The sequence below is a fragment of the Tachyglossus aculeatus genome, chromosome 8, assembly GCF_015852505.1.
Source record: "Tachyglossus aculeatus isolate mTacAcu1 chromosome 8, mTacAcu1.pri, whole genome shotgun sequence".
In the NCBI taxonomy this organism is placed as follows: Eukaryota; Metazoa; Chordata; class Mammalia; order Monotremata; family Tachyglossidae; genus Tachyglossus; species Tachyglossus aculeatus.
Window position 1 is genome coordinate 21,475,953 of NC_052073.1, and position 288,358 is coordinate 21,764,310.

At 42.6% G+C, this 288,358-nt stretch overlaps 1 protein-coding gene, 3 non-coding genes and 1 pseudogene across 6 annotated transcripts; 3 read left to right on the forward strand and 2 right to left on the reverse strand.

The window, feature by feature from the left end:
• Positions 1–23,458: 23,458 nt before the first annotated feature.
• Positions 23,459–153,678, reverse strand: MYT1 (myelin transcription factor 1). Of its 3 annotated transcripts, none has more exons than XM_038750427.1 (23): positions 153,422–153,678; positions 108,281–108,381; positions 87,392–87,446; positions 85,873–85,903; positions 77,115–77,177; positions 74,718–74,965; positions 72,136–73,065; positions 70,370–70,504; positions 69,195–69,285; positions 65,931–66,044; positions 62,882–63,096; positions 60,568–60,692; positions 59,167–59,436; positions 57,440–57,594; positions 54,373–54,435; positions 54,160–54,228; positions 45,402–45,464; positions 44,766–44,849; positions 35,007–35,228; positions 31,595–31,686; positions 30,598–30,701; positions 25,853–25,996; positions 23,459–24,918 (listed from the first exon to the last, which is right to left on the reverse strand). In XM_038750427.1, exons 3-23 carry the CDS (start codon positions 87,444–87,446, stop codon positions 24,778–24,780), a joined length of 3,414 nt encoding a protein of 1,137 aa, XP_038606355.1. In that variant the 5' UTR covers positions 108,281–108,381; positions 153,422–153,678; the 3' UTR covers positions 23,459–24,777. The 3 variants fall into 3 exon arrangements, with proteins under 3 accessions (XP_038606355.1, XP_038606354.1, XP_038606356.1); XM_038750426.1 differs by having other exon boundaries at positions 60,568–60,773; XM_038750428.1 differs by lacking the exon at positions 35,007–35,228 and having other exon boundaries at positions 60,568–60,773.
• Positions 42,165–42,302, forward strand: LOC119931954. The gene has a single exon (XR_005452248.1). It is a non-coding gene; the product is annotated as a small nucleolar RNA SNORA7 (small nucleolar RNA).
• LOC119931972 lies at positions 117,121–117,258 on the forward strand. Its single transcript, XR_005452264.1, has one exon. It is a non-coding gene; the product is annotated as a small nucleolar RNA SNORA7 (small nucleolar RNA).
• A 47,932-nt stretch (positions 153,679–201,610) lies between the features above and the next one.
• Positions 201,611–201,847, reverse strand: LOC119931892 (annotated as a pseudogene).
• A 57,830-nt stretch (positions 201,848–259,677) lies between these two features.
• Positions 259,678–259,815, forward strand: LOC119931885. Its single transcript, XR_005452189.1, has one exon. It is a non-coding gene; the product is annotated as a small nucleolar RNA SNORA7 (small nucleolar RNA).
• The last annotated feature ends 28,543 nt before the right edge of the window (positions 259,816–288,358 follow it).

The following is a 288,358-nucleotide window of genomic DNA, read 5'->3' on the forward strand; positions in this document are numbered from 1 at the left end:
GTGTTGGGTAGAACACTCTACTAAGCACTTGGAAGAGCACAATAGAGTTAGTAGACACAATTCCTGCCCTCAAGGAGCCAGATATCTAGTGCAGGAGACAGAAATTAAAATAGACTACAGGTAGGAGAAGGAACCATTTATAAAACTCTGTACATAAGTGCTGTGGAGCTGGGGAGATTGGTTAGCTAAGAGTGTAGGGGCAAAGATTCAAGTCATAGGTGCTATAGTAAGAGGGGGAGGGGATAGGGTACGATATTCAATAGGACTTCTGTAGTTATTTCAAAATTCAACCAGAATGGTCAGTGAGAGGGTTTATACTGTTGTACTTCCCAAGCGCTTAGTACAGTGCTCTGCACACAGTAAGTGCTCAATAAATACGATTGAATGAATGAATGAATGAATGAATACTGGGCTTCAGGCTGGGCTTAATTGGTTCTTCAAGAGATGCCAGGACACTGAATCCCTGCATCTCTTCCAGGTCCCTCCGAACTGTTAGTCAATCAGCTAACCAGTGGTATCTATCTAAAAATTCTGAGAAGTAGCATGGCATGGTTTAGTGGATAGAGCACAGGCTTGGGAGTCAGAAAGACCTGGGTGGTTCTAATCCTGTCCCTGTCACCTATCTGCTGAGTGTGCTTGGGAAAGTCACTTAACTTCTCAGTTTCCTCATCTGTAAAATAGGGATTAAGACTGCGAGCCCTATGTGTGGCATGGGCTGTGTCCAACATGATTACATCGTAGCTACCCCAGTGCTTAGTACAGTGGCTGGCACATAGTAAGTGCTTAACAGATACCACAAAAAAGTGCTTACTGTGTACAGAGCACGGTACTAAGTGCTTGTGACTGTCCCTCTGAAAATCTGGGCCTGGTTGGAGAAGGGTGAGGTGTCTAAACTCTGACTTCCAGGGGCAAACGTTGGTTTTGTTCTGTCGACTTGACACCAGTCCACCTGTTTTGTTTTGTTGTCTGTCTCCCCCTTCTAGACTGTGAGCCCGTTGTTGGGTAGGGACTGTCTCTATATGTTGCCAGCTTGTACTTCCCAAGCGCTTAGTACAGTGCTCTGCTCACAGTAAGCGCTCCATCAATACGATTGAATGAATGAATAGATGATTTCCAGGTCTGGTGTTGGTCCCTCTAAACTGGAATGAAGCCAGGTCATGCAAAGTAAGATAAATTTCTAATCGTTTCTGTAGAAGGTAAATTGAAATTGTTTTGTCACCTTTTAATAATTATTGAAGTATTTGTTAAGTGCTTTCTATGTGCTAACCACTGGGTTAGATATCATGTAAACAGATTAGGCTCAGTGTCTGTCTCAAATGGGGCTCACTCTCTAAGGGGGAGAGATAATAGGTATTGTAACAAACAGGAAACTGAGGTATAGGCAAGTTAAGGGACTGGCCCAAGGGCACACAGAAAGCTAATTAGAAACCTAGGTCTTATGACTCCCACTCCCATGTCTTTACACTAGACCACATTGCTTCATAACATTTGTGACTTGGAGGTTTCAGGCCTCTGCTCACTGTGTCCGGGGTTCAACCCAGGACGTCCTGGCACGGGTTAAGTTAGGGACTCAGGAACTCTGAACTTTTAAGATTATACTGCCATTAGGCCAAAAAACAATCTGTAAGGGCTGGTCAATAAAGTACAAAGTAGAGATGAAGGGGTTGGTCAAGGAACTGGGAAATTCTAACTGGAAAGCTGCTTTCTTAACCCTTTATAGGCTGTGTAGATCGTGGCTCATCTAGCATTTTTATAAATGCTCAAAAGGCTATTAGCTTGGAATTCTGGCATTCCCTGGGCCTGTGCAGAAACCATCACACCTGACACGAGGGCTGTGTCCTGATGAAATTTTGTACTGTAGTACTCATCCCCTCCACACTACATACATAAGTCTGAGGATTTGTATCATGCCAAACCCAAACAGGCAGCAGAGTTGGAAAACCAGCGCCTAATTCCTCAATTGCGATCTAGCCACAAAGTGAATTTAAAACGTGTGTTTATTGCAAATCCGAGGGCATCATCTCTGAAGATTTTGCCAAAGAAAATACTTCACTTTACCAGTGTTATTCAGGTTCTTTGCAAATCTACCTTTTTTCAGTCTCTAAATTATCACAGTTTAAAGTGTGACTGAGTTCAAAAATAGGTTCCTCTGAAGACCAGGCTGGTGGTTTGGAGTAGAGGTAGTTTAGTAGGTTGAACCAGAACGTTTATTGTGAATGAGGTTTGCCACAAGATGTCACCATCAGCTCAGGCATAAGTATATTTGGTATATGTGAGGTTGAGAGAAAACACACCACAAAACAACTACAGATAGAAGGGAAATACTCATTTCTTCTAGAAAATACAACAAGGGAAATACACATTTCCTTCTAGAGAATAGAATTTATCTCATTACTTTTTCTGACATGTCAAGCAGCTCTGTCAACCGTGCCATGCGTGGGAATGTGAGAGCTCCTAACTGATAAAAATAGGAAAGTGTCATAACGTCATGAAGTCCAACAATTTTTTAATCAACCCCCAGGAACATCCTGTTATAAATAAGAGGATTTAAAAAGTCACAGTATTGGGCTAACTTTTTTGTGGCTTGTAGAGAAGTTATTTAGCAGCTGAACCCTTTGTCATTTGCTCAGTTTGGGTTAAAGCATAAACTAGATAATAAAAATGATCCTTTCAGCCTGAGCCTAGTATTCTCTCTCTCACCAGGGAGACAAATGATGCTTGCAATATAAGTAGCAGTAGAATAGTCCTTTTTTGGGGGGGAAGTGAAACATAAAAGCATGCTGGAATGATGTAAGCCCAGTTTTATCCCCTTATTGGGGTTTCCCCTGGAGTTTCCTCCAAATTCAGAAAAAAGAATAATAGTAGTAGTACACACAGTATCTATTGATTGCTTGGTGTGTACAGTAGTTTAATCCTTTATTCTGGATTTCATTTTAATTTTCAATTTTGAATGTTGAGGTATCCTGGTTCAGTGAATTGAGACGAAGTGGTAGAGGAGCGGGTAAGAGCTGTGGGGGAGATGCCATTGCTAATCAGGGTGGTGATACAGGTTTTTGGGGTTTTTTTTCAAAAAAAGGAGAAAACGACAGTGATTGCTCTCAGTGGGTGCCATGGAGTTTTTTGGTGGATACTGTTCAGCTACACCCTGGACAGAACTGGCGGGCAGAGACCAGCTATGTTCCTCTCACTTGAATTGGGAAATGAGCGTTTCTGAAGGCAAATAGTAAGCACAATGATTTCCCCTCAACATTTAGATTGCATGGTAGGAAAAAAGAGACTATTTTCAGAAGCAGGGCCCATGTTACAGGAGGCTGGATCTATTGTGAGAGTCCAAAAGTCTTTTTGGCATTATTTAAAACTCGGCTTGCTACATGAATTACATTTTTGACTTAAATTTTAATTACTTTTTCTTTTGGTGTTTTGTTCAGGGACATCAGCCACTCTTCATTAACAGTCTTTTAGGTGGTTCTGATAAGAAGGAAGCAACTGCCATTCAGCCCAGTACCCTGGTGAGCAGTTTGTAATCGGAGGACTAATTCTATTAATGCTTGTCATTGTCAGGGTTTAACTCGGAATTAAAAGGTAGGTTGGGAAGGGGAGAAGGTCCTTGACATCCATGGCACAGCATCTGACTTTTCTACAGGCAGAGACAGCCTGGATGTCATTCTAGCTGATAGTATCAGAATCTGGTCACTTCTTTCTTTGACAACAGATTCCCCAGTATTTGCTTTAAGCGAAGGTGTTTGCTCATCCAGGTGATAATTAGCACAAATAACTATCTGTTCTCAGGCTCGATCAAACCCCAAGACCAGCATCTGATTGGATTAATTAGCAGTCTGGACTAGTGGAAAGAGAAGGGGCCTGGGAATCAGGGGAATTGGGTTCTTTCCCGTCTCCACCACGTAACTGCTGTGCAACTGTGGGCAAGTTAATCAGTGGCATTCATTGAGTGCTTACAATGTGCACAGCACTGTACTAAGCCCTTGGCTGAGTACAATACAGAAGAGTTGGCAAGCACATTCCCTGCCCATAATGAACTTACAGTCTAGAGGCTAGGGGGAATCCCTTAACTACTCTGTGCTTCAGTTTTCTCATCTGTAAAATGGGAATTCAAAACCTATTTTTTCCCCCCGCCTCAGACTGTGAGTGCCATGTGGGACAGAGACTGGGTCTGTCCTGATTATCTCGTATCTGCCCCAGTGCTTAGTGCAGTGCTCGGCTCAAAGTAAACACTTTACAAAGATTGCAATTATTAATATCTTGGATTTCTTTCAGCAACATAATAAGAGATTAATAAATAACCCAAATATTATATATTCTGTAAATCGGAGAGACATCAAGACACACACACAACAAAAGTGATGGAGAGGAAGGAGGTTGGACCTGTGCTACAGAGTTGAGGAAAGAGTAGGACAACTGAACCAATTTCAGGAGCTGAGCTTAGGGATCTAAAGAGGTGGTAGGAAAGCTGGTTGATTTTAGCAAAGAGCCTTCAAGGATTCCTTAGCTTCTGGCCCTTCTGTGAGAGTGCCCTGCAGGTTGAAAAACTGGCGTACCTTCACTTCCAGGTTATAGCTACAGTAAGGCAGTGGGACCTCTGTGTAATAATAATAATAATAATAATAATAATAATGTTGATATTTGTTAAGCGCTTACTATGTGCAAAGCACTGTTCTAAGCGCTGGGGTAGGTACAAGGTAATCAGGTTGTCCCATGAGGGGCTCACAGTCTTCATCCCCATTTTACAGATGAGGGAACTGAGGCCCAGAGAAGTGAAGTGACTTGCCCAACGTCACACAGCTGACAAGTGGCGGAGCCGGGATTTGAACCCACGACCTCTGACTCCAAAGCCTGTGCTCTTTTCACTGAGCCACGCTCAAGTGTAAACTTGATGCATGCAGAGAACATGTCTACTGACTCTGATGACTCTTCCAAGCGCTAAGTACAGTGCTCTGCACACAGTAAGCACTCAATAAATACCATTGATTGAATGACCTCAGAATCCTTTATTCTTCTCTGAATTCTTTATTCTTCCTTTGTCAGTCAATTGTATTTATTGAGCGCTTACTTATAGTCTAGATGGGAAGATGGACATTAATCATTTCACTCTCTCTTCTGGAAACAGGACATCCTTCATGCTCTTGCCATGAACTACAGTTTAAGGCCCTACCCCCACCCTCCTTTGCAGATTGTGAGGCTGTTTGAATGTCACCTTTATGTACTGGATTTGTAGTTAGGTCTTTTAATCGAATATAATTTCTTGAATCCCTAAGCCCGGGTTTGGGAGGCAGAGGTCGTGTGTTCTAATCCCGGCTCTGCCACTTCTCAGCTGTGTGACTTTGGTCAAGTCACTTAACTTCTCTGTGCCTCAGTTCCCTCATCTGTAAAATGGGAATTAAGATTGTGAGCCCCACGTGGGACAACCGTGATTACCTTGTACCCCCCCCCAGTGCTTAGAACAATGCTTGGCACATAGTAAGCGCTTAGCAAATACCAACATTATTATTATTATTATTATTATTATTATTATTATTATTATTATTATTATTACAGAGCACTAAGTTCAGGAGAAGTAGTATGTCTTAAAGGAAAGAGCAGGGGCTTAGGAGTCAGGGGACTCCAACCCCAGCTCTACCACTTGCCTGCTGTGCTGGGTGACCTTGGGTAAGTCACTTAACCTCTCTGTCACTCAATTTTTCCATATGTAAAATGGGGGTGCTGGGTGACCTTGCGTGAGTCACTTAACCTCTCTGTGACTCAGTTTTCTCATATGTAAAATGGGATTAAATCCTATTCGGATATGAACTCTGTGTGAGATCCATCCTGATTACCTTGAATCTACCCCAGTGCATGACACATAGCACTACACAAATATTACCATCATCATCATCTTCAGCATCTGCTTACACAGGGACTGAATTATAGAGAAACTGAGTTTTCTGAATTCTGCCTCTTGCCGGTAGAACCTACAAGGGATACCGAAAGAAAACGCTTTCAGGGTAACAGATCGACAGAGGCCAGGTTAAGTGAATCAAAGTTACCACACAATTAAAGAGACATTAAAGGACAGGAATCTGGAAGCGGGGATGACAGATCCACTCTTCTTGGTTCTGTTCAGCAATAAAGTGGAGTGAAGAAGCCACTGGCCAAGAAAATTTATCACTGACTTTGGGGATGAGGTCATTCGCTTCATGATGAGAGTCTTTCTTGCGTTCGTACTTGCAGCATTGGAAAGGTTATAGAAACGTCCTGCCTCCCCCACAGCCCCCCGCTGTGCTGAACCTTTCTCATAAAAGCAGTTGCTCAGTTCCCATCTGTCACTCCCTTTACTCTCTCCTTAACAGATGAATATATTAACACATCACATATCCAACCAAAACAAAAATTACGGCTGCCCACATGGTGGAAGTCTGAGACAGACAATGAGGACACAGTCCTTTGTATGTAGAACATTTTCAAACAGCTGTATGTGAATGTACAATCTTTGTTAATGCAATCTGCCTTCCCCTACTTTGGAAATAAAAGCGGAGTCAATAATTATCTCCAGATCAAGTAGAACATAAACACTTTCTCTTTGTGGCTGTTTTGCAAGCTGCACTTTCACTACAAATTATTCATCAAGTGCAAACCAGAGCTTTGTCAGAGTGGCTTCTCTCTGGGAATATCTCAAGGGAGCAAAGCAGGTCAAGAAAGAAATGGAGGGAGGATGGGGGCCGTGGGGGCTTTGTTCTGCCCCTTTGGGCTTTGTTTGGGCGACTCTAGGCCACCAGCATAGGGAAAACCCATCCTCACTGTAACACTTAGGTCTTGAAGTGAGGGGCTGCATCTTCTGTCAAGTGGCAAAACTCCATCTAGTGAAAGTCATTTACTATTCTCTCTATCTCTCAGGGTATCACATAAACAGCAGGTATCCTGGTCCTGACCCAACTCACCCAGCACTGGGTCCCTTTGAGGTGTTGGGAGGATCTGAATTTTTCAAAGCTGGCTGTCTCCTGCCCCCAAATGAGGTCTACACTGGGTAACTGGAGATGCAAATTCTCTATTGGCATATGCCAATTGATATTTGCATGAAAATTAGGCCCATTTGTTCATGGGATCTCTAATTTGCATGTGCAAATTATGTTTTACATGTGCAAATGGGTGTGACCAATGATTTTTATGGGCTCAAGTCCTTCTGCAGCAGCGCAGCTTAGTTGGCCCCTCTTATAGAGGGTGTGTGCCTCTTAAGGCGATAAAGTTTCTCTTAGCTATTGTGACAATTTCACCGGGGAGAGCTGTGACAAAATTAAAGATATAGAAAACACTTTTGACAGTGTGTGAAAGAAACAGCCAGAAGTGCATCTAATTCAGTGAAAATTGCTCCCTTCTATGAGAGACTGAGTAAATGTTGACAAGTCGCACATACCACTAGCAGAAGGATTGGGGGAGGGAAGGGTAGTTTTGCTGCCTCGAACCATTTGCGTTTATCCACCCCTCCCCACCAACCCATTTAATATGTGAATGTTTACAAATGCACCTTGGAGTTTGGAATATTTAGTTAGTCATTCCTGCCACAGAGCTGAAGTGAGAAAGACGTGCATCAGGGCTACTATGAGGTCTTTCCCTAAGAATGTTTGAGGATCTATTAGAGCACTCCTAAGCACACCTATAAACTTCCAGTATACCCTCTTAAACCAATTCCAATTCCCTTGCCTGTGATAATACCAGACAGTTCTGAGTAGATAACATCACACACTGATGACTCCCAAAGCTACAATTTAACACAAATCTAGCCATTCTATTATACAACACACTCAATTCGTTAAGAAACGACAAGCTAGGACGCCTATTAACTCTATTGCCATAATCAGATACTGGAAAAATAAGCCACTTGGCAGTGTGGAGTCTCTAGAACAATTATACTTCCATCTAAAAACAGCCAATTTATAGGACCCATTACATCCTCTATTTTTTTATGGGCAAATCATAGGCAAGTGAAGCATCAAAATGAGAAACCAAGGTATTCATATTCTCGTATGTGTCTAAAAGCATAGGGACAATTTCCGTTTAGGTTCTTCAGGTCTGTAAGGTAAAATGAGCTCTGTCGTCTCGAATTTTTCCTTTCAAAAACCAGCATCTTTTTTGCAGAATCAAGGGCTCTGGACCTAACACACCCCTGGAGGTGGAGCAGGCAGACCTAAAGGAGAAGAGTGGCTTGGGAAACCAACTTCCTGGCTTACTAGGATTTCCCAGAAGACTTGGCCTAGTGCAGATATTGGTCTCCGTTCCTTGCCACACTTTGCTAATGGGGACTTTAACCAATGTACTATCGCCTCATATCAGTTCACAGCTCAGTCCTTTAAGAAGACCAGCACATAAGCAACCAGAAACAGAATCAGGATTTTTCAGAACTGAATGTGCCCACTTTCAGTCCTTCCCAGAACTCTGTTTGCCCACTCCCAGTCATCCACGGAACATGCATGTGCAGGCACCCTTCTCTCCCCAGCACTGCTGGTGCCATTTTTAAGAAGGGCAAGGGGAGACCAAGAACGGAGGAGGAGGAGGAGAGGGAAAATGTTGCTGAGGTTCCACTGGATTGCAAACTCTTTGAGGGCAAGGATTATGTCTACCAAATCTGTTATATTGTAGGAGCTCTATAACTGGGGCCTGATGGTCATGGGGTTTTGCTGATTGCCCTGGTATGCCTTCCATGGATATTGGGCACTGAACTATTGACTAGTTTGGCCTTTGATAAAGAGGCCCTGGGATTAGGGCAGTATTAGGAAAGGCTTGAGAAAGGAAAGCCCAAAGGTCCAAGAAAGTTGTTTTCAAACTGGCAGTTCTGCAGACGTAGGAATGAACCACACTGATGCATGTAAGAAAGTGCACATAAGAAAGACAGGAAGGGCAAATAGATGGCAAGTTGACGAAAATGGTACAGAGTCTTGGAGGGTAAACAGAAAGCTACAGAAAGTGGATAGCAGAGCAGATCAATACAGGCATCTAAAGAAACTGTTCAGCTGTAAAGGAACAAGATTAGCAAAGCTGGAAAGGAGTTCCAGCTAGCCTGAGACAGAAAAGATAACACGATTTCTCAATTACATTAGGCAAAAGAGGGTGACCTATGAAAACGAAAAAGGTTGACCTCCTGGTAGATGCGAATAGAATGTTGATGACAGATACTATGATAAGGTAGAGGCTTTCAACATGTTTCATTTCTTTCTTTACAAGAAAAATCAAATAAGAACAGTTAACCAAGACAAGAACCACTTACGTTGGAAGGTTGGATACTCCAACTAGAACAGGGGAAGAGTTTGCTTTTGAAAAAAATGTGTATGTTTGTGCCTGGTATCTCTTAGTAGTAGTCCAGCATGCAAGTGATGGAAAAAAAAATATATTTGGCATTGGTGTGGCACTTTTTACAGTACCAAGTCCAGTTTAGATTGGCACATTTTACAAATTATGTGGGGAGACTGGGGAGAGTCCAGAGACCAGCAATAAAGATTGCGAAGGTGGGAAAGAAGTCCCAGAAGGAAAGATTAAGAGAATTGCCATCATTTAGCCTGCAGAAAAGAAGACCAGGAGATGACCGAACAACTGTTTCCAAGTTTATGAAGGGTTTTTATAAGGCAGATGCCTACAGGTTGCTCGGCATGCCCACAGAGGATTGAATAAAATAAAGAGGATTGAGTATTGAATTAAAGTGAAGGAGAGTGCAGTTGGACATAAGAAAGTATTTCTTGAGTGTGAGGGTTATAAAACATTGGATTAGGCTACTGAACAAGTTTATGGAATCTTCGTCCTTGGAGATTCCTGTTAAGAAGCGAATAGACAACAGTATGTCCTAAAAATTCACCTGCCTGGAGCCAAGGAGCTGGACTAGATGATCTTTGTCGGTCCATTCAGGCTTTATCATTCAGTGGTAAAGTTGCCACTGAGAGATCGGGGTGGGGGTGGAGGGTGACTGTTTAGACATTGATACAGAAATCACCTATCATGTTTAGAATAACCAAAAACCCTCGGAACAGACTTGTACAGGGACACGCATTTAAAGGTGACTCAATTTCATCAGATTCCCCGAACAGATCTGTTGCAGGTAATGTGTATCTTTAGGATCTGTTTAAATCGCCTAGTTTGACAATAATGAAGGACAGTTAATACAGTTTAGTAGCATTGGTGAGAACTATAATATTGATGCTTTGCCCAATTCTAATTTCAGCCCATAACGGCTGTTAGGATATCTGGTAAAACTTTGCAAGGAAAGCAAATCAAGATGTCAATTTATAACTTGCCTAAGACATAATAGACAACACTCTTCCTCACGGACATGGCACAGAGTGGCGTAGCTGGGGGAGCTGGACAGAAGTTCTCAGGGTAAGGAGCTTGGGGGTGGGAACCTCAGCCAGGACCCAGAGGAAGGAAACAGAGGCAGCTGGAGGCATCTGTAGAGCACATCTTTTCATGCACAAACTCAAAAATACCATCACCCACAAACACATGAACAGACATTCACACAATGTTTCCAAAAATTTTCAGAGGCGCAGAAACTCTCTCCTGGCACACACACACTCTGGGGATGACCCAGAGAAGTTCCCGTGGATAAACTGAAACTGAGTTAGGCAGGTCCCATGCTCACAGATCTGAACTTTCTCAAGCGAACGGTAAGTGTTCAATAGATACCACTGACTTATTGATTGTTTGGTAAGTGAAGACCAGAATGACAGATGTCACAGCAAGATTGCAAGCAAGGGTTTGTAAATTTTGATTGTAAATCATTTTATGGCTGTCTCCCTCCATTAGTCTGTAAGCAGCTTGAGGGTAGGGGACGTTTCATTTGCTTGCTTTGAACTTCCCAAGCACTTAGTTCAGTACATTGCACCCAGTGGCTTCTCATTAAATATTACTACTACTACAACAATGATGACAACAATGATTACGATAACAATGACTAGTATCTTTACAACTACTACTACAATGCACGTCTTGGCTTTATCCAGCTGGTTAATACTACTCCATGTCTTCAAGTGCCCCATGCAATAGGTGACTCTGTGTTTATAACAATAATGGCATTTATTAAGCGTTTACTATGTGCAAAAACACTGTTCTAAGTGCTGGGGAGGTTACAAGGTGATCAGGTTGTCCCACCTGGGGCTCACATTCTTAATCCCCATTTTACAGATGAGGTAACTGAGGCACAGAGAAGGTAAGTGACTTGCCCAAAGTCACAAAGATGACAATTGGTGAAGTCGAGATTTGAACCCATGACCTCTGACTCCAAAGCCCGTTCTCTTTCCATGGAGCCACACTGCTTCTCTAAGAAGTATGCTTTGTTTATCTGTATATGAGAAGTAGCGTGGTTTAGTGGAAAGAGCCCGGGCTTGGGAGACAGAGGTCATCGGTTCCAATCCCGGCTCCGCCACTCGTCAGCTGTGTGACTTTGGGTAAGTTACTCAACTTCTCTGTGCCTGAGTTACCTCATCTGTAAAATGGGGATAAAGACTGTGAGCCCCACGTGGGACAACCTGATGACCTTGTATCTACCCCAGCACTTAGAACAGTGCTTGGCACATAATAAGTGCTTAACAAATGCCATCATTATTATTGTTATGTGCCGGGGAAGAGAGAGGAGTGTATAGATTGTAAGGGTGGGAAAGTGAGAATTTATTATTATTAAGTGCTGTCGAGTCATTTCCAATTCATATCAACTCCATGGATATACTTTCTCCAGAATGTCCTATCCTCTGCCACAATCCACAACCTTTCCAATAGTTCTTCCAGTATTGCATTTATGGTCTCTATCCATCGAGCTGCTGGTCTGCCTCTTCCATGTTTTCCCTGGACTTTTCTTAGCATTAGTGTCTTCTCCACAGAATTAGTCCTCCTGATTATGTGTCCAAAATATGCTAATCCAAGTCGAGTCATTTGGCCTTCCAAAGACCCTTTGAGAGTGAGAATAGGATGGTAAAAAAAGTGAAAATGGAATAATGGCGATAGCAAGAAGGAATGGGAGAACAGCAGTTTCTGATGATGTGTGTGTGTGGGGGGGGGGTATGTGCGTTTGTTTATGATTGTAGATGACTATAAATGATTCCCCCACCTTCAAATCTCTACTGAAGGCTCGCCTCCTCCAAGAGGCCTTTTCAGACTAAGCCCCCTTCTTCCTCAGCGTTGCCCCGACTCACTCCCTGTGCTCTAACCCCCTCTCCCTGCTCCACGGCAATTTTGTATATAAGAGAAGCAGCGTGGCTCAGTGGAAAGAGCCTGGGCTTTGGAGTCGGTGGTCGTGGGTTCAAATCCTGACTCTGCCAACTGTCAGCCGTGTGATTTTAGGCAAGTCATTTAACTTCTCTGTGCCACTGTTACCTCATCTGTAAAATGGGGATGAAGACTGTGTGCACCACTTGGGACAATCTGATCACCTTGTATCCTCCCCAGTGCTTAGAACAGTGCTTTGCACATAGTAAGTGCTTAACAAATGCTATTATTATTATTATTAAAGATGACCAGAGGCCCTTTGGAACTTTTGCTCTCCCTTTTCTCCAAGGAAGGTGGAGATATTGAAGAGGGAGCCTCTCATGCCTGATGCAGCCAGCAGATGGCTCGCCTACTCCGGCCAAAGGGGATGAAGCAGGAATTCATAGGAAAAGGAAGGGGACCCTTGGAAAGTTACTAGAGCCAGAAGAGGATGATGCTGGAGTTCCTAACTTCCCTACAGAGTGGAGCCCCTATTATCCAAGGGCTCTCATATACGGAATGTGTGGAGTCAAACCTACTAGGAGGTGGGGGAATGGGAGCTCTCCTTTATGTAAATACATGCCAGGTTAACACAAAGCTAATCTGGCATTATCAAAGCAAAAATGCTTTTTATCTGAAGATTTTGGATGAATGACATAAGGAAATACTTTACCCACTGTTGAAATGCAAATGAAGAGATGTATGTGTGCCTGCGCATGTGTACAGTAAGCCCTTACCAAATAACACAGTTATTATGATTATGGTGAAGGGAATATCTCCTGGTTTTTAGCTGCTGGTTTTAGGCAGGGAATGTGTCTACCGACTCTGTAATACTGTTCTCTCCCAAGAGCTTAGTCCAGTGCTTGCACACAGTAAACATTCAATTAATATCATTGATTAATTGATTGATTGATCGCCAAACACCCCCAGTCATCCATGGTTTATAGAGCAGAAGGTCTTCGCCCCTTATGAGACTTTCAGGGTATTCTCTCTAGTGGAGTCTCCTGACCTCTCCACTTCATACTGTCTCTGGCCTGGAATGCCAGACAGACAATTACTCTCCCCATCTTCAAAACCTCCCAAAGATCTTCCCTGACAAAGCCCTCCTTTCCTCTTCTCCCACTCCCTTCAGCATTGCCTTGACTTTCTATCTTTATTCATCCCCCCTACCAGTCCCACAGAACTCATGTACATATCTGTACTTTTATTTGTTTATATTAATGTCTGTCTCAGCCTCCAGACTGTAAGTTCATTGTGGGCAGGGAATGTGTCTGTTATATTATGTTGAACTCTCCCCAGAGCTTAGCACAGTGCTCTGCACACAGTAAGTACTCAATAAATACGATTAACTGACTGATCCCACCCGAGATTGCATCCACAGCCACTGTTGGACCCAGGGACCTACCTGAATGCCGATCTCTCCCTTCCCTCCTTCTCTCACGCATCATTGCATTGAGTGGCCCTGAATAGCCATAAAGCCCACAAGCAGTCCAGACTAAGACTTTCTTTGAGCCTTTTCTGACCCATCCTCTCTCAGTCAGAGAGCACACAAATTTCTTCGCGTAGCTTCTAAACTACCAGCTGAAGGGGGTTGGGATGGAGGCTGGCAGACAGGCTGTTTCCTATATGTCTGACAGTTGCTGCTGTCTCCTGTAATGGCTCTAGGTAATGTTCCATTTTGTGCTCTCATTCTCAGTGGCTGGAAGCCTTGGGCTGCACATTCCAGTCTTCTTATCAACCCCTGGCCTTTCACTTTTAAATACATCTGACATCTCCAGAGCATACCGCCTCTGAGGGGAGGGGCGAGGGGGGACGGACAAGGGGGCAAATAAACCCTCAGCCCAGAGACAGGCCTAGGCCCCCCTATTCCAAGAACATTAAGCCTGACAATGTTTGGATCAAGGCTGCCGGAGTCCCCGGGGAATAACCAAAACTAAGGAGTGGGATCTGACATAAACCAGGAGGTTAATAATTCCACCAAGAACAAGGCTTGAATGGTGCGTGACAGTCCTGCTGTCCTTTCCTGAAAGATTTGCTGTTCTTGAGGTTGGCCTAAGTTTCACCAGCTGCAGCTAATCCCGCACAATGAACAGAGTTTAATGTAGCCCTGGTGGGGAAAATGTCAGGTGGATGACCAATGGAGACAGGGGCCAGGTGAAATGGATGGAGTTTTACCTTCCACTCATGGTGAGAGGGCTCATAAATGGTCCCCTGTCACCCATATTTTCAATGTGCAGTGTGGTGTGAGGTTTTCCAGGTGGGAAAATAGGAGGAGGAGGGACTGAATTCTAAGCCCCTTTTAGCACCCATTACTGTAAATCTCATTATTCTCCAAGGTCCATTGTATTATTTAGTCATTACTCAGCAAGTGACTGAAAATGGCTTTAGAAACTGTGCTGAGACCTTTACTAGCATTTAAAGAATGTGTCTTTCCCCTGCCTAAGAATTTTCTTATACTAATAGTGTTATTTATGAAATGCTTACCAAGTGCCAAGCACGTACGAGATAATCAGAGTGGATCCATTCCCTGTCCCACACGGGATTTACGGTCTAAGGATGAGGGTAGCGGGGTGGAGAATAGGTATTTAACTCCCATTCTACAGATAAGGAAACTAGGGCACAGAAAAGCAAAGTGACTTGACCAAGGTTACACAGTAGAGAAGTGGCAAATCTGGGTTCAGAAACCAGGCCCCCTTACTTCCAGTCCTGTGCTCTTTCCAATAGACTGCTCCCCTTTCCTTCATTGCAAAGGGTTCTTGTTGTCACCATGTCACACTTCTACTCATCCCTGCTTGATGTCCCAGAACTTATGCCTCTGGACAAGAAGGAGGAGACTTGTTGAGTGGAATTAGAGCCCCAAATTGGAAACAGCAACATTTCACCCACACAAACACAAGCATGCACATATATACATGCATGTGCCCCCCCCCCCCCACACACACACAGCTACTACCTGCAATCTGATAAACAGCAATAACCCAGAGCAATACATGTCTCCTTTGCTTTTCCCTGGCCAATCGTAGGGATTTGCATTTCGGTAGCATCTCCAAGAATACGGTTCAATTGACCTCTGAGTATTCACTGTGTCAGTGTGAGAGATTTTTATTTTGAGGGTGGTCCCTGAAACACGCTACCATATGACAACCTAAGGTACGGCCGTGTTTCTCAAACTTTTTCAAACTGTACTCTCTTTAAGAGCCCTACATCGCCTCCTTAGAAAAACAAAACCAAACAAAGAGGTCAGCTGCCTGTCACCCTCTCGGAAATTCAGTCGACGTTAACGGCTGGAAGAGAATGAGAGGGAAGGCCCAGAAGGCGGAGGAGGCCAGCTCAGTCCCTTAATACAGTTTACACTTTGATGCTGCCAGCCAGAAAACAGTTCAAAGCTCTGCATCTCCAGTCTCTATGACCCTCTTGGAACTCTCCTACAATCCCCTGGGAGTTCTGACCCCCTGAATGAGAAACCAAGATGAAGAGTAACAGTCTATTGTGCCCCGTGGAACCTTTTGAAGCAGTTCCTGGTGAGTGCGATATGTCTTTCAACTGGGCTCAGTCTACGTTATATAACGGGGAGCATTACAAGGGAATTCTGCTGACCTAAGGTAAGTTGTTTCCTTTAAGTGTTAGTACTGACCCAGACAATGATCTTGTGACTTCCCCTGCTTCCCCAGTTCCTGGGCGGGCTGGTGGGGTATGGCTGCTTCTCCCCGCTTCTCCTTCCTTTGCTCTCAGCATGGCTCTTTCTAGGGCAAGTCCACCATATCAAACATGCATTTATTATGCAATGTCAGCATGAATGCACGTGCAGTGAAGCTTTCAACATTCCCCTTAATGAGATGCATTTTCAAATGTCTTTGTCCCTTTCAACCTCCAAGCCCCCTTTTTTTTTACTAGTGAGTTGTTTGTGTGGTTAGAAACGGACAATTAGAAACAGGATGGCATGAAATGCTTCTCCCCCTTCATATATTGAGCTGGATATTTTTCAGAATTGCTAGTTAAGAAATGGTTTAAGTTTCCTCACAGAAGAATTGCTATTTTATGTACTATCGGAAAAGAGCTCTGATCAAGAATTGGCCATGATTGTCTAGGCAGGATGAAGTCCCTTTGTAGTTGAATTCCGGTTGTCAAATACCTGGTGAAGATCGTTTTCTGTAATGGAAGAAAAATAAGCTCTGTGGGCCATGATCTGTGGCAGGAAAACATAGGTGTTGCTCTTGGAATGCCAATGCTGAATGCTTCAGAACCGAGTCTGTTCAATAGTATTTTGGGTTTCTTTTCATCTAAAGAAAAATAAATATACCATATTGTTCAAATTATTATTAAAAATTTTTTATCATCAATCATCATTATCTTCAAGATCTATTCATTGAGTGAGGACAGGGCAGTGAGCTGGTTGTTCGATTAGCATAAGAATGACAAGGTCTCTCTGATCGTTGGCCTTTTTTACTGATAATCCAAAGGAAATTTCAGAGCACAGTTGGGCTCCCTCCTGAAATAGTAGGAGCATACATTTTTCAGTGGCCAGATATTTTGGAGGGGGCTGAAGTTCTAGACACTGGTCTCAATCTACTGGGCTTTTAGTTTTTAAGTCAATCTGCAGCAGCATTTGGGAAATAGCAGTGCTGGCAAAAATGCCTCCAAATCAACCAGCCACAGAAATCCTATTCAATCTGCAAAATTAGATTTTTTTTCCCCACCTCCCCCATTTACCAATGTCACCTCCTTCCCTTTCTAACACTTGCACTTCTGTTACTATTCCCAGCTCATATGTCTAAGAGCCAGAAACATCTGACTGCAGCAAATGCCCTCAGGGTCCCTCTGTCCTCCAAGCACAGAAACCCATAAGGACCTAATACAGAGGTGAGAGAAAGTAGAAGCAGAGTATATTAAAGATAGGACCCCTGACTGATTTCTTTTAGGCTCTGGGCATGTGGGTGCGTGCTTATTTTTGTAGCTGGTTTTAACTAGTCGAATATCAACAGTGAATAGGACTTCCATGCAGAGTTGCCAGAAATCCAGGGAGTAGTGCTCCCAAATATTTGTCTTTAGGTTGTTGTTTCCCCAAAGAGGACTCGAAGATAGGATCGGGAAGAGTGACCAGTGGCTGCCTCCTGCAAATTTGGCCTTGAGTGGTCCCATTGGGATTTCAATGGGAAAGAACAGAGAGCTTTGGAAATAACATTTTTCATCCCATCGTTTCCATCCAGTCACTTGTCACGTTGAATTACTAGAAGCTTTACTGTGAAGGCTGAGAACCCGCTGTACTCTGCTAATCAGTCCCCTGTACCAGCAGACAGTACAGTCCCGATCCAGTCCCTCAGATGCAGTGTGGCTTAGTGGAAAGAGCATGGACTTGGGACTCAGAGGACGTGGGTTCTAATCCCGCCTCGGCCACTTGCCTGCTGTGTGACCTTGGGCAAGCCACTTAACTTCTCTGTGCCTCAGTTACCTCATCTGGAAAATGGGAGTTAAGACTGCGAGCCCTATGTGAGACAACCTGACTAGCCTGTATCTACCCCAGCGCTTAGAACAGTGCTTGGCGTATAGTAAGCACTTAACAAATACCATAATTACTATTATTATTAATGAGTAATTTACAATAAATGATTTACAATAAATAATTTTAAGATATGTACATAAGTGCTGTGCAGTTGGGACAAATATCAAATATCCAAAAGTCACGGATCCAAGTGCACAGACGATGCAGAAGGGACCCTCAGATGGGCTAAAACAGATGTCAGCATTGCACATCTCTGCTAGGCCCCTAATGCTCCCAACCAATGCTCAGTGACTTGTAGCTCAGGACTGGAAGAGACTTTGCGGGATCATTCAATCTGGCTCCAGACTCCCAGGTATAATGCAATCTGCTCTTGCCTAGACTGCAATAATAATAATAATCATAATAATAGTATTTGCTTAAGCACTTACTATGTGCCAAGCACTGTTCTAAGCCCTGGTATAGATAATAATAATTATAATGGTATTTAAGTGCTTATGTGCCAAGTACTGTTCTAAGCGCTGGGGTAGATACAAGGTAATCAGGTTGTCTCCCATAGGGAGTCTTAACCCCCATTTGCCAGATGAGGTAATTGAGGCACAGAGAAGTTAAGTGGCTTGCCCAAGGTCACACAGCAGGCAAGTGGCCGAGGTGGGATTAGAACCCACGTCCTCTAACTCCCAGGCCTGTGTTCTTTCCACTAAGCCAATGCTGCCTCTGATTAGGTTGCACCCAGTCCCTGTCCCACATAAGGCTTACCGTCTCAATCCCCATTTTACAAATGAGGGAACTTAGGCCCAGAGAAGTTAAGTGATTTGCCCAAGGTCACACAGCAGACAAGTGGCACTCTTTGTGGGAGGGGAATGCATCTGTTATATTGTTATATTGCAACTCTCCCAAGCACTTAGTAGAGTGTTCTGCACACAGTGAGCACTCAATAAATATGATTGACTGACTGACCACTGTGAGGGGGCAAGGGACAGGGGACAGAGGACAGGGAGGGAAAGGCCAGCAGTCTGAGGGAAGCTCAGGAGGGAATGCATAAAGCAGCTTGGAGAGAAAGGAATAGGGAAGACATAGAGGAAGTTGCATAGAGTCAAGAGACCTAGATGCTGCTGGAGGAAGCTTGTCTTGGACACAGAAATATCTGGCCAGGTCTAACAGAATATAAATCATCCTAAGCAGCAAATTCTATCCTGTTTTTAAAAACCTCCCATGAGACCAAGGCCCAGTTCCCTCAGAAACTTTAATGGACAGGAAGTTCTTCTACATAATATACCCTAAATCCTTCCTGATGAAGGTTTAGTCCATTTCATTTTGTTCCATTCTCACTGAAAATGGAGTGTTATCTAGTACCCATTTTCTGTTTTTTTCTCATAGGCCCCAAGACCTCAGTTCATTCATTCATTAATTTGATCATGTTCATTGAGTACTTACTGTGTTCAGAGCACTGTACTAAGGGTTTGGAAAGTACAATAAAGAGAGACAACCCCTGCGCACACCAGGCTTACAGTTTAGAAGGGGGGAGACAGACATCAAAACAAGTAACCAGGCATCACTATAAATAAATAGAATTATAGATATGCACATATATACACAAGTGCTGTGGGACTGGGAGTTGGGGGGTAGAGAAAAGGGAGTAAGTCGAGGCGATGTGGAGAGGAGGGGAAGCTGAGGAAAAGGAGGGCTTAGTCTGGGAAGACCTCTTGGAGGAGGTGAGCTTTCAGTGGGGCTTTGAAGGGGGGGAGGAGTGATTGGTGGATTTGAGGAGGGAGGGAGTTCCAGGCCAGAGGTAGAACGTGGGCCAGGGGTTGACGGCACAACAGGCAAGAATGAGGCACAGTAAGAAGGTTAGCACCAGAGGAGCAGAGTGTGTGGGCTGGGCTGTAGAAGGAGAGAAGGGAGGTGAAGTAAGAAGGGTCAAGGTGATGGAAAGCTTTGAAGCCAATAGTGAAGAGTTTTTGTTTGATACGGAGGTTGACAGGCTGCCACTGGAGATTTTTGAGGAGGGGGTGGTGACATGCCCAGAAAGTTTCTGTAGAAAAATCATCTGGGAAGCAGAGTGAAATATGGACTGAATTTGGGAGAGACAGGAGGTTGGAAGGTTAGAAAGGAGGCTGATGCGGTAATCCAGTTGGGATAGCATGAGTGATTGTATTAAGGTGGTAGAGGTTTGGTTGGAGAGGAAAGGGCAGATCTTGGCAATGTTGTGAAGGTGAGACTGTCAGGCTTTGTTAATGGATTGGATATGTGGGGTGAATTAGAGAGTGGAGTCAAGGATGACATCAAGGTTGCAGGCCTGTGAGAAAAGAAGAACGACCGTGTCGTCCACAGTGATGGGAAAGTCAGGGAGAGGACAGGGTGTGGGAGGGAAGATAAGGAGCTCTGTTTCGGACATGTTGAGTTTTAGGTGGTGGGAGCACATCCAAGTAGAGATGTCCTGAAAACAGGTGGAGATATGAGCCTGGAGGGAGGGAGAGAGAATGGAGGAGGAGATACAGATTTGGGTGTCATCCACATGGAGATGATAGTTGAAGCCTTGGGAGTAAATGAGTTCTCCAAGGGAGTGAGTGTAGATGGAGAATAGAAGGGGACCAAGTACTGACCCTTGAGGGATCTCCACAGTTAGGGGATGGGAGGGAGATGAGGAGCTTGCAAAGGAGACTGAGAATGAACTGCTAGAAAGATAAGAGGAGAACCAAGAGGAGACAGAGTCAGTGAAGCCGAGGTTGGATAACGTGTTGAGGAGAAAGGGATGGTCCACAGTGTCAAAGGCAGCTGAGATGTTGAGGAAGATTAGGATGGAGTAGGAGCAGTTGGATTTGGCAAAAAGGAGGTCATTGTTGACCTTTGAGAGGGTGGTTTCAGTGGAGTGGAGGATGCAGAAGCCAGATTGGAGGGGATCCAGAAGAAAGTTAGAGGAGAGGAATTTGAGTCAGCAAGTGTAGACAACTCACTCCAAAAGTTTGCCACCTGGCTTCTAGGCTGCATGGTTTTTGTTCCTTTTTAGCATTTGGCTAAAATTGTAAATTTTCCAGCCCTGTGATCCTTTGGAGGAGAGAGACTCAGTGGTTTCAGTTGGAGAGAGGGTATAAAGGTGAGTCAATACAAGTTTGGGTCGCTTTAGCCTTACTCACTCATCCACAATCAAGATTCCAGAGAAGAAGATTCCAGTTCACGTCTTCCCACTCCTCAAGAACCTCCAATGGCCACCCATCCACCTCCACATCAAACAGAAACTTCTTACCATCAGCTTTAAAACAATCAGCTCACCCCATCCTACTTCACCTCACTAATCTACAAAGCTCAGCCCACATACTGGGTAGGGACCATCTCTAAGCGTTGCTGACTTGTACTTCCTGAGTTCAGAGTACAGTGCTCTGCACACAGTAAGCGCTCAATAAATATGATTGAATGAATGAATGAATGAATGAATACTCTGCTCCTCTGGTGCCAGCTTACTTACTGTGACTCGATCTCATCTATCTTACCATTGACTCCTTTCCCACATCCTGCTCCTGGCTTGGAACTCCCTTCCACTTCGTATATGCCAGACCACCACTCTCTCTACCTTCAGACACAATTAAGGTCATGTTTTCTCCATGATGCCTTCCCTGATTAAGTCCTCCTTTCCTTAGCTTGCTCTCCCTTCGTGTCACCTGTGCACCCGGATCTGTTACTTTGGGACATTTGATATTTGCCCCAACTCCATAGCACTTATGTACATATCTTTAAATTCATTTCTGTCTACACTTCTAGACTGCAAGCTCATTCTGGGCAGGGAATGTATCTGCTAATTCTGTTGTATTGTACTCTCCCAAATGGTTAGAACAGTGCTCTGCACATACTAAGTGCTCATAAATACCACTAATTGATAGATTGAAGAAGCCAGGAGGGGTTCCTGCTGCCCCAGAGAATTGATTTAGCCAACCAGGGTGCCCACCTGCAGGAGTAAGGGCTAGGTTTTTCTGTCTTTAGCAGATTTGATATTGGACTTTGGAGTCTGTGCTTGAGATCTTTGGAGGACGAATACTCTCATTAGTCTAACAGAAAAAATTACCCAACAAATTCTGAAGCAAACTGGCAATGGTAGGAGAGAGTAAGATGAGACAGAGCCATGTTTTAGGAGTGAAAAGAATAGGAAAAATCAGCTGCTTTTCCCAAACATCAAAGTAGGTCCTTGCTTGTGTGGATCATAGGCACCGATGCTCCAGACCTGGTACGGCTCTTCAAAGGTTTGCTTCTCGGCAAAAGATCTTTTTTGCAGCTAAAGAAAAGAAATAAGGTGGTCAGCATCAGGGATGTTAATTTACCTATAAAAAAGACCATGGGGACTAAAATCACAAACAGAACTGGGCTTTTATTAGGAAATAACCCTGCAAATACATCATGAAGTCCTGTCTGCTTAATACATTTCCTGAGGAAAGAGGATCACAGTATTAATTTTCACAGAATAACAGGTAGCCTGCCATAACTTTCAATGTGACTGTTTATTATTTAAATATTAACAGTATTCCTTCACATAAACAATTACTCAGTCATCACATAACCGACACACAAACATGACAAAATAAATATACAACCAGAGCACAGTTCATCTGACTTAAATATTAAATAAATAATAAATACAGAATTCTCATTTACTATTGTCAGTGCCTGAAACAATATGAACAAAAAGGGAAAGGAAAACTAAAAAAAGTCTCTCTCTCTCTCCCTCCCCCCACCCTCTCAAAAAAACAAACAAAAAATTATCAAAACTCCTCAGGTACAAAATATCTTTAAAAAAATCCCCATCGTTAAAAGAATAAATAACAAAATATATAAAAAATAACTTGGTTTCATCAAAATTACAAGTAAGAGTCATATCTAGATTTCTTTATTTTTTTATTTTTTGTGAACTTTCGTGGTCAAAAGGTTTTCTTTTTGCTTTGTTTCCATTTATTCCCTTTTCATGGTACCCTTGTGTGGTGTCCAGTTTAAAACAAGTATAAAATTAATAAATAAAAAGGTGAAATAAATAGCAACGGTAAACATAAGGGGTTGTGAATATAAATTACATACATCTTGCCAAAATTAAATAATTTACAGGATAATTAAACTACCTACTTTTTTTTCTTCCAGGAAGTGCAATTTCTCTACTTTTAAATACTAACTCTGAATTGCAGTCACAATCAATTTGGACTCTATTTACAGGGTAAAAAGGTTGTGTTTTTAACACACTGAATTAAAATGCTTTCTTTTTTCTTTTTTGCACTTTGAATGGGTTCTGAAAGAGGTGAAGTCTTAATGATGCCATACTCTGAAATGAATTATTCAAGTCTCATCTCTCCCCCATCCACCGCCATCGCTTCCAGTGACGTAATGGCAATAATCCCAGACAATTCCGGTCTCATCTCCTGCGTTTGCTGGCAATTGTGGTTGGTAGACTCCACTTGAAAGGCAGGGCATGGGCCTTGCCAAGTTGGACAGGGGTACTTTAGGGCTCTATATTGTTCCCCACCAAGAGGGTCTGAGCAGATGGACATTGGTTTCTTAAAATAGAGGTAAGGCTTGTGAAAATAGAATTGATCATGTAAGCCTTCAGGTTCTGTAGCATGGTGAGCTCTGGACCAGTATCCATTGGATTTTTTTACAGACTCAAAGTTCCACAACTCCTCCCATCCATCCACACTTTGAGGGACAGAGTTATACTATATATAGTATACATATATATAGTATAGTGTGTGTGTGTGTGTGTGTGTGTGTGTATATAACATATGTATACACATAGACACACACACACATATATATATTATATATATATAATGGAACTAGAGATGAATGCATTAGGGGCATTTTTGTGTGGTTTTAATTCTTTAAGTGCACAGCGGGCTATAGACATGTAGTAGTCAACAAAAATGATTCTTTGGAAAATCCACACCCAAACCTTTCTCTGTGGAATGGTGCTTTGTTCAGTCCTGATAATCTTGATTAAAATAATAAAAACAAAGGAGGAAACTCCCCCAAACCCCTATACACAAATTGTTACCAATAGACCCAGGTCCACCAGAGTTCTCTGTTGGACTTCATGCCTTCACTGATTTTGTTGTATCTTAAACCATTTTTAAAATGTTTCTCTGGCACAGAAACTCGATTTTCCCACCAGTGTTATGCCCCATGGAAGTACTAATGGCTGTGATAACAGAAAAGAACCAGAACTCTCAGGAAGTAGACTCCCAAAGAGCATAGACACCAGACCCTGACACATTTAGGGTTCTGTATGAAATATCTGGGATCGGTCTATTCATAATAGCTATTCTCATATTTAAGACAGACAAAGGAATACTGTAGTTGCAAACTCCAATAGCTTCCCTGAGAACCTTTTTCCTTTGAGCTTTCCACTGGAGAGTCAGAACTGCTCTTCAGATTTCATTCAGAAAATAAAAATAAACAACTTCTTAATACTTAAAAGTTCCCCACCCAGTGGCTATCTGAACACCTTAGGGTAAGAGACCTAGTATATAGGTTCAGATTTAAAGGTAGCCTGCAGCCGCAGCTTCTTGCTTACAGTAATACACAGCAGACCATGTGTGAGTAACTGATGTGGATGGACAGTCGGAGACATCGTGAGTCTGTCAGCCATATCCTTTAGGAAGGTTCAACCCAGTTCTTCTAGGCCTCCATCCCTTTGACGAATTTGGCCACATTCCCTTGTCTCCTTTGCCCTTCCCTTACCAAGGTGCCTCCCCTCATTTCCTCCTACCAGGCCCTGAAAACCTGGCCACCATAAGGATCCTCAACTTCTACAGCCACCCTTGATTGCTAGCTAGTAGTGGCTAGTGTGACACCGTGAACGAGAAACCACCATCATCACCACCACCACCATTTACAAGAAGATCAAGGTAGGTAAACGCTAAAATTGAGTTTGATTCAGTCCCGCTTCTTGTAAATGGCCTCTCGGTTACAATTTGGTCCTTTTTCATTCATTTAACAAGTTGCGCAACTTGTCCCCCTGAATACTCGGAGTGAAGGTTTCCATCTTCTAACAGTTTGTAAAATTTTGCTTTGTATCTAGTTTTCCTGCCGCACTAAACCTGGATTCCCTTGACAGCTTGCTTGATACTCTCCAGCAGGTCTTTGTTCTCAGGATTCTGGTAGCACTCCTGGTTGGTGTACATGTCAGTAAGGGTATTAACGTAAGCGTCGAAATTCTGTTCGCTGATTGGCTCCTGAACCCAAGACAAAAGAAAACCACAGTTATTAGGAGGTTTTTGTTGGGGTTTTTTCTTTCATCTCCGCAATACTGCAGGACGCAGTGGCATTTTGAATACCATTTAAATACAGATGAATAGAATAAGAATGATGGAAGGGAAATCAAAGACTCAATCACACGGAATGTTTTGGAAGCAAACAGGATCTGGCTAAAGACAATACCCTGTTCTCTCTTCCGCCCACCTCCATGGATCTGAGACAATAATAATTAATTTCCTGGAACTGAAGAGAAGGAAGTTAACAGCCTCTTCAGTTTACCTATTCTAATGCCGTCTTTTCATTTTGTGGAAACACTATGGCAACATGCTCTTGGCTGTTGGGCTTGTTAAATTAAGCAAAGTACACTCTGTTTATAAAGACGGCTATTCTTTGGCTGCAACCTATTCAGGATTGAATTGTCACTCCCTGCATTATATTGCTACTTTAGGACCTTCCTGATGTTGAAATCTGAATCCCTCTTCATCGCAACTTGGGTTGCCTCAGCCTAAAAGGAACCATGTGCTCTTGACTAAGTTATGTTTTTCAGATTTCAACCACTTGCTATATTGAGAGACAACCTTGGATAACAAGGAAAATATTAGCAGAGATGACAGAAGATGGAAGATATGCTCCAGAGGAACATGGGTCGCCATGAAGGAAAAATATGAGTCTCAGGAGGAGACATTCAATTGTATTTATTGAGCGCTTACTATGTGCAGAGCACTGTACTAAGTGCTTGGGACGTACAAGTTAGCAACATATAGAGATGTTCCCTACCCAACAGTGGGCTCACAGTCTAGAAGATGGCAGTCAGTGGCTACTTTTCCTGTGTTTACATTATATGGAAAACACTTTGTGAATATTGTTTGCATCGATCACGAAACCTCTCCATGATTCTGTTGCATCTCCTACCATATGTGGAAGGCGAATATTGGCAAGACTTTGGATTAACGCCTGGCTCAAACCCGAGAGTTCCAAGAACAGAGCTTCATTCTGCTCCTCTATGATTTTGTTTTCTTCTTCAATGTTCTTCAGATTCTTTTCCATGGTGGATATCTGGATCAGCAAGAGAAAAAAGGGAAAGATTCATCTCCCTGTTTCATTCATTTTCTCAGCACTTTCTAAAATGTTTCTCAAAAACTCGCCTTCACAGTCATCCATACCCATTAATCCTGTCCCATTAGAGCTGATAGAGATCCCTGTAAACCTTGGTATAAAGAAACCTTAATAAAATTTCTATTGGACCAACCCTTATGCAACCTGAGCACCTAGGAAGCCATTTATTTACAAGGGTAAGTAGAGATGAAAAGAAGGAACAAGATCACTTGGAACCTAACTATTGCTGGGAAAGAGAGTTACTTATTTTCAAACATCCCAGATATAGCTTTTTTTAGAAGATATATCTACTCTGTCAGCCTCCAATCCATGCCCTCCATCCTCCCTAGGACTCCCTCCCTCTCCAAATCTGGCAGGACACTTGCTCTCCCCCATCTTCAAAGCCCTTTCAAAATCACACTTCTCCAAGAAGCTCTGCCTGATTAATCTTCCATCTCCACACTCTAATCCACCCAACTACTGCCACATCAGCATTTCCATGTAACCTGAGCATATGGATACTTGCCCACCAAGCCCTGAGCCTACAGCATTTATGTATATATCTTTATAGTCTGTAAGTTCCCCTATCTTTAAGTAGTGTCTATCTACCCTACTACACTGTAACCTTCTTGAGGGGCAGGAATCATCTCTGCTAACTCTATTGTGCTCTCTAAACATTTAGTACAGTGCTCTGAACAAAGTACTCAACAAATACCACTGATTAGTGGATTGATTTCCAAACATTTTTGTGTCAGGGTTCTGAAGGAGTTAAAATACAGTCTGGTAGCTGAAATTACAACAGGATATTATCTACCCTCCACTCATCCAGCTACTGGGCTTGAGGATTTAAAAGTGGCAGCCTATCTTTAGAAGAGGAGTTAAGGTTAATCATGAAAATTATAGATTGGGCCAGCCTCATGTTAGTCCTGGAAAACTACTTAAGAAAATCATTAAGGACAGAGCAATCTACCACTATGGTGGCTATAATTTGATGGGGGAAAGCCCAGGGGAACATGGATAAGGATGTCTTTAACTTGTTATTCTTCTCTGAAAGAATAATAGAAATAGGTGAAGGAATACTGGTAGTATAATTTATTTAGACAGTCAAAAACTTTTGATAAAAGGCCTTTCAAAAATCTATTAATAAAAATTGGTGACTGCAGGGTAAGAGGTAGAGTGCCTGTCTTGAGTTAGAAATAAACTAGGAGATAAGCATCAAAATAAATGGCCCATCTCTGGGATGAAAAGAAGTAAATGACAGTGCTCCTAGAACCAGGATCCCCTTCTGAAATTGTTCAATATGACACAGAGGATGAGGTGAATAGGGAGGTGGCAAAGGTACTGATTACATGTAATTACTGAACTTAGTTTGAGTCACAGAAGATCGTGTGGGTCTCTGCAAGAATTTAAGTGAGGCGCAGATAGCCGCAAATTCCCACAAATTGTTCTCTCTTTTAGTTGTGCTATTTCCAGAAAGTTGGTGGGAAATCTGCCCAATAAAAGAGAGAATGATCATTTGAAATCTTCACTGTGATGTTCATTAGTTTACTGTTTTCTGAGAAAACAGTATGTGCATTACATTTTTAATATCCAACCTTAAGTAGTAAAATACTGAAAGTACATAGAAGAATAAGAGCTCAATAAATATGACTGACTGAATAAATGAATATGTGCTATGTGGTAGTGTGCTGTCAAAAGTCTTTTCACCAGCACGCCAGAGTGATATTGAGCCCTTCCATATTGATGAAGTCGTGTCTAGTCACAACTCTGGGTCCCTACCATTCCTATTTCACTACGTTTAGAGAACAAAGACATTTGCTCAAAACAAGCACACCCTTTTCCCCCAAGAAACAGTTTAATAAAAACCTAAGGCAAGGGCTAGAAAGTCAAAATCAAGTTTATTATATTCTGTTCAGCTCACTTCTCATTTTCTATTAGCTAACTCTGATTTATGTGACTGTATTACAGGATGCCTCAACTTGTGAAGCATCTGGAAACTTACACAAGCCAGCTTCACACATCCACAAATTCTGGACTTAATATCTAAACACCTTATACAAGTCTTTATCACTTTCCATGGGACTAAATGATTCAGGCCTATACAACATCTGTGTGTGTGTGCGTGTGTGTGTGCACGCGCACACATGCCTATACACAAGTATATTGTATATACAAATTAATACACCCGTATCTGTGTAAGATAGTTTTGATGTTAATAACATTTGTTAAGTGCTTACTAGGTGCAAAGCACTCTACTAAGCACTGGCTTACTAGGTGCAAAGCACTCTACTAAGCACTGAAGTAGATACAAGATAATCATATAGAACACAGTTCCTATCCTACATGAGGATTACAATTTAAGAGAGGAGGGATAAACAGGTATTTTATCCCCATTTTATAGTTGAGAATACTGAGGTATAGAGAAATTAAGTGCCCTATCGAAGGTCACACAGTAGGAAAGTGGCCGAGCCAGGACCATAACTCAAGTCTCCTAACTTCCAGTCCCCTGTGCTTTCCAGTAAGTGTGTGTGCATGTTTATACAAACATACTAAAAGTTCACTTTGTACAGGGATCGTTTGAGGATACCCGGTTTGGGATTTGAGTGAAGAGTCACTGCTGTGCTTGGACTCAGATAGCTAGACTGAGCTCCTTATCTTCCCTTCCAACCCCTGTCCTCTCCCTGACTTTCCTGTCACTGTGGACAGCACTACCATCCTTCCTGTCTCACAAGCCCACAACCTTGGTGTCATCCTTGACTCCACTCTCTCATTCACCCCACACATCCAATCTGTTACCAAAACATGCCTGTCTCACCTTCACAACATCGCCAAGATATGCCCTTTCCTTTCCATCCAAACCGCTACCTTGGTTCAATCTCTCATCCCATCCCGACTGGATTACTGCCTCCTTTCTGCTCTCCCATCCTCCTGTCTCTCCCCACTTCAGTCTATTCTTCACTCTGCTGCCCGGATTATCTTTGTACAGAAACATTCTGGGCATGTCACTCCCCTCCTCAAAAATCTCCAGTGGTTGCCTATCAACCTTCGCATGAAGGAAAAACTTCTCACTATTGGATTCAAAGCTGTCCATCACCTTGCCCCCTCCTACCTCACCTCCCTTCTCTCCTTCTAAAGCCCAGCCTGCACACTCCACTCCTCTGCCGCTAACCTCCTCGCTGTGCCTCGTTCTTGCCTGTCCCACCATCGACCCCTGGCCCACATCCTGCCTCTGGCCTGGAATGCCCTCTCTCCATCTATCCACCAAACTAGGTCTCTTCCTCCCTTCAAAGCCCTACTGAGAGCCTACCTCCTCCAGGAGGCCTTCCCTGACTGAGCACCTCCTTTTCTTCTCCTCCTCCTCCCCATTGCGCCCCTTCCTCCCTCTGCCCTACCCACTTCCCTTCTCCACAACACTTCTGTATATGTGTACATAGTTATTACTCTATTTTATTAACGATGTGCTTATAGCTATGATTCTATTTATTCTGATGGTATTGATGCCCGTCTACTTGTTCTGTTCTGTTGTCTGTCTTTCCCCTTCTAGACTGTGAGCCCGTTGTTGGGTATGGACCATCTCTATATGTTGCCAATTGTACTTCCCGAGCACTTAGTACAGTGCTCTGCACACAGTAAGCGCTCAATAAATTTGATTAAATGAAATAATGAATAGACAGACTGACAGGGAGATTCAGAAAGCCTTGGTTCCGTTTTCAGGGTACTCAGCAATTCTGGGTTCTTTCTAGTCACAGTGAGGAATAGGCAAGGGCTGGCATGCCACCTGACATTTGAGAGTCCTGAGTTAGTTCGGCTCTAACTGCTGACCAAGGGCAACAGAGCACATGATCATGAGACCTGGACTGAGCCTTGTCCCCTAGCACTATTCCCAATCATAATGTGCACGGGTATGACTGCTGTGTCTCTTGACTCTATATTTGGTTTTTAGGAGGATTCATAGAGCTGTATGTTCCACTGTAGCTCTGAGAATTTGGGGGAGCTCCTCTGAACCAAGCCTTCTTGGATCTCCCAGAGCTGTGATCAATAAGAAAGAACAGCTGCAGCTCTATGGAGCCCAAGATGGAAGGGGCAAGTGCTGCTTGGCTCAGGCTTCCAATTGTTTAACTGCAGCTTCAGGGGTCTAACGTGAGGTTGGGCAGTTTCACAGGTCTGGGGCCTGATCTCTTCTCGATAGGAATTTTTTTCTCCCCACTGATTGTCTGTCCAAAGCCACAAACTCAGAGTCAACTTTGGAGGATGAAGCAGTGTGGCTTAGTGGAAAGAGTATGGGCTTGGGAGTCAGAAGTCGTGGGTTCTAAACCCACCTCCGCCATTTGTCAGCTGTGTGACTTCGGGCAAGTCACTTAGCTTCTCTGTGTCTCAGTTACCTCATCTGTAAAATGGGGATTAAGACTGTGAGCCCCACGTGGGACAACCTGATTACCTTGTGTTTACCCCAGTGCTTAGTACAGTGCTTGGCACATAGTAAGCACTTAACAAATACCATTATTATTATTATTATTATTATTATTATTAGAACAAGGGCAATCCAAGTAGCAAAGTCCTACCTGGGACTGCAGCTTCACCATGGCGGCCTCCATCTCAGAGTTGGATTCATTCAGCTCAGTAATCTCCTTATTTAGCTGTTTAATCTCTTCATCATTCTCTAGCACTGCACGAGAGAAAAACCACAAGCCATGGGCTTCTTGCTTGGATCCCGAGAAGAGGAAACAGCCCTGGCAAACCCGAAATTGTTTGGCATTCGTGGAAATTAACTTAGAGACTGTTGGACCAGGCTTGACTTCAAATACATTTTAAACTGGATCATTAAAGCTTCTGAACTTTGATCCATTCATGTCTAACACTACGGCCAAAACAGTAGGATACATTCAGCAGCAATACATGGAAAAGCCTATTTTGGAAACCATGACCTACTTTAAATTGCTGCTAAATGGATCCCATTCTATATCTTTGTCAGAGGAGAGCAACCAGAAGAACATAGAAGCAGCGGTTTTAGGTAGGGCCTTTTTGTGTGGGCAATTCACAATCCCAGAAAGGTTAGGTATTGTTGAAAAAACAGTTTCAGATGGGCAAATTTTGGTTATGCAGTTCACTGCACGCACTTATCCTTAATGATGAATGTGTTGGGAAATAGAACCTCACCTCCTTGCAAAATCAAATCAGGTGGCTGGATTTAAGAGCTCCAAGATTTTCATCATTAATTCCCTACACAAAAATCGGAGGCCTCGAAGAGGTTCAGGTAAAAACCCCTATGAAACCGTGGCTTATCTGGCTATAATTGCATAAGATCAAGCCATCGCTTCTACCAGTGCTCTGAATTTAAGCAGAAGTTCCACCTCCTCCCAAGTCAGTTAGCACCCCTGATAGAGATCTTGAGCCTAAAACAATCCGCTTTTACTTATTAAATACCCCAAATTTTCCCCTAGCTATGACACTGCCCTGATGATACCAATTTCTTCCTTCAGTTCTGAAGGACTGACAGGTAATGAAACAATTCAATCTTGTAAGGTCTGCAAAATAAATAGTTCAAGCTTATGTCTTTACCATCACTGGTCTTGAATTTAGTGCTGAGAATTTCATCCCCTGAGAGTTTTCCCTTCTTTCCAGCAAAAGTTGCTCTTGGACAGCCAGATAAACTGAAAATAAACAAAAAAGCCCGTTTTTACTATGTTTTTGAGCAATCTGGATCTCAGTTTTTACTTAGTTACACAACTCAAATTAGACTGCATGGTCATTTGTCTGGGTTTGGCATGGGTCAGCAGAGGTATAGGACTCAGGGCTACGTTCTTGGTGAGTTCCTTCTCTCTCAGAACTAAACCAAGTAGAACAATTCCTTGGGAGAGATGGGAAGCCTTTTTAAACTGACTGAAGCCAAATGCGAGGAATGAAGTGAGATAGGGCTGTTTGGCACACAGTGCAAAGTACAGAAAGCTGCTTCTTGGGGCAGACTTTCAACAGGCAACCAGTAACGTGCATGAGAGCAATCCTAGCAGTGTGGCTGGACACCCCAAAACAGAGGAGGTATCGAGGAAGAAGTGGAGGTAGAGATGAAGGAAGGATAGAAGGGAAAAATAAGCGCCTAGTAGAGTGCTCTGCTCAATAAATATGATGGAATGAAAGAACAAAGGGGGTGAGAAGAGAGAGAGAAGATGGAGTGAGTGGAGAGAGAAGAAGGAGGGGGAAAGAAAAAAGGGAGCAAGAGGAAAAGAGGAAAATTGGGCGGGGGGGGGGAAGGAGGCAGGGTTTACATTCTTGAAATTTTTATGCCCTATATCCTGTCCATGCAGCTGGAGATGAGTCACTTGTGGGTAAGTCTAACCTCTATGGGCTCACAACTGAGCTGTATTATAGTAAGCATTAGAGAAGAATCTAATAACTCTACGAAAAGCCTAAAACAGATCTTTGGACAATGAGTAATGATTAACAAATAATGTTAATAAAGAACAGTTTTGTTTTTTGGTTTTATGGTTATTATGGTATTTATTAATCACTTACTACATGCAAGGCACTGTATTAAGCGCTAGGGTAGATAATCAGTGTAGACACAGTTCATATCCCACATGGGGCTCACAGTCTTTATCCCCATTTTACAGATGAGGTAATTGAGGCAGAGAAAAGTGAAATGACTTGTCAAAAGTCTCACAGCAGACAAGCAGCAGAGCCAGGATTAGAAACCAGGTACTTCTGACCCCCAAGCCCATGCTCTATCCACTAGGCCCTGCTGCTTCTCAAGTCCATATAAAAGACAGGCATGGAAGCCATCATTACTGGATTGTTTTCATAGGATTAGAGAAATTATCAGTGGCGTAGTCCATACCGACTTACAACATATCACCAGTATATCACTTTGTTAGTCAAGGCATTTAATATTTCAAACACTGGAATCAAATTTGCATTTCATTTAAATAAAATCTGTGAGGAGAACCCACATGTATTCTTCTCAAGTATATTCCTGGGTTTCAATCTTTTAGAAATAAAGGAAATTAACTAGCAAAAGGGGAGAAAAAGAAACTCGCAGAGTGAATCCTGCCTCCCTGCAATAAATGTCAGCACTTGAAATAATTACTTTAAGTACATAAGAATGCATAAGTATAAGCATCTGAGCAGGTATTGTGTGTTACTTAATGGCTATTATAATTCCAATCTCATTTTCAAGTCAGTGAAAGGAGGATTGGAGTGAGTATTTTTTGTTGCAATTCAGAGGTCACTTTGAGGAGATAAGGCAGCAGGTCATCACTACATCTTTCCTGGGAGTGCCAACTCGTTAGCCCAAGATTCTGCACAATGGACAGCAGATGCCCAGGTATGCTAGGAGCTTGCTCACCTCCTGGACCCTTGCCACCAGCCTAGCTAGACACTGAACACTTCCCTGAGGCCATCCAGTCTGGAGGTTGGATGGAGGAACTAAGAAAAACTCTGAAACAGTATCTGTCAATATGGGCAAAGTGGAGGCCTGAGGACTGTGGGGTGGACTGAAGGCAGGATTATTAGTGCACCCCTCTCTAGAGCAGAGTAACAGCTGAACAATCCAAGGACCTCCAAAGTTAGGTTGGCACTGGGCATCAGGTCTACCTTTCATTCAATTGTGGCCAACATGAAAATTTCTCAAGGAAAATTCATATTAGAATAATATCACTTCTTAGTATAGGCAAGATAAACAAGTAAACCGGGAGCCATCTAGGTATGTGTCATCTTGCTTTTCCAAAGGCAAGCAAGCATAATTCATAATTATGATTCATAAGCACCAAATTACTTGAGAATGTAAAGTCATGCCATGCATAATTCAGTATTTTATATAGCACAGTAGGTTCCTCCTAAAGACTTCAAAGTCCTTGACTGTACTAACTCACTAGGTTCATTGTTAATGGTCATTTTTCCGGTGAATAAATAGAGGCAACGAAAGGTTGCCCAGAAAGGCAAGTGACATCTCCAAAACTAAGCTCAGGTCCCTTCACTGCACGAGCCATAGAACCACACAGTTTGTGAAAGAACCAGAGACAGTTAGTCTAATGACGGAGAAAAATGTTACAGTTGGTCCAGAGAATTCGCTGCGCATTGCAATGTCACAAGGTCAAAGTAACCTAAGGGAATTGCTTCCCTGGAATATACATCTCAGGAGCCAAAGAATCAGATATTCTCTCTATTGGAGAATCCAAGGATGTGAGCCTTCATTCTAATGAGTAATGTACAAAGACAGGCTTTCTGATGCAGGTATCTTTTGGAAGAAGTACCTCTGGTACCCTTCGAGTTATAAAATCTTCTTTGCCAAATAAGTAAATGATCTCTATTTCCTGTCCTTACAACAAAATTGTTGTTCCCTTGTCCTTGAGGAGGTTTCAAGCTCAAAGAAGAGTCTAAATAGTGAGAGGTTGTTGTATTGCCTAGCAATTGTTCAAGAGAGTGATCTATAGACTTTGTTTAAGCTTATGAACTTCTCCTGTTGAAAACCAAAGTTTTCACAAGAACACGAGAATCCAATGAAGGGCCAAATTTCTCATTAATGATGATTTATCCCAGTGAACATGATGTATGGTGAAAATGATTAAACTCCTATCCAATACCAATCAGACTTTTCAATGATTTCCTCCAGGTCAATTCTGAATATTGGCATTAGAACAGTTATCATTTGTGCAGCACAGTAGCTGTTTTCCATTGAGAAGCTGTTGATCATGTCTGCAGAGAAGACGAAAGGAGTTGAGACCCCAAATGAGGAGGTTTTTTTTTTCTAAATGGGTCTTGGGTGGTGTGAATTGGTAGTGACCCAACTCTAGGGCTGCACAGTTAAGAAAAGATGGTGACCCTCTGCCCTTGCCACTGGATGACTTGCTTTCCCCACTTCTATCCTTCGCCCCGATGGTGCCCTGTCGGTTAGATGGTGACCAAAAACCAGGATGGCGGTGTGTTGTGCACATTAGATGGTTAGAGGAGACAGGATGATGGTGGTTCTCATGTTTACCTTCTGTGGGTGAGGAAGCTTCCATTGGCGTGACCTGAGCCATCGCAACCTGGGGTTGGGCAGGTAGGCCCCTCATTCTTCAGAGACTTCCAGGAAAATGATGAGCCGTTGAGTGACCCTTCTTTCTGTCTACGGGCTGCCAGAGGGCACCCTGAAGCACTGCGGTGGGAGGCATACTTGCCACTGATATGCCCAAGCCCAACACAGCCAGGAACTGGACACCTAGGCAAAAAAAAGGGTTATAAAATATTAGAGGAAAAAAAGGGGGGGGTGGGAGATTAATATGGTCATTAGGCTGTTTAGATCTAAAAATAATAACCCAGAAACCCTCCCTGGCAACGAAGAGAGTGATGGGTCAACGTGAAGAGTTACAAGGGTTCAGCTCACAGAAAGAGCCCAAGTTCATTCAGGCCGCTCAGCTGATTGGCCACTTGGCTGGATGGGTGTTGGGAAAGGGCTCTTCCCTTGGGAGTGATGTGACCCTAATTGGAGAAGTTTCCCTGGATTTTGGAGACAAACGACAGGCTGGCTCTGGCTCTTTGCCCTGCTCTTTCATCTGGAGTTTGGGGAATTCACAGGAACCAGAAAACTGCCATATAAAAGTCTGCATGAAGCCTGGATGACTGTGGGTGAACTTCTCCTTCACCCCACCCTCAATCCAGCCTCCTCTCCTACATCCCTCTCTCACTCATTTGGTCACCCACATGCTACCTTATTTCCAGGTGTTAGGAAGATGCCAAGACAATTTGGAGAGCTAGCTGGGATCTTCATGGGGCAGCCGGCTGGTCCTCTCTCCCCATCCTCTGTGGGAGTCTTGTCCTTGTCAAAGAGGCATCCAACATCTTCTGAAGGGCTGAGGGATGTGCCCAGCTCTATCCCCCTGATGCAGCAACTGGCCTAAGAGTTGTTTCCTCGATTCTGCTGCAGTTTCTCAAGAAGGATGCCCCCATTCACAAAGCCCACCAGGCACAGTGGCTCAGCAGTTCAGACACAGGGGTCACTGTGTTAGATGTTTTTGCCATCTCCAGCCAAGTAAGGTCAGTTTCTGGCAAGGTGCAGCCCTGCAGATTCCCACAATTCTAGCAGTTTGGTGCAGGAGTGTTTCCAAACCCCGAAACCAGGAGTGCCATCTCTGGTGTCTGATAGTCCTAGGCATAGTAGGTTCAAGAGAGCACTGGGGAAATAAGTGAATACTCTGTGCCCCATGGGCTGTGTTCCATGAGAAATACAGCGGCTGAGAAGGTTGAACGGTAGAGACTCAAGCAGCACAGTGGGGAGATGTGAGCTAATGACAGCTACTTTTGACCCAAAGCCTCAGTTTTCCACAGCTAGGAAACCCTTGCTCCAGGATGTCAATCCCAGTCCAGCAAAAGTAGAGATCTCAGGATGAACCTGCTCCCTTTAGAGACTAGGCTCAAGACTATAAGTGCTCAATAAATTCCATTGATTGACTGACTGAAAATTAAACATGGAAATCAAATTGATTCTAAAGCTCTTGGTTCTATTCAAGATCTAAATCATCTTGAAAAAGTGCAAAACAAGCCAATGGATTTAAGATATTATTTTCATCATCACAACGACCACATTCTAAGGCTATTACAACTGCGTTTTTCTTGTGTTGGGACTACTTTTTAGAGAAACAGCAAAATACTGATTTAAAAAACTGTCCATTTGGGATAATGTTATAAAGTTGTCTTTCAAAATATTCGTTATGTGCCTCACCAATAGTCCTTGTCTTCAACAGAAGCAATAAGGAGTTCTTTGAACTAACACCACAACAAACTAGAAATTATCATCTGCGGTCAATGTTTCCATTTAAAAAAGACAACGATGTGGACAGACTGTGCAAAGCCAGTGGAAGCTACAAAGTGACACAAAAGGACCTCTAAAGCTCTAATGCATGACTCGAAATAAGCAAATACAGGAATGAAAATAATCTGAAATGCACATATTTAATGGGAAGAAGAAACAAGAGGCAGCACTCCTCAGAGATGAGCATTCAGCAGTGCAGTCAGGATGGGAGTTCTAATATTGGTTGAATCCCTGAAGAAGACAGTATAGGTTACTGGAAAGAGACTGGACCTAGGAATCAGAAAACCTGGATTCTCATTCCTATATTCTAAACCCGGCTCTGCCACAACCTAGCTGTAAGATCTCGGACCTTGGTTTCTTCATCTGTAAAATGAACCCACGGATACTTGCTTCTTTCTCCCTCATAGGGATGTTGTGAGGATAAAACAGAGTAACTGATGTGAAAGCACCTTGAAAAAAAATGATAAAAAGCTGCTCTAAAATCCAAGGTGTTGTTAATTGAACTTTCTCTGTCTCAGAGAAAAAAAAAAGGATGAGCATGACACTTGATCCACTGAATGGATCTATGGGTTATTGTAAAAGAATTGGCAAGTGAGAATGCTTCAGAAATCTTAAACTATTCCAGAAGGCATTAATGAACAAGAAGATGAGAAGGAGGAGAAGGAATAAGAAAAGAAAAAAGAAGTAAATAAAAAGCGTAAGCTAGCTGAGCAAAAGAGAAGCTTGTTGTTATTCTGAGTGATAGAAACATATCATCAGGGTATCTCTTCAGATCGATGTGAGACCATGTCTTGATTTCCTGGTTACAATTCATTCATCTGATGCAGGACCCATGATCTAAGTTCAAGTAGTGCCTTCACTGCATTGGTGAAGATGAGTCAAGGATATTGCTATTCCTAGGCATGTTAGGGGAAAAGGATTTTTATCCAGGACCTAGGCTAGACATTTGTTTTTACTAAAATATATTTTGCAGACACTGCTTTCAAAAAAAAAGTGTGGTCTAGTAGAAAATGCAAGTGTCTGGGAGTCAGAGGTCACACTTGCCTGCTCTGTGATCTTGGCCAAGTCAATGAACTTCTCTGTGTCTCAGTTTCCTTGCCTGTAAAATGGGGAGTCAATATCTATTCTCCCTCCCCCTTAGACTGTGACTCCCATGCTGGACAGGGACTGTGTCCAACCTTATTATCTTGAATCTATCCCAGGACTAAACACTGTGCTTGGCACATAGTAAGTGCTTTACAAAGGAAAAGATGAAGAATTTCACTCTCACTGGTTTTCATTTATGGAACCCAGCTCACATTTTTCACTCCTTCCAACAAATCTCCAAACTGTCCCTCTCTTTTAACTTCCCCACCGCTGATCCACTGCTCCTGCCTACTTGTCTGATATGTCCTCCCTCCTCAGCTTTGCCAAACCATGTCCCTTGTCGTCTTCCATCAATCAATTAATCAATGGTATTTTTTAAGCCCTTACTGTGTGCAGATCATTGTACTAAGCACTTGTGAGAGTATAATGTAACAGAGCTGGTAGACCCATTCCCTACCCACAGAGACATTACAGTCTTATATGGGATCAAGAATTTTTCTCCTTCTTTCTTAGATTGTTAGCCCCATGTAGACTGTGTTCTATCTCCTAATCTTTATCTACCCCAGTGCTTACCTATGGTGTTTGGCACATAAATAGCCCTTAACAACTATTATTATTATTATTGTTATAATTGCTACTGGGCCAGTGTTTTTTATTCTTATGATATTATATGATGCATCATAATCATAATAAACACTGGCCCCCTAGGGGCTATTACTATTATTTTAATAATTATGAAACCCACACTGTGTATCATATAGCTATGATAATTATATTACATAATTATTATATTATATATAATAATCATAATAATAAACACTGGCCCACTGGGGATTTTCTTGTATCCTGGGAGATGAGTCTATCCTGGCTACTCATTTCCATCCAGTTCTTGCTCCTAGCTCCTGATGGTCAGACGGTTCTTACGCTGGGACCAAGCTTAGAGTGGAAACTATCAGCTTGTTATCAGATAACGCTGTCTTCACATCTACATGCTACGAAACGCCAGTGTCCCTAGGGCCAGTACTGGCCATGTTAGCGATCCAACACAATTTTCTCCAACCTCTAAAGGAAGACCAAAGTTTTCTACAAAATGGATTTGCTTTTAGAGATCCCTTGGGTTGTGACATACAGCACCTCTCAGTGTTCCAATGGAGGCTCATTCATTCTCACTTCGCAAATCTGCGAAGTCAGTCATTCTCACCTAAAGTCCTGGCAGTCACTGATTGCAGAGAGACTGCATTCACCATGCCTCTCTCCCTGCCATGGTCGGTCTGATTTACCCTGAAGAACGAACGTACAAAAGGGCCCAGAACATGGTACTAAATTTAGGACTCAAGTTGAGAAAATGCCCTCTTGTTGCTTAGAATGACAATGGTTTGCCATTGACTTGTCACATTTCAGAGCACAGGCCTGGGCATCAGGAGGACATGAATTGTAATCCCGGCTCACCATGTGTCTGCTGTGTGATCTTGGGCAAGTCACAACTTCTCTGGGCCTCAGTTACCTCACCTGTAAAATGGGGATTAAGAGTTTGAGCCCCGTGTGGGACAAGGACTGTGTCCAACTGATTAACCTCAATCTATCCCAGAACTTAGAACAGTGCTTGGCACATAGTAAGTGTTTAACAAGTGCCATTATTATTACTATTACTATTTATGATAAAAAATAATGAAGTGCCATGAATGAATAAAACGAAATAGCAAAATTGATGAACGAAGCACTCTGGGGTGATGCAGTTTCAGTGAACTAGAAATGTTTTTACTCATTTGCTTGCCAAGCTCTGTGATTTTTTTTCCCTCTATCATAAAGAAGAATTACTAAAATTTAACTGAAACTGCGGTTAGAATTAGTTTTTCCAATGTTCATTACACTCTTTTCCCTGAAGACCAGAATATCAGAATCTTTAGAGCTATCAGGTAAATAGTTCAATTAAAACATACACACCACATTCTTCTGAGTCCATTAAGCCTTTATGGTTCATTATGTAAATCTATATTTACATACTGCAGTGATCTATAGTTGGGAGCGCCTGATATTAGTGTAGGTTATGCAGCACGTACATCATCATGAGACAGTAATGTTGTGTGCGTACGACAATTTGTCAAACACAACAACACAGCTAACGAAACAACAGTCATCTTTATAGGAGAGAGGATGACATTTTTCCAAGGGCCAGAGAGTGCCGCTAGTTTGAAGAACTGAGTTCCGGGTGCGTCACTGGCAGAGGGCAGAAAGGACTAGTGACAGGATAACCGCTGCCAGTTGTCACAGCGTGGCTTGGCAGAAACTGGCAATTGCTGGAACAGCCTAGGAATTCTGGGAGAAAGGATTTTCCTGTTCAGCTACTGCCTGGGCCAACATTCAAATTTAATAATTAATAATAATTGAGGCATTTGTTAAGCACTTAGTATGTGCCAAGTGGTGGGGTAGATTAAAGATAATCAGATTGGACACAATCCCTTTCCTACATGGGCCCCGAACCCAGTCCTCACTGTAACCTGAGAGCCTTTCTGATTCTCTCGCTAATCAAGCTACAGTGAACCTGTACTGAGGTAAAGCTAAGTGACCTCTAAACCCAGATATTTTCAGGGAGGAAAGAGGGTTCTTATTTTCTTCCACTGATGATCCTAAGGCCCCAAGTGGATTTTTAAAACTGTAATACGAGCAATAATAATAACGGCGATGATGAGCCTCAGCTTATGACCTTGTAAACCAAGTTTCTGCAGATTTTTATAGCCAGTTAGAAGCTTGTGGAAGAAAGAATTTATACTGAAGTGCTGACGCATCTTACTCTAATAGCAGTGCGGACAAGTGACACTATAAAAAGGAAACGGTTTCCCCTTTATCCTTCATCCAAAATCACTAGCTAATGGCATGCTAACTAAATTCAGTCATTCTAGAAAACCTGGTGTGTCTATTAAAGTTTCTGCTGCGGTTTGCATTTGTTTAAAGATGCTAGTCAATTATAAATACAGTTAAAAGTTTATGGCTCTGGGGAGGAGGCCCTATAAAATGGAGGTATTAAATGGGAGTGCCATCCCCAATCCCTGCCATGAAAGTCATTAGGAACTCCATCCATCCCTAGAAAACGTCTAAAGAAGTGTTCCGGGAAGTCCCCATCTCCTCTTTGCCACAGAAATCTTATTTTTCTAAAAGCAAAGTTGACAGCAGAGTGGGGCTGGGCACCCATTTCTCCAAGTTAATTTGAAAAAGGCTGATCTTGATTTTAATCATCTGCAAATGCAGCACAATTCACTTATAATATCCCTGCCAGCAGGATCCTAGCTAAATTCATAACAGCATTGCTTTTATATGATCACAAGCAAATTACTGAAACCTCAGGAGGAAAAAAAAAACTCAGAAAAAAACCCTGGCATTTACTATGTAGCCTTTATGATACAACCGTTACATATTTTACACTGTTAATTTAACTTGCATTACTGTTTTATTGTAAAAAATAAAGTAGAACCTTATTGTGCAAAACAGCTGGCTTGGACTGTTTCTCTCCTCCCCCCAGTTTTTTCTGAAGCGTTAGTAATGGCTGATCAATTAAGCCTTCGTCCTTTTGTGGTTTCCTTTTATGCCCAGGCCAAACGGAAGGTTGAGGTGCTCTGTTCAGTCACAGCTGTAGTAAATTACTTGAAGGATGAGCAACAAAACAACAGGGACTAAATTGCTTTCTCCTCAGTGGCAATGTGCAAAACTCGGACCTGTTCCAAGTAGCTCTTCATACCCAGATGGAGTAACGGAATTACTGTTAAGCTGCTTTAATAAAAACCTGCTGGGACCTGCACGGGAGCATACCTTGTTACAGAAGACAAAATACAGAGTTCCCAGGGACCTGAGTAGTCTGGCAGCAGAGGGATCTTTTTTTTTTTGTTCTCTAATCGCAAATTTGCTGCCATCTTGTCCAGGTGGACAATAACCTGAGTCCGTTTCTCCACTGAGAGCTGAGACCTGAGCTCCAAGGGGAGCTTTGTCTCTTCCCCAGGCACTTCTTTGGGGATGTACGTGTTCTCCGTCTTCTTCTAAATTCATCTCTGGACCAATCCAGTCTGTGTGTGATTTACTTTTCTGCCTTATGAATGTCATATCTATCAATTTCTGTAAGCACCCTGCAATTTTCTTATCGATCAATCATTGGTATTTATTTAGCACTTACTGTGTGCACAGCACTGTACTAAGCGCTTGGGAGAGTACACTACAATAGAGTTGGGTAGACAGGGACTCTCAGCTTAGACCTGGTTTATAATGCATGGTCCCCTCCCAGGGTCGTACCTGGAGAGTTTCCAGTATTCTACCAGTCCCGCCTACCGGGGGGAGAGTCAAGCAGAGGCATACCCATTCCATTCCTAGCTTGGATGGTGGCTAGCGAGTGGAAGGCAATCTGCTACAAGTCAAAACTCACCTGTGTCAGGCAGCAGCGGCCTGGGAGAGAGTCGAGGGCAGACTCAAATTTACTGCGTGGAAGGAGGCAATGTTAAACCACTTCCATATTTTCACCAAGAAAACTCTATGGATACACTACCAGAACAATTGCAGATGGAGGTGGGGCACTCTGGGAGAGATGTGACCATGACGTCGTTATGAGACAGACATGACTTGACAGCATAAGACAAAAACAACAATAGTGTATGATGGATTCAAACTCATTCTTGTCTAATGGGTTGCATCACTGCTTTCAGAGAGACTCACTGTTTCCATTTGGGGTAAGTCAAAGCATGTAAAGAAGCCAGATGTGAGACTGATGACAGCCACCTATTCAGCCCAAATTGAGAAACCTGACAGGTGAGAAGCCCCCTTTCCTCATAACTTTAATCACTGTGCTGCTATTGAGCATTGAAAAGACATCAAAAATAACTCTTTTTTTCCTTCTAGAAATTTAGAACAGTTGAAGCAAAAATATGGTCCCTTTCCACCTCTGCTCTGTCCATCATTCCAAAGATTAATTTCACTCCAATTTGAGAGTATAGAAGACTCAGAGTAGATGGCTCGAGGCGATCAGCTGTCCAAGGGCCAGACATTTCAAAGGTAACCTTCTTCCCTGCCTGAGTCATTTCTACCGTCTCCATTTTGAGGACAAGTTATTTTTGAGTCGGTCTTTTTAATGCTCACACTGCCACCCGTAAATACTGCAAATGAACTAGCCTGCTTGTTGCTCTCTGGAGATGAGGAGGGCATTCTCTCACAGAACACAAGTATGTATCTTAGACATGTTCACTTGTGGAGGAGAGAAGACGGTTTAAACACCAGATGGAAAATCTCTCTCTTACTGTTCCTCTCTTGTCACTATGGCTTACATGGGGCACCACATCTCCGCTCCCAAGATGATCAAGTCCAAATTTTCCCTGATGATTCGGTTCTATAGATTCCAAATTTTCAAGCATCTCTGACAAGCAAGCAGCAGCAGCATACTTATTGCACATAAAACTTATTTGGCTGTTTTTAAATGGCAAAGCCTGGAGACTACTGCCTCAAACGTAACATGTCCAAAATAAAACTTCTCATCTCCCCATCCAAACCCTGTCCTCCCCATGATTTTGTTATTACTGGAGAGAGCACCTTCATCCTCCCTGTCTCTCTAGACTGCTACTTTGGCATTATCCTCCACTCATCTCATTCAACCCACACATTCAATCTGTCACAAAATCCTGTTGGTACTGCATTCACAATATATCTAGACTCTGCCCTTTCCTCCAAACTGCTACCATGATGATCCAAGCATTCATCATTTTTGACCACTGCATCAGCTTCCTCACTGTGTGCTGTCTCCTCTCCAGTCCAAACTTGCTCAGATCTCACCTGTCTCACCACCAACTCTTTTCCCATATCCTCCTCCTGGCCTGGCCTGGCCTTCCCCCTGGCCTCCCCCTCACCATTCATATACAAGAGTCCACCACTCTCCCCACCTTCAAAACCCTTTCAAATATCACATCTCCTCCAAGAGGCTTTCCCAGACTAAGCCCTTTATTTCCCCATCTGACCTCTCCTCTGTGTCAACTCTGCATTTGGCTGTGTACCATTTGAAGCACTGATACTTATCCCAGCTCCACTGTAATTACGTCAATATTCCAATGCTCTGCTATTTCCCATATCCTTAATCTATTTTAATGTCTGTTCCCCCTTGTAGAATATGTTTTTTTGTGAGCAGGGATTGCAATTACCAACTCTGTTGGATTGCACTTTCCCAAGCACTTAGGATGGTGCGGTGCTCACAGTAAGTGTTTATCAAACACCACTAGTCAGTTGATTATAGACTCTGCTCTTTGTCCATTCCTAGAAGTCCTCTGAAAAATATAGGCAGAACCTGAAGGTATATTTCTTGGAAGAACCACCTTTCCAGGTGGAGGGCACCTGCCTAGAGATCACCAGAATGAACACTTGGTTTCAGTCTCATCCTTTCTGGAGACTCAAATGGGTCAAGACAGATTCTCAACCTTTGAATGTTCTTACAAGGCTTGAAGTCCCTCACTTTCAGAGGCAAGAAAATGAATGCCAGGGCCCGGGTCTGAATTCTTGGACAGAGTTTAAGAAACTACCTATATAGTATGTAATAATAATTATGATTATAATAATAATTGTTAAGTGCTTACTATGTGCCAGGTACTGTACTAAGCACTGGGATGAGTATAGGCAAATTGGGTTGGTCACAGTCCCTGTCCCACATGGAACTCACAGTCTCAATCCCCATTTTACAGATGAAGTAACTGAGTCCCAGAGAACTGAAGTGATTGTCCCAAGGTCATACACAGCAGACAAGTGGCAGAGCAGGGATTAGAACCCATGACCTTCTATCAGGCCCATACTCTACCCACTCTGCCATGCTGCTTCTCTACATGTCTCTAAAACTACGTGACTTACTTCATCAGTTCTGGGTCTTCTTTGTCATCTTTTGTGGGAGTTATCTTGATTCCGCTTTTCTTGGCACGTGGGCAGCCTGACAAACTATGTTGAAAAAGAGAAAAAAATCACCAGTCTTATTTCCAGAATTACAGTGAGCTTCTATGTGCCTCTGGCTCATGCCATTTTTCCCTTGAGCTTAGGATCATGTTTGATCTTCTTTGGAGACTACACATCTTGAGAAGTGAAAAAGGATATTTTGGGGTGAGGGGCGAGCAGAGAGACGGATTGTAATTAATGGTGCCTAGATAAGAAGATGTCTGTAAAAGAACTGCAGTGTTTAATGGAATGGTTGAAAAGGGGGTGCTTAGATCTTCTCTATTAATGTTCTAAAGTGATAATAGAAGTCACAAATAGGCAGCATTATTACCAAGGATATTGCATCAACTAAAATCTGACCCTTTATCTTTTTATTTTGTTGAAAAGAGCTCCTAATCAGATGCTGAAAACATCAAAAAAGGCAGATTAAAGAGATGAAAATGGGCTTCGGTTGTCAGAAACATTAATGTTTTATTCAGAACTTCATAACTTTGCCCATTAGATGAGGAGAAACAATCCCACAAGCTACAGACCAAAGTGTTTCCATGAAGACCTCACCTTCTATGCGATGCATAATTTCCTGTTATGTGACCAGAGCCATCACATCCAGGGGTCGGGCACCTGAGGAAGAATGGCAAATTGGGATTAGAAAGATTTTCATTGGTGGTCAGAATTTTTTATTGAAAAGAACAAATCTGACCTAATAATAGTAATAATAATGGTACTTGTTGAGCACTTACTATGTGTCAAGTACTGTTCTAAGAGCTGGGGTAGATACAAGTTAATCAGGTTGGGCACTGCCCCTGTCCCACAGCAGGCTCACACTCTTAATCCCCATTTTACAGATGAGGTAACTGAGGCCCAGAGAAGTTAAGTGACTTGCCCGAGGTCACACAGCAGACAGGAAAGTGGAAAGAGCACAGGCTTGGGAGTCAGAGGATGAGGGTTCAAATCCTGGCTCTGTCACTGGTCTGCTGTGTGATCTTGGGCAAGACTTAACTTCTCTGTGCCTCACTTACCTCATCTGTAAAATAGGGATTAAGACTGTGAGCCTCACATGGGATTACCTTGTATCTACCCCAGGGTTTAGAACAGTGCTTGGCACATAGTAAGTGCTTAACAAATACCACAGTTATTAGGGAGCAGGGATGGGATTAAAGCCCAGGTTCTTCTGACTTCCAAGCCCATGCTCTCTGTACCAACTAAGCCATGCTGCTGCTCTGGGATCATGGCCAGCCAATGGAAGGTGGGATTATAACCCAGTGGACACATTTAAAATGGATCCCATTCAACTTCCCACTAGACATTGGAATTGGGTTGGTGGCTTTTCCAAAATGAGCAGACACACATCCCTAACAGGGGCCTGTTGTATCAAAACCTCAGTGACACATGAAGCTGAGGAAGTTTGAAAGAGGAAATCTGGTGGTGATACACCTCTCGGGCCTTCATACCCCTCCCCAATTCACTGAATTATCTCATAGATTCCAGTAATTCTTCCAGCATGATGGAGCTTTGCTGCTACAGCCATTGCTGTGTTGGTTTGATTGTAAACTTCTTAGGGGCAAGGACAGTGTCTACTAGCTCTATTGTACTACATTGTATTCTCCCAAACTCTGCACACAGTAAGTGCTCAATAAATATAATTCATTCATTGATTGAAAGACATCAAGGCAAAGGATGCCTTGATCATAAGCTTCTAACAATAATAATAATAATAGCATTTGTTGAGTGCCAAGCACTGAACTTAGTGATTGGGTAGATACCATATCATATTCCTGTTGTTTTCCCATCCTCAAGGGAGGTGGTTTTCTGGTTAGATTCGATTTAGTCTTATTTCTCCAGTCTATCTACCACACATAGATCTCAAGTTCAGTGCCATTTTTGGACAAAATCTTAGATCCTAGAGGGCCAGAGTCCATGTCTTCAACTTCCATTGTATGCTTCCAAGCACCTCAAACAGTGCTTTGCAGATAGCAGGTGCTCAGTAAATACAACTGAATGTATGAATGAGTCCTCAAAGCACCACTAAATGATTAACGTTTAACCAGTATGATTTTTTTTTTAGAGTGAAGTGAACTTAATCTTATAGGTAGATTTAGTTTGATTACCTGGTAGGCAAGTTCTTTTTATTTGAAGTATCAGTGCCTCCCTCTCCCGATGATCTCAAAAAGGATCTCATCCTTTATTTTATTTATGCTATATTATTCCTTAGAAACAATGTGGTAATGGAAAGGGCACAGAACTGAAAGCCAGGAGAGCTGGATGCTTCACTTGCCTGCCTTGGGCAAGTCCCTTATCTGCTCTGTGCCTCAGTGATCTGAAAAATGGAGATTAAATATTGTTCTCCCACCTCTTTAATTGTGGACCTTATTTGGGTCTGGGACTGTATCCTATGTGATTGTACTGTGTTTGGCACAGTCTGGATGCAGAGTAAGCACTCAACAAATGCCACAATTATTATTACTGTCCCTAAACTAAGTTGGGAACAGGTTACTATTACTATCATAATTAGGAGGGGAAGGCACAGAGACTTGGTTCACACTGGTGGTTACTGGTAGGGCAGGGGATACTTTGCTCCTGGATTCATGGCATTTGTGTTCTCAAATAATAATAATAATGATAATAATAACTATATCATTTATTAAGTGCTTATTATGTGCAAAGCACTGTTCTAAGAGCTGGGGAGGTTACAAGGTGATCAGGTTGTCCCATGAGGGGCGCACAGTCTTAATCCCCATTTTACAGATGAGGTAACTGAGGCCCAGAGAAGTTAAGTGACTTGCCCAAAGTCACCCAGCTGACAATTGGCAGACCTAGAATTTGAACCCATGACCTCAAATGCATTCGATCGATAGCTGCATAGGATTTGGGGGAGTCTGGGCCTGTCAGAACTGTGCCTCATACAAGCTATATTTTCACAATCCCCCTCAGGTCTTTGCATCCACACATGCAGTTACCTACTCCAGGTGTGAGATAGAAAAGCTATGCTCTATCCAGGGTTTATTAGCATGAGCATATGACAACAGAAATAAACATTGTACCCATTTAAAAAAATTGGGCCCAGGAAAAACACATCTTTTTTATGCCCTATGGAAATGAATTTCTGTTGTCAAATACAAATTGATGGATGTGGCTGTTGTGGACTTGTTTCTCTAAAATTTTCAATAAACACATTAGAAAATGAGTATCCAAATAACAGATGTGTGCTCTTTGGGCTGCACGCATAATGGCCAGAAACATTGTCACACCCCTTCCAATTGCATTTTGTGCTTGCACCTGCTACTGTGCCACACACCTGTGGCTTATTTGCAACGCTTGCTCGTCACTGGGAAGAGGAGGAAATCCAATGTTGAAAGCAAAGCCTGAACCCCTGAATGTAAGCTTGGCAAACAGATTCCTGTTTTTATCAAGTGCATTAGATCCTCTTAGTGTTTTTGAGCACATACAGACTGAGATCTGGAGAGAGGACTCAGTTGGGGTCCCCCTCCCACCCTTACCCCTCCACCAGAATGTTTAATCCAAGGGTTATAGTGCACCTGCAGCTGCTTATGCCCTCAGTTAGCGAACTGAACTATGCTGTTTCCAGGTGCTTCCAAATACATGTCATTAATTGCAGGTGCAATTAATCATCCATTCCAAAATGTATTTGCATAAACAGATGCCCTGAGGACAGTAGGTTTTTCAAACAGAGTGCAATAAAGAGGCAGCCTCTCTGCCACAATACCTATATGAAACTCCATCGCCCATGCACATGAATGTGGCCAAGTTTGAAGCCACTTAAACCTTGTCATTCTGGAGTCCTGAGACAAAACTCCAGTCTTTAAATGTTGGAGTTAATTTAATCTTGGTAAAAGGAAGATTCCTATTTCTGAAGAGGAAAAAGAGACTTTAAAGACTTCTTGGACATCACACAATCCAGAAGGAATCACAGTTTGATAAGCTATGAGTGAATGATTCTGAAGAATGTAGATTAAAGTCCTTTCAGAGCTGATTCTTTCTCATGATTCAGCCTCCAAAGTAGTAATGAGCATTTCAATTTTCATAACTACATGGAACATGAAATTCAAATTTTCCAAGACTTTAACCTGGGCTCTTGGGTTTTGATATGGTGGTCCTTTTAATATGAAAATGGATCGAAAAGCACCTTAGCCTAGTGAATTGAGCACAGGCCTGGGAGTCTAAGAGACTTGGGTCCTAATCCCAGCTCGGCTATTTGTCTGTTGTATGACCTTGGGCAAGATGCTTAATTTCTCTGTGCCTAAATTACCACACCTCTCAAATGGGGATTAAGACTGTCAGTCCTAGGTAGGAAAAGGAATGTGTCTGACCTGATTATATCTACCCCAGTGCTTAGTATGGTGCCTGGCACACAGGAAGAGTTAAATACCATAAAAAAGAGAACCAGATAGAATACACAAATCTCATGAAAAGACATCTTTTTCTCAATCTCAAATCAAAAGCTTTTTAGACTGTAAAGGGCCTGGAGAGATTATCCAGCCCATCAGGTGTAGGTAGAAAAGTGAAGATCTGATGCTTTTAGGCTACAGTTCCCCCAACATTTTCCCTCCAACCATGTCCTCAACTGTAATGTGGGCAATTGGAATGATTCTTCCCTCCCAGAAGATCTTTCATTGTTTCCTGGAGGACCAGGAATATTTCCCTCTCTGAGAGTGAGAGGGGAAAATCTGAGAGTCTGGGAAATCTGGGAAAATCTGAGAGTGAGAGGGGCAAAGAATAACTGGGAGTACTTTGCGGGAGTTGCAGAGATAATGCATTAAATGGCTGGCTGATCTCCCTCTGCTTGCCCTGCTCAATTTGGTCTATTATATTAGGAAGTACTGGGATACACAGTCTTTACATTTTGGTTGTTGGAGACTATAAAAATTGGGTAAGAGAGAGACAACTTTTTATAGTATATAACACTGAACCATTCTCTTGCTCCTGAATTGAAGCAAGTGGCCCCTAAGTGAAAGATGTTTATGGACTTTTAAAAATAGAATATTAACCCCAACCCAGAAAGCTATAGATGCAGAAACAATAGTTGGTCTGTGTGGACAGCTGTTTTTTTGTTGTTAATTCTTTTTTGGCAAAGCTAAAAAGCATTAGTCTTTCTTCTTTACTAGTGTGGGTAGAACATCACCCAAACACATTTTCATTTCAGTGAAGACCCAGTGTCTGTGGTCAAAGAAAATGCCAAAATCCTTCTGAAAATAAACTTTTTTTCCACAGTTTCAAAATATTCATAACCATAGTTCACTATTTTCCCTCATTATAAAAATTGGGCATTTTTTTCTTCTGATCATCAAATCCATGTTCATGTTGAATGGGAGAAGTGAAAGGGGTGGATGGGGGAGAAAGAGCAAGATGGAGGCATGGGGGTGGAGAGAGAGAGAGAGAAAGAGAGAGAGAGAGGGAGAGAGAGAGAGAGAGAGAAAGAGAGAGAGAGAGAGAGAGAGAGAGAGAGAGAGAGAGAGAGAGAGAGAGAGAGAGAAAGAGAGAGAGAGAGAGAGAGAGAGAGAGAGAGAGAGAGAGAGAGAGAGAGAGAGAGAGAGAGAGAGAGAGAGAGAGAGAGAGAGAGAGACACCCAGTGGTGGGAAGTTCTAGCCTCCAGCAAGTGTTTATGGTTGAGTTATTAACCCCTGAAAATAGAATTTATAATGAAAATGCTGATGAAGCCTTATCTGTGGTGGCAGAAAGGGTTCACTATAATGTTGGTAATATCATTAAATGACATTTTCTTCTTTAACGTGTTGAATATAAATGAAAACAGAAGGACACTTGCTGCATGAAGAAATAAGTAAGCCTAAGGCCTTATTTGCTCCCAGACTCCTTCCTGTCTTTCCCCGGCCAGGGTGTGAACACTTCTCATGGCATTCATCATTGGACATCAGAAAGTCAGATGGGGGAGCAGCAATTTCCAGGAAATTCTCATTTACAGAGGCTCCGTTCAGAACCTCCTTGTTGAGTCACAGGGAGGAGAGTCAGTGTTAAGAGCTTTTTACATTGAAATGATGCAAACAGGGTGTAAGGAGGCCATTTAGAGCTATGAAAGATCTTTTTAACATTAACTTGGAGGCACATCTGTTTCTCTCCACTTGTACACTCTGGCTTTTACATTCATACTTCTCCCAGCTGAAGGGGTGTTGCCATGACTGTCAGTGCCTAAATGAATTGTCTTTCTCCTCTGCTAGAATAATTCACCTCATATAAGCGCTTAGTACAGCACTCTGCACACAGGAAGTGCTCAATAAATGCAATTGAATGAATATCTCACTTTCCTCAGGACAAGACCGCAGTCCTCTTCCGAGCAAAAATCCAGTCAGCATGAACTGCTCGTCCAGTTACCTTTCTTTAGGAGTCAGAAGTATGAGATGAGAAACTTGCAAAGTGGATTGGCTAGGGGTAAGAGGGCTGTTGATTAAAAGGAGAGTTTCTCTGATCATTTGCTTCACAAGCTGGGATCTTTGTGAGATCTTGGGGAGGCAGCATAGACTGGTGGAAAGAGCTTGGGACTGGGTATGAGGAGACTCAGAGTTTAATCCCAGCTCTGCCATTTGTCTGTTGGGTGATCTTGGGCAAGGCAAATAAGCCTCCCTGGAATTCCATTTTCTAATGAGAATAAAATACCTGCTCTTCTCCCCTCCTTGACTGTGAGTGACAGGTGGGACAGGGACTGCATCTGATCATGCTATCTTGTATCTTCCCTCTGCATTTAGCAAAATGCGTGGCTCAGTGGAAAGAGCACAGGCTTAGGAGTCAGAGGTCATGGGTTTGAATCCTGGCTTCACCACTTGTCAGCTGTGTGACCTTGGGCAAGCCACTTAATGTCTCTGTGCCTCAGTTACCTCATCTGTAAAATAGGGATTAAGACTGTGAGCCCCATGTGGGATAGCCTGATCACCCTGTATCCCCCCAGTGCTTAGAACAGTACTTTGCACATAGTAAGTGCTTAACAAATACCATTATTATTATTATTTAATAAGAGCCTAATAAATTCCATTAGGAAATACCATAACTAGCTCTCCGAAGGATGGGCATGTGCTTTTCAGTGTCCTTTTGCTCTCCCCAAGGGAATTTCATAGGCCTTGGATAACTTTTCTAGACTGTGAGCCCACTGTTGGGTAGGGACTGTCTCTATATGTTGCCAACTTGTACTTCCCAAGCACTTAGTACAGTGCTGTGCACACAGTAAGCGCTCAATAAATATGATTGATTGATTGATTAAGACATCAACCGACTTTTTTTAAAGACAAGTTTTTTTATGATATTTGTTAACCTCTTACTATGTGCCAGGCACTGTACTAAGTGCTGGGGTACATACGAGCAAATCAGATTGTATTATGGTCCCATAGGGGCTCACAGTCTTAATCAACATTTTACAAATGAGGTAACTGAGGCACAGAGAAGTCATGTGCCTTGCCCAAGGTCACACAGCAGACATGTGGCAGAACCAGGATTAGAACCCAGGTCCTCTGACTCCTGGACCCATGTTCTTTCCACTAGGGCACACTTACTTCTTTTCATCTAAAATAAGATTTGTGGTCTAGTTGGTTTAGTTTACATTTTAAGCCTTACGCATCGTTAGTCATCCACATTTACCTGCTTTGAAAGGAATGAAAATATCCTAAGCAATCAAAGTCATTTTACATTCCGTCTTCTCCCACATTGTTACACAGCAAGTGATCCGTCCACCTAGTAGAATGTACCCGGATGGCGACCACAGGGATGAACTGTGAAATAGCTGCTGCTATTAAGTAGTGGAACGGCAGACTGAATCATTTTTGTGAAATAACTCTCTGTGAAATAACCCATACTATGGGCTTAATGGAGCTGATTTCTTTTCCCTTCTATATCTCTCTAGAAAAGGGTGTTCAAGTGTTTTGACCTCACCCACTAAAGAAGAGGGGAAGACATATCCTTAGCTCACAATGGGCAAGTTGAGTGGTGGCTATTACTAATAAATTCCAAAAGAAATGGATTTGATCATCTGTTCTAACCCAGTAGAACTTTTTTAAGTCTCATTGCTATAATTTGCCAGCAATCCTTATTGCCCAAAAGAAGAAATCACTAACGAAGTCTGACTGCCTTCAAAGTTGGAAGGTCCCTATGCTATATTCAAGTCTCCAGTCATAGCCCTAGCCAAAATGAGAAGATGAAAATTATGTAATTTTGAAGAGTGTAATAACAATTCTGAGAGTCTAATGAACTCACCTAAATATACACTGGGCACCTGGTGACCCTCTGGATATGTTTTGACTAGTTTGCTTAGCTATATTTGAACAGGTGAGCTTATACCGCCCACACACACACCATATGTTAAAAGAACTCTGTTAGGAAACGGGTAAGGGGAGGGAAGAGCAGGAAAGGAAGGCATAACCTGTACAGAAAAGATGAGGGTTTGGGAGCATATAAACCAGTGCTTCTGTGGAATTGGAAATTTTGCTTTCATTCAGAAAAGGCTCAGGGCAGTGTAAGGAAAATGGAAAAGAGTAAAGCTTTTTTCTTTCTTGTCATAGGCTTTCAATTCAAATTTAGCAAAAGCTGAAAAATTGCCATCCATCAACCGGTTCTGATAAATAGTAGGAATGCTTTTCCTAAATTTCAAGTGTCAGCGATGAGCAAGAAAGCAGAATGCAGAGGCTGTCCTGTCCACGGGTCTAAAAAAAAACCAGCCATAACCCATGTCCCTTTTATGCGTTTTGATTCAAGGAGAGGCTTTTTGGAGAGTTGGGGTCAACAGAGTCCATAGGGCCCAGGTAAGGACCAACACACATGGATTGGAACCATCCTCAACTGGAGCTGTTCTTCCCAGATGAGGATGGCATATCTATGCTTCAATCTCCTCTTTGAGTCAAATCCCCCATTGAATTAAGTAGATCTCTTAGTCCTTGTGTATTAGGTTTTCAGATTTTTTGCCTCATATTGGGGTTCCAATGCCAGTAAGAGGAGTCTTTCACTGGCAGCTTTTTTCCAATCAGTCCACCTCCAGGACTGATTAGGGACATGTCATGGAAGTCAGCAGCTCAGAGACAGGAGGGAACAGAAAAAGAAGCACCATCAAAACCAGCAAAAATCTGCCCCTTTGATAAAATCCAAAACCTTCTCCAGCTCAGCCACTTCTTTCCAGCCGACAGTTTTCTCAAAACAGAAGGTTTGTCCCCAGGTGCCCCACCATGGATAGAGCAGGCCAATGTGAGGTTTGGTTCAGAGTCTGCAGGCCAAAGGGGCAGATTTTGATTGATTCAACCAAGGAGGAAAGAGGAAAAGCAAAGGTGCAACATAGGAAAAGGGAGATTCAAGTTGAGCGCAAACATACTTGAGGTCAGCAGAGTGTGCAGCCATGAGGTTTCTGAGGCTCTTGTCAGCAAGAGGACAACCAGAAAGGCTGAAAGAGAAGAGATGGAATATCTGGGTAAGCAAAAAAAGGGGGGATGAGGAAGGGAAGGGAAAGGGAGGGAAAAGAGGCACCAAACCATCCACGTGGAAAAACAGGCTTAGGGTCAGAACCTGAAATAACAACGACACAAACCTGCGATGGGAGGCATAGTTTCCAGTGATGTGTCCACTGCCATCACAGCCAGGGGTCGGACAACTGTGTAAAGGAAACAGAAAGGGTCAAGACCAGCGAGAAGTGGACATTACCCCCAGGCTCCTCTGTGCAGTGCAATGCAGAAAAAGCCCACTGAATCAGTGAACAGCAAGGTTAGGATCCTCAGAGCAGGTCACCCAACTAAAGCCACATTTCACAGGCTACATTCACAGGGAGTTTTATTTATTTTGCCCTTGTTTGGTCTCCTGTTCTCTTGCAACTTCTAAAAGGCCATTGCTATACTTACTTGAAGAAGTATCACGGTCCCAGGTGGAATTAGCACAGGAAGCTTGCGCACAGCAGCAAGGCAAGGGATTTGGTTTCCATGATTGAGGTTGGTTGAGTGCTTTTGAGTTTGTGTGCGGGCAGGTGGAATAAGAAATAGTTTCTTCCTGCACCTCCTATAGGCTAAGAATTGCTCCTTTGCTTGGTCTAGCAAGAACAAGAGCTGACCTACAATGGACCTGATCCTTCATGGACCAGATGGAAAAGAACAAGAAAGGAAGCAATTGGAGAGATGGTTATTAAAAGCACATCTCCTCCAAGAGGCCTTCCCTGCTTAAGCCTTCACTTCTTCTTCTCTCATTCCCTTTGGTATCACCCTTGCACTTGGATTCACACCCTTTATTCACCCCACTCTTGGCCTACAGCACTTATTCATATATCCTTAATCCCTGTAGACTGTAAGCTCCTTAGGTGTCTTTCAGCTCTGTTATACTATACTCTTCCAAGTGCTTAGTAGAGTTCTCTGCATACAGTAAATGCTCAATAAATATGATTGATTGGTGGGTGGCACTTTTTTGCTGGATACTGTTGAGAAACAGGGTGGTCTAGTGCAAGGAGCACAGAACTAAACTCAGGATACTTAGCTCCACCACTTGCCTACTGAGTGTACCGTGGGCAAGTCGTTTAATTTTTCTGAGTGAATTTCCTCACCTGTAAATGGAACACTGTTCCCCATTTGACCTCTCCCTTAGACTTTGAAACTCGTTTGGGACAGGGACTATGTCAGATCTGATCATAGCATATCTACCTAGTGCTTACTGCAGAGAACGGCACGTAGGAAGCACTTAACAGATACCACAAAATCAGATCCTAACTCTGCTCCCAGTACCAAAAGCCACATCCTGAAATTTAAGTTTCAAACCCAGCTCTTGTGCCCCAGGCTGGTACACCCAGGTCTCCTGTAACCTGGGGGTTATTTTCTTGAAGAAGCAGCGTGGCTCAGTGGAAAGAGCACGGGCTTGGGAGTCAGAGGTCATGGGTTCTAATCCCGTCTCCACCTCTTGTCAGCTGTGTGACCTTGGGCAAGTCACTTAACTTCTCTGGGCCTCAGTTACCTTATCTGGAAAATGGGGATTAAGACTGTGAGCCCCACGTGAGGCAACCTGATCATCTTGTATTCTCCCCCAGCACTTAGAACAGTGCTTTGCACACAGTGAGCATCTAACAAATACCATCATTATTATTATTCTTGAAGAACTCGGCATTAAGGAAAACATGTGTTATAGAATGCGCTTGTCCAATACTCCAGAATGCACACCTTGTCCAATACCCCTGGCTGTTTCATAATGACATCACATATCCTATCAAGAGATGTGTGTTGTTGGAAGAATGTTCCCTAGTTCCCCAGCAGCATTCTATCTTAAAACCAAAGTGAAGATACAAGGAATGGAAGAAACGATTGTACTCGTTCAACCCTGAGTGAAGGAAAAAGTGCATCATTTTTTTCTCTTCCAGTTGGTTCACTCAGAGGGCTCAAGGCAACCAATCCCCTCAAGAGTCAGTCTACAAAGCAAAACTTTCTATATATACTGGTTCTTTTAAAAAATGCTATCCACCTTCCCTTCTCCTGGCATCCTGATTTATACTGGGCCCAAACTGCTACTCCATGCTCTGGACCTTGAAGAGCAACATGGCTTAATGGAAGGAGCAAGAGCCTGGAAAGCAGAGGGTGTGGGTTCTGATCCTGGCTTCACCAATTGCCTGCTGTGTGACTTTGGACAAGTCACTTACCTTCTTTGTGCTTCAGTTGCTTGGACAAGTCATTTCACTTCTCTGTGCCTCACTTGCCTCATCTGTAAAATTGGGATTCTTTTCTCCATCTTACTTAGACTGTGAGACCCAAGTAGGACAGGGACTCTGTCCATCCTGATTAACTTACCTCTACTCCAGCATTTAGAATAGTGCATTACACTAAGTGCTTAGCAAGTACTATTTTTTCAAATCTGCAGTGGTGGGTCTCCAATAGTTCAAATGAGTTATCCGACTTTATAATAGCCACCACACAGTCTTACTTGTATTACTTACTTGTATTGAGAAATCCTATTCCACTCCTTTTTTTCATGGTATTTGCTAAGTTTTTACTACTTGTCAAGCACTGTTCTAAATACAGGGGAAGATACAAATGAATCAAGTCAGTTGGAGTCCCTATCCCACATGGGACTCACAGTCTAACTAGGAAGGAGAACAGGTACTGAATTCCCATTTTGCAGCTGAGGAAACTGAGGCACAGAGAAGTTAAGTGACTGCCCCAGGTTACAAAGTAGACAAATGGTGGAGCCAGGATTTGAACCCAGGTCCTCTGACTTCCAAGCCCGAGTTTTGTCCACTAGGCCATGCTGCACTCTAAAATTGGTCTGGCTTTAGATAGTCAGAAAAATTACCAGCTCTCTAGTTTTCTCCCCCAGCCGCTTGACCAAGAAATTATGCCCTCCCCTTATGCCAATGGTACAGATATTTTCCTCTGCCACAGCAAAGGCTTCTGGAGTAATATGAACAGAATAAGTAAGGAAAGTAGTTCCAGAAGGGATTCTTGGAGGGTGGTACTTTGGAGTTGGAAATTGTCAGAGTGCCAGATCTCTCACTCTGCATCAGGGGTTGAATACTATCATTGCAGGCAGAAACAAAACCAGGTCTTTGGTTCTCTTGAAATGATGGGATTTTTCTTTCCCAAACTTGGGTAATTTCTTCCTTTGGCACCCATCGGCGAGGAGAGGGGACTTACGTCAGTAGCTCCTTTTTGATATCCTTTGAGAGAAACTTTAGCTTGAAGTTGGTTAAGGTAACTTCTCCCGGATACTTCCGCTCTTCAAAGTTCTCCTCTGATGCTTCCTGGTCGTCTGCTTCAGAGGAAGCAAAAGAATGTGCTGCTGGCTCTGACTGAAAAAAAGCAGCAGGGAGAGTTTTACTGAAACAGCTGGGGTCTCAGACACTGGCACCTGTCCAGGTTCCAGGCCCAGAAGCAGAAACCCTAAAAAAGCAGAAAAACCAGGTCCACAGAGCTGGTTTAGACTGATCAGGGCACTTCCCAATTGTTCATTTATTCATTCAATCATATTTATTGAGTGCTTACTGTGTGCAGAGCACTGTCCTAAGTCCTTGGAGGAATACAATTGTTCCATTTATTCTCCTATTGGCTAAGAAATGCAGAATTTCTGGTGGATTTCAATTTCTTTAATGGATAGAGGTAATGAGGAATTACATAAAAACAACAGGGCATAGTTTCAAGATGAAAAAAAGTATCTGACCTGAGAACCTGTTTTATCACCCCACTTTGGACCTTGATGTTTATTAGACTCTCTCTGGACTAATACTGTTCTCCTTCTCCTGCTATCCCTGGGGTTCAAACTCCCAACCTCCCCTGCCAAAGTCTTTCAAACCCCAGTTCGTCTCACCTTCCAAGTTTTCCTAAAACTCCACCTCCTCCAGTAAGCCTTTTCTGATTAATTCCCATCACCTTGAGTTCTAATAAACAGCCACCTTCAAAAATACAAATTTATTCTTACCCATCCTGAGCCCGTGTATGTATATGCTCAGTAGAGATGTTCCATAGAGTAAGAATTACTTATGGAGCAAACTCAAAGCCTGGGGCCTCTTTATGAAGGGGAACCTTTGAGACTACCCAGAGACCGAAGGGCCATAACCTAAAACCAGGTTGGATGTTCAGCCTAGTATTATTATTATTATTATTGTTATCAAGTTCTGTCAAGTCATTTCCGATTCATAGTGACTCTGTGGATATATTTTCTCCAGAACGTTCTGTCTTCTGCCATAACCTGTCACCTTTCTAATGGTTCTTCCTTTATGGTTATTATGGTCTCTATCCATCTAGCTACTGGTTCGCCTCTTCTACCTTTTTCCCTGGACTTTTCCTAGCATTAGTGTCTTCTCCAGATAATTAATCCTCCTGATTATGTTTCCAAAATGTGCTAATCTAAGTGCAGTCATTTGGCCTTCCAATGACCACTTTGGCTTAATTTGCTCCAAAATCCATTTGTTTGTTTTTCTGACAATCTATGGTATTCGCAAAAGCCTTGTCCAGCACCACATTTCAAAAGAATAGGTGCTCTTTCTATCCTGTTTCTTCACTGTCCAGCTTTCGGATCCATACATTGTCACTGGAAACACCACAGAATTGTCAATTTGTATTTTTGTGGCAAGTGCTACATCAGCACATTTCATGACTTTTTCCAGGCTCTTCATAGCAAGTCTGGGAGGCACATATTTCCTGGCATTGACACAGACCTCAAATCTTCCCAGAGCATCCTGAGAAATATATCTACCTGCCAACATTCTTTTCAGAAAGTCAGAAGAAATAAAATCTGAATCTGAGTAATATCAGCTTCTTTGATCTCTTGGGAAGGCAGAACCAATTTCTATCTCAGCTCCTCCTTCCCCATCCCCAGGTTCCAATGAAACGTGACTTTACCCAGACGTCTGGCAGCTACCCACCTCTTCTGGCTCTTCCTCTCGCTGACGGTTTGGTTTGGTATAGTCAATAGGGCCATCCCATTCATCCTGACGTGAGGTCTGGCTGGACTGCGGTGAGGTCATGGTGCTGCTAGTGGCACTGGTGCTGTTTTGGCGTTGGGACACATCGGGGGACTTTACACTGGGACTGCTGCTGCAGCTGCTGCTGCTGGGAAAGGTATTTTCCCGTTTGCGGTGCTTGTTCATGCTCAAGTCCAGAGTCCCATTCTCATCCACCTCAATGTCCATGGACTAAAATTTCAGAGATGAAATGTTTCATTAGCATTCCACTCCATTTCCCAAAGGGGTCTTGCAAGGTATACGTAAGAAGCTGCCTAATGCAGATGAAGCCACTACAGAATAATGTCCTCTGGGGACAAGCACTGTTGGCAATATCACCAAAGGTCTAAAGATGGAGAAACTTTCCAGAGAGTCATTGGTGGACTTCTGAGTGCTCCAATTAGAATTTTCAACTGAACCAAATGCATCATTTTCAGTCAGATACTGCATCCCATGGGGGGACTTGTTTGCTTGGGCCCAGCCTAGCCAAATATCTTCCAAAAGACAATGGAAGTCAACAAAGAATAAATCCTCAATATGGGAAAACCTTCAGTGAAATACATTGTTAAGGTTGACCCGCACCGTGAAGGATGAAGAGCTCACTCTGGGGACCCATACCAAGTTGTTCAGGACACTTTGGTGGTCATTTAGTAGATGACACTAAATGGCACATTTTTAGCCCAGTTATCACAACCGTCTCCTATCCCATGAATACAAAGCTTGGGTCACAGTTTCCCCTGGACAGTCTTGGAAACCTGAGGCTTCTTTGTACTGAAAGTTGATTTCTAGAATTTGTCAGAGTCAATCGATATTTCCAGTCACATCTTCTTGGACAACCTGAGCTAAATGTGGAAGTTCATTCCACTGTCTAGATACAAGCAACTCTTAAGTAGCCATGGTAGCCACAGGGAGAGGGATCACTCAGTCAAATGACATCTGCAGAGAATGCAAAAGTTTCATTTTACTCTGTTCTCTAACCCTATGCAGAGCTGCAAAGTATGTGCTGAACTGCCTTACTTCCGCTCTTTCTCTTTTTATTCTCCTCTCCTTCCTTCAGGTGAAGAGGCTTTGAGGGGCAGGGAAACGCCTAGGAGACAGATGATAGAAGGGAGGAAGACCAAATCATTCAACCTCTGAAGAACTGAAAGTGAACTGTTTTAAAATCAGTATACCATGCTTGCATGTTTGTCAAGTCTTAGTTTCTTAATTCAAGAGCTCAGAGTATAGTGCATGAGCTCAGTAAGAACAACCTACAAGGAAGGAACTCTTTGTTCACAAAGGCATGTTCTTCAACTTTTTCTGTCTTTCCAGCCCTAGACTTACCTTACTTGGTAGATCCTGCTGCTTAGTACTGAGATTTTCAGGCATTTCCCAGCAGCGGGTGGAGAGATTTAAGATGGCGGTGGCAGCCATGTGAGCAGCCTCGGCATCATGGGAGTAGTCGAAGCCTGCAGAAGAAGATGAAGTGCTCTTCACATAACTACTGGAGGGGCTGTGCCTGGGGGAAGAGGCCTTTGGAAAAGGTTTGGCTGCAAAAAGGGAACAACACCGGGCTGATATACAACTTAATAATCAGAAACAGTGGCATATAAATCAGAAGCACCTGACTTTGGGTTGGGATAGTTTGCTTATTTGGTGAGATGGTTAAACATACTGGACCAGAAGCTGTTCTGGTGGAGCATGTTTGAGAGTTGACTCAGCTCTCTTGAAAGCAAAGTGTCTCTAAGCATTCTGCTAAACAAACTGTTCTCATTGCCCTGATCCCAGAATGTTTGAGTCAGTCACCTTTAAATCCTTCATGGAGAATGATGAAGAACATGGTATGTTGGACACTATAGAAAAATCCTTGTGAGGCCATGCTTAAGAGGCCACCTACTAAGAAGTATTTGAATAGGGGAACCCTTCTAGCCATCTGTAGGAAAATCTGGAACAAACAGACAGAACCTGGAAATTAGACTGTATCATACAGGTACATTTAAAGCAAAAGTTTCTCAAGAGGGTTTTATTCTATTCAATTTTTTTGTTGCTGTTACATTAAGTGATAGTCAGTGCCATGATGCATTTGCATCATTATTGCTTTAAAAGTGTGCTGTATGAACAATGTAAAAATTAAATTGTTATATTTTTGTGGTAATGACACTGTAGGCATGAAATTGCTTTCAAATAGAAGAGATGGACTATTTCTTTGTAATTATATCCTATGTTGAAATTAAGAAATAAGTCTAAGTGTCTAAAAACTCACCACATCTAGAATTCCCTTTTTTCTCCCTTGATTAGGGCCCCCTTATTATTTTAATGGGAATTAAGTGTGTGTTTGCCTAGAAGCTAACACCCCAGAGGAGATGCTTCCTTGAAAATAAGTTCTCTCAATGAATGGGAGGGATTTCCTCCCAGCCAGCCACCCTCATATTAATTTGGTATTTGTAATTAACATGTCAGAGCCCCCCCACCCCCCACCCGCTTATTCCTATACATTTCTGTCCAGCCTAATCCATGTTTGTGAGGATCAGAGGGTCCATGAGCAAAACCTGACAATATGCACGGGAGTGAGATGCCAATTTCAATTTCACACTGTACCCTCAATGATGCTTTTCCATTTCATAAGTATTTCCAGTGCTAATGGACTTGCAATCAGCAAATTAGTAAAATAAGTGACGAGAAAAGATAGAAGGGATTATCCTACTGGGTTTGAGGGAATTATTTTTGTCAGTACAATTACCCTGAAAATTCTTTGCTAATATTGCAAATAACACAATCTATTCAGCAAGAGAATCGCTTGTGCAGGGAAACAAATTACTTTTCCATCAGCGCTAACCCAGGATGACAGTGGCAGTTGCGTTCTCTGGCCTCCATCCAATTTCATTGTCTGATCTTTTACAGATTTAGTGCTGTAATAAAAGGGAGCTTCCATTGTAGTGTACCAACCGGGATGCTTTCAAGCATGAGCACTTTTTTAGAGAGCAGCTGCATCAGGATTAAACAGGACTCTGAAAGTGGGATTAGCCAGGAAGAGAAAGCCCTCTTGGGGCCACCGTCTTCAGCGAACCATTTTCCTAAATCTTTATATATGTATGATTTTGATGATGCTTTGAAAAATGGAGGCAGCATAAGCTTACCCCCTGCTAATGAACTAGAAGGTTGGAACTACATGGAAAACTCACTCCCTCCATCCCCCCCAGCCCACCATGCTGGTCCACAGTTGGGTTCAACCAGAATTTCTGAAATTCAATCTGCCGGCACAGCATAATCCTTCTACCTGCATGTCCATAATCTGAAGGTGTACGGGGTGATTTCATTTTATCCCTGCATCTTACTCCAGTGCTCTTGTCAGCTCAACCAAATGGCTGGGCCGATATGGAGATTAGCAATTTGAACCACGGGCCCTATGGGACCTAATGGGTTCTTCAGTAGACATCAGTCTAACAAGGAAATGGAACAGATTCATTTATCCCAGAGACAGAAAGATTTCTTCTCATAGCTGGAGCCAAATAGGCAATCTGGAGATAGAGGCTTTGGCTTCTCCCCATCTCACCCAGCCCCAACCAAGCCAACACTCTTGAGACCCATCATCCCATGACAACTTGAAGAGAAATGAGAAGGAATTATTGAGAATGATCCCACTCTCTCCCCAACTTACATTTAAAGGCTTTAGGTGAGGTTTCGCTAGTCTGAATCTTTGGGGCAAGCATGCGTTTGCCAAAAACCTGAGCATCAAAACTTGCATAATCGAAGGTGACCTTGGAGTACTTCTCCAGCTCCTTGGCCAGGTTGGCCCTTGGTGTGGCTGGGACCATGTTGGGCCTGTAGCTCCCATACTGAGGAATCTCCAGCTGCTTCACGAAGCACATAGGCCTGTAAGATGGACAATAACACAGAGATCAATGGCTTGGCACATGAAGTTCCCCCTGGGTGGCGGTAAGCCTCTTGAAGGCTTAGTATAGTGCTCTGCACATAGTAAGCACTCAATAAATACGATTGAATGAATGAATGAAGGCAAGGGGAAGAAGAATCTGTGACTAACAAAATTTTGCAAGTCCATCATGCTTAGAGAAGTGACTTGCATTTTGCTTTAATAACCAAGCCTGCTTGGTTTTAAACTTTTTACAGATTTAGTGCTGTAATAAAAGGGAGCTTCCATTGTAGTATACATATATTGTATGTATACATTGTAGTATATATATATATAATATATATATAATATATATATACACATAGATAAAGATTAATAACCAATCTATATAATATATAATATAACCAATCTCTATATATGTATATTTACATATATAAAGATTAATAATCAATAGCCTTCTTGGTTACTGGTGGGAAAAATAGATAGGTACCCTGACTCACCATAGGAAGAGCAGCAGAGGCCTAGTGGAAAGACAGCAGGCCTGGGAATCAGGGCACCAGGGTTCTAATCCCAGCTCTGCCACTTGTTGGCTGTGTGACCTTGGGCAAGTCCCTTAACTCCTCTGGGCCTCAGTTTCCTTATCTATAAAATGGGATGTCAAAACCTAGTTTCCCTCCTACTTAGACTGAGTTCCATGGGACAGGTACTGTATATGACCTGATGATCTTAAATCTAATCAATGGAATTTATTGAGTGCTTACAGTGTGTAGAGCACTATACTGAGCACTTGGTGAAGTAAAGCACAGCAGAGTTAGTACATGGGTTATGGGCCCATATGGAGTTTACAGTCTACTCCAGCACTTAGTACAGTGCTTGGTACATAATTCACACTTAGCAAATGTTATTATTATCATTATGATTATTACCATTATCCCAACTAGGCAGTAGAGAGACTTCCAGTTTGGACTCACAAACTCTTCCTCCCTGAAGGCCAGTTTAAAAGAAGTACTCAAAGTTCTGGGAGGGGTGAGGGCAACTCCAGAGCTAGAAGCGTGCACATATACTCTGGGTGAGGGTGAACTTTGGACTAGGGGATGCTTGTTCAAACTGATTAAGGCCCACCTAGGACCCATATAATTTCTGATAATGAGGGAGGATTTGCAGGTGTCAGATACTTCTAAACCAACAAAGACGCAATTTCTGATGGGTGTTTCCTTAATCCTGATTTTAGAGGTCTTGCGCTTCCTCAAATCTTTGAAGAGTTATGGGGTCCAGAGCCCCAGCTAGCATTTTGATGGAACTCTTCTTGCTCTTTACTACAGAAATAGAATGTTAGGGCCATATCTTCAAACTAGGTGAATTCTTAAATAGGAAACCTTTTCAATTCCTAGTTTCCCCTCAAAATGAACTCAGAAGGAGACTCCCTGCAATGCTTTGCTGGACAGAAAGTTCTACCATGCTAACAGTTTACACCATTTGGAGACATCTGCCACGATGTTTCCATTGTAGCACCAAGTGTCCACATTAAAAAGAACTTGTGGCACAAAGGAATCCAGAACCTTCTTGGTAGGGGCTCATCCAAATTGAACTTCGAGTTGATTCTACCCCAAGCAAGACATCATCGTAGCTGCCAATATTGGGTTGGGGTGTGGGGTGGGGTTTGTCAAAGAACAAGCGAGATTTATTAGAATGAATCACTCATCCATTAAAAGATCTTCCTTAGGAATTTACTTTCAATAATGTCTATACCCTGAAAACTTTTTGTAATAACACTGTGAATCTGCTCCCTAAAAACAAAAGCTGGACCTCACCAGGGTTAGAAAATTGGGCAGAGGTGGCAATGGGCAAGTATCCACAAGCCACTAATAAATGTTCTTTCTCTGGGCTGGATTTACTGCAAGTTCTTCAGTAGAGCTGACTAGGGGATGAGATGAATTAAAACAGACTGAAGTTCTGAGGACCACCTACCATTTCTCTCTTGAAATGACTGACATTCTGGCTTCTCTTTTATGGGACCAAGGCTCTCCTATGCTATTTGGCTCCGGTTGTTAGTTGTAGCCCTGCCCCTCTGCAGAAAGATCCCGGTCCCCACAGGAACGAGAAAAGCAAATCCCCAACCACCTAATGAACTTCTAAAATCATTTCCAACTGGCCAGACCTCAACACATCAGATGCAAATTCAGGGTGGAAGAAGGGAAATGGCAGTGAAATGATTTCTTGGCTGTCTTTAACGAAAGGGAAGGAAAAGAGATCCCTCTTGCCACGCCAATGTACTAGCAATAATTCTCAGGCAGTTTGCATTGTGGTGTAATCAGCATGAATGCCTTTTGCTGCACTGATGAAACCTTTTGGCCCATGGCCTCAGCATTAATTGATGCTACAGAAGCAATTCATTGTCCTGTCTACTCTCCCTGGGATCATCAATTAAGTCTCTACCCACCTCCGAGAGACCTATGGTTGTACTAACAGGCAACAGCGTAGACTGGCATTGTTTGCCAGCAACATACAGATGGATCGATCACAAGGTAAGTATAGACAACTCTAAAGTCACAATATTTGAAGATGATGCTCTTCCCTGAGCCATTTCTGCCCCCTCTCAGTGGAAAGAGCGCAGATTTGGGAGTCAGAGGTCATGGGTTCTAATCCCAGCTCTGCTACTTGTCAGCTGTATGACTTTGGGCAAATCACTTAACATCTCTGTGCCTCAGTTACCTCATCTGTAAAATGGGGATTAAGACTGTGAGCTCCACGGGACAACCCCAGTGCTTAGAGCAGTGCTTGGTACATAGTAAGCACTTAAAAATACCATCACTATTATTATTCTCAGTGAACTTACCTGAGTATCCGGTCAGAATTTGAGCTGCTCTTGGGTGGATCGCTGGGCTGTGGCTGTTGTTTCTCATGAGATTTGGCTAGTTTTTCAGCAGCGGCAATGGGACAACCAGACAAACTATGGAGAAGGGAGAAGGAAAAAGTTGGAGCAGGAACCAAAGGGAGAACAGCCCCATCAGCTGAGACATACTCAGAGCCAGTCCCAAATCTGATTTTTGGTGAGCTGTTAAGTAGTCAGGCATCCTGAGTGATTTTACTCTGAAACAAAAGTTCATAAACTCATGGCAAGCTCAACAGCATGTCAAAAATACTGATAAACTAGGCCAGAACTGCTGCAAAGAATAAGCAGGAGAGATTTTGTTTGCAGAAATGCTGAACAATTAAGAACATCCTAGTTGAGGAGCAGAGTGGGCTACTGGAAAGATGACTAGCCTGGGAATCAAGAGGCCTGGATTCTAACCCGGTTCCACCACTTGCCCAACCTGCTGTATGACCTTGGGCCAGGCACTTAACTTTTCTGTGCCTGAAGTTTTCTCATCTGTAAAATGGAGAATAAATATCTGTTCCCTTTCCTGTTTAGATTTTGAGCCCCATGTGGGACAGGGACTGGGTCCAATCTGATTATCCAGTGTCTAAACCAACTTAAATAGGAAGTGCTTAACAAATGCCACAATTAATCATTTCTTCCACCTTTCTAATTTTAACATTCATTCATTGATTCATTCATTCTATCATATTTATTGAGCCCTTACTGTGTGCAGAGCACTGTACTAAGCACCTGGAAAGTACAATTCAATGACAGAGACAATCCCTGCCCACAACAGGCTCACGGTCTAGAAGTGGGGAGACAGACATCAAAACAAGTAAACAGGCATCAGTAGCATTAATATAAATAGAATTAGAGATATATATTCACATCAGAACAAGTAAAACAGGTATTAATATAAATAAATAGAATTATAGATATGGACATATATACACAAGTGCTGTTGGGGGGGAAGGGTGTAAAGCAAAGGGAGCGAGTTGGGGTGATGGGGAGGGGATGGGGAGCTGAGGAAAAGGGGGGCTCAATTTGGGAAGGCCTCCTGGAGGAGGTGAGCCTTCAGTAGGGCTTTGAACAGGCGAAGTGAGATGGACGGACAGATGGATGGACGGGCATTTGGACAAATGGACATTTGGATTTGGATTAAAATACTTGTTTTCTCTAATCCTTATACTGTGCGCCCCATGTAAGGCAGGAATTGTGTTTGGTTTGCTTATGTTCTATCAACCCCAGCACTAGTACAGTGCCTGGCCCATAGTAAGTATTTAACATATACTACAATTATCATCATTATTATTATCTGGCTAAGATTCCCCAGATTCCCATTACATCACAAGCTGCACACATGCATGCTCTCTTGCTGATGGTTTGTAGGAGGAACTGAGCTTACAAGGCTCACTCTAGAAGAATCTAGATGATTCATCAATCAGAACAATTACCTATTATCACTGTACCAGGGAAAAATGTAACTTACTATTGAATGCCAACTCACTTTCTCTCACGATGCATACTTTTAGTATCTATTTTGTCTAGAATGCTGTTATGGAATGAGGGAATACATCATTCAGGATAAAAAACGATGGTGATATAAAAAAAAAAAACCTTTTTGGTTGGTCCTGGCCAAGGTTTGTCTTATAAGTGAGTTTTTCTTAATAGAGGATTTGTCAGGAACATATTCCCTGTGTTATAGGAAAACTGAGGGCAGCTAACTGAGAACTAGTGTAGCTCACATAGCCAAAGGTTTGGACAAGCAAATCCTCTTGAGTTGGGCTATCTGAGACTGGCATGCCCTATATTTGATTCAACTGTCCAAACTTTAAAAAGTAGCTGAATGAGCCAGAATTCTGGATATTTGACTTTCCAGTCAACCTCCACCAAATAGGTTTCAGTTGGCCTGGGTTTTGTTTAGTGCCCAGAGGTGTGGGTGTAGGGCTAGGGGCCAGGGTGGAAATTCTGAATTATAATGGGCCCCAGGTCCTGCCTGAGAAGTTAGTCCTGGATCTGAGTTCAGAAGAAACTGACAATACAAGAACCATCTTATAGATTTAGATTTATGTGAGGGTGGAGGTTAAAATGAATCCAAACCATGGTGTCCATCCTGCTATACATCTTCCACCCCCTGCCAATCCCAACACGTAGCCACAGATTCCTTCTAAAATCCCAGGGGAAACATGATACAGATTAGGTGAAGGGTCTCATTCATTTTTGGAAACCACCCTCCTTGACACAGAGTCCCTCTCCCTTCTGGGTCACCTATGTACTTGGATCTGTACTATTATTATTATTATTAATATTATTATTGAATCTGTATCCTTCAGGCACTTGATATTTACCCTACCCTCAGCCCCTCAGCACTTATGTACATATTTGTCATTGATTCGAATGTCTGTCTTCCCCTCTAGAATATAAGCTCCTCATGGATAGGGAACATATCTACCAACTCTGTTGTACTTTCCCAAGCACAATAGTACAGTGCTGTGCACATAGTAATTGATTGATTGATTATTTATGATTTACACTGAGTTTCCAAAAATCATAAGGTGGAAACAATTTCAACTGTGGGTGAAGTTTGCATTGTCCCTGCCCCAACCCTCCACTACATCCCACAATGCTACTCAATAAATCATATTTATTGGACACTTACTGTGTCTAATATGGCACTGTACTAAGCTCTTGGGAGAGTACAATATAACAATATAGCAGAGTTGGTATACACGGTCCCTGCCCACAGACTTTAATATAAATACATTATGGATATGTACATAATTGCTGTGGGACTGAGGGAAGAGTGAAGAAAGGGAGCAAATCCAAGTGCAGGAGCAAATCCAAGCCCTGACACACCACAACATTGCTCTCTCTTTCTGCTTCTCCTCATCTTATTAGGCTAAGGGAACAGAAGCATCTGCCTGCAGCAAACACACACCAGACCCAGAATCCTATGAAAAGGAGAACACAACTCATTAGACCAGCAGACTGGTTTCTTTTAAGTCACGAGCAAAGGGAGTAGCCCTGATTTCCACAGTACTTCCTGATTTCTTCGTTCTGTTTCAATCAATCAATCAATCAATCGTATTTATTGAGCGCTTACTATGTGCAGAGCACTGTACTAAGCACTTGGGAAGTACAAATTGGCAACACATAGAGACAGTCCCTGCCCAACAGTGGGCTCACAGTCTAAAAGGGGGAGACAGACCTGGGGCCTTTGACTTGCAGCAGCAAAAATACCTTCTGTGAGTGTTGCGGTTGCTGTTGACGTGGCCTTGACCTGTGCAACCTGGAGTGGGGCATTTCAAGACGTTCTCATGCATCGCCAGGACTGGAAGTGTAATGGGAAAGGGAGACAAAGAGGAGAGAACGTGAGCCTGATTTTACCGGTGGAGGCAGGCAATCAAGTCTGTTTCCTGATCAGTTTACGGGAAGGGAACCAAAGAAGAAAGGATATCATTCTGATTTGTCCACAGAAGGGTACGAATTACAAGCCAGGGCTGCTTGGGAGAGCGGTAAATTAGCATCTTTGGGGGGAACAGTCACCTGCCTTTCCTGCCAGCTGATTGCAATCCAGTTTCCCCAGTCATTTGGAATCATGCCTCCTCATGCCAGGTATCTAGTAGTGACTGGAATCATAGCTGCCTCGCTCTTGTCCTCATGACTCATCTTTGTTTCATTCCTTCCCACCCCCTAACGTCAATCTTCAGGATTAAGGTTTCCTGCTACAGTGACCTTAAATGTGAAGAAAATAATTTTCTTTGCCAGGCTTCCTTTGAAAAGCACACAGCTTGCTTTGGGTTGGGGGCCAGGGAGAAGGAGAGAGCAGGGGAATCAAGCTTGAGGAAAGATTACTGTCCTTTCCTTCCCTATGTGGTCCTTTGGCCACCCCGGTCCTCCATTTTCTCTATCTCGGAGTTTATTGCAGGCTTGCAATCTTAGAAATTACAGATAAGGCCGTTTTTGCCATTATTATCCCATTATCATAAATGTACAATATTGGATTGTATTTATATTCATGGTGCATTCTATTTGGGCCTTAGGTCCAAATAGAAATTTGATCTATATTAAAAAGCAGTGTCCAAGCTAATTCCCTGGATATTTGAGGACTCACAGGCAGGTTATAATTGTGCGGATGATGTCTAAAGTACATTAGATGGAACAAGTCCCTTGCCAGTTTGGACACTGTTTGATTTGGACCTCAAGGCTAGTTCTAGGGTCTAGGAAATCATACCTTCTTTTCCTTCCTTCCCCCATCATTAGGGCCTGTTGTACCTACAAAAACTCTGGTCTACGCATTGTCTACTCAGCTTCAGGGAATTCTGATTCTGGCTGAACCAAGCACCTTAATGGTAGAAGTCGGGAGCCTTGGGTCATGGCAACTCCTAGCTGAAACTTGCTGAAGGGTTACTCACTCTCTGGGGGGATTCTGTCCTTGTGGGGACAGCCAGATAAACTCCGGTGGTGAGGATACAATCCCGTTACGTGGCCGGTACCATCGCAACCCGGGGTCGGGCATTTGATCTCCCGTTTTTCAGGCCTTGAAGGATCTAGAAAACACAAAGCAAGAAATAACGAGACTCTGAAGAATGTATTCCTTTGTGTGAAAGCAAGGAGCAGCAGACAAAACATTCCAAGTTTGGAAAGTGGGTAAGCAGGACAGAATCAGAAACTGCTACTAACACAGAGTTACCAGGAAGAGCAGATACAGCATCGCTCAGATGGGAGCACATCTGATTTGGGAAGGGAACAAGGGCAGGGCATTGTTTTCCAGAGGCCAGTTCAATCAAACTTCTTTTCCAACCTCGGTGGAAATCAGCTGGCAAGACACTTCTGTGACTCAGTCAGCATACATGGCAAGGCAGGGAGGGCAGAAACTGAGCCAATAAACAATCTGAGCCAGAGGGCTGGAATTCTACCTCCTGAGGGGAAGAGCTGCAGAGAGCACTCTCTCTGGTCATTGAGACCCAGGAAAATTATGCCAGGCTGGAATACCTGGCATACACTTTCTGTGACTTATCCTGCCTTCTGAGGCAAGCCAAAACCAATCAGTTGAAGTATGGCCTGACTGTTCCTCTTCTAAACCAACTCATTAACATCCTGCAAAGCTCAGCCTCATGGCTAGGTGGAACCACTTCTGCCTGCAACGTCAGACCCTTTGAGCTGAAAAGTTTTTGACTGGAAACATTTGGGGTCCCACATTCTGTGGGAAACTAAGAGGACCAAGGGTGCACTGACTCAGCAGAAAGGAACATGATGCTGTTCTTCCCTCTTGTAGGATTCCTCTCCTGCTGCTGAAGGGAAGAGGGAAGAAAGGCAGTAGCGTATCCTGGGACCTCCCTTAACCTAGGTGCAGCTCCTCCCAGATTTCACTCTGAGGATTAAAATGGCAGTTCCTAAAGGTCTGTACAAAGTGTCAGGGGAAGACAAATGAGTTACTCTGAATTATTACAGCTCAACCAAGGTCTGCATAACAGAGATTATCTTCTGAACTAGTGCTCTTCTCGTCTACTTTTCAATAAGCAATACCATAGATAGGGCGGCAGAAAAACAGGATTCCTTCCCCTTTTACCCTCCCTCCTGGATTAGAACACACACACACACACACACACAAAAAGCAACAAAACCAGAAACACAATGCACTGGCCTCTTCAGTGAATTAACTTCCAGTGATTGACAGCAATGATAACTATCACAATCTAGGAACATGCTGGCCTGCACCCGGACAGATTATGGCCTAAATGCTGCCCACTCATGGCAGCAACATTGACTTGCTACCAGCTGGGGTTGTAGCCAAATGGCTGAATTAGCCCAGTCTCCCATTACTAATCCTCTGACCACCCACCACCCTGAGCTCATTTCAATCCTCCGGATGGCTTCTTTTGGAAGCATAAGAAAGAAGTGGCCTTGGTCTTTCAGCGTTATGATGCATGTGTTTGGAGCATGGCTTATGCTGGAGCTCTAGCTAGATGCTTTGCTTACCAACCTAGATAAGGTTTTTTCTTAATCTCCTGCACCAGATTGCTCCAGTGGGAAAGAATCTCCTCCTCCTATCACAAAGGCAGGTTCATCTATTTTTCATGGGACAATTAGCAGTAAAATTGAGATACTTTTACAATGAAAAATCTACACAAGGAAAGGAAGGGGGTGAGGAGGCAGGGGGACAACTTCTCTGCGCTACCTTTGCTGTAGTAGTTTTTCCGGATGGTCTCCAAAGGTTTGCTTTGCTTCTCGTCCGCCTGAAACTGCTTAACATGCTCCCCAGGGAGGCGGCCGGGCTCCCGGACAATCTTAACCTGTTCAGCTTTCAGCGCGATGGCCTGTTCCAGCAGGCCCAGGTTCCCCCTGGTCATCATGTCATACATTTCGGACTCGTCCGTCACCGCGGATTTCTGGGAGTGCGCATCGTCATCCTTGTCATCATCAGACCGGACCTCCACAATGACCGAATACTCGGGCTTGGGACTGAAACGTCCCGTGCAGTGACTCTTTTGAGTGTCCTGGGAAGCAGAGGGTGCTTCTTCACAGATCACCTCGGGAGCTGGCTCCTCTTCTTCTTCCTCCTCTTCCTCTTCCTCCTCCTCCTCATCTTCGTCCTCATCCTCCTCCTCTTCTTCTTCATCCTCCTCCTCCTCCTCTTCCTCCTCTTCCTCTTCCTCCTCCTCCTCCTCCTCCTCCTCCTCCTCTTCCTCTTCCTCCTCCTCCTCCTCCTCCTCTTCGGCCTGCAAGGCTTTCTGCAGCTTGCAGGACTCCCCACAGTTCAAGCCTTCCCTGTGTTCCAGGCACACCTCTCCACTCCTCTCACTGGTGACCTCGATGACCTCCTCTGCATCTTCTGTCTGGATGAAGATCTCCTTGTCACACTCCTCATCCATGCTGGCTTCCCCTGCCTCCTCATGGACCAGGTGCACAATGCTCGTATTGGATTTATGGGCCGGTCCTTTGCTCTCTGGCAACTGGCTCTCGACAGCAAGGGTTTCTTCCGCTATTTGGCCCAGGTTTAAGAGAGAGTTGGCAATGATTTCTTGATAGCTGCTATAACTGCCCTTGGAGGAACCAGTGGTACTGGTGGCTGCATTCTGTCCATAGTGGGATTTTTCTGGGCTTCTTCCTGTGAAGAAGCAAGAGATATGAAATTAGTAACAGTCTCTATCTCCTCAGCACGGCAGGACTTTGAACATGTTCCTGTAGACTGTAAACTCCCTCTAGGCTGTAAGCTCGTTGTAGGCAGGGAATGTTTATTGTTGTATTTTACTTTCCCAAGTGCTTAGTATAGTGCTCTGCACACAATAAGCGGTCAGTAAATACTATTGAATGAATTCAACAGGCTGGATTTCTGGGCCTGGATAATTGAATGCAAATAAATCAGTCTTGAGAAGAATTTTCAAAAACCATTGAGTTCACAGACATTCGACCTGATCCACATCTTGTTTGCATCAACCCCATTCACGTTGCCCAGCGTTTCCCCCCTTTCACTTTCCAGTTTTCTGGTGGAACCAAACTGATGACCAAGGAGTCATAAACAATGGATGGGCCTCAGTCTAGTCAGGAAGATTTAGGACCCAAAGCCTGGGCGGAGGAATGGGTTACAGTACTATACAGCTTGCACAGTGTCCCTTGCACCCTTTCATCTCTAAGAACTGTGTTCCCACTGAGGCAATGGGTGCAACAAATAGGCAGCTGGGGCACTGTGATGTTAACATAATAAGTTATATTTGGTTTAAGAAAACCAATCCCAAAAGGCAAAAAGGGTTAGAAATAATAACTTTTTTAGGCTCCTTGCCTGACTTTCATTAGGCTGGCTGCCAAACAGCACCTAGGATTTGGGGAAGTGGGTCAGGGGCTGGTTCTATCCCTGTTTCATATCATTCCTTTGGATTGATTCGATCTCACAATAAAGCATTTTCCTTTTGTTAACATGCTTCACATAAGATGTGTAAATGCACCTTTTTCCCTCTGGGTGGGTTGTGGAGGTGGGCAGGGTATTTCAATACTTTATTTCGGAACCATCTCCCTTTTGCATCACCTATGCATTTGGATCCTCACCCTTTAATAGTCACCCTACTCTCAGCCCCACCGCATTAAATCCATAATTTATTTTAATGTCTGTCTCCCCCTCTAAACTGTAAGCTCAATGTCTGTCTCTCCCTCTAGATTGTAAACTCATTGTGGGCAGGGAAGGCATCTACAAACACCGTTATATTCTCTCAAGTGCTTCAAACGGCACTCTACACACAAATAAGCATTTAATAAATTCCACTGGTTGATTGTTTATGGTTTGCATTGAGTTTTGAGTTACTGATTGATCACAGTCTATAGTGACTCGCAAAAATGGAATGTAAATGTACAAAGGAGGTCGTCAATTGCGATTCTACAAGTGGAGAATCAAGGCAGGCCATACTCAGCTAAAGCAGCAGACCTGCAGAGAGGGTCTTTGACCTTGCAGCCTCAGTCTGTCTGTCTCTCTCCCTCTCTTCCTCTCTCTCCCACTCCCTCTCCCTTTCTCTTCCCTAGGGTGCCTCACTGAATTCTCAGTGAAAGAAAGCTCTTGTCTTTCAAGATGGGATGTTTGTTCCCTGGCATTGGAGAGCTAGCAAATCATCCCAGAGAAGAGCAGCCTCTCTCCTTTCCAAAAGGACTTTTCTGTTGCCCTTTCATTGGGTTACACATTATTCACAGTGGCTCTGATTCTTCCCTATTAACACTAAGTGCCCTTTATTCAAAATGTTTAACCAAAGTTTTCAGGAAAGAACAACAAAGCACCTTCAGCTGGCTCAGGGCTATGAATCTCCTCCTGTTCTATCGTTTCAGCCTCTTCCTCTTCCAAAGTTCCTTCCGACTCCTCCGAGACAGAATCCTCCTTCACCTCGGTCTCCTCACTGCCGTCACTGTCCACATTGTAGCCTTCATCGAGGGCCAGCTTCAGGGGGTGGGATTTCCTCTTGGACACCAGGTTTTCAGCCTCAGCATCCTGAAGTTTCCGCTTCTTAGCTAGCGGGCAGCTCTGTAAACTGGAAGGGGAAAAAAGACTGAGTTCATCACGGTAAAATCAACTAGAATCCTAGGATGGAATTAACCCTCAGAGATTATCTAGTCCATCCCACTGGCTCCAGGAGGGAATACACCTAAACCAGCCAAGACAGAAGATAATTTCTCCTACTTGTTTGACACTCCCAAGGAATAGGGTTGTACAACCTCTTGCAGTCACCCATCCCTCTTTGTTGTCAGGAAGTAATAATACTAATAATAACGACTGTGGTTGTTAATAAGACCTTACTTACTCAAGTGCTGGGGTACATACAGTATATGCAGAGCAGATACAGTCCCTGCTTCACATGGGGCTTGCAGTCTAGGTCGGAGGGGAACAGATATTTTCTCATTTTACAAATGAGGAAACTAAGGCACAGAGCAGTTAAGAGGACACCCAGCAGGCAAGTGGCAGAACCAGGATTAGAACCCAGATGCCCTGTTTCTGAGCCCCATATTCTTTCTGCTAGGCCACTTCCTATTCTATTCCTTTAAATCCCATGTGCTACAAAATCAGCCTAGTTCCCCTAATTTTGCCCTTAACAGAGCTCGTGCTATAACACTGAGTCAGCCAAACTCTCTAATTTTATTCTATGCTTCTCCTCATTGTCCCCCTCCCACACCAAGCCCTTCCTTATGTCTATTTGTCTTTCTGGGGCTTCTTGGAGAGCATATTTTCCTTCAGCATTGGTTTCTGGGCTACTGTCCTGGGGAAAAGAAACCCACTGGGAGCTCCAATACACCACGGGTACACCCCTCACGAGACTCCTCTTTCAAATGCGACATGTTTCCCCCTGCCTCAGTTCTTGTTTCAATATGATGCCCCCTATAAGTACAATGCCTTGCTGCTCCTGCAGTGGAAAGAGCTTGGGCCTAGGAGTCAGATGACCTAGGATCTAATCCCAGCTCTGCCATTTCCCTGCTGTGTGACCTTGGGCAAGTCACTTAACTTCTCTATGCCTCAGTTAATTCATCTGCAAAAAGGGGATCCAATACCTGTTCTCCCTCTGTTTGGACTGTGTGCCCCATATGGGACTTGATTAAATTGAATTTACCCCAGCATTTAGTACAGTGCTTGGCACATAGTAAGCACTTAACGAATATTATTATTATTATTAATAACAGTAATGAACAATTCATACAAAAGAAGACTGGGAGACCCCTTTGATCTAGGTCTGAGACCTGGAGAAGAAATAAAAGCTTTATCTGCTAATCAGAAAGAGACCAACTGCAGGCAAGATTTTAAGACCCTGTCCCATGTTCTTTATTAGTAAACTGGTAATAATAATAGTAGTAATGATGGCATTTGTTAAGTGCTTACTATGTGTCAAGTGCTGTTCTAAGCGTTGGAGGGGTACAAGGTAGTCAGATTGTCCCATATGGGGCTCAAACCTTTAATACCCATTTTACAGATGAGGTAACTGAGGCCCAGAGAAGTTAAGTGACTTGCCCAAAGTCACACAGCTCACAAGTGGTGGAGCAGCTCACAAGTGGTGGAGCCGGGATTGGAACACATGACCTCTGACTCCCAAGCCTGGGCTCTTGTCACTGAGCCATGCTGCTTCTCTTCTAGACACCACAGGGCATTAAAATCACAAAGTCCTTAAAGTGATTCTGATGCAAGGAGGTAAGCCCATCCCAAACCTGTTCTCTATGGTCAATCCTATCTGCACTTGCCAGTACTCCCATAAATCAAAAAGGGAGTGGGCTTTCATTTTTTAAACATAAAAAATGCCTCACAAAGTAGAGCAATTTCCCAGCCTAGAGGGATTAGAGAAAAGTTAGTTATCCAATTACAGACCATCAAAAATTTCTTCTTCCTGCACTGGCAGTGAGGAGGAAGTTGGGGAAAGGGAAAAGGAAGAGGAAGAGGTAGAAAAAGGAGAGATGGAGGAAGAGGAAGGGGAGGAGAAAGAGGATGAATGGGGAGGAGGAGGAAGAAGATGAGAAGTATGGGGGGGCAGGGGAAGGAGGAGGAGAAAGAGGAAAAAGAGGAAAGAGGAGGAGAAAAAGGAGAAGGAAGAGGTGGTAGTGTTCTGCCCAGGGTCCTTCTGGATTGTTTCACAGGGGGACCAGGCCATCAATAGCCTTCTCAGTCTCTGGAAATCTTTGGGCCCCAAAGCAAAGTCCTACCTTCTGTGCCGTGCATACTTTCCACGGATATGCCCTGAGCCGTTGCATCCTGGTGTTGGGCAGCTTGTGGGAGAAACAAATAACAACCATCAGGGAATTGTGATGACTTAAAGTCTCCATTTTAGTTGGAGAACCAAACTGTCGGAGAGTGTAGAAGAGTCGGCATTTAAGGAACCACCACCAATGGAGAAAAAAAAAAAAGGGAACAGATGATTTTCTTTAAATAGTTCATCTTGTTCCTTTAAATTCCAACCAAGAAGGGCAGAACGACTGCTTGCAGTTTGCTAAAAATTAATGAAATGACTCACCCCATTTAATGAAATGAACAGTTCATTATAGTTTTATGAGTATGTTTAATTAAAGATCTGTATGTGTAAAAGCAAGTCTTTTGAAACGAGGCTTGGTGATTTCCTTAGCTTGGGCTTTGGTGTTACCACAGCAAAAATGAATGCTTCCATTCTTCCTATGTCATTTACATAGGGCTTGGCAAAGTGTGGGAAAGATGGTCTGTTGAGGCAGAAATCACTAGTATCCTATTCTAATTCAACTGTTGGGTGCACAGAGTGTTCTCAGTCACATTTTGCAGAGGAGAACCTAAGACCTCGAGAGGATGTTTCCACCACTACCTCTGACTTCCGTTTTCAACATCAGGATTGAATGTGGTTTTTGGACTTGAAGACCTCAAGCCTCCCCTTGCTGCCTCTGAAAAATACTGAATGACCCACCTGGCAATCCCGTCTCTTATGATGCTCAACCAAGGGCCCACCCAGAAGTAAAAAAGAAAAAAAAAAACAAAACCAAGGACTTTTTCAGCCCACTCCAGATGCGGTAAGGCAATCACAGCTGGGTGATGTATTAGAGTACATTTAGCAGTCACCATCTGCTTCATTTCCAGCCTGAGAAAAAGACAGAGGAATGGGTGACAACAGTAGAAATTAGGCCTAGAGATGGCACAGGAGGGTAACAATTAGGAAATAAGAAGGGGAAGAAAGCTAATAAAAGCCTCTTGTTTCCAGATCCTTGTCTCACTTCCTCGTTTATGAGACTAGCTGGAACGAGTCAGTGGAGATGTGTAAGGGAGGGTGGTCATTGAGTATTTGATTTCCTCCTGCCTTCATCTCTCTTCAGTCATTGGCCAATGCTGAAATTGGCATCCTGGGCTGACTTGCCCTTTAAAAACATAAGTAGCCATTCATGGCAGCTGAATTGATTAATCAAGTGCCAGGGAGAGGAAGCTTGAACTATCTTGAATTCTGTGTTACCTGTGACAGTCTGTCCCTCCAAGTCTGAACACGAAACTGCAATTGAATCATCATAAAAGCTTCCCATTTCCCTAATCAGGTTCTTTTAAAAGGTTTTGACGCTGGAGCGGACCAGGTCACCCTGCACTCTATTTCCCTGAAATGGAATGACAATTCTAAAGTTCTCCCAACAGGCAGCATTAACTCCTAAACGTTCCAAGGAAGGGGCAGCAAAATACACTGTGTCCAGTAGAGAACCTAATGGAATTTCATTTGATCTCAAACCCACTTGGTCCCAAGGTTAGTCCTGGCCTGAAGTTCTTTCTCCTGTGCATAAATCCCCATTCCCTGAAGCAGGGTTTCAAATGTCCAGATGCCTTCCTCAACTTCCAGGCGTGCAGAGCAAAATAGATGCTAAGAAGCTAAACCAAGCTGGAACATAAATTCAGGATTTCAATTTCTCAAGAAATGGAAATAAGTTTGAAATGTAGAAGGAATTGGCTGGTGGGAAGCTCTTAAAAGATTGCCTCCTGGATTTCCTTGCACACAGAACTGTACTTTCTGACCAAGGGGCTCCAGGTTAATCCACCTGATTGAAATGTTGCCACATATACAATGAAGAACACAAAGAAAACAAGAACCAAGGAGGACTCTTAGGACGTTGATCTCCTCTTATACTTATTAATGTTATCCGGAAAGATGCCAGATCTGCTTTTCCAATTGCAAGGCATCTCCCTCAAAGGCTCTTGGGAGAAAGAACATGTTATACCAGAAACCTATTGCCCATTCCCAAATACACCTCAGCAAGAAAGCCCAGGGTGCTACTGCACTCTCCGACCTAATGGTGAGCTTCATTCTTCTCGCTTTGTGCAAATGATCCTAAAGTCTATTTCAGTTAAATTGCCCACAATCACGACTGAAAGGGATTGCTATACTCAAGTGGTCTAGACATCCTTGAAGTGACTACAGAACAGAGCAAGGGAGCAGTGTTTGGGGTAGCAAAGACTCACTGGGAAAAAAAAAAAAGGTTATTCAGTGTGTGGAACAAGGAAGCCTCTGATGAAGATGTTACTGGCATTTATATGTTCCTCGCCTCATTTCAGGGTGATGCCACAGGAGATAGCTCAGCAACTGAGACAGATTTCAGTTGCTGGTTGTCTTTTTTTCCCATCAGTCTTGTAATATTTCATTTCTCATTTATTCCATCCAGAGCAGAGGGGAGATTTTTGCTCAAGTCCTCTCTGTCCCTCTCTCTATTCTTTGTTCTAATGATTATACCACAAACTGTTTTCTTTCTTTTGCTCTCTCAAGAACCAGCTTTGAGACTTTTTTTTTTAACAAAAAGCTTCTTATTCTCAGGCAGACGATGCCGAGGTTCCAATTAGACGATTAATCGTCCAGTTAATCAGGCAATTAGGTGACAGCTGCAATGATGGCTTTGTGGTGCACTGCACGCTGCCCCTTAAATATGTCACCTGCTTCAATTACCACCTCCACTCATGTGTTCAGCAATAAAACTTAGGGACCTGGAATGCCCAGGGTTTTGTCACTCAATCGCAAAAGCATAAGAGTGTTGGGTGGTTGTGGTTACTTGTACTTGAATCTGGGAGGTGGAAGAGAAGAATTCACTTTGACTACTGGAGGGTTTCCACGTGATATCAAGTGGGTTCTTACTAGCCCCCTCAGGAAAACCCTAGTTTACATGGCAATCAGGTGATTCCAAACTTTGTGAAACTTCAGAGGCCGGCCTGGCCAATAGGTACATCTCCTTTGACATGGCCTTGGTCCCTGGAGGACTCTAAAAGTGCTATGTGGGGTTTTTCATTTGTTGCTACCTGTACCTGAAACTTTCAGAACAAGAGGCTTAGAGCAGTGCTTTGCACATAGTAAGTGCTTAACAAATGCCAATAAAAAAAAAGAGGCAAGACCATCCCCTCCAGCCTCCATCCCAGGCCCTGTCACCCTCACCCCAACCACAGGAACTGAGATAACCTCACCACTGAGATACTGGAGTCAGTGAGGGACAGCACGAGGACTGAAAATGCCACCATTCCCTGCCCACCTCCCTGACGACAGTAGAAGGGAGATGGAAAGATACTTTCCCATCAGTGATCACTGGGGAGACCGTAGCAGTTTCTGAACTAGGTTGGCTGTCTGAAATGGGGAGGTGTCCAGTTATTGCCCCTTCCAGTTAGTGATGACTCTAATACGTTTTACTACTGATATATTTTTCTTCTTCACTAGATTATATTCTCATTGCTCTAGGTGTCTCTCCTTCCTCATTTAAATTATGAGCCCCTTGTGCCCATGTTTTAATTGATTTCATGGAATTGCTCCCAGCATTTAGTACAGGGCTTTGCATACTATAGGCTACTGATAAATGCTAGTAGTAGTAGTAATAACAGTAAGTTGTGGCAACAAATTCAATAGTAAGCTGTGGCCAATGCTAGATGGCCATAAAAGCCAGTCTCTAAAGCTGTTACTTTTTTCCTTCTAAACAGAACCTACGACCCCTTGTACTTTAAGCGGGGAGGGATGGGCAGGGTGTTCTAGAAAGCTGTGTCCATGCTAGTTTCAGTCCTAATCACCAGGACTGGAAAATGAGGTTGGGTCAAGTCTAGAGGATGAAGGGACTGGCACTTTCCAAATCTAGCCCAGTAGGAAACATTTCAAGGCCATAAAGAAGAGTGGAGCAAGGGAGCAGCTATCCAGATAATTCAGAACCAAAATCCCCTCCCTCACCTTAATTATCCCATTTTGTCTATGGAGAGCTGCCCTTGGGCTAGGAAGGATTAGGAACACAGAGGTATAGACTGAAAGAACAAGAAGGGGGTGGTAGAGGAATCAAACAAGTATGGAATTGTAGTAACAAGTAACAGGCCACAGATTAAGGTGAGGTCACTTAATCATGATGAGAATTAAAGGAGAAACCTCTCCCTCATATACACAGATTAAGACTCTAATTCTGTCTCATTTTATGATTTGCATGTTGTTGTCAACATGCATTATGTCGCTGGAGTCACTTTATGAAATTATAGCCACTTTATGTACATTTTGGGGTAAATAATTATGTATGTTACAAAGCTCAGGGAGAAAACTGTTTTGCAAAGCCAAGTCATTTAAGAGTTCTTTCTGGTCTCATAGTTGGGAGAGAATTATTGGGTTCCTGATGTCTTCATATCAAGCCATATTGTCATATCAATCATGTCAAACCATGTCTTCATATCAGACCCTCTAGACTGTAAGCTCATTGTGGGCAGGGAATATGTCTGTTTATTGTTATATTGTGCTCTCCGAAGTGCTTAGTACAGTGCTCTGCACACTGTAAGTGCTCAGTAAATATGTTCGAATGAATGAATGAAACCAGGTACCTAATATTTGTGGTGTGCTATACATCAAGTATCATTTTACGTTCTCGGACTATAAGCTCCTCGCTAAAGTGAAAGCTCCTTTTGGGCAGGGGATATGTCACTTCATTATTATGTACTCCCAAGCACCAATACAGTGCAGTACGCTAAGAAAAAACACTTCTAAATTGGTCTTCACAATAGGAAAAAATGCAAGAGAATAGTTTTGAGATATAAGATTTAGTACTAAGAGATGCAGGATGGTCAAGGTGTTAGAGCTTGGATTTGAGACAACAGGCCTGGAATCTAGTCCTGATTCTACCACTGGGCTTATGTCTGACCTTGGGTAAATCACAACCTTTCTATGCTTCAGCTTCCTTATCTGTAAAATGAGGATCTTGGAAGGGGGAAGACAAATCATTAAACTAAGCGAGCACTAAGTGTGCAGAGAACTGTACTAAGTGATCAGGATAGTTCAAGAGAGAAAAAGGGACAATTCCAGTTTATTATTGTGGTCTTTTTATACTCAGAATGATACAACAAACCCAAAGAAGATAACAATAATAAGGAAACAGAAAGAACATTTAAGATTTTATATTAAAAAAAATTCCAGAAAGAATTGGTTTATATTTGACCAGTCCCCCAATTATCTTCCCTTACACTTATCCTTGCCCTCTAGACTGTAATCAATCAATCAATCGTATTTATTGAGCACTTACTGTGTGCAGAGCACTGTACTAAGCGCTTGGGAAGTACAAGTTGGCAACATATAGAGACAGTCCCAACCCAACAGTGGGCTCACAGTCTAAAAGGGGGAGACAGAGAACAAAACCAAACATACTAACAAAATAAAATAAATAGAATAGATATGTACAAGTAAAATAAATAAATAAATAAGTAGAGTAATAAATATGTACAAACATATATACGTATATACAGGTGCTGTGGGGAAGGGAGGGAGGTAAGATGGGGGGGGTGGAGATGTAAGCATGCAGGGAGCTTGCCTACCAACTCTGTTGCTCTGTACTCTCCCAAGTGCTTAGTACAGTGCTCTGTTCACAGTAAATGATCAGTAAATACCACTGATTAACAGTCAGTCATTTGTATTAGGCGCTTCCTATGAGCTGAGCACTGTACTAAGCATTTGGGAGAGTACACTATAACAGAGTTAGTAGACATGTTCCCAGCCCACAACGAGCTAACAGTCTTGAAGATGAAACCCAATGCAGGTATCGACAAGGTATTTTCCCAGCCTGTACTCTCTTCCTAGGTGACACCGTGGGGTTAAGTGGACGGTGACACCTTTACTACTTAGACTGGCATGCACTTTGCCACCTTCAGAGAATAGCTACTCAAGGTTTTCTGGAGTCTAGAATTTCGTAGTTACTAAATCGTGGCTCAGTGGAAAGAGCCCGGACTTTGGAGTCAGAGGTCATGGGTTCAAATCCCGGCCCCGCCACTTGTCAGCTGTGTGACTTTGGGCAAGTCACTTCACTTCCCTGTGCCTCAGTTACCTCATCTGGAGAATGGGGATTAAGACTGTGAGCCCCCTGTGGGACAACCTGATCACCTTGTAACCTCCCCAGCGCTTAGAACAGTGCTTTGCACATAGTATGCACTTAACAAATGCCATTATTATTATTAATAAATGATTTCTAAATCATAACTGTTGCATGTAAAGATAAAATTTGAAAACACATGGGAGCAAGGATCCCTTTAGGACACCAATTTTAGAAGCCTATACGGACTTGGCTTGGCTCACCAGCTGGGATAGGCTGGTCCCGCCAAAAAAACTTGGCCAGTTTTGGGCCAGATTCCTATCTCCCTTCTCTGTGTAGAGATGAGTTTGGGCCAGAGATAATAATAATAATAATGATGGCATTTATTAAGCACTTACTATGTGCAAAGCACTGTTCTAAGTGCTGGGGAGATTACAAGGTGATCAGGTTGTCCCATGGGGGGCTCACAGTCTTAATCCCCATTTTACAGATGAAGTAACTGAGGCACGGAGAAGTTAAGTGACTTGCTCAAAGTCACACAGCTGACAATTGGCGGAGCAGGGATTTGAACCCATGATCTCTGACTCCGAAACCAAGGCTCTATCCACTGAGCCACGCTGCTTCTCACAGATGTCAAAGAACAGTAACTGGAGAGCTGTTGAGCATGGGTTGAACATTCTCACATGGTCAGTGGACTTCACGGGCTGCTGGGACTTCAATTCCCAGCAACCCTCAGGGACTACCACCCAGGCATGAAAACACCACATAAGTGTGGTGATCACCTAGGATTCAAAGACCCAGCTGAAGCATTGGCCTGGACTGGGGCTGGAACCATAAACCATCATTTGGACCAGAAAAATTCATCCCATTTTTTATGGCATTTGTTAAGAGCTTCCTATGTGTCAGGCACTGTTCTAATACTGGGGTAGATACAAGATAATCAAGTTGGACACAGTCCCTGTTCCATGTGGGGCTCACACTCTTAATCCCCATTTCAGAGATGAGGTAACTGAGGCCCAGAGAAGTTAAGTGACTTGCTCAAGGTCACGAAGCAGACAAGTGGCAGAGCTGGGACTAGAACCCAGGTCCTTCTGATTTCCAGGCCTGTGCCATAGCCCATGGAGGACTCCACCCAGATATGCCTTCCTTTCCTTTTCTCTGCCTTCAGAGGCTTCCACATGGGTGCCCTGTAGTATTTAGTTATCATCAAAATCATTGTCAATTGTATTTACTGGGTGCTTACTGTGTGCAGATCACTGTACTAAGCACTTGGAAGAGTACAACAGAATTGATAGACACATTCCCTGCACAACGAGCTTACAGTCTAGAGAGGAAGAGAGACATTAATATCAATAATTTAGAATATATAATTTATAGATATGCTTATAAGCGCTGTGGAGTTGAGGGTGAGGCGAATATCAAATGCCTGCTCAAGTACCACAGAAGTAACACCACGTGTGCAGATGTGAACTTACTTTGTCCAGCATGATGTTTGTTGAGGTGAGGAATAAATAAAGACCACCTGGGGATTTGAGCTACTTACAGCCCATCTTGTCGCATTTTGTGATTTGAGGTGTAATCCCTTGTGAAAATTAACAAATCCCATGTCAGAGCTGCTTTTCCCTCCCACACAAAAAAACTGCTGTGTGGAAAGGAACACCATCATCCCGCTCCTGCCAAGGAAAATCCCCACCCTAATAATAATAATTATCGTACTTGTTAAGTGCTTACTATGTGCCAAGCAGCACTCTAAGCGCTAGGGTAGATACAAGTTAGTCAGGTTGGACACAATCTCCAGCCCACATAGGGCTCACAGTCTTAATCCCCATTTTACAGATGAGGTAACTGAGGCCCAGAGAAGTGAAGTGACTTACCCAAGGTCACAGAACATACAAGCGGGAGAGCTGGATTAGAACCCATGACCTTCCAACTCCTAGGCCCGTGCTCTATCCTCTAAGCCATGCTGCACCCTATAGCTCAGGAAAGTTGTGTGTTCTATTGTGCCGAAGATTATGCTGGGGTTTGTATAAAGAATTACCAAACCAGAGTACCTGTGCTTAACTAGAGCTTAACTCTCCAGTGAATAAAATTATAGTTTTTATTTTAAATGAACAGAGGACACTCCATTTGGAAAAAAAAAACCTAGATTTTTCTCTCTTTGGCTTTCAGACCTTGTCATACAAATCCATTTATATGATTAAGATTAATAAACCATCTTGTTATTGAGAATGATGATTGATGATGACATTGTTAATAATCATAATACCAAATTCTTCTAGCATATGGGAGTTGAGAGAAAGAATTTGTCCTTGTGGTTATTGGAATTGTGCATTATTGGTTGGGAGGCTTTGCCTTAGCATGGGTTCTTTAAGTTTTAGCATGGTGGGATTGGAATTTAATCTCAGTATTCCCATCTGGGAAAAATGACCCTCAAATTTAGAAGGTGTAAACCTAAGTGAGATCATGTAGGAAATCTTGAAAGGAAGGAGCATTATACATTCAAGGTATTCTATGCTCTGTTTCTATCCTCCGTGAAAGAAAAGTTAGTTCACATTTTTTTTTACATAAATGGCTTCTATAATGATAGATCTATACATCATGAGAACAATCTTGGGTGATTTAGGACTTGTCAGCCTCAAAATACCTGGTGATGACAAGAAATTTCTCTTACCTCACCTCCTGTCCTATGAGCTCCGTGGGTACTGAGTAATGCAAAAGGGAAAAAATGGAGAGAAACACAAGGGCATTAATAAGCAAATAAACAAGGCCCTGTAATATCTATAAGGCATACAACACAACAGGTGATACTTTAAAAGTTTGCTAAATCCCTGCATAGAATATATCCTCATTCAGAATCTTCATCATCAAGGCCTATCACCTCCAAAGAATAGCAAATGGTGTAACTACCCCGACACTAAATATATCAGGAACTTCCACCCACAGAATGGAGTCTTTAAAGCTACAGATATATATTTATTGAAATTTCTGATGATTTGGGGATATTTGTCTGTTTCCCCCCGGGGCTGCTTGTTTGACTTTTGTGGGATTTTGTTAAACTCAGTAAACCAGTTATATTCAGTAAGGTTTGACCATCCAAGATATGAAAATAACACCACAAATATAGCTCTCAGGTTTCTCAGTTAACTGGCACTTTAAGGTGAACTTTGACTTGCCTAAGTAGTGCTAGAGTCTGCAAAGGCAGGCATACCGAGACTCAGTTTGTAGGGCGCATCCCAAAGGAATGGATTTAAAGTCTGATGGTTAGTCAAATAAAGTCCAGGAAAAGGCAAGGAAACAAAGTCTGGGAGCTCAGCTAACTGTCTGAGATAACTGGGCTCCTGGGTGTGCGAAGCTTGAAGGAAAGATGAATTGGAGGCTATTTTCTAGGGAGCATTGAACGAATTTCACCCATTTAAAAGATGGGTTCAAATTTGGCCACCATGGATTGAACATAAAGAAAAATGGTCAAGGAACCTGGCTATGGGAAGCATATTTGCTGGTGCCCTCAGAGATAACACAGGTAACCAATACTGAGGAAGAAATTTGTCTTATAAACAAAACCATCGACACCACTAAATGTCTTCCAAACTGAGCCAATGAGAGGGTGCCGGAGAGTGCTTTCGAAGCTTCTGGAGCCAGCTGGTGTGGTCAGGGCAGGGCTAGGATCAGAAGATAGCAATAGGGAGTAGAGCTAGAACATTCTTCTCATTTTTGTGAGCTCTGAAATTTAACTCAAGAAGGGAAAATAGCTGAAAAATAAAATGCATATCTTCTGTGGCACTTCCAAACCAGGAAATAAACTGCAATTAAGATTCAAATGAATAAATCCTTGAGCCTAGAATCTCCACCCAGAGATAGTCTCGTTTGCTTCTTCAACATGCCCCCTCTGAGCTGGCCTCTCTCAGATGTGTTCTTTCAAAGCCCGTTGCAGCAAGCTTAGGATGAAAGCCCCTGAAACCAATCTAAGTTATCCAGGTTCCTGAGCAACTAAGTACTCAAGTTTAAAGGAGAAAAAAAATAGCATGCAAGGAACCTACGTGTTGCTTATGGGTTTCTTGTACTTGTGAGGAGAGCTCTCGGAGAAAGTGGCATTTCAAGCTTTAGAGAAAGCAGGCCTGAGCTCTAGGCCTGACAGATCTGGTGATTGCGGACTTCCCTCGTGCCCAGCTCCGTTGACTCAAACTACTCACCTCTGATTGCCTTTGATCTTGTGCGTGCTCTCTTGTCATCATTTTCTAAGCTCATCTGGAATCAAATACATTAAGAAGAAAATTCAGCCAAATTCAAATACAGTGAAGGAATAGGAACAGTTAGCAATTCCCTCCCTCGGGGATGGCAGCATTTCTGTTCACTTAGAGGGGATAATTGGATTTAATAATAATGATGATAATAATAATAATAATATTTATTCAGTGCTTACTATGAGCCAAGCACTGTGCTAAGTGTTGGAGTGGATTCACTATCGTCAGGGTGAACACAATCCTTGTGTCACATGGGGATCGCAGTTCTAAGTTGTGATTTGAAGTCATTCTTGCAGTGTGAAGAGTTCAGGTGCAGAATGGTTACAGCTGCTAAGACAGATTCCAAATCTAAGATTCCTTTTAGTGTCTGTCATTTGTTCCCACCTTTTTATAACAAGGGGCCAAGCATCTAATTACACCTACAAGTGCCTGAATGTATGTGCAATTGACTACTTGTTCGGCAGAATTACTACAGGTGCATTTCTGCTCGCATGAAAATTGCCATCACCAAATAGAATCCTTAAAAAAAAATTGCCCCCTAACTAGAAACATTACTTGGAATTCAATCTTTTATAGCCATCATTTTGTAAGGCCATGTTCCAAAAATTAGGCTGCTGTCTCATTTCAAGGGCAATTGCTGTGCCTGCAATTTCCTGCATCTGCCCTTTTTTTCCCATGGGTGAAGCATGAAAACACACACACACACACACACACACACACACACATATACAGACAAATGTGCATATGAGAAACAAGCCAAATAGTAAGATAGAATGTGGGCACAAAGACGCATGCAGAGCAAATGGGCTGTAAGAAGAGGCTCTGAAATGAGGCACATATTTTGTCCCTTGGGTTACTGAGCTTAATTCTCCAAGCATCAAAGATTGCTTCCTAATAGTAAATTAGTCCCTTTATGAAAAGCATTAACTCTTTAAGTGCATAGTACAGTGCTCTGCACATAGTAAACACTCAACTGTTATCATTGATTGATTGGATTCAGACAAGTTAAGGAATGTTTAGTGCCTTACTATGAGGCTGTACATAATGTTGGTAGTAGCACAATAAACCATCCCATAGTATTCTGAAAGAGTTAATGTGTCTCCCAGTTCTGACTTATGAGGAGTAACTATAGAAGCTGGGACAATTGAGCTCATTATATTTGTGAATCAGCTTCCTTTTCAAATCAGAGTGAAAACTTTCATTCATTGCTGGTGCAATTTAAGCCTTTCTCAAGTCTGAAAAACACCTACCTTTTTTTGACAAAAATGGGGAGAGATCCAACCCCAGTCTTTGGGTACTTAGCAATTTCAAAGGCACATCTCTTTCTAATAATGAAACAGAACTTAAAAGACCATCAGAATGGACAAAAGGGAGAGGATATCTGGTCAAATTCCAAATGCATCCTTAACCTATAGATTTGCTGGGGTGAAGTAATAATCAGCCGCCTTGTAATGAATGATCCACTTGCAAAATTGACCAAAACTTGCTTTTCTGAGTTTTGAAACTGTTCACTGAGATCAATCTGACAACTTCAGTAGTAGCACCTGGATTACAAATGACTAAAAGAGTTGTTAGAGCTGGCGGTTTTAAGCATCTGAAGCAGAGGTCTGCTTCTCCTGTGGACAATAAGCATGAAATCACTTCTATGAGCTGTCAGCTCTTACTGTCATGGATCCTGGGTGAATTCCTGTCTCTTTATCTGCATTGATTGATTTATTCAAAATCCTTTCATTTCAAGAAAATAATTAACCAGAGGGAAAAGAATGGAAGTCTGTCTGGTTACTTGTTGGAAACGCAACTACCCAGTGTAGTTTTGTATTGGTTCTCCTCTGGATGTCTTGAGCTAAAGCAGTTTATCCTTGTTATACAATGGTGGCGTGGGGGAGTTTACTGTGTGGGAGACATTTGTGTGTGTCTGCTCTTAGCACAGATTACAACTTGAACCTTCAGGAGGAGGAGTGAGAGTCCCGTGAGAATGTCTGCTAGCTAATGTGTCCCATCTAAGCAACAGCAATATTAATAACAATAACAAATAATAATTAAATGTTTACTAAGTGCTGGGATGGATACCATGGAATCAGATGAAACACAGTTCCTGTCCCATATGGGATTCATAGAGAACATATACTGAATACCCATGTTACGGATGAGGAAACCAAACCACCAAAAAAATAAGCTATTTGCCCAAGGTCTCACAGAACCCAAATGGCAGAACCAGGATTAGAATCCAGGTCTCCTATTAGAACCCAAATCTCCTACCACATCCATTAAGAAGTTAGTGGGATTTCTCTCCTTCATTTCTCTCCCTCTCTCATATGCTCTCCCTCAGGGAGCTCGGAAAATTTGGGGACAATTCTCAAGCAAAAATACCAGTTTAATGCTTTCTCTAAAGTGGGAGCAAGAGTTGATTCTGCAGAATTCACTTTCACTCCACATGGGGCTCACAGTCCTCAGCAAAGGTGGTTGGGGAAAGGCAGGGGCACTACTTTTCCAGCTTCCCAACCTCAAATGCTCTGCCACAAATGAGAATTGGTGAATGTGGCAAAGCTACTTCCCTGGATCACTTCACAAAGAGACAGGTTTGCCAGCCCTTTCCTTCATCAAATCCTGGCTCTGCCACATGTCTGCTGTGTGACCTTGGGCAAGTCACTTAACTTCTCTGAGCCTCAGTTACCTCATCTGTAAAATGGGGATTAAGACTGTGAGCCCCATGTGGGACAACCGGATCACCTTGTATCCCCCCAAGTGCTTAGAACAGTGCTTTGCACATAGTAAGCACTTAACAAATGCCATCATTATTACTATTATTATTATCTGGGTCTGAGGGCCCTGATCATGATGCCCCACTCAGTGAACTCTGTTTCCTCAGGCCTAGCCTTTTCCTTAGGTAAAGTCAGGAATCTGGGACTGGAGTTTTGTTAACACTGCTAGCTAACCTACCTCTTCATTGGACTGAGTAGCAAGTGCCCTGGCCCAAAAGTAGAAAGAGCCAGAGGGAGTCAGAGGACCTGAATTCTAATCCCAGCCCCAAGACTTGCTTGCTGTGTGACCTTGGGCAAATTACTTAACTTTTCTGTGCTGGTTTCCTCATCTGTAAAGTGGGGATTCAATACCTATTCCCTCTCCTGTTTAGACTGTTCCCCATATTCATTCAATCAATCGTATTTATTGAGCGCTTAGTTTGTGCAGAGCACTGTACTAAGCGCTTGGGAAGTACAAGTTGGCAACATAGAGAGACGGTCCCTACCCAACAACTGGCTCACAGTCTAGAACAAAACAAAACATGTAGACAGGTGTCAAAATCGTCAGAACAGATAGAATTAAAGCTATATGCACATCATTAACAAAATAAATAGAATAGTAAATATGTACAAGTAAATGGGATAGAGATTATGTCTGAAATGATCTTGAATCTACTCTGATCAATCAATTAATCATTTTTGAGTGCTTACTGTGTGTAGAGCACTGTACTAAGCGCTTGGGAGAGTACAGTATAACAGAGTTTGTAGACATGTTCCCTTCCCACAATGAGTTTACGGTCTAGAGACTGAGATAACAGTCTCCATTCATTATTTGTTTCCTTTCAAGAGTTAATTGATCCCACCTTTGCCACATCTGATCAGAAACTAGCACTAAAAAACACCTGGTCTCTTCCCTGGAAGAACACTCCAGTACTTGGGTCCAAGAACAATGTTTGGATCAGAGTAAGCTCTTAACAAATAATACAGTTAGTATTATTATTATTATTAACACTGGTTTTCAGGATATCTACCTCCTCACCAGGTAGTAATTGAAGCAGCAGGGCCAGGAGAAAAGAATATGGGCCTGGGAATCAGGGGATTTGCCTGCTATGTGATCTTGCACAAGTCACTTAACTTCTCAGTGCCTCATTTTCATCATCTACAGGAAATTACGCAGGAATGAGATAGGAATTAGACAGCAAATTAGATTCCTATTCTTCCTCCACCTTAGACTGTGAGCCCCACGTATGACGAGGAATTAAGCGGTTAGTACAGTGTTCTGCACACAGTAAGCGCTCAATAAATATGATTGAATGAAAGACAAAGACTGTCTGATCTGTTCTATCTTGTATCTACCCCAAAGCTTGTCAACTGTGTAGCCTTGGGCAAGTCACTTAACTTCTCTGTGCCTCGGTTCCCTCGTTTGTAAAATGGGGATTAAGACTATGAGTCCCACGTGAGGCATGGACTGTATCCATCCTGATTAACTTGTATCTACCCCAATGCTTAGTACAGTGGTGGGCACATAGTAAGAGCTTAACAAATACCATTTAAAAAATCTTAGTACAGTGTTCTGCACATAGTAAAGTCCCAACACTACAATTATTATTATTAATTGAATCTGGGGAAGGAGCAGCCTCAACAAGAACTGAATGTGCTCAACAGAGATGAGACTTGGTCAAAAAATACTCCGACCTCTGGTTTCTTGGATGTGAGGTCAAGGAAATGCAGTGTAATTTTGCCTTTCAACAAGGGGATAAAGAACCGGGGAAGAAGTCCAACAGTTTGAATGTTAGTGGGGTGGCCTGTATGGGAAAATGGAAGCCTAGTGGAAGCAAAATGAGATCCAGCATGGGCATAATTCCCCTACCCATATCACACGGATGCTCACAGCTCTGCTTCCCCTATCTGCTTCGTCAGTGTGGGGCGAAAAACCAAAACAAAGGCTCCGATTGCTCACTGGAATAAAGCCCCACATAAATGGCCAGGACCACATGGCTAGTTTTTCAGTGGGAAAAGGAGTGGTTGTATTTAAATAATGGCGATCACTCCATCCATCATCCTTCTGCCCGTATGCTGGATCACGCCCTTTCTAATCACCTTTATCCGCTGACGCTACCAGGCATGTGGGCTTGATTTGGGCTTTTCTAAAAAAATGAAAGAAACAGCACGACTATTGCTTACAAGGCTCTTGTTCCAAATTTTTTTTTTTTAGTTAGTCTTTCAAAGGCCGCAATTGACAAGTTCTCTAAGGCACCACCTAGGAAGAGGGAAAAAGGAATTCCTTAAATCAGTAAGAAGAAATGGGCAAAGTGAACTTCTTCCCCCTTGGCAGCACTAACATCCAATGATTAATGTGATTTGTTAAGGGAAAAAAAAAATCAAAACCCAGAGTAATTTATGCACCCTGTCAACTCTAGTCTGAGGTGCCCCAGTGTTATGAGCTATACGTTTATTACAACCTTCCCAATAACACAGAAGACAATTACTATAATTTCTATTTTTAAAGCCATGGTTCCCTATGGGCCAATGGCTCATATTTAAAGTGTAGAGAGGAGCAGGTGTCAAAGGGACTTCATTACATTTATGAGTCTTTCAAAAGTGCCGTGCTCTGCACTAGATCGCTAATGCCTTCCGATGCATGCTGCACAAGAGAGCTAATATGTTTGATTGCCAGGCGCCTGTGTTCAGCTGAAATGCAATCTATAGCTCTTTTTTTTTGTCAGTTTTCCCAGGGAAATTGGCAAGAATTCTGCTGGTTTCAAGCGGGCCTTGGCAATTTGGATTTCCTGCAGATAAATTATTCAAAAAGCAGAGAATAGAGAGGGTTGCAGAGAAGCGTAATAGGCGCTGCTTGCAAACTGCTAGCTTCTATTGATGAAGCTAACAGCTGTGGCATTCATTTGCCAGAGCACCTTTCCATTTGCAATTTATCTGCATCAAATGGTCAATAAGCAAGCACTTCTTCTCTTCGGGGCCTGCAGCTTTGATTTAAAGAAGAAAAAACCCCAACTGCAGGATGAAAACTCAGTCTTTTGACTATCTGGGGGGATTTTTGAAGAACTAGATGACTTGGGACATCAACAATAGAGTGTGGAAACTTTTGATTTCTAAGTTGTTTGAAACTGCTCTCTGCTACAAAAGTAGCTAGCATCAACTGACGGTGGGTGGTGCAGAAGAGAGAAAATTAATAGCCGCCTTCCTCGAAGAGGCCCAGATAACTTCACATATATTCTCTCTCGTCTCTCCATCACTCTGCGAGGTTGGCAGGGGTAAGCATCATTCTGTGCGTGGTTACATATAGAGAGACTAAGGCCCAGACAGGTTAAGTGACTGGCCCAGGCTCACTCAGCAAGTTGGTGCTCAGTTGGAACAGAAACTGGATTCCCCAAGGTTCAAGTCGACGGACTGATTTTCTGGGTGCAATGGGCACTGTTTCCCCCTCCATGACACATTTCACCAGCACGATTTTCAGAAAGTTATCTACTGGGTAGACCAGATGGACTCAGCCAAGATCTTGAATCCCATGCTCTCTATGGTAAGGCGGGGTTTTACGGCACGGGAGTGTAATATCAGTGGTCCAGCTTCCAACTCTGACTTAGATAGCCCAAAGAACAGGAACTTTGACCATCCAACATCACCTTCTAGCCTCAAGTGGAAATGGAGACTGGCAGTATCTTTCAAGACCAGTGATTGCGTTTTCTCTATTCAAAAGCACAGGATATGCCCGTCAATGGAATTCTGCCATCTAGGTCATGTATTACACACTTTCTATCTTCTTTAAATCATGTCTTTACTCTAATTAATATTTCAAGAGTTCTGTCTTCAAGAGAAGCCACTTAAAAGTCTGGCGGGGGAGGTGGGTAGAGGAGGCAGTCGGTGATAATTTACTAATGCAAATACATCATGTTTTGCAACACAGTTTAACAGCAGATAATTGTTTCTTTATCCAGACATTTAACATGTTTCATTAGTCCCATTCAAAAGTGCTCTCTCTCTCTCTCTCTCTCTCTCTCTCTCTCTCTCTCTCTCTCTCTGTCTCTTTTTTTTTAAAAAAAAAACAAGCCAGAGTTAATCATATAAGACTTTTAAGAAATGCCCGCCTTTCTCTGGCTCCCTGCCGGTCTACAAAGGCTAACCTATATTTTAAAACCCATCTGCATATCACATTTGCCAGTACTGATTTCACTGACGCTGACTAATTTACGAACTCAGGGACCAACAAAGCAAATGAAATAAGCTGCCATCCTTCTGCTCCCAGAAGGACCCCATACTAGTCTGTTAGCAGGGAAGTATTACCATGATGTGAACTCTGAATCAGAAGCCAGAACACAAAAAGAAATGAACAAAGAAAAACAGCTAAATTTGCTTTAGCTTGCTTTCTTTAAAGGAGAAAGGTGGCATCCTTCTATCTGAGTCTCTTGGGGTTGGAGGTATCTGTAAACTTGTCTCTGTTGCAAGAGGCCTTACCAGCTCTCAGGCAGAGGATCTCCATTTGCCTTAAAATCAGCTTTTCCTCTAAAATCTGCACCAACTGCATTTTCCCTACTCCTGAGAGTTACACAATGGGAGGGTTTATCTGGGACTTTGTTCAGCTTCCCACTTAACCTTGTCCCTGTCATCTTTCTGAAAGGAAAGCTTTCCTTTACCTCTGTGGTTGACAAACATGGGTATGCTAAGGAAGAGGAAACTAATTACTACTGAGAGCCAACACGCTTTGTGGCTATTTAACAGTGCCTGGAGTTTTATTCCTGCAGTGGCTAATATGGGAAGCGTAATGTAAGGGGATGCAATATCCCCTGTCCTTGAATTTTGCCAGAACCTGAGCTAGAAGAGCTACAACAGCTAGCCTCAATCAATCAGTGGTATTTATTGAGCGCTAACTGTGTGCAGACCACTGGATAATTGCTTGGTTGACACATTCCCTGCCCATAATAAGCTTATGATCTAGAGATGCTTGTTCAACAAAGTGCATGGCATTGTACCTTCTCTCTTTTCCACCAGGAGTCAATGGCAGGCCTTGCCTTTAGCTGAAAAGACATCTGATACAGGTGAATTCATCAGTTTAAGCAATTTGCTTACAGTTTCTTCCCTCCCAGACTTCTAGATAGGGGATTCTTCTCAACCTCACCGGTCTTATTCACCTTGCCTCGTTATCATCTCTCTTGCTGCTGACCTCTAGCTCATGCCTTTCCTTTTCCCTGAAATTTTCTCCCTTTCACATCCAGCAGACCACTGCTCCAGTTCCTCGTGGACAGGGAACATGTCACTCTGTTATTCAGTATTTCCAAGGCACACCAAGTGGGTGCTCGATTAATGCTACCTCTACTAGTGCCCTTCTGAAATCACAGGATGCTCTGGATGATTTCCCATATAAATCTCATTTCCCCCCATAGTAACCCCCCAACTCCCCCCAACTGACACTTAAGCATTTCTGTATCACCTAAGCATTTAGATTCTCGACCCTCTTCCCTTGTTACATGTATGCCTAAACATTTATACTCTATTACTTCCCCTACTAGTAATTTATTTTGGTGTCTAACTCTCCCATCAGACTGAAAGTTCCTTGAGGGCAGGGAGCAGATCTACTAACTCTACTGGATTCTCTCAAGTACTTAGTACGATGATCTGCAGAAAAGAAGTTCTCAGTAAATACTATTGATTGGTTAAATGAACCTCAGAGTCTTCCCTCCCAAACCCTGCCCTCTCCCTGACTTTCCCATCTCTGTTGACGGCACTACCATCCTTCCCGTCTCACAAACCCACAACCTTGGTGTCATCCTCGACTCCGCTCTCTCATTCACCCCTCACATCCAAGCCGTCACCAAAACCTGCTGGTCTCAGCTCCGCAACATTGTCAAGATCCGCCCTTTCCTCTCCATCCAAACCGCCACCCTGCTCGTTCAAGCTCTCATCCTATCCGGTCTGGACTACTGCATCAGCCTTTTCTCTGATCTCCCATCCTCGTGTCTCTCCCCACTTCAATCCATACTTCATGCTGCTGCCCGGATTGTCTTTGTCCAGAAACGCTCTGGACATATTACTCCCCTCCTCAAAAATCTCCAGTGGCTACCAATCAATTTGTACATCAGGCAGAAACTCCTCACCCTCGGCTTCAAGGCTCTCCATCACCTCGCCCCCTCCTACCTCACCTCCCTTCTCTCCTTCTACAGCCCACCCGGCACCCTCCACTCCTCTGCCACTAATCTCCTCACCGTGCCTCGTTCTCGCCTGTCCCACCGTCGACCCCTGGCCCACGTCATCCCCCTGGCCTGGAATGCCCTCCCTCTGCCCATCTGCCAAGCTAACTCTCTTCCTCCCTTCAAGGCCCTACTGAGAGCTCACCTCCTCCAGGAGGCCTTCCCAGACTGAGCCCCCTCCTTCCTCTCCCCCTGATCCCCCTCGCCATCCCCCCATCTTTTACCTCCTTCCCTTCCCCACAGCACCTGTATATATGTATATATGTTTGTACATATTTATTACTCTATTTATTTATTTATTTTACTTGTACATATCTATTCTATTTATTTTATTTTGTTAATATGTTTGGTTTTGTTCTCTGTCTCCCCCTTCTAGACTGTGAGCCCACTGTTGGTTAGGGACTGTCTCTATATGTTGCCAACTTGTACTTCCCAAGTGCTTAGTACAGTGCTCTGCACACAGTAAGCGCTCAATAAATATGATTGATTGATTGAGAGAAGGACTCTGCTAGGATGACTCTCTCCCTTCTTCCAAAATACCACCAGGCTCTCACCCTCCCCCCTCTGAACACTTGTCAAGTTAAAGCCAGGATCATTGTATTGCGCTACTATCAACTCTCACCTATTCAGGGATTGATGATAAATCAATTATATTTACTGGGTGCTTACTATTTGCAGAGCACTGTACTATGCACTTGGGAGAGTACAATCCAGCAGAGTTGTTAAACCTGTTCCCTGACCACAATGAATATACAGTCTAGAGGGGGAGATACATATTTAGATAAACAACCTATGATATATAATTCATAGATAGGTAAATAAATGGTGCAGAGCTAAGGGTGGGGCAAATATCAAATGCCCACGTTCATGAAGAATTAAGCTTTCAGCTTCTCCAGAGTAACTCCTGCGTCCCACATTTTGTCCACTTTACTGTTCATTAGCCCCTCCGCCAGAGGGTAGGCAGGGAAAGAAAGGATGCGTAATTCAACGTGGACAATTTTGATCCTTTTTAGTGCCCCTGGGAAAAAGGTTTAATGGGGAAGGAGATTAAACTATCTTGCTGAAATGAAGGTTCAGTATCTTCTGTGGATTTCAATTATCCATGCTATCCCTGACTCCCATTTCAATGGATAATTGAGAATTGGTTGTAATTATAAACTAATACTAAATAGTTCTAACAGCATCAGCATTCTAGTTCTACCCAGCCATAACTCCTTAAGGTCCCTTTTTGGGAAGAACCACGTGCAACCAATTCCCAGGACAGTAAAGGCGGCGTAGAACAAAGACAACTGAAGGCACTTGTCTTCCAACCAATTCTAGTTATTGTCAAAATGAATCACACAGTTTTCAAAACTACTGTCCAACACATTCCCTAAGCATTCTGTAAACATCTGAATGTTACTTGTTCCCTCTAGCTCTTGTGCTTGTGCTCTATCTCTCTGTCTCTCTCTGTCTCTCTCTCCCTCTCTTTCTCTTCATATAATCGTTTTCCTTCAAATTCCAAGAAGACAGCACTGATGGTGAAGTTCATGTATGGTGGAAAGGCCAATGTGGGACCCACAATCCTAGACACAATGGGTACACAAAAAGGCTGTCCCTTGTTGTGTTGTAGTACTCAATGTTTGGAGCATTGAGAGTTGTTTCGTTTCTAAACACACACAAACACATACACAAAATGAAACTTACAGGGAATTAGAATGTCCTCTACACTGCCCACATATAAGATTCTGAATCTCGAGCAAAATGTTTCTACTGCAGGCATTTTCAAGGGGAAAACTATATTTCTTGCTTTTTAGGGAAGTACATAATAATAATAATAATAACAATAATAATAATGATAACAATAACAACAAGAGTATTTGTTAAATGCTTACCATGTGCCAAGCACTATAATAACCACACTGGGGTAGATAAAAGATAATTGGCTTGGATACAGTCCCATCCTACAAGGGGCTTAAAGTCTTAACCCCCATTATACGTATGAGGAAACTGAGGCACAGAGAGTTAAGTGACTTGCCCAAAGTCACACAGCAGCCAAGTGACAGGGTTGGGATTAGAACCCAGGTCCTCTGACTTCCAGGCTTGAACGGTGCTCTTTCTACTAGGCCAAACTATTTGTTAATTCCCTTCAATTCTTTTCTGGAAGGGTTACTCCTGGATGAGTGCTTAGTACAGTGTTCTGCACACAGCAAGTGTTCAATAAATACCACTGACTGATGAACGTGGATGAACCCATCAAAGGAGCTACCTGAATTGAAACTATAAGGCAGTGTGACCCTAGCTAACCTAGTATTATAAAGTAAAACTTTTTAAAATTATATTAAGGAAATCTCACCAACAACCAAACCACTGAAAAAAGGTTTATGAAGTACTTGTGCTTGCTTATGTTGAGATAATATAGTATTTGTTAAGATGCCTAAGCTCGCTTTTTGGCTTGGAGTTTCAATGGCTTATCTGTAAGTCCCTTTCCTCTCACCTCTCCAACCTATCGGCACAAAAAAGGCTTCAAAATACAAAATGCATATTAAACAGGAAGGTTTGAACCTGTTTAAAATTGTGCCTACCCTGCCTTATTTACAAACATTAAAATCTGAGGTTCTGTATACACCAGTCATCCACTCAAGCAGGGGGAATCCAAGATGTGATTTTGACGGCTCTATGCAAATATATCATCAAGGCCATGCTGAAATTCCCCAAGGTCAGCGTTAATACTCTATGTATATTCAATAGCCCCAGCGCTCTGAGGAAACAAACATATTTAGAGACAGTTGTCTGGTCTAGAATCCATGTGAGGCACTGGAAGAATAGGGACAATAGTTTCCATTCCAGAGCTCTTTCTCAAGGCTTGGGAGGAAAGGGAGGTCAAGGATAGAGTATTGGGGAGGAGGATGAATTATGTGAGCTACTAGAATTCATATGTGATGCAGTATTCATGAAAAAGAGACACAAGCAAAACATTCGATAAAATAAATGGTGTGATTTCTCTCCTGGGTTGTAAAAAAAAACCCACTTGGGCCAGCAGAAACCAAAGCAGAGGAGGAAGGAGCAGATTGTTCAGCTGTCTGTTGCACCACTACAAGCATCTAAGCACCACTTTGGGTGGCTTTTTGTTTAGCTTTTGGTATTTCTCCCTTGATGGCCATTTTGCAGTAGAGAAGAGGGCCCTTTGAAGAGCCGTGAACCACTCACTTTACTGGGTAGGAAGTACAGAAGAGCCAGTTCTCATCCGTTAGAAAAGTCTTGGTCAAACATTGGACACCAGGACTGAGAATGCTTTCACTGGGTTTGCAGGATGCAGCAAAGTCCTCAGGAGAGTCAGCTCAGTTTGGGGTCAAAGGCCATGACCAGAAGGGTTTGCATCTTTTCACTGAGGCCAATGTCAGACAGCTAATAATGCTTCTTGGGACTCTCAGAATTCAACATGCAAGGATCGATCTGCATGTGTGTGACACACACACGCGTCCACACATGCACACAAATCCTAGCATTGTAGCTACATTGGTAGGAAAGTCTGACAGTTAAATTATTGTAAAACCCAGAACAGAAGAATAAAGTAATGTAGGAGGTCCCATTCAGGCTCTTTTCATCTCTGCAGACCTGGGATCAAAAGACATTTTACGTCAGTCAGTTCTGGAAAGGACGCATGGTGTCCACACCTGAATCTCAAGGGGACATTTGTCTGTATTACTGAGTCACGATGCAATTTGTGGTGATTGACAGGCCCTGCTCAGGAGGGGTCTGGGACAGGTATTGCAGGGGGAGCTGGAGGTCAAGATTGAGGTGCATTAGCAGAACCCATGTAGAGGAATTGTACCTGGCCTCTGCCTCTAATCACAGCTACTAGGCCAGTGTTTTCATGATTAGTGCATTCAACCAGCACCTTGCCCCGAGGAAAAAAAAAGAAAAAGCGGGGGAAAATCCCAACCATAGTCCCTTAGTTTACCTTTATTATTACATATTAATATTTACAGAAGCGACCTCTGCAGTCCGGAATGCAGTGGGAAACATTGTGTTAAGCTCACTAGACTGTGAGCCCGTCATTGGGTAGGGACTGTCTCTATATGTCGCCAACTTGTACTTCCCAAGTGCATAGTACAGTGCTCTGCACACAGTAAGTGCTCAATAAATATGATTGAATGAATAAATAAACAATAATAATAGTAATGCTAATAACAGTAATGATTGTGATATTTGTTAAGCATTTTATATGCGTCAAGCACCTTAGTAAGAACTGGGGTAGACACCATACAATCAGATGAGATACAGTCCCTGTCCCACATGGGGCTCACAGTCTAAGGGGGAAGGACAGCAGGTAACATCCCCATTTTACAGCTATCAATACTGAGGCACAGAGAAGTAAAATGCTTTGCCCAAGGTCACATGACAGGAAATTGGATGAGCCAGGGTTAGAACGAGATCTCCTGGTTCTCAGGCCTATGCTTTTGTCATGTGGCTATGCCTCTCCCCAAATAAATGGCTTTTCCACTCTATTTTCTCCTAAAATTCACCTCCTCTGGAGGCTCCCAGAGACTCTGGATGCCTCTCCCCAAATAAATGGCTTTTCCACTCTATTTTTTCCTAAAATTCACCTCCTCTAGAGGCTCCCAGAGACTCTGGACACCCCCTAAGCTGTCCAGTTTACAGCTTTCCAGAACTCTTAGTTGAGCTGTTTGTGTCCTGGTTTATCAATCCATATTTCATGCTGCTGCCCGGATTATCTTTGTCCAGAAACGCTCTGGGCATATTACTCCCCTCCTCAAAAATCTCCAGTGGCTACCAATCAATCTGTGCATCAGGCAGAAACTCCTCACCTTGGGCTTCAAGGCTCTCCATCACCTCGCCCCCTCCTACCTCACCTCCCTTCTCTCCTTCTACAGCCCGCCCTGCACCCTCCGCTCCTCCGCCGCTAATCTCCTCACCATACCTCGTTCTCGCCTGTCCCGCCATCGACCCCCGGCCCACGTCATCCCCCGGGCCTGGAATGCCCTCCCTCTGCCCAATCGCCAAGCTAGCTCTCTTCCTCCCTTCAAGGCCCTGCTGAGAGCTCACCTCCTCCAGGAGGCCTTCCCAGACTGAGCCCCTTCCTTCCTCTCCCCCTCGCCCCCCTCGCCATCCCCCCCATCTTACCTCCTTCCCTTCCCCACAGCACCTGTATATATGTATATATGTTTGTACATATTTATTACTCTATTTATTTTACTTGTACATATCTATTCTATTTATTTTATTTTGTTAGTATGTTTGGTTTTGTTCTCTGTCTCCCCCTTTTAGACTGTGAGCCCACTGTTGGGTAGGAACTGTCTCTATATGTTGCCAATTTGTACTTCCCAAGCGCTTAGTACAGTGCTCTGCACATAGTAAGCACTCAATAAATATGATTGATGGTGATGATGATGATCATCTTTTCTCCCTTCTTTGCTAGCTGCACTGTGGTTCCGTTATCTGGGTGAGAAATATCTGAGTTGTCTATCACAAAATCAAATATATTTTTAAATCCAACATTACCTGCGACATAAAATCTGCAGGCTTCTAGATCCCCTGAAAACATTTTTGCTACCACCTCGAACCCCATCTACTATCAAAAAGGCAAGTCTATCTTGAAAACTTTGAGGTGGTTCTGCAGCTCTTAGCTGTTACTGTGGTCCCACCTTGTGGCTTCACCCTCTCCCCGAAGGGCCCTTCCCACTGTTTGATGTAAATCCCCCTGGCATTTCATCCATGAATCGGGCTGTTGGCAGCCGAATAAACTAGCAGTTGCAGTTGGCTTCCTCGCTGCTTTATAGCAAGGATGCCCTGTGCGGTGAGCTTTACCTCACGCCTTGGGAGGCTTTCCCTTGACATCTTTAAATGTGAGATCACAGCTCATCCAAAATCCAAATTAAAAATTACAGCTTTATAATAAGCAGCCTAATGAAGCTGCACTGTCAGTTTTCATTTGATAAAACTTACAGTGCAAATATGATATTTACCCATCCCTAACATTATGGAGCAACAGTACAGCAGTCTTCAGTACAAGGGACCGGCAAAGCTGCTCTTTGGGATCCCGTCTCACTTGCCACAGCTAGAACATCTGCATTTACACATTCCCCAGGCAGGTCTTACCAGTGGTCCAGGGGGCCACTGGGCACATGGAGTGCCAACTGCAGAATAATGGCAGCAAGATACCCTCACTGAGCCTGCATCAGTCCAGGGAACACAATCTGATCAGCACTGGAACTGCTCAAGAAGGTTTACACATACTAGCGTCAAAGCGTGCTGGGAAGCAGCATGACCTAATGGATAGAACACAGGCCCGGGAGTCAGAAGGACCTGGGTTCTGATCCCAGTTTCACTACTTGTTTGCTGTCTGACCTAGGGCAAGTCACTTCACTTCTCTGTGCCTCAGTTTCCTCATCTGTAAAATGGGAATGAAGACTGTGAGCCCCATGTGGGAAAGGGACTGTGTCCAACCCAATTTGCTTGTATCCACCCCGGCACTTAGGACAGTGACTGGCACATAGGTAAGTGCTTACCGAATGCCGCAGCAATCATTATTAAAACAAGGATCTCTCAAGGACAGGGTTCCTACGTACAGTAAACAAATGGCAGAGGAATTAGAACCGTTTACATCATCAGAAGAGGAATCTCCTTGAGAAGAGTATCCCGCACAGGATCATCAAAAGAAAGGAGGACCTGGCTCATCCCGAAGTCCTCTTTGATGGACTGGGAACTATGGCAGGAGTTTGGGAAGCATTTGGGAATTTGGATTTCTTTGGTTGTAAAAGACACAAGCTTTTGCTGCAGAGGTGTCTGTCTAGCAGGTTATGTTAGGATGGGGCACCCTGGCATCTGGGGCCCATGGGGGAGTTTTAATAAAGATAATAAATAATAAGCCCTGATCCTGGCGTGTGGTCCCTTCAGTAATGATGACCTAGCAGGACAGCCCTGTTACCCTAGCGTGTCAGTGGTAATAACAGGAATTTGACTTTCCCGGGCCAGACGCATTCTTCTCTGGAGATGTCATAAAAATGTAGGCAGTTAACCTTTTTGGACAGTTTGGCAGGAGTCCTGCCTGGAAACAGGGAGATCACCTCACTGAAGTCTTTTCTTTCGCTCTGACTTCATGATTCTACTTTGGACTACTGAAAAGTCCAGGAACTCTCAGCCCAGGAATTTCATTCAAACAAAGATTTATGGCAAATGCTGTCTCTCCTCCATTTTTCCCAAGAAGCTCTTCAGCCCCATTTCTTTTTATCTGGTAAAGAAAAAAAGAACTTGCACCCACTCTTCTTAACTATCTGACTACCATCTGCAACTCTCTAATGGTTCCTTCTGCTCTACCTTCAAATTTGTCCCTGTCTCCTCTAGCCTAAGGAAATCACCTCTGGATCCCACTACACCCTCCAGCTATCGTCCCACCTCACTCCTTCCATCCTTCTCTAAACCCTTTAGTGGATCCTGTATACCTACTGCCTGAATTCCCTTTCCTAAATTTTCATCTGAACCCTCTACAATCCAACTTCTGCCTTCACTCCACTGATCCAACTTCTGTCTTCACTCCACTGAGACTGCTCTCTTCAAGGTCACCAGTGGCTTCCTCCTTCAGCTCTGTCTTAATCCTCCTCAATCTCTCATCTGCCTTTGTAACTATGGATCACTTCCTTCTCTTGGTAACATTATCTAACATTTGTTTAGTAGAACATTTCTCTCCTGGATCTATTCTTACCACTCTGTCTGCGCTTTCTGCACTTATTATTTTTTAACTGTGTGTGCCCCTGAAGGTTTTTGTCTATGTCTCATTCTCTTCTCATTCTATGCTCTTTCAATACTGTCAAATCCACTTCCACGCCTTCTCCATCCAAAAGGCCATCAGGCTGGTCCGAGCACTTGCTATATACTGGCTTGATTACTGCATCAGCCTCCTCACTCGTGTTCCTGACTCTAGTCCCTTTCCTCTTCAGGCCATACTTCATTTTGTTGTCTGAATCACTTTTCTAAAATGTTATTATAGGCATGTCTTCCCACTCCTCAAAAACCTCCAAGACTTCCCATTCCTTTCTGCATCAGATAGAAATTCAAAGCCATTGGCTTTAAGGAATTCAATCAACTATCTCCTTCCAACTTACCCACTCTCTTGTCCTACTACACCCCAGCTCGCTCTTCACTCTTCCCGAGCTAACTTGTTCACTATGTCAAGTTCTTTTCTCTCCTGCTGCCGACCACTTGCCTGCATCCTTCCCCCCACCTAGAATCCCTCCCCATTCAAATCCAACAGACCACCATCAGATTTTATAGCCCTTGTCATCTCAGTATTTTTATGACCCTGAGCACTCATAACCTCATAACTGCCCATAGCACTTTTATACATATTTTACAAACCCATTACCTAATCATTAACTCCTGTACGTATCACACTTCTTCTCTTTCTTCTGATCAGAAAATTATTTTTGAGTCTGTCTCCCTCACTAGAATGTAAGCTTCTTGAGGAGAGGGACCAGGTCTACCCACTCCAATGTACTCTCCCATCCATCCCTTAGCACAGTACTCTGCCCATTGTAAACCTTTAATAAATTCAGTGAATTGACAAACTGCAACAAGGAGCTGGCATCCTCCTTGTGCCTTACAAAATGGATAAGCTTGCTACAGCTTTGCCTCAGGGCTACCCTGTGAGCAAGTCCCATAAAACACTCCCAAGCTTTTCATGGACACTCTATTCGCTATGTCATTAAAATGCCATTCAATAACCTGTTCAGCAATTTAACAGCCCCCAGTGGCTTACACTGAAAGGGACCAGGGCTTCAAACTCAGCCTGAATACAAAAGCATTGTCAGTAGAGGCCTCCAGAGTCTAGGATTGCGATTTCACTTGTATTTATGAAAAGAGCAACCTTACCCATCACTCTTTTCATCCCATTTGAGACCTGCAAGGAGAAATTCTACCTGGAGTTCTAATTTCTTTAGTTTCAACTGCACACCTTCGTCTTCTCTACTCATCAGATGCATGATCAGAGCATTCCCAAGAGGCATCAAGAATGTTGGTCTTCCTCTGCCATTGTCCCTTGGTTCATTCCCTTTCTGCAATCTGGTTCAGCATATTCTATTTAAGCCTTCCATCCTCAGCCCATGCTACCTTTCTCATTACTCTTTGTTTCTATTGACAAATCCTTTCCTGTATCCCCAGATCAATTTGGGTAACACTTCCAAAATGCCTAAAATACAGCTGTTGGGAGGGACTAATGCTCAAATAAATAGAATCATTATGTGACTTTGAAAACCTGGAGTATCCCAAACATTTCAAATATGGCAAGGTTGGATTTTTTTTGATTAAGCACTTTGTGCAAAGCACTGTTCTAAACTTGTTCAACATGCTCTTTGAGAAAGATCTCATATGGCCTCAGTGTCAGTCTGACTGGAACCTCACAAGTCACCACCGCAATCTCAATTCTACCAAATATTTCAGTTCTCGAATACAAATTTGAACAATGTGTAATAAAAAAAATTCTCTTAGCCAAAGGACCTTTTGAGCCTTCTCATTCTGCTTGTAGCTTGGACCTAGATTTCTAACATCTTATTCAAAAGAAGTGCCTTCTAAAGAGAACCCTGAAGCCTACTCTGCCTTCAAATCCCCTGTACCTAGGTGAGCCCAGAAAGTTCACTCATTCATTCACTCAGTCATATTTATTGAACACTTACTGTGTGCACAGCACTGTAGTAAGCAGTTGGGAGAGTACAATACAAAAATTAAGAGATACATTCCTTGCCACAGTGAACTTAGAGTCTAGAGGAGGGGAGACAGGCATCAGTACAAATAAATAAATTACAGGACTAAACCTTCTTTTCTCCATCTCGCTCTCCTTTCTGTGTCATCTACACATCTCAATTTGTGACCCCTGGACACTTGATATTCTCCCCACCCAGATCCCCACAGCACTTATGTACATATCTTTAAATTATATATTACAAAATTTTTATACGTATTAATGTCTGTCACCCCTTACAAGCTTCTTATGAGCAGGGAACATGTCTGCTAATTCCGTTGTACTCTCCCAAGTGCTTAGTATAGTGTTCTGCACATAGTAAGTGCTCAATAAATATGACTGATTTACTGATTGGTGGGGGTTACCCCATTTCCAAAATCCCTCGGGCAGCTCTCATGAATCTTCAAGCTCCATTCAGCTAAAATAAAGAAGGAAATGCTAGTGACATAAAAAGAGGCCCAGCTTCATGTTTTCTGAAACCTTCTAATCTAGCAGTCGGTTGGGTATGAATTGTCAAGTTGCTGGGCTTGATCTTTCATTGATGATAAGGGCAAAACAAGCAGAAATGGCTCTGACTGTACCCTGAGGGCCTTAGGTTGGAAAACCTGACAGCAGTAGTTGGGAAACACTGGAATGAGTAGCCAAGAGAGGTTATACAGTCTCCTGTAATAGAGGCTGTTAAAAATCAGATCCTCATTTCACTATGATGAATTAGTATAGTCATGATGTCCGGAGGCAGGGGGTTGGACTTGGTGACCTTTCAAAGTCATTTTCATTTGAAGCATTCTGGGATTGGATGGCAGCTGCTTTTTATGACTGCCAGGCTTCTCCGCTCTGACTGGTTAAATACATTTTGCATTTTTCCTCTGCTATTCTGAGGTACTTCCCTCTCTGCCTGAGATTTTTCTCAAGCATTTCTTAAAGAAAGGGGTCTCCTTGGAAGCAGTGTGGCTTAGTGGAAAGGCCATGGGACTGGGAGCCAGGATATTGGCTTCTAGTTCCCGCTCAGCCACTTGCCTACAGTGTGACTTTGGACAAGTCACTTAACCTCTCTGTGCCCCCGCTTCCTCATCTGGAAAATGCGGTAAAGATACCTGCTTTTCTTCCCTCTTAGGTTGTGTGCCCTGAGTGGGACAGTGACTGTGTCAGATCTGATGATCTGGTCCTACCCCAGCCCATAGCACAATGCGTGGCACATAGTAAGCTCCTAATAAACACTATCATTAGTAGTGTAGTAGAAGAATCAATTATGGCTCAGTGGAAAGAACAAGGACTTGGGAGTCAGAGGATGTGGGTTCTAATCCCAGCTCCACCAATTGTTAGCTGTGTGACTTTGGGCAAGTCACTTAACTTCTCTGTGCCTCAGTTCCCTCATCTGTAAAATGGGGATTAAGACTGTGAGCCCCCCGTGGGATAACCTGATCACCTTGTAACCTCCCCAGTGCTTAGAACCGTGCTTTGCACACAGTAAGTGCTTAATAAATGCCATCATCATTATTATTATTACTACTGAGACTGCGAGCCCAATGTGGGACAACCTGAATACCTTGTATCTACCCCAGTGCTTAGAACAGTGCTCAGCACATAGTAAGCACTTAACAAATGCCATAATTATTATTAATTTTTAATTAATGATATTTATTGAGTGTTTACTGTGTGCCGAGCATGGTAATAAGCATTTGGGAGAGTATGAAACTGCCCACAAGGAACTTATAGTCTAGAGGAGGTGCTTGCAGTCTTAGTAGTAATAGTCATAGCAGTTGTAGTAATTCTCACAGGGAATCTGTGACTGTAAGAAATAATAATGGTATTTGTTAAGGGCTTGCTCTCTGCCAAGTACTGGGGTAGATACAAGATAATCAGGTTGAACACAGTACATAACGCAAATGGGGCTCACAATCTAAGTGGGCGAGAGAACAGGTATTGAAATCCCATTCTACAGATGACAAAACTGAGGCACGGAGAAGTGAAGTGACTTGTCCAATGTCACACAGCAGGCAAGTGGCAAAGTCAGGTTTCAGAACCCGGGTCTTCTGACCCCCAGGCTTGTGTTCTTTCTGCTAGGCCATGCTGCAGTTTAGTGTCAAGAGGGCAAATGAATATGACTCAGTGACCAGACAGTCCTTCCCTGGCCTCCACCAAATCTGCCCAGGCCTCTCACCTTGATGTGTCTGCTGTGTAGGCTGTTTGTAGTCTCACAGCTGCTGATCTTTTCTCCACGTGTCCACCTCTGACTCAACAGCTCACCCCGGAACTCATTTTCTGAGGGTTAAGAAAAATGCAATGTCAGGAAAGGAAAATAAACCATAGAACCCTCTGTTTCATTACTCAACAGGTTTGGAAAGTAGAAATCTGTTCTTTGTTCCCTTCCCCTCCCAATTTGGGCTGGAATTCCTGAAATGAGACAGGTACAGAGAAGAAAGAAGAACTGGACCCAAGCATGAAGCCCTGATAGGGACCGTCTCTATAATGTTGTCGACTTGTACTTCCCAAGCGCTTAGTACAGTGCTCTGCACACAGTAAGCGCTCAATAAATATGATTGAATGAATAAATGAATGGCCAACTGATGTGCTCCTCAGAGACTGGGGTGAGAATATCAGTCAAATCATCCTTCCAGCCAACAAACCCTTCTGAATGCAGTTCTGAACTTTTAGCCATTTTGGGCTGGCTCTTAGAAACTAGCCTTCTGCAGGTGGAGGCAGGTATCTGAGAAGGAGAAACAAGCCAGCCAAGTATGTGAGCCTGTGTCCACATATCTGGCCATTTTGGAATCAGGAAGGGCAAGTTCTCTGCCACGTGGTAAGAACGATGTCATCCACTAAAACACAATGCAGAAAAAGGGACCTGTTCCAAGTTTTACTATTTTGGGTTTGACAGTGTGTTCCCTGCCTTACACAGGGGCTTCTGAATGCCTTTATACTCTGTCTTTCATCTCCTTCTCCCTTCCCATCTTTGCTATGTATGCTTCCGCCTCTCTCCATGGCAAAGCATCCAGTTAATATTTAATTCTTCACATAAATTCACACATCTAAGCAGAGGATGAGCCCGTCAGCTGGACATGACAAAGAAATGCATTGTATACCTATTCCCTGCACGTCACTCCACGTTTCCATGACAACTGTCTTTTTACAACAGCAGCATTTCAAAAGAAGGTCATTAAGTAACCCACAATAAAAATAGGAAATGAATACTCCTGGATTGTATTCCTTATTCTTCAAATATCTTACTCTCTATTTGGAACTGGATTTGGTCCCCAGAGAGTACAGAGGTAGGATTATTGTAGTTCTTTCCAGTTTTTCCCTTGCACATTATTTTTGTATCATATTTGAGATGCAATGTTTCCTTCCCCGCCATCTCCCTCACTTGTCCCCTATTCAGCCCAGGGCAAGGTCCTTCACTACCTTCAGTCATGACATTTTGTTACAAACCTATGCGTAAGAAAAATTCTCTAGCTTTACTGAAAATGTACAAACTGAATGCTGAGACGATGCAAATTTGGTGGGCAAGAAAATTAATTAGGAATGCAGGTGATTATTAAATCTTGAGGATAAGGGAAGGCATGTAGTCTTCTTGAAGCCAAATAAGCAATGGCATGTTCCTGATCTGGTATGAGTTGTCCAACTTGATTCTTTAGATACGTAAGTTGAAGATCAGAGACTACATCTTAAGTTTATACTAAAGTGTGATTGTTGAAATATCCAAATCAAGAACACAGGCAACATTAGAAAAATCTCCTAACTTCCCACAGCATTTATATATGTATCTTTACATATTATAAATTACTTATTTATTTACATTAATATCTGTCTATCCCTCTAGACTGTAAACTCATTATGGTCAGGGAAGGTGTCTGCTAATTCTGTTGTACTATACTCTTCCAAGCACTTAGTACAGTGCTCTACATGTAGTAAGTGCTCAGTAAATACAATTGATTGATCGATTCCCAATGCTTTACTTTTGGCATCTGAAAGATGGAATAATAAATAAGAAGATAGAATTATCTTGAGGGTGGGGGCTTGGGGTGGGGGAATACTGTACCCTCATTGGTATGAAGTCCGAGATGAGTGACTACTGGTTTGAAGCCAGAGAGAAATGATTCTCTAGGTAGACCGAGGAAGTTTTGGAAAGCGGGGAGGGAGGGAGAGAGAGAGAGAGAGACTGTGACAGAATAAGAGGGTGGGAAATATTCCTATTCCCTTCTCTGGATAGAGTGAGAGTCAATTTAATACATGAACTGATCAGTGAATTTTATTGAGCGGTTATACTATGCAGGGTACTGTAGTAAGTGCTTGGGAGGAGTAATAGAGTTGGTAGGCACAATCCTTACCCCACAAGGAACCTTTCCAATCCTCAATAAAATCACCATACAAATGCCCACCCACATTTAAATAGTTTTAAATAATTATAATAACAATAACAATAATAATGGTATTTATTAAGCATGTATTATGTGTCAAGCACTATTCTAAGCACTGGGGTAGAAACAAATTAATCTGGTTGGACACAGTCCCTGTCCCACATGGGGCTCGCAGTTTTAATTCCCATTTTAGAAATGAGGGAACTGAGACATAGAGAAGTTAAGCATCTTGCCCAAAGTCACACAGCAGACAAGAGGTGGAGTCAGCTTTACAACCCAGCTCCTTCTGATTCCCAGGCCCATGTTCTATCCACTAGGCCATGGCAAATATGTGTGTATTTTTTGGGGAAAAAAAATGGATTGAGTGCAGCTCAGACTACAGCAAGGGAAGAAGGAGATACTGGCTCACTTTTCTGATTCGGCCTTCAGAATTCCACAACCAATCAGCCCCTCTAGCCAGGGATTTGGATTGTTGTCCCTCTTCTACCTTGGCTCCCACATCACTTCCCATCCCCATGGACAGCCTTCCTAAGGCTACCGCAATTCTTTGAAATTCACTGTTCCTTCTCATGCCATCCCCCTCCCCCAATCCTGTTTGCTCCCTGGCTCTCCCTGCCTCTCCTTTCCCAGCTGGGTTCACTCGGTTCCGTCAGCACTGGCGAACGCTTCAATTCCCATCCTGGGACCTTGTACATCTGCTCAAGCAATGCCTTCCAGCTCTGACCAAACACTCTAAGCGCCAACCTCTCGCACCATGTGGCATTGTTGCGGCCTAAGCAGATCTGAGCAGGGATAACAGGGGGCAGGCCGTCAGACGCATGCTATTACAAGCACCAAATCACTTGGGAAATAGGACTGTGCAATTAATCAAAGCAAACAATACCCAAGATCTGAATAGCATCAAACGACGTATAGAAAGGGCACTATACCGTAACGTAACGGGAGTGTAATTTCCTCATAAATTTCTTGGCAGCAACATTCGGAAATGCCGTTAGAAGCTACTGAGGCAATTGTCAGTCTCCCTCTTTCATTAAGGAATAGCCAAAGTACCTTAGTTTGGTTTTATTGCATGGTTCTTCTCACTGCCCCCATATTCCAAATCTAGGGGTCCAGAAACACATTTACTTGGGTTCCACCGGGCTACAGTTACGGTACTGAACCAAGTTCCTGCATTTCTCCTTTCTCCATGCTGGAGGTCGTGGGTTCTAAACCCGGCTCTGCGACGCATCAGCTGTGTGACTTTGGGTAAGTCACTTAATTTCTCTGTGCCTCAGTTACCTCATCTGTAAAATGTGGAGTAAGAGTGTGAGCCTCATGTGGGACAGAGATTGTGCTCAACTTGATTACCTTGTATCTACCCCAGAGATTAGAAAAATGCTTGGCATATAGTAAGTGCTTAATAAGTACCATAATTATTATGACTCCCAAGTCCCCAGTGCTGATTTTTTCAATCAGGAGCCTAATTACCCTGCTATACAGTGATGATAGTAATAACTGTGGTATTTTATTAAGTGCTTACTATGTCCCAAGCATTGTGCTAAGTGCTGGGGCAGATATAATATATTCAGGTCCAGCACAGTCCCTGCCCCAATCAGGGTTCACAGTCTAGGTATGAGGGAGAACAGATTTTGAATCCCCAGTTTACAGATGATGAAACCGGGACACAGAGAATATAAGTGATTTGTCCAGGGTCACCGAGCAGGTAAGTGGCAGAGCAGAGGTTAGACTCCAGATCCTCTGATTCCCAGACCTGTGTTCTTTCCACTAGGCCATGCTGCTTCTTAGTAGTAGTACCAGTAGTAGTAGTGATAGAAGTCATGGTACTTATTTATTTAGTGCCTGCTGAGTGAAAAGCATTGTATTAAGTGCTTGGAAATGCTTGGCGGAGGAACAAGACACTCAAGATAATATAAGTTATTTCTTTAAATTACTTCCAAGTGCTTAGTACAATGCTCTGCACACAATAAATGCTGAATAAACACCATTGATTGACACCCTACTTGTTTTCCACAAGGTTGTCCCTACCCCAGTTCTCCTTTTAACTCCATCTGGGGGATTTCTGCAGTGGAAACAGTTAAGAGCAAGGATCTATTAGATCTATTAGAGCAAGGAACAAGGATCTATTTGGCAAGCAGCCCTCCATCGGTAATCTGGACAACAGCACAAAGAGTGAGCTCTGTTTCTCTATTTGTTCTGTGTCTGTGTGTTTGAGTAGTGTCCCTTGCTGACCATCCTGTTCCACTCTACCATTTCTCTAACTGAAAATCCACTCAATATAGGGACCCCATTTTCCAGGGAAAAACTAAATGGGAAAAAAAAACAACAGAACTGAAATCAAGGTTTCCAAAATCCATCCCTCCATCCCATTCCAGATACATAGAATGATCTCCCACTCACACTACATATGCAGGAAGAAGAAAAGCATCCCTCACAAGCTATATATCATTCTTTCAATCAACCAATCAATAGTATTTATTGAGCACTTACTATGGGCAGAGCACTGTTCTGACCACTTGGGAGAGTACAATGCAAGAGAATGAGCAGAAATGTTTCCTGCCCATAATGAGCTTACAGTCTAGAGATTTCACACAGCTTCCCTTGTGGAAAGGAGAGGGTTAGCTAGCTGACTTCTTTAGAAATGGGGAAACAATGTCACAGGCAGTTATGAGTGGATTCCTTGTGGATAAGGACCAATGACCATGAGGAAAGACTTACTTCATCACCCAGAGGGAGATTCCTGAGAGCTTTTATTCATGAGATTTTCTGATTTTCTTGCCTCCCTTAGGCCTCCATACTGTAGGAGAAGCCGCTGCCCTCTCTCTTTCCTGCTGGAGAATGGCTCTTCCCCACGGAGATTGCCTTCCTACCATTCTATGTTCAGCCTTGAAATAGAATACATGGATGCGGGTGTCCCTTTCATCTATCTGTATGAATTTCAATGCCTGTCTCCTCCTCTAGACTGTAAACTCCATGTGGGAAGGGATTGTATCTACGATGCTCTATTGTACTGTACTCTCCTAGGCACTTAGTATGGTGCTCTGCACCTGGTAAGTGCTCAATGAATACCATTAACGGATTGGTCGTCTTGAAGAGGAAGAAGAGGAGGACCTGAGGGTTTGCCTCACGTTGGATCTGTCTGTGCTAACTCTGACTCCTTACGCCTAGATCTTCTTGAAGTCTTTGCTCTCGGAGAGCAACCATCTCCTGATTTCTGTCCCATAGGTTGTTCCATCTGCTGCAGTGTTCTTCAAATGGGCGATGTTTGAGGCCAAGTTTCACCCTGTATTTTAATCTGTCTTTCAACCTTGAAGGCTCCCTTTTTCAGTTCCTCATCCAACAGCTGCTTGGATAGCTTGCGGTCTTCCATTCTCATCACTTGTCCAACTCAGAGGAACCGTTTCATTCTGAGCATCGTTTCAGTGCTGATGAGCTGACAGTGTTCCAAGATCATCATTGTTGGTAACCTTGTCCTTCCGTTTAGTGTTGTATATGGTTTGTAGATGATACTGCTCCAGGAGTTGAGGGTGTCTTCATTAGTAGATCCAGGTTTCACAGCAATATGGAAGGTTGGGCATGATAAACTGTCTTGGGAGAGTTTCAGTTCAGTATGGAGCTTGATACCCCATTGTTGCCACACTCAGACTTTCAGTCTTGCAAAGAGCATGCTGTTAGTCTTATAGCTCTCAATCTGGGCATCAGTGAATGGAAACCTGACTAAATAGCAGAGTCTGGTGCTACAATCTGCACTGCAGATTAAAATCTTTGGTTGTATGTAGGGTTTCTATGTTGCAAACTGGTACATGACTTCTGTTTCCTTCAGACGTGTTAGACCACAGTGTTATGTTCCATTGTTAAAGTGATTCTTAATCACCTGTATGTCTTCTTGTGTGTGTACCTCAGAGCACAGACATTTGCATAGGGTAGTTTTTAAGCCATTCATTCATTCACTCAATCGTATTTATTGAGCGCTTACTGTGTGCAGAGCACTGTACTAAGCACTTGGGAAGAACAAGTTGGCAACATATAGAGATGGTTCCTACCCAACAATGGGCTCACAGTCTAGAAGGGGGAGACAGACAACAAAACAAAACATGAAGACAGGTGTCAAAAACGTCAGAACAAATAGAATTAAAGCTATAGATCAATGCCTAAAGAATTTGGATAAAGTTTGCAACTGCTGGGCTGGAAAAATTTCCCACTGGATCGGAATGAATACTGGCTCCAGTTTCCAGATTTCTCTTGGCATCCTCAAGAGTGGCAGCATAGAATAGGTCGAAGATGACTTGACCTGACCTACCAGAGCCCTGTTCCACTCTGACAGCAACAGGGAAAGGGCTAGATGGGGTCCTTCAACTCAACCATTCCATATTGGAGTAACCTAAAAACTTGGATAATTTCTCAAATCAGTCATATCTATTTGGAAATTTCCAGAGACCTGATCTGCAGATGGTGTGAAAACACACACACACACACACACACACACACACACACACACACACACACACACACACAGCACTCCCCATGCCCTTCTCCTCAAATAAGTATTTGAGGAACTGATAGGAGGACATTTGTGTGTAAATGACTTGTTTAAGCTAAACCCTGAGGGATTCTGTCATTCTGGCATGATTCCCATTAAAGATAAGACATTGGTGAGACCATGCATTCAAAAATTGATTTTCTAGCTCTTGGAGGTTCAGTGTGAGGAAGCTGGAAATCCTGGATCTCATTCCCAAATCTGGATCTCACGACATCTGGACCCAGGGCCTTCATCTCCACCTGTGATTTTATAGGGGCAGGAAATGTCCAGTGATCACCCTTGGCAATCTCTTTCATTCTGATATTTTCCATTTCTGTCAGCAGGGTTTCCCAGCCATCAGGGGAGCAGTCCTCACTTTCTTATTTTTTCAGTTTCATCCAGAGAGTAAAAGATGTTGAAAGTGTCAAGTAGAAGTGATACATCTTTTTTTCCCAAAGGGACTTGCTCCTAGCTCTTTCACCTACCTTCTTCTCCTTCTTTCCAGTGTTTTGACATGGGAGGTCAGTATAACCCAGTAATTACAGGTTATTCACCTGTATTACAGATTCCCTGAAGGTAACATCCATGCCAGATTATATCACACATGATCTGACATGAAACTCTGTTCCCTTCCTTATTGCTACCGTTTCTATTCACCCCAAGGACTATTAAAACTTTGTCTTCGCTGCATCATTTCTGCTCGAAGGATCCCCTCCCCCACACTCCAAAAGAAAGGCAAATATCATTCATAATACAACAGAAACAAGGCATGAAGGGACAAAGGAAACCTCCTCTTCCACTGGTCAGCTCTCCCTTCTTCCCTGCCTCATAGGGAAATCCAGCCCAATAAAGCAGTAGCAGCAGCCCTCATCCCCCTTAAGAATACTGGGTGGTCAGCCAGAACCCAAAATGAAGTTACACAGGCTGAGACTAAAGAATCAAGAAGACCCGGGTTCTAATCTTGGCTTTGCCACTGGATTGCTGCGTGGCCTTGGGCAAACCACTCACTTCTCTGTGCCCTCGGTTTCCTTATATGCAAAATGGGGATTCAGTACTTACGTAGGCTGTGTGCCCCATGTGTGACAGGGATTACATCCAACCAGATTATCTTGTATCTAACTTGGGACTTAATTCAGTGCTAGGCGCATAGAAAGTGCTTCCCAAATACTAGTATTATTATAATTATTAAGAAGAAGATGTACAGGTGACGCAGCAGCTCTTTGGATTCAGGTTTGTTATTCACAAATCCAGAGAGGTTATACTGTTTTCAAAATCATATCTCTTCTGGTAAACCCTTGCTGATCAGTATCTACTCTTTCCATCCCATTTTCCCCCTCCACTTCCACTTCAACCTTTTTTAAAAATCATATTTGTTAAGTGCTTACTATGTGCCAGGCACTGTGCTAAGGGGTAGATACACGCCAATCAGGTAGGAAACAGTGCATGTTCCCAGTGAGGTTCATATTATTAATCCCCATTTTACAGTTGAGGTAACAAGCACAGAGAAGTTAATTGACTTGCCCAAGGACACACAGCAGACCAGTGGCAGAGCCAGGATTAGAACCCAGGTCTTTCTAACTTCCAGGCCTGTGATCTCTCCACCAGGCCATCACCGTTTGTCTTCCACATCTCTTAAATCCTTAAGCCCTAAGCACTTGGATATTCATCCAGTCCCCCATATCTTCCTCCTAGTAGAACCTGAACATGTCTTTAAACTCTTTTGCTTTCCCTACCTGGCATAGGATAAGGTAGGAATTGTGTCTATTTAGTATAGTGTACTGTTCAGAGTAATAATAATAACAGGAGTAATAATTATGGTATTTGTTAAGCAATTACTATGCACCAAGCACTGTTCTAAGTGCTGGGGTAGATACCAGGTATGATGATGATGATGGCATTTATTAAGTGCTTACTATGTGCAAAGCACTGTTCTAAACACTGGAGAGATTACAAGGTGATCAGGTTGTCCCACGGGGGGCTCACAATCTTAATCCCCATTTTACAGATGAGGGAACTGAGGCACAGAGAAGTTAAGTGACTTGCCCAAAGTCACATAGCTGACAATTGGTGGTCACGATTCGAACCCATGACCTCTGACTCCAAAGCCTGTGCTCTTTCCACTGAGCCATCCTCTCAGAGTCGCACCTGGAGAGTTTCCTGCACTCTACCAGTCCCGACTCTGGGAGGGAGAGTCAAGCAGAGGCATATCCATTCCATTCCTAGCTTGAGCAGTGGCTAGCGAGTGGAAGGTAATATGCTACAGGTCAAAACTCCCCTGTGCTGGGCAGCAGCGGCATGGGAGAAAGTCGAGGAAGGCGACTCAAGTTTGCCGTGTGCAAGGAGGCAATGGTAAACCACTTCTGTATTTTTACCAAGAAAATTCTATGCATCCACTACCAGAATGATTGCAGATGGAGGTGGGGATTTAGGGACAGACGTATCCACTGTGTCACTGTGGGTCAGTGACAACTCGACAGCTTGACAGGACAAGATACCAGATAATCAGGTTGAATCCTGTCCCTGGCCCACATGGGGCTCACAGTCTTAATCCCCCTTTTACAGATGTGGTAACTGAGGCACAGAGAAGTTAAGTGAGTTGCCCAAAGTTGCACAGCAGACAAGTGGCAGGGCTGGGATTAGAACCCACATCCTCTGACTCCCAAGCCTGTGCTCTTGTCACTAGGCCATGATGCTATTAATTGATCAATCTGTTATTGTTATATAGTACTCTCCCAAGCGTTTAGTACAGTGCTCTGCACACAATAAGTGCTCAATAAATATGATTGATAGATACATTCATTCATTCATTGGGGAAGCAGCGTGGCTTAGTGGAAAGAGCACCAGCTTTGGAGTCAGAGGTCAGGGGTTCAAATTCCGGCTCCGCCAACTGTCAGCAGCAGCGTGGCTCAGTGGAAAAGAGCACGGGCTTTGGAATCAGAGGTCATGGGTTCAAATCCCAGCTCTGCCAATTGTCAGCTGTGTGACTTTGGGCAAGTCACTTCACTTCTCTGTGCCTCAGTTACCTCATCTGTAAAATGGGGATGAAGACTTTGAGCCCCATGTGGGACAACCTGATCACCTTGTAATCTCCCCAGTGCTTAGAACAGTGCTTTGCACATAGTAAGCACTTAATAAATGCCATTATTATTATTATTATTATTCATTCAGTCATATTTATTGAGCACTTGTATGCAGAGCACTGTACTAAGCACTTGGGAGAGCACAATACAACAAAAACAGACATATTCCTGCCCAGAATGAGCTTACAGTCTAAAGGGTGGAGAGATAGATGTTAATATAAATAAATTACAGATACCTATATAAGTGCTGTGGGGCTGGGATGGGAGAAGAACAAAGAGAGCAAGTCAAGGTGACGCAGAAGGGAGTGGTAGAAGAGGAAAGGGGAAGGGGATGCTTACTCAGGGAAGGCCTCCTGGAGGAGTTATGCCTTCAATACGGCTTTGAAGTGAGGGAGATTAATTGATTTTCAGATTTGAGGAGGGAGGGCACTCCAGGCCAGAAGCAGGATGTGGGCAAAGTGTCGATGGTGGCTAGATAGGAGAGATCAAGGTGCAGTAAGAAGGTTAGCAGTAGATGAGCGAGTGTGCGAGCTGTGTTGTAGTAGGAGAGTAGCGAGATGTGGTGGGACGGGGTAAGGTGATGGCATGTTTTAAAGTCAATAGTGAAGAGTTTTTGCTTAATGTGTCGGTGCATGGGCAAACACTGGAGTTACCCATCAATAAGAGGTGGGAGAGTAAACTGCTCACCTCACTATTACTTCAAGCTCCCCTGAGTAAGGAGAGCCCAGAGTCAATGTAAGTGCTTTGTGATGTAGATAATTGCTCCATGAGCAATCATCTGAAAATTAGTTTGCTTGTGCTCCAGATCACTTCCAGATGATGAAAGTTAGATTCATTAGATTCATCCCCAATCTACGAGGCGGATTCATCTTTCCAATACCTGCTCTAGCTCCCTTTCCTATGGAGAAATTTTCATTGGAGACACAAGCAAAATGTTGGTCAACCACTCAGACACTGATAAATACGATTGATTGATTGAGGTGGGTCCCGAAATTCAAGCTTCACTTTGTGGAGCTTCTGGTTTTTCGTATTAGTGGATCATTCTCACCTTCCTTTGAAGGTAGATGTCTTCTGAGACAAAAGCTGGGACATAGCGGGTGCTTAAATTCCACAGATATTATTATTATTATTGTTATAATTACTAGTGGGAATTCAGGTTTAAGTACATACTACAGCCATTGGCTTTGGGGGCAGTTCAAGAAGAAGTCATAGCGGTGAAACTTTGCAGGAAAAATCAAATCATTCTGGGATTCATTCTGACCATTTGTCATTCTCTCCTGCCTTATTGTCCTCATTCTCCAAAGTAGCACCTCCCAGCCCAATAATGAAGATATAAAATCATGAACCAAAGAAACCATCAACTGAAATACAGAAAGAGGCTATTCTCTTTGCATGCAAGGAGACTGGAGCAGAAGACGTGAGTGGATGATTTATAAAAACTGGAATAATATAAACATTGGCAAGTGAATAGCTGCCAGAATCCATGTCAGAATGTGTCAACAATGGTAGCCCGCCACAGCTGAGACTTTAGGGTTCCAGGGATGGGGGTAGTACTTGGCCACCAATTCTTTCTGATAATTAACAGAGCTTTGTGTCTTTATGTTATGTTTGTATGTGGAGCAGCTACCAGCCAGGGATACAATACAGAGTAGCAGTTAACTGTGCTATTATTTTTCTTTCTCGGAAAATATGCATTATGTATTTGTGGGCCAATTCCACTGTCCTTACTCATGCAAACCACCCATTGACTTCAATAATTTCTCACATATAATGGGCTTCTGACAATTGTTTCTTTATCTCTTTGTGTCTTTTTTCCTTCGCCTCTCTACGCTGCACATCTCGAAAAGGCAGGTCCTCTGATCGCAGCATAAACTTGCATCTTGCCTTTTAAAGAAAGAAAAAAAATCTGTCCTACTTTTCATCACAATCTCTCTCTCCCACTTCTCATTGCTACTCAGGTCTAAATAAATCCCCCAGCATGGTGGAGGAGAAAAGGATTAGAATTTTTAAAAAGAGGAAACTGAGAATAAAGTGTGGGAATAGCTCATGTTTAAAAAAAACTTAAGAGCTGTTATTTTTCCCACTGAGTGTCTCCTCTGACCAAGAAGAGATAATGGTCTGGAGATGCAGGCCCTGGAATCATCACACCACACTGCCCAAGTTGCTTTGCTACTTTAAAAGAATTTTAAAAATGAAATGAGTGATTAAACTTAAAGCTATTTTAGGTTTTGGGTTATTTTCAATTGATAAGGAAGCTGATGGAAGAAAAGTGTTCTTCCTCCTACTGTGAGCTCTGTGTGGGACAGGAACCTATCTGACCTGATTATCTCATATCTACCCTGGAGCTCAGTACAATGCTTAGTACACAATAAGTGATTAACAAATACCACAATTATTATTAGTAGCTTACACAGTTCCATTCTCTCCCATCCCTGATAGAGAAGCAGCAAGATCTAGTGGAAAGAGCACAGGTCTGGGAATCAGAGTACCTGGGTTCTAATCCCAAGTCTGCCACATCAGGCAAGTCACTTAAAGTTCTTTGCGCCTCAGTTTCCTCATCTGTAAAACATGGATCAATTACATGTCCTCCTTAGACCCCCTGAGCCCCATGAGGTGGAGGGATTGTGTCCGAAATGATTGTCTTGCATCTGCCCCCATGCTCAGCGCATTATAAGCGCTTAACAAATACCATTATCATCATTTTCCTAATGGGACAAGGAGATCCTCCATCACATAGGGGGACTGGGATGCAGTCTTTTCAAAGTGCACGTGTGGTCTTCATCCTCATTGTTCAGTTTCAGGAAGAACTGGAATTTGAAGCCAAGATGACTGATTGCCAGAACAGTGCTCTTTTCACTGGACCAACAACAAGCCTCTGCAATATGTTACAACTCTTTGAAGGTCCAAGCTGTTGAATGGAGCAGTGCCTCAATCAAATCAATGATATTTATTAAGCGCTACCTGTTTGCAGGGCACAGTAATAATAATAATGATGGCATTTGTTAAGCACTTACTATATTCCACGCACTGTTCTAAGCGCTTGGAGGAGGTAATCAGGTTGTCCCACATGGGGCTCACAGTCTTAATCCCCATTTTTGCAGATGAGGTAACTGAGGCACAGAGAAATTAAGTGACTTGCTCAAAGTCACACAGCTGATGTGGCGGAGCCGGAATTAGAACCCATGACCTCTGATTCCCAAGCCCATGCTCTTTCCATGTAGCCACACTGCTTCTCTGCTAAGCACTTGGAAGAGTACAGTACAAGAGTTGGCAGCTCACAGGCTGGATGAAAAGATAAACATTAAATTCCAGGTAGGGGAAATGGAAGAGTATAAGGATATGTACATAAGCGCTCCCACTTCCAGAATGGATGAGGGTGAGTGCAGTAGAGCAGACATTAGAGCAGGTATTGGCTGCACTATATCAGGTTTTTTGGATACATTGCCTTTCTGTGGAAGGATGATTGAGTTTTCAAAGTGCCTCCAAATAAATGCTAGATAGGTTGTTTAAATGAGATAGGGATGAAATTGGTAGCTATGGAGTGCTGAGACAAGTTGGCACATCTCAGCAGATCATCAGAGTTTTTCCAGGTCAGATCTTCACACCACCAAATGGGCAGATAGTGATTATCTGATTAACTATGGCTATCTAGATCATTTCGGACAAAATACCTTTGAATATTTGCTTTGACTATTTGTCTCCTCAATGTAAATAATTTTTATGGCTCCCTTGTTAAAGTGTAAACACCTTGAAGTGAGAGTTAAGTGTCTTTTACACCTACTTTACTCCCTTAATCAATCAATCAGTGGTATTTACTGAGTGCTTATTGTTTACAGAGCATTGTGCTAAATGATTGGTGAGTTACCTCATCTGTAAAATGGGGATTAAATCTGTGAGTCTCAAGTGGGAAATGGACTGCGGCCAACCTGATTATATTTTGTCTACCCCAGCGCTTAGTACAGTGCCCGGCACCTAGTAAATGCTTAGCAAATACCATTAAAAGAAAAAAAAGTTAGCAGAACCTGGATTGGAACTCAGATATCTTGACTCCCTGTTCTGTGCTTTTTCCCCTTATCTTTGGGTGGCAAAACTTGAAACTTGTGTGTTTTATTCTTTCAGTATTTAGAATATATTTTGTTCTGAGGCTGTAGTCAATGATCATTTACAAACGTAAAGAAGCACTTCAGGGGAGCTAATGGTGAATTCCCATTGAATAAGTGGGCTAATCTCTTTATCTGTTAAGAATTTGCAATGGAGATCACTTTCTTGATCTCTTGCAGGGTTTTTTTTTTCCCCTGATAATCTATTTTTCCTTCATGTGTTGCATCACGTAACAGCAGCAACTTGGCCTAATGTTAAAACACACAGGCCTGGGAGTAAGAGGACCTGGTTTTTAATCCAGCTCTACTACTTGGCTACTGAGTAACCATGGGCAACTCACTTAACTTCTCTGTGTCCCAGTTTCCCCATCTGTAAAATGGGAATTAAATACCTGTTCTTCTTCCTACTTAGACTTTGAGCTCCAGCTGAGATGGTGTCTGTTCTTATTATCTTACATCTTCCCCAGAGCTAAGTACAGGGTTTGACACATAGTAAGTGCTTAACAAATATTACTATCATTACTTTCCCCCACTCAGGGGACTTTTTAACATTTCCTCGCTTTTTCCTCCTCCCCCTCACCATCATTACATTTCCTCTCTTTTCTCCCCCAAGTATCAGGACATTACGGTGTGATGCGAGGAGAGTCCAAAAGGAAAACCAGGAAAAATAAGGAAAATAAGTAATCCCCAACAAAATGAACCTATCAGTCCTGGACATGAATGCGGGATCCATGAATGGGCCATTGCTCACCAGGAGATACACAACCTGTAATTTGGGGAAGAAAAGGGGAGAAGGGTAAGAGAGGGAAGGTCTGAAGTCCAAGCTCCCAAGACAGGTGGGCTCTGAGGTAATAATCACAATAATTATGGTAGTTATTAAGTGCTTACTATGTGCCAAGCACTGTTCTAAGTGTGGGAGTGGATGCATGGTAATCAGGTTGTCACATGTGAGGCTCACAGTCTTAATCCCCATTGTACAGGTGAGGTAACTGAGACACAGAGAAGTGAAGCAACTTGCCCAAGGTCACACAGCACATCCTCTGACTCCCAGGACCCTGCTCTATTCACTAGGCCATGCTGCTTCTCATGATAGGGACATGGCCTGTACCTCAAAAATATTCCTCCAGAGAAGTTGGCTTGGCCTAGAGGCTTGTTTGAATTGGGCCAGATTTAGATTTAAAAAGGATTTTCCACTGAAAAAGCCCTCTTAAAAAAAATCATTTTCCCCATGCCAGGACATTTTCAACCCTTGTGCTCTAGTCCTGCTGAAATAAAAAAGGGAAACCCTGTGTTCTCCGGATCCACAAAAGGGAGAGCAGGTGCCCTGGGTTACTTTGAGACTGAGCAGTGGGGGTGAGGAATGACACCAGGCCCCTCCAGTCCCGGGTCACCAGAGACAATTATCAAACCCCTCAATAATGTATCACATCACTTTTCAAGGTGTATCTGTGCGCCGAGGGTGACCCAACAGCACGTGCCTGGTTTGCAAATGCTTCTGATGGGTCTAATACCGACCCCCTTACTGCCTAACAGAAGAAAAATTTCCTTCTCCCCAGATGAGGCTAAAGGTTGGTCAACCGATGGTATTTATTGAACACTTGCCGTGTGGAGAGCTCTGTACTAAGTGCTGGGAAGAGTAGTACAATATAAAAGAGTAGCTACAGATGATCCCTGTCCACAAGTATTTACGGACTAAACAATGGAAATACTATGATTCTCCAAGACTGGTGAATGCCTAACCTAGATACAGGAATATAGCAGTGCTTACCACAAAGTAAAGCACTTAACACATCCCATTGTTGGGTAGGGACCGTCTCTATGTAATAATAATAATAATAATAATGGCATTTATTAAGTACTTACTATGTGCAAAGCACTGTTCTAAGTGCTGGGGAGGTTACAAGGTGATCAGGTTGTCCCACGTGGGATTTACAGTCTTAATCCCCATTTTACAGATGAGTTAACTGAGGCACAGAGAAGTTAAGTGACTTGTCCAAAGTCACACAGCTGACAATTGGCAGAGCTGAGATTTGAACCCATGACCTTTGACACCAAAGCCCGAGCTCTTTCCACTGAGCCACGTTGCTTTTCTATAGGTTGCCAACTTGTACTTCCCAAGCACTTAGTACAGTGCTCTGCACACAGTAAGCACTCAATAAATATGATTGAATGAATCATCAATCGTATTGAGCGCTTACTGTGTGCAGAGCACTGTACTAAGCGCTTGGGAAGTACAAGTTGGCAACATATAGAGACAGTCCCTACCCAACAGAGGGCACACAGTCTAAATGAATGAATGGTCATTATTATTTTTGTTGTTATTATTGTTTCCATAACATCGTGGCTCAGTTGCATATGTCCATTTAAATCTCCTATCTGAATCTCCCTGTAATATGGTATTCTTTTATAATTCTAATCTTGCTGGAAATCTGATTTCCTTGCCCACCCTCTCCCAAGAAGATAAAACCCTTCAGACTCTGAGGCTGTGGGGCCAGGTATGGCTGGCAGTGTACTAATTCAGGTAGCCTGTTAAGGCCCGGAACATCTCCCCACTTGCTGGTTTCAAGAGATGTAGGGGGTAAGAGGGATACTGGGAATGGAGCTCCATCTGGGGCTCTTCCAATGTATACCTGCTCGCCTCAGTGTTGCTCATTTCCCCATTGGGTTGTGCAGACTACATTGTCTAACAGGCTTTGAGGCAACTACATATAGGTAGGTGCCAAGAGGAAGCATGGCCTCGTAGAAATAGCACAGGACTGGGAGTTTGGAGACCTACATTTTAATTCCAGCTCTGTCGTTTGAGAAGCAGTGAGGCTTAGTGGAAAGAGCACGGGCTTGGGAGTCAGAGGTCGTGGGTTCTAATCCTGCCTCTGCCACTTAGCTGTGTGACTTTGGGCAAGTCACTTAACGTCTCTGTGCCTCAGCTCCCTCATCTGTAAAATGGGGATTAAGACTGTGAGCCCCATGTGGGACAACCTGATTACTTTGTATCTATCCCAGCACTTAGAACAGTGCTTGGCACATAGTAAGAGCTTAACAAATACCATCACTATAAGTATTATTATTACTGTGTGGACTTGGACAAGTCACTTAACTTCATGGTGCCTTACTTTTCTCACCTGTAAAATGGGGATGAAATGCCTATTCTCCCTCCCTCTTAAACTGTGAGTCTCCCAGGGCAAAAGAGACTGTGTCCCTCATGATTTTCTTGTAACTACCACAATGTTTAGCACAATGATTGGCACAGAGTATGTGGTCAGTAACGACAAGCATTATAAGTGGTAATTCCACCAAGTAATAATAATAGTAATAATTAGGGTATATTTAAGCACTTACTACTTGCCAACTACTGTACTAAGTGCTGCATACTCTCCTCCCACTTCAAAGCCTTAATGAGGGCACATCTCCTTCAAGAAGCCTTCCCAGACTAAGCCCCACTTTTCTTCATCTCCCACTTCCTTCTACACTGCCCTGACTTGCTTCCTTTTTTCTTCTCCCCTCCCAGACCCACAGCACGTATGTACATATCTGTCATTTTTTTTTGTATTGATGTCTGTCTCCCCCGCCCCCAAACTGTAAGCTCATTGTGGGCAGGGAATCTGACTATTTATTGTTGTATTGTGCTCTCCCAAGCACTTAGTACAGTGATCTGTACAAAGTAAGCACTCAATACAATTGAATGAATGAATGAATACAAGTTCTTGCATGAGTTTCACATTCTAAGTAGGAGGGACCACAGGTATTGAATCCCCACTTTGCAGATGAGGGTAATGAGGCACAGAGAAGATGTGACTTGATGCAGGTCACCCAGCAGGTAAGTGATGGAACTGGAATTAGAACCCAGGTCCACGCTCTTTTCATGTGGTTCACTGTGGGCTCCCTTCTGGGCTTGCAGGACTGTAGCATGGAAGTTACTCTTTGGAAAGAGGCAAGAGGCATTCTGCTCCATCTTCTGCAGACTCTAAATGTTACTTTGAGCTCAACAGATGTGAAATGTAATTCCCCAAAGGAGGCTGTTTTTAAGTTGTTACATCCTGTAAATGCAGGCTAGTGCTTTATTCCGTTCATAATTCGTAGTGATACCTTTAGTCAGTGTTAATTAGAGACCCGAGGCCGGGGTTGGGGGGGGGGGGGGGTTGTACCCGCTAGACAAAGCTGCAGGGACCTACATTGCCCCCTCTGTGAACTGACAAAGATTTGGCCTCAGCTGTCAACACTCTAGCTACCTAGAGAACACCGATCATCAGAATTTGTTGTTCGAAGCAGTGAAAGCCAGGGCAGGGTTTTGGCTTAGTTTGTACAAATCCTGGGGAATGCCTCTTTAACCTCTGATTTAGGGCTTGTGTTTTAGATCCTCACTTCAGAACTGAACCCCTGGGCTCCATCACTGAGCCTGCCACAAGGAACTGGGCTCAGAGAGGTGACTAATTGCTCACCGCTGCTGTTTTAATCCCTACTTGCGGGGAACACAAATCAGCCCTGGTTGATACACCACACAACTGTGTATCCATTTAGGCTTCAAGCTTGTGCGAGTGGAGGGTCTATGCATCACAGTGTTTTCCCGTGGAGACTGGATTCAAACGCTGAAGGTTTTAAAATAGACAGAGATTTGGGATGTGGGTGCCCTCAATCAGGCCTTGCCAGCCTTAAACAACACCATCATGGTAAGGTAAAGAGACCCCGCTCCATCTTCATACACATTCCAGAGCTAATGGAAAATAAAAGCAGAAGAGAAAAGCTCCCTTAGCCAGAAGTGAGAGAGGCTGATAGCTAGAGCCTAGGGCTGGAAAGCAGAAAAACTGCCAAGTCTTTGGCTGACACAATGATTGATCTTGGATGAACCATGGAATTATTTGGGTCTCAATTTTTCCATCTTTAAAATGAGGGTGATAATTCTGAACTCCACCTTACCTGAAGAGGGATTCTCAGTAATAGTATGACAGACAACTCAACTTCCATATTCCCCTCAGAGTTCTTTTGGCTTAGTGTCAAGAGCACGGGCTTGGGAGTCAGCGGTCGTAGGTTCTAATCCCGGTTCTGCCACTTGTCAGCTGGGTGACTTTGGGCAAGGCACTTAACTTCTCTGTGCCTCAGTTACCTCATCTGTAAAATGGAGATTAAGACTGTGTGCCCTACGTGGGACAACCTGATAACCTTGGATCTATCCCAGCGCTTAGAACAGTGCTCTGCACACAGTCAGTGCTCAATAAATATGACAATGAATGAATGAACAGTGCTTGGCACATAGTAAATGCTTAACAAGTACTATTATTATTATTATTATCCCACACATCCACTTCTAGACTATGAGCCCATTGTTGGGTAGGGACCATTTCTATATGTTGCCAACTTGTACTTCCCAAGCACTAAGTACAGTGCTCTGCACGCAGTAAGCACTCAATAAATACAACTGACTGAATGAATGAATCCTTATAGTGTGGAACAGGGCCTGTGTCTGAATTGCCTATTTTGGTTCTACCCCAGTGCTCATTACAGTGCTTGGCATGTTGTAAGCACTTACCAAATACAAACCATTCTAAGCAACAGTCGAAAACATACAACTTGTTTTTATAAATATTCTTGACCTACCCCCATCCAGTAAGCAATGGTTCCTGTTGGGAGAGTAGTAAAGATGATTGATTTCACTTGCCTATGTATCTCCTGGAGGAGCGGGAAGCCCAGTTGATATAGATGATCTAAATTCATCTGTGGGATATATTTTGAAGAGTAAACCGCCCTCTCTAATGTTGCCAATGATCACCTTCTAGCCAAATTCAACAGCATCTATTCCCTCCTCAGCTCCTTGATCTCTCAGCTGCCACTGCCACTATGGACCATCCCCTTCTCCTGAAATTGTTATCCAACCTTGGCTTCACTGACAATGTTCTCTCCTGGTTGTCCTCCTACCTCTCTGACCAGTCCCCCTCAATCTCTTTCACGGCACTAACTCCTCTGTCTCCCACCCTCTAACCTGAGTCCTTTGTTGGGTAGGGATTGTCTCTATTTGTAGCTGAATTGTACTTTCCAAGTGCTTAGTACAGTGTTCTACACACAGTAAGTGCTCAATAAATACGACAATGAATGAATAAATGAATGAACCATGGGAGTCCCTCAGGGCTCAGTTCTGGGTCCCCTTCTATTCTACATCTCCAACCACTCCCGTAGAGAACTCATTTGCTCCCACAGCTTCAAGCAAAACCTGTTGGTTCCACCTTCACAATGTTGCTAAGATTTACCCTTTCCTCTCCATCCATACTGCTACTGTCCTGATCACTGTACCATGATCTCATCTATCTTGCCTCCAACCTCTCACCCACATCCTCCCTCTAGCCTGGGACACCCTTCTTCTTCATATAATACTAATAATAATAATAGCATTTATTAAGCGCTTACTATGTAAAAAGCACTGTTCTAAGTGTCGGGGAGTTTACAAGTGATCAGGTTGCCCCACATGGGGCTCACAGTCTTCACCCCCATTTTCTAGATGAGGTAACTGAGGCACAGAGAAGTTAAGTGACTTGCCCAAAGTCACACAGCTGACACTTAGCGGAGCTGGGATTTGAACCCATGACCTCACAGACTATTACTCTCTCCACCTTCAAAGTCTTACTGAAGGCACATCTCCTCCAAGAGGCCTTTCCTAAGTCCTCTTTTCTTTTTATTCCACTTCATTCTGCATAGACCAGACTTGCTCCCTTTATTCAGTGCTCCTTCCAGCTCCACAGCACTAATGTATATAACCATAATTTATTTATACTAATATCTTACAGTCTCCTCCTCTAGACTGTAAGCTCATTGCGGGCAGGGAATGTGTCCGTTGTATTATGCTGTACTCTCCCAAGTGCTTAGTACAAAACTCTGCCCACAGTAAGTACTCAATAGATATGATTGATTGATTAATATCCCACTAATGACCACTCTCTCCACCTTCAAAGCCTTATTAAAATCACATCTCCTTCAAAGGCCTTCCCTGAATAAACGCTATTTTCCCCTCCCTCTCTCCCTTCCATGGATCTGAGCCCTTTAATCACTTGATATAGGGAAGCGACATGGCCTAGTGGATACAACAGAAGCCTGGGAGTCAGAGGATGTGGGTTCTAATTCTGGGTCAGCCACTTGTCTACCGTGTGAACTTGGGCAAGTCACTTGACTTCTCTGTTAAATGGGGATTAAGACTGTGAGCCCCATGTGAGACAGGAGAAGTGTCCAACCTGACTAGTCTGTATCTACCGCAGAGCTTAGTACAGTGCCTGGTGCGTAGTAAGTGCTTAACCAATCCCATCATCATTGTCATCATCTTTGATATTTTTTTGCCTGTCTGTTTGCCTGACTAGTTAATTGTCTATCTTGATTTTTTTGCAACACTCTCAGTTTCATGGCACTTACGTACATATCCATTATTATTTTAATGTCTGTCTCCCCATGTAGACTACAAACTCCTTATGAACAAGAAATACGTCTACCAACTCTGTTGTATTTTACTATCCCAAGTTCTTAGTACAGTGCTCTGCACATAGTAAGTGCTTAACCCATAGCTTAGTACAGTGCTCTGCACACAGTAAGCACTCAATAAATACGATTGAATGAATGAATGAACCCATATCATTGATTGATTTCAGGGAGGCTTGCTGTACTAGGCTTCCCAGTACCGGGAAAGCCCTGAATGGAGGAGCCAAAGAAGGACTACAGCTCACCCACAAAGGAAGGCACTAGGGAGATGGAAAGCGCTCCTCACAGCACCACAGAAATAATAATCATGGTTGGGGATTCTAGACCACCCTCTTTGGGTGGCATGCTGAACTGAAAGCAGAGTTGAAGTATGAAGATTAAAGGCTTTACAGTGTAACAGTGGGAAAGCAGGAGGGAAGAAAGAAAAGAGGCAAGCAAACACAAGACACAAATACATAAGTGAAGTGAATAAGTCTCAACCACAGAGGCCATTCCATAAATCTACAGGTAAGTACATAAATGCTGAAGAGGCAATAGTATAATCGGGCCAGCACTTGGGATTTAGTTTTCCCAATATGCAGTTAATTTAGGTTTATTGGTTGCTTATTGCACACTGCAAAAATAACAATTGCTCTCTAAAACATATTTATTGAGGTGCCACAATGAGATAAGAGATGCTCAGCCATTACCAGTATCAGTAAGTGTGGAAAATATTTAAATACCCATTGACATATTTAAACCCACCCAAGCTGGCTGCTGAATTTAGGACAGGGGCATTTATAAGCCTTTGCTTTGTGTTCATTCAAGTGGGATTTGTTTTTCTGTTCTTTCCTAGGAGCCTTCATTCCAGAGAGGTGGAGGAGAGCAGGAAGGAGTTAGACTCAGGAAGGACAATGTGATTGTCTGGTCAATTTTGGAAGGGCTGAACTGCCAGCATAGATGATTCAACCAAAGATGAATCTGCTTTTGTCTGAATCCTGTGGGCTGGCTGACTAGATGTCCAGTATTTTCCAAATAATCACCTTGATTTCTGCTTCATATTGACCCAAGTTAAACAAAGTGAAGGTGAGCGTTGGCAGTTATCTGGTTAATTTTATCAATGAAGACAATCCCGTTTGGGGAAGAAATTATCCACTTTGACAGTACCTATTGATCAATATCATGGAATAATTGCCAACTCTCCATTTCATTTTGTGCTCTGTAGACAGTCTTTGGCTATGCAGACTTGACTAAGGAGGCAGATTCTTGGGGAATGCATCCCCTATATTAAATCAATTCCATTTTCATGGGTGGCTCAGACAACGGAGCCTAAACCACCAGTGGGAGAAGGAAGAGAAGCTTGAATCTGAATTTTAATGGGGATTTTGCATCATGACAATTTCCTCTGTTCCCTCGGAGTTACTCCCATGAAGATCAAAGTGAAGTCATGATACTATTTCAATCTGTGACAAATTCAAAACAGAAAAGCTGACCCATTCTGTTACTACACGTCCTTCTGGGGATTAGGTAAAATCTATAATCTGCCCTATGGAAAATCTTGTTATAATCCTAGCCATTAAAGGGACAGAACTCTGACTTCTGTTATTTAGAGAAGGACCGTGCTCAGAAATAACACAGAAAGGGAAGTCAACCTGAATTTGCCTCAGGCATGTCCCATAAACCTCTGCCTGGTTCAAAAGTCAGGGGATCTGATATGATCTGTCTTGGCCCTTCTTAATTCCCATTTCACAGAAAAGGTAACTGAGGCACAGAGAAGTTAAATGACTGGCCCAAGGTCACACAACAGACAAGTTACAGAGCCAGGATTAGAACCCAGGCCCTCCTGGCTCCCAGGCCATGCTGCCTCTTGGAAGAGATGTAATTTTAGGAGGGCTTTAAAGATGGGAAGAGTGGGGTTCTGTTGGGTATGAAGGTGGATGGAGTTCCAGGGTAGCAGGAGGATGTGGGTAGGGCAACGATGATGAAATGGATGCTATTGAGATACAAACAGTAGGTTAGCCTTTAGAGGAGTGAAACATATGGGCTGGGTTGTAGTAGATCACTGCATTACGGTAGGAGGGGGAGAGCCGAATGAGTCCCTTAAAGCCAACGATAAGGAATTTCTGCTTGATGTGGAGGTGGATTGGAGGTTTTTGAGGAGTGGGGAGACATGCACTGAATTTTTCTTTTTGAAAAACGATTCAGCCAGAGGAGTGATGTATGGACTGGAGTGGAAAGACAGAGGAGGCATAGAGGTCAGCGAGGCGGCTGATGCCCCCAAAAGAATAAGGTAAAATATATTTCAGTCTGGCCTGGGACATTCTTTAACAGTGTGGAATAGGACAGGACAGTGGAGAAGCTTATTTCTGTGTTGGAAAGAGCAGGGAAAGGGAATCTGCTACAGTCAGATTGAGGTTATTCTAGCACCACCTGAAGTGACCTCCTTCTCCTCTCACGGATCCAGCTCTTTCCTAATTAACAAGGCTCCTGTAACGTAGGACACTTTTCTAGACACCTTTTTCCTCAGGTGTGATCCAAATAACATATCGGAGGTTATAAAAATCACCATTTCTTCTGATGCCCGTGTCAGTCGCACATTCCTCACGAGTTTGACAAATGCTGCAAGTATATGAACACACTTCTATTTACCCAGATCAGTCTGGATACTGCATTGACTTTTCTTTGTGAAACATATCTCTGCTTCTAAAAATTCTACCTAGCCCAATGTTCTAAGAGGAAGTAGGGCTTTCCTCTTCAGCTGGAGAACCACCAAATCACCCCCCACTGAGAAAAGGAAGAGAAGTTGCTTTTTCTTTCTAACTTGATTGTTTACAGCTGAAGCTCAGAGGAAGAAGAACAACAATTTTCTGAGAAGAGAATTTGAACTTGGGTGAAAAGGGGAGACAGAGAGAGGCAGGGAGCACAAATGAGGAAATGTGAACAAGCACAAGGAAAAAAAGAAGGGAGAGTTGTCATTTGTACAGCTTTGTGCACATTTCTCTCATAATTTTGTTTTTAATTCAGCTTCACTGGTATTTTCTCTATTCAATAAAAGCCATATGCAAGCCATGTCTCTTAATCTCTCAGACAGCAGCTCACTGCTGAGAAAATAATATAGATGTAACTTCCAGCATCATACACTTTCTTTTCCATTTATATGCAAATGCTGACCTTTCACCCAGCCTGTCTCAAAGAAGTATTTCCTTAAAAATGCAAATAGCATGTTGCAGGCGGTTCCTCTGGCTGAGTCTTTTTTCATATTATTATTATTATTTCTTTTAACCTTACCATTGCTGTAAAAACAACCGCTAAACTGCACCGCGGTAATAATTACTTTCTGTTCCGAATCACAAGGCTCTTTGGAGTCAGCATGTCAAGAATGTGGCAGGAGAATGCATGCACTGGGGAAAGATGGATTTCACCGAAGATGTTGGATGCCAGTGTCTGAGACCCTTGGGGCTGGACGTATCACTCTGATGTTGGAAAAAATTACCAAGCTCTCCTGGAGAACCTCACAATGCAGGCGTGTTTATAACATGTGTGACAGGGCATCATATATTAAAATGTCAAATGTCCGGCAGACTTCATAAATGAGTGTTGCTCAAAACTCTGCCAAAATATTCACACTGTGTTCCACTCACTCCCATTTACCTTGGACATTAATGTCAAATGCACTTATCCAGTCCTTAGGCAACCAACTCATCAACAAAGCTGTCCAGAATGGTTGAGATCTCTGCTCTTTATAGCATTCTCCTCCTTGCCCTGACTATATGGCTGTACCTCTTACACTATTTCTGGACCCATCCTGACTCTCAGTACTAAATGGAATGTCTACTAACTCTATTGTGCTCATCCAAGTGGTTAGTACAGTGCTCTGCACACAGATCCCCTCAGCACTTTCAAACTCCCTTCCAGCCCCATAGCACTTATGTCAATAACCTTATACTCTGTTGCTTCAGCTACCCTGTAATATATTTTAATGTCTGACTGCCCCACTAGATTGTATGTTCCTTGAGGGCAGAGATCTATCAACTCTATTGTATTGTGCTCTCCCAAGTTCTTAGTACAGTGCTCTGCATGCAGTAAGTGCTCAATAAGTACCACTGGTTGATTGATTGATATCAATCAGGCCCAATGCAAATAGGAATTCTGCCAGAATTCAGGGAATCAGGTGTGATGGTAGGGCTGCTCTCACACTGCTAAAGGAATTAGGAGGAGATGTAGAGGCACTCCCCTGGAGGAACAGAGCAGAAAATCAAGTGGAGGGGGAGAGAGGAAAAGAGAAAATGAAGGGTTGGGATAGTAGGCATAATGACACAGGGAATGGGGTGGGAAGCAGAGGGAACAGGAAATGAGCTATAAAATGGAAAATTCGTAGAAAAAAAGGGGAGAAGAGAAAAGAGAAGGAGATGGGTAATTTGGAATGCAGGATGTGGAAAAGAATCTTAGGGAAGAATCTTAGGGATAAAGAAAAAGATTGTGGCTCTTCTCCAGAGATGTTTCCCCCCTGCTCCTAATCAGAACTCTTACTTAATGGAAGGCCTGAAGTAAAAAGAGGCAGTCAAGAAGACTAAGGAAGATGCAACAGGAGCAAAACAAAAGTTAGGAAATCTTAGAAGGACAAAAGGAACTAGGAATGAGGCAGAGTGGCCTAGTGGAAAGAACATGGGGCTGTGAGTCAGAACACCTGGATTCTCGTCCCAGTTCTGCTATTAGCCTGCTGTGTGACCTTAGGCAAGTCATCTAACCTTTCTGTGTTCAAGTTTCCCCATTTATAAAACAAGGATAAAATGCCTGCTCTATTACCTCTTAGATTGTGAGTCTCCTGTGGCAGAGGGACTTGGTCTGAAATGAGTATCTCGTTTCTCTCCCAGGACTTAGCACAGTGTTTGGCATCAAGTAGGTGCTTTTAAAACACAATAAAGCCTGGAGAAAAAAATTTAACACTATACAAATGGGTTTTCTTGTGGGTTACTGATAAAAAAACAGACGAAAGGGGAATAATGTTCTTTTAACATTAATTGCAAGAAGCACCGAAAGATATTTCTAAACTGTTTTTACCATGGGTCAGAATGCACACTTGCATTTTGGCATTTAACTCAGAGCCTTTGTAGGAAGTTCAGCTTATTTCTTCAACATCTTCACCTTAAGTGGCCATGTGCATCCTAATTGCTGTAGTACCATGTAATTGTGAGTGCTCTGTGAGCATGCTAAGAAAGACAGAGTTAATGTTTGTTAAAAAAAAGTTGACAAAAGAAATTAGATATAGTATCCTAAAAACAAAGGAATTGATAGTTTCTTTTAGATACTTTTAGACTGTGAGCCCACTATTGGGTAGGGACTGTCTCTATATGTTGCCAACTTGTACTTCTCAAGCGCTTAGTACAGTGCTCTGCACCCAGTAAGCACTCAATAAATATGATTGATGATGATGATAGTTTCTAGTTTCAATCGTAGAACTGTGCCACAGTGAGTTGTTCTTGAAATCCTTAAGAGCCCTAAAATGTTTGCTAATGCAAACAATTCCATAGCTGTAGCTGGGACAGGTATGCAAAGTAATTTAACAATAATCCCACTCCCTGGATGGGTTGAGACTACAGGCATACCCCACGATACAGCCATGACACCTTCCTCAAAAATGTGGCTGTATCATGAATGGCTGTACCATGGAGTATGGTTTTCCATGGACTTTCACGTCAAGAATTGTGATTCCTTTCTCCTGGGTAAATCAGATGAAATTCCTTTAGAAGCTTTATACTGCTACATTAAACATCATTAAACTGCCATTTAAACTTTGTTAGAGGAATATAAATCACAACATCATATTAACTAAATGAGCTATAGTATGATTATAAGTCTTTGGCTCTACAGTGCTTCCTACAATTTGTTTGAAGGATTTGCCCACGTTAGGTGGACTAACAGCCTTCTTCTTGCCTTCATAAAGTATCTTGTAGTAAGGGCCAATCCCTTCTGGGCACTCTGCTCACTTTGAACTCCTCTCTCCATTGGGATCTTCAAACATTTTTGTAAATTCATCAGGTTTCTTTAAAATCAATGGAGGACCCCAAGCCCCACAGCAATTATGTATATATCCATCTGTAATATATTTTAATTATTGCTGCCTCCCCCTCTAGTCTGTAAGCTCCTTGTGGGCAGGGATCTGTTATATTGTACTCTCCCAAGTGCTTCATACAGTGCTCTGCACACAGTATGTGCTCAATAAATACCACTGATTATTTTTTAACGGCAATTGCTAAGTGCTTATTATGTGCCAGGAAATGTACAAAGTCCTGGTGTAGACACAAGCTAATCATGTTGGGCACAGTCTGTGTCCCACATGGGGCTCACAGTCTTAATACCCATTTTAAAGATTCATTCATGCATCAGTCATATTTATTATGGAGTGCTTACTGTGTGCAAAGCACTGTACTAAGTGCTTGGGAGAGTATAATATAACAATAAAGAGATACATTCCTGGCCCACAGCGAGTTTACAGTCAAGATGAGTAAACTCAGGATCAGAGAAGTGAAGTGACCTGCCCAAGGTCACACAGCAGACAAATGGCAGAGCTGAGACTAGAACCCAGGTCCTTCTAACTCCCAGGCTCATGCTGTGTTCACTAGGCCATGATTAATTGACTTTGTAATCCCAAAATTTTGGCTGGTGGTGGAGAGACCTTAACATCATCTTCATCTCTTTTGGCAAATTACAATGATGCCCTGGGTGGTCAGAGTTTACTGACGCCCTGTTGGATAACCATTCCTCTGGATAAGATCCAGCTAACTCATTTACACCTGCTTCATCCATTTCTAAATAAAATCACCTCTCCCTTCAATAACTTCTTTGATTACTTACTCAGGGGTCTCTTATGCTCCTTAAAAATGACACAAACTGTGAGCAGAGTTTTCCCCAAGATTCAGTCACTATTAACTGTTTAGTCTCAGACTAGGTGGGGAGGAATGGGGTGGGATTTACTTACCTGTAATAAACAAACATTCAGCATAATTGTGTTTTTCCATAGGGTAAGTCATCAAACAATATAGGTTATATGACTTTTTCCACTCTCTCATACACACACACATACACACACACATGCTTATAAGTCAATTTTACTATTAGTGGTGTTGTCTTTGAATACAAACCTACACATATGAGTTACATTAAGGGGGTAGTTGATTTGTTGGATGATTTTAACCTGGGGTAAGTTAGCAAACAATACCAGCTGTATCTTCAAGATGTATGTATCATGAGGTATTTAAAATCTGAGGAAACGTTCAATAATAGTTGAATCTCCAGGACGTGTGGTGCATAGAGTATCTTAACCTGGAGTGTGTCTATATACCGATTTTTAGAAAAAAAGTCAAAATTTCCCAAATCAAATTAGATGCACTCAAAAAAATGGTGTTCAGCCTTAGAAACAGCTTCCTCTAAAAGCTAAAGTGAGAGTGAATTCCTCCCAAAAGTTTCAAGCCAAATATTTCTTCTGAATACGTTCTGGTATTCAGTAAACTTACGTGCTATGTTCTTAGAAGTCAGGGAAAAGGTCAGGATTGAATTAAACCCTAAATCCTGAGTGACCAGTCTAGGTGCAAATGTAATTGCTGTTTGTAGCTGACACCTTGTGTGGGCAGAAAATGTGTCTGTTATTGTATTGTATTCTCCCAAACAGTACAGTGGTTTGCACACAGTAAGCATTCAATAAATGCAACTGAATGAATGACCATCTGACAAATCAAATGCTGTCATAACTGGCTCTTTGAATCCCTCAAAGTGCAGGTGACTCTATCCCCCATGGGAATGCCAAGTATATGTTTTCTTTGTACAATTCTACCATCTAGGAAAGATGCATCTTGGTTTTATATTCTTCCCTTCTGTGGTCTCAATGCCCACCGCTTTCCACACCCAGTTATGAGACTTGAGAATACAGCTGTGTTGACTTTTCACTATAAAAATGAAATTTAGCATCCAGCTTTAAACCCCTACCCAGGCAGGTGTACATTCTTCTGTTCAAGATTTCCAGCAAGAGTCTACACCTTCCTCAAATATCTCGACTGGAATCTCACAGTGCAAAATTCCTTTTACTCAAACTCATTTCTTCTAGTTTGGTCCTCAGTGGAAATAATATGGACATTTGATTTCTAATATCCTGCCATGTGCCTGAAAACCATTGTTGAAGTAGGCCTCTGCTTAATTATTCCAATTTAACTAACCCTTCCTTATTCAGCCATCTGGTCACCAAATAATGTTTTTTTTTTTTTGCATAACCTCTGCAGTCTCCAGAATAGCTACACTCAATTTTAGGGAAGGGGGCTCCTTAAGGATGGGTATTCTTTTTTCTAACTCTACTGTACCCTCCTAAATATTTAGAACTCTTCTCTGCACACAGTGGTCATTTAATAAACACTATTTTTTAATGGGATTTGTTAAGCACTGTCCTAAGTGCTGTGGTAAATACCAGTTAATCAGGTCGGAAACATCCCCTGTCCCACATGGGGCTCACAGTCAAGTAGGAAGGAGAACAGGCATCGATTCAGCATTTTTTGCAGTTGAAGAAACTGAGGCCCAGAAAAGTTAGTTGATTTGCCCAATAGATTTGCCACTTGCCAGTAGGTAAGTGGCAGAGCCAGAATTAGAACCCAGGTTCTCTGCCTCTGGGGCCCATGCTTTATCCACAAAGCCACCTATTCACTGAAAAGAAGGGAAAGAGAAAAGATCATTGCTGTTCTAGTGAGGTAATGGTTTCCTGCATTAATACACAGTAGCCTGCTAAATAGCTAATGAATAAATACTTGCTAATGTGGTCATAAAGTTATATACTTTGGTGAACTAGTCAAGTCAATAACCTTGTCTTTACGGTATTAAACCTGAACTCCGTGGCTGCCCCCAAAGAAGAGAAGACACAGCAGCATATATCACAGTGGGTCACATAGATGGCACTATGGCCTAATAGAAAGTTACATCATCAGAGAATTATCTCTCTCCCGAGGTCAGGTCAACTCCTCAACACCTTGTGACGCTAATCCCTTAAAGAGGGGGTGCATAATCTCTATTGATAATAACGCAGTTTCCCTACTCCTTTTCCCTAGGCTCTCCTTCTGTATCTTTCTTAATTCAGGATTTACATTGAAATTGACACACACCCCAAAATGGAAGTAAATTACTTTAATTGCTCCCTGTTAGAGTGTGTTTTGATGGGAATTAATATGTCTTCTTCAGAATTCTAGGCATCCAATCAGCATGCTTCTTGAGCCAAAGGAACCCATTAAAGGATTTAAAGGAACCCATTTATCTATCCAACACTTTTAGAGTGAGGAGGGGGACTACATAAGGTGCCTTTATTAAGGAATAGCCTTGAACTATATTTGCTGATTTCCCAGTTGTGATAATACCTGTCCTCCCAAGTATCACCATACCCACCACTGAGCAGCATCAGGATGGCTGGTTTCAGTTGGAAGCTTAAAAAATAAGGATAAAAAATGAAATATGCCAATTTCATCATTCTGACTGCATCCTCTTCAGCGCTCTAAGAGTCAACACTTCACTGAACTTCAAGATAAATTATGGTTGCTTTCTCATTTATCTGAAAAGCTTTTCACCAAACTTCACCCAGCTGAGGTAAGGGCTGAACTACCAACTAGGAAAATACAAGCCAGAAATACAGGTGAGTGAATCAGGAAGAGTCTGTGTAGAAGCAACTCCAGAGGTTCCTTACTGTAAGCCCGCCGTGGGCAGGGAATGTGTCTGTTAACTGTTATATTATACCCTCCCAAGGGCTTAATGCTTGGCACATGGTAAGTGCTCAATAAATATGATTGAATTGAACCAAATTGAATTTGGGCTCGGACAGTAAATACAAATTGTGATGAGGCTCCAGGTGCTTTTCCCCTCTAAACTTTTCAATCCATTTCCAGGATATTCTAAGGGACAGTCAATCCATTTGTTTCTGACTCACTTATCCCTGACTCATCAAAATGTTCTTTGGTAAGAGCTATTCAATATCAAAGGAACATTTTGATCCTTTTATAGAATTAAATTTAGTCTCTCTTTTTGAACCACAAAGTTGTCCATTTCCAGTTAAAAGATTCTGAAGCTTCAGAAAGTTCAGGATTGGATAGCAACTCCAAACTCATGAGATTAAAGAGAGTTTTAAAATGGCAAAAAGCTTGGTTTGTGCTCTAATGGTTAAGTAATAATGACTAGTTTGGAAGTGTTTACTGGTGAGGAGGTTAATGACAGCAGAGCCCTAAGCAGAGAGCATTTCAATTTCTCTTCAGTTATTCCATCATCATTGCAACTCATTAAAAAGTACCATTTCAATACCAAATGCCTTCCTTCTTCCATGTTCTGCATGTGATGACTGGATCTTTCCAGTTAAAATTCTAGTTTCCCCAAAATTCCAAAGTCTTTCCCTGTTGTGGAAACAGTGTTTTTTATAATTGAAGGGAAGCTTCATCTTCAATCCTGTGAAGTTAAATGATCAGAATAGAGGCTACAGGAGAGAGCATCACAGAGCTCTCTTTGGCTCTAAGGAATGTTAACTATTTATCTTGTCATTTTAAAGTACAGTTTTCCACAGAACTGCTGGATTCACTGAATCTAACAAGAGAATAGTCATGCAAAGGCAAACCAGCTCCGAGCCTACTGATTTTACTGTTATGTCTACACAGACAAAGGGAAGTGGAAAGGCAAAGCAGATAATTGAAATCAAAGCACACTGCTGCCTAGGAAAAAGAAGGAACCTTTTAGACTGTGAGCCCACTGTTGGGTAGGGACTGTCTCTGTATGTTGCCAACTTGTACTTCCCAAGCGCTTAGTACAGTGCTCTGCACACAGTAAGCACTCAATAAATATGATTGATTGATTGACTGAACCCTAGATTCCCGATTGGCATTCTATTGAACCCTCTGAATAATGACAATAATAATAATAATAAATATGGGGTATTTGTTAAGCATTTACTGTGTGCCAGGCACAATGCTCAGCGCTGGGGTGGATATAAGCAAATCGGGTTGACAGTCCCTGTACCACTTGGGGCTCAGCATAGTCCCTGAACTTTCCACTTCACTTTACCCCTGTAGATTCAGTCTACATCCACTTGCCAGAACATGACTGAATCAGGAAAATGAACAAAAATTGCCCTCATAATGGACATTAAAGCTTCTCAGGGACAGCAAAAGTGTCTACCAACTCCGTTCTATTGTACTCTCCCAAGGGTTTAGTGCAGTGCTCTGCACACAGTCATTGCTCCAGAAATACAATGGATAGATTGACAATCAATGACAATTTCACACAGGTATTTAGAAAGAAAACACAGCACACTCCTAGAACATACCCGAATTACTATGCCTTTGTGTTGGCCTTGGTTCACTTGTTACTGAGGTCATTCTCCTCATTTGTAATTTCTGCCCTTATAAAGCATCATCATCATCATCATCATCAATCGTATTTATTGAGCGCTTACTATGTGCAGAGCACTGTACTAAGCGCTTGGGAAGTACAAATTGGCAACATATAAAGACAGTCCCTACCCAACAGTGGGCTCACAGTCTAAAAGGGGGAGACAGAGAATAAAACCAAGCATATTAACAAAATAAAATAAATAGAATAGATATGTACAAATAAAATAAATAAATAAATAAATAGAGTAAAAAAATATGTACAAGCATATATACATATATACATATATATAAAGCAGCCATCACTTGGGACAGAAAAGCACCGAGTTCCACTGTACCATATGGAGAATGCATTTTTTACCTAAAGAATCATTCACTGGACAGTGGCGGTGTTTACTGACTCTCTGTCTTTGGGTATTAGCTAACAAGTGTACTTCCCAGATACACTTTTCTCAGTCACAGCGGAGAGCTGGAGGAGAGAAACTAAAATAGCAGACACTTGCTCTGATCCATACTGCTCAAGACCTAAGTGGCGCAAAACCCTGCTTAAAACCTCACCTTCTGGTGTGGGGTGGAGGGTAGAAGCGGTCTTCCACCTCTTTCCTCTAGTCCTTGGGGTTTCGATGGGAGGGCATGACACTGGCTCCAGAAAGTCTATTTATCTCAAAAAAGTTTCTCAGAACTGTCAGTTTTTACTCCTATTTTACAGATGAGGACATGGAGACCTGGTAGTGAAAGGACATTAAGTGGCACAAATTCCCCTTCAAATGCAATTCCATTTTTTGCACAAACAACTGACTTTGGTAGATGCAGAATGTGTGGGCAATTCCAAACTGTGTGTACAAACTGGCTGATTAGTCAACTAACCATCCAATTAGCATGTGCAATTTTGTAATGTGTGTACAGTTAATTATAGGAATGAAAGTTGTACTTCTTGCAAATGAGAAAGCCTGCTGAGACACTTTTGAAAATCTACCCTCACAAAACTTGCCCGAGGTTAAATAGTCAGCACTGGAGGCAAACTGAATATCAGGTTGTCCCGACTTCCAGTTTTCTGCCTAACCTCAATGCAGACATAAATCAATTAGAGATCAGCTTTAAAAGCTTCCTCTAAATTGCAAGTGGATTGTTTTTTTTCTTGTTAGCTAATACCCAAAATATACAAGCTAAATAGCAATTACAATAATGGCAGTTGAACTGTGGTTGTTTTGAAATCCCTGAGAGGTGATGTGACACCAAGGAAGTGCTAGATGTCAGAACTTGTGTTTTTGAATGGTTTGATTTTTCTGCACTGCGTAGAAAGTGGAGCAGAAAGACCACCCACAAGATTACAATATATACATGATGAAATGTGTTTTCCCTCCCACTGTTAGTTTGAAAAGTGGGTTTTGTTTTAAAAGAACTTGGTAAATTCATATAAAATAATTGGTTCTAAAGACAATGGGCTGCTATGGAGTGCTCCATCATATAGCAAACTCCTCAAGAGTCAGGAAGCTAATAATAATTAAAAAATAATAATTGGGCTACCTGTTTTAAGAGCTTACTATGTGCCAAACATTTTACTGATCACTGGGGTGAGTACAAGATTAGTGGGTCAGACACAGCATCATTTTATGGATGGGAAGACTGAGGCACAGAGGAGTTAAGTGACTTGGCCAACATCACATAGTACAGTGCTCTGCACACAGTAAGCGCTCAATAAATACGATTGAATGAAAGTGGCAGAGCTGGCATTAGAATCAGGTTCTCTGATGCCCAGGCCTATGCTCTTTCCACTAGGCCATGCTGTTTCTCTCCCAAGTACACTGCAGAAAGAAATAACTTAATCTTTACCCTATTTACCAGATTCAGTTTTCTGGTACTCCGGATAACACACAATTTTTGGGGAAAAAAGCCAAAACCTGAATATCAGACATGTAACTTGAGGCTGATTGATTTGGGGGGGGGGGGGGGTTGGAAACTGGGATATTGGGGCATAATCCCAAAATTATGTGTCACATTGAACAAAAAGCATGCTCCAGCCTGGATTTGGAATTCCAATCATTTAAAATGAGCAGGAGGAGCAATTTCAATTGGGATCTTTGTATTTAGTACTTTTCTAAAGTTGCTTAGGAGTAGCCAGCTCTATCCATTAGGCCATACTGCTTCTATGTTCTATACGAATGGGATGCCTGGCTCAGACAACAGACTAGATTTTTCTCTCAAAATATGGAACACAGAGGAAGGCCGCAGAATTTCTGACACCACCATCTTCAAGAAGAACGGTGAGAAGGATGACTGTGTTAATTACAGTGACTGTCTTAGCTCTCCATTCTCAGAATATATTGCAAGTTCTATGGGAAGCAGCCATATCAGCAAGATATGTGCATTATTGATACAGGGCTTATGAATATTTTCAGGATGTATACACACACAGTCTGACATGTAGATGATGATGAATCTTAGCAATAAACCTGAAGAAGATGGAGATTAGCTTTGAATCCAGCACTTGGGAATCCCTGCATACAGAGATCTTCCCTGGAACATATAGAGCTGAGTGCTATTACTGAATCCTGCTACCCAGACAACATAGTTTCCAGTGATCCAAGAATAGACAAAGAGGTAGAAATCCAAATTAAGAAAACCAGAATGTCTTTTGGGAGACTGACGGAGTGGTGGGAATGGGTATTAAGCTTCAAAGCAAACTAAAGGTTAATAAATCAGTTGAAATATTCAATCTTCTATCACACACTTTACATCTATCTCGAATTAGTTCATGGATGTCACCCCTAACATATATGATTTCCCAGACCAAGCCAGGATCACAAGCAATGAGTTTCTGGAATGCCAGTGTAAAAGAAAATTCATTGCAATACAACTAAGAGAAGCAACATGGCCTAGGGGAAAAGGCCCAGGCCCAAACCCAGTCCTGGGAATCAAAACTACTGGGTTCTAATCCTGGCTTTGCCATTTTTTAGGGTATTTGTTAAGCACTTACTATGTGTCAGGCATTATACTAAGCATTGGGGTAGATACAAGATAATCAGATTGGACACAGTCCATGTCCCCTATGGTGCTCACAGTCTTAATCCCCATTTTACACACTAAGTAACTGAGGAACAGAGAATTTAAATGACCTACCCAAGGTCACTCAGAGCTGGGATTAAAACCCAGGTCCCTCTGACTCCCAGACTCGTGCTCTGTCCACCAGGCCATGCTGCTGTGTGACCTTGGGTGAGCCACTTAACTTCTCCGTGCTTCATCTGAAAAATGCAGATTCAATACCTATTCTCCCTCCTACTTAGACAGTGACCCCCATATGGGACCTGATGATCTTGTATCTACCCCAGCGCTTAGTACAGTGTACAGTGGTTGGCACAGACATATATACACGCACATATGTTTTTACATATGAGAAGCAGCGTGGCTTAGTGGAAAGAGCCCGGGCTTGGGAGTCAGAGGTCATGGGTTCTAATCTGGCTCCACCACTTGTCAGCTGTGTGACCTTGGGCAAATCACTTACCTGTTCTGTGCCTCAGTTACCTCATCTGTAAAATGGGGACAAAGCCTGTGAGCCCTACATGGGACAACCTGATTACCTTGTATCTACCCCAGCACTTAGAACAGTGCTTGGCACATAGTAAGCGCTTAACAAATACCAACATTATTATTATTATTACACACAGACACACATCAACCTGTACTTCCCAAGTGCTTAGTACAGTGCTCTGCACACAGTAAGCGCTCAATAAATACAACTGAATGAATGAATAAACACACACATCAAGTGGGATGGGATACAACAGAAAGTCAGATAAAAGCAGAATATCCTAACAACTACAACAACTGCCTGGGGAACTGATGTGGTAGGGAGCAAAAGCAAGAATGATTAAGAAATATTTTCAAAGATACACAGTGGAACACAACCTCTCGGGAGATAGCAGTGCCAACAGAAGACAGTGGCAAACTCACTAATCTGATGTTGGACAATCAGGATTACCATTGTGCATTTCTTTTTTTCCTTTTTTTTTTTTTTAAGAGCTGCCGCTTCAGGAAGTGGAGGAGCGCAAGAAGTAGAATTGAAGCCAGCATGGGGCACTGCCAAAAGTAAATGCGTCAACATAGCTAAAGGCTGTTTTTCTGTGTGGATGATGCAGAAGGCACAGTTGGTTGCACGCTGGTCTGTTGGCCACACCTGCCCACGTGGACAAAAATAACCAGAGTACAGTGATATTATTCCCTGACAAGGGACCAGGCTGTGGATTTAACCATTCAACAGGCATGGCTTTGCTTTCCCTTCTAGTTTCACTCTGGATTGTTTGGTTTAATGCTACCTCTGAAAGCCTTGTACTGCTCTCATTGTTCTGGACATCCAAACTTATTTTAGTGGAGAGGGGTGGAGGGTGGGAAGTACTTCTAATTTGAATGAATAACTCTGCTAAGATTCTGAGCATTATAGAGAATCCAAGTCCAAAGCTTAGGAACAAAATACTAAGGCTTGGTATAGAGTTCACGCTTATGAACTCCTCTCTGACGGGGGTGAAAATGAGTAAAACTGACAATATTATACTATTGGGAATCTAAGTAAAGGGACCAGGCCCAGTCAATAGAATCCCAGATCTATATTGTTTAAGCAAGCACTGGTCTGGATTGATCAGACATATTTTTCCTAGATTTGAGTTGCCCAGATCTCATAAGCACATAAGGGAGTTTTGCCTCTGAAGATCAAGAAGATTTTTACTAGACTGTCTACCTTTGGTAGTTAAAACTTCTTCATTTTTATTGGCCGAGCTTCCTTTAGTAGAGTGAATGTCATATGTGCTGAAAACAGGAGACATCTCCGGATTCTAAAGTATTTTAGGCCACTGGAAGCTGGCAGATTTAGGCTGCTGCAATTCAGTTGCATTTTCAGAACTTAAACAGACTCCGTAGGTGTAAAAACACAAGTGTTTTGACAAGACAACTAAGCAAACTTCACATGGAAATCATAGAGGGTGACACGAACGCACAGCAACAACTCAATGTCAAGTTGTTGATTTGGTTTAACTCAGAGGCTCACTTACGAAGTACCTGCGGATTAAGCCATTGATGCTGTGGGTTTTAACTACTGTATATGGAAACCCCCAGTGACAGACCATGTACCTTATAATAATGTTCGCCATGGGGACTCCTTAATGTAGGTTTTGAGTTCATTTCGGCTAAATACTCCTGGCTCCCTCTAAGCCGATAGAAAGCACTTAGGTAAACAAGACAGCAAGATGCTGTTGTTGAAGAGGTTTTTGGTGATGTAGTTTTTTTCCTGGGGCCATCTTTGCTGGGGCTTGTCATTCTGGCCGGTCTGATGAATCTAGCCGCAGATGTTGGGGGACGGGGGGGGCGGTGGGGGTGACCGTGAGAGAAGAATATCACTTTGCAAGAAGAGTGGCAAGAGTTCAGGCAGGTGGAGACACATTCTCAGTCTCCCTGCAGCTCTATTTAATTGGAGTACAAGGAAGCTTATGCAGCAGTATTGAAAACCTCTCATCTTACAGAACATTAGATATTTGTCTCTCACACCTGCACATTTATTTTTCAGATCGAGAAATAAGGGGGAATAGTAGGTCACATATTGTTGATGCCAGGGAGTGCTCAGACTAATGTTTAAAGAAATCAAAGGAGTGAAGCCATGTATTATGTATGGGAATGAGAGTTTTGCAGTGTTCTCTAAGAAGAGATCTGAGGTTGGCTATTTTGTTCGGATGCAAGCGCCATATGGTTCTACCCTGCTGATCCGCTTTCACACCGGAACTTTAAGTTGAGATGCTTTCGTTAATATTTTATCCAGCCAACATAAACAAGTTGCAAAGTTCCCCATCAACATTATCATACATCTCTACTATGTGCCATTATTAATAACTGGGATTCATTTCCCATGTAGTGCACTGAGCAAGCCCTTTCCTTGGGGTTAATTCACGTAATTGACTTTGACTAGGTTCACAGGCCTGTTTCAGATATAAACCACTGAAGAATGTGGGTCTTTCACTCATAGGACAAAAATCCACTTTCCAAAATTCACAGCTAAAAACTCCCATTTCCTAATAAATGTTCCATTCAATGAGTCATTTCTGGGGGGGCGGGGCGGGGTGGAGAGGAAAAAAAGGTGTAAGAAAGTTGCACTGAAATTTCTATTTAATGGGGCATTTTGCTTAAAACAAATAGCCTAACAGATGTCTTCAGCATGCACTCATATTAATGAGAATATTGTAAGAATGGAAACCAGGTCACGAATGTTTAATACTTTGTTTAAAAAGTCTTCAGCTTCTTTAAAGAGTTACCGTAATCCCAAACATGACAGATGTACTAGGCAGTTTTGCTTGGGGCAGATTAAAATTCTCTTTCTGATTTGCTCTTTCATACTATCTTATTAAAATAGCATTGAATTGTTTTCAAATGACAACTTAAAAATGCAAAAAACAAGGGAGACAAAACCAAATGATGAGGGAAAACCCTGAACTCACAATAAAAGCGAAATCTATTTCTGTTGGCATAAAAAAAAACGAGTGAGAAAACACAGGGTTTGGAATGAGGACTCGGGTTAACGACAAAGCTCTCCGTTAAAGATAAAAAGAAAGACCTTTCAGACTATATTTTCTACTTGAAAGTGTTTATTCATCTATTCTCTCTGAAGCAAAAAGTTGAATGACAGTCCAAGATCAAAACTATTTTAATTCAGGTGAAAATGCCTTTATCTCTCCAATTTTGTTTTCAGTTTTTTTTTTAATGTGAGGGAAATAGAAAGTGAAGGTTCTTCACAAAGACTGTTTTCTGGTTAATTCTGTTCAAAAAAGACACTCTTTTTCCTTATAGGTCAAATGAGGCCTCCTGAGATCACGATAGATTGATTAACTCCTTTACTTTGTGGACTTTCCAACTTTCATCCTCCAAAATCTAAACCATGATGCACCAGGAATACAGCTGAACCAAGCAATACTAATTGATCAGGAACCACTTCCCTCTGGCTTACATTTGGAAGAAATATAGATCTTTCATTTTCTTAATTATTGCAATTCCTTTTTGAACCAGGGAAAGATGAAACCATTCCATACATTACGAAAGTAACTGATGTTTGGCAGAGCCTCCAAATCAATATTGCATGACCCTCTTCCTTCCTCCCTCCTCAGTTTTGAAACAGCACTTGGCCTTTGAAGTGAGCCCTTGCCTGTAAGCTCCTTGAGTTCAGGAATGGGACTGTGCTAACTAGTTCTGTTGTACACCCCCCAAATGTTAATACAGTGCTCTTTACACCAAAGATACCCAATAAATACTTGACTGAAGTGACCCAGACTTCACCCTAGAGGTCACTGAATTTGAACGGCAGGTCAATCCAATCAATCAGTGGTACTTATTGAGTGCCTACTGTGTGCAGGGCACTGTACTAAGTGCTTGGGAGCATACAATAGAGGTGAAGCTATTCTTGAGATTGGAAAGCTTCTGAATATCCCAGAGACAAATAATACACTAGGCAGACAAGTAATGAGAGGAGCTGATGGCTTACAAACCCAGGAAAAAAATGTGGAACATGCATCTTTGAAACAAGTTCCCATTAAGGGAAACTAAGTAAAATTCTTGCCTAGAATCAATGTGCTCTCCAATACTATTCTTTCTTGAAGAATCTACTGGGATCAAAGGTGAATTTATGGAACGCACTCCTTTCCTAGGGGCAGGAAACCATCTCACTTTGAGGTTAAATTCATTTCTTTTTTGAACCATCCCCTAACCCCCTACTTCTCTGGTCAACTGAAGAATGAAGCCCACAGAAGATGTGAGTTACTGTTCAGAGGCTGACTGTTCTTTCTGGGAAACAAAGCATTTTTAGGGCTAAATTAACTGATAATGATGTCATCGTGATACCATTTCCCACATTTTGTTTTCCTATAAAGTGACCCAACCGCACTGCAAAGCTCTCATCATCATCATCATATAGCTCTCCATTTTTAGGACTTCTGGTTTAGTGCTGGTGCTTAATCTAGTGCTTAAAGTTTAAGAAAGCTGAACATCTATGAGGTATAATCTGTGATGTATAGTATCCTCAAATAAGGATAGAAGAGGTAGAGACACCCACACACAGAGAGAGGGAGGGAGAGAGAGAGAGAAAGGCATGCAGATCAGTAGTATTTATTGAGCACTTACTGTGTCATTCACTGTACTCAGCACAGAGAGGAGTGCTTTTTACAGTTACTGACTCTGTAGTGTGAAACCTAACTAGATGTTTTCTCCCTGTTCTCTAAAATGAGGTCCAAGAAACAGAGTAAAGATAATCTCATGAGGAAAAAGGAAAATACTAAATACACATCACAGATATCTTAAGGTTCTCATAAGATGAGCAGAACCGACAGACAGAGGGTTAACTGTTTTCAAAATGTCTGAATAAAATGGCAGCTAGTGTGACGCAGAGATGCGTGGTGTACACTCAGCTCGCTCTCGGCAGATCATATGACTTCCAGTAATAATTCAAAAGGCCGTCCTGCTTTTTTTCCAGCAGCCAGAGTGATCTGGTTACAGCAATGCTACTAAACAGACTTTACTCAGCAGCTTCTCACTGAGCAGGTGTTACCAGCATTTTCAGACTGTGCTTAGGTGGGGAAAGGAGACCCTCAAACAGCTGAAGCCTTTCACTGCTGGTACAGGGATGTCAGAGTGACTTGCACCTCTCAAAGAAACAAGCCTAAAGCTCAGCGGTAAAGTCATCCTAGGTACAAATCAGAGAGCAGAGAACTGCAAGCCTCACACAGAAAGAGAAATTGTGAAGTTGCTTTCTTGGTTAACTTAGGTTCCCTGCCTTTCCTACCACCAAAATGAGTTCCTTTAAAAGCGGGTTGAGGCGGGGGGGAGGTGTCCTTAAAGGAAAATGTCTTTAGAGCAGAATGTTCAATGCATCTGTTCCCATTTAAATCCACTCTGTGCCTTTCATTTCTCTTTAACAAGATGTGGCTGGTGGTTTGTTTAGCTCACCACCTGTTATTAGGGAGAGCAGAGAAAGAAAAGCATCCATAGAGTAACAAAACCTTAAAAAATGGCACTGGAGTTTCATCTCACCTGCTCTTTTCCAAATAAGATGTTCACTTTCACCTACAAGCTCACTCGTGTTTCTTCTGACCCCTTCCATCCCGACCTGCAGTTTACTGCTTTGATTTTTTTTATTAGTCCCTGGGATAGTGCTGTTTGACCCAGGTGTTTCATTCTAAGGGATAATTACTTTCTTCAGTTCCTGATTTGAAATCACCTGGTCCTGCTGATCATCTCTACTTCCCTAACCAATCCTCCCCACCCCCAACTCCAGCTTTATGTGATTAGCTATGTAAATCTGCATTTCACAAACTCATTAATGGAAACAATCACAAGTGCTGCCCGGCACAGCAATAAAGCACAACCATGAATACATAAAGCCAATAATAGGAAAGTGAAGCTGGAAAGTGTCCACCCAGACAAGGAGCCGATATTTCTTGCCTCCGGCTGCTACAAAGATCCTCCTGCCTAACTTACCACTGTAGTTTCTTACTTGCTATTTAGTTTCTTAATTTCCCAGCGCAGACACCCACATTGCTGCCATCCAGTTTAATACCTCCTTAGATCACAGAGAAATGAGAAGCAAGAACTGAGGGGAGGATGTAGATGTATTTTCAAAAATATTTCTAAGAAATTTCAGGAGAAAGAGGGACCACACCCCTGCCTGAGGATCAGAAATTTACTCCATGACTAAACAGAAGAAAGCACCAAACCTATGAAGGATACAACAAAGGGAATATAAAGAGTAGGAAATGGTTTCTTTGAAATTATTGACAACTGAACTTGGCTGAGCCTTATTATCAGACTGAAGAGGAAACCAAAGACTGAGTTATTGATGTTGTAGCAAAATCTTTATCCAAGCAAAAGTGCAAAGCAATGGAGAAGGGACAAAACCAGTCTACCAGAAGCAGCCAGTCACTGAGCTCCCTGCCTGGATCAGGGGGAAAAGAAATAAAGACCTTCTAGTGGAATGGGGAATGCCATGTAGGAGAGCAGTCATGAGGAGGTTACAGCATAAATGCATTTCTGATGACTGGACAGATCTTTCCATCCAGTTTCTCTCCCTGAAGGTCTCTTCTGCAGTTAACAAGGTTATTAGGCAGCTTTAGAAGCTAGTCAGCTGAACTCTTAAAGAAAAATAGAACAGCTTTTCCATAAGGACCACAGACCCAAAGTAACATCCATACCTAATCAATTTTGCAAGTTCAAGGCTGAACTTTGCAACCCATCTCAGATGAGACCAAAATTTTCTGAAACATTTTAAGGGGAAACTGTGGGGATGCCTTAGTGCTGGGAGAGTTGAAAAAGGCAAAGACCTGATAGGGGTGGGCAAACTCCTACTGGCTGCTAAGCTTTTAACTTCTTATGAACCATGCTTAATCTCCAAATTGACTCTCAAGGAATAAAGTACTTTTAGAATTTAAGGCCGAAGTGTACCAAAAATGACCACTGTCATTTGACCGGGAGTCCCATAGAACTTCCAGTTCTGGAAACTTTTTTCTGGCAATTACTGGTCCAACCAGAACTTTCTGTAGTACTTGCTGAACTAGCTTCCTCCAATGAAGTGCTCTGCCACTCTGCTGAGATAGCTGAGGACAGGCTGCTTTTATCCAGCACATCTTGTACAGTCTAACCTTCAGTTAAATCCTACTTTGCCTAGGTCTCTGAGGAACACACTGGTTAAGAATGAGAAAGGGAAGCGAGCAAGTCAGATGATAAGGTCAAAAGAGAAGCTGTCATTTAGATGAGAGGACCCAAAGCTTTACTTATTTACCCTTGAGGGGCCACAGTGTTCAGGTCTAAGTCCGTGAAAGAAAAGATATGAGTTTTGTGTAACCTTTTCTCTGGAAAAAAAATGTTCTTGCTTATCCACAAATACCCTCTGCCTCAGAAACAATAAAAGACAGCCATACAAAGAGGAAACGGGAAGGCTGTATCCTGCCTTTGGTTTCTATGACAGCCTAATAGACAAATCATTTAAAAACTCTAATTCCTATATTCTTTCTCTTTTGTTTGCCATTAATTAAAGTGACCATATGGAAGAAGCTGATAATGGAAGCAGATGAGCCAATGAGACGGAGAACTGGTACAGTGAAGGAGCTTTCCACTGAAGTGGCTTCTCCGGGAAAACTGATTAGAATACTGGCAGAGAACAGCCAACAATAGATGAAAGATAACACAGCAATAGACTGTTTGTAGATGCCCATCCACACAGTTCTGTTCAAAAAAATCTCCTTTCCAATGTCTTTCAGAAATGGCTGTCATAAAACTACTAACAAGTCAAGAGAAAGTGGAAAAGTCAACTAAATAGAGAAGCCATTTAACCAAACTCATGCTGGTAAGATAAAAGCATATCTGCCTTTTCCTACATGGATATATGTATACAAACATACAGGAAAAGGCAGATATATATTAGAGCTAATCTTGAGGGGACAGCTCCAGGAAGACCTTCTCTTGTCTCTGAAATTAGTCATTTCATTTTTCAAGGTTTAATTTCAACATACGATGATTTGTTCTTTTGTTTAGTCAAGCCACTGGAGATGCAAAGAGAAAGGCTGAGATTTTTTTCTCCTGGTTTTAAAATAATCACAACAAAATTATCCACAGCTACCTTATGTGTGTGTGTGTGTGTGTGTGTGTGTGTGTGTGTGTGTGTGTGTGTGTGTGTGTGAAGGGGGGGATGAAGAACAATAAATGTAGTTGAGAAAACTAAGTGATGGATGCTTAACTTGTGCCCAGCTATTATTTTGACTTGACCTGCTAGGCTAATTTTGCTTCAGACACAAAATACCCAAATTTTCTTTTTTTTTTTTAAGTGAAATCTAGTGATTTGAACATGATGTTGATGATTTTCAAATGATGGAAGAGCTGCAAACTATATTCTTCATTATCAGCAGATTTACAGAGATAAACAGATCACCCTCGGAAAACCTTTTGCACTTTTTATTTCTCAAAAAAGGAGAGCGAAAGTGCAAGTAGTTCCTTAAAACTCTCCAATTCTAGAGAACATAACATTTTTTAACATCGAACAAGTTAAAATGGGGATGAACTGTTTTCCAAAGCAGATAACTGAACTTTTAGAACACATACAATACCCCTTATATATCTATCTATTTATATACTTCTATAAATATAAGTATATGGAGAGAGAGAGAGAGAGAGATTTACACAGGTTTCTAATTTTCAGAACCAGCAATTTCACATCTAACACCAAAAATATAACCCTTAATTACAATATAATGGCAAGGAAATAGAAACAGTGGTGTGTTCTTTTTTTGTTCTGTGTCCATTTTTCTTCCCTTCTTCCCTCCCCACTCGACAAAAAAAAATCTAATTTAAGGATCTAAAAATGCACAAGAGAAAGATTGAAATGCTCACTGTGAGCATTGCTGTTCAGTACCTTGGACTGGAAGTTACCAGGCAAGATATTCCAGGGAGACAAACTGAATCTTGTTTTTCCCCCTTTCAGAAGGATCTTCTATTAAAGATAAGCAGGGTTTGCTCCTGAGAGATATCCACCAAACTCTGGATTGAGGGCATGATATCGGGTGATCCTCTTCCAGAAATATTCAGAAAGTTTCTTGGCTGCATACAAGGCTTTTCCCCCGTGCTAAACGTCTTTTCTGTCAGATGCGTAACATGTCCACTAGAATATGAGAAAGAAAAAAGCGAGACAGAGACAGAGAGCAAGAGAGAGACAGAAAGAGAGTCTGTTGAAGAAGAGAGATGAGAAAGAGGAAACACACATGCGTGCGCGACACACACACACACACACACACACAGATGGACCAGGAAAAAGAAGAAAAATTCCTGACTTCGCCAATGCAATCTGAAAAAAGCAACCCCCCAAAACCACTCATCCAGAAATGAAAGCCTTCATCTGTTCAATTGACTGTATTTTCATAAAGCTCATTCCCCGGTATCAGTCCAAGGTGAAAACCCAAGCATTATCTGCCTTTGTCAGCGAAAGAACATAATATTGACTTACCTTTCCCCACAGCTATTGTCTGTCCCCTTTCAAAATGACATCACGGAAAGCAATCATGAAATTTACATGGGGGGGGGGGGCGGCTGGATGGATGGGGGGGAGGAGTTGGAGGACAGCCCGCTTTCCTTACACCAGTCACATGCGTGCAAGATTGTTTGTTGGTTTCAATTAAATATCTGATACTCCTTAGTGTGTGAACTCTTAAGCCTGCTAAAGGCAATGTCTCATTTACTTAATGACCATGCTCATTAAAGGGAATGGCACGGGGGCTGGCTGAGCCTTCCTTTGTAAATACACTACCCATGAACCCTTGGGGTTGCAATATATCTGTTTACTCTCTGAGGTGAAATAAATTTACAGTATAGCATCAAAAAGATGGATCTGCTGACTTTGGGAGTGAAAGGAACACCGAGGCACTGGGTTATGGCTCAGCCCCTCTGTTTCTCACACAAGCCAACAGAAGGTGGCTGCATTTGCCCACGCTGTTTCATAATTAATATGCAGGATGGTTGGGAGTTCTTTTATGCAAAATGCACAAAAGGGCCGAGGGTGTTACAACTGCCATCCTAATCCCCCTATGCATTCTCTTCCTATGGTACAGCCCAATAATTTCTAATAGCAACAACCAGGGAATGACAGATGCCCTAGGTTAGCATAGCTACAGCGGAAGTACTTTACAATATTTATTGGTGGTTAGGAATATGACCTATCATCATAAAGAACAGACTGCAAAATTTATTGCCTATATGAAGCTGGTCGCATTGCATATTAGCTGATTTACATATGCGAGTGTCAGTTATTTAAAAAGTGCATTCATTTTTTAAAAGCACACAAATGGATAAAACAACCATAGACACACACGCATGCACACACACACACACACTGGAAAGAGCAGGAAGAGAGGAAAAGTCTATTTCAGCTTAGTTACAATTTCACTTTTCCTTTAAAAAAAAAGTTTTCATTTTTCAACTTCCTGCAAACTCCATTAAACAAGGAGTGGCAGAACTACTGATTGTAAAAACATTCTGTTCCTGGATCAAATATAATCCCACTTGAAGGAACTGTGCATCCCTCAGGATCTTTAATGTATGAGTTTCGGCCTCATCTTTCTATTTTCATCTGCTGGAAATAGGGTAGCCAATCGAAAGGGAGGGGAACACTCCGTAAAATGTACGATAAAAGTTCACACCTGTTCTATATCTAGACTTTAATGCTGCCTTTCTCGCCTGTTAGATTATTTTTGCACATTCTGTAGGTGTTGATTGTAACTCTGGGAAATGTAGCAGTGAAAAAGAGGCAGAATATCATGGAAATTCAAAAAGCACCATAGCTGCTAAAGTACTCTCTCCACCAGCAATTCCCCTGTTCAGACAGATTAAGAGTTGACTGTCATCATAATCAGGAGTTTAGGAAATGAGCCACAGATCACCAGGGAACTAAATCTCAGAAGCCTTCAGAGTAATTGCAGTCACAGGGCAGTTTCATAGCCAAAAAAAGTTCAACAAAGAGGCTGCAACCCTCAGTAATGGTGTCACTGGCAAAACAGAATACTCATTCAACGATTTAGTATTTGAGTCTGTATCATTAGAGATTTCAAAAACGTCAAAGAAACTAAATTGGGATCTTTAAATGCCTCTAAAAGTGCATATTTTGAAATTAAGCTATTTATGCTGTCTTCTATCCATATGGTCGTTCACAGAACATTAAACGTATGTCCCACTTTATGTCACGTCATCCTCACTTGCAATCTAATTGTGGGTAAAAGAAACACTCTAGCTCTTTTTTTGTAGCATTCCTGAATACACGCAAAAGGTGTCTTCTTGAAAAGAAAATATGGAATTTAGGAAAGACTGTTTCTCAGACTGGCCAAAAAAGAAATAAATCCAAAGATGAATTGTTAAGCCTCACCACTGAACAGTAAGAAACAAAATAAGAATTTTTCTAATGTGCACAGTGTCTATTTTAATGACTACTTACAGTTTTTTGGCTCTTTCATGAGTTCATATCTATTAGCATAAAAGGACTAATTCAGCTGAGAGTACTCCTGAAAAGCCATTTTCTATCTCCTTTGGACATACTGCGACTACAGGGATATTTTACATCCTAAACCTTTGGCATTCAGAAATTCTATTAAACTCTTATCGCCAGGCAGCAGGCCCAGTGCTACACTGCATTTCCATTGTTCTGCATTCAAGATAGAATCAAAGGGAGGGTCCATGCTGAATCAGCCTTATTCTCTTAACAATACTGGATGTTACTTGAATGCTATTTAATTCAGATATGTAATAGTCAAACTGAGGAAACAACAACAAAACAGACGGAGTGGAAAACAGGAAAAAAAATCAATATGCAATAAAAAAACCTCATAGTACAATTATTTTGCCTGGTATCAGCAATCAGATTCACACTACTTTAAGCATTTTAAAATATTTTTTCCTTTTCTTTAAAAAATATGGCACCCCAAAGTATCTGTCTTTAAATTTGTTGGGGGAAGGGCTTGAATTATTTAACTTTATCTGTAAGTTTTGAACGGGTTCTTGCAAAGAATATTCAAAAGTTATTCCATATAACAAAATGGAATGCATTTAGATTTACATTCATAAGGAACGGGAGAAGGAAGGGAAAGAGCTTCAGCTTCTACCGAGAATTGGTAAATGTCACTTAAATGACAAGCCTTCACAAAGACTGGGCTTTGTTAACCAAAGGGCAACTGCTTTGGTTGAGACTTTTTGCAAACACCACAAGAAGGAATGAAGAGGTATAAGTAAGTTCCTGATTTCCTGAAGGCGAATTTCTCTAGTTCGTTTAAAAAAAAGTCTGAAAGCTTCTTTTAAGTGGACAATCTAGGTTAGGGAGATGGTCCTGTGGGAACTAGAGGCTAGAGATAAAGCAGCAGAGCCAAGTAAAAATCGTGTAAATCAGTACTGTGGACAGCTCCTCCCACTCCAGGCGGCCTTTACCTCGTTGCCCTTTGTTCTCCTGTAAAATCTGAAGTTTAGAAGTTAGCAAAAGTTCCTCAAGATCACGGGACTAACGCCTTTCAATCACTATAGTTTTGCTAATGGGTCGATTATGGAAGTGCCAGTAAGTGTCCAAGAGCCTGCAAAGCACTGGACTTGCCATTTCAAAATAAAAAAAAAAAGAACACGTTATTTAATCATTTTAATTAAAGTTGTGTTAAATAGTTTCTCTAGACCAGGTTTTAACTGAAATGATGAAATCAAGTTTCGATTTTTGGTCACTTAAGGAAAGGAGCTTCCAGGGTGACTTTTGCATGTTTTACTGTATTGCTCGACAGAAACATCCCAACTTTAAAATTTTCTGTTAACGCGATAAGGAACATTTTTGTGAAAAACTGAAACTCAGAAGTGAAACTGTGCTTTTGTTCATCAGTTTTGTGGGTGAGCTGGATTGAAAATAACACATGGACTGGATTAAAATAGGCACAATGACCACTCGGTTAGTAAGATTATTTAAAATAAAGTTTAATTACTTGTGCAAATCTACCCACAAAAATTCTAACTGTCAGTCCATTTGCTTCATAAAACCTCTTTCAAGTAATTTAGGACTAAACTTTATGCATTTGTAATTGGCACCAACTTCTCCGGTTACCAGCTGGGGGTGAAGATTTTTCTTGTTCCTTTCTGAAAGCTTCTATGCAGATGGGCTGACTGCCTTAAAGCTGCAGACTACAATTAGGGCTGTTGTATGCCGAATAGAAATGGTCAGCATTAATATTGTATATGGAACAGCTGAGGGGCTGGGGAGGGCCTGCCCAGTGCAGGCCCCTGGCAGATGGAGCAAACAAAACCAAAAAAAAAACTTTTAATAACCCTTTGGGCTAACATTGTGTTAATGTCTCTCACTCACACACTTGCAGACAACCAACACACATACAAATCCCCCAGGAGGCAAAACGTCTTTGTCTATACGAAATTTACAGTTGAAAGTTTATTCCCTCACTCTCTAAACTATGCCAATTAATAGACTTTTTGTGTGAGCAGAAGCATCAGAGCTCGTCTAATCAGTGCCCTGAACTTTATTACATCAACTGCAAATCTTGTAATATAAAAGTCTACTTGCTGCATTGTTTTGATCAACTAACCACATTTAGCTACAACTGCAGCTCAATCATGTCAACTAATAGAGTAACATACCTAAAACTTCATTCAGTGCAATTATTTTTTAACAGTTGGCATCAAGATAGTAACAAACAAAAAATGGAAAACAGTTGATAGATCTATGTAACTTTTAATGTCGTTGGTAGATAACAGCAGCAAACCAATAAATCCACTTTGGTGACTTACTTATTCAAGACAATTAAAACTGTGAAAATCAATTTTTTAAAAGGAAACCATACCTTCGATAATTGATAGATTAAAAATAATCAATTCATAAATATGCATTCAATCTCTACAGTTAAAATTTCTTTTTGAAATACTTAAACACATATACCTGAATTCAGGTGGAAGAGAAGCAAAACTTAAGATAATGTAGTAAATTTGAATTCAAGGAAAGCACCTGCTTTTATGTACCCACCACTTGCCTAGCCTATTGACATTCATGTTCTACTCCCCGCAAAAATGAAAATAATAATGAGGAAGCAGGCCGGGAGTTCCGTGAATTAATTTGCTTTGCTCTTTGAAAGGATATGAAACACTAACCCAAAGAAGGGATGGCAGACTCAAGATGATAAATAAAGGGAAGAAAGAGAATCAAGGAAAGTTTAGAGAGGCTTTTACGAACCGAGGAAAGTTCCACACAGCTTCATTCTTGCTACGCTTTGGATACCACTTCCACTAAAAACAACAGCACAAGACAGAAGTTACTTCATTCCTGGAAAAAGTTCCTGCCAAGAGCAAAAACTTATGTGCCCAAGAGGCTCACAGAGAACCACAGCCCATCCAATCGGAGCCCACGGAGCAGATAATTACAAATCAATGCAGCAGGCATGGTAGCCAATGAGGGGCCAGCAGCTCTTGTGTACACAACACAATTGCTATTGAGGCCAGAGACAATGGAAAGCTGCCTTCCCCAAGCTCAGCATAAGGCTGGGAAAGTGGCAGGAACTGCTGACAATTGCTGCTGTGCACGCTCTCACATCTAAGAGTCTCAACTGAGCTGAGTGCAAAACAGGCATCAACTTCCCTGAACTTTCTCTGTAAAAAGCAAATGGATATCTTTTTTACGGAGCAAAAATCCAAAAACAAACAATAAAAGGCCCACCTTAATTCAAAAAAGCCTTGTGTACACTGAGAACAGACTAATGGGAGGGGACAACTCTTCTAGGTCCCTGGTCCTGTCATTTTTGCCATCTAAAAACATGTTCGAATTTCTTCTAACTTTTCGTGAGTACTGAAAGAGGTTTTTCCTGAAGCTAATTTATATTCCCTGAGACCCTGAAAATGTGTCTGGCATTCTTTGCAGCCAGTGTAGAATAGTTAAAAACTCTCCCCTGATCAACGGGAAATTGAATTGCTTGGTCAGAGAGTGTTTCAGGGAAATGGCAGTGGCAACTAAGGACTGAGTCATTTCTGAGGGAGGTTTGCAGGCCTCCTGCTTCCAAACCCAACGACCCATTTTCAGATTTGTTAAAAGTACAGAGGGAAAAATACAAACCCACGAACCGCACCTTGGTTCCGTGGGCAATGGAAAGACCAATGGCCCTGTCAGAGAGGACAGATGGCAATATTGCCAATCTCTGATTCCAGCTGGAGAAGACTGGCGACAGGCCAGTGAAAGACCCTTCCACTGGTCTCCCAGATGGAAGCGGAGGCCTTCTAGTGGCCACCGAGTCTCCCAAACAAAAAGATTCACCTCGACAGCCTTCTGCAGGGCATGTGAGTCTAACAGCAAGTAGATGTGAAACTCCCTGAGCTTGGTGGGATTTCAGCCACAGTTGGACCAGGCAGCCAGGAAGTCCAGGGACCTCCCTAGGGTCTGGTAGGGGCAGAGCTGATCCTCTCCCTGATGCAAGAGAGAAAGTTCTGGTCATCCCACATCGGGGGAGGACCCCGTTCCAAACTCCTTTGCTGGCAGCTTGTGAATTCACTGGGCGGCAGCAGCCGGCCAGACCAGTGGAGGCTCACTGAGATCTGGATACTACGTCCCAGACATCCCACACAATTTGTGTAACGGGAGGAGGGGAAAGGCAGCAGCCAGAGGGACAGGTGGTAACAGTAATAAGGAACAGGAACAAAGCTGATATTAACTGAAGGGGAGTTTAAAGTAATTTAGCTCAGCGGGACACATCCCTTCTTTTTCTTTAAAGGGATAAAGGTCAGTAGAGAATGAAGAACAAGAGACTAATTCACTCTCTGGTCTGAGGCCTGGAGCGGGATCTTTGTTTCAAACATGGCAACTTCTTCATTCAGGCTTTTGGCAGGGGTGCAGGGGAGGAATACCTTTCCCTCTTTCCCTCTTTGAGTCTCTCAATTACAATTCCTTCCTTCTGCTCACCAAGGATCTTTCAGTATCTTGGGGTGGAGAAAGGAGGGGAATGAAAAAGTCAGCAGTTGCATTCGAAAGGACACATTATATTTTAAAAAGTAAAAGAGGGAGAATATTTTACACTTACATGGATAGGCACTGCTCCCAAAAAACACAGAGGGCAAGTACACTGGCCATTCATCTTTCCCACCAGAAGCTTGAAGAACCAAAGTATGTTCCTTCTAGGTTTGCTCTGCGCATTCTAGTTCCTTCTGTTTCACTTGCCCAGAACCTTGCTGAAAAGTGAAAGATAGTCGCTACTCGGTTGTTACTTGCTCAGTAAGTAACAACCAAAAGCCTAACGGCTACTTGAAATAGGTTTCCTCATACCTGTGCCCCTTGGCCTGACAAACTTGAAAGAGAGAATAAGGATCTACTTGGGTCCCTTCCCCAAAGACAGCTCCCTTACCTTTACATTCCTTCATGACTGAGGAAGCCAGGATTTTCAGATGCCGGTTCCAGGAAGTCCTTTGGAACAGGAGAGGTCTTGGTTCTACCATTCCTGAGCCTATGATAGGAAATGCAATAAGGCCATGGCCATTTCAGGTTTGGTGGTTGTTCTCTGGGGTTTTCAAGTGTCTGAGTAGTTAGGAGGGGAGCAGGGGACAGGTGAAAAAAAGACATTTGGCAATGCAAAGATAAAAATCAGGTGTGATTTGACTTTCATTTTGGAGCATTTCTTTCTGGATAAGAGATTGAGTCCGGCAAAAGAACCTTTGGCTGAAAAGGGCAAAAATGTCAGAATGGAGATCGGGGTTACAGAGTTGTATTTTTCTAAAACCTAAAAGTCCTAGGAACTTGCAATATTAATCAGCTATTATTCATGGCTTAAAAAGATGTCTAAATACTAATGCACTAGAGCTCTTAGTTCCATTAATATATGGATTAATGGTAGTCAGTAGAATCAAGGGCTTGTGGTTGTGGCAATTTTTGTAACAGTAAACTTTCCCCGAAGAAATCTTCTCCCTGTGTCTTACCGAAAATAATAGACAATGTTGCTGGACTTCTCTACCCTCCACTGCCAAACTCTTGGGGAAAATATCTCCTTGCAGGTCCCACCCACATCAGATCAGAATCTTCCACAGCTGCAGGGGCATCCAATGCCTGGAGAAAAATGAAAATGAAAGTGTCTGTGGGTAGGATGAGAAGAATTCAGGAAACTGTCAATCGATTAGTCTCCCTTCTATTCTGGGTCAGATATCTGAACATATCAAGCAGGAGCCAACATGGTGCCTCCTTGGGAGAAGGAATTTTGATAAATGGCAAACTCTAAAGCCTTTGGAAACAGAAGATAAAGTCCCAGAGAACTGCACAAGGACCATTTTTTCAAATGCCCTACAGATTTCATCCTCAGGTTTAAGATGGGTGGGAGGGAAGAGCAGAACAGAAAAGGCTGGAGATAGGGAGAGCCAGGGGAGAGTTGACAGGGAGAGTCGATGCTTTCATTTCATGTTCAGTGAAGGCATCTGCCCTTCTCTAGAACCTCTCTGATTCAACCATGTTTGAATCTAGTCCATACTTCTGTCTGCTGCTGGGATCATTTTTCTATAAAAAATGAAGCTACCCCATGTTACCCCATTGCTCAAGAACCTCCAGTGGTTGCCCATTCACTTTGACATCAAACAGAAAATCTTTACCATACCACTTAAAGCACTTAATTGTCTTACCTCACCCTTCCCTACCACCCGGATTTCTTTCTACAACCCAGCCTGGATACTTGGCTCATCTAATGCTAACCTCCTCACTGTACCTCAATCTCGTCTATATCACTGCTAACCTCTCACCTGTGCCCTGCCTCTCCCCTCAGTCCCATAGCACGACTGTAATTTATTTATTTGTAATTATGTCTATATTCCCCTCTAGACTGTAAGCTCTTTTGGGCAGGGAACACGTCTACCAAATCTGTTATACTGTACTCTCTCAAGTGCTTAGTACAGTGCTCTACACACAAGCACTCAGTAAATATGATTGATCTAATAACCTTGTATTTTCTCTGATACATAGCACAACATTAAATATGTTGTATCTGCTAACACATTATTGCTAAATATTATTGCTACATAATGGGCAAGCACCAGTCTAGTGGAAAGAGCACACAGCCCAGGTCCTCTAACTCCAAATCTACCACTTGTCTACTGGGTGATATTGAGCAAGTTACTTAAATTCTACGTGCTCAGTTACCTCATCTGTAAAATGGGGACTAAATTCTTCTCCCTCTGATTCAGAACGTAAGCCTCAAGTGGGACATGGACTATGCCTAAACTAATTATCTTCAATCTATCCCAGTGCTTAGTAGAGTGCCTGGCACACAGTAAGCACTTAACAAGTACCACAGAAAACACATTAATGTCACTATAAAACACCTAGAATTGATCAGCTATACATAATTTGGGGTAATTTTGGTAAATATCAATTATCCAACCTTTGATCAGGAACCATTTCCCCAGCTATGACATTGTTCCTATGAGAAAGTTAGTCTTCAGTTACAACTTTTTGCTTTAAGAGGTAGTCTGCAAGAACCAATTATGTTGCAAATCCCATTTCTGCCTGGATAGGATTTTACCGCCTACAGGAAAATATCGAGCTCAAATACAAGGTGAGAAATAATTTTCAGGCCCATTTAGGGTGTCCTCCACATAAAGTCAAATGCTTCTACACTGTAAGCTCATGAGGAGGGAATACATCTTCAAGTTTTGTTGCATCGTACTCTACAAAGTGCATTATAACAGAGCTCAATAAATAACACTGATTGCTTGGTTGATGCTGTGTCCCCTTACCAAACAATAAAATAAACCATAGCAATATGGATCCTATTTATTTTATGAATGCTATCTCATGAACCTTCCATATCCCTGTTATTTGTCTACCCCCAGAACACAAAGGAAGAAACTGAGGGCAGGGCCACTAAAAGACTCTTTCAGTATCACAGAGAAAAGAGTTAAAAAGCAGATATCCTGTCTTAAAACCTCTCTCCCCATACCAAGCTCTTTTCTTGAAATCACAAAACAGAATGATTTATAATTCTCTTCAGAGTCACCAGTTCTGTGCAAACGTCCATCTTCCTTTATTCTTACAACTCTGTCTACCTTTGCACCCACCAGCCGTGCACAGACACCACAGAGTTTGACTCTTCAGGACTGTGGTTGGCTGTCAGAGCTGTCAGGGGATGGTGACAATAAACATTTTAGCCAGCTAACAATTTGCCACAGAAGGTTTGACCCTGAAATCAAGTTCCTCCGTAATGAACACTTTTTCTCCCCAAATTTGCATTTCAGTTGACAAGGTTCACTTTCTAAGGGATTTTATCCACCCGTAAACAATCTGCCTCCATAGTGTTCTGTTTGGAATCTGGAGAAGATGCGGGGGCTCTGGTGTCACTCACTACATCGTCTGACAGAGGCAGCGCTTGCCGGGGTCATTTATATAGGTTATTTAACAGTTTGTGAGGTGAAACAGTAAGTAAACAAATCCACCAGAATTAAGCAAACAGTGAAAAAAGAAGTAAACCTTCATAAGCAGTCCGTGTTGATCAAGGTTCTGCTTAGCTCATTCCTTGCGGGAGAAATCAGGCAGAGATGGGAATCCTTGGGATCTCGAAGAGTGTAGCAGGGAAAATGACACATGTGTCTGAAGCACCCATTTGTCAGAAGGGTCTCATCTAACCCATATCTACCCCAAATATTCTCCCCAGTGATAATAAGATGCTGTCTCCATTCACCTCACCACCAAGTCCCATTGCTTGCTACTGCATCTGTCTAGACTGTATGCTCATTGAGGGCAGGGAATGTGACTGTGTATTGTACTATCCCAAGTGCTTAGTACAGTGCTCTGCACACGGTAAGTGCTCAGTAAATACAACTGACTAACTGACTTTTCTCCAGCACAGAAGCACAGCCCCACCAAGCAAATCCTCTTCTTCAAATGCCGTCGGGTCATTTCCGACCCAAAGCGACTCCATGGACACACCCTCTTCAGAACATCCCAACTTCTGTCTTAAAGTGGTTCTGGTATGGTATCTACAGAGTTTTCTTGGTAGAGATACAGAAGTGGTTTACCATTGCCTTCTTCCGCACAGGAAAAATTTGAGTCTCTGATGGTGTCTTTGATCAATGTTTTGATCACTTGATCATCTGCCTTTGATTCTTTCCTGTGCCACTAATGCCCAGCACAGGTGAATTGAATTTGTCTGACACTTGGGCTTAGACCTTCATTATGGATAGTCCTCTATGGCATAACTCTAAGCTTCATCAGGGTACACAGACTCTCCTGCCATGATAAGGCAGCAATCCATAGGAGAGCCAGGCCATTCCACCTCTCCCAACTTTACATGGCCTCCCCTTCACTGCTCAGCCACATTGCTTCCCTGGGAACGCATACCGGCTCTCTTCCACCCCACTGAGCATGGAGGTTCCATCCTATCCAGCTTTGCATCACTCTGGTGGTAGAAAGAAAAGCAACCAAAGCAGGAGGCCCCAGCAGAAGCCAAGGAAAACTAGCACCCAAGTAGCAACCACTGTGGCTATAGGGGTGCCTTGGACTCTGAGATGCTTGTAGCCTGAAATTCTTCTCTTTCAGTTACAGCACCCTGTTGATTTTTATTCTGTGTATTTGTCTTTGATGCTGTCTCAGTATTTTGTTTCATCACTGGTTTTGTGTCTGTCACCAGCACCTCTCCCTTTTTATATGCTTAGATTTTAAGTTCCCACAGGGCTAGGGAACCATTTATAATTCCTATCTCTGTGCGTTTTCTCAGCTAGTATAGTGCTCTGCACATAGTAAGCACTTAATAAATACTGTTACAACTACTCTTTCAAAGTGGCTCAATTTTATTAAAAAACATAAAACCTTAGTAATGAGAAAAACAATGTAAAATAATTCAAAAATCACCTCTCTGCTTTTAAACAGATGACCATCCAGAATAAAGCACAGCATCCATTTACTATATGTTTGACTGCATGTTGAAGTACACATTTGACTGCAAGTCAAAGTAGACACACACCAGACATATATATGATTATGAATTGCTCTGCAGAATTTGTAAACGATTGTGGGCTTAAATATAGCTGTCCTTTGGGGTTTGAGGATGACATCTCAGATAATGAGATTTTCATCAGTGTGTGAGTGAAACTGATAAGGCTGATGTGTGACACAATCCCTTCCACATTGTGTACACATAAAATTGTCCCTTGCTGCTCTGACACATTTGCTACCCACAGTGCTTGGCCCCATTTTCATCTCTGCCTTTCAAGGGTTGTGCTCTTCCTCAAAATGCCTGCTCTAAGACCATCACCACAATTTTAATTGCCACATGCCAGGCTGATCTGTCTTCTGCTGCTGTCTCCCAGCCATCCACAGATATAGCATGTAATTTAAGTTTTGTTTCACTGGATCTTTGAAGTGTTTCATCTATCCATTCTGTGTATGTTACCTCATTCCAGAAGCTGTCTCGGTAACCCACACTGTTTTCACATGCTCCACCTGGTGAAGGTGTGATGTGATGAGCACTATTACAATGTAAGAGAACTGTGTTCCAGAACCTCATTCCTTGTGCACCTAACTTTGTTGTTTGATGTTTCAAATAGCACATAGGTAGTGCTCTATTTGTTGTGCCACTGTAGTAAAACCAGATCTCCTAACCTTAAGAAGATCATATAGTACACTTACTCTTTAGACCTGAAATTTGAGACTGAATGCTAGTGTCCTAGAGGTATTGTTAATCTTCTGTCCTACATAGGGCTCACAGCCTCAATCCCCATTTTACAGATGAGGTAACTGAGGCACAGAGAAGTTAAGTGACTTGTCCAAGGTCACAAATCAGACAAGAGGTGAAACCAGGATTAGAGCCCAGGGCCTTCTGACTTGCAAGGTCCACGCTCTATGCCCACTTTTGAGTAGGGACTGTCTCTATATGCTGCCAACTTGTACTTCCCAAGAGCTTAGTACAGTGCTCTGCACACAGTAAGCACTCAATAAATATGATTGATTGATTGATAAGCCATGCTACTTCATCATCTTCTGGCTGCAGTATTTTTTAGGCCCATGCACATTGCTGATTCTACAGAGAGGTTCATAATCAGCTATGTGTCCTCAAGAGCACAGTAATCAGTGTATAGGAACCTTGATAAGTGATTCAAGAACTTTTGATAATGCTCCCAACTGTTGAGTAAAAAGAGTGTCCCAGAGTATCAGAATAGTATTTTGAAACCACTCTGATTCAAGCACATCTGTATAGAATAAGTTGAACACAACTAGCCCTGATACATGCTAGGCCTTGCTTTAATTTATTAGTGATGGGGAAAAGAGACCAGGACCTTCAATTATGACATGGCCAACCTTAGGTTTGGTAAATCACCTTAGGATCTCAATTAACACTACAGGGCCATCAAACTCCAGACTTACAAACTCCAATTCCCTTCATGCTAATAGAAGTCATGCAGGTACCCAGGAGAGTCTTGTGAAGACTGGCCTGCTCTGAAGGCCTTGGCCAGATCCAGTTCATTTTTAGGACTAAGCTAATAATAATAGTTGTGGTACTTGTTAAGTGCATACTACATGCAAAGCACTGCTCAAAGCACTGGGGTAGATACAAGTTATTCTCGTTGGACACAGTCCAACACTGGACACTGGGCTCACACTCTTAAAACCCATTTTCTACAGATGAGGTAACTGAGGCACAGAGAAGTTAAGTGGCTTGCCCAAGGTCACACAGCAGACATGTGGCAGACAAGGGATTAGAACCCATGACCTTCTGACTCCCAAGACTGTGTTCTATCCACTACACCATGCTGCTTCTCTGACAGAAGAAAGGAGGGCTGGTCTCAGTACGTGATTCAGTGCCCCTTCTCCCCTCAACAATTAGGCTAGAAAGGACAACTACCTCTAAGAAATGGAGTGTTTTGTGGCTATTGTGCATGCACAGAATAAAGTTACCGTATTTTCAGGAACTCAAAGTGGGACCGGGGTCAGGGCCTCCCAGGGGCCAAAACTTGTAGGGTTGTGGTACTAGGGGAAGGGCCAAAAGGCAGAAAAGGAAGACATGTATAAAGGATAAAAGATAAATACAGGCAAGAAAGAGGGAGACAGACAGACAGTGGACAGACTGAGAGAGAGACTGAGACAAAGAGAGACAGGATCAGGCACATGACATGGAGATAAACAGAAAAGAGGCAGGCAAGGGCAGATATAGTCAGGGACAGAAAGAAAGGGACAGAGGGAGAAAGGGCCAGGGGCAACCAGGGTCAGACTGGGACAGAGATAGAGTAGAAAAGAGAGGGGGAGGGTAGAGAGATGCCAGAGGCCATACCCATAAACACACACATGCCTGTGTCCAAGCTGCCACTGGTGATTTTTTTTTTGTATCTTTTCTATTTTTCAAGCAGCATAGCCAAATGGAAAGAGTATGGGCCTGAGGGTCGGAGGACCAGGGTTCTAATCCCGGCTCTGCCACTTACCTGCTGTGTGACCTTGGGCAAGTCACTTAACTTCTCTGTGCCTTAGTTCTCTCACCTTCAAAATGGGGAATCAATACCTCTTCTCCCTCCTACTTAGATTGAGAGCCCATGTAGGACCCAATGATCTTGTGTCTACTTCAGTACTAAGTTCAATGTTTGACACACAGTGTTTAGCAAATACCAAATTATTATTATTATTGTTATTATCTCTTCTACCAAAGCATAGTGGCTGCAGCATTGGCCACAAACACCGGCATTGGCCACTTTGGCTAAAGATTCAGGGGTCCATTTGAGCCAGGTCAGCAGTGGCTTCAAGCAGGTCGTGAACTTTCTAAATATTTCTGGCCTGGTCACTCTACCTCAAATCATCAATCAATCGTATTTATTGAGCGCTTACTGTGTGCAGAGCACTGTAATCCAGCCACTCAGAAAACTTTTAAGAAATGGACCAGAAGAAACATAAATCCTGGAGTTCTGGTGGCATCAATGATGGCAAGAGATAGGGATGAGAAAGATGTTGGACAATGGGTCTTCTGCTCCTTCACTTAGCAGCTACATTGGCACCAACAATGTGGCAGTCTTTGCTCCCTCCTACCTCCTAACCTAAAGCAAGACTTCAAGCGGCCTCAGTGACCATGTTTCAGGAGGCAGACAGGATCCTGAAATTCTGGATGTCTGACCTATTGCTGGGTGACCGGCCACCTTAATCTTAATAACTGAGGTATTTTTTTAAGTGCTTGTAATGTCCCAGCACTGTTCTAAGTGCTAGGGTATATTTAAGATACAGCCCTAGCCCAGAAGCCCCTGTGGTCAAAGGGTCATGAGTATATGTGCAAGCATGGAAGCCTCACCATGCCCCTGGAAAGCCAATTTAGGCCTGATGGATTAGGTAATATCTGTAATTTATTTATTTTTATTAATGTCTCTCTTCCCCCTAGACCATAAGCTCATTGTGAGCTAGGAATGTGTCTGTTTATTGTTATATTCTACTCTTCCAAGCACTTAGTACAGTGCAATGCACACAGCAGCATGGCTCAGTGGAAAGAGCATGGGCTTTGGAGTCAGAGGTCAGGGGTTCAAATTCTGGGTCCGCCAATTGTCAGCTGTGTGACTTTGGGCAAGTCATTTCACTTCTCTGTGCCTCAGTTACCTCATTTGTAAAATGGGGATTAAGACTGTGAGCCTCTCATGGGACAACCTGATCACCTTGTAACCTCCCCAGCACTTAGAACAGTGCTTTGCACATAGTAAGTGCTTAATAAATGCCATCATTATTATTATTATTAAGTGCTCAATAAATACGATTGAATGAATGAATGAATGGTACAGAACCACATTTACTGGAGCAATCTCTGGCCCTGGGGGCCGGGGGAGGGGGAATTATATGAAGGACTTTGCCTGTACCCTAAACTGCATTCATCACAGGAGTCGAGGGGGTGCGGAGGAGGGGGGGTGACAAAGGAAATTCAGGTTTAGGCTCCTGCTTCTGGATGCCTAACTTCAAATCTGAGTCAAGGTAGGTCACAGGTGAAAAATACCAAGAGCCTCAAACCCAGTCCCTAGTGATCACTCACCCACCTCACAAAAGCCATGAACAATGGAGACAAATCAGCATGACTGTTCATTTCTTTTCAGGAGGGGAACTGAGACAGAAGAGCAGAGGGTAGAGCAGCCCTGGATTGAGGGTGATTAGCAAAGCTGCACAAGGACTTGAGAGGAAAATAGTGGAGGAGGAAAACTGGTGTCAGAAGCAAAGTGCATTTGGTGGATTCCAGACTTGGGTGCACCAAGGATGGAGGTCTATGAACAGACCTGTGCTGAAAAACTTGGGCAGAAACACTTCCTGTGGCTTTGTAAAGCATCGCCAGTGGGTTTTTAAAATTTGTTTTATGATATGTGTTAAGTGCTTACTAGGAGCCAAGTACTGTACCAAGTGCTAGGGTAGATAAGTTACTCAGATTGGACACAGTCCAGGTTCTCAGTTCTTCTTTGAGAGGCACAAGTCCACCCAGAAATTAAGTAAACTAATAACGGGCAGGGAACATGTCTGCTAATTCTGTTATATTGGACTCTCCAAAGGGCTTAGTACAGGGCCCTAAATGTACTAAGCATTCAATAGATACCATAAAAAGTTAAATCCCCTATGCCAAAAAGCAGACAGTATTATCAAAGTCGTCAATGTCCTTTTTTCCCAGTGGGGCACCTATTCCTCACTGTGTGTCTAGCAGAGAGGAGAGCAGAAGGGGAGCAGAGAAGAGAGAATGGGATGGGAGGGAAGAGGAGGAAGAAAGAGCAGAGAAGTGCGACAGGAATGGGGAAGGGAAGGGTGAGAGTGGAAGAGAGGGAGAGTGAAAGTGAGGTACACTATTTTCCGAAAGAGGAAGACAAAATTACATCAGGAATTGAATTGTCAGATGGATTGATCTCTGAGCATTCTAGGAATTATATTCTGTTGGGCTGGGATAAATGATCAATCATATTTAGTAAACATAAAGAATATATTGGGCCTGTTATTCTGCATTATTCATTTTCTAGGGGGAAAATGTTTGCTGTTTTTTTTTAAATAAAAATTAGTATTTGGGAAGAATTCTGAGTAACTTTGTCTTTAGATAAATCCCAACTATATACGCACATAATCAGACACAAATACTGCTATTCAGAGTTAACACAACTATCAACAGACACAAAAGTCCAGAAGTGATCATGATGAAACTGCTCAAAAAATCAGCTATGCCCCTGGTAATGGGTCCGGTCTCACAAACTAAGTATTTAGGAAACAAGCAGAAAACTTACTACATTAAATTCAGACTATGCCCTCAGGGACTTCAGAATCAAATGGACAGTGCTGACTCTATAAATACTTTGATTATGCAATATCTGAGTCATAGAGTCTGAATCATGGAGAAGCAGCTTGGCTCCGTTGAAATAGCTCGGACTTTGGAGTCAGAGGTCATGGGTTCAAATCCCAGCTCTGCCAATTGTCAGATATGCGACTTTGTGCAAGTCACTTAACTTCTCTGGGCCTCAGTTACCTCATCTGTGAAATGGGGATGAAGACTGTGAGCCCCCAGTGGGACAACCTGATCACCTTGTATCCTCCCCAGTGCTTAGAACAGTGCTTTGCACATAGTAAGCACTTAATAAATGCCGTCATTATTATTATTATATTAATGCTATTAGTCCACTAGTATCTTTCCACTTTATCTCTTCACCCTGGATGCAGTACATCATCATCAATGATATTTATTTATTGAGGACCTAACTTTGCAGAACACTATACATAACGATAGTAGCGAATATTTTGTATACCTGAGATTTTTTTTTAAAGAACACCAGAAGTTAGAATCAGACTTTTCTTTCCTGTGGTTGTCTTTACATCTTGTTTTCTAGGGATTTTCTGACCTCTCTCCACTTTTTCTGGAGATCCCTCAACAGCCCCTCTCTCCCCAAGGAGAATGGCTTTGGTCCCCAAGGAAGTCATTAATGCAGCTCCACAATTTAATTGATGGGGCTTGCTGCCTTTGCTGTTCAATAATGCCAAGTATTTATTCTGCAGTGGCTCTTTGGTCTAGTTCTGATCCATTCTTCATCAGCGATGACCTTCAAAACAAGATTCTGAGATGAGTATTTCAGAGTTTACTAGAAACTCCAGGCCCAGTTCTGCACTGCTAGCCTTGGGAAAGATTCTTTATTTCTCTTTGGGACTCAGTTTCCTAATCTGCATACTGGGGTTGGGGGGGATCAGGGAAATAACTCAACTTCTCTCTAGATTTCTGAAAAATCTATATCACCAATAACAATGATTGTTAAACACTTGATATAAGTATTATAAATTAGATGTACAGGTAAAAACCAAAATTTACTGGCATTAACTTTTTTTCAAAACTGAAAGTAAAAAAGCCCAAGTCATCATCCTTAAATCTTACCCAGCATCAACTTTTTTCTTGACTGAAGTGAGAGGGCAATTTGGAAGGCTTCATTTTGATCCTAAAAAAACCTGGCACCTTCAGGTGAGATTAATTTGTTCGACTCTGGGCTGTTGTAAGGCAACCTTCTGAGAATTCTTCCCCCCAGCAACACTTTTAAACTGCAAAGAAATGTCTTCTGACCTAAGCATAGTAGTTCAAATGCAGGTTGGCTTGCTTCCCCTGGAGCAGAGAAATCAGCCGTCGACATTGCTTTTTGGTGATAGGAAACCCAGAAACTGGAACTCTGATCTGAACAGACAAGAGGGATTCTCAGGTCACTTTCAATCAATGAGATTGTACAACTTTCACAGTTGCTTCCAAGTTTAACAGTAGCAGTAGAGTTGTCCTTCCATCCAAGGAGGGACCCTACAGACAGCTGCTTTCTATCAGAGCAAGTTTCTTGGTTTACACCCTTCCATGGGGAGAACAAATAATCCCAATTCTTCCTCACAAAAAGGAGTAGAAAAGAAAAAGAAAATCTGTTATTTGTCCAAGCTGCCAGCTGAGTCTGTTTCACCCTGAAGTCCCTGCGATCTGTGTCAGGAAGCCCATAACACACCAGAAGAGGGATAATTACCAGTCCCAGCAGTGAGGTGTTAATTAATGCTCTGATAAAAGGAGGGCTTGTCAGGTCAGGGGTTGCAATACAAGCACAGGAGGGAAAAACCACAATGAAATAAAGAATTGCTCTCTTATACCATAAGGAAGAAAAAGGAGGTGGAAAAAGGGAGCTGTCTCTATTAGTACAGATGGTAGCTTCTGTAGACAATCCACAGTCTGGGATTCTGAATAATCCCCCTGGAGTTAGGTTGTTGTTAATCAGGAAAACTTGCTTCCCTTTTTTGTCGGAGGGAATTTGGGTCATGGAAACCTCATGAGCCCATCTTCCTTTGGAAGTCTCTCTGCTCCCTCAGATCTGGAGGTGGCACTAAAGGTCTCTCTTCCTCTGTTAATACAAAAAAAAAAAAAGCAAAGTCTTTGTTGAACCGTGAATCAGGCAGTGGTACATTTCTCCACATCAATCGTGTTTATTGAGCACCTGCTTGGTGCAGAGCATTGCATTAAGCACTAGGGAGAGTACAATAGAATTATATCCATGACCCCAGCCCTCAAGGAGTTTACAATCTCCTGGGGAGATAGTGGGGGAAATGGACACTAAGATAAATTTCAGATAGGAAGAAGTACTAGAGTATAAGCTTGTGTAAATGAGGGCTATGGTTATGGTTGTGCACTTGTAAGTGTTTAAGTCCAAGGGAACAGCCACAGGGATTGGATCTGCATCCTCCAAGACCCCATGCAACTTGAGCTCTGGGAAGTTCAATCTGATGTCCTCGTCTCCACCGCAAATCCCCAGCAACAGAAAGGTTGTGGTGGTTGCCAACAAATTAGCTAAACATCTCTGTGATCATCTCAGGGAGCCCAGGGTTTTCAAAATATGGACATTTGTGTGGAAACCATCACAGAGAGACATGGTTTGAGTTGAAACTGAAAAAAAGAATGAATTCTAGGCTCACTTAAAACAAATTTAATATAGTTATCCTTTCTTCAAAGACAAACAATTATGTCATAAATGAGTAGACAAACCAGTAAGACGTATGGGAAATGAATATTATCTCAGTGGGAGAAGGCAACTGAAAAAGCAGTAGAGGCAGCATAGCCTGGTGGAAAGAGCATGGGACTGAAAATCTCTAGACAAGGGTTCTAATCCCAGCTCTGCCACAGGTCTGCTATGTATTGCTAAACAAATTCTAATCCCAGCTTTGTCACTGGCATGCTCTGTGACCTTGGACAAGGCATTTAACATCTCTGTGCTTCAGTTTCCTCAACTGTAAAATAGAGATACCCGCTCTTCCTCACTCTTAGATCATGAGCCTTGGTGGAACAGGAACTGCATATGACCTGATAATCTTGCATCTACCTCATCCCCAAGCACCTAGTAACTGCTTATTAACCTAATTATTATTATTAAGAAATAAGAGTTTCATCTGGGGACAGCTAATCTACACCCCAAAAAACTGATCAATACTTAGGTTTCATATATGTTGCTAATTTGTACTTCCCAAGCACTTAGTACAGTGCTCTGCACATAGTAAGTGCTCAATAAATACGATTGATGATGATGATGATTTCTGTACATATGTGTGTACAAAGGTCTGTTTCCTGTGGTTGGTAGAAATGGAGACAGTTCCTTAATATTGGTGCCCATCCGTGTGGGCTGCTTCTTATCGAACTGTTTTGACCAATATTTTCTTTCCATTTGCATTGTTCTGAGGAAGAAAATTCTGGGGTCACTGCAACTTTATAAGCCAAAAAGGAAAGAATTTGGCCTGGATTGAAAATGCAGTTGCTTGAAAATTAGATTGCAACTGCATTTGCCTCATAAGAAATCATAAACAAGTCCTCTTGGTTAAGGAGAAAGTAACTTTTTCTGGTCTAAAGCACATGAATAAAAATTGCCACACTTCAAGTTCCCAACAGCTAGTCTTGTTAGGGATCTCACAGTGGTGCTCTATAATAGAAAACCACAGCATGACCTCTATTCCCACCTTTCCATTTCCAAGTCTTTTTTTTTTTTAGATGAAAAAGCTGCCACCTAACCACCCCCTTTTTAAAAGAAAAGGTCTAAAGAATGAAGAATCCTAGGTTACTGTAATTCTCTGGTTGACTTTAACATTGAAAAAAATTAGAACATTCACAGTGTCCCACAGTCTGCAGGCTTCCTTTAAGAAAAAGTTTCCATATACTTCAAGCTATAATTTGAAGTCAAGTGGTGTAGGATTTTGTAAGGTACAGCAAATTTGTCCGAGGAGAAGCAAAACACTCAGGTAGCTAGGAAAGGAGCCCTTAAATAGGGCACTCAGAAAATGATGCTCTCTAGGTAGGTTGGAAAGCAGCCTCGTTTAGTAAAGCTTCCATGGGATTTCATCTGGTTTTACAGGAGATCAGCCAGATGGTCATCATCATCATCATCATCATCATCAATCGTATTGAGCGCTTACTGTGTGCAGAGCACTGTACTAAGCTCTTGGGAAGTACAAGTTGGTCTGTCTACTCAAACTCAAATGTCCAGTCTACTTATGAATCGGGTTTCAAAAACTTGTGCCAGATCCATTATTAAGGAGATTTATTTCTCATACTTCTGACTGTGGGCAGGAAATCTGTCCATTTATTATTATACTGTACTGTCCCAAGTGCATAGTACAGCACTTTCCACACAGTAAATGTTCAATAAATACGATTGAATGAACGAATGATTGAACATGAGCCTTTCATAAATATGTCCATTTCCTCCTTTTCCCTCTGAAATAAATTGTTGACCACACTTTCTGTTACTTCTCATGCAGAATATTAAAAGAGAAGTTGGTTAAAATATTTGCTAAGAATTTCATCTTTCTAAATTTTCTGTTTATGTGTGGGTGGAAAGAGCACGGGCTTTGGAGCCAGAGGTCATGGGTTCAAATTCCGGCTCCCCCACATGTCTGCTGTGTGATCTTGGGCAAGTCACATAACTTCTCTGGGACTCAGTTACCTCATCTGTAAAATGAAGAGTAAAACTGTGAGCCTCCCGTAGGACAACCTGATCACCTTGTAATCTCCCCGGCTCCTAGAACGGTGCTTTGCACATAGTAAGTACTTAATAAATGACATTATTATTATTATCACTATTATTATTATTATTCTCTAGTTGCTGAACTGCCATTCTTTTTGGTAAGGTTGGTGTGACAACTTGGGGCAAAATGACACTGGATGGGACCTGTCTATGGGAAGTCATTTAATTTTGTGATATTGGTAAATGGCTGAACCAGGTGTTCACCCTTCTATCATACTACTGAGTCTTTTAAATCACTTGGAATAAAGGATTCATTTCTCCAAGTGGATTTAATGAACTAAATGTGGAAAATCATGTCCAGTAAATATATTTATTTTTTTCTTTTAAGAAAATGAGTTGGGGGGATAAAATTAATTTCATGACATAACCACTCAGTTATTAAACTCAAGTTTTAAATAGGGAAACAGTGTAATAAACTTACATTTTCTTAAAAGAACAAAAATGTGTAACTGGGCAAATTAAGTTAAAGCGTGCATGTTTGTGTATAAGTGTGTATGTGGTTCTTTTGCTCATAGACCTCACTGACAGTGAAATTCACCTCTGGGTGTGTATGTGGTTGAAAAGACCAATTCGGAACCCAGAATTCTGACTGCACCACACAAACAGAGACCATCCCTTCTTGGGCTTTCACATTTGTTATTTGCAGTGCCTAACACTAATTTCACTTTCGCCTCCTTGCCTCACAATCCTTGTGAAGCTTCCACCCCAAAAGAGCTGCTCCTGGCCTTCATTGTTTTTGAACCTGTCTTGCCATTCGAGGTGGAGCATACCTCTTAAGTGTCACTGATGGAACTGGTTTAAGAGTTGGATGTGGCTTCTTCTGTCTCTAAAAGCTGTAAATAAAGTTGGACAGCTGAAAACAAACCTAGAAGGCTGTGGGCTCTATGATTAGTACAGGAGTCCCTTCAAACAATGATCATTATCCATGTAGGAATCTATACAAAGGAGTCAGATTCTCTGGGGGTGGAATTCACATTCTGGAGCAAACTAGTCATCTTGAAAGATGGATTAACTCTTTCAGACCAACAGGGGATCATTCAGTAAATTACAATTTTGGAACACTACAGGTCTCCAGTTGGCTTGATGACATTTGTACTCTTCCTAAAATGCTTAACTTCTTCCCGGAACAGATGTTCTGGGAGAAAATTGGTTTACTCAATCAATCAGTGGTATTTACTGAACACATTATGAAAGCACTGTACTGAGCACTTGGGATAATAAATTACAATAGAGTAGACCAAGTATGCTTTTAATAGAAGGGTTTTCTATTTCCCACATGTATTCATGGTGCCGGTTTCAGATTGATGTCTATTTATATTTACATGCAAATATGTAGAAATATGTACATATATACATATGTATCGCCTATTACAACCTAACCTCCACACTCTGCTCCTTTAATGCCCACCTACTCACTGTACATCAAACTAAATCTTCCCACCGACCTGTCATCTATGTCCTGCCTCTGGTCTGAAATGCTTTCCTTTTTCATAACCAACAATTATTCTCCCCACCTCTAAATCCTTACTGGAGTCACATCTCCAGCAAGAGACTTTTCCTAAGTGCTCTTTTCCTCTTTTCTTAATCCCTTCTGAGAAGCCCTGATTTTCTCCCTTTTTACACCCCTCCCTCAGCCGCACAGCACTTATGTATATATCCCTAATTTATTTATATTAATATATCTCTCCCACTCTAGAATGTGAGCTCACTGAGGGCACAGAATGTATCTACCAACTCTGTTGTATTGAACTTTCCCAAGCTCTTGGTATAGTGTTCTGCACACAGTACGTGCTCATTGATACTTTTGATTGATTGATATGACTGGCACACATCAGTTTTACTAGAACATCTTCTTTCACAGGCCAGCTGAAACTGCCCTTCCTATTTGAACCTTTTAATTTCACCTTCTGTTTTTCACTTATGTTTTAGTCCGTTACTTCAATACTGCATTTTTGTCTATAGAGACTGCACAGTCCTCTAGACTATATATATATATAGCCAACTTGTACTTCCCAAGTACTTTGTGCAGTGCTCTGCACACAGTAAGTGCTCAATAAATATGACTGAATGAATGAATATAATATATATATGTTATATTAAATAGTATACATAGTTATAGTAATGTTCCTTGTCAGATATTGAAACTTCCTAGGTGTCAGGTGCATCCTCCTCCACTTAGTGTATTCCTGATGCTCAAGGGACTGTAGAGTTTATGCTGGAATGTAATGGGGGTATGGAGCTGGAATAGAAAAGAACAACCAAGAAAAGAGTGAGAAAGAGCAGAATGAAAAGAAAGCACTATGGACAAAGTTAGCCCACCAGAGAGTAATAGTTCCAGGGAAGAAATGGAGTTGTAAGATAATGTATATTAATTTCTACTGTATTCTCCCAAGCACTCAGAACAGTGCTCTGCACACAGTAGGTGCCTAATAAATGCTACTGATTGATTGATTGGGCAGAAAAGTCAGTAAGCAGAGAAAATAAGCCAGGAGGAAAAGAAATACAGAAAGAAAGGAGCAAATGAAATACTCATGGATTTGCTCCTAAAAGGTGAAGATAAAAATTCTCCCTTCTCTCTGGCTGAACCTGATAGATTTCCTAGGTAGGGGAGGCTGGTCACTAGGGACCACTAAGTCCTGAGCATAGCTCCCAGATCCGATGTTTAAGGTGGATGAAGGCTCAAAACACAATCATGGTTTTTGCAGCCTGATGGCTCATCATTGTCATAGCTATGTTCAATGGCTTTCCATGTATTTGGCTTCCAGGCTTGCTGGCTTTTACCAATCAATCAATTGATAATATTTATTGAGGACCTACTGTGTGCAGAGCACTGTCCTAAATGTTTGGGAGAGTACGATATTGTTTGCTTTTGTTTTATCATACTTTTTAAGGGCTATGTGCCAAACACTGTTTTAAGCACCGGAGTAGGTACGAGTTAATTAGTTAGGATACAGTCTCTGTCTTGCGTGGGGGCTGACAGTCTTAAGAGGGAGAATAGGTATAGAATCCTCATTTTACAGTTGAGGACATTGAGGCACTGAAAAGTTACTTGTCCAAGGTCACACTGCAGGAAATTGGCAGAGCAATTGGCAGAGCTGGGATTAGAAACCAGTTCTTCTGACACCCAAGCCCATGCTCTTTCTACTTAGCCAAGCAGCTTTTATAAAAGTTTTGGTAGACATGTTCCCTGCCCACAAAGTAGCTACAGTCTAGAGGGAGAGAAAGATATTAAAATAAATTGAGGGTATGTACCTAATTGCTGTGGGGCTGAGAGTGAGGTAAATAAAGAGTGCAAATCCAAGTGCAAGGGCGATGCAGAAGGGAGAGGGAGTAGGGGAAATGAGGGCTCGGTTGAAGAAGGCCTCTTACAGGAGATGTTATTTTAATGAAGCTTTGAAGGTGGAGTGATCATACATTGGATATGAAGAGAGGATGGTGGGGAGGAGTTCTAGGCCAGAGGCAGGATTTGCTCAAGTGGTGAGATAGATGAGATTGAGGTATATCGAGTATGTCTGTTTTGGAGGAATGAAGTGAATGTGCTGGGTCATAGGAAGAAATCCATTAGGTAAGATAGAAGTGATCAAGGTGATTGAGTGCTTAAAGCCAATGGGAAGGTTTTTCTCTTTGATGGGGAGGAGGATGGACAACCACTGAGGTTACTGAGGAGTGGGGAAACATGGACTGAACATTTTTTTGAGAAAAATGATCTGGACAACAGAGTGAAGTATGGACTGGAGTCTGGAAAGAGAGAAAAGGCAGAGAGATTACCAAGGACGCTGATGCAGTAGTCAAGATGGGACAGGATAAATGCTTTATCAGTGTGGTAGCAATTTGGATGGAGAGGAAAGGGCAGATTTTAGCAATGTTGTGAAGGTAGAACTGAAGGGATCTGGTGACAGACTGAATATGTGGGTTGAATAAGAGAGATGAGTCAAGAATAATGCAAAAGGTTACAGGATGGCAAGACAAGGAGGATAGTGGTGCTATCTACAGTAATGGAAAAGCCAGGGGAGGACAGGGTGTGGGTGGGAAGATGAGGAGTTCAGTTCTGGATATGTTAGGTTTGAGGTGTTGGTGGGTTATCCAAGTAGAGATTTACTAAAGGCAGGATGAAATATGAGACTGTAGAGAAGGAGAAAGATCGGGGATGGAGACATAGATTTGGGAATCAACTGCATAGAGATGGTAACCCTGAAAGTTGGAAAAGTAGCACACAATCCTTCTCTGAAGGAGACAGCTGAGGACAAAAATTATATTTTCCCCTTCTCTTTTTCTCCCCTAAAATATTCTATATCTTAAAAAAATTCTGCTTAACAAGATTTGTCCCTTTTCAGAAAGAGTGCATAAAGAATGATCTGTAGAAGAGGTAGGCAGAGCCCTAGATGAGGTGCTTGAAATTATTCCATGAAATTATAGACGATTCTGTCCCTACCCTCAAAAGGCATACGATCTAAATGGGGAATTGGGGACTTGGGGGATGGGAGAGAGAGGGAGAAAAGACCATACATTTAAGACAGAAGATCCCTGGTTCTGATGAACATAAATCAAGGTTACTTGAGGCATCTATTTTCAGACAGACCAGATGATAATGCAAACTCTGCTACTTGCAACAAAGTGGGAATTATTCACCGTGGCTTGCCCTGCCTTAGTTTGAAGGCCCCACTTCCCTTAATCAGCCTAGCAATACTGCCCTCTGCTAAGGACCCAGCTGAAAATGTAGAAACCCTTCAGCGGCAGGTCAGGTTCAAAACAAGTCAGCCCAATTAATTAGGTAAATCCCCTCAGAAGGCCTATCCTCTATTTGACAGATGCAAAGCAAATTATACCAGCAATTGTAGTTATTGTGCAAGGAAAGGGTAGAAGAATTTAGAAGAGAGAAGTCCAATCAGGTTCTCTTAAAAGACAGTCCCACTTGCTCCTCTGTGAACAGATGTGCTCCTGAAGCAGGAAAGAGTAAGTAATGGCCAAGATGGGGTCAGAGAGGAACTCTTCAGAAATGAGGTTAATTCATTATGGGCAAGGCAAGAGGCCTAACCTTCTAGGGGCCAAAGGTGACAGCTGTCACTCCCTTGCTCATATTCTGACCTTATTCCAAGTCAACCCTAGGTGAAGAACACTGTGTATCACCCCCATCCTTGATACAAAAGAAAACATCCTTCTAGATTTCAATTGTCCCTTCTTTAGATTCCTACCCCTCCCCTAAAAGCAGGGATTTCTGCTGCTCCCAGTATATGTAATACTACTATGTGTTCACAGTGTGCAAGGGTTGAAATGGGCCTTAGTTTCTGTTGCTTAGGAAAAAAAGATATAGGAATCAGTGTCTTACAGATAGAAGTTTCCCTCAACTGCCTAAGTCAGGCAAGGCATCTTGGAGATGAACTGTCCTAATAAAGATGATAATGATAATGATGACTGTATTTATTAAGCATTTACTACGTGTCAATAACTGGGGTAGATACAAGTTAATCAGGTTGGACACAGTTCCTGTCCCTCATGGAGCTCACAGTCTTAAATCCCATTTTACAGATGTAATCTTTACTGAGGTACAGAGAAGTTCCTTCCAGGATAGATGACATTTCTGTTGTTGAGCAAGTAGCCAAGATCACCTTGTGTTTCATGTAAACCTCAAATTGCTTTAATTTCTCCTATGGTACAGTGGTACAGTGGCCCTCAGGCAGCAAAGGACACTGCTAGGCTTTCCCTCAGCAAACCAAATAGGCCCAGATTTACAGTTGGTCCTCACTCCCCTGAAACTGAGCAAATTCTCAGAGGAGTCCCCTACCCTGAAAAGAGATCAAGAAACTCACAAATGATTTTCCCCTTGTCGCTCACGGACCAGGGGGTGCAGTTTCCCATCATGGAAGCTCTGGTTGTCCAGATAATACCCAGCTAGGCTCCTGATCTGGCTCTAAACTGGTAACTTCCTTGCTCTTTCCTAATCACACCATCCACAGAGAAGAGCCTCCTGGCAGACTGACACTTCCTGAAATGAACCCTCAGAACTGCAGGGATCCAGAGACGGATCCAGCCACCCGCAGGGGCTGACATCGTCATGCTGGACATCCAAAACCTCCTCCTTTATGACGAACCATGCAGATCAAAAGTCACAAGGGAGAGAAACCAATTTGCAATGAAGGTTAAAGCTTGGGAGGCGAGGTAATCCTGAGTGAAAAAAGCTGGCTGCGGGAAGATGAGCTAAAGGAAAATTCTCGCTAACATAATTGCAGTCTTGCTCTCCAAGAATGTTAGAGAAAGGTTGCTGGTTTGGTGTTCATTTGTCATTTACTCTGTCTTTCAAGTCCAAATTTTTCATGACCATGTTCACTTTTCTTCCTCTAGAAGTTTACATTTTACTGGTTTCCCCCTGCCCCCAAAACACACATTCACATGCATGCACGTGTGTGTGTGTGCATGTAGGACAGAAGATTGGGAAAAGTCATCCTATTTCGGGCTGCCTCTATTTAAATGAGTTTGGAATTGTGCTTCTCTGGAACAGATGGCTCTGGAGATAATGATGCCTAAGCAATGGAGACTGCAGCCCCCTCTCTCCTGTTGCCATGGCAGGCCACTGGGCTGAAATGGATTCTGCTTATTAAATTTGCGAGCTCTTGTGTACTCAGAATGAATGGAGCTCAGTCAGAAAGAGGCCCAACCTCCAAATGTCACTGGATAGTTTTATCTTATAAAGCCAGGCACTCTAACTCAGTCAGAAGAGGGTCTCATTAACCTATTAACAGCAGCCTGCAAGAGTTCAAGTCATGGGGGCCTTGAACGTTTCAGTGCGAGGTGTACTCAGGAACAAGCCAATAGTAATCAACATGGCAACGTCCCTCTGGCACCAAAATCCATACTAAGCAAAGCTACATGTTCTTTTCCAAATGACCCGTGTAGGAGAGAGAAAAATATCTCTGGAAGATTTGGAGTCTAGCCTGAGCCAGGAATAAATGGCACAAGCAGCTCATCTGAGCAAGCACTTGGTGAAAATTGAGGCAAATTCAAGGTAAATTAAATGAAAACATCAGAACTTTCATTTAAATATAATCACTGCTGCAATCACCAAAACCCAGATCCAGTTTTAACTGTTTGAGAGGATTCATTTCCTCTGAGCCAAATTCTCCAAAATGAAAGGAAGGCTACTGGTCCATTTCTGCCCTGGAAATAATGTGATGCTCACGACCAGTCTAAATCCCTGAAATCTGAGCTGGACAATGTTCATACGATATATATTTACTGCTGACAACATTTTACTGACACGAGATTAGGCAAAAGCTTTATAAATGATATTGCCAAATGCAGAGCCAGGATTTTCTAAGATTGGAAAAAAAAATGCTGCTTCATCCTCCACTGACCTAAGAGAGCTCATCATTTTTACATCACAGATATTCTTCCCCTGGCTCCTTAGATGAGTAATAATTATGCAGGAGATCTTTATGACTGATCACTTCACCTTTTTTCCCCCATTCCTGTTAACAGGATGCAGGTGGAAACCACTTGGGTGGGTGATAACTGTTGGCTTCCTAAAAGACAAATCCTGTAGGTGGCATTTGGCTTGGCAGACACAGTCCTAAAGAAAGAAGAGTTTGAGATCAAGTTTATCCAGGATAATCTTTCAGGATCTGACCCCAAGTGCCTGAATAGTTTTCCTGCACCAGAAGATAGCTGCTTTGGGACTTTTAATGGAGAGGAAGGAAATAGCTGTAAGCTTTTCTTGTATTATTATTTGTTAGATTAAAGTTTGGCTATTTTGCACTAGATTTGGAATTTGGGGTGAAACACCCATGACCGATTTTAAACCTTCTGAGATTTTACTTGGAGCAGGGTCTAGCCGAAATGTAATCTTCCATGAAAAGTCCTTTGGTCTTTAAGCTCCAGTACAGGAAAGAATGGAGAGTAAGGTGGGGGGAATAGATGTAAGTTCCTGAACATGAATTTTAGAATATACAAAACCCTTTGGAGAAGAAATAAATTCCCATTTGTTATTTATCCAAGTCCAAAGCCAGACACTGACATCTTGTCATTGAAGGCACCAACATTATAGAGTTCTTTAGAGCAAACCCAGAATAAATTATATTTGAGAAGCATTCAGGGAGCTATTGTCCTGTCTACTCATTTCAGCTAAGATCAAGGGTACCCAAAATGTATTATTATTATTGAATTTGTTAAGTCCTTAGTATAGTGTCACTGTTCTAAGTACTGGGGTAGATAAAAGCCAACCAGGGGAGCAGTGTGGCCTAATGGAAAGAGCATAGACCTGGGATTCAGAGGACTTGAGTTCTAATCCTGGCTCCACCACTTGTGTGCTGTGTGACCTTGGGCAAGTCACTTTACTTCTCTGTGCCTTAATTACCTCACCTGTTAAATGTGAATTAAGACTATGAGCCCCACATGGATCATGGACTGCACTCAACCTGATTAGATGGTATCTATCCCATTGCTTAGTACAGTGCCTGTCATGTGGTAAGGATTTAAAAAATACCATTAAAAAAAATCGGACACAATCCCTTTCTCACAAATCCATACTACTTCCCAAGATTCTCAATTCATTTAGATATCCCTAGCCAAAATTAAAACCAAAACCTATAGACAAAGGTATAATTCTGGTGATTTCTTGATTTTTAAACATCACACTGTATGTGGAACTAGCATTAAAACCCAATTTTAAAAGAAGAAATGGAGATATCAGAGGATCATTTCTGTACACGGTGGTTTGAAGAGTTGTGATAGTGACTGATGGTTCACTTTAAGAGGGACCTGCCAGCCAAGTATTTTGATTGCTTCCTCCTCATCAATTGAAGAGGAAAACTTTAAACATGGAGACAGTTTAAATGGTCAGGAGTCCAACTCTTTCTTGCAGAAAATCTCCCTGAAGAAAAAGTAAGGAAATCATTTGGTGGGAGGAATAAAACACAAGACAGGTGGTCTCTTGTCAAACACAAGTTTAGGGGCTGAATGAGGGACCTGGAACAAAGCCTTAACACTGGGGAAGTTAAAGCAAAGTCAGGGAAACCCAAAAGGATTCCATCTCCCAGTTAAATAGAGTGGTACAAGAGTCAAAGAGGCCAAGCAATGCATCATTATTTACATGGAGCCTGGAGTCAGCTGGAGAGTATGGGACTTATAGAGGAAGATCTACTGCAACAGAAGCGGGTGTTAACTTCAGCCTGACTCAAGGAACCCTAAAACTGGAAGAGATCTTATAATTGCTTCCGGCCCAGTCCCCTGTCTCCAATTAAGTGAATACTTAAACCATCCAGCATAAAGCACTGTTTATTACTTTTTTAAATACCTCCATCCCAGTCCCATGGAGTTTCTTCACCCTCCCTTGGTACCCTGTTCTAGTATTTCAACCGCCTAACCATCAAGTCATTTCTGGGTTGCAACAGAACTCTCTACTGAAGCAGTGAAGCTCATTTCCTCTTCTTTGCCCCTCTGTGGACCTGGAGAGCCCTCCATAAAGTACTGATTAGTTCAGGCAGCTGCCCGATTGATATTTCACTTGCATCTTCTAGTCCTCACCCCACTTCAGAAAAGAACATGTGGCAAAATGGGTTCTTCCTATATTGAGATTGCAATTGTTTTGTTGCAGTCTAACTGAAAGCACAAACTGGGGTGTTGGAATAAATAAGCACCAATTTCATTTCGCTGAGGAAACCAAATATTAGCATAGGGAGGTGTGAACTCTTCCCATTCTTCTCAATGGGCTGTTAATTGAAAGATTCATTACATGCAGAGAAGTGTGGACCTCTCTGATACTATTGTTTATTTCACTTTCCCACCCTGAAAGTTTGGGATTCCTAGTTTTGTCCTGAACCTTCCTCTGCCATCCCCTCCACCACCCCCTCAACTTCTGCCACCCTTTTTTTTTCCTTTCCCCTGCCCTGTGGGGAGAAAGGAAGGAGACATCCCAGGAATAAATTACCACAGTTATTTTTACTGCTGCCCTGCCAGGAGCCTCCATTAAAGCAGATTGGGGCAAGAGGACTGAGACACCCTCACCTTCATTTGGGGTCTCTTCACCACACACAGCATAGGCAAGCCCCTGTGTACCCACTGCAACTACAAATCTCAGAAGCCCTCGCAACTCTAAAGAACATTTTAGCCCTCTGGGCCACAGTTACCTCTTCTGCAAAATGGGGATTAAGACTGTGAGCTTCATGTGGAACATGGACTGTGTCCAACCTGATTAGCTTTAATCTACTTTAGTACAGTCCCTGGCACATAGTAAGTGCTTAACAAATACCATTAAAAAAAGTGTGAGGGGAAGAAGTTAAAAATCATAATAATGGCATTTATTAAGCACTTACTATGTGCAAAGCACTGTTCTAAACACTGGGGAGGTTACAAGGTGATCAGGTTGTCCCACGGAGGTGGGGGGGGGGGGGGGCTCACAGTCTTCATATCCATTTTACAGATGAGGGAACTGAGGCCCAGAGAAGTGAAGTGACTTGCCCAAAGTCACACAGCTGACAATTGGCAGAGCCAGGATTTGAACCCATGACCTCTGACTCCAAAGCCCGGCCTCTTTTCCACTGAGCCACGGTGGGGATACAGGCAGTGAGCAATCTTCTTGGCCCCTTGCTCTCCCCCAGCAGGAAATAAATCTTCTCCATAGAACATCTATGGTGGCTGCAGGGCCATTTGTACTTCCCAAGTGCTTAGTACAGTGCTCTGCACACAGTAAGCGCTCAATAAATACGATTGAATGAATTTTTAAAATTGGGTTAGGAGAAGCTGCTGCTGTAACTTTTTCCCTTTAAAACAGGCAAGAGAAAGATGATTAATAATTGCATTATGTGTTAAGCACTGACTGTGTCAAGCACTGAACTAGCACTGGGGTAAATCCAGTCAGATTCAGTCCCTGTCCCAAATGGGGCTCAATGCTTAGCACATAGTGAGCGCTTAATAAATGCCATCATTAGTATTGTTATTATTAAGCAGGAGGGAGAACAGGTATTGAATCCCCATTAGATGAGGAAGCTGAGGCCCAAAGAAGTGAAATGACAGCTTATCTTGGATGCTGGACTTGAGGACCTCTTGAGAGTCAATGGCCACAGATCAATGGTGCAATCTGAATGAAACAGTGAGGAAAGAAGTAAGAACAGCGCTTAGAAGAGTGCCTGGCACATAGAAAGCATTTGACAAATACCATGAAAAAAAAAAAAACCAAACACACCACACATCCTGTTGTCCCTGCAAAGTGGTGAGTGTCCATGAAGCCGAGACGCAGCCAGGTTGGCCCTCGGAGCCAGTGGAGAAGCAGCTTAATGGTCTGCCTCACTCAATTCACATCTGCCAAGGTTGAGTGTACAACAAGTACCTCTCCACAGGACATGTGATCAATGCGGGGAGGGACAGAGGGGAATGAATGTTTTGCTGTTTGCCAAGGTTATGCATTTGGGAGATCTCTATGATATCGGATGACAACAATAATTATTGCAACTACAAGGACACTCAATGGCCCAAGCCATTCCCCTTGGTTGGTTGAGTTCTTTTTTTTTTTCTAATTACATATGGCTTGTTTCTGCTAAGGTCATAATTAAAGGGGAATGTTTGTAGACTTATTATTTCCTCCTGGTGACTGTAATTCTAAAAGGCACATAAGGGGTGCCAGTTTCCATACTCCTCTCCTCCTGGCCAGGGAATGTGTCTACCAACTCTGTTGTATGGTTGTATTGTACTCTTTCAACTGCTTAGTCCAGTGCTCTGTACACAGCAAGAGCTCAATAAATATGCTTGATTACCAAATCTGTTATACTGTATTCTGCCAAGCACTTAGTACACTGCTGTGCACAGTAAATATGACTGACTGATTGATTTCTCCTGAGATTCACATACAGGCAGCTCAGTGGATTGTGGAGTCCTGGAGTTAGAAGGGATTTGGAAAGGTCATCTGCATCAATCTCCTGTTTCTGGGTGGGCAAATGATGAAAAAATCCAGGATGGGAGGTATCATTTTTTAAGACCTCCAATAAATGAGGTCTCTATGAGTATCTGAATCAAGAGTTAAACATTTTGGTAATCAGGAAATATTTTCTTCTAACAGAGTTTTTCCTTGTCACTGGGATATAAGGAGCCCTGGGCCAGTAGTGTGGCTTGATGGAAAGATCTCAGGCCTGGGAGTTAGAGGCCCTGGGTTGTAATCCTGCCACCATTACTTGTCTGCTGTGTGACCTTGGGTAAGTCACTTAACTTCTCTGTACCTTAGTTACCTCAGCTGTAAAATGTGAATTAAGACTGTGAGTCCTATGTGGAAGAGGGGCTGTGTCCAACCTGATGAAATTGTATCTACCCCAGCACTTAGTACAGTGCCTGGCACACAGTAAGTGCTTAACAAATACCATTTTTTTAAAAAAAAATCATTATTTTAAGGCTTGGCCTTCATTTGAAAGTCATTTTTTCTTCCATTCATTCATTCAATCATATTTACTGAGAACTTACAGTGTGAAGAGCACTATACTGAACACTTGGGAGAGTGTATAACAACAACAATAATACTTATAATGCCTGTATTTATTTAGCATTAACTAGGTGCCAAGAACTGTGATAAGAGCTGGGGTAGATACAAGATAATCAGGTCAGACACAGCCCCTATTCTACAAGTGGTTCACAGTCTAAGTAGGGGGGAGAAAAAAGATAAAATTGCCATTTTATAGATGGGGAAACTGAGGCACTGAGAAGTTAAGTGACTTGTCTAAGGTCACATAGAAGGCAAGTAGTTGAGGTGGGATTAGAGCCCAGGTCCTTGGACTCCCAGGCTCTTTCCACTAGGGCATGCTGATTATTATTATTATTATCATTATCATCATTATTTGACTTCTATTTGCCTCATTTTTCTCATCTGAAAAATGGGCATTGACTATCAGTTAAGTACCTGTCTTTCCCACTCCCCTTAGATTGTGAGTCCCATGTGGGACTGGGACTGTGTCTGATCTGATTGTACTGTATTTACCCCAGAGCTTAGCACAGTGCTTGGCACTGAGCAAACACTTAACAAATATCACAATTATTACTATTATTACTGAAGAGGGCAAGGAAGGCAGCAGGAAGCAGGTCATGAAAAGGTAAGTAGAAGCAATGTGTCCCCAGAGTCAAGGGGACATAAGTAGGGCTACATCCTCGATATTACCACCGTCACTGCCATCTCATCTGAGGTGAAGGTCGTCTGCCTCCTCACCCTGCTGGAAACAATAGTTGCCGGGCTAATGCTGGAACAAAAACTTTGGATTCTCTCACACCCCCAAAAAAGGCAACACAAGGAAGGGGCAGGGAGGGCAGTTAGGAACTGTTAGGACAGAATGCCACACCATGTGTTGCTGTACAGTTCAGAGTGGAATAGGGGTAGAATAAAGCAGAGACCCTGCCTGAATGGCTATTGTCCCACCACCTGGGCCCTTGGAGCTGGCAGACTCGCCCAGGACCACTAGTTCAGAAATTTTGGGGTGGTCACATGTTGGCTGGCTTTCCTTTGCTCTCCCTCAACTGCCTCTATTTTCTCTGGGTCCCTTCCCCCTGCTCTGCTCCCATTCCCCATAATCAACTTCAGTTGCACACTGAGGGCTTCCCGAGCATCTGTATGCAAATCACATGCTGTCAGGGTGCAGAGGGAGGAGGGGGGGAAAGGGAGAAAGGGGGAGAGGAATGAAGGAGGGGACTTTGTTCAGAAATTGCCAGTGAACCTACATACCGCTCCTTTGTTCCTCGGTCTGTGAAGGGATTCCAGAGTTGCCACTCGCCTTCAGGGACGCTTAGCCCAGGGAGGTGCTTTACACATAACAAGCAACTGGGGCCTTGTACCTGCCAAGCAGGAGGAAAGAAAGGCCCATTGTGGATTCATAAAAGAACCCCCCTCCCTCTGTCCCATCCAGGAGCCTCAGCCCTAGGCATTAATCAGGACAATTGACTCGAGGGTACCGCCATTAAGTTCAGGAGTAATTATAGGTTTTGCTGTTGCATATCAAATAAGCCAAACAAAACTCTCCCATTGCTGTAGGCAAGAACCAAATGACTGAGTATTCTTGCTATGGGCATAATGGCGTGGAGTGAGGAGGGGGGTGGGTGGATGTGACTGGAGAAGAGCAAGATGGCAAGCCTTAATCTGGCAGGGGTCAAGGCCCAGGCTGCAGGTTTGCTGAACGCGTTTGAGGGTCTGCACGTTTTGGAAACAAGCTACCAGATGGCCCCAAACCTCTGCACTGGGTCATTTGGAGCATCGTGGTGATGGGAGTCTCTGATACCTAGTGTAAACAGCATGGGACTTGTCATCAGGAGACCAGGGTTCGAATCCCAGAACCACCACTGACCTGCATTCAGTCGTCAATCATATTTATTGAACGCTTAATGTGTGCAGAGCACCATGCTGAGTGCTTGGGAGAGTGCAATATAACAATAAGCAGTCACTTTCCAATATAATAATAAACAGACAATTTCCCTGTGCGACCTTGGGCAAGTCACTTAACACTTCTGTAGCTCAGTGTTCTCAACTGCAGGGCTGAAAGTAAACTGGAAGTCACCTAAACAGGGTTCTGGTTATAAAAAAAATGAGTTCCAGAACGGCAGGCCGGCATGAATTATGTGGAAGCGTTGAGGCTCGCTTCCTCTAGACTGTAAGCTTATTGTGGACAATGTATTGTTACAGTGTACTCTCCCAAGTGTTTAGTACAGTGTTCTGCACACAGTAAGCACTCAATAAATACGATCGACTGACTGACTCGCCCATAGCAGCACTACCTTATGCTGACCCAGGAGGGAAATGCAGAGTGCACAAGTGTTGCAGTAGTAATAATAAAAAATATGGTAGAGCTCCAGTGCTTGCAGTGCTATAGGAGTCCTCCAGCAGTGCCATAGGCTGTGATAATGAACCCAGTCAAGCCTCATGAAGGTCAGGGGGTGGGATGAACCACCCTCAGGTGGAAGTCTGCAGTGATGGAGGTTGGAGGAGACAGTTTGTCTGGGGAGGGGCTAGAGGCAATACTGACAGGAGTGCAAGATTCTACCTTGTGGTGCCTCACCAGAATGGTCCATCCTCTTGGGTGCCAGGCCCATGACTGCTCTCCAACCCTAAGCCCAGCAACTGGGCTGTGCCCGAGGCAAAGTGGGCGATGAGGACCCATTCCCTTGCCCTCCCTCATTCCCTCCTGTCCCAACTGAGAGGATGCCCCAAGGAGAAGACAGTCCAAGAGCTCTCTGTGGAGAGTTTAGGAGAGAGGAAGGAGCAGTCCCAAGACCCGTCCCTTGCCTCAGTTGCTGGGAGGCAATCCTCACCTCTGAGTGGGTGGAGCTAGCCAGCCTGGAGTCCTCCGGGAAACACTGGCTTCAAATGCAGTAATTGTTGGATAGAAGCTGTGTGGCTTAGTGGACCGAGAGAACGGGCCTGGGTCCTAATCCTGGCTCTGCCACATGTCTGCTGTGTGACTTTGGGCAAGTCACTTCACTTCTCTGTGCCTCAGTTACCTCATCTGGAAAATGGGGATTAAGAGTGTGAGCCCTGTGTGGGAGAGGGACTGTGTCCAACCTGATTAACTTGTATCTACCCTAGTGCTTAGAAAAGTGCTTGGCACATAGTAAGTGCTTAATAAATACTACAATTATATAATAATAATAATTGCTACTGAGACACTGAGCTGCAGGGGCTGGGGCCACTGAGGAATGGGGGATTGCTTCTTTCCGGGGATTCTGTACCCTGCCTGGAAGATGAGTGGTCAGGGATGGGGGCTCTGCCCATGCCCCACCTCATCTGGCACTTGCCTCTATCCCATTTTTATCTTTGCTGCCACACTACTGCAGCTCAGCCCACAAGAGCATCCCATTCTGCCGTGTGCCCGGCGTAACACGTCTGACAGTACAGGTCAGAGGCTTTTTATTTTAACTTCACCCCTGTGTAAGATTAGGATAAAATTCCTACTCTCTCTTCATCTTGGACTGGGGGCTCCCTGGGATATCTGCCCTGGTATTTAACAGAGTGCTTGGTATACAGAAATCTCTTAATAAATTCAACAACTAACTTTAGAGAGAAGAATGCCAATCTGGGAGCAAGGAGCCCTAAATTTTAGTTCCAACTCCAGGCCCAGACAACCTTCAAAGTCCCAAGCTCTGGTCCCACTCACCCTACTCCTTGCCAGCTGCAGTTTCAGCTCAGGCCTTTCAGCTCAGATGAGTGGATGAATGGAATGTAACTGTACCAGTCATACCCTTTCCATGGCATCCATGCCACAGGATGCAGTCCGCCATTCAGTAAGACTCTGGGCTGACCTCAGAACTCAACGCCATTCTGGACCAAGGGGACAGCACAGCCATGGATGCTGCCTGGAACGAGTCAACAGATTTTCCATTAGAGTTGTCATTAACCATTCAGACTGAAACCTCTGGGCCAATCTATTTATTTTCTTTTGTGTTGAACATTCACAGGCCTGATGTTTGTGAAAAGCTGATTTTTCCCCCACTTTCCACACCACACATAACCCAGATGCAAATGGAAAAGCAGCAGGAGAGTGCCTTATCTTTTATTTGTGCTTTTAGGTTATAATTGCCAACTGATTCACTGCCTTCGGTTAGTCTGTATTCTTCATCCTGGGAAGTATGATGGATGGAAGAAAAAAAAAAGCTTCAAATCCTACATGTTGAAATGAATTTTTTCAGACAAACAGCCATGTGTAAAACCTGTCCAGCTGGTAAAAGAAACAAACAAACCAAGTTCCCTGAAAATAAAGGAGAGTTAACTGAGATAAACACAGTGTAAAGGTGTTTATCAAAATTGACTTGGATTTTGACACTGTCCATTGAGAAGAGAGCAGCCTTCTCTTTGTGCTGTTGAATATTTGGGGGTTTTCCAAGGGGCAAGAAGTGTAGTTGACTTTGTCAAGTCCTAAGCTTGAGAGACTCCATGGTGTGTGGGGTCGCCGGAAGAATAGACTCAAGTTGACTTTACCCCTTTCATCACCAAGACTTCGGTTGTTTTCTTTTGAGGAGTGCTTGAATTTCCCATTCAGTGCCTTCCATGAAATTCAGTCAAGTTCTTCCAGGATACCAAGGCTCTGGATTGGTTTCTTGGAGGTTTTAGTGAAAACCAGCACAATGGGGTATTTACAATTAATTCCTCGGCATATAGCATGCAACCTCCTACTGTGGTCTGAAAAATTTTTTTTCTCTTTTTTTCTTCTCTTTTTATGCTATTTGTTAAGTGCTCTCTATGCGCCAGGCACTGTTCTCTGATCCCTCATCTCCTGATCCCCCACAGCCTGGAGACAATAAACGGCAGCACCATTTTTGACTATTTCGGTATGTGGCCCTTCTGGAAAAGACTGAAAATGACAGTGACTGCAGAACTAGCCTAGTTTTGGGATCTGAATTTAAAAGTTGAGGTTGCCAGTATATGTCTGCCTCTAGTCTGTAAGCTCCTTGAGGGCAGCGATCTTGTCTACCTACTCCATTATATTGTATTCTCCCAAGTGCTAAGTACACAGTACAGAGTAAGTGCTCAGTTAATACTATTAATTGATAGACCACAGTGCATTAGCCTTAGAGTAAGTTTGTGCTTTTAATTTCCTGCTATTTCTCAACAGCTCACTCCATGGTTCGGTTTCCTTTTATAGCGGGGGCATAACCTAATCAGCATCATCATAGACATGACTGAGTGACTACCGTGCTGTCCTAACTGCAACACTTGGTCCTCAAACTGAGAAGGAGAGTTTGCAAGGTCAATTTGTCCCTCCCCCTGCCTCTAGGCAATAAACTAAACAGCCTGGACAGATGGGCAACTGGTCCTCTCTGGAGAAAGAGACTTCCTCTTAGGGATGTTGTGCGAATGAATTAGCTAGTGACCCCAAAGCAATTTGGGGAAAGGTGCAAGGCAAACAAACCATTATCATTAATCATTATGGGGGACCTTTAGAACTACACTGGTTCTCTGAAAATAGGATTTGTTTTTGAGCGTAAGCCCCTGTTTTCTCAAACGGGAGCAAGGGAACAGGAGAACTCCTGCTTGGTTTCCCTCTGCAATCCAGTCTGCTAGTGGCCCTCTCCTGGAAAAATGGCACAGTGGCCACAGAGAGCACTAAAAAAAAACCCAGCGACAGAGATACGCGTGAGGTCACCTCATGCCGGGCACGCAGCATCGCATCCTGACAGCATGCACCTCATTTGGCCAAAGTCTGCCCAGGTTCACCCAAACCAGATGCATTACTTTCTTGTCTCACATCCCTGTAAACACGGCACACCTTCTGAGCCACGGAACTTATGTCAGGAGCCATGCCAGAGGGAGGTTGAGTTTTGAAAATATAATGTTGAACACAAAAGAGTCTAGTGCCATATCTGTACCAGATAGAAGACAGATGGGCCTCAACCCAGGCTGCCTGGTATAAAACCAGGTGAACACCCCTCCTCCAATCCCCCATGGGTGCTAAGCATACTGCCTCCTGATCAGCTATAGTGGCTAACACTAGAATATTACAACATTGTTCCTTATACGAGACATCTTCTGCCTATGATGTTGAACTCTAGGCAATAAGACTGGCATGTCATCATGCAGCCAGTGTTGCTAAAATCCAACTTCAAAAGTCTTTGAATTTTCAAGGCCCAGCAGCCAGAAACATCTTTGCTCCAATAGCCCATTGCCAGGATGGACTGGATGATTTCTAGAGGAGAATTGGCCTCTCTTGGAAATGGTCCAGTAACTCACAACTCTTTAAAGTCAGAAAGTTAATAATAATGGCATTTATTAAGCGCTTACTATGTGCAAAGCACTGTTCTAAGCACTGGAAGGTTACACGGTGATCAGGTTGTCCCAGGGGGGACTCACAGTTTTAATCCCCATTTTACAGATGAGGTAACTGAGGCATAGAGAAGTTAAGTGACTTGCCCAAAGTCACACAGCTGACAACTGGCGGAGCCGGGATTTGAACCCATGACCTCTGACTCCAAAGCCCATGCTCTTTCCACTGAGCCAAGCTGCTTCTTCCAATTGCCTATCTTTCCTGCTGCAATGGAAAGGCTTGCTCTGTCCTATTCTTTCCAAACAACAGGATAGAATCCGTCTTGATCTCTTTAGCACGGGAAGGTTAAATTTCTGACTCTGACAGTTTGGGGAGTGGTGAAAAGGCAATGTAACCATCAAAAGCACACAGTGCAATAAGCTTATAAGACACCATCAGCCCCAGAAAGCCTATTTTTCAATTTCTTAGGAATGTAATGACTTCACCCAGGAGTATAGTTTATAGCTCATACCCACGTTACAGAGTAAGACAAGTCAAATGATCCCAGGCCACCTTTGTCACTGCCAGAAAGCCCCAAAATTGTATCTTTCTTTAATCAGTGGGGGTGAGTCCCTAGGCCCAGCCCTCTGTCCAGACAAACTGATTTGCACTGGTTGTGAGGTGGAAATCAGCAGGGTTTGTCTGAATTTCTAAAGGCACCAATTCACTGCTTTGCTCTTCTCAGCCTGGCTCTACTGGATTTTGCTTCAGAGCCATCCTTCTTCCGATAGAGAAGACTCCAAGGAGGTTTCAGTAGTGAAGATCAATATGTGAAGCAGGTAGACAGGCTTAATTGGCTACTTTGTCTCCAAGCCTTCACTAGATGAGCCTTCACTTGATGTGCCAACTTAGCCAAGGGGTTTAACAGATTCATCCCTTCCCAACAGGGAGTTGTGAGGGGCAACTCTGGGGGGATGGGTGGTGTTTTAAGAGCATTGTCTCCTTCAGTTATAAATCCACTGGTCCATTCTCAAAAGTGCCCCTCAGCCAGTGACCTCAACCCGACTAGGCTAAAGACCACCCTCTGGGGATGAAAGTTAAGGGACCTTCCCTGATAAATCAGCCTTTGGTCCCTTTGTGACTATGCACACAGAAAGCACTCAAATACCATCGATTGATTGATTGATTGGCAAAAGCCTGGTCTACATGCCCAAGTGGCTCAAACTCAGTGGGAGGGAACGGTTGGTGGTCATTTGTGAGATGAGGTTCCCAGAGCCAGGATCTCCTCCCCACTAATTTGCCTCGTAGACTTTGTACTTGAACTAGGGGCCAAGAATTACAGGTCAGTACTCCTGAATCCTCCTCTCTCCCTAAACTCATTTCATTCCCTGCATTGACTTGCTTGCTTCAGCACTCCACTTCTCGATTTGGCCTCCTGACAAAAGTTAACTGCACACCAGAGAGCAGTTTGCTTGATGACTTTTGAACCACAAAGTCTGACAGAGAGGGGAGAGCAGACATGCCAGGAAGAAAAATAGGAGTGTATTGCTACAAAGGGAAATCAGCCAAGAGCTCCAATTGGAAAAAATTGGGAGAAAATACAGCAAGCTTAAGAAAATCCAACATTCTTTTCCCCTCTCTTCGAAAAGTCCATTCTAGGAAGCTGTGTAACAACCAGAAAGTAACTGAGTTGAGAAATGTGGGTTTGACATGGTGAGCAATAGTTAGATGAGCGGTTGAAATGGGACACGAGAATCAACTCTAAAAGAGCAAGCCAGAAAGACAGGACTTTGAGAAATAATGTTAAACATATTATTGATCACTTACTGTGTGCAGAACTTTGTATTAACTGCTTGAAAGAGTAGAGTAGAGTAGGCAGGCTAGCACCCTGCCCACAGTGAGCTTAAGGGCTTCAAGGGAAAGTGAATGTTTGTGTAGAAAGGGTATATACAAGATCCACACAGCCTCAACCTCTAAAATGGATGTTCTTCTTCATAGAACACTGCAACTACCCAGTCCTCAACAGGCTAAAAGTCAAGAGAGTCTTCCATGTCACTGGCATTTCAACTTTTAATCGATGCTATCTACCCAGCACCTGTTGGAGGCAAAACACTGTACTAAACGCTTAGTTTTGGGAGTGCAACAGAAGTGAGACACATGATCCCTGCCTTCAAAAAGTTCACATGCTGAGCAGATTGAAACTCTTTCAATTTCTTCGCATAATAATAATGGGATTTGTTAAGTGCTTACTATGTGCCAAGTACTCTTCTAAGTGCTGGGGTAGTTACAGGGTAATCAGGTTGTCCCACATGGGACTCACAGTCTTAATCCCCATTTTACAGATGACATACCTGAGGCAAAGAGAAGCAAAGTGACTTGCCCAAAGTCACACAGCTAACAAGTGGCGGAGCCAGGATTAGAACCGACGACCTCTGACTCCCAAGCCCGTGCTCTTTCCACTAAGCCACACTGCTCCTCATGCTTCACATGCCCTGGAGCCTACACGGGGCTCAAATCAATAGTTGGAGGAATATTTTTTAGTTAATCATTTGACATGGGGGGGAAAAAAGACCCTTCAAGAGCTAGTCTCCACTGTTTAAGAAGGTCATAATTGTGAGCTAATACAAATGAAAGAGATGGTTTAAAAAATGCAGTCCCCTCAAAAATGATATTTTACCACTTCACTTTGCCCTGGCGATCAGGTTGGAGATCTGTGGAGTTGGTTGTGTCACCTTATGAACACCATTTTTCTTAACCAGAGAAAGCTCAATAAAAAGAGAACTGTGGCTTGAAACATGACAGATCAACATTTCATGGATTATTTTTTGCAGAATCCCCATCCTCCTTGCAGCCCAGTTAGGCTCGATCAGCCGCATGGTCCTACGGAATCCTTACCATTCATAAACTCCAAGCCCAGGCCCAAGATCCTGAGAACAAGGTCAACGAGTAGGACGGTGGGATCATTCATCTCAGGGAGCCATTTAGAATTAAAAAGCCATGTGTCCTAGTGGACCTGTAAGAGTCAGGAGGCCTGGGTTCTAATTCTGGCTCCACCACCTTGTCGGCTGAGTGACCTTGAACAAGTCGCTTCACTTCTCTGTACAGCAGTTTCTTCATCTGTAAAATGGGGAGTCAATACCTGTCCTCCCTTCCCTTTAACACTCGTGAATGCCATATGAGATGAGGAGTGCCTGGTCTGTTTATTCTGTGTCTACCCCAGTATTTAGTACAGTGCTTGGCCCAGAAAAAGCATTTACATTTAACAAATATCACAATCATTTTCATTCCAATATCTACACTTTCTTGTTTTCAGATGGGAAAGAATGAAAATCGATTACAAACAAACTTGTCAACATGTTTAATTTGACTGTTGAAAGTGTGTTAATATGCTAATCAAAGTGCAATTAGTTTTCTGGCTCACCTGCCGAGTCAACTCTATTAAATGTCATAGTTATTTCAATGTTCTGATTTCTGGTCAGCCTCAGCAACTGTGCCCTATTTATTTTCTTTCCAATGTAACAGTGGCACTAGCATCCCTGGCATGTAAAACAGAGAGGAGGACAGAATATGGATATATGTGTGTGTGTGTGTGTGTGTGTGTGTGTGTGTGTGTGTGTGTGTGTGTGTGTGTGTGTGTGTGTGTGTGTGTGTGTGTGTGTGTACACGGGCATGAATGAATGGAAGAGTAAGCCTGCTGGGTTCAGCGAGGACCAGATGCATTCTTTCATATGTGATCTGCTAATGGACTTTCAGGTACAACATTATTATTTTCCTCTAATAGCTGCTTTTTCCCCCTTCTCTCCTTTAAAAGGCACATCATAACTACAAAAAAGGAAAAGCTTGGAAAATTACAGCAATCAGGGCAACGGCCCCATTAGGAGCATCTGGGACCGCATTTTACATAACAGTGGACACTTTCTTTGAAACAATTACAGCTAATAATGAATTAGGATCGACTGGGCTGTAAATGCTTCAAACTGCTATTCAGAGATTGTCACTGTGTCCCAGTCCCCTCCTCTCCTTCCTTTTCAAGATAAAGGCCTCTCAATGCTCTACAGAAGTTGGTTTTTTTTGTTGTTGTTGTTTTTTACAGCCAGCCCTAAAGGTAGAGAGTTCCATTCCCCAGCCCCAGGGTAGGTAGAGGTTGATAGGACAGACGGGGAGTTCTTTCTCCATTTAATTCAATTTCAACTCCCAGGGGTTTCTGCCGGACTGTTTTATTCATTCATTCATTCAATCGTATTTATTGAGCGCTTACTGTGTGCAGAGCACTGTACTAAGCGCTTGGGAAGTACAAGTTTTGCGCTGTGGCGTGTGCTGTTCCCCATTAAACTGAAGCTTATTTTAGGAACGCGAGCCCCCGTTCTTTCCCCCAAAGAAGTTGCTCCTGCTATGTGGGGAGATGGCACTTTGGGGCTCAAACTGAAACTTTAAGCTTGTGGGCAGGGACTGTGTCCGTTCTGTTGTTATACTGTACTCTCCCAAGCGCTCAGTACATTGCTTTGCACACAGTAAGCGCTCAATAAATATGACTGACTGAAACCACCGCTAAATGTTTAGAAGACAGGAGAAAAAAAATGGATTGCAGCCCAGCTTGCCCCGATTGGCCTTAGGGTGCTGCCTCCTGCTTCCAGCAACTTCCAGTCCTGAACCTTGTCTCTAGCTGAAGTCCAGGGAAGGAGCTTTAATTTCTCAAGCCTGGATTGAAGGAACATTTGAATGAGTCAGCAGTGCATCTGTCAGGTTCCCAAACTCCGAGGGGACACCCCGCTCTGCCTCCCACTTTAAGATGTTTTGAATTTAATTCCAAGTTTACCATAGCACTCATTTTTTTCCTTCAAAAAGGTCTCCTTAAACTGTTTAATGATTTTGGAAAGCACTGTGTGAAATCCCATTGTGCTGAGCTGTTTGTAAAAAAGAGCAAACTGGATCACTCCTAATCATCGGTTTGTGGAAATATAGATCTGATGATGATAATAATAATATTTGTTTAAGAGTTTACTGTGTGCCTAACACTGTACTAAACACCAGGGTAGATTACAAGATAATCAGGTCAGGCACAGTACCTGACTGATCAGGGGATCACAGTCTAAATAGGAGAGAGACCTGGTAATGAATCCCATTTTATAGAAGAGGAAACTGAGGCAGACAAAGCTTAAGTGACTTGCCCAGTGTCACAAAACAGGGAAGTGATGGAACCAGAATTAAAATCCAGGTCCTCACATTCCCAGACCCGTGCACTTTCCACTAGGCTGTAGTTCTTAAGACTGCTTGCTATATTTTGTCCCCAAAGGGCCCTGTTGTTCTTTTTTCCCTGGGAAAAGATCCTAAAACTTTCCATCCAGGTCAGAAATGGCTCTATTTGCACCACTAGGTCTGGGGGCAGGGGCGGAAGGTGGGGGTAGAAGAGGAGGGCATAATGTAAATGCCCTCAGAGCAACTTGTGGAGACCCTTTCGATATTGCTGCCTCAGCCCTCACCCAAATTACAATGATGATTTCTTTCCATAAGCATCGGAGGCTTGAAATGCAAAACTGGGCCGTGACGGTTTCCTTTTTAGATCACAACCTGATTTCTTTGTTTTCCTCAAGGAATAGCAAGTGGCCTATACTTTTAGAGGCCACTACAATCCATTAGAGTGTAAGTTCCTTGAAGGCTGAGGGGTCATGTCTTCTTCCTCTTACATATTTTCCCAAGCGATCAGTGCAGTGCTATTTATTTTCCACAGATGGTCAGTAAATACTACTGATTGGTTATCTATCATTTAAACAATGGATGGTCACCATGCCATCAATCGCACAGCACTTAATCCATGATTTATTTATTTTAATGTCTGTAGTCCCCTCTAGACTGTGAGGTCCTTGTGGAAGAGACCGTTTCTATCAACTCTTTTGTCTTATACACTCCCAAGCACTTAGTACAGTGCTATGCTCAAATGAACACAATGTATACCACTGATTGATTGACTGATTGGTACAGGTTTCCATCAAAGAGATTGGCATAGGATAACAGCAAGGGTAACATCACAGTTTTGTATTCATGAGGGGCTCTGCTTCTGTTGGTTTGGGACCTATAAAACTCTGAAATGGAAACATGGGTAGTGGAGAAATCCATTATGGGGTGGGTTGGGTTTGGGATGACTAGGCAGTTAGAAAACTATTAGTTCCACATGAGGTACTCCATCAAGTTCACAATCCAAAAGTAGCACCTGGATATTACCTCTGCCACAGATGCCTGTATCAAGCTATCTTTTCCTCTTGCCTTTTATTTGTTGTTTTTCATGATTTATTCTGCAATGTGGTGTCATTATATTGGAAATTACTTCATCAGGATGTGAAAACTTATAATGGGAACAAAGAAGTGCGAGAGAATATTTTTGCCATGAAGTATCATTTGAGATCATCTCACAGCATAATAGCTGGGAATTACCTTCAGAATGCAGAATATGTTTCTCTCTGTCTTATTCTGTGTTTATGCAAAGCAACAAAAAAAAGGTATTTTACAGAACGGTCCCAAAACAAGCAAGATCTAAAAAGCATCAAAGAAGAGACGAAAATGTTCTCCTTGTGCAGAAAAGTACAGGTCTTCCTTTGTTTGAGCTGGAGTTGCTTTATATCAGATAATTTAACTGATTCCAAAATTTGAGCCATTCTTAGTACAAAGGTCCAGATTGTCCTTGGTGCTAAGATATAAATTAGGGAAAAGGTACATTTCAGTCCTGGATCTTTTAAGCCAGGGGTTGGGCGTGGACAACTTGTACTTCCCAAGTGCTTAGTACAGTGCTCTGCACACAGTAAGCACTCAATAAATACAATTGATTGATTGATTGACAGAAAAGGAAGGAGGGGAGGTGATGGCAGGGAGAAATACACCTAAGAAGTTTCAGCCTGCATCTGGCTTGAAACCATAGCTTGTTTTTTTATGGTAATTTTTAAGTGCTTTGCCAGGCACTGAACTAAGTGCTGTGGTAGATACAAGATAATCAGGCTGAACACAGTCCTAGTCCCTGTCCCACATGGGACTCAGTATAGATTGACAGAAGGAGGATTTTATTAATTAATTCATTCAATTGTATTTATTGAGCACTTACTGTGTGCAGAGCAGTGTACTAAGTGCCTGGGAAGTACAAATCAGCAACGTATAGAGATGGTCCCTACTCAACAACAGGCTCACAGTCAAGAAGGGGGAGACAGACTAACAACACAAAACAAGTAGACAGGTGTCAATACCATCAGAATAAATAGAATTATAGCTATATACACATCATTAATAAAATAGAGTAATAAGTATGTATAAATATATGCAAGTGCTGTGGGGAGGGGAAGAGGGAGGGGGGAGGGGAGCGATGAGGAGGAGGGGAGGAAAAAAGGGGTGGCTCATCCATGAAGGCCTCCTGGAAAAATATGGAACGCTTCACAAATTCGCATGTCATCCTTGCACAGAGGCCATGCTAATCTTTCATTCATTCAATTGTATTTATTGAGAGCTTACTGTGTGCAGAGCACTGTACTAAGCACTTGGGAAGTACAAGTTGGTAACATATAGAGACGGTCCTTACCCAACAATGGGCTCACAGTCTAGAAGACTTCTCTATATCGTTCCAATTTTAGTATATGTGCTGCTGAAGCAAGCACATATTACATTCCCATTTTAAAGATGAAGTAACTGCATCACAGGGAACTTGTGACTTGCCCAAGGTCACACAGCAGACAAGTGGTGGAGCCGGGATTAGAATCCAGGTTCTCTAGCTCCCAGGCCTGTACTTTCTCCTCTAGGCTGTGCTGCTACCCTTGTAGATATGCAAAATTTAATCTTACTCATGCCCTCCCACCTTCTAGAATTCCATCCTCCTTCACATCTGGCAGAAAAATTATTCAGCGCTTAGTACAGTGCCTTGCACACAGTAACCGCTTAAATACCATCAACCTTATTATCTTCAAAGCTCTACTAAAATCCCATCTCCTCCAGGAGGCTTTCCTTGACTAAGCTGTCACCTCCTCCCTACTCCTTACCCCCTAAGCATTTAGATACATCACTTAAGGTCACGTATCCTCCAAGTGACCTCCCCCAATTATGCCCTCTTTTTCCCCCCTTGTACCCCCTCCCTTCTGCTTCCTCTATGCCCTTGGATCTGGGACCTTTGGGCATTTGGTATTTGCCCCACCTATGCTCCACAGCATTTATGCACATACCTACAAATTATATAGTAGACATTATTTATTTATGTTAATTGCTGTCTCCCCCTCTAGCCTGTAAGTTTGTTGTGGGCAGGGAATATGTCTACCAACTCTGTTATATTGGACTCTCCTAGGTGCTTAATACTGTGCTCTGCACAGAGTAAGTGCTCAATAAATGCCATTGATTGACAGGTACTTAGCCCATTCCAACTTCCCACAGCACAAATGCACATATCTTTATGCTCAGTTGCTTCCTCTTCCTAGAATTTATTTCAAAGTCTGTCCTTTGAGCTCCTTAACAGCAGAGAGAGCATGTTTCCTTACTTTATTATACTCTTCCAAGTACTTAGTACAGTGCCCCTCAAACAATAAACATTCAATACCACTGATTAACTGATTAGCTTTTACTAGCAGATTGAGCTCAGTAATCCCAAAAGCTGCCTTATCCCCTAGGTGGCAAAAATATGGGCATTCATTTTTTTAAAAAATGGTGCTTGTTAAGTGCTTACTATGTGCTAGGTGCTGTACTAAACACTGGAGTAGTTGCAAACTAATCAGTTTGGACACAGTCCCCGGGGTTCACAATCTTATTCCCCATTTTACAGATGAGGTAACTGAGGCACAGAGAAGTGAAGTGACTTGCCCAGGCAGCAGACAAGTGGCAGAGCTGGAAATAAAACTCAAGTCCTTCTGACTTCCAGGCCTGTGGTCTGTTCACTGGACCTCACTCGCTTCTCATTCATTCTGAAGTTGGCTTGAGGAGTGTGTTATTTTATTCTGGTGTGTCTCATGATGACGGCAGCTGTTAGAAAAAAAAATCCCTCTTTGCCCATCTAAATTAGTGCCTTTATTTCCATTCAGCTCCCAAGATCACCTGCTTTATCCTTAGTCTTTGTCCTGCTTCCACTAGGTGGAAATAGCTTTTGCTTATCTCCCCCATTAGATTATAAAATCCTTGAGGGAAGAAATGTGGGTTTTGCTTCTCCTGCATTCTCCCAAGTGTCTAAGTGCTTTGCCCAAATTAGATGCTCAAAAAATCCCGTTGATCAATTGTTCTCTACTCTGGCCCAGAAATTAGGAATGGATCCTGGCTACAGAGACTGTGGAGTTGGTAAACACAGTATCTAAATTCCTAAGCAATGGGCAGGTAGAGCCAAACAGGAATGCCATGAATATCGCTCTCCTCACCTTCAAAGCCCTCCTAAAAGCACATCTCCTTCAAGGGGCCTTCCCTGACTAAACCTTCATTTCCCCTATTCACTTTCCACTCTGCATCACCTAGAAACCTGGCTGTGAATCCCTTATACAATTTTATACTCTCTCCAGCCCTGTGGCACTTACATACATACACTTATTCTCTATTATTTCCCCTGTCTGTAATTTAATGTCCATCTTCTCCCTCTAGACTGCAAGCTTCTTATGGGCAGGGAATGTGTCTACCAACTCTACTGTATTATGCTTTTCCAGAGTGCTTAGTGCAGTATGGAACTCAGTACGGAAGCCGCAAGGTGTAGTTGATGGAGCAAGAGTCTGGGAGTCTTGAGGTCCTGGGTTCTAATCACGGTTCTGCCACTTAGCTGGGTGGCCTTGGGCAAGTCACTTTACTTCTCTATGCTTCATTTACCTCATCTGTAAAATGGTGATTAGGACTGTGAGCTCTATGCAGGTCAGGGACTGTGTCCAACCTGATTTGCTTGTAACCACCCCACCACTTACTACAGTGCCTGGCACATAGTAAGTGCTTAACAAATACCATTATTTCACTACAGTAAACACTCAGTCAATGCCATTAGTTGACTTATTGCCTGGAATGAATAACCACATTCTGTATCACCACCCGCACGCACTGTGTAAAACACAAGAACTCTTTTTCCCTACATTGGAACTTCACACTGTACTGTAAACGAGTAGCCACTAATACGGTTTTACGGTTACAAAAAGATGTTATCAATCTTTTAAACACATGGGATTCAAGTTAGAGAACAGACAGGGTCCCCGCCCTCAAGCAGTTTAACTCTAAAAAGAATCCCCTTGTATTTCTGAAAAAGCATTATGCTTCCATTCCCTGATTAAAAGGTGTCAGAGAACTAGGGAAGATCTTGATTTAAATTGTAATACAATGTTAGCTTGGTTGTTTTATTTTGGTCTCAATGTCAGAGTTCCCACAGAAAAGTATGAAAATTCACACAGTTAATATTTATTTTGCATGTGAAGGGCAGTGGCCCTGTATTAATTATTATAGCATACAAGCACCAACTAATTTTCACTGCATGAGTCTTGAGAATGCTCAATAAACATGATTTAATGAAACATTTCCAACCTCTTTAAAACTAGCTGTATGCTAGTCAGTAGAAAAGGAGATTCTTAAAGGTCCTTCTTCTTCCACCAATCCTTCCCTAACCCAGATGTTTGCTTTGCCTTGTTTCTTTGCTAGTTGGTAGTTGACATTTATTGAGCATCTACTGGATCTAATCATCTTTCCCCATGAACACTGTCAAAACACCATTCTAGACTTTGCAGGGAAATAAAGCTACTTTGCATTTAATAACTTCAGGGTGCTCACAAATTAGATTCATAGGATGAGTCTGCACTACAGGGAGGGAGGAAAAAAGGGAGAGAGGAAAGGACATCAGCATGAGTGTCCTTGACATGCGAACCAAGTGTGATGATTCAGGCTGGAAGTTTATGCAACAGTGTTCATTGCTGTCAGATGCCTAGGATTTCAAGTGGTTTCTGGCACTGTAATCAGCCCTTATAGCCTCAATTTTTTTTTCTTTTTTAAATAGAGAAAATTGGATTGACTTATGTTCAAAAGGACACTGTCAAGGGATCATCCACAATTTCCTAATGCCTTAAAAAACATCTGTCCATTAGAGTACATTTTGGACTTGCCCTAGAGAATTGATAGTTGTGTGTTCTTCTTCAGATGATACTTAAAAAAATCTCTCCATTTCAATTAAACTTTTTAGAACGAGCTCATTTCTTAGGGTTAGTGGGTCTTTCACTGTCTCTAATTATCATCCTTGTTGGAATTATGCTAGCTGTACCGGGTATAATGTGAAGAGAGTTGGATACTGTGGCTCGAATCATCTTCAGAGAAAGGGAAGAGGAGAGTTAGAGGATTAGCTGGTGAGTGGGGTGGGGAAAGACACCCCATATGTCCCAAATAATGGGACTCCTTCTGCTTTGTTTTAGATTTTTAGATTGTAAACTAGAGTGTAAGCTCCTTGTGGGCAGGGAACATGTCTACCAACTCTGCTATAGTGTACTCTCCAAAGTGCTTAGTACAGTGCTCTGCACACAGAAAGAACTCAATAAATTTGACTAATTTGCTTTGGCTGAAAATGGGGCCCCAGGAGGGGAAGCTCCCTTATGATTATCATTATTATTATTACTGTGTTTGTTAAGCATTTACTATGTGCCAAGCACTAGGGTAGATACAAAACAATCAGATCCCACTTGGGGCTCACAGTTTATAAGTAGGAGGGAGAACAGGTATTGAGTCTCCATTTTACAGATGAGGAAACCTAGGCATAGAGAAGTTAAGTGACATGTTCAAGGTCATACAGCAGATGAGTGGCAAAGCTGGGATTAGAACCCTTGAGGTAGATGCAATTCAGAGATTTCTTATCTAGGATTACTTAGGATCCTGGGTAGTTCTCCTCTTCCCCTGCCAGGTTTCCTCCAAGCTCAGAAGAAAAGAGAGAAAGCCATCATTCTCCCCCTTCTAGACTGTGAACCCATTGTTGGGTAAGGACCGTCTCTGTATGTTGCCAACTTGTACTTCCCAAGTGCTTAGTACAGTGCTCTGCACACAGTAAGTGCTCAATAAATATGATTGAATGAATGAATGAATCATTCAGGAAAAGCAGCATGGCTCAGTGAAAAGAGCATGTTCTTTGGAGTCAGAGGCCATGGGTTCAAATCCCAGCTCCACCAACTGTCAGCTGTGTGACTTTGGGCAAGTCACTTAACTTCTCTGTGCCTCAGTTCCCTCATCTGTAAAATGGGGATTTAGACTGAGCCCCACGTGGGGCAACTGTGATTACCTTGTTTCCCCCACAGTGCTTAGAACAGTGCTTTGCACATAGTAAGTGCTTAACAAATACCATCATTATTATTACTATTATTATCATGGAGAGTCTTATTTACATTGGGACTTCCCGTCACCTGTTTCTTATTGGATTTCTCTCAGATCTTACAAAATAACAATTAACAGTATTTATTGAGCATTTACTGTATGTACAGCACTGTACTAAGTGGTTGAGAGAATACAGTAAAGTAGATACAATCTCTGCCCTCAAGAAGGTTTACATTCTAACAGAGATATGGGCACTAAAATAAATTGCCAGTCAGGGAAGCAGCAAAGTTTAAAGAGATGAACTTAAGAGTTGGGTGGAGGTGATAATAAGAAGAAGAATCATAGCAATAATTGTAGTATTTGTTAAGCAGTTACTCTATGCAAAGCACTGTACTAAGTACTAGATACAGGATAATCAGGTCCCATCTGGGGCTTTCAAAGTAAATAGGAGGGAAAACAGGTATTGAACCCATATTTTGTAGATGAGGGAATAGAAACAGAGAGGCAGCATTGCCAAGCGGATAGGCACGGGCCTGGGAATCATTCATTCATTCAATCATTTATTGAGCACTTACTGTGTGCAGAACACTGTACTAAGCGCTTGGGAAGTACAAGTTGGCAACATAGAGAGACGGTCCCTACCCAACAGCGGGCTCACAGTCTAGAATCAGAAGGACTTGAGTTCTAATCCTGACTGCCTGCCTCTGCTGTGTGACCTTAGGCAATTCATTTCACTTCTCTATCCCTTAGTTACCTCATATGTAAAATGGGGATTAAGACTGTGGGCCTCATGTGGGACATGAACTGTGTCCAACTTGATTAGCTTGTATCTACCTCAGCACTTAGTACAGTGCCTGACACATAGTAAGCTATTAACGAATACCATTAAGAAAAAGGGGGAAAAAAAGAAAAATATCTCAAGTGACTTGCCCAAGATCACACAGCTGGAATTAGAACCCAAGGCCTCTAACACCCAGGCCTAGGGGCTCTTTCCACTAAGCCTCCATGTCTATGCCACTCCATGCTCATCCTACTCGGGGCTTTCTACTTGACATTAGCCTATGATACATTTACTTCAAAGTCTTGTATGTTAAAGGTTCATTCTACTTCTCTTATAACTCACACTCAAACCCCCATGGCTCAATTAAGGAAACCAGGGAGGCAACTAGCTCAAGGAGAAGAGTTGTGTGGTGTGAGGCATTTGAAAGAAACATTAACCCTGATCCTCTCATTCAAAGTGATAGCTTGCTTCCACTTGAGGAAGGGAGGATCTGAGAAGGGTGAGTCAGTAATAGGAATGTTAGATGTGCGTGAGGTAGGTTAATCCTAAAACACTGAAAGAAGAATAGAAGGCAAAGTTTTTGGTAAAGGGAATCTGGCATTTTATGATGTCACCTCTGCACCTGCAGATTTCATGTATGCTCTGCTGGGAGGCACCAGTCTAACTGCACATAATTAGGGAATTGCTTCATCCCCAAATTTGGTGGATGGGATCACATAAACAGTTGTGGCATTTATGAAAACTTGAACTGGAGACCCACTCCACCCTCATATCCCCAAATCCCACCCATGCAAAAAAAAAAAATTATCCCAACAGAGTTCTCAGAATTGCTCAGAGAAATCCAGCAGAGAGTATTCAGATCCAAGATGGGCTAATAAAAATAATAATAATTGCAGTATTTGTTAAGCACTTATGTGCCCGGCACTGTAATAATAATAATGATGGTATTTGTTAAGCACTTACTATGTGCAAAGCACTGTTCTAAGCACTAGGGGATACAAGGTGATCAACTTGTCCCACGTGGGGCTCACAGTCTTCATCCCCATTTTACAGATGAGGTAACAGGCACAGAGACTTTAAGTGACTTGCCCAAAGTCACACAGCTGATGAGAGGTGGAGTCAGGATTAGAACCCAAGCCCATGCTCTTTCCACTGAGCCACGCTGCTTCTCAACTTGCTTCTCACGCTGCTAAGAAAACAACCAGATCCTTTGTATTTGTCACGAAGTATATACTGCATGGTCCAAGCTTTTTCTTTGAATTGCCTACAGTGTTGCTACTAATTGCATATATCTGTACTTTTTATCCCCAGCCACCAAGTGCAAACTGTTTTATGTCACTATGTGGCCAGACCAATATGATCTAGCATATGAAATTCTGGTGCTCTTGCTTTTACTTGCTTGCATTGAAGTCACTAATTAGTAAAGTAGAATAGAAGCAGTTTGATAATGCTACAAAACCAGCCAACAAGAAAGTTACAGCTGCCGTAATTACACATGACACAAAGAAGTCAAGCATTAAACACTGAATCATTAAGAAAGTGTGGAGATGCAGTGATCCAGGAGAGAAAGCCCTTGTATTACCACACATAGCAGGGAAAGATCAAACCTAGGACACCCTGATCCCCTACCTGAGGAAGTGGACAATGGGCCTGTTAATTGGGGTTGGGTTGAAAGACAATGCACTGTGCAGAGATAAGTTTTCCCTTATCTCCCCTGTCATTGGCTCTCTAGTCTATCCAGGGATGCCCCACAGCACGCTGGTGGAATATTTTCCCCAACACCTGTCGCCCAAACTTTGCCCTGCATTCTCCTTGTTTGCCTTTGCCTGTGTAAACAAGGCCTCTGGCCCTGCAGGTTTTGAATCAGGCAGAGGCATTCTTTCCCGGGCCTCTAGCTCTCTTAGATGACCTATAAACAAACCCAAGCTGCTCAGTCCAGCCTGATGCTCTGCTGCTACTGCTGTTGTGGACCAGATCCCTACGGTGAGCTCTCATGCTCTATTCACCAATGAATTTGTCTAATGGCTACACACACACACACACACACACACACACACACACACACACACACTCACTCACTCTCCCACCCCCCTCATCCATTTGATCACATGCAGACTTTGTGCCTTGGATGGAAGAAAACAAGCACAGTCCAGCCATTTGAATTAAATAAGAGAACTCTACCCACTCCCAAGCCAACGTTTTAACTGTATCTTGCTCTCCACCCTCCTACCTCTGACCTTTAGTGCACAGAGAAACACCCCTGTTTGGAACTCCCTCCCGCTGAACCCTGCCAAACTAGGTCTCTTCCCATCTTCAAAGCCCTCCAGACACTCACCCTCTCCAGGAAACCTTTCTCAGTTCACTCCCACCACCTATACTGCCCAACAGTCACTCTTAGCACTTGGGTACTTTTTCTGTGGTCTTCGTTAAGCACTTATTATGTGCCAAACGTTGTTTATCCATCCTTCCTCAGTATTTAGGGTGGTATATATCAATTTCTGTATACTAATTATTCATTTATATATTCATAGCAGTGCTTGACACAGTAAGTGCTTACTATACAATAACAATAAATACAATAACATAATAATAAGGTCCTTGAGGACAGGAACCACGTCCTTCACTTCTGTTGTTCCAAGCCAAGCACTTAGTTCATGGGAAGCAGTGCTGCCTAATGGAAAGAACATGGGGCTGGGAGTCCGAAGACCCCACTGAGATCTAAGACATAAGGAAGTACTTTGTTTTCTTATAAAGTAGAAGGAGGGAGGTGAGAGGCAGGTTGAGTGGACTGAAGGCTCCAGAAACATGAGGGAGAGAAGAGGGAAGGAGCTGCAAAGGAAGAGATGGGCTGAAGGGAACGGGGTAGGGGAGGGGGCAAGGAGGAGCTGAGGCAGCCTCAGTGCCCATCTGGAAGAAGGAGCATCTACAGACTGACCTAGGTCCTTCCAGAAAAGCCATATCAGGAGCAACGGGGAAGAGAAGCAGAGAGGCAGACTGGTCCCCAAGGCAAACTGAAATATGTATATTTTTTTTTAAGGAGACATACAAATAGACAGAAACAAAAGACCAGGAGGAGAGGGGAGTTGGGGGAAAGGAAAGGAGAGAAGGTCGTGCTCGACCCTCCCTGACCCTGGAGTGTGCAGGCCTGCCCACCCCAGCTTTGTTTCCTCTCCCTTCCTCCCCCATTCACATCTGAATGTACAATAAAGGCAGCTGCTTGGAGCAGAGCTGGCTGATAGTGAAAAGAGGGCAAGAGGGCAGAGAGTAATTTATTTACTCCTCACAATGTGCTGTTTGAACAGCCTCCCAAAGAAAATGGAGAAGGAAGGGCGCACACACTTTGCCAGAGGGAAAGGGGCAGGGCTGGGGGGCGTCCTAAATGGATTAGAAATTTACCCTGGAACAGTGGCCCCATTAATGGCTGGGCAGGGGAAAGGGGTAAGAGGAGAATGGTGAAATATCTCTCTAATTGTATTAATGATGTACTAATTGGGTTGATCAAAAACAGAGGCTGACTTTTTGGGGGGTGGGGTGTGGGGGAAGATAGGAGAAGGCAAACACAAATACTCAAACATTTTAGCAAAGACACTTGCAGCCAAATGTCAGTGTCAGTGGCCTGTTGACTTGTGTCTTGTCTGCTCAGACTGTGGGATCATCACAAGCCACACCGTTCACACAAACTTGCATGTGCCCACTTTCCTTTCCACTCCCTCTCTGTTTGTTGAGAGACTGCTGGTTTTAATCGGTCACAACATTAAAAAGAGTCATCTTGTGCTTCTTCCCCCCAAAATTAAGAGAGACTGGACTTAAAAGGAAACGTGAGGAACCAATGTCTCAGATGTAGTAGTCTTACTAATAACAATAATAATAATAAATGGTTGTTAGGTGCTTACTATGTGTCATGTATTGTGCCATAATCCCTGCCTTCAAAAACCTTACAGTCTAGATCTGTGATCCACTATTCTCTAGCAACTTTTGAATTGCTGTGTTTCAATCAATCAATCAATCGATGGTATTTATTGAACATTTACTGGGTGCAGAGCACTGTACTAAGCATTTGGAAAAGTACAGTATGAGTTGGCAGAGGCAATCCCTGCCTTCAGAAAACTCACATTCTAGAAGGAGAGACAGACATTAAAATAAGTCACAGGAAGGGGAAATGGCAGACTGCTAGGATAGGAATATGAAGTGCTGTGGGGCTGAGGATGGGGTGAATATCAACTGCTTAAACAGAAACTCCTTACCGTTGGTTTTAAAGCACTCAGTCAGCTCACCCCCTCCCATTTTATTTCACTGATTTCCTACAATGACCCAGTCTGCACACTTTGCTTCTATAATGCCAATTTACTTACTGTACCTCGATTTCACCTCTCTCACTGCTGTCCCTTTACCCACATCCTCCCTCCAGTCTGGAACTCCCTCCCCCTCCATATACAACAGACCATCACTCTCCACACCTTCAAAATCTTTTTGAAATCACACCTCCTTAAAAAGGCCTTCCCCATTTAAGCTCTCATTTTCTCCCTTCTGCATCACTATGCACTTGGATATATACCCTTTAGGCACTTGTTATTCACCACACCCACAGCCCCACAGAACATATGTTATTATACTCTCCAAGCTTCCAAAGTGCTGATGGTTTTCATTTCTCTCATATCTCATTGTTGATCCCTCGTTCATGTCCTTACTTCTGCCTGGAGGTCCTTCCCACTTCACATAGTAATAATAACAACAACAACAATAGTACTTGTTAAGAATTTACTGTGTGTCAAGCGCTGTACTAAGTGCTGAGGTAGATACAAGATAATCAGGTAGAACAAAGTCCCTGTCTCACAGAGCTCACAGACTAAGAAGAAGGGAGAATGGGTATTGAATCTCTGTTTTACAGATGAGGAAACTGAGGCACAGTGAAGTTAAATCAGTTCCCCCAGGTCACAGATCAGACAAGTCGTGGAGCTGGAACTAGAACTGAGGTCCTCTGACTCTCAGGCCTGTGCTTTTTCGACTGGATCACATTACCTCTTGACGCTTGACAGGCCATGGCTGTGGACATCTTTTGAAATCACATCTCCTCCAGGAAGCCCTCCTTGATTATCACTGCTAATTTCCAAACTCTTCCTGACACTTGAGCACCACTTAAGCACTTGGGGGTTCTCACAACCTCCATTCCCCAATGCTACACATCTTTATGCACTATTGCTTGCCCTTACCCCAGAAATTACTTTAGTATCCATCTTCCCAGCTAGATTGTAAGCTTCTTGAGGATGGGATCATGTAAATTAACTCTATTGCAATCTGCCAAGCACTTAGTACAGTGCTCTGAATGGAGGAAAAACTCAATAAATACCTCTGATTGATTGTCTCCCCTGAGGGGCTGAACGTACCCTGCTCCCTTCCCCACTCCCCATCCCACTCTTATTGATCTTCTGCCTCTTCCACCCCCAGAAATGTCACTACAAGGAAACCGACCTTCTACTCCCTATTTCATCAGGAGCCTGGTGAGGGTACAGATCTAGGGCCTGGAGCAATCTTTTGACAGGATCAGGCTTTGGACCAAGAAAATTTTCTGTTTTTCAGTTGGTGTGTATTGGCACGACGTGGCATTCAACACCATGGGAATGCTCAGATAGATGGGAGAGAGGAGGAGGGAGGCAGAAGAATTGAAAATAGCAACTTTCTTAAACTTGACAGTTGGTTAACACTTCATGGAAGATTGATTAAAAAAAACACAAACATATGTGGATATCACTCCTCTTCACTGTCTTTCTGCCTTTATTACATTTCTACCTCATCCTCAAATAGAAGGATAACATCACAATTTATTTTAGCATGAATGCACTCTGTACTGAATATCTGGTATTTCAAGCAGGATGTGTTCTTGCTATTTTAGAAAATAATATTATTTGATTATCAAAAACAGAACCATCACACAAATAACTTGATAGGGAAATGCAGATTCTGTTCCTGCCTTCATGTATCCTAAGGAGCTGGCTTCTACTTCCCCCTAGCCAGGGTGTATGCATTATCAATGCGAAATAATCAGCTAATCTTCCCTGCGCTATATGTGTGCTTTTGCAAAAAATTCACTGAAATTGTATTTCTCTACGCTTCTTTGCCTCCACAAAAACATTCAAACAGAGAATGCCCCTGTGGACTGCTTTATTCTGAATGGGCAAAAAATGTGCTAATCTGTCTATAAATGATTAGGCTGCATGAGATTGAAGGCAGAGAAAGGCTGTGACAGAGAGAGAATATTTTGTTGCATATTTTTCTGTTCCAAATGACCATTTTCTCCTTAACACGCAAACCGCCAGCTGAAGGGCAAACTTCCAATTGCAGAGAGAAGCTGCAATGACTTTTGATGCTTCCATTACTGCCTAATCAGAGTGAAACAGCAATCAGCAGAGGCAGCTTTGTAAAAGAACCAGGTAGTCTTTGAATAAAAGAAAACTCCCTCGGTAAGGAACTTCCCTCTCTCCTTCCCAGCAACACAAATTGGCCTTTCTTTCTCTGACCATTTTTGAAAAACAAAGAACCTAATCCTTTCACATTGAACCTGAAAGGGAATTGGGTCCTAGGTAAAAAGGTTTGGATCCCTTTAAATTTGTGATTTCCATTATTGTTGCTCTTGGTTTCCATAGGTGCATGGACGGATTAGGATGCAGAGGGCCCTCAGCCTATCCCTATCTCTGCACTTAATGATGATACTACTACTGCTAAGAGTTTAGTACAGTGCTCTGGCACACAGTAAGCACATTATAAATATGACTGAATGATAATAACAACTGTGGTACTTGTTACATGCTTACTGTCAGTCATCCACTGAACTAAATGCTGAAACGGGATCATAGGGTCAGACCCCATCTCTTTCCCACCCGGGCTCCCAGTCTAACTGGGAGGGAGAAGACTTGCTCCCTCTTGCTCCTCCAGACTTCCACTACCTCCAGGTAATGGGAGGGAGGTGACCCACAGCACCGGGGAATGGGCCAGATTCCAGAAGTCCTTCCACCAGGCAATCAAATGCCACCTGCTCCCTTCCCCTGGTCAGAGAGGCCCTTCCCATTGCCCAGATAGAAAGGAAAGCCTTCAGCCTCACCTGCTGGGTGGCCTCTTGTCCTCACTGCCATCTAGCTGGAAGGGGGCATCCATGTGGGGAGCAGGAGGTGTGCTAAGGGGGCAGGTGAAGGCTTGGCTCCTATCAGGCTGTGGCACTCTTGATTTCCATCCATGGATCCAAACTCAGCTCTGCATATATGGTCTCTCAATTTGTGCCTTTGGGAGAGTACAATACAACAATATAACAGACCCATTCCCTGCCCACACTGAGCTTACAGTCTAGAGGAGCATGACACCACAATGATTCCTGCTAGTAGAAGCCAAGAATGTCACCCTTGCCCCTGTTCCCCACCCATCCAAGACCTCCCCAGAAGCTTAGATTGAGGAGGAGAGGCACAGGTGATTCCACTGCCATATATTAGCAACTGGATTCCAAGCCATGAGGAGCCTCAAGTTCTCCTCCCTTATTTATTTTTATATTTGCCCTTGTCTTTTATGTTACTTTAGTGTAGTATTATTTCATTGCTCTGAATGTCTATCACCAGTTCCTTTTCCTCCCTATAGTCTTCGATTTGGGCCTCTTGAAGGCCAGAGACCACATCAAACTCCCACCAGCACAGAAGTGGGTAAAGTCTGGTGGCACACCATTGGTCATCCGGAGCAGGGCCTGTTCAAGCTGTATATCTCTCCCTCTTTAGTCCAAGACCCGGGGGTGCAGCCCTAAATACCCATACGTTAATCAGGCCCTGCCGAGGGGACTTATAACCAAGTTCACCAATGGCTCCCCATAGCTGACCAGAGGTTGGTATCAGTACAGCCCTGAAAGATGCCATTTTGATAAAGAAGAACTGTGGCACCTGATGGTCCCTGTCCACTTCAGGAGGGTGACACCAAGTTCCAAAAGTCAAGGATAACAGTGGCTTGGGAGTTTATACAACACAGGGAGAAAATGGACTGGTGTTTTTCCTTTCCTCAAATGGCTGAAATGGGCATCTCCAGAGGGGACTTCTTGATGTTTATTATCTAGGCACCATGGTGAAGAATCTGTTCTTCTTTTTTCCCTGATAAAAATATCCTAGAAAGGAAAATTTGTTTCCTTCTTCCTCTAATGCTAGGGAAAGTTGTGGAAGTAGTGAGGTGAAGATAGGATCGATCGTTTTTCTAGTAGGTTTAAAGGAAGAGCATCCACATTTAAAAAAAAAGAAGTTATTTCCATAAGCAGCATGGCCTAGTAGAAAGAGCTTAGGCCCGGAGTAGGGGACTTGGGTACTAAGCGCAGCTCCGCCACTTGCCTGCTCTGAGACCTTGGACAAATTACTTAACCTTTCTGTGTCTCTGTTTCTTCACCTGAAAAATGAGGATAGGATAGACTGTGAGCCCTATATGGGACATGGCCTATGCGCAGCCTAATAACTTTGTATCATTCATTCAATCATATTTATTGAGCACTTACCGTGTGCATAGCAGTGTACTAAGCGCTGGGGAAGTACAAGTTGGCAACATAGAGAGATGGTCCCTAATACCCACAGCTCTTAGCATACACCAGTGTTTAATGTCATTTGAAAGAAAAAAGAAGGATTTGAGGGCTATTCAAGATACTCTAGAGAGGAATGTATCTAAGGTGCAGTACATTTTTGAGTTAAAGATCAAAGTGCTCTCTTAACCTGGTAATCCATCCTTTAGCACACACCTATGTGACTCCTCAGGGTAACTGCCACCTCTATTGTGGATCTCAGGGCCCTCAGCCTACTTCTATCAGACTGTTTGGCTGCCTCCCGGGGATTCTGCCTCAGCCCTCCTCTGCATCACTGAGGAACCCCCAACCCAACCCACCTTCGACCCCAGAGGGATGGAGAAAAGCAACCACTCCTGGATGCTCCCATCACAAAACCTAGACTGTGGCAACTGCTGCTGGAGCGGTGACTGTGGCCGCAGTTGTGACATGAGGAGCCTGAAATTCTGCTTTTCCTGTCACAGCCACTTACTGAACTTTTCTTTTGTCTTCATCTTGTCTTGGTGTTCCATTTAATCTCTCCTTATTGTGTCTGTCACCAGTCCCCATCCTCCCTCTTTTGTTTTCAGATTGTGAGTCACCAGAGGGACAGGGACCACATCTAATTCTCACCTATGCATTCTTTCCCAAAGCCTAGTACAGTGCTTTGCACACAGAAAGTGCTTAATAAATACTGTCACTACTACTCCTACTAATCTCTGGGTGCCTCCCTGCTCTGCTCTTTCTTCACCCACCTGGACCTCCAAAAGCATCTTGTACTCAATGGAAAGAGCATGGGATTGGGAGTCAGAGGTCATGGGTTCAAATCCCAGCTCCACCAAGTGTCAGCTGTGTGACCTTGGGCAAGTCACTTTCATTCATTCATTCAATCGTATTTATTGAGTGCTTACTGTGCAGAGCACTATACAAAGGGCTTGGGAAGTACAAGTTGGCAACATATAGAGACGGTCCCTACCCAACAGCGGGCTCACAGCCTAGAAGGGAGAGACAGACAACATATTAAAAAAATAAAATAAATAGAATAAATATGTACAAGTAAAATAAACAAGTAGAGTAATACTTAACTTCTCTGTGCCTCAGTTACCTTATTTGTAAAATGAGGATGAAGTCTGTGAGCCCCATGTGGGACAACCTGATTACCTTGTATCTACCCCAGTGCTTAGAACAGTGCTTTGCACATAGTAAGCGCTTAACAAATGCCATCATTTTTATTATTTTTGTTCTGATGACTTGACACCTGTCCACATGTCTGTCTCCCCCTTCTAGACTGTGAGCCTGTTGTTGGGTAGGGACCATCTCTATATGTTGCCAACTTTTACTTCCCAAGCGCTTAGTACAGTGCTCTGCACATAGTAAGCACTAAATAAATACAATTGAATGAATGAAATATCTGTTCTCTGTAAATTTACACCCTATAAATTTCTTTGGAGAATTTAAGCAACTGAAAATATGTCATTTGTGACACCCCTAGTCAGAGATTTATTTTCTTCTTTTCAGTATTTATTAGTGTTTTGCTATAGAACACACAAGCACTTTGAACAATGGATTGAGAGATTGTCTAATTGCACTTTAGCTTTTGCAAATCCTTGAGCACCTTCCTCTGAAATGCTGCTTTTAGTAACATCTTACTACTTTTCACGCCATTGAACAGCATAATCGTCTGGCCTGTTGCAGCACTAGGGAGATCAAACTGGAGGGGCTGGGTTTGTTTTTTTTTGCTCAAACTAATTTCCTGCCACCAGCTTCTTAAAATCACACTAGCCAAACCAAGCATATATGCCACAGACGGTGATAGGAAGGGAATTTCGCTGCTCTGATTTAATCTGAACACAACAATAATGATAACAATGATATTTGTTTATTCACTAAGTACCAGGCACTATAGTAAGCACTGGCATAAATACGAAATAATTTGGTGAGACAGAATCCCCGTCTCTCATGGGGCTCACAGTCCAAAGGGGAGAGAGGTATTTAATCACCATTTTACAGAGACGGAAACTGAAGCAAAGAGAAGTTAAATGATTGACCCGAAGTCATAAAGCAGGAAAGTGACAGAGGACATATAAGAACCCAAGTCTCCTGATTAAAAGGTCCGAATTATTTCCTCAAGTCCACACTGCTTCCACACAACCCTCCACCCTCAACAAAACTTGGTTGTCTGCCCTATCCCACGGAATACCTCTATAATTTAAAGTACACCCATAAAAACTATGTCCTTTTTCATATACCTTTTGACCTAAACAGGCTTCACTTTGTGCTACAATGTCCAAAAGAGAGTTGGCCATTATCTCAAGCCAAGGAGTCACCAAAACAGAAATGAAACCTTCAAATCAATTTTCTTACTACCCGACTGATACATTTGAAGAGAGAATTATTGACCTAAGGACAGTGGATGGAAGGGGAATATTCAGCTACATAAAATCAAAGCCACTTCCATCACAGCACTGATTCATGACCCAAATCCACTTGTAAATATCTACAATCTCACGATCTTCCTTGTTTAAAATTATCATATTTGCTGCGCTCATAAAAATAACACTATTCAAATAACATTGATCTCTTAGGAGCTACACATATTTGGTAGAAGCCTGAAAACATTGATTTTCAGAGCAATTTACAGCCCTTATTTTACAGAACAGGCAATGAAAGATGTCCAAGATCAGATGGCAAAGTCAAGACAGAATTAGGTGTGTGTCCGTGCTTCCTCACTTATCTATCATCTATTAAAACCAATCAATTATCCTACTTATTCAAAGGTGTGCTCCTGTTTTTGTTTTCTGTTAAGCACTTACTATTTTCCAGGCACTGTACTAAGCTCTGAGGTAGATACAAGCTAATCACATAATAATAATAATAATTTTGGTATTTATTAAGTGCTTACTATGTGCAAAGCACTGTTCTAAGCACTGGGGGGATACAAGGAGTCAGGTTGTCCCATGGGGGGCTCACAATCTGAATCCCCATTTTATAGATGAGGAAACTGAGGCACAGAGAAGTTAAGTGACTTGCCCAAAGTCACACAGCTGACAAGCGGCAGAGCCAGTATTTGAACCCATGACCTCTGACTCCCAAGCCCGGGCTCATGTTAGACAGTCCCTGTCCCATATGGAGCTCACAATCCTAATCCCTATTTTACAGATGAGGTAACTAAGAGAAGAGAAGTGACTTGTTCAACATCACACAGCAGACAAGTGGCAAAGCCAGCATCGGGACCCATGACCTTCTCTCAGGCCCGTGCTCTATCCACTAGGCATGCTGTTTCTCAGAAGAGTTTCCTCTTTCACCAGCATCTCTTTAGAGAGCCAAAGCGAAATTTCAAAGAAAAAAAAACACTAAGAAAGTGGCACCTGGGCCCAAGTCAGTACCTCCTGACTGACCAGTAACTTAATGAAAACAAACGACCGACCAATAAACCCTTTCACATCTAGGGAAGCAACATTCTTCAGAGGTTAAACTTGGAAAACAAAAACTTGTAAGGGAAAGTTTGGAATCCCGCTCACTGCAATCACTTCCTGTCACTTTCTGAGTCATTCTCCACCTTTTCTCAAATGCCCTCTCTCACCACCCAGACCCACCCCCACTCCCCGCAGAGAGTATGGTTAAGCTGCCTGAATCTGGCATTAACATGCAGAGGGTTCTATCTGAGGAACAGACCTGGTGCTCTTTAAGCTGATCTAATTAAAGGAGTAACCCTTTTTGAACAGTAGCTCAGCAGATTAGCATCATACCATATGGCCCAGGAACAGGAGAGGGGGCTGCACAACTTCTGTCTTGCCTCAGCTTCCCAAAGAGGGCAACTAATCTTATGTGCGGCAATCTATGAAAGGCAATACATTACTTCTCCTTGGAACCCCAGCAGCACACCCCAGAGAAACCCAGCCTGGAGGAACTGCCTCCCCTCACCTTCCTCCACTCAGATCGAGTTGCTACCAACTCACTGGTATAGCCTAGTGGAAAGACCATGATCCTGGGAGTCAGAGGTCCTGAATTCTAATAATAATAATAACTGTGGTATTTGTAAGCATTTACTATGTGCCACGCACTGTAATAATAATAATGATGGCATTTATTAAGCGCTATGTGCAAAGCATTGTTCTAAGCACTGGGGAGGTTACAAGGTGATCAGGTTGCCCCACGTGGGGCTCACAGTCTTAATCCCCATTTTACAGATGAGGTAACAGGCACAGAGAAGTTAAGTGACTTGCCCAAAGTCACATGGCAGAGAATTGGCAGAGCTGGGATTTGAACCCATGACTTCTGACTCCAAAGCCCGTGCTATTTTCCACTGAGCCATGCTGCTTCTCACGGTACTAATTGGTAGGGTAGATACAAGGTGACTGGGTTGGACACAGTCCCTGTCCCACTTGGGGTTTACAATCTTAATAGTCATTTTACTGATGAGGGACAGAGAAGTGAAGTGATTTGCCCAAGGTCACACAGCAGACCAATGGCCGAGCCAGGATTAGAACCCAGGTCCTCCTGCCTCCTAGGCTCATGCTCTATCCACTAGGCTACGCTGCTTCTATTCTGAGCACTGGCACTTCCGTACTGTGTGACAATGGGAGAGCCACTTAACTGCTCTGTGCATGGGTTTCGTCATCTATAAAATGGGGATTAAATGCATGTTCTTCCTCCCAACTGGACTGTAAGCCCCACATGGGACAGGGATTTTGCTAGACCTGATTATCTTGCATCTTCTCCATAGTTGGCACATACTAACTACTGATCAAATATCATAACTGTCTTTATCAGGAAAAGAAAAATTGTCCAAATAATTTACACTTTAATTGAAATCAGCTGAGGGTTAGTATGTAGGGTATGAGGGATTTAGGCAGATAGTCTCTAAAATCAATCCCAAAGCTCCCCCAGACACAGTCCCAGCTATCCAGTCTCCCATATTCCTGGGCACCTTCTGCCTCCAACACGTTACGGGGTGCTCTTATTAGGGTGGGCATGGCCAGGCTTCTGGTTGGGAGGCCTTGTCTTGGAGGCTGAAAGTACAAGCCCATTTAGCTCCATCTCCATTCTTCCCTGAATCTAGATTGAAATTCAAAAGCCTTTAGGCATGTACACATTTTGGAACCTTCAATTATCACCAGTGCATTTTTCACTTACTCTAAAAGCATGCAGGCACTGACTTCAGGTAGCTTTTCTAAAAGTCTGGAGGTAGTTAGCTAGTGAGTAGGATTGTCCTTGCAAATGAATATACAGCAATTGCCTGGATTTAAAAAAAACAAGGTTTATGGAGCAGTTACCAAGTGTACTATAAATAAAAGTTAAGTCTTACTACAAAGTTGTTAAGCCACTGTAAACAGTCTACTTTAATTGACTAGACACTTAATATCCTGTGTATCTCCTTAACTCAGTCAAAGGTATTTATTGAGCACTTACTACACACAGAACACTGTACTAAGTGCTTGGGAGAGTATAGTAACAGAAATACATATCCTCAGTATGGCAACATGAAATGTATTTTTAACAGGAGTAGATGGATTCTCTTTTTTTTATATCTTCAAGCATTTTTCCATCTTGTTATACCATGTTCCTAACTTCTCTTTTTACCAGCACCTCTTGTGCTTTAGGATTCTTCCGCTGATTCAGGAGAATTGGAAGAGTGCTCAGCTTCTGCCTGCGAATATGTTTCTAACTTTGCCATTCACCTGGGAAGGAAACAGTGAGAGGGGTTGCTGGGCGAGAGCCAGCCATCTTTCGCCTTCCTGGACGAAACAGCTGCTCCACTCTGAGTCCCCACCCCCCCTTCCCAGACCCCTATTACAACTGAGACTAAAAGTGTCCAATCTACAGCTGCACTTGAGGCCAGTTTAGAAACTGTCTGCATTCAACCATTATTCCCTTTCAGAGATCCCCGCTCTGGTCCCTCAGACCATTCACTCAGAGGAAGTGACAGATGAGGGGAAGTCGCCCATTCAGACGGCTTGTATGAGCTTCGCCAAGAACTCTGGACAATCTGACACACGAGGCTTTCAGCAAATTAGCCTCCAGGAAACCCTAGGTGCCTTGGGCTAGAGAAGATGTATTGCTGTCAGGGACCTGTGAATGAAGTACAATAGAGAATGGAACAGCAGACATGTAACATGCCCTAGATTTCTCATGTGATATAACTCAGGACTTGTGAAAATGTCCCTGTCTCTCTCACTCACTGAGATGTTCATTCTTTTACTGGGGACCTGAGGGATGTCAACAGCTAAGCGTTTGAGGCTTCTAAAGTGCACGTCCACCTGTTTCCGGCAAAGAAGTCAGAGCATCCTCTGCTGGCTGAAAGAGGGGGAATTAGGCACAAATGCTCAGCCCCTTATAAAGGCAGTCTCATTTCTCTCTGCATTTTGTTAAAGAAGGTAGACTTCTTCCATAATGGGTGCAGCTGAAAGCCAGACTGCAGTATAACCTAGTGGAAAGAACCCGCCGGGCCTGGAGTCAGAGGATCTGGATTCTAATCCTTGCTCTGCCACTTGCCTGCTGGGTGACGTTGGACAGATTACTACTTTTTTTTTTTTTAAAGGCGTTTGTTAAGCACTTACTATGTGCCAGGCACTGTACTACATGCTGGGTTAGATACAAGTGAACCAGTTTGGACATAATCCCTGTCCCATGTGGGGCTCACAGTATTAATCTCTATTTTACAGATCTGGGAACTGAGGCACAGAGAAGTTAAGTGACTTGCCCATGGCCTCACAGCAGACAAGTGGCAGACCTGGGATTCAAATCCAGATCCTTTTGGCTCCCAGGCCCATGCTCTAGCCACTAGGTCATGCTGCTTCTCTATACTTCAATTTCTTAATTTGTAAAATGGGGCTTTAATGGCTGTTCTCTCTCCTACTTGGACTGTGAACTCCCTGTGGGACAGGATTGGGTCCAATTCAATTATCTTGTATTTACCCTAGTGCTTAGTACATAGTGAATACTTAAATACCACAAAAATTATTTGCACCAGCAAAAACTAGGGTTTTATTCCTTTTATCATTATCATGGTATTTGTTAAGCACTTACTATGTGCCGGGCACTGTACTAAGCACTGGGGTGGTTAAAAGCCAATCGAATGGATAGTTCCTGTCCCACACAGGGCTCACAGACTTAATTCCCATTTTACATATGAGGGAACTGAGGTCCAGGGAAGTAAAGTGACTTGCCCAAGGTCACATAGCAGACAAGCGGTGGAGGCAGGATTGGAACCCATGACTTGACTACCAGCCCATGCTCTAGCTGCTACACTATGCTGCTTCAGGTAGTGATTTGGATTTCCAAGTGTGTGGTGGATTTCAAGGACTAATGTGCAGTTCATTCATTCAATCTTATTTATTGAGTGCTTACTCCGTGCAAAGCACTGTACTAAGCACTTGGTAGAGTAGAATATACCAGTAAACAGGCACATTCCCTGCCCACACGGAGCAGCTAATCAGAGATAAGTGGGTTGCCAATCTTCTGCTTGGGCTAAACCTGCCATTCAGTGTGGATTTCTTACTCTAGAGATAGGTACTAACACATGGGTTTATCAACCATAAATTACAAGCCATTAAAAAGCTGCCAGTCCATCAGGAGCCTGGTTTGTAGCTATTCTATAATGACAATAATCAAGGTGGGTGGGGTCAGAATAGCTGGAAAAAAATGCATTTAGAACATAACCTAAGCAATGTGCCTAGTGGAAAGAGTCCGTCCCTGGGAGTCAGAGCACCTGGGTTCTAATCTAATCTCCATTTCTCTAATTTCCATTTCTCCAAACTCCATTTCTCTGCCTACTTCCTGATCCTTCTTTGCCTAAAATATGCCCAGCCATTGTGGTGTGGAAGGTGGTAGATTCACCTGGGGAATCCCAGGATGAGAGGAGCATAGGTATCTTAGATCACTGAGGCAGGTGCAGGTTCTAATTGAATAATCTAGATTGCCTAGCTCTCCCCAGAAACATGTAGAACCCTCCCCACACTAGACTGTAAACCCTCTGAGAGTAGGGATTGCGTCCACTTTCTATTGTACTCTCCCAAGTACTTAATACAGTGCTCTGCAAAAAGCAAGTCCTCAAAAATATCACTAATTGATTGATTCGTGATGATTCTTTAGAATGCCAACCCTTAGAGCCCGATTTCTAATCCAACCCAATTGTAACCTTTCAAAAACTCAAAGCAGACAGGATCTGTACACACAAGAATTGACAATTTTGGCTTTCAGTCTAGCAGAGATAAAATGATTTAGGGAACAAGGTTTTTTTGTTGTTTGTTTTAAATTCTCAATCCAAAACCCAAGAGAGATTAATTTCTTAAGGAGCTCCTACAATGGCTTTTTTTCTCTGACTCCATCTCTAAGCTTTCATTCAAGTTCCATATCTCTTTATAAAAACCACTCCCTTCAGGGATCTAGGTTGGATTATAAACCCTTTTACAGGGGCCACAAAGTGACAAACACAGGAACTGAATAGCACTCAGTACCTAACTCCTGATCTACCATTTGAATTGTCCTCTATCACTGCTTTACTGATTTTTTCAGGCAAACGGATTTCCACAGCTAGGCACAAGGTTTTTTCCTCTCTTTGTGGTCAGGGAACATGTCTAGCAGCTCTCTTATATTGTACTCTCCCAAGCACTTAGAACAGTGCTCTGCACACAGTAAGTGTTCAATAAATACCATTGATTGGTGAGTGACTCTGGTTTAATAGCTTCTCCATTTGCTATCTGTTTTCAATCAATCAATGCTATTTATTGAGCTCCTACTGTATGCAGAGAACTGTAAGCTCATGGTAGGCAAGGAATGTATCTGTTATTGTTCCATTGTACTCTCCCCAGCGCTTAGTAAAGTGCTCTATACATGGTAAATGCTCAATAAATATGATTGAATGACAGTACTAAGTGCTTGAAAGAGTACAATACAATAGATTTGGTAGACATGTTCCCCCAACCTCATGAAGTTTACAATCCAGTGGGGGAAAATATAAGCTTGAAGGACAACTGGGTCTCAGTTTGGTTACGACATTGAGTCTGCCCCCTGCTTTCTACTGGGTAAATCCACTGACACACTGAGAGACAGACACACCGGGAGACAAAGAATACTGAAGTATCTGGGCAGAAGATTCATTTTTTTAAACACACCTAATATGGGGCAGGCAAATGCATTTCCGTGGCTGAGACCCACAGATTTTCCCTCCAAAGAACCAGCAGCTTTGATCTGAGGCACTAGCCCAGCTGTTTCCCAGAAGGGAGAAAGGAAGAGAGATGGTGAAAACGATTAAACAAGATGACACAATTGCCTCCAGTTCAAGTTCAGTATCCCAAGAGTCCAGGACACCGAGGAGGGCTCCAGTGGAATGGTGTACATCACAAAGTCTCTCACAGACCGGTGAGAACACGATCCCACCGTAATCAGTCCATTGACAGGGGTGCTGGAGAGGAGAAGGGTGCCTTAAATGTTTTAAACAAGTCTGTTAGGGGTTCAGGACTGTGTGTCTGGTGCCAAGGACACGTGGGCTAGCAAAATATTGTTTTTGAGAATAAGCAAAGAGCTCATTAAGAAGCGACACCCTATTTCAGCTTCACAAAGGAGCACCATGGGTCAATGTCTTGGACACTCCAAAAGCCATGACAACAGAAAAATTAGCAAGGAAACCACTGGAATCTGGGTGATTGGCAGAGGAGGAGGAACATGGGGAGGTGGAAGACTGCTGTAGTTGGCAGCTTCTGGATCTCAATGTAAATAGAGGGCCCAGTATTCCTTCCTCCTAAAGCATCTGAGCATGATCTGAGTTGGGCCAGAGGGTGGGGGCTTATTTATGTCATTGTTAAGCACTTACTATGTGCCATGCACTGTACTAAGTGCTAGGGGTAGATACAAGATAATCACGTTGGACACAGTCCATGTTCCACTTGAGGCTCACAGTCTTAATCCCCATTTTACAGATGAAGTAACTGAGGCACAGAAAAGTTAAGCAACTTGCCCAAGGTCACCCAGCAGACAAATGGCAGAGCTGGGATTAGAACCCAAGTCCTTCTGATACCCAGGCTCGAGTTTTATCCACTTGGCCATGCTGCTCCTCTGAGATTTTCTGCTTCTGCTGAGATTGTCAGTGGTGGCTAATTTTTCACAAGAAGCAGAGTGTACTAGTGAAAGGGGAAATGAGATTAAGAAAATAATAATTCAGGCTAGTTACCCCCAGAATTTTGGACTATTCTTCCCACGGCACGCCATGACCAGTAAGATGAATAAATTACAGAATCCATACCCTTAATAAAAGTTTGAGGTTGGATTTTAAAAGGATTCCAAATGCCCCAGGATCCCAAAGGGAGAAGGCCCAAGAAAACACAAAATACGAAATGAGAACAATGATATGAAATATAAATTCCATGGACTAAAATCTGCATCTGTTTATGTGAAATTGATTTTTCCATGAGCAATTAACCTAATTAATCATTTGAGATGATTTTCATTGGGTCCATGATAAACCTAAAGTACCCATTTTCTATGGGGTGGTTTGGTGACTTTCAGGTGCAAGGAGGAAAAGGCAGAGGGCTGTATAGTCCCTATGGCTCGTTTGCCATTGTGCTAAAATCAGAAAACGATTGGGTGAAATTGAAATGGCTCGATTTAGCCAGCTTCCATAGATTATCCTGCCCTCTTCCCTCCCCGGAAGCACTCTCCTTTTTCCAATATCAATGTTATTTATTGAGCACTTACTACAGGCAGAAGCCCTGTACTAAGCATTTGGGAGAGCACAATACAAGAGAGTTGGGAGACAGGATCCTGTCCTCAGGGAGTGTACAATCTATCCAAACCCAAGTATCCTTAGTAGCTATTCAAGGCTGGCTCTCCTAAAGTATTTGTCATGGAAAGTGGCCCAACTTTTAATGTCCTAAGGCAATGAGTTTGCACAAACTTACCCTTGATGTTCTTGATGTGACCAGAAGAATATTGTGCTCAAAACGTCAACTTTTTTAAATAGTATTTGCTAAGCACATAATGTGCTCCAAACACCGTTCCAAGTGCTGGGTTAGATACAGATCAATTAGGTCAGACATAGTCCCTGAACCGCATGAGGCTCACAATCTAAGTAGGAGAGAGAACAGGTATTGAATCCCCATTTTACAATTGAAGATACTGAGGCATAGAGAAGTCAAGTGACTTGCCCAAGGTCACACAGCGAGCAATTGGCAGATCCAGTATTGGAACCAGGTCCTTTGACTCCAAGGCCTGTGTTCTTTCCGCTAGACCATGCTGTATTGTCCCGTAAAGGAGTCCTCTGGTGGGTCAGATCTTGCTTAGGACCCATTTTCCTGCACTCTCCCCCATTTCATCCCCCTTACAGCACCACATAAACGCCCTGCAGAAAGACCACAATCCACTGACTTCAGACTATAATGGAAACTGCTTCTTGGGCTTCAGAAGAGAAAGTTAACCTTCTTCTCTTTGTTGAATCAAACTGAGGTTACGTAGTCTTTGTAATGGGTCCCAGATATGGGACTAAACTGCATTCAGTCCAATTCAATCACGCAAGGAGAAAGGAAGCCAAATGCCTATTCCAAGTGCAGCAGCAAATACTCTGTGGGACAGGTTCAAACTGGAGAAAATTTAAAAAAAAAGTGAGCTATCCCTTTAATTTCTTTCCAGGCAAGAGCACCCAGACTACAAAAACAACATTTTAATTTAAATTCCGATTCCACATTCATTCACGGGAGCTGGCTCTAAGCGGGGATTTCATTAAAGGCTTTAATAGATTTTATAGGACTTGTCAGATCCGGAAAGGTTATGGAGCAAATGCATTTTCTCTGCTTCCAGAATTTCAACAACGGCTCGGTAAACAAATTTACCATGAAAATGCAAAAAAAAAAAAAAAAAAAAAGTCCAGCCTTGTCCAGACAAGGAGAAATGAACTTCACCGGAGCTATGTCAAGGCACTAACTCTGGTGTTTGTTTCCTCCCCGTCCCACTTTGCAAATGCAGGGTGTGTTTGATATTTGAGGTGGGAGGGGGAACACAAAAACAGCAAAGGAAGATGTTACTGCTACTAAAGGAGGTGCCAACTGATGGGTGCTGAGGTCTGAAACGAACTGCAAAAATTTGATATGGACAGAAAAACAGTATGCTGAAGGAGCCCCTCTTCTGGTTCCTTAGAACTCTAAGCCTTGGAAGAATAAAGGATGTTGTGTTGCAGCATAGGTTTATCAAAATAATATGAATTAGATTAGTTAATGATGAGGATGATGGTTGGTCATCTCGATTTTTACCTGCTAGGCAAAGGAGAAGATCCCTTCCCTCTAAGAACAGCATATAACACTCTGCTTGACAGTCTCCCAGAGGATGTGCTGCTGGCAATCTTGATTTGGTTTTCTACACACAACATAGAGAAGCAGTGTGAGCTAGTGGCTAGAGCATGGGCCCGGGAGACAGAAGGATCTGGGTTCTAATCCTGGCTCTGGCACTTGCCTGCGGTGTGACCTTGGGGAAGTCACTTCACTTCTCTGTGCTGCAATTACCTCATCTGTAAAATGGGAATGAAGACTGTGAGCCCCATGTGGAACAGGGATTATGTCCAACCTGATTGACTTGTATCTACCCCAGAGCTTGGCACATAGTAAGAGCTTAACAAATACCACAATTATTATTATTACACTCTCGTCTACTTCTGCATCATAGGTCGGCAATGCTGCCTGTATAACAGAATTCTGTATCCATATCTAATTCGGTATTGAAGCAGCATGGCTCAGTGGAAAGAGCCCGGGCTTGGGAGTCAGAGTTCATGGGTTCTAATCTCGGCTCCGCCACATGTCTGCTGTGTGACCTTGGGCAAGTCACTTAACTTCTCTGAGCCTCAGTTACCTCATCTGTAAAATGGGGATTAAGACTGTAAGGCCCACGTGGGACAACCTGATCATGTTGTTTCCCCCCCAGCACTTAGAACAGTGCTTCGCACATAGTAAGCGCTTAACAAATGCCATCAATATTATTATCATTATTGCTGACCGGCATTTCTGTTTGTGGGCATGGCTTCCCTGGTGCAGGCTGATAACATATTTACACCCATCCTTGGCACTCTTAGAATATATATTTATCAACTGTACACTCAATTATTGATTTTAACTATTAAAATCATAAGTATTTTTATGACGATCTCCCTTATTAGACTTTAAACTCCTCATGGGCAGGGAACATGTGACTTCATTATTCTGCACTTCTTAAGTACCTAAAATAAAGCACTGCATCAAGAGGGCACTCAATAAATACCACTATTATTACAAGGGGATCCAAGACAACATACTATTTAGATACCTGCAGCATCGCTTCCTCAAAATTTGGAACACTGGGGAAATATCACAAGATTTCAAAGATACCACTGTATTCACGATATTCGAGAACGCTGCCTGAGGAAACTTCCAAGGCAGATATATCCCTGCTTGCCAATGCAGGAGAGATTCTAGCTGCATGGCTCAGTGGAAAGAGCACGGGCTTTGGAGTCAGAGGTCACGGGTTCAAATCCCATCTCTGCCAATTGTCAGCTGTGTGACTTTGGGCAAGTCACTTAACTTCTCTATGCCTCAGTTCCCTCATCTGTAAAATGGTGATTAAGACTGTGAGCCCCCCATGGGACAACCTGATCACCTTGTAACCTACCCAGTGCTTAGAACAGTGCTTTGCACATAGTAAGCACTTAATAAATGCCATTATTATTATTATTCTAGCCACGATCCTTCTGAACAATGTATGAAAGAACATCGTCAACTGTGTACTACCCAAATCACATACGTGGCTTCAGACCAAAACACAGCATAGCAAATATGATCTTTGCAACACAACCCATACCTGGAAGAGTACAGGGAGCAATGCCCATATCTTGACACTATTTTTAATAGATCCATCCAAGCTTTTGACACCATCAAAAGACCAGCAATCACTTATCCTAGCCTGCCTTGATTACTGTATCTGCCCCCTTGCTGACCTTCCAGCCTCCTGTCTCTCCCCACTCCAGTCCATACTGCACTCTGCTTCCCAGATCATTTTTCTATAAAAACGTTCAGGCCATGTTTCCCCACTCCTCAAGAGCCTCCAGTGCTTGCCCATCCACCTCAGAATCAAGCAGCAACTCCTCACCATTGGCTTTAAAGCAATCACCTCACCCCTTCTTAGCTCACCTCACTACCCTCCTACTACAATCCAGCCTGCACACTTCATTCCTCTAATGACAACCTTCTCACAGCACCTCGATCTCAACCATCTTACCGTGGACCTCCTGTCCACATCTTGCCTCTGGCCTGGAACCGCCTCCCTCCTCACATCTGACAGACTATTACACTCCCCTCCTTCAAAGCCTTACTGAAGGCACCTCTCCTCCAAGAGACCTTCCCTGACTAAGCCCTCTTTTTCCTTTTCTTCAACACCCTTCTGCATCATCCTGACTTGCTCTCTTTATTCATCCTTCATCCCAGCCCCACAGCACTTATGTACATATCTGTAATTTATTTATATTAATGTCTGTCTACCCCTTTAGACTGTAAACTCATGAAGGGCAGGGAATGTGTCTGTTATATTGTACTCTTCCAAGCGCTAAGTACAGTGCTCTGCACACAGCAAGCACTTAATAAATATGATTGACTGACCAGCACTCTGGCAAACTGCTAGGCAAATTTGGTCTCCCTGAAAAGTTCGTCAAGATCCTTAGGGCATCCATGATCAGCAGAATCAAAGTTGAAGGAGCTCTGTCCAAGCCTTTTCTCCATCACGTCAGAGTGAAGCAAGGTTTTGTGGTCAATCTGTCATGCCTGATGATGCAGTGAGAGATCTGGAAGCTGGAATCAGTATATTTTTCTGATCCCCTGGGAAATTATTTCAGCTCATAGGGGTACATTCATCCAGGAACTGCCTTAGGTTGATGACTGTATTTTTGAACCACATACACAAGAAGACTTGCAAAAGATAATGAATCACTTTGTAGAGTCAGCACAGAGCAATGAACTCGGGAGTCTTAAGAGAACTGAGGTTTTGTACCAGGCTACACCCAGAAAACCTACACCAGACAAAGATAGTTGTTGGCAACACTGAAGTGAATGTTGGCAAATTCTGCTATTTAGAGAATTAACTATCCAATAATGAACAGAGTGATAAAAAAAAGTAGACGAAAGCAGAAACAAAAAGGCCAAAGGGCAGATTTAAAGGCAGTATGGCAACAAGAAGACATAGCTGAAGTTTTATAGAGCTTTAGTGAAGTCCAACCTTCTACGTGGACCTACTACTGATGACATAGCCAGTTTTTTGAGCAATTTTACCAAGGACAACTTCAAACCTCCTGCCCACCAAAAGGTGGGATAAAAATTACCCATGATGAGATCATGGACTAATAATAATTATGGTATTTGTTAAGCACTTACTATAATAGTAATACTTCTGTTATTTTTTAAGCGCTTACTGCATGCCAAGCACTGTTCTACAAGATAATCAGGTCCGGCACAGTCCCTGTCCCACACAGAGTTTATAATCTTAATCCCCCATTTTACAGGTGAGGTAACTGAGGCACAGAGAAGTTATGTGACTTGCCCAAGGTCACAAAGCAGATGCATGGAGAAGCCAGGATTATAACCCCAGTCCTCTGACTCCCAAACCCATGCTCTTTCCACTAGACCATGGAATGCAATGAAATCACCAGAAGTGGAGCTATGCACAGAGCAACACAGCTCTACTGTGAGAGTATAATGGCTAATAAACAGGAGGATACCCATGTAACTGTTGTGTGGTGAACTGAAAGGGGGTCCATGGCAATAGTTAGGGTAGAATAAACAATTTAAAGACATAGTAAAATATGGTTTCTGACAATTTAACATAATAGTGGACTTTCATGGGACCACTACAGCAGACAGACAGGCAGGCATGCAGGAAAGAAGAGGGGTTGTCGTCTCTGAGCAAAGACTTTGTAGAGAACAGGATATCAAGAGGAAGACTGTAAATGAGACCTGCTCTGTCGGAAACAAATGCATGAGTGCAGTAAAGAACTGAGAAACAGTATGGCCTAACTGATGGAGCATGGACCTGGGAATCAGAAGAACCTGGGTTCTAATCCCACCACCATCACATGTCCGTGTTGTGACCTTGAGCAAGTCACTTAACTTCTCTGTGCCTCAGTTACCTCATCTGTAAAATGGGGATTAAGAGTGTGAGCCCCATGTGGGACAGGGACTATGTCCAACCTACCTCGTATTTACGCCAGTCCTTAGAACAGTGCTTGGCACATAGTAAGTGCTTAACAAGTACCATAATTATTATTAATTATTAACTATCTTTGCAGGCACACAAAGCAGAACGAAACACTCGTTGCACAAGTGTCTTTGCAGCCATTATTTTCATGTTCGGACAGGATTTCACTATCAATAGCATCTCTTTTGATAATAAAGGAGCTGTATATACCCAAATATAAAACACACACACACACATATATATATATATATACACACACACACACACACACACACACACACACACACACACACGCACACATTATATATATGTATATATTCAGGAACACACACAAGAAAATGTCTTCTAAAAGTAATGGATTTAACCATGAATAAAGGGCACATTTAAGCCTAGGAGATTTGGGGAAAAGACATTTTCTTCATTTCACCTGGAGAAGCCAGCTCAAGTACAAAATTCTTCCTTAATCCTCAAATGAAATGAGAAGACTCCTGAGGTGAGATGCAGCCCCCGGCTCCCCTTGCCCAGCACAGGGTGCAATGACTGCAACACTGATGAAAAATAAAAATCAAGCTGTAGCATTGATCATAATTTACCCTGACCAATAAAGGGAAGCAGAACCCAAATCCAACTCCCATTCTGCAGGAGAGCTGAGTGACTTTCTGTAAATGATGATGAATGAAAGCAAGAAAAATTCTTTTATTTTTCCTCTGGGTCATTGGTTAAACCCAGATAAAGTCTGTCCATGAGTAGAAACAGATGAATGCTTGCCCTAAGAAGTGATGGGTCTGAATAACCCAGTTTGGATCATATCTCTCCCCAACCACAAGGTCAAGTCACTTCACTCTCTCCCCAAATGTTCTGCTCTAGCCTTGCTGTAATGGGAGAAGCCAACACCACTGGGGAGGTCAAATTGATTTTCCTCCTGCTCCAGCCTTGCATAGGTACCGGGCACAGTTTATAAACATTACAATTTGTGTGAGCAGCACCCACACAGAACAACACTGAGGAAAATTCTTCTGATTTACAGAGGCACCAGGACAGTAATTGAGCACATTATCCATCAGCACAAAAAGCTGGGAATCAGTAAGACATCCTACTGATGAGTCATTTCTATGGCGTGCTAACCTCCCCTCTTCCCCACTCTGAAATCCAGGTTTCAGTCTCCTCTGAATCATTGTCACTCACTTTATACTGTCTCCTTTTACCCGATTCAAACATCCCTGTTACTTCATTGGAAATTTATCTGTTCCTACTATGTGCTAAGTGGTGGGATAGATAAATGATAATTTGATTGGACACAGTCTCTGTTCCACAATCTAAGAAGGAAGGAAAACAGGTCTTTTATCCCCATTGTACAGATTAGGAAACTGAGGCCCAGAGAAGTTAAATGCTCACCCAAGGTCACACAACAGGCACGTGGTGGAGCTGGGACTAGAACCCAGGTCATCAGACTCCCAGACTCGGGCTCCTCAGTTGGATCTTCAACCTCTTTGAATCTTATCAAAATGGAGTCGCTTTCCTCAGAATGCACCCTCAGCGTAAACTGAGGGAATCTTTGATCCATGGGTTTCGATCCACGAACAATGCTTTGCAGGCATTTTCTCTTGCAATAATGTCTTAAGAAGGAGCAAGGGAAAGATATTTGAGGGCCTAAAATTTACCATTTTCTTCCCAGCCATTTTCCTAACACAACTTGATACATGCTACTTCCCAAGCACTTAGTACAGTGCTCTGCACACAGTAAGTGCTCAATAAATATGATTGAATGAATGAATGTGGATTCTGTGATAGGAATAAGAGGCTCATTTCTGGTCTGGAATATAGCCCTTCTTTGATTATGTAAAAAAGTAGGTTTACTTTTATATGGATTCATTATTCTTTCTGTGTCTCAATTTCCTCATCTGTAAAATGGTGATATCTGCTCTCTCCCTCAAATTATGAGTCCCATGTGGGACAGGAATTGTGTCTGATTTGATTATCTTGTATTGATGATCCCAGTGCTTTGGCACAAAGTAGGTAGTTAATAAATACCATAATCATCACCCTGTCATTCCTCAAAATAACTTCCAGATAAAGCGGCAGAACACCTGAAATTTTTTTTAGATTAAGGAGTTGGTTTGTTTTGTTGTTGTTTTAAATTGGGAAGGTTATCTTGGATGGCACGGAAGGGAAAAAGCACGGGGGGCACTTCCAACATTCCAGGAATGAACATTTCTGAGAATACAGAAAGCCCTCCTACTACCTCAGACAGAAGCAAAGCATAAAAGCCCCAACAGCTCCATGGCTGAACCAAAACCACTAAGGAAAACCCTTAAGAAATGAGTCGTGGGAAAATTCATTCATTACTCAATTATGAGCGCTTTTTGGGTGCAAAGCACTGTACTAAGTGCTTAGCATGCAGAAAAATCTCCTGCTCTTCTCCCACCACAGCAAATTGTGACAATACACATGGGTCACTCTGGTGGAGATGAAAAAAGTCCAAAATTTAGAAAACACCCAAGATGTTGGGGTAAAACACCTTGGCAATTGTTCTCTTTCTACCTCACTCTCTTGTGAGATTGCTGCCACCTATTGATGGGAAGCAATGGGACGTATGTCATGCTAAGAAAAACATATCAGGAAGGATGGAAACAGCCGTAATGGAAGATAAGCAAGGCAGGCCCTAGAAGCAGGGAGGAGAGAATCCATTAGAAACAGAAATTTCACCAATTCTTAAAGCTTCAGAAACTGTCAACTTCCCTCTCATGAAGCAATCCAAGATTTCCAAGACAGTGGTTAAAACACTTAAATGTTTGATAAGGTGCTGTGCACTTTAGCAGATCTGTTCTCTGGTCAATATTTGCTCTGCCCTGGTGAGTGATAAGAGCGCAAAACTGGGAAGTGAATCCCACTTCCTCCCCTTGCCTGCTCTGTGACCCTGGGCGAGTCATCTGTGTGACTTTGGGCAAGTCACTTAACTTCTCTGTGCCTCAGTTACCTCATCTGTAAAGTGGGGATTAAGACTGTGAGCCCCACGTGGGACAACCTGATCACCTTGTAACCTCCCCAGTGCTTAGAACAGTGCTTTGCACATAGTAAGCGCTTAATAAATGCCATCATTATCATTATTATTATTGTTTCACTTCTCTAGGCCTGTTTCCTCCTGTAAAAAGGGGATTCAATATCTGCTCTTTCTCCTCAGACTGTGAACCTCATGTGGGACAGGAACTGTACCTGATTTATCAGTGCTTGGCACTTAGTAAGCACATACCACAGTTCTTATTCTGCTAGATAGCTTTGGATGGAAATTTGGAGATGGGAAGCAAATAATTCTTCAATTTTCACCCACCAGCTCATCCACCTAGGTCCACTACTCACCTCCAGCAATACACTTTTTTTAATGGTATTTGTTAAGCATGTACTATGTGACAGAAACTAAGCACTGGGGTAGGTAAAAAATCTGTCAGGTTGAACACAGTTCCTGTTCCACTTGGGGCTCAGTCTTAACCCCCATTTCGCAGATGAGGGAACTAAGGAACAAAGTAGTTAAGTGACTTGCCCAAGGTCACACAGCAGACATTTGGAGGAGCCCAGATGAGAACCCAGGTCCTTCTGACTCCCAGGCCTGTGTTCTATCCATTAGGCCACGCTGTTTCTCACTTATATGATCCCGGTGGCTACTTCTGTTTTTGCTAGGAACAGTGCAACTAGAATTTCTGAGACTTCTACCATTTCCTCTATGACTTGCCATTCCCAACATAACCCCAGCAGGGCTCTGTTGTAACAGCTGCAATAATGCACATTAAGCATTGGTTTCCAACACTCACAGACTGTCTCCTTTCCCCTACGAATGTTCTAAGCTTCAAGCTCTTTGAGGAGGAAAAGATCTCCGTATAAGCTTTAGCTTCCTTTGAAGTGAACCCAGAATGAAAAAAGTACATTTTAGTACATTTTTGTGAGTTATGACTGAAATTGATTTCCCAAATGGATTTGGGTCTGAATTATCCAGATCAATCTATTGCTATTTTACCCAAGCCATATTTCTTGCTTTTTGCAGTAGAGAGTACAGTCACTATAAAATGATAATGACAGCTCTTTGCCTGGAGAGTTTGCTGAAGTTCTACCATTGACTGGCACTCAGTGAAAATACTATTGATGCCTGAATCACGAACAGAGTTGACCCCTCCAAGAGAACCATTTGTGCTTCCTCTTCAGGCTTTGGGAATTCAATTATGGCAGCACCATTAGAATGCCCTCGAAACTTTCTGAAGCCTAATCAGATCTTGGAGGGGAATGAGTCCTGGGCTCTTGAAACCTTAAGGGCCAACTCAGAAAGCAAAAGGCAATTCAGTTTTGGGGTCAGAATTCACCCCAGCTCCTAGCGAGGACTCAAGAAGGAAAAGGGTAAGATGGCCTTCCCCCCTCCCCAGGTGGGGAAGACGAATGGTATAGGGAAGAGGGAGAGCACTTTCTTTTTGCCACTGAATCTTTATCCAAAGGGATCCCCATCCTGCTCACCCACAGTCTGCACAAGTGTTTTGGTGGTCACTCAATATTTGCAATCAGAATCGGTTTTTCTTTCAAATTTCTCAGGCCTGAAGCCAGTCTCCTGGCTGAGGGATGCTTGTCTTCCCTGATTTTTAGTTTTCCTTTCTTGCCCCAAAGTACTGCGGCTTCCTCAGGCTTCCTAGCCTTCCTCTCAGTCACTCACAGTATGAGCTGTTAATCTCCTCCCCACAGGGAAAAACATTATCAATGTATATTTCTCTCTACACATTTATCTTCAGCACATTTAAAAGAGGTTTAAAGATGCTAATGAGGTAATTATCAGAGCAAACAGAAGCAGAGACATTGACTCCCTGCCATATTATGGTTCTGGATAAATAAGCAAGATAAGTGGCATTCATTAAGGAACTACTAGGAGGGTGGCAAGGAGAGTGGTTAGGTGGGATCCAGAGAGCCAGTCCTAAGCAAGAGTTGAGTGGTGGGTGGTTGCTCAGAATAATAATATTAATAATGGCATTTGTTAAGCATTTACTATGTGCAATGCACTGAGCGCTGGGGAGGATACAGGGTGATCGTGTTGCCCCACGTGGGGCTCACAGTCTTTATCCCCATTTTACAGATGAGATAACTGAAGCCCAGAGAAGTTAAGTGACTTGCCCAAAGTCACACAGCTGACAAGGGGCAGAACCGGGATTCGAACCCATGACCTCGGACTCCCAAGCTCGGGCTCCTTCCACTGAACCACGCTGCTTCTCTGAATGCAAACAGACCAGGACTAAATGTTCCTGGAAGAGTCTACCTCTTTCAGAGAAGAGTGAGCTCCCTTCCTGTCCTGTGGATTTAGGGAAATCTCCTCTTGGAATATCAATCAGTTTGCCCTTGGTCTTAAAAGATGCCGCTGAGAAAAACAGGCTGTGAAACCACATTCACTGATGCGGAAGGTGTATCCTTTGGTGCTAAAGGCACTGTGGTCTATGAGAAGGAACATAGACTCATGGACCAAACCTGGGAGTCTAAGGACCTGGGCTCTAATCCCAGCTCTAACATTTGTATGCACTGAGATCTTAGGCAAATCACTTTTAACTTTTCTGTGCCTCAACTTCCTCATCAGTAAAATGGGGATTCAATACCTGTTTTCCCTCTTACTTACACTGCGAGCCCCATGTGGAACAAAGGCTGTGTCTGACATGATTATCTGATTATCTGTTCCAAAACTCGGTAGAGTGCTTGGCACATAGCACTTTTGATACCACAATTGCTATCATTATTAACCTGGATAATTCTTTGGGCCCAACAGAAAAGCTGTCCTCAGTGTCATGTAATCAGGCAGCTTTCTTCCCACTGGATGTGGGGAATGATTTTGTAACTTTCCCCCTTCCCCTCTTTCTGAATCCCTGAAGTTCATATTTAAGCCTCCTCCTCTGAGGGCAGACAGTTAAGCCATTAAGGGCTTTTACTGTCTCTAGTCATTATAATGGATTTTATGACATGAGAAACAGTTGCATGATAAAGGCTATTAACATCGTATCCTGTCAAGAGGGGAAATGTTCTTTCCACTAGAAGAAGGAGAGCTACTGCTATCCAGAACAAGAAAGCTCACACTATGGCATCTGCTGTGATTCCTGTACATTACACCTGGATTTCCTCTCTGCTCTTTTCTGTAAACTTAGCCAAGTTGGAAGCGGAGGATAGTGACCCACTGTTCTCTGCACGCAGATGGGGAGCTATGGAGTCAATAGAGTTTACAAATTCCATAGAAAGTCGCTGAGACATAGGACAGACTCTATCAGCTTAGCACTCACAATGAACTGCTTCTCAGACTTCCAACTTTGGAAGACTTTGCTTCATCCCCGCCTCACGCCCTTGAAGGGGCAAACAAACCTAAGTTTGTTGAGACACACAAAGAAGCTAAACAGAATCTTCCTCCAGATGTGTGATGTACACTTGGCTTGAGATCTCCCCTCCCTCCCGCCATCCCCCTCGCCCCCCACTTCTGTTCCAACATCCATCAGTTCCATCACAAGAACCTTGTTTCCCTGAATCTTTTGATATTTGCATACAGATTTCTTTGCTTCTAAAGCACTAGGAGACCTGCAGCCATGAAATGTTCACTGGTTCCTACGGAGAGAAAGGAGACATTAGAACTTTGGAAGGAATATATGCTTTTTTTTTTTTTCTAAGTTCCAGTAAGTCTAGACACACATTGGCTGGGTTTAATCCTGAAGGCAATGGGAACAAAATCATCCCCACAGAGGTACAATCGGACATTGTATTTGTGAATGGTATACAATTGTGCCATTGTTAGTGTCCTCAGAAGTCTGGGGAAACATTTTAGGCAAAGTTTTAAAAGAGGAGTGGAAAAAAAAGTGGGAAAGAACAAAGAGCAAACAGAGATTGTCAACTACAGATCTACCTTCCTGGGGGACTCTCACTTCAGGTCACTCCAAAGACCTGCCTACATGGGCCGAAAGTTGGTGGCAGCCAAGAGGCAGATATAGTCAGTAATAGGAGCCTTTCTCTGTTGAGTTGCTACAATACAACCAGCTGTTATTGCTAGATCAGAACTCATAAAACTCATAAATCCAACCAATTCACCACTAACTGCTGCAAAATAGATACTGCACTAAGGTGCTTGGGTCTAGGTATTATAATAATGATGATAATAATTCTGGCATTTGTTAAGTATTTCTATGTGCCACCCCCTCTCAGGGTTGCACCTGGAGAGTTTCCAGTGCTCTACCAGTTACGACTACAGGAGGGCGAGTCAAGCAGAGGCATACCCAATACATTCCTAGCTTAGGCAGTGGCTAGTGAGTGGAAGGCAAACTGCTTGCTGCAAGTCAAAACTCACCTGTGCTGGGCAGCAGTGGCATGGGAGAGAGTCAGTCGAGGGCAGAGACTCATTTACTGCGCGGAAAGAGGCAGTGGTGAACCGCTTCTGTATTTTTACCAAGAAAACTCCATGGATACACTACCAGCATGATTGCAGATGGAAGTGGGGCGTTCTGGGAGAGATGTGTCTATGGCATCACTATGGGTCGGACACGACTCAACAGCATAAGAGGACAACAATGTCCCTCATACTGTACAAAGCACTGGGATGGAAACACGCCAATCGGGTTGACTAGAGTCCCTGTCCCACTTGGGGCTCATAATCTCAATCCTCATTTTACAGATGAGGTAACTGAGGCACAGAGAAGTGACTTGTCCAAGGTCCCACAGCAGAAAAGTGACAGAGCCACGATTAGAACCCATGGCCTTCTGACTCCTAGGCCTGTGCTCTGTCCACTATGCCATACTGCTTCCAAATCAAAAAATCACTGAATGCAGCGGAAACTTCATTCACCTTTCTGCCAAATACTCTTTTGTAATGATCCATGAACCACCCTGAGAACAGCAAATCCTAGGAAGTTACTTTCTGAATAGAGGTGAGCCAAAAGAGAGGACTGCAAATTCTCAAACTGAAATTGACACCTAGGAGAACATTTTCTTCTAACACCCTTTTCCTTTTTTACTAAACGTAAGGTTTCCCATATCTGATAAAGAGCAATCCTGCATTTTTTGAAACAGATGCTACTGATGGTGAAATCCTATTCATGTGTGCGAAGGATCGATGTATGACTAACACATCCATACACACTGTTTAGCAGGATAGATCCTAGATGTATTCCTGGGCTTGTTCTACATAAAGCCTGACTTTGTTTTCAAAGTTGTCTCTTGGTATCCGCCTCTTGGTATCACAATCCTCCTGACACCTTTGTTCTTCTAATGGCTTCCCACTAGGTTGGTATGTCCTTGTAGTGATCTCCTAATAGCCCATTAATATTTTGCATTGTTTTAATAATATTATAAAAATGGTATTTGTTTAGCATTTCCTATTTGGCAACTACTGTTCTAAGCACCAGGGTAGATACAAGCTAATCCGGTTGGACACAGTCTTTATGCCCCTTTTACAGATGAGGTAACTGAGGCATAGAGAATAATAATAATAATAATGGTATTTGTTAAGCACTTATGATGTGCCAGACACTGAAATAACAATAATAATAATTAGGTTATTTGTTAAGCTCTTATGTGCCAATCACTGTTCTAAGCGCTGGGGTAGATACAAGCTAATCAGGTTGTCCCATGTGGGGCTCACAGTCTTCATCCTCATTTTACAGATGAGGGAACTGAGGCACAGAGAAGTTAAGTGACTTGCCCCAGGTCACACAGCAGAAAAGTGGCAGAACTGGGATTAGAACCGGCATCCTCTGATTCCCAAGCCCATGCTCTTTTCACTAAGACGCGCTGCTTAAATGCTGGGGTGGATACAAGCTTATTGAGTTGGCCACAGTCCCTGTCCCACATAAGGCTCACAGTCTTAATCCCTATTTTAGAGATGAGGTAACTGAGGCACTGAGAAGTGAAGTGACTTGCCAATGTTCACACAACAGACAAGCAGCAGAGCTGGGATTAGAACCCATGACCTTCTGAATCCTAGGCCCATGTCCTAACCACTAAGTCATGCTGCTTCCCATTATCACTATTTTTTATTATCATTATTATTATTATTATTTACTATACTGAATCCGCAAAGCAATTCAGAATCATTTGAATGTCTTCTTCATTCAATCGTATTTGTTGAGCACTTTCTGTATGCAGTGCACTGTACTTGTTTTGTGACTCCAGAGAACAGTCATATGAATAAAGCAGTTTCTGAAGCACTGAATCTCAGACCTCTGGAGATGTTCACAGGCTAAGCTAGAGGAGCTACCCAGTGGCTCAAAAGTATGTTTTGCCTCTAGCTGTCTGGTCAGTCAATCAATCAATCATATTTATTGAGCGCTTACTGTGTGCAGAGCACTGTACTAAGCGCTTGGGAAGTACAAGTTGGCAACATATAGAGACAGTCCCTACCCAACAGTGGGCTCACAGTCTAAAAGGGGGAGACAGAGAACAAAACCAAACATACTAACAAAATAAATAGAATAGATTTGTACAAGTAAAATAAATAGAGTAATAAATATGTGCAAACATATATACATATATACAGGTGCTGTGGGGAAGGGAAGGAGGTAAGATGAGGGGAATGGAGGGGGGATGAGGGGGAGAGGAAGGAAGGGGCTCAGTCTGGGAAGGCCTCCTGGAGGAGGTCCTTCATTACATCTTCAAACATGGTAGTAAAGAATAGGCTGAACAGAATTGGGCCTTCGAAGGTGATGGGAAGGGGCAGATAGGGTAATTTTGTCTCACCCAATCGTTTCCATAGACAGTAGCCTAAGGCTATTGGTGAATTTCTCAGGACAATCAAAATTTACCTAGCATGTCCAGAGCCCTGGACTATTAATGGTTGAGAAGCAGCTGCCCTAGAGGAAAGAGCCCAGCTCTGGAAGTCAGAAAAGCTGGATTCTAATCCTGGCTCCACTAGGTAAGACATTTCATAATAATAATAATCATTATTGTGGTAATTGTAAAGCACTATGTGCCAGGCACTGTGCTGAGTGCAGGAGGTAGATACAAGGTAATCGGATGAACACTGTCCAGTTACCTTTAAGTTCTCTGTACCTGTTTCCTCACCTGCAAAAAGTGAATTAAATACTTGTTCTCCCTCCTGCTTCAACTGTGAATCCATATGGGACAGGGACCGTGTCCAATTTGATTATCTTGTACCTAGTCCAGCACTTAGTACAGTTCTTGGCACATAGTAAGAACTTAAATACCACTATTATTAATATTGTTCTTTCAAATGCCTTTGGGTGACATCTATGTACACCAGTAACTGGCCTTATCAGATTTGGAGGGGCCTGGCGTCCCATCACTGATGGAGTAATAATAATAATGATAATAATAATAATAATGGTATTTGTTAAGTGCTTGTGCCAACCACTGTTCTAAGTGCTAGGGTAGATATAAGGTAATCGGGTTGTCCCACGTGGGGCTCACAAGTAAAGCAGAGCAGGCCTCAGAGCCCAGTCTTCTTGACTGGTTCCACCTTAACTCTGCACTGTGGGCTCAGCATAGATTAGAAATGAAGTAGTTTAATAAGAACTATCAATCAATCAACAGTATTTATTGAGCACCGGGTGCAGAGCTACATACTAAGTACTTGGGAAAGTACACTAACAGAGTTGTTAGGCACAATCCCTGCCCACAAGGACCTTACAGTCTGCAGGACTGTGTAAACATCTGAAAATATTGCACCAACTTCCCTCCATCTCATTTCATTTCTGTGCCACGTTCTAACTCAGAGAATTCCCATCTGCACCTAAGGACACTCCCTAAGAATTGTTGCTGCAGTTTCCATTTCCCTCTCATATATGGACTTACGGTGTTTCTGGACTCTAGCTCAAGTGAGTAGCTGGTCCACTGATAGTAATAATAATAATAATAATAATAATAATAATAATAATAATAATGGCATTTATTAAGCACTTACTATGTGCAAAGCACTGTTCTAAGCACTGGAGAGGTTACAAGGTGATCAGATTGTCCCACGGTGGGCTCACAATCTTAATCCTCATTTTACAGTTGAGGTAACTGAGGCACAGAGAAGTTAAGTGACTTGCCCAAAGTCACATAGCTGACAATTGGCGGAGCTGGAATTTGAACCCATGACCTCTGACTCCAGAACCCGTGCTCTTTCCACTAGGCCATGCTGCTTCTCCTGATGCAATGCTGCTTTACACTCTTTGGGATCCAAATTCCCAGTGATATAAGAGAACAGTTTCGGGATGTTGCCCTGTCAGATTAATGCAGACAAGGATGGTTAGAATGTGCTTTGAAGAACACAGCGTTTCTTTGGAGGATAAAAAAATTCACTGCAGGAAACACCTACTGCAAAAAGGACAGCTGGAGAGAAAACATATCTCACATTGTATTCGGGAAATAAACACATCTGCTTCTACCTTGGATGAGTCAATCTGGGAAACTGGGACTTCCTAGAGCAGCAAATTAACAACTTTCCAGCCGACTCACACTCCCCAAATAGAAGCATTATTACCATGCAGGTGTGTGTGCTTGTATCTTTGGGAGAATAGGCTTGGTAGGGAATGGCCAGTTCTTCCAAAGGCCTGGGAGGTAGCAGCCAACCCACTCGTTAGTGTGCCAACTCTTCATCTGGACACAGAGTATTCAACCGGGGAAGGAATGAGAGAAACCAGATCCCTTCAGCTTTCATCAAGAATCAAAATTCCTCCATTTGCCACTGGCTTAAGAATGCTCAGTGGTGTAGCCATTATGCTAAATAGTCTTTTGCAATTTGTAAAACACTATTCCATATTAAACAAACTGGGCTTCTGGCACAAGACTACTCTGACTTCTAAAGAGCCTTTACTGGGAGCCACTCTTTGAAGAGCAGTTACTTTTACAGTGATTGTCAAATGTAGCCACCAGATGGCAGGATCGGCTTGCTAATTGAATTCTCATTAAAGTCAATGATTTAAAAGCGAGGCCCAAAGTATCAAAGTTAACCTGGAAGAAAAGTCCTGCCTCGGGGTGTGACAGAAGGAGTTTAACTGGATGAAGACTTGGGCAAGGACAAGAATGACCATTTAAAAGAGGCAGCCCGGTCTCACAGTTGGGAGTCAGTGGACCTGGGTTCTAATCCTGACTCCGCCACTTGACTGCTTTGGCAAGTCACTTCCCTTCTCTGAACCTCAGTTTCCCCATCTGTAAAATGGGGATTAAATACCTGTTCTCCCAGATAAATGGACTGTTAGCCCCACGTGGGACAGGGGCTATGTTCTGCATATCTTGTATCTACCCCAGTGCTTGGCGTAAAGTAAGCACTCATATACCACAACTATTAAGCCCACTACAGCACTGTTCCCCAGCAGTAGCAATTCAGCTGTAGGGTCTCCAGTTTCCCAGGTTTTTATGGTTCAAGGAAGGAGACGAGGCATTTTTTCTAGGATCCATTGACTATCTCTACACCCTCTTACCACTCTGTCCGTTTCCAGACCGTATGAAGTCCCTCAGTAATACCTGATCCTAACCCAAAGTCACTTGGGTGAGTAGACCAAAAGGACTCATCCACTTTTCCCTCTGGATTTGGAGATGTAGAGTAGCCTCAATCAGTGGCATTTATTGAGTGCTGTGCTCAAAGTACCACAGTAAGTGTTTGGGCGAGAGCAATATGACAGAGTTGGTAGACATGTTCCCTATTCACAAGGATCTTACAGTCTAGAGGGAACTTCAGTCTTACAGTCCTGTCATGATATTGTTCTGAATCTTTTCACTTCCCATTATAACAGACACCACTTAGCCACTGATCTCTTATTCCCAGTGTCACGGGAAGTCTGTTGTAGACACGGATCGCCAGGTGATTTAACAGGGAATGTCTGAGGTGACTTGAGAAAAAGGCAGCAGTTGCCTCAAGTGCCCTGGTGGTAATGTCACCCTCTGTAGGAGGTCAGGAACTATTTTCAGTCTGCCTTCTGTGTCTTAGTCCACATATGTTGTTCCCCAAGTGCCAAACCACTATGGGACAGAAAAATGAAGCTTGTTCTTTTCTATTTGCTTACAAAGCATTCCTCAAGTCCCAGAAGTTGGCTAAACATGGCTCAAAATAGAAACTAGCTTCCTGCCTACTGAGTTAGAGGTCTGAATAGCTAAACACTTGTCTCTATGCATGCTGGGGAACAAATGAACAGGCCTACAAAATACTTGATATCATCATGTTGGAGGATAGAAAAACAAAGAGGCATACATTTTTCAACTAAATTACCCAGTGGTATGCCAACAAGCGGAACACTATTATTCTAGTTGCTGATTTACAGTTAAGATATTAGAAGAACAAGTTCAGGGAAGAGAAGCTTTCTTGTAAGGATAAATAGAAAAGTCTGGAAAGGTTTAGATAGAAAAGGGACATGCTTGAAGTCTACAAAATTGTAAAGGGCATGGATAGAAATTTCTCTTCACTATGTCCCTTAGGAGGAAGGGGAATTCACAGAAGCCTGAAGATAAGTTCAAAACAAACAAAATAAAATACTTCTTCAAGCAGGGGGTTTTACGCTCTTTGCATTCCTTACCCCATGAAGTTGTGCAGGCAGAAACTGTCAGCAGGCTTAAAAGGGAGTTGAGTACATTCACAGACAAGCCGCCATAATAGAAAGTACAGGATTTAGAGTGGAAAATCTAGTAATGTTAACTGATCATTCGAATGCATGTCAAGGAAAGAAGCTCACACACAATTCCTCCCAGCCTCCTACTGTCACTGTTGTAAGTTCATTTGCACAGGAAACCTGTCTGTTGCTGTATTGTACTCTCCCCAGGGGGTTAGTACAGTGTTCTGCACACAGTAAGCACTCAAATATGAATGAATAAATGGAGAGAGAACACAGGGTTGAGTGGCAGATGATTATTTTGACCCAAGAATGATATTGCTTCTTGAGCGTTTGATCAGCATTACTCTCAAGCCCCACTCGATGGCAGGGCAGGCTCGCTATCAAAGTCCTGGAATGCAACTAGTCCTTCTTAATGCAAATATGCATAAGAGAAGCATGAGAAGCAGCATGGACTAGTGGATAGAGCATGCGCTTGGGAGTCAGAAGGACCTGAGTTCTAGTCCTGGCTCTGCCACTGTGACATTGAGCAAATCACTTCACTTCTCTGTGCCTCAGTTACCTCATCTGTAAAATGTGGATGAAGACTGTGAGCCCCATGTGGGACAGGGGCTGTAAACAACCTGATTTGCTTGAATCCACTCCAGCACTTAGTACAGTTCCTGGCACAAAATAAGCATTTAACAAATGCCACTATTAGTATTGTTATTATTATTATTAAGCTATGTTCCACCCACTGGGCTAAATCCACAGGGAAGGGGAAGGACGGCAGAACCCAGATGGTGAATGGCATACAGAGGTAGGCAACCAAGAGATGGGCCAGACAACTAACCACTAAGAGCCTTCAGACAGGGGCTTCTAAGGAGAGTTCCTCCAGGCAATTGGAGTTCGGGTCTATTTGTGATTTGAGAAAAATTAGGAAAGTATCCTCCCCATCAATGTTCATAAATCCTCAGTTCCTGACCTACAGTAATCTGTGAAGGAGAATATATGCTTATCAAATATTAGGATTGATATTTATTAGTATGATTCTTATTAGGCTTCAAGTGTGGTGATAGAGTAGATGTACGACTTTCAAGATCAACAGTCCCAGTTGGTGTTCACTCTCTAATAATAATGATAGTATTTGTTAAGCGCTTACTATGTGCCAAGCACTGTACAGCCCTGGTGGACAGTGATTGTGCACAAAACACTGTACTAAGTGCTTGGAAGAGTACAATAGACTGGGTAGATGCAATCACTACCAATTCTATTGTACTCGCCCAAGCACTTGGTGCAGTGCTTGGCACACAAAAAGCACTTAAATACCATCTATTCAATGACTGATAGAAAGAGCAAGTACCCCATCTTCACTTTTCAGAGAGGTTAAGCCACTTGTCTAAGGCTACCCAGTGGGCCAATAGTAGAAATGACATTAAAATCCAGGTTTAACTGCCATTCCATAATTTATCTGCTAGACCATGCTGCCTCCTCCTTAGTTACCCCTTAATAATAATGATGATGGCATTTATTAAGCGCTTACTATGTGAAAAGCACTGTTCTAAGCTCTGGGGAGGTTACAAGGTGATCAGGTTGTCCCATGGGGGCTCACAGTCTTAATCCCCATTTTACAGATGAGGTAACTGAGGCGCAGAGAAGTTAAGTGACTTGCCCAAAGTCACACAGCTGGCAATTGGCGGAGCAGGAATTTGAACCCATAACCTCTGACTCCAAAACCCGTGCTTTTTCCACTGAGCCACGCTGCTTCTTAGTCATGGTGACTATTGATAGTCCCTGAAAATCTATGTCGTGTTCCTCTTCCTCAATAGCAAAGAAGCCATGGGAATGCTAACAACAACAGCATTTTCAAATATTACAATGATGTACATTCTTCACTAAAATGAATACCAGTGGAAAATGGCTAATACAATTCCAAGATTCCTTTGATGATTTGGTCCTAAAATGCAATACTATTTTCTTCACTATATCAGACTTCAGAAATGTGGAATATTTGAATATTCCTTCTCAAAGTTAAAAAAAAACCAAACCATCTATATTATGAGATAATCACAAAATGGCAGAAGATTGAGGTAATATTACCCAAGGACAAAAAACCTTCAGTACTTGTCAGAACCCAAAGTTGTTGGGTGAATTATATATCAGATTTGTATATCTGTCTGGCTTCAAGAAAAAGTATAGCAAATTGGCATATTTGGTGCCTGTTTGTCTTCTTTCTGGACTCAATCCTTTAATGTGTTTTGTCTTGTTGTCTGTCTCCCCCTTCCAGACTGTGAGCCCACTGTTGGGTAGGGACCGTCTCTATCTTGCCACCTTGGACTTCCCAAGCGCTTAGTACAGTGCTCTGCACACAGTAAGTGCTCAATAAATACGATTGAATGAATGAATAATAATATTGGATTCATCCATGGCAGAATTCAACTATTGATCACAATGAACTTTCCAAACTTTAATTCCATCTTATAATGCATCTTGGAAATTTGAAATATTGGTTTGCAGATGGGCCTACTTCAGAAATCCTGAGAGGATTCGACAGAGGTGTCTGGACAACATTGCTTGATTTAAGAGACTATTTTGCCTTGCAAGCAAAGACAATTACTGTGAACAAGGATAGATAGGTAAATAAAAAATGCAGAGTGAGCAAGTAGCTCCATTTCCCTCAGAGCATCTTTAATAATCCCTCAGGCAGGGCTGACTTGCACCAGAACATAGGTGAGGCAGCTGCCTCAGGGCGAACAATCAGAGGAGGTTGCAGGTGTTTGCAAATCTGGAAGGGTCCAACCTGCTGGACTAAAAGGGACTTCGGTGGGGGGCACTGGCTCTGGAGAAAAGGGGAAGTGGTCGGAGCTATGGAAAAATGCTCTAGTTTTGGGCAGGCTCAGGTGAGCTTCTGTGTAACATCAATTTGTTGCTTTCATGACTGGGATACTCCTTCCTCCCAAATACCTCAAAAAGGCTGCACATACCAGCTGACTCCATTTCCTCTCCTCCAACTCCCTTCCTGATCCTCTACAATCAGTTTCCACCCCATTTACAACACTGAGGCAGCTCTAAGATCACTGTGTCCTCTTTCTTACCAAGTCAGGTGAACTCTACTCTGACCTAATCCTCCTCAAGCACTCAGCTACTACTGGAAACTCACTCTAACCTTGGTGCTTCTGACACAGTTCTGTTCTTGTTTTCCTCTCACCTCTTGGTCTGGTCCTTCTCAGCCTCTTTTGCCTCCCATCCTCTAATTGTGGGAGTTCCCCAAGAATTAGTTCTGGGTCCTCTTCTCAATTGACACTCACTCCTTTGGGGAACTCCCTAACTTTCTTATCATAATAGGCAACACTACAATTCTCCCTTCCCCTCAAGTCCACAACCTAAGCATTATTCTTTATTCCTCCTTATCTTTCAAACCCCACATTTGGTCTCTCACTAAATTCTGTCACCTCCAGGACATTTCCAGAATCCATCCTTTCCTCTCCAGCCAAACGACCCCCACATTGGTCCATCTTGACTTGAGTACTCAATCAGCCTCCTCACTAATCTCTAGGCTTCTGGTCTCTCCCCTCACCAGTCCATACTTCATCCTGCCATACAGCTAACCTTTTCCAAAATTTCATACTTCCCTCATCTCTCCGCTCCTCAAAAATCTCTAATAGTTATCAGTTCCTCTCAGTCACGCAGAAACTCCTATTAGCTTTAAAGCGCTTCATCAGTTCTTTCCCTCTTATTTAACCACTTTTTTCTCCAACTACATCCCAGCTCTTAAACTTAGTTCCCTCCTGCAAACTAACTGATACAGGGGGCCTCATTTGGGTCTTTCCTGCCCCCAACATCTGGATTACACCCTTCCTCCTCTCATTCCCCCTTCATATCTGTCAGATCATGGCTCTCCCCATCTTTAAAGCCCTTCTTCCTCCAGGAGAATTGGATGGGGAAACATGAGATGGGGAGGATCAGAATGAACACACCACCTCAGAAAGCCAAGCCACTTGGCCAGTAACACCATGTCCAGCACTTAGTACATGGGCTTTGCACCCAATAAGTGCTTAATAAACACTATTACAACAACTACTACCTCAGAGCACAACTCCAAAGCAGCGTGGCCTAGCGGAAAGAGCATGTGCCTAGTAGTCAGAAGAACATGGGTCCTAATTGCAGCTCTGAAACTTGTCTGCTGTGTGACCTTGAGCAAGTCACTTAACTTCTCTATGCCTCAGTTACCTTTACATGTACAATTTGTGGGGTACCATTGTCCATTATTAAACTGTAAGGTATTCAGGAGTAGGGACTATCTTGTACTCTTATTGTATGCTCCCAGTTGCCTGGGAAGCAGCATGGGTTAATAGATAAAGCATGGACCCAGGAGTCAGAAGACCTGTGTTCTAATCCCAGCTTTGCCACTTGCCTGATGCGTGATCTTTGGCAAGTCACTTAGCTTCTCTGTGCCTTAGTTTCTGCAAATGCAAAATGGGGATTCAACACCTGTTCTCCCTCCTATTTATACTGTGAGGCCCATGTGGGACAGGAATTGTATCCTACCTGATTAACGTATATCTACCCCACCTTAGAACAGTGCTTGACACATAGAAAGTGCTTAACAAATACCATAAAAAAAATTCAATACGAGAAAAACCAAGTACTCTCTAAACAGTGAGTCCATGAGAATTCATATCAGGGTGAGAATTCTGATATGCGTTTCCTTCTAGTTGTTTTGCTTTTTGAAAGTCATTACTGGTCTAAGTACAAGATTTTAGATTCCTGATCTAAATACATGTTCCATTTCTAAAACCATGTTCCATCACTGTGCCATTCTAAATAGATAAGCTACATACCGAAGTGACATGGAATGGACAAGTACGGTGCTCTGCACAGAGTAAGCCCTCAGTAAATATCATTGATTGACTGCTTGAACAATGAAAAGGTAGAACTCGGCTCTACTTATTGTAATTTTACAAGATACCAACTCTACTGCATTGTACTCTCCCAAGCATTTAGTATGGTGCTCTTCACATAGTAAGTACTCAATAAATAGTGTTGATTGACTGACCTACCTTACATGAAGCTGTCATTCTGCAGATTTGTCACTGGGTATAATTGTCAACCTTTGTCACCAGTGTCAGCAAAGTGATGAACTCTCTTCCAAAAATATCAGAAAATTCTGTTGCCCTTTTTCCAGGTGAAGTTCAGGCACCAGCTTTCAGACAGAGAAGGAAAAAATTTTCTCGTGTGTTCTTTTTCATTCAAAACCCAGGGTAAGCTCAGCCTTGCATTTCTAGGTATCTACCAAAAAGCAAACAGCTGTCATCTCTGTGACTAAATCCAGTCCCTGGACAATATTGAAGCACAGTTCATTATTCAGGCATACAAAACCCCCTCAGCAACCAGGGCTTCAGAAAACAACCTTGTCTTATTAGGAACTGAAGTAGGAGGACCTGAGCAACTTCAATTAAGGTCAGCAGTCTTTTCAGTCCTTAATAGGTTTTCATCTTCTTAGCTTTCTTTTCTGTGGCAATCTATAAGGACAAGTCCTGCAATCAGGAAAAGGCACTTATACCAGGAGAACAAGCCCATAAGAGCCACCCACACACCCGCTGGCTGGAAGGACTTCAGAAAGCTGTTTTTTTTTCCTTTATGTTGAAATACAGGTGGAGAGCTCGGCTCATCACGGTCCTTTTGTTCCCCATGTTTGCCTGTCCTGCTGCCACTGAGAGAGAGAGAGAGAGAGAGAGAGAGAGAGAGAGAGAGAAAGAGAAAGAGAGATTGAGGTGACTAACACACCTTGGCGAAGCTGCCATTCTAAGGGAGGAGATAGAATAACCTCCAAAAGCATAAACATGCATTTAATACTACTGCTACTACTACTACTAATAAATAATAATGGTGTTTTTAAGCACTTACTATGTGACAAGCATTGTACACTATGTGGCAATCTATTGGGGTAGATTCAATACAATCAGATCAAGCATCACTCTCCCACATGAACCCAAGTCCTCTGGCTCCCAAGCCCGTACTCTTCCCTCCACATCACAGAGAAAAAAAACACTAAGGCTAAAAAATCTCTATTCCTATGTAAGCTATTTTTCTCTCTTGATCCTATGGAAACACTTGCTGCTTTATTCTGGTTGAAATTTATGAGCTAATCCTGAGAGCCCAAGTCCACCATGAACTTCAAATCCTACCAGACCTGAAAGTGAAATAAAGCCAATAGCCCTCCTGCATTTGTTAGTGACAACACACACCTTCAAGAGTCCAAACAGTTGAGCTAATGAATTTGCATTGGTTTCACTCACTCTGAAAGACCAGAGCCTTCAGGTACATGAACAGAGTTAAGGTTTTTGAGAATAGAAAAGCATAGCAGGCACTTGCCCACAGAAGAAATCTCAGATTCAGGCATAGGCTAATTTTCCTGAGACAAAACTAAGCTCTCTCATTCTTGAAAGCAGAAGAGTTGACAGCCTAGATACTGTTGCTATAGCAATGTGAGGAATCATGCCACAAAGGACCATGGGGCAGAATAATTTATTAGTCACTGGCATCTAAGAGGGCAGATTTTAGCATGGTATTGGTTAAAAACTGAGCCTCTGCCTTAGACTTTCTTTGATTTATAGATTACCTGAGGAGGAGGGCAATTTGTATAATCTAATGGTAAGAAAGTGGGACTGGAATCAGGAAGTCTGGGTTCTAGTCCTGCTTCTGCCACACACCCGTTTTGTGATCATTATCATCATCATCTTTTATGAAGGGTGGAACACTGCACTTTTTTGTGGTATTTGCTAAGTGCTACTATGCGTCAAGCACTTTTCTAAGCTGGGGAAGATGCAAGCTAATCAGGTAGGATACAGTTTACAGTTCCTGTCCCACATGGGGCTCACAGTCTAAGTAAGAGGGAGATTAGGCATTGAATCCCCATTTTACAGTTGAGGAAACTGAGGCACAGAGAAGTGAAGTGATTTTCCCAGAAAGCAATTGGCAGAGCTGGGATTAGAACTCAGGTCCTCTGATTCTTAGGCCCATGCATTTTCTATTTGGCTACCCTGCTTCTTACTTATTGCACTGCCTAAACACTTAGGAGGTTTTGAGCACTATGACACTTTTGCAGATACCTTACATAAACCATTATTTAAGTACTAACTAGTGCACATACCCCTTCTTTCTATCTGTAATTTATTTTACTGTTTGTCTCTCCCACTAAATCATAAGCTGAAGACAGGAATCATGTCCACTAATTCTAGTCTAACTCTCCCAAGATCTTAATACAGTGTTCTGTAGACGCTCACTAAATACTCTTGATTAATTGAAAGCGTGGAGACCTCTTAATTGGCAGCCTTCAGATCATTACAGAAAGGATAACAACTCAATATCCTCACTGCATGCCTCCCCTAAAGGACACCATGGAACTGTACAACTTTGTTGTAGCCATCATATTCCCAATGAGGATGGAGATATGCAGGATCCAGATCTACAGGAAGTAAGGCAGGGGGCCTAAAATAAATTCATACAACTCAATTTTTCCTGTATATTCCCTTGGGTTTGGCTTTCATAGGTCCTGGGTCTGGTGGTGTTTCTATAACCCAGATAATCAGCAGAAGGAAGTCTTCAATAAGTGAGTTTGATGTCATTTAAAATTCTGCATCAGAAATGAGTTCCAGAATCAACCACATTTATTGTGCACTTACCATGTGCAGAGGACTGCGTAAGTGCTTGGGAGAGTACAATACAACAGAAATAGCAGACATGGTCCCTGCCCATAGCGAGCTAATATTCCAATATTGTACTCCCAAAGCCCCATCCCTGACTGGCCTTAATAAAGCACATTAAACACTTCACAACTACTCTGCTGCTGTAGTGCAACCAATCTTCTCCTGGGCTTGCTAATCCAGATTCAAGTACTTCCATTTTGAGCCAATGTAATTAGTACCTTCAGCCAATGCGATAGGTTCCAAATCAGAAGAGGGAAAGCTGGAGGAGTTTCTTAGGGTTCACCCAGCTTCAAACAGGTAAACTCCAAATGGACAATTAACTCAACACAATAACAGGGAATTATGACAATTTATCTCCCATGGAGTCTGGCATGGACACAGCTGAAAACCAATCTACCCTTCTTCCACACTGAGGGCCCAGGCCTCTTTTCACGGTCTGATATAATAAACAAATTAAAACAAATGATTTAAAATTTTCTCATTAAGACAATCCTGAGGCCACCTTGAAGGGAATAGCACTGGTTGATAGGGAACAGGAAATTCCCCTCCAGGGTCTTCTGTCTAGCTGACTAGAGCTGAATTTAAGAGGCTCAAACAAAGCATTTATGGACCCTGAACTCCCCAAAGGGGGAAAGCTTTAAATGGAATCTAGTCAAGAAGATCTCATGGCCTGTTTTTTGCTAACTGCCACAACTTCATTCCACACCACACGCTACTTTTAATTCTTAGCATTTATAGGGTTTTCTCAGCCCTTTTCTATTGTTTGAATTCTTTCAATATTAAGGCAATAAATCATTTCAAGGACCTGAAAAAGGATTTGGGCCTGCTATCTAGAAGGGAGTTATGCACTAGAATTGGGTGTAGCTCATTAGCATTTGGGGGATAACCTAAGCCAATGAAAATTAGAAGGGAGGGAGGGAGGGAGAATGGGAGGAAAAGGGGAGAGTGGAGAGAAGCGGGGAATCAGGTGCAGATTAGGAAAATGAAGTTCAATTCTTGTAATGCCTGAAGTTACACATAGGCTGTGTTAGGAAATTTTTGGATTGATTTTGTCTATCTCGCCGCCAACCCTTGGCACATATCCTCCCACTAGACTGTAAGCTCATTGTGGGCAGGGAACTTGTCTACCAACTCTCTTATACTGTACTCTCCCAAGCACTTAGTAGAGTGCTCTGCACACAATAAGTGCCCAACAAATATGATGGATTGAGTGGACTCCCTCCCCCTTCATAACCAGACCACCACTCTCCGCAACTTTGAAGACTTATTGAAATCATATCTCTTCCAAGAGGCATTCCCTGACAAATCCCTCATTTCCCCTACTGCCTCTCACTCCTTAATCACCCTTGCACTTGAATTTGTACCCTTTAAGCACTTGACCTTGTTAGCAGGAAATGTCTAACAACTCTGTTATAGTGTACTCTCCCAAGCATTTAGTACAGTGCCCTGCACACAGTAAGTGTTCAATAAATGTGATTGATTGATCACTACCTTTAATGAAGACACATTAAAAAATATCCGAATGGTGTACAAGAGTTAATGTTTCTATCAAAATGACTTACTACCACGGAGGAACTGAGACACAATAATGGGGCTCCCTGTGGAGCACAAGCTCCTCTCTCCAAAGATCACATAATTATGATGATGCAGACATAACCAGGAGTTCTCTATCTATGGAAGCAAAACGTCAGCAAATGGGTTTAAAATCAAGATTGGGGGAAATTGGGTTTCGTTTTGTGCTTTTTTCTGTGGTATTTGTTAAGTGCTTACTATGCAACAAACCCTTTTCTAAGCATTGAAGTAGATACACTTGAATTTGGTTGGACACAGTCCCTGTCCTACAGGGGACTCACAGTCTAGGTAGGAGGGAGAACAGGAGAAGAGAGGCACAGAGAAGTTAAGTGACTTTCCCAAGGTCACGCAGCAAGCATTTGGCAGAGCCGGGATTAGAAATCCCAGGCCTGTGCTCTTTTCAGTAGGCCATGCTGCTTCTCCAGATATGGTTAGAAAGTTTGACCTGGAGAAAAACTGAAATCTTCTTCATAGAGAGCTTTAAAATGAAGATAGACTGCAACTGATCTGGGTTAGTTTAAACATTGCCTAATGGAAGAGGAATGACGTGAAGATTCCTCAAAGTTCCTTCCAGACCTAGAGTCCATAAAGAGTTCAAATCCAGATTCTTTTATACTAATTCTGCTTTCCAGCCCCTAAAAAAATCCTGACTATGTAGGGTCTATCCAGTGCATCCACCGGGCAAATGTCATATACCACATTTTCCCAGCTGCGTTCAAACCCAGCAGCATGAGAAGCATATGAGAAGCACAGTGGAAAGCACAGGCCTGGGAGTCAGTGGACCTGGGTTCTAATTCTGACTCTGCCACTTGCCTGCTGTGTGACCTTGGGCAAGTCACTAACTTCTCTGTGCCTCAGTTACATCATCTGTAAAATGGGAATTAAGACTGTGAGCCCCATGTAGGACATGGACTGTGTCCAACTTGATTAGCTTGTACCTATCCCAGTTCTTAGTACAGTTACTGGCACATAGTAAGTGCTTAAATACCATTAAAAATAGAACTAAAATGAAGTGGCTTCTCACCCCTAAAAAGGAGGCAAATCCAATAGTGCCGGTGTTTAAAAAGGAAAAAAAAAAACAGGTTGAAATCCCTGTTTCTCAAACGAGGTTTGGAGATTGCTACTGAATGGAATAGACTTTTTCACTTTACTTTGTTTTTAAAGGAAAGCAGTAGTGGGTGAATGTAATGAGCAGAGAAAGACTACATGGAAATTGTCACAGACTTTTTTTCATAGCAGGTCCTTCATTATATTAATTAGACTCATACAAAATGAAAGGCTAAAAATGGAATAGAGCCTCCAGTCTCCAAGATGTGCTTCAGCAAGGACATTTCGACAGGGCAGGACAATATTTAATAATTGCTTGGAATATTTCAAAAATTTCAAGTTATTCTATAAAGAAAACCATTAAGTCCTACTTGCTCACACTTTCTTCTCCCATTACACTCCAACTCACACACTTTGTTCCCCTCAAGCTTACCTTCTTACTGTGATTTGTTCTCATCTTTCCCATTCCAGACATCTTGCTCAAACTATCCCTACCCCCGACTGAAACTCCCTCCCACTTCACATCTGAAAGACCACTGCTTAGCACCCTCTTTAAAGCCCTTCTGAAATTACATCTTCTCCAGGAGGACTTCCCTGATGATTTTTTCCATCTCCACATTCTACATTCCCTCACCTCTACTTCAGGACTTTCATGCCACCTGAGGACTTGGGTACACACAAATTCACATACTTATCTGTACTCTATTTCCTCCACCTAGATGTAATTTATTTTAGTGTACATTTCTCTCAATAAATTATTCTCTCAGTCCATTCCCCATTAAGTATCTGTGGTGGAAAGAAGCATATTTTAGGGCTGCTGATTATTTTGGAAGTGCTGGTCACTACCCTCTTTAGTAGCAATAGCCTTCTGTAGATGGTATGAATCCTGACCCTTCCATTTCTAAAGTGACAGCTATTCTCCCAAAGGTGGTGTGGGGCTTGAGTTTGGAAGTCAGCCATCTCGTATTCAGTGCTTCAGGTAACCTGGGCCAGTTCTAATTCTGGCTATGATAAGTATTCTCCTTTTTCCAGGAGCCTCCCGCAGCAGCATTCACAATGATGGGTCCCTTCTAGACACCTCAACTTCATTCTTAATCTAGTTCCCTGATTGCAATACTGTCAACTGCTCTAATTGTTCTTTAATGAGGCAGTCTTCAGGGACAGTTGACTCATCTTGACCTCCTTTTGCCAGTCCAAAATATTCAGGTGGCTTTGATGGGATGGGACATGTAAATCCAGGGATTTCTCATCCAACTAGATGATGGCTCAAGTCAGCCACTGAGTGGCAGCAAAATCCATTGAACAAGACCTTCTGTGACATCTGCGTGAACTGAAGTTATTTCAGGTGAGAAAATATTGATGCAGTTTGAATGGAAAATTGTATCATGGGTCCGTTGTCTTAAAGAATTCCAAAAGGAGTTTAATCAATCCATCAGTTGCATCTTTCGAGCATTGTCATCAGCAACATTGGTATATACTGAGTGCTCACTATGTGCAGAACACTGAACTAAGAGCTTAGAAGAGTATTATACCACAGTGCTGGTAGACACATTACCTGCCCACAAGGAGCTTATAGTCTTAGAGAAAATTGACTTGGCTTACACTACTTCAGTCTTTAATCAATCAATTGTATTTATTGAGCGCTTACTGTGTGCAGAGCACTGTACTAAGCGCTTGGGAAGTACAAGTTGGCAACTTTAATCACCCTCACTACTGTCAAGTTAAAGATCTAGGAAGGAACCCTCCTTGCCAATTGCCATTGACAGCTTTCCTCTCAAAACAATTCCATAGGTATTATCTGGACCTGATCTCTGGGAATTCCATTACTGCCCCCCATATCATTTCCCAGCCAGCATCTTCTACAGCAAAAACAATGCTGTGACCATTTTGACAATAACATAGAATCAGTGCAAGACAAGAGGGGAGATGAAGTTTTTGCCAAGTTAGAATAGAGGCTTGCACCCACAATATATCACCCCCAGTTCCCTTATAACACAGCAGTTGCGTGCTTAAAAAAATTGCTTTAAGGAAAGCTCCAGTATTAGTACTCACCGTGGATCCAACACAGCTCACAAGCACCCAGCCATTTGCTCTGATGCCACATGGCACTCTCTCAGACACACGTGGTCGGAAGAATGTGTCCTACTTCTGCCATCTTGTCATCTAAAAAGCAGGGTGAAATGATGTATTGTGGCAAAACTACCTGCGTTTCTCATCAGGGTTACAGCCAGGCTTCAAGCCAGCAACTGATGTAATTATTTCCTCTGGTGGGTGACTATATCTTCAGCAGGCTCAGAGCTAGATACAAGCACACGCCTACCCCCACAAGGCAGGAGTGCCACCACTTACATCTCTCACCCTGATCCCAACAGCCAACTATAGCAGGTTTATTAAAGGTGCCCGGCCAAATAATAACAACAACTCTGGTATTTGTCAAGGTTTACTATGTTCCAAGCACTGTACTATGTGCTGAGGTGGATACAAGCAACGTGAGGCAGACACAATCCCTGTCAATCAGTCAATCATATTTATTGAGCACTTACTGTGTGCAGAGAACTGTCCCATTTGGGGCTCATAGTGTCAACCCCCATTTAACAGATGAGTTAACTGAGGCCCGGAGAAGGGAAGTGACTTGCCCAAGGTTATACAGGAGACAAGTGATGGAGCTGGGATTAGAACCCATGACCTTCTGACTCGCATGCCCTATCCATTACACCATGCTGCTTCTCTGTAATTGCCCACCCCTGCAACAGAACTTTGCTCAGGATGTGGGAAGCCCTAATCCAGGAGCAAAACACCTACTCAGGATTAAATCTCTAGCTCTACTCTTTTCTGCTTTCCCTCTTCTGTTCACTCTTTGCCCATCTTCTGCCCCAGTTTAGGAGATATGAGCTGGGCCCACAGCCAGGGATGTTTCTTTACATAAACCAAATAATCAGGCTGAGAGTTGGAAGTTTGAAGGAGGAAATTGATTCCCCTTACTTGACTGGTGAGTAGTCCTCTACATCAATATCGCTTCTAACAATCCAGTCATTTCTCAGTAGTCTCGGGGAGTTGGCTAGAGAAACCCCCACTAATGAGATGAAATTGTGAATAATAATAATAATAATGGCATTTATTAAGCACTTATTATGTGCAGTGCACTGTTCTAAGCACTGGGGAGGTTATAAAGTGATCAGGTTGTCCCACGGGGGGCTCACACTCTTAATCCCCATTTTACAGATGAGGGAATTGAGGCACAGAGAAGTTAAGTGACTTGCCCAGAGTCAAACAGCTGACAACTGGTGGAGCAAGGATATGAACCCCTGACCTCTGACTCCAAAGCCTGTACTCTTTCCACTGAGCCATGCTGCTTCTCCTGTACTGAGAGTAGAAAAGATACCCAAACTCAAATACATTCAGTTATCAATGGTATAAGTACTTACTATGTGCAAGTACTTACTAAGTGCTCAACTTTTCCATAATGCATGTTTCTACTATGCATTTGGTATTCCCTATGAAGGGAATTTGGTATTCCCTATTAAGGGAAACCTATTAAGGAATTAGGGATTGTTTTTCCAACAACATGCCTCTATCTGAAGAGTGTTGTGATGTTAGAATGTATGGCTGTGTGCATATGGGCAGTGCCAAAACTATTGCACATGCTTTCCTTGGATGAAGTTCATCAGGAACACACTAGGAGAACTGAGTGAAACAGTGAGGGAAAGATTAAATCTAAATTGAAAAATATTCTGCTTCCAAGGGCCACATTTAAGTCTGGAGATTCCCAGCTTCACAACAACAATCATAGTAGTAATTACGATAACATTTGTTAACTACTTATAACAAGCCAAGTAGTAAGTTTCCCCTCTCAGGGTCTCACCTGCAGAGTTTCCAGTACTCTACCAGTCTCAGCTATGGGAGGGAGAATCAAGCAGAGGCATAACCATTCCATTCTTAGCTTGGGCAGTGGCTAGCGAGTGGAAGGGAATCTGCTACAAGTCAAAACTCACCCATGCTGGGCAGCAGCGGCATGGAAAAGAGTCGAAGGCAGAGACTTGAGTTTACTGCACAGAAGGTGGCAATGGTGAACCACTTCTGTATTTTTACCAAGAAAACTCTATGAATACACTACCAGAATGATTGCAGATGAAGAGCGGGGCATTCTGGGAGAGATGTATCCATGGCGTCGCTATGCGTCAGAAACTACTCGAAGGCATAAGACAAGACTGTACTATGTGCTGGAGTAGAGACAGAATAAGTACCAAGAGTGCAGAGAAAGACAGTCTTAAATGGAGATGGGTACTGGCGGTATGTGGAGGACAGGCTGTCTCAATGTAACAGATCAAATAGCTATCATATTTTTGGCTTCCAACCCTCACACCTGGACACTGGCCCAGAACCAACTACTGTCATATTGGCAGTCACTCCAGGCACTAAGGACACTGACGTGGATTATTTTCATTGTCAAGTAGATTGAAAACCTTGTCACTTCTAAAGAGCAGCTCAAAAGCAACTTGCTATTCCCCAGCAGACTAGATACCAGTTTTCCCCATTTATATTATTTTAATTCAAAGTGTGACTAATAAGAGGAAGTCAGATGGCTTGGTAAAACAACTCTGAAAAGATGGAAAAGTGCTGTCAATCAGTCCAAAGCCAAATCCCACCTGTGAACCAGTCCACTGACTCCGAGGAGAGGGATAGGTTGACAGTCACCTTTTTAAATGAGTCACCCCACTACTCTGTGCCCTATTGATAGGTACTGATCATTAAGACTCTTTTTTTCCATCAGACAGCCCCATAAAGTGCTCAGCTCTCCCGCAGGTAAAATGAGAAAATTGGGTAACTCCAGCCTTATTCATTCTAATTGTTTTGGATCCTCTAAATTTCAAGCTAACGATTTTACTGTACCTAGCTCATTAGCCACCAGTTTTTCATAGAGTGGAGGACTGAAACCCAGCTCCTATGCAGGTTTTGAAAGTCTCAGCAGGAATTGCCTTAAATTGTCCTTTCTCGGGTCTGTTCTGTCCCTCTTCCTCTCTGGCAGGAATGGTCTTTAGAAAAGAAGAAACAGTAGGTGTCGAAACTGGGATTTTTTTTTTTTTAATGTAAGTCATATGGTATTTCTGAAGGAGAGCTGACATGAGCCTGCCAGGGCATGGAATCCTCTGGAAAAGTGGCCTGAAGCCTAGTCCACGGGCTGGCCTTGGGGAGGGGACTTCAGGTAGTCCATCTGTTTGTAGGGAGAGGTCTTGTCTTTTCCAGACAGAAAACAAGCCCCTTTGTTGTCTGCTCCTTTGATGAGTACTCCGCAAAAAACTACTGGAGAGTGGCGAAAGACAAAGACAGAGAGACCAATTGGAATCCACTTTATCTCTGAAGTGGAAGGATTTTCTTTTAATCTAACTAAAAGACAGATGTGGGCCAAAGAGAAACCTCCCAACAAATACAGTGCACTATCCGACACCCCCCACCCCCGCCGTGGTTTACCTTCGAGTTCTCAGGGAACTTCTGATGACAGGGTAGCTTTGCTAAAGAACAGTTTGGTTTCTACAGACAATTGCCAGTGGAGTGTTGGTTACTGAATCTTCATTGTTGAAACTGTTAAATGAAATTGGAAGAACTTCTCACCTTTGATGACTGCTGCTGACTACATCACTTGTTCTAAATAACAAATTTCTATGGACCTTTCCAGGGAACACTTTGGGATGACATTTTTTTCTGATTCCAACAAGGCTGAATAACAACAACAATAATAATAAATTTGTTAAGCACTTATTATGCACAAAGCACCGAGGGACTTAAAAAGCAGATTGAAATAGTACCTATTCTTCATGGAGCTCACAGACTAAGGAGAAGGAAAATGGCATTTATCTCCAATTTGATCAAATATAGTTATAGAATGCTTACTCTGTGCAAGAGGACCGAAATGAGCACTTTGAAGAGCACATTAGAGTTCGTAGACCCATTCCCTGCTCTCCCTGCTTTCAGATAAGAAAATTGAGGAACAGAGAAGGTAAATGATTTACCCAAGGTCAGACAGTAGACAAGTGGCATAGCAGAGATTAGAACCCAGGTTCCCTAACCCTCAGGCCACTAGGCCATGCTGCTTTGAGCTGAAGAAACAATCTCTTAAAAAGTTATAAATTTCTCAGAGGATGGAAACGGGAGTTCCATTAAAGGTATATTTGCTAGACTCTTGCAGTTAGGCAATCTATCTCTAGCTTCTGAAAACCAAACAATAAAAAATACCAAAATTAATTACATGTCATACTTTCTCAAGTTAAGTCATTTCAAGTTACAAATATGAGAAGTCATTTAACCTCTGGAAATCAATCAATGGTAATTATTGAATGCTTACTATGTGCAGAGCTCACTGTACTGCTTGGAAGGGTACAACATAATTCACTCATTCAGTCAGTATTTATTGAGCACTTTTATGTGCAAAGCACTGTACTAAATGCTTGGGAGAGTACATTATAATAAACAGATATTTCATGTTCCCTGCCCTTAATGAACATACAAGACCAGAGGGAGTTCAGTAGATGAATATGATCAGTTCTTTATTTTCACTTAATTTATTTTGCAAGCCTCCACCTGTCTTCTGAAGAATCAGTTTACAAGAGCTATGATTTAGGTGCTTTAAGGAACTCCGCAACATCTAAGAGCCAAAAGTAATAATCCAGAACTCTTTAACCTATTGTAAGAACGTTCTCAAGTGCATAATGCAGTGTTCTTCATAGAGTAGAAACCAGAGTTGCCTTCCCTACCCTCATCCACCAGAATACCTACTCTCCATCGCTTATGATCAGTAATTTTAATTCAGACTGTCGGCAAAAATCATTCTTGGCTGTTGCCAATCATACTAAGTTCTCGATAACTGTTAATGGTGATGTGGATTTTAACAGCAGCAGGGGTCTGGAAACCAGGACTTCAGTAGGTATTATGCTCTTGCGACAACTGTAGGTTTTATATCTTGCATTGGTATCATAAGGAAAGGAAAAACTAGGCACAATTAAGGAATTTTTTGCTATTCAAGTAATCTGAGGTAGCTACTATATTTGAAAGGCTGAGAAGTCAAATAATAACAATGATACCAATTTGGAAGCTAGATTTGATGGGACAAAAAATTATTTCCTGGGAACAAATCTGTGGCCTACTGGAAAAGACCGTAAGCCAGGGATTCAGAGCACCTGGGTTTTAACCTTGCCTCTGCCGTTTGCCCAATGTGTGACTTTGGGGCAAGTCACTTGTTGTCTCTATGCCTCAGTTCCCTCATCTGCAAAATGGAGATCCAATACATAATTATCTTTGCTTAACACTTTCAGAACCCCAGCGTATGTTTCAGGACACTCAGAGCAGATATTCAACCAAGAGTCTACTCAGAGCAGATATTCAACCGAGTGTAGTTTACGACAATGGTGAAACCTAACTGAAAATAACAGCAACAAATCAAAATAAATTTATCTGAGTAAACAGCCTTTGGCAACTGTCATACACACTGAAAGACAAGCAGCTGTCTTGTATGCTAACTTCCAAAAACTTCTCCTATTGGGAATATTTACTCATTAACTAAACACTCCATAATATCATTTGAAGAAAGAACTTGAATGGAGATGTAAAGCCCAGATGGAGTGATCAGTATGTTCTAAGAACACTGATGAGGTGTGTGATGCATATTTATGCCCTGACACACTGGCCAGTCAAGGTGTGGGATTTTTTTTTATTAATTTGTAGTAATCATTTAATACACCTGCTTCATAGAACCATTGGGTCTGTGCTTACAACCAAGAAGTCCAAGCTCTACATTCATTACATATGAGTGTAGAAATTGGCCTTTTGTGTCTCTGACCATGGGCCTGGGAGTTAGAGGACCTGGATTCTTATCCTAGTTTTACTTGCATCCTATGTGATCTTGGGTAGGTCAGTTTTAAGATTTCTGTGCTTCACTTTCCTCATTTGAAAAATGGGGATTAAATGACTTTTCTCCCTCCTACTTGAACTGTGAGCCTCACGAGGGATAGGGACTGTGTCCAGCCTGATTTTTCTTGTATCTACCCCAATGCTTAGTACAGTGCTTGGCCAGTAGTAAGTGCCTAAATACTACATTTATCAATGATTATCACTATCCTCATTAGAACTAAAATGTTACTGTACCCATTAAAACATGGAATTTTTCCTATTGATTCCAAGTCCTTCAATTGGTCCCTCCTTTTTTCCTTTCTCCGTTCCATATTTCACTGAATCATGGGAGAACAAGGTGTTTGTGAGCACAGTCCCCACTGGTTTCTCTTGGAGCCTCAGAAGTCAAAGAAAACCAGGCTTCTCCTCTAGGCTGCAAGCTCCTTGTGGCCAGGAAACAGGTCTATCTAACCCTTTGGTTACATTGCATTTTCCCAATTTCTTGGCACGGTGTTCTCTCACAGAAACAGCTCAGTAAATACAATTGATCGATTGATTCTCCCTCTCTAGTTCTCTAGTTCCTGGTTCAGTTTGTCCTGCCTAGGAGGCAGGGTGTGAAAACATGAGTCAGAGATGCAGGAGGACAATGTTTTGGAAATGCTAATTATGCCAGATCATTTTTAAAAGAGCCATAAACTTGTGAGTCTCCCAAGGGGTCAAATTGTGCTCAGTAATTGCCAGCAGAGGACCCCATAAAAAATGGTATTCATTGAGCATGTTTGTAGAGCATTGTATTAAATGCTTGGGAGAGTGTAAGAGACACTTCCCTGTTTACAATGAGTTTTATAATATGCTTGCAGTCAAGCAGATCACCAGCTGAAGGTAGGAATAATAATGATGGTATTTTTTGATGATGATGATGGTATTTGTTAAGTGCTTACTATGTGCCAGGCACTATTCTAGGCACTGGGGGAGATACAAGGAAATAAAGTGGCTCACATTCTTAATCCCCATTTTACAGATGAGGTAACTGAGGCACAGAGAATAATAATAATGATGGCATTTGTTAAGCACTTACTATGTGCCAAGAACTGTGCTAAGCGCTGAGCCCTACTCTAATCACTGAGCACTGTTAAGTGACTTGCCCAAACTCACACAGCTGATAAGTGGTGGAGCTGGAATTAGAACCCATGATCTCTGACTCCCAAACCCATGCTTTTTCCACTAAGCCACAATGTGTATTCACAGAAGGTCCAACCGGAATTATGCCCAGTGGATTATATTGTTGTATTGGTCTGAGAGGATTTTGAAGGTTAATGAAGTCAGGAAATGGTCCAAGTGCTTTGGTTGGGCAATATAGGGGAACTCTTCATCCACTGAGTTTTGCCTAAGGGAAACGTGATAAGAGTAAGTAATCACCAGTCAATCAGTGGCCAAAAAGGTGTTGTTGCTGTTGTTGACTGACCCAAGCTAAGAAGGAAAGGATACCAACAACAGAAACAATAATAATATTTGTTAATCATTTGCTATGTGCCAAACACTATATTAAGCACTGGGATAAATAAAAGATATCCAAGTCAGGACCTCTTCCTGTCCCAAATGAAGCTCACAGTGTAAGTAAGAGAGAGAATGGATATTGAATCCTCATTTTACAGGTGAGGAAACTGAGGCACCAGGAAATTAAAGTGACTTGCCCAAGGTCACAGCAGGCAAGTGGCAGAGGCAGGAATAGAACCCAAGTGCTTAGTACAGTGCTCTGCACACAGTAAGCGCTCAATAAATACGATTGAATGAATGAACCCAGGTTCTTTGAATGTCAGCCTATGCTCTTTCCAGTTGGCCATGCTACTTCACTTCAGGAATCACTGTGAGGTGTCCTGGTTCAGACTGGGATGAGGGAGGAGGAACCTTTCACAGTGGAAATCATCCAGGAGTACAACACTCAGAAGTCAAGAGTCAGATGGGTCATGTATGTAGCTATGTGTTTTCAGATTGGGAAGAAGGAGGCTTTATGCCTTGGAGGTTGAAGTGAAACACACATCATTAAAATTGGGAAGAAGGAGGCTTTATGCCTTGGAGGTTGAAGTGAAACACACATCATTAAAATATCTTTCTCTGGGGCTTGACTTCACCCATCTGTTTGATAGCATCTTCAGATCCATATTAACAAATCTAGTCCAGGGATGGTTTTATAGTGCAGCTGAAGCAATGACCTGCATGCACACAGCTGGGCCATAGCAAGCCCCAATCAGGGCTGATGCTTTTGTTTTTTGTTTTTTTTTTTTTATAAATTCTGTTATTGAAAAGAGACAATTAAGATGAGATTAGGCAAGAGGGAATCTTTCTGAGGCTCAGACCTTTTTTTGTATCCCTTTTCAATCTGCCCTTTCTACTAGGTTAAGTGAAAATAAGAGCAAGGGCAAAGTTCACACTAGCAGGAAATGAAAAAATTGAAGAATCTTTTTTTTAATGTCTTTGTGTAGCCATGGCAACAGTATTAGCATTAAATATCCATTTAGATAATAATCAAGATGTGTTGCAACACCCAGCAAGGGGTCCAGTACAAAAGTGCGAGCACTTAGCAGGGAAGCATACATTGTTGATAAAACAGAAAAACCCTTTGAAATCAGGAGACTCACAAGTTTAAAACAGAAATATAACTTTGGAAAAAATGTTCTCATCTTCTGTCAGTTCTCCCCATTCCACTCCATGCTCTTTGAGAGGTCTTTTGTCCTCCTCTACCATACTTATCCAAACACTTCATAAAGTGCTCTGCATGCAACAGGTGTTCAAATATGGTTTACTGATGAAGACAGATGATCAAGACAGAGACAGTTTCTGCCAGCTAATATTTTTTGAAATAATGGTATTTATTAAGAAGTTACTATGAGTCTAGCACTATGCTAAGTACTAGGGTTGATACAAGATAAACTAAAAAGCTCATAGTTGGCAGGGAATGTGTCTGACAACTCTTTTGTATTTTACTCTCCTAAGCACTTAGTACACTGCTCTGCAGTGCTCTGTACTGTACTTAATACCAACCCAATACCAATACTCAATACACTCAATACCATTGATTGATTATCAGATTAGACACAGGTCCTTTCTCCTTTGGAACTCATACTCTAAAGAGGAAAGGAAGACAGATTATCCCTATTTTACAGATGATAAAACTGAGAACAGGAAAAGTTACATGGCTTACAAAGTGACACATGGTAGGCAAAGGGTGAGCCAGGATTACAACTTGGGTCTCCTGATTCCCAGGCTTTGGCCCTTTTTGCTGCCTCTGTGCTTTCCCAAAATAAGAAATTTCTAAACCTCACCCCCACAGTCACAATAAGACCTTGGCAGTTGGCATCAGGTTCTTTTTCTTGACCTTGGATGTAAATAAACTGCAGTCCCTTTCCAACATATTTTTCATCCCTTTAATTTTCTCTTTTGTTCCACTGTCTCAAGGCATTTCACTATGCACCTCCATGCAGCTCTCCACTTTTGATGCTGGTCCACAGACATTTTCTCGTCGATCTAAATAGATACTTGAAGTTGAGAATGAATTCTGAGCCAAGAGGAGTTTCTTTACAGTTTCTCCCCTTCTGCATGAGAGCAGACACAGGCAACCTCCCTCTGCCCTGCCTATTGAGTTCCCACTGGGCTCCTGCTGTGCCTGTTGAGTGGCTTACTGCTGGAGTGAGGGGGAGGAAAGGAGTTCGTTTTCGATAATACATAAAACGTTTTTAGTTTGATTCACTCTCAAGTTCACAAGACAGAGACCAAGGGAGGGGAGGTCAGTTAATCACCCCAGGTGAGTCAGGCCTTTTTGGAGGTGAAGTTTGCAGGTTCTAATAGACTAGTTCATTAACCTAGTCATCTAGGACCCTAAATTAAAGCCTAATAGCCTCCAAAAGAAAAAGATTTGCGAACATTAAGTCTTTTTTTTAACCCATGACCTCTGACTCCAAAGTCCGTGCTCTTTCCACTGAGCCACGCTGCTTCTCTAGATACAGCCTGGATAACAGAGACAGGCCTTGGAAGTGCACTAAGGAATTATGTTCTAAGCATGCAGGGTGGAATGGACTGCTGTTCAATCTTTTCTGCCATGTCCACCTGCATGGGTATGAATATCTATGTCTGTCTCCCCAGCTAGACTGTAAGCTCCTTGTGAGCAAGGAATGTGACTACCAACTCTTAGTACAGTGCTCTGCATTCAATAAGCACTCAATAAGCGAAGCAGCATGGCCTAATGTATAGAGAATGGGCCTGAAGTCAGAAGGCCCTAGATTCTAATCCCAGTTCCACCATTTGTCTGTTGTGTGACCCTGGGTAAGTCACTTCACTTTTTTTTTTTGATGGTATTTGTTAAGCGCTTACTATGTGCAAGGCACGGTTCTAAGCACTGGGGAGATTACAAGGTAATCAGGTTGTCCCACGGGGGGCTCACAGTTTTAATCCCCATTTTACAGATGAGGTAATTGAGGCACAGAGAAGTTAAGTGACTTGCCCAAAGTCACACAGCTGACAGTTGGCGGAGCTGGGATTTGAACCCATGACCTCTGACTCCAAAGCCCGGGCTCTTTCCACTGAGCCACGCTGCACTTTACTGTGCCTCAGTTCCCTAACATGGGGATTGAGACTTTGAGCCCCATATAGGACATTCACTGCATCCAATCTGATGAATTTTTATCTACCCCAGTACTTAGTACAGTGTCTGGTACACAGGAAGCACTTAAATACCATTCAAAAATAGATGGGTGGATAGAAATATATATTAGTGTTAGCATTACATAATATATTAGTGTTGGTATTAGAATTCTTAATATTAGCTAGTTACTAACTCATTTTCTAATATGTTAATAGTATTAGTATTAGCAAAGGAAAATGCCACTTGATGGCTCACTTTCAGTGGGCATTGCTGGGGGGTTTTATGTGAGGATAGTTGCTTTATATGTTTAATTGATCATTGTTATTTATTGAGCGGGTTTGTTTGTTTTATGGTACTTGTTAAGCCCTTATTACGTGTCCAACTCTGTTCTAATTGCTGTGGTAGATACGAGAATTAGGTTGGACACAGTCCCTGTCTCAAGAACAGGTATTGGATCCCCATTTTGCAGTTAAGGAAATTGAGATAACAGAAAATAATTTGACTAGCCCAAGGTCACACAGCAAGCAAATGGCAGAGCCAGGATTGGAACCCAGGTCCTCTGACTCTCAGGTCTGTGTTCTTTTCATTAGGCCACTAAATGATGTGGCATAATTCAATTTACTAGGTAAAAGCATGAACCTACAAAGATAAGAAAAACCCCATACACCTGGATCAACGACGCTTGCATTAATAGATTTTCTAGACTCACAAGGACCAAAAGACCTCAACATCATCTTCTCATCAGTGGCTTCTTCCAAAGCACTCTCTCAATGTCATCCTTTTGCTTTGGGATTTGCTCCATATTGCAGCAGAATCTCAGTGACCTAGAGCATGTAATGTGTGCAGCACACTGTATTGAGCTCTTGGGAAAGTACAAGAGTTGATAGACACAATCCCTGCCCACAAGGAAGTTACAATCCAATTGAGGAGACAGACAATAAAATACATTTCAGATAGTGGAAGCAAAAGAGTATAAGGGTATGTACATAAGTGTGGAGGGGTTGGGGAGAAGGATGAGTAACAAAGACCCCTGGAGATATGATGGCAAGTGCATAGACAATGCAGAAAGAAGGTAGAATAGGATGGGAAAATGAGAAGTTAGTCAGGGAAGGCTTCCTAGAAGAGATATAATTTTAGTAGGGCTTTAAAAATGGGAAGGGTAGTGGTGTGTCAGATACTTAAAGGGAGAGAGTTTCAGACAGGAGGGAGGGTGTGAGCAAAGGATCACTCTTCAACTGAGGTCCTAGCAGGAAATAGTTAATTGGAAACATGAAAGAAGTCAAACCCTCTTCTAGAATGCTTGTTTGTTACCTTAGAATTAGTGAGCTGTCATCCCTGTTTACAGGGGATTAATGATAATCCACTAAGTAGGCACAGGAGGATCCTGAATTTCTCACAATCTGTGGTCAACAATATAAGAGCAACATGTTGGTGGCAAAAGCTGCATTGAGATGTCCGGGAGAGACTCATAAATCGTCAACATTTACACCCCAGGGAAGGTTCCAAGGGGAAGTAGTAAGTCAAGCTGCCCATGGAAGCTGAAAGCTATTTTGCACTGCTGCTTTGTTCTTCAAAGGAAATGAAATACTTTGCTCATAAACTTTACTATAGTCCTTCATTTAGCTTTATGCCCCTCAGTGTAAATGGGGATATGAAGAACTCGCAGAGGGCTCTGATAATAATACAGATAGTTATAAAAATTGTATTTGTTAAACACTATGTGCCACATACTGTACTAATTAGATAACAATCAGGTTGAACACATAATCACCGTCAATAGCATTTACTGAACAATTACTCTTTGCAGAGTACTGTGCACCTGGGAGCGTGCAATACAACAGAATTGGTAGACATATTCCCTGCCCACAATGAGTTTACAGTCTAGAAGACATGGTCAGTGTTCTGCATGGCGTTCACAATATAAAGTGAAGAGAGAACAGGACTTTAATCCCCATTTTACAGATGGGGAAACAGAGACTCAGAGAAATTAACTGACTTACCCAAAGGTCACCCACAGCTCTGAAAGTGACAGAGCTGTCACTCAAACCCAGGTCCCCCGACCCCCAGGCCCAGGTTCTTTCCTCAGGGATCTGAGAGTTTCAGAGATGAGTAAAAGATAGGTTTGGAGGAAAAGAGCCTTGTCCAGGGTACAATTACCCAAATTTATCCTAGGACCAAGCCAGGGCCTGTCTGTACCAAGCAGGATTGTGAGAAGCATTACAGAAAGAGCAGAAGACTGGGAATCAGGAGAACTACATTCTAAGTCTGGCACCACCACTAGCCTGCTGTGGAAAGAGCACGGACTTGGGAGTCAGAGGTTGTGGGTTCTAATCCCAGCTCTGCCACTTGTCAGCTGGGTGACTTCGGGCAAGTCACTTAACTTCTCTGTGCCTCAGATACCTTATCTGTAGAATGAGGATGAAGACTGAGCCCCACGTGGGACAATATGATAAGCTTACATCTAACTCAGCACTTAGAACAGTGCTTGGCCCATAGTAAGTGCTTAAATACTATTATTATTATTATTATTATTATTATTATGAAGTACCCTTGCCAAGTCCCTTAACCTCTCTGTGCTTCAGTTTCTTCATCTATAAAATGGGGATTAAATGACCTCTTTGCCCTCCCACTTGGATTATGAGTCACTTGTGGGCCAGGGACTGTGTCTGATTTATGTACATTGTATCTACCCCAGCACTTAGTATAGAACTTGGTACAATTAAATAGCAGTATTACTATTATTATCATTAGGAGCTAGGAGTCCCGGGGCTTTGGAAAGTTGTCACTCAGGAGAGCACTTTGCATGTGGATTAAACTGCTGAATCTGCGTGGTTTATGAAGACCAGAAGCCCTACTTGGGTGGGGACCATAAAGATTTGGGGATTTCCCTCCTGCTGGTTGCATTGCCTCTATACATGACACCCGGTTTCATTCCTAGCCTGGTAGTGATCTAAGCACCGTGGTTCAGCACTCTGCCCAAGACGGGACCTGTGAGTTGTCCAAGGGGGAATACAAACCTGATTTGGCTTTGCCAGATCAGCTTTGCAATGGCCTGGATAACATGGTTTTATCACAAGGAGCCACGATAACTAGCTGAGGGGCTGTTTGCTACATCCAAAACCTCCAACAGCTGCTGGTTTGTTTCTCTTCCAGCCCTGCAGATCGTGGACAGCCCTTCCCATCCCCCAGGTTGCTTGCTTAGTGAGTACAAGGCGAGTTCATTGGCTGCCTTAGCTCGTATCCATGGCAGCCCTAAACATGAATACGGGCAGGAAGATCCAGTGGCCATGACTGACCCCAGTGCTGCAGATGGGGGAAGGTTTATTGGTGCAATAGCAGTCAGCTTTTGCCCTCTTAACTTAAAATCATTCTACTTGGGCAATTACTTCCCTTCCCAGCAATTCTCAGACCCAGTGAACTGTGCAACCCTATTATGAAGGAGAATTTTCAGAAATGTAAGCCCTTACTGCTGTGTTAATTAATGATAAGGGGTTGTGGGGACCGGGCTGCTGCTTTGTTCGTTTGTTTCTGATCATCTGCGTTTGATAAGGCAACCAAAGGAAAGAAACCAAAAAAAATCAGTGATAAATATGAGAGGTGCTCAAGAATATTTCAAAGCAAAAATCAAATGTAGTTGAAGGCAGCAACAATTATTTAAAGGAAGATTTTTACCCAACAGTGGGGGTGTAATAAGACACACCTCCTAGCATGGAGAAAAAATTTCCAGGAATGTTTTCCAGAGGATTAAATGCTGATACAGCAAAGTACACAGCAAAGAGAAGCAATGTAGTTTAGTGGATAGAGCACAAGCCTGGGAGCCAGAAGGATCAGGGTTCTAATCCTGCCCCCGCCACTTGTCTGGTGTGTGACCTTGGGCAAGTCACTTCACTTCTCTGGGCCTCAGTTACCTCATCTGTGAAATGGGGATTAAGACTGAGAGCCCCGTGTGGGACATGGACTGTGTCCAACCTTATCAGATTGTATATATCCCATTGTTTAATACAGTGCCTGGCACATAGTAAGCACTTAAATGCCATTGAAAAAAGTGTTTTATCTACATTTTACAGAAAAAGAAACTGAGGCTTAGAGGGAGTAAGAGACATGCCAGGCAATAGCAGAGATGGAACTAGAATCTGGGTCTCCTGACACCCAGTTCCGAGCTTTTTTCATTAGAAAACATTGCCTCCTTTGCCACTTGTCTGTTTTGTGACCTTGGCCAAGTCTCCAACTTCTCTGTGCCTCAGTATCCTCAACTGTGAAATGGGGATGAAACACCTACTCTCCTTCCCTCAGACTATGGGCACAGCCCTGTTCCATTTAGGGCTCAAATTGATTATTTTGCATATACCGCAGCACTTAGCACAGTGTTGGGCAGATAGCATGTACTAAATACCACTGTTTAGTTTATTCTTAGCAAATGGCCATCTACATAAGGTAATGCCAAAATACAGACTTTGTTCATTCAGTGATACTTATTGGGCATTTAGCGCTCAGTACTTGGGAGAGTACGGTATAGATTCACTACCCACAAAGAAGAGTCAGTTATCCACAAGGGGGAAATCTGTACTCATCTGAGTTGAGATTTGGGCAGTTAAACCTTCAGATAGTAACTGACTAAAATCCAGTATGCACCTGTCCAAAGTGGTTGCACCTATTTTTGTGCACTGATGTGCCAACCTGAGGTCTGATTGGTTGAAAAATGGATTTTCCACTCTATAAACCTCCTAAGGGAGGCCAGGATGGGATGTGGTTTTCAAGGCTGGAAACAGACAGGGCAAATTTAAATCATCTGTCTCAGCTTGCACAGTAGGCAAGTGGTAGAGCTGGGATTAGAACCCAGAACTGAATTCCTCCAGGCACTTCTTCAGCTGGGATTTAGGATGGAAGATTCCTGACCCATCTCCCACAGTAGGCACACTGGGTGACTATGCCAAACATGAAGGGAATACTAAATTAGGTTCTTGGGAGAGTGCTAAATCCCCTTACTGAGGGTCACTGTCTCAGCACCTCATTTCTCACTGCTGGTGTTTTAAATGCTTGCATTTGCCAGTAAGAAAAAAGAAATCTACTTCTTTTTCTGCTCGGTTGGCTTATACCAGGTAAGTTAATAGCTGGATGTATTACATCCATTATATTAAGTCATATGCATTCTAACCATAATTTATTTATACTAATGTCTGTCTCCCCCTCTACTGTAAGCTCTGTGGGTATTAGTAATAATATATCTACTAGATTGTACTCTCCCAAGTGCTTAGTACAGTGCCTTGCACAAAGTAAGGACTCAATTGTATTTATTGAGCACTTACTGTATACAGAGCACTGTACTAAGCTCTTGGGAGAGTACAACACAACATAAATATGAATGATTGATTAAATAGGATTGTTTGAATCCTTAAAACGGAGAAATGGCTGCAAACCATGAGGCCTCTTTTCCTGACTCTCTGTTATTGCTCCCCTGGGTCTTGGAGGGAAAAAAATCCAAAAAACTCTTTACCACTCTGAATTCCAATTTTCTAAATGTAAAATGAGATTCCGGGTCCTTCCCATCCCCCTAGCTAGGCCACCAACAATTTTTATAAAAGGCAATAAGACCGACAACTTGGGAAATTTCTTTTGCTCATAAGAATGTGTTTTAAAATGGTTACCAGTAGCAAGAGTAATGAGTCTATTGCAGTGACAGAAGGGAGGAACTGCAGGGAAAACCCAAATTACCCAGAGGAGTTTGTTTGCAGGAAGAGGCTGGTTTGGTTGGAATTTCCATTTTTTCCACAGCTCTCAAATTGATCAACCATGATATTCCCAAGTGATAGCTTTCTGCTCTAGGAAGTAACTCTCAATTGAGGGAGCTAATGGATTCCAATAAATCTCACAGAAAACTACTGGACAGAAATTGGGTTGCTTCTTATAGAGTTATGTCCTACATTCTGAGTCCAAAAATGCTGGACGCCATTAGTTGTTGTGTTCAGTCTTTTGTCAGCAAGAGGGGTGATTAAGCAATTAGAAGAATAATTGCTGCTAAAGTCTCCATGCCAAAGAGGCAAAGGAATATAATGAGTGCGGAACTAGTGGAGATACTGCCTTCCCCCCTTCATCGACTATACGTTTAGCTGTGTACCCCTTAATAATAATAATAATTACGGTATTTGTTAAGTGCCTGTGTGCCAGGCACCGTACTAAGCACTGTGGTAGATACAAGCAAATCAGGTTGGACACAGTCCCTGTCCCACATGGGGCTCACAGTCTCCAATTCTCATTTTGCAGATGAGTGAACTGAGGCACAGAGAAGTGAACTCACTTGCCCAAGGTCAAACAGCAGACAAGTTGTTCCTAGCTACACTGTACCTTTGGAAATATTGTTATATGCTATTATTTGCCCTGTCCCTAATCTATTTTAATATTTTCTCCCCCTGTAAAGACTGTAAACTCCTAAACATCTTGTGGGAAGGGACCATGCTTGCCAACTGTGTCATACTGTGCTTTCCCAAGCACTTAGTTCAGTACTCTGCACAGAGTAAGCACTCAGTGGTATTGATTGAGCACTTACTGTGTGCAAAGCACTGTACTAGGCACTTGGGAGAGTATAACAGAGTTGGTAAATATGTTCCTTGCCCATAAGGAGCTTGCATTCAATAAGTACCACTGATTGACTGACCCACATCAATCAGGAGTCATTTGATGATTGCTTCCTTGATACTTCCTAGGGTTCAGGGATGTTCCAACCAACCTCTCTAACTTTTTCCTCTAAAATCTAATGATGGACCTCTTCTCCATGCATTCATTGAATTCCATCATATGTGTTTTTAATATGCACTTTGGCTAAAACATTTTGAGGGAATGTTTTGACAACCCCACCCTGTTAGGTCTCGGAGTGCTGGGTTGCCAGAAAAAAAATTATGTGTGCCTGTGGTACTGCAGCACAAGATTCCCTTAAAGCAAAGTTGTTTTGAGAGCACAGCCTTTGAATTACAGGAGAACATATATACCTTCCCATATATAGCAAGATATCAAGATATACAGAGACATATATGAACATATAGAGGGAAAAGAGAAGGGAAGGGAAAGGGAGGAAGCGGGGGTGGCAGTATTTGAAGATGGCTTCACTGATGATGAAGTTTATCTATGAGTGCAAGAATAGCTAAAAGGAACAACACAGAACTGGTAGTCCTAACCCATAGTGTACATACAAAAATCATTCCTTGTTGTGTTGTGTGTTTAGCAGTCCACAGTGCCTGTTTTCATTTTTGCTTCTTTGTCTCATCTCAATACTTATGTTCGAAAAGTATCCATCCTTTCTTTTTGCTGAGCACTAAAGTTGTGTCTCTCTGCTGTAGGTGCCTCACAGCTTTCCTCTGTATCACCACACTGTCAGGTCTGTGACTTACTGTGTTATTAAAACATTTCCTCTGCTTTCCTTGCTCCCAGTTGCCCTATTTTACCCCACAAATAACAGCTTTTAGTGTCTTCTGCTGTCATCTTCTGCTGTCTTTTCTTCACGTGTCTCACCCAGAAAAGATGTGTTGTGGTGAGCAAGCCTTTAATGTTAGTAGCTGGATTTGATTCTTAGGCTAATTATTTGTGCTCTGACTTGCCAGTGGATGTTACCTTTGGCCCCTAGATGACTCTAGTAGTAATGAATTCATCTAATTATGACCCCAGAGGGCAGCAAAGGGCTTTGGGATGCTATGGCTAAATAAGGAAAGGTAAGATATCACATAGCAGAAACCCTGGTGATGAGTCTGGAATCAAAGTTCAGCTTTTACCTCATTAGTGTGCACTGCCCCAGGAGGTTTACTTTAGGTGTGATTTTACCGGCAGGCATAAACTGCTTTGGTTGTATCAGGACTCAGGTCTGCAGACCTGTTTCATTACTGGTGGTGTCCCGACTGAAAATGAATTGTCTTTTCTAATCTATGTTCACTCATTCACTTTTGTGCCCCCATCCCACCCCATTTATAGCTGGGCTAATCAATTCCTTCATGTGCCCTTACATTCCTTCTCCTTCCTTTCCTACTCTTCCAGCCACATGACAGAATTACTGAGTTGCAGCTTGTCACTTCCTACCATTCTGATTAGATCTCCTGTTCTGGTTTCTCTAATAATACAGCCTAATTGCATTACTGTGTTAAGTTGGGATGCTGCACTCAGATGATACATTAAGTCAAGGCACTTCTGTTCCTGCTGCTTCCTGCTCCAACTCCCTTGGCTTCAGATATGCCTCTGCCCATAGCCAAACTACAGATAATAATAATGATGGTATTTGTTAAGCACTTACTATGTGCAAAGCACTGTTCCAAGCATTGTGGGGGGCGGGGGGAGATACACGGTGATCAGGTTGTCCCACAGGGGGCTCACAGTCTTAATCCCCATTTTACAGATGAGGGAACTGAGACACAGAGAAGCTAAGTGGCTTGCCCAAAGTCACACAGCTGACAACTGGTGGAGTCAGGATTTGAGTCCATGACCTCTGACTCCAAAGCCCATGCTGTTTCCTCTGAGCCATGGTGCTTCTCCGAGCAGATATTCGGGAACCATAAGCAAGCAGTGAGGGCTAGTGGAAAGAGCACATTTGAGTTATAATCCCAGCTCTGCCATTTGCTTGTTGTGTGACCTTGGGCAAGTCATGAACTTTATCTGTGCCTAAATGTCCTCCTCATCTGTACTTGGACTGTGAGCCCAATGTGGGACAAGGACTGTATCCAACGTAATTATCTTATATCTATTCCAGCTATTAGTACGCTGCTTGGCATATAGAAAATGCTTTCAAAAATCACAATTATTTTCAACAACATGTCATTGTTCTGGTAGAGTTGCAAACAGTAGCCAAACACTCCTACTTCCATAGCCCCAACATAAAGAATATGTAAGAAATTGCTCCAAGAGACAAACAAAATTGTAATCTCTTCCCTTGGGTAGCAATGTTTCAGTGATGCAATTAATCAGGAATTTGTTTGCTTTAGTGTGAGATGAGATTAATGAGAATCAGGGCTATTAGACTCAGTCCTCCTCTGCTGAACGTCATTTGCATACACTATCTGCATATTTCTCTCTCTCAGTGGTGGCTCATTACCTCCACTCAAAGCTCAAATAAGAATACTCAGGAATGAGGGAAAGCATTAAACAAGTTAAAAGCCAACTCTCAGAAACAAGAGTTGCGAGGACAAAATAGTCTGCTTCTAAATTTTCCCCTGGTCAGTCGCTGAAAATTTAAATGTAGTCTACTCAGAGAGGGGAAGGAGGAAGTTCCTACTCAAGATCAGGATCCAATTCAGAATGTCAAATTCATCTGAAACTTACTGATTGTGGTCTGTTCTTGTAGTGAATGAAAAGGGTAGAATGAGGGAACAGTTATTTCACCTGGCTGAAATTCTGCTGTTTTCTTGGGGAAGAATAGAGATATTAACAGATGCTGCAGCTGACCCTTAAACTCACTGTGCCCTTCAGTATGCAGGAGAGGCTGTGCAAAATGTCAAGATTCCCCCTCTGCTCCAACCCATTCTGATTTTTCCAGTACTTTTCCATTGTGTTCTCAATCAATCATTTTTACTGAGCATTTACCATGTGCTGAGCACTGCATTAAGCATTTGGGAGAGTACAAAATAACAGACTTTTTAGGCACATTCTCTGCCAACAACGAGCTTACAGTCAAGATTGAGTTTACAGTCTCAGTTCATTCACTATTCGCTTCCTTCTCAAGAGTTAATTGATCCACCTCTATCCTTGTCACATCTGATCAGAAACTGGCAATTAACAACTTGGCCTCTTCCTTGGCAGAACAGAACCTCTAAGAAAGGGAAGAATATTGAGGATTGGGGAAGGGGTTTGGGGCTCTCCTCAAGTAGACCTCTTGTCATTCAGCATGGCCTAGTGTTAAGATCATGGGGCTAGCAGTCAGAGGATCTGGACTGGAATACCAGCTCTGACACTTGCCTGGTCTGTGACCTTGGCCAAGGCACTTAATTTATCTTTGCCTCAGTTTCATCATCCGCAAAGTGGGTATTCAATATCTTTTCTCTCCTTCTTTGACTGTGAGCCCCATGTGGGAAAGGGATTATGTCCACCGACGCATCAGGCAAAAACTCCTCACTCAAGGTTCTCCATCACTTCACCCCCTCCTTTCCTTGTCCAGCCCAGCCCTCACCCTCCGCCCCTCTGCCGCTAACCTTCTCACTGTGCCTCGTTTTCACCTGTCCCGCCGTCGAACCCCAGCCCACGTCCTCCCCCTGGCCTGGAATGCCCTCCCTCTGCACATCCGCCAAGCTAGCTCTCTTCCTCCCTTCAAACCCCTACTGAGAGCTCACCTCCTCCAGGAAGCCTTCCCAGACTGAGCCCCCTCCTTCCTCTCCCCCTCTCCATCCCCCCTGCCCTACCTCCTTCCCCTCCCCACAGTACCCGTATATATGTTTGTACAGATCTATTACTCTATTTTACTTGTACACATTTACTATTCTATTTTATTTTGTGAATATGTTTTGTTTGTTGTCTGTCTCCTCCTTCTAGACTGTGAGCCCACTGTTGGGTAGGGACCGTCTCTATATGTTGCCAACTTGTACTTCCCAAGGGCTTAGTACAGTGCTCTGCACACAGTAAACACTCAATAACTACGATTGAATGAATGTTGACTGGAATCTGCCATTCAGTGGATACATTAAAGCACTACAAGGTTTTTTTGCCTTATTTGCTCAGCTTCTTATTCACTGTTTTCCCCTCCCTCTCACTTCTTTCATTTCTAAAAGTTGAAAAATCTGGGGACTTCACCCTCTTAACTCAGTCCTAAATCATTTTCATTAGTATTTTATCATGGACACTTGGAATTATTCACTGTCTCCTTCTACCTCGTAAGTGAATGTTCTCCCTTAGGGGAGTGCTTGGTAATTCAGTTAAGTGACTCATTTTTCCAATTCTGCCAGGGCTGTTGTCCAGAGTGATCAATAAAGACTTTATTTCTACTCAGCCAAATGCTGAATCCTTGTTGAAGTAAATGTAAAGCTGCACTACACAAAGAGATCTCATCAGCACAGGCGTTGAGCAGGAAAGGGAAAGATCAGGTAAGTGCTTCCTTGTGCTGGCATTTGATTTAGGGCTCTGAATTGTAAACAACAGAATCATCTATTTCCCCAACAAAGGAAAAAAATCAACCTGATTGTCAATGAGTTAACTAGAAATAGAACAACAAAATGTCCCTCCAACCCCACTACAGCTTCCTAAAGGGTCTGTGAAAGATGCCTTAGTGGATTCAGGGTTATCTTCTTGGGAGATTTCTCTTTCCCTTGCTGAAAGTGCAGTGTGGAAGTTACCCAATGTAGGGGTCAGTTAGTTACTCTGGTGATGAGATCACAGAGGAAAACAAGAGGGGTGGAAGTTTATGCACCAAAACATCTGCCAGGGGAAACATGGGGGTTTTTTTCCCCCTCAGTGCCAAAGACGACATTCTTCAAACATGGCTTTGTCACCCAATGAACTTCCTCAGCTGGAGCCTCCATGGGAGAGTAGGAGAAGGAAACAACTCTGATAGGGGACCTTTGCGCTGTGCTCAATTGCAATTTATCAGATAGGAAGGACTCAACATGAAGTAGCTAGAGAGCAATGAGGCATGGAGGTCTACAAACTATTCCCTTTAGATTGTAAGCTTTTTATGTGCAGGTAACCTGTCTACAAACTCTGTTGTATTTTACTCTTCCAACCGGTTAGTACAATGCTTTGCACTCAGTAAGTGCTCAGTAAATACCACTCCAGCCTACCAGATTAATGATAATCATAATACAAGTAATAATGATAATAGGATTTTTAAAGTGCTGACAATGTACTAAGCACTGGAGTAGACTAGAATCAGATTAGACAGTCCCACATTGAGCTCACAGACTAAGGGAAAGGAAGAACAGGTATTTGATCCCCTTTTTATATATGAGAAACCAAGGCATGGAGAAATTAAATGACACACCCAAAGACACACAGCAGGTAAATGCCAGAGCCAGGTACAATGCCTAACCCCCTCAATATGTTATTGAAAAACACCAAGTTTTCAGTGGGTTCATTTACTTTTCAGTGAAAAATTCCAGAACTATTGACTTCCGCGATTGATTCGTGCTGATGAGGTACAGAGTAAGAAAGGGTTTCTCAGTAATATTGGTCTTAGAGCCTGGAGCCAGAGGGAACTCTGCACAGCTTTTGGGCTTAAAGGGTGACTCTGGAAAAAAATTATTAAAGGCCTCTGTCCACTATTTTTTCCATAGGCATTTGCTCTCTTGCTGTGACTATTAACAATTATTGAATCTCTGCAGGAAATTTTTCACCTCCTATCAGCAGTACAGTACTGAAATTTTACTCTTCTGGTTCCTTTCAGGGAAGAAAAAAGGGAACTAATCATTTGAAGGGAATGATATTGATTGTAACCCTTGATCTTTTAGTAATTAGAAATTTTTGAGGGAAAGGGTCGTGCTCATGTTCTAGTACAGCTACCCGTGATGCTCAATAGATTGGATTGTCTTTCCCCTAACAGCCTACTTAACAGGGGACCACAGACTGCAATTTAAATAAAGAGGGACGGTTCCTTCAGCCCCTGGAGAAGCAGTGATGTTGAAGTGATAACAACATCAATACTACTTTAAGTGTTTGCTGTGCATCAAACTGTGTGGGGGTCTAGTCGGCAGTCAGGAAACCCTGATTCTAGGCCATTCTCTGCTACTTGCCTGTGGTCACTTGGGCAAGTCACTTGACTTCACACTGCTGTGGCTGAGGTCTGTCCCTACAACCATAGGTTCTCACCCCATGGAAGCAATGGCTTCCACTGCTTTATGAATTGGATTACCAGCCTTCTCATCCAAGACCTGAGAGTTTCCCATCATGGCTGAAAGACAGATCCCAGACGTTCATCTTCACACTGTGTTAGCTCTTGGAAGCCTATCCCCACCCCCCTTAAAATACCATCACATTTTTGTCCCTATACTCAAATTCAAAAGTTGGCACCTTATGCTTAGGGGATGCTATTTCTGGGCCTGCCACTGGATAGGTCTGAAAGACAAAATTAGATTTAATGCTTTCTGCGGAATGACTTCCTGAAGGAGGACTGACAAAAGGGGGTACATTTTAAAGCCAACCCCTGAGCTTACAGACATTGGCAGGAGTTTGGAATTAATACATGAGCTAAGACTTAACGGTATTTGTTAAGCACTTACTATGTGTCAGGATCTGTTCTAAGTTCTGGGTTAGATACAAGGTAATTAGATCAGATACAGTCCATGTCCCATGGGGGCTCAGTCATACTCCCCATTTTACAGATGAGGCAACCGAGGTACAGAGAAATAAAGTGACTTGCCCAAGGTCACACAGCAAACAAGGGACAAAACACAAAGATTGGTTTGCCTGGAACAGAAACCAGGGCATAGGATAACTGCCAGCCAGGAGGAGGCAGGTGATATTGGCCTGAGATTAGTTTGGGATTTTTCAAGATAGATAGCATTCATTCTATTCACCCATCTCTGAACTTCCATACACAAGCTTCAACAACAAGTCAATTTTTTTGTGCTTTCCCCTCTGAGCGCTGGAGACCAAAATACTTCTGGTCTGCTCATTTTAAGCCATCATTTTTCATCACATAGCTCTTTCACACATGGCTCCCAAAAACATGCTTCCTGTCCAGAAATCCCTCTATCTATAGAAGATATACCAATGTTCCAATCTTGATCCCATTTTATACAGAAAAAGAGGCCCAAATAATTTAATCCATAAATTAATGATATTTATTGTGTACTTACTATGCACTTGGGACAGTACAACAGAATTGGGAAACATATTCCCTGCCCATAATGAGCTTCCAGTCTACAGGGGGAGACAGACATTAATATAAATAACATAATCTACAATTTGAAGATAAGTACAGAAGTGCTGTGGGGTTAGGAGTGGGCTGAATATCAAATGCTCAAATTCAAGTGACTTTACATTAGTGGGGATTTTCAATGTTATTTTCACTGTACGCTCATGGTGGACAGGGAATGTGTCTACCAACTCTGTTGTTTGCATTTTCCCAAGTGCTTAGTATAGTGCTCTGCACACAGTGAGTGCTCAATAAATAGGATTGCCTGATCGAAGAGCAATGCACTTTGCTTTATTTTATTTTACACTCCCGAGGGCTTAGTACAGTGCTCTGTAGACAGAAAGCACTAAATACCACTGATTACAATAATGTATTGATTATAATATAGTCGAGTTGGTAGACAAGGGGCTGACAAATAATGGAAGCAGCAGAGTTTAAGATTAAGTACATAAATAAGCGCTGTGGGCACAGGATGGATTTCAAAGTGCTTAGGGGATACAGACCCAAGAGTAAAGGTAACACAGAAGGGAGAGAGAAGAGGATGAGGGGATTCATTCATTCATTCATATTCACTGAGTGCTTACTGTGTGCGGAACACTGTACTAAGCACTTGGGAAGTACAAGTTGGCTACATATAGAGATGGTCCCTACCCAACAACGGGCTCACAGTCTAGAAGGGGGAGACAGACAACAAAACAAAACATGTGGACAGGTGTCAAGTCATCAGAATAAATAGAAATAATGCTAGATGCACATCATTAAGAAAATACAATAGAATAGAATAGGGTTGTGAAGTTAGTCAGGAAAGATGAGACGTTAGTCATAGAAGACTTTGAGGAGACAGGAGCAATAAAGCAGGGGTTAGGTTTTACCCATCAATTTCCCCATGATGAAGCAGTGGAAAGAGCCTGGGATTCAGATCTCACTTCTAATTCAGCTCAGTCACTTGTCTTCTGGTTGATCGTGGGCAAGTCACTTAAATTCTCTGTGTCTCAGTTACCTCATCTCTATAAGGGGGATAAGACAGTGAGCCCCATGTGGTACATGGATTGTGTCCAACCTGCTTAGCTTGTATCTACTCCAGTGCTTATCTACAGAACCTGACACATAGAGCTTAACAAATAAAATGAAAATAAATAAAAAATATAACCTTCCCTTTCCTCTTCATCCAAACTGCTACTACACTGATCCAGATATTTATATTCTGCCTTAACTCCAGCATCAACCTCTTCACTGACCTCTCTGTCCCTTACCTCTCTAGTCTATACTTCACTCTACCACCCAGATCATTTTTCTAAAATAATGTTCAGTTCACATATTCCCACTCTTCAAAAACCTCCAATGGTTGTCCATGCACCTCCACAACAAACTCCTTATTATCAGCTTTAAAGCACTCAGTTTGCCACCGCCTATCATACCTGCTGATTTTCTACTACAACCCAGGCAACACACTCTGCCCCTCTAACGCCGACCTACTCACTGTACCTCATCTGTCTTGTTGCCAACTCCTTGCCCTTGTCCTCGCTCTGGTCTGGAACTCTGTCCCCTTTCATATTTTACCTACCACCACTATTTCCATCTTCAAAGTCATCCTAAAATTCACATCTCTTTCAAGATGCCATCCCCCTACTAAGAGCCATTTACCCATATATGCTGTCCTTTTTGTGCAACCTATGTACTTGGATTTGTACTCCTTAAGCACTTGATATTCATCCTATCAGCATATATATATACATACACACACCCACACACTTATAGACTCCCATTTCCCCTCTCTGAAATGTAATTTAATGTCTGTCTTCCCCCTCTAAATTAAGCTCCTTGTGGGTAGCGATCATGTTTTCCAACTCTATTTTTGTTTTACTCTCTCCCAAGTGCTTATTATAGTAATCTGCCCACAGTAAGAGCTCAATAAATCCCATTGATTGATTAAGCCCAGATTAGAACCTGGTCCCCTGACTTCCAGGGCCATGTTCTTTCTACTAGGTCAATTGGTTTGAAAACAACTCAGCTATACAGAATCACTGACAATTTGTTTGAGGGTACAGCTCTGTAAAATATCCTCCCAACCCATGGGGAAGCTGGGGGGATAAATGAGATAATACAAGAGAAATTCCTCTGAGAGCTTTGAAGAATAATGGGATAGTGATATTCTTTCTTCTAGCTCCAGTTTGACATTATTTGGAATTAAAAGAATCATATTGTATAGAGTTCTGAATTCTCACTTCCATCTGCTGCATCCTGAGAGGCATACCCAAGGGACACCCACCTTAATGTCACTGCCAGACTGTCTACACATCAAGGTAAGATACGGGCTCACCAAAATCAGAGCTCAAATCTGCTGCCTTTCCCGAATAAGGTATCAGAAACACATCCTGGGGTACTGTGTAATGGGGTTGATTACTACCTTTTTCTAGCCAGGGAAAGGCAAGTCCTGTTGAAAACCATTCCCAGAGGTAAAGCAGTATGAACTAATCTTTTCCAGAGCATGAGAGTAGCAGCCTGTAGTTCAATGCATATGATTAGTACAGAACATATTTGTCATTCCGAGAATTCAGAGTTAATGGGAATGATAGGAACAGCTTGCTTTGCCACTGCACATATTTTCTCCTGTATTAGCTCTCAGGATTTGTTTTAGTTGATAGAGAACGGTTGCCCTAGCAAACTTTCCGTCTTCATCTTTAACTGGGTTTGGGACTCAGAGCCCCTTTGCAGATAGCGTTGACACGCTTCTTGATTGGATTGATGGTGTACAGATTTCCAATCAGTCTTATGAATCAATGTCTGCAGTTTTCCCCAAACACCAACTCTTTCCAGAGAATTAAAGCAGCCAAGCCACCAGAATGGAACAGCCTTCTCCACATATGAAATGACATTTTGGGTATTCCAGCTAGAACTGTGATTTGTTAACCCAATTTAAGTAAGAAGGTCAATACTTACAGGAAAAAAGTGCAGCTAAGCTCTGAAAATTAGTTCATTTTTATTAATATCTGGCTCTAGCTGCAAAACTAGGAAATGACAAATAAGTCCTTATTTGCCCAACAGACCTAAAATGTACATTAAGATTCAAGAGAAGCAGTTTACCCTGGAAGGACACGTCCAGGGCTCTATAGCAGACATTGTCAGTTGACAGTAAATTGAATGTAGTTTAATTTGCAACTGGAGGAAAAAGTAAGCCACAAGTTGCATTATGAATCAATCTTCCTCCCTGATATGAGCCTTTTTATACAAGTACTTGCTGACAAATAGTGACTAATTTTTTTCTTATCCCCCCTCATTTTCCTTGACAGAACAAGCCAGTGGATGGGTAGAAGAATTGGTAATCCTCTAGCTCTAGTCTACTCATCATGCCTTGATTTCATATGTCTCTCTGTTAACTCCTTTCCCATGTCCTCCCTCTGACCTGGAACTCCCTTCCCCTCCATATGTTCCAGGCCATCATCCTCCCCACCTTCAAAACCTTATTAAAATCACACCTCCAAAAGGCCTTACTTCCCTCACTTCCCTGATTCCCTCTCCCTTCTGTGTCACCTTCGCATTTGGATCGGTATCATTTAAGCATCAAGCATTAAGCACCACCCCACACTCCGCCTCACAACACTTAGGTATATATCCATCTGTAATTTATATTAAATGTCTGCCTCCCCCTCTAGACTGTAAGCACCTTGTAAGCAGGGACTATGTCTCTACTGAATTGTACACTCCCAAACACTTAGGATTTGCACACAATAAGCGTTCATTAAGTATCACAATGGTTCATATTTCTGAGTTGCTTTCTCAGTGCAGAACATCATACTAAGTTCTTGGGAGGATACAAAAGAGTTAATAGACATACTCCCTGCCTGAGAATCTTACAGTCTAGCTCATGTTTGTCACCTGTTTTAAACACCCTATACCCCCAGACCCTACAGCCACTGCCAACTGAATAGTTTCTCCAAGAAAGAGCATTTATCAAGGCTGAATAAACATAAGGGTCCATTTTGAACTGTAACTTATTATTAATAATAAATAATAACAATAATAGTTATGACATTACTAATTGCCAGACATTGTTCTAATTGCTGGAATATGTGCATGATAATCGGGTTGGACACAGTCCCTGTCCTAAATAGAGCTCCAGTCTCAATCTCTATTTTACTGATGAGGTAGCTCAGGTGCAGAGAAGTGAAGCGACTCGTCCAAGATCACACATTAGACAAATGGTGGAGTCATTTAAGTTCCTTCACCAATATCAACTGCAACCTCTCCATATCACTTTACCTCAAGTTTCAAACAGAATTATTGCTGCAATATCTTCTGTATTCTATAAAGTAAGAGTTTTATCTCAGATTTTCAATCTCAGTTCCTTATGGCATTTAAAAACGCTATGTACTAGAGTCTGTGCTAAACGTTGGAATACAAAAAATAAAGTATTTTTGACTATTTCCATTTCAATTGGATTCCAATCTCATCCAATCTTCTCCTCACCTGTCCAGTCTCTATTTGGGAAGCCAAAGAATGAAGCAGCATGGCTCAGTGGAAAGAGCACGGGCTTTGGAGTCAGAGTTCACGGGTTCAAATCCCAGCTCTGCCAATTGTCAGCTATGTGACTTTGAGCAAGTCACTTAACTTCTCTGTGCCTCAGTTACCTCATCTATAAAATGGGGATTAAGATTGTGAGCCCCTGTGACACAACCTGATCCCCTTGTAACCTCCCCAGTGCTTAGAACAGTGCTTTGTTTGTAGTAAGCACTTAATAAATGACATCATTGTTATTATTACTGAAATGGAAGGCAGCACTTATCCTGGTTTCCAGCTGCTGAGGATCTTAATGTGATCTGAATCTTTTCTGATCCTGTCATCTCCCTAAAGATTAGGGTTGTCTACCAAGTCCTCCTATTAATTAACCTCATCCCTCAGAAAACAATGCAGACCTGGACCCGATTGAAATCTGCTCAGAACAAAGAGAGGCGATGCTTCATCTCTTCCGTCTGCTTCTAAGACCACAATATTTATGAAATGATCAAATGAAGACAAATGTTAAGATGACATTCTATTCAGGTCTTGCAAACTGCAGTTTCATTAATGAGAGCTGAGGTACAAAGACCCAGGAGGGAAAGGAGCTGCTCAACCCAATTTCTGTAATGAAGTCAAGCTTAGGCCCATAGCACAGAGTTGCACAATTTCCCTCTTCTCCCCGACTCCAATCCCAGACCCCGCCTATATCTCCATCTCTAACTCTGGAAAGGGAAGAGTTATTGTTATTGGAGATAAGCAGCGTGGCCTAGTGGCAAGAGCACGGGCCTAGGAGGCCAAGGATCTGGATTCTAATCTCTGTCCTGCCAGCTGCCTGCTGTGTGACTTTGGGCAAGTCACATCCCTGCTCTGTGACTCAGCTTCCTCACCCATAAAATGGGCATTCAATGCCTGTTCTTCCTCCTACTTTAAACTCCTTCTGGGAAAGGGCCCATTCCAACCTGAGTATCTTTTACCTACCCCAGCACTTAATACTGTGTTTAGCACCTAGTAAGTGCTTAACAAATACCATAGCTATCATTGTCCACACCAGAATTTCCCCAGCTTAGACTAGTGATCAAGAAATCTAATTTAGACCTCCACACTCTGCCAAACCTGATTTAAAACCCTCCACAATAAGTCAGTGGTGTTAAAACTCTCCAATATGAAGATGCTAGAGATACTTCTTGCTCATAAGAGCCCCCCTCCTTCTGCCCTACCCCCTTCCCCTCCCCACAGCACTTGTGTATATTTGTACATATTTATTACTCTACTTTATTAATGATGTGTATACAGCTGTAGTTCTATTTATTCTAATGGTATTTTCACCTGTCTACTTGTTTTGTTGTTTGTCTCCCCCTTCTAGACTGTGAGCCCATTGTCTCTATATGTTGCCATTTTGTACATCCCAAGTGCTTAGTGCAGTGCTCTGCACACTGTAAGTGCTCAATAAAGATGATTGAATGAATAAGTGCATAGCAATACCATTACTTCATCAGCCTAATGGTCTGTCTCCAACAGTGGTAAAAGGAGTCTTGGAGGAAACGTGTGATGGTTCCCTTCCTTAATATCTCTCTCAATGCTTAGAGATTTACTATTCACTCTTCCTAACTTTCCCCTCCAACCACCTGATGAGGACTTACCAACCATGAATTTAACCAAACTCTTCCTGACCCTATTGCTACATAAAACCATCCTTCT

What these genes read in the sequence shown, in the direction of transcription:
- MYT1 (XM_038750426.1), bottom strand. Translation starts at nt 87,446, where the DNA reads ATGAGCTTAGAAAATGATGACAAGAGAGCACGCACAAGATCAAAGGCA. An exon ending in TAGCCCTGAGCCAGCTGAAG is followed by an intron (nt 73,066 to 74,717) that starts GTGCTTTGTTGT and finishes GCTTCTTCACAG; the next exon opens with GAAGAAGCCCAGAAAAATCC. An exon ending in AACCGCAACACTCACAGAAG is followed by an intron (nt 66,045 to 69,194) that starts GTATTTTTGCTG and finishes CCTTCTCCATAG; the next exon opens with TTTGTCTGGTTGTCCCATTG.